A 288,358-nucleotide genomic window follows, 5' to 3' on the forward strand; every position below is an offset into this window, starting at 1 on the left:
CTTGAACAGATATGATGTTCTTTTTACCAGAGGAGAAGGGTACACAGACAATATCCAACCTATTCCATCCTGCTAACACCTCCATGCAACACCAAAATGTCATCTAGCTTTGGTAAAGACACTTACTCTGTGATTGATTTTAATATAAATCTTTACTGAATGGATTCTGCAAAGGGTAAATACAGATACGTTCATGATAAAAGACTGCAAAAAGGAAAATCAGCCTATATAACATCCACATAAGGAAGAGGCCATAATTTTGAAAACATGTTCAGGTCATACATCGGATCTTTTCCCTCTTATAGAAGAGTCAATTTATAGTTAGCAAAGGTAAAATCCACTGCAAACACAACATAATGAATTGTATTTAGGATTTGGATTCACATAGAGTATATTTCCCCTCTCACTGTCAGGTATCAAACTGCACAATCTATTTCCCCCCTCAGTTCCTCCTACCTGCTCTCCCTGGCCTTCAGCCCCCAGCTCCCAGTCCAGAAGGGACACTCAGACTGGCAGGAACTGCGCTGCTCTCTGTTCAGTTCCCTGAGCTGACTGACCCTGGACCAGGATCTGCAGTCGTACCTGGTATACACTCAACATGCAGTTCAGATGCAGCCTACATGATCTAAGCCTTCATGCAGAAAGCCATGCTGTTCCTAATAGGAGCTGGGCGAAAGGCTACTATGTTTAGTTTCCCTTGATAGACTCTATTTTCCTGCCAGAAATTTTGTCCAGATAGAGTTTGAGGATCTTGAAAATCCACCTAGAAATTCCAGCTTTGGCAGCCTGGAGAGGTAACAGTTCCTTCTGGGATACTGGACATACGGAAATCCTGTGTGTGTCTGCTCATTAACCCTGAAGGATATGTGCGATAGGACCAAAGTTTTGGGAAGACATCCATTACTATTACAGTTTGTGCTGAGAAGACAAGATAGCCAAACTGCATCCCACTTGTGTTTCTGGGGCTTTCTCCTTCACACTGAAAATAAACTGTGCAACGAACCTTGTTTTAACAGTCTTTCCTACGGCTTTGTGCTTATAGCACTCCCATGGGGATTTAGTGTGTGTCCCATCAGTTTGGGGAACTCAGGTTACCCATTGCACAGAATGAGTTCAAAGGTATTGGCTTTTGTTGATGTCTTTTTGTAATGTCACGTTGGGCCAGTATGTTTGAATTGCTCCGAACACAGCTTCCAGACCTGGCCCCACAAGGGCTTTGGCTCTGCTCAGCCCAAAGGGGCTTCAGCGGTGCCGGGTGATGAGGCAGTTTTGGCCACCCCAAGAGACAGAAAGGCCATGAAATGTTTACAGCTTCTACAAGGCAAGTTTTAATCTCAGCTTTACATCCGTACATCTCAGACCTTTTTATGTCTAGTCCTTCCAGTGGGAGACCTCCAGAGTCTGACAGAGGTAAGAGGGAAGTCTCTGAGGAATGATCGTATTAGCAAAAAAAGGTATTTTTTTCACATTTTCTGCAGGTTTCTTTCTGAATTGATGAACTGTACCATCAGCTGGGAATCTGAAGCAGGCTCTGGAACTACTTTTTTCCTACTTTCTAAATTCATTCCATATTTGATCCTGTAGAAAACCCATGAAAGCCATAGAGCTTGCTCATGCATGAGTCAAAGTGAAATCCAGCAAGTAGATGTTTATTTTAAGGGATTATATACAACGTATGGCTTATTCAGTCAATACGTATTTGGGCTTGCAAAAAATATTTATTCTGTCTTTATAAGGATCCAGACAACACTCTTATTTGCCTTTTCCAGTGTCACCTTCTAAAACAGAGCAACAAGCTTAATCTTAAATTTTGGCAAAAAATACCATGTACAAACATATCTCAGCAAGCATGAGTTATTCAATGAACATAAGACATATATTATATGTTTATATAATTTATATAATTATCTCTGGATAAGCAGGGGGAATTGAGGTGAAAGCTGATTATGAAAGATATCTGACAACAACTCAATTTTCTGGGAAGCTTACACAATAGAAGAAGCAAGCCAATAAACAATTTCTTCTCCTTTAAGATGTTTTTAAATTACTAGACAATTGGCTTGACTGACCATTAAGGAATTTTTGGTAGCTTGCCCATGAAAACAACCCAGGAACACTTAGTGCAAGTAATTGGACAATACTTTTCTGAAAATTGTTACTTGAAGGCCCGGTTGTGTTCTTACAAATGACCAACATGAAAGTACTTAAAGAATCGGATATTTATTTTCTTGATTATTTCTTTTGAGTGTCCTCCCATGGCATTCCTTTTCCTGCTGATGGGAAGCTAGTGTATTTCAGAACCTCTGTGGAAAAATTTAATCTAACCTTTGTTAATAATACATAAATGAGAACATCATTCTGCAGTTGTGCCAGGGTTCATCGGCTTTGTAGTGATGAGGTGAAACTCAGTAACTTTGTGTTTTTATGTGGATATACTCGCATGCAGCAAACTTCCTAGATATTCTATTTTTTTTTTTTTTAGGAATAAATTTACCGCAATTATGGATTTGGTTGTTTTTATGCATTTCTTGACAACACAATCAATGTTTCATCCAGTTTTCCTTTGAGTTAGAAATGATGACATCTAAATGGAAAAGGAAAAACAATGAAAAAGAGCAGATTTGAGATCTGGATTCAACCATCATTTTCTCTGGGGTAAAGATGAGGAAAGGTACAGAGTCTGAGAGACAGCTGTGTTATCACTTGTGGGAAAAAGGGCTATTCTTGCTAGACTCTCCTAGTATAACTGTTAGCAGTCTTAGTCTTAACCTCTCACAGTGTAGAAATTGAATGGTTATATGTAAACAAAGTGTGGGTTATTTTTTCATGCATCCTCTCTTCTTGGACCTTCTTTATTTCATTTCCTTTCTTTTTCTTTTTTTAATTTTCCTTATTTCTTTGCAGTCCTTGAGTTCTACTAATCCATTTAAGGAAGTTTGTGATAGTCTCTTTATGCACATTTATCCCAACTGCAAGTGTTTTTTTCCCTTCTTAAAAAGCTGCCTCTTCAAAAAGAAAAGTCTGATGCTCCTCTGTAGTCCAGCCTCTTTGAGGTGCTTCTGTAAGTTGTATGTTGATGTGGTCCTTCCCGTGAAAAAGAGTAGCGGGATACCACAATGGTGGAGACCCTGACAGAGGAGCCGGGTCATGTGTTTTTTCTCTCCCGCAGTCCCATGGTGTTTGCAAAGGTGAGAAAGAACATCAGCACTCTTGAGCTGAGCTCTGGCCATTCTTGGCAGGCATTTTGCATCTCCGGAGATAAGACCAGTTGATACAGAGAGGACGTATTTCCTTTTCTGAAATGGCAAGCTACAGCTTATTCCTTTGTAGGCACTTGCAGCAGGTCACTACTGAGGAGGTCATCTCACAGCTTCAAGTGGACACTCATGATTTCAAGTGGACATCAAGTGTTTCCATCCTGTATGATGTGGAAGCCTGCACAAACTAGGAAGCTGGCAATCAGGATCAGGTACAGGGGCCCAGCAACACACCAACTGACCTGAAAAATACTGCAGCCTTGTGGGGCAACGTTTCCTTTGTCAGAGGCAGGTTGGTGGGAACTATTATTTCTGTCTCACAGAGCTGGTTTTGACGCTATCTGTCCAGAATTGCTCAAAAAAAAGTTAATTAAAAAAAAAGCTAAGACGCTCTCTTGTGCAACACATATGGTCTTCTATAGTTTTAATCAAGTTTTAAACACTCCAAACTGACTTTAAGGTCTTAGAGCAGAGATCCTGAGCAGATTGCCTTGGTGATATGTCAACTATGCTTACGTAAGCTGGAACATATACAAAATAGTTATTCAAGAACATGTTACAGAGGTGGGAAGAATTGTTTCCGTTTTTCTTTCTGAAGCAAATTTGCATTAAATCTCCATTGTGAATCATATTCAAAACAACTGATTTTATTTCCTAAAAGAAATCAAATTTCCTATGAATATTTGTCACAATATAGGTATTTTTCCCTCGAAATTCCAAATTAAAACTACTACTAATAAAGGGCTTGCTAAAGTGAAAAAAAATAGCTAAAATTGTTTTTGTTGAAGAATAGAAGTCAAATATTAGGATGTAGATATTTGTGAACTAGGTTTCTCTCAGAAATTTGACTCTGACTGCTAGGGGCTGGGTAGTTAACTGCTTTTAATCATATTATTTTTACAATTCGTGTCAGCACTGCCTAGAGCTACAGAAAACTGCTCAGTATGGTAGAAATTCAGATTCAAATAAATGACAATAAGTGTACAATATGAACAAAACTACACAAACACATAGACAAAAGGAGATGGACAAGGGTAAATGCTGTCTTACCTGCTACCCCCTAATCTGCAAATGAAGAGGGGGAAAATGTATGTAATACGGGCATCACTAATGGATAGAAGTGCACATGATTTACAGAACCAAAGGTGAAGGGAGGAGTGAGAGGTGGGGGAAACATGGTAACAGGGAAGACAGGAAAGCCAGAACCCAGCTGCTGGGTAACCATGGGCAACTACACAGGCTCAGAGGGAATTTCAAAGGTGCCAGCACAACTGTCTTTGGGGTCTGCCAAGGAGCCAGATGCTGGTGCTGAGTGAATATTTCAGACTGTTTCCCATACTATTTTCAGAATTCTACCTGATCATCTTCCCATCTTCTTTGAAAAACCCTGTGGTGTGTTAATTACCAACTTCGTAAAAAATAAAAAAATCCACTGCAAGCTTAGTGAGTTTACAGAACTTTTGCCTCAATAAAAAACAAAAAATAGAAGTGCATTATTACAACCAGTGTGTTAAAATTCATGGTCAACATGTAACATTCATGGTCTCCCTGATTAAAAATGAAGTTCCTTCTTTCTGTAAACCCTAGAGATTTTAATTAAGCAGAAAGAAGATCTTATCTGGAGCTACTGAAGGCCACAGCTGGTGTTTCTATCAGAAGAGCTGTATGGCCTGTGACTTTTCTTTCCTTACTCCCCCATTTATAGTGAGGTAACATATATCTGCTCTATCTTCCCTTCTTTTGAAAATTCTATGAATACTTAAGAAATATGAGTGTCTTGTAATAATTCGTGGTTAAGCTGTTCTAATGAGAAAGGTAAAGTGAAGGTATAGATTTGCAATCTGTAGATGTCTCTCTGCTCATTAGATATAACTGTGTTTTTATTTCCTTCTCTTCCAGATTATAGGATATGAAAGCAGTCACCTGTCAACCCAATCCAGCAATGAAATTCAGCAGCCTATTGTCCCAATCACTGCTTTCAATCAGTCTAAACGGTCTCCAGAGACAATCATTATTATAGGACATGTTCCTAAGAGTAGATAAATGGAGCTCAACCTGCCAGCCTGCATAGGAAAAGATGGACAGTCTTGGCCAAAAATATGAAAGGGCCTGGAGCTTTATTGACATTTACATCAAAAATAGTTAGCAATGAAAGCAGCTGTTGTGGAGAGCTTTCACCACAACGTGTTTGGAATATGCTGTGAATTGAAATACAGACCTCCTGACAAGCAATTTACCTTCTGTCATTCTCCATGTGCTTGCAGCATTACTGGGTACTTGCTGTGATAGCCCACTTAAAGCTGCACATGTGTACAGTTTGGATGAAAGATTAACTGCAATTTGAGGCAGGAAGTAACGAATTGTGGAGTGTCATTCATAATGGCCGACATTGTCATCTGCAGGGTGACACCACAGCAAGAAGGTGCCTCTGTTGTGACTAGCTTATAGATTCAGATGTCATTCATTCTAACGAAGATCTGCCTACAATTCTAATAAGCAGAGTGTGAGACAGCTCAGGATTATAAACATTAATCTGCCTTGTTTGTTGACATTAACATGATGACTAAAATGCCTTTATGCAAGAAATTCTTTTGAAAGCTATTAAAAAGGGGCAATCTTAATATGTGTACTACAGCCCAGAACAAAAGATGTGCTAGGAGTTAATTTCCATGTTTACTCTTGTCATTTTCTACACTGCATTGATTTTTTTTCACCTCTAAATAACTTACACCGCACAAAAGTTTTTGATGTTCCATAAATACAGTAGCATTTATTGCGGCGAAAATACAACCCACATGCTGGTTTACCCATATGCAAAAGGTAAATCTATTAACCCCCCAGCGCTAACGGCAGGATAAGCTAAATAGAAATGATAATACAATATGTATTTCGCTGATATTTTGTGATAATAACAAACCCAAATCATACCAAACACACTTAAAAGGAGGACTTAGGACAATTTTTAATTCAAATAATTGATCTAATATGTAAACAGATTGGATTTTCTTTTCAGCAAAACAAATAAGCCATTTTCAAACTGACGTGGTACTCTTGACTATGGGGTCAATGGAGAACTGCCAAGACTGATTTTTCTACAGAAATCAAGACTCTTATAAGTCATTATCGAATGGAATTGAAATAAGTCTATGTGTAAATCTCTGTTTAAAGAGGGCTACAAGGAGGATATTAAGGATTTTGATCTCTATCCTTACATTAGTGGATGACATGTATAAAAATGGATTTTTGTAAGAGTCTTTTCAATTGAGCTTACATTTGAAATCTGTATTCACTAGCAGAATCCGCAAGGGAGTATATTGAGATACAGTATAAGTTATTTTCTTTCTAAATGCACCTCAGAGACTAAGAAGACAGATTTTAAAAGAAAGTGATGCAGATGGGGAACTCTATTGCACTTGTAGATACCTCAGTATCCTTTTTTAAATTCTTGAAGCCAAATTGAACATTCTTTATTTTTAATTCACGTAAGACATATTTCAGTAGAATATAAGTATCTTTTGCTGTCTGGATAGGGGCCAAATTATACTCAGATGTAGAAGATTCTGGTTGGGGATAGGTGAGTAGAAGATCTGAAAAGGTTAATCGAAATCTAGTGACAGCTGTTATCTTTCTTATGTGTCAGTGAAGAACAACATGACGGATTTATCTTGACACGTGTTTACCTATACATCAATGGAGGCAGGTGAGGCAGTTTAAAAACAGATGACAACCTGAGGGACCTGCTTTTCCAAGCACTGACTGGATCTTCATAGCCTTTTACATCTCTGCAAAACTGACAAACCTAGATACCCACAAGAGTCCAGCAAAGGAAGGAGAGGGAGGGAAGTCTGTGATATGTGTAGGACCACTGTAAACTGCCTCTGCTCAGAGTCGGAGTGTGGGAACCGTGTTTGTTTTGCACCAGGAGGTGCTTGTTCTTTTGGATACCACTTAAAAGGCACAAAAGCTCTCTCTCAAGAAAGATGTTATTAGTATGACAGAGAAAGTGATAGCAAGTTGTAAAATCTTATGTCCTTTCTGACATAGGAACCCTGAGTTGACATGGCATTGGACATGTCTCCAGGCAGTCCACAGCACACTGGGCAGATCCTGTCTGTGGTGAGGTTCACCAGTATTGTGATCTTTAGAGTTTTTATAGGATTTTGTGAGAAGTACTGTGATGTAAAAGGAAAACATGTTGCTTCACTTCTAGATAAAGACAAGGACATGCTGGCAACATTACTGCTGGTGCCAGCAGGATGCTGCCTCCAGGCCCTTCTGTTACAATTAGCTGGCTAAGTTTATCCTACACTGAGGGATATGTGCAGAACAATACAGTCCTGAAGATCAAGTGATATGTGCAGTACAGTATAGCACACTATGTGCTTGGACCTACTTAGCTCAGATTGTTATGTGGACCACTAACTCCTCCATGGATGATAGTCTTCTGGTTAGGACCATTACAATATTGTAATTCCATGAGACAGAAATTGAAATCTACATGCTGCAGGAAAATTAGAAATGGATTTTCTTTTTCCTTCTTACAAGAGCTCTTTTTAAGACTTAGCCATTAAGATAGGTCCTTTTGCAGGATTAGCCTAAGCATATCTAAAAGGGAGACTAAAGTTGCCAAAGTGTGTCTTTATTCCATGAGAGATCCAGCTTCTTTCAGGAGGGAAAAGCAATATCCTTCTAAACTGAAAAATGAGTTGGCAGTTTTTGTCACAACTATATTTTTCTCCCTGTAGGAAAAGTCCAGTATTGCAGCTAAAAAATTTTAGCAGCTACAAAAGTGGCAGGCACTGGACTCCAAATGCAGTAAGTTAAATGTCTCAGACTGGGGTTTAGAAAGGGCATTGCACGAAACAAGGAGCTGCCTAAAGTCAACAGGGTCATCATGCAACAGGTTAAAACTAGACAAATACGTGAATACCAGTGACAGGAATAATAGCTAACATCAACTTGTTAAAATCTTTTGTGAAAACAAGGCTTAGCCTCTTTTTTGCAAGTGGCTGAGCAGAGCGCCTTTTTTTTTTTTTTTTTTTTTAATGATAATTCCTATAAGAGGAGGAGGCAGTTCTTCCTTCCTTCCTTCCTATCTGTGGTTAGAGCAGAAGCTGGCGTGTGGGAGGCTCAGGTTCATTATGCTTGTGCAGTTTGGAGGATTCCCAGGATTACCTGGGTTCTGCAAGGGTCTGGATTTTAGTGTGGAGTCCAAATCTCATGTGGATGTATGTGATCTCCCTTAGCAGGTGAAATCATCATTTAAGACAATGTTGTGCAGGGGCTAAAAAAATTTTCTTGTGCCAGGAAACAGCAGCAGGGCAAGGAGAAAAGCCGGTTGTCTGTACCCCCATCCCCCATTCTCTCCACGGGGACCCTCTCTCTGAGGGTCTAAGCACAAGACTTCGTTCACACAGAGGCATCCCACATTGCTCGCTGTCCTCTGCTTCTGTCCATGGTGGGATTCTCCAGCACGGCACTGTCAGGCAGTCCCCATGGCTGTTTCAGTTGGACTTCTGGTTCAGTTAGCAGTAACTTCTTAACATATTTCTGAGTAGAGATATGCTCAGTCCCAAGGGGGACGTACCTCAGAGAGCAGCTGTTTCCTGCTCTCCTCATTCCCTGCACCAGCTGCACTTCTTCAGAGCACCAGACACACAGTGTCTTGCATGGGGGGCTGAAATAGTACAATACCGAATCATTCTCTAGTCCTGTTTAAATGAGACTGCTTTTCCTTTTTTAACCCTTAGTCAGGTAGATGAGGATAGCACACAATTCAAATTTCAAGTCTCTTTGGGTCCTGAGAAAATTTTCCTCTTGCAAAACCATGCTGTGGACCTTTATGTTGGCATGTGGTCATCATATGGTAAGTGTCATAGAAACAAAGAGAAAAGGGGGCCTACAGACCTTATCAAAACTAAGAGCCATGAGAGTTATTCCAGCCTTTAGAAACTCTGCTTAGGCTGCATCTGAACTGTGTGTGGTTACGTGACTCAGCATACCTCAGGGTCCTGATCCTCTGACCAGGGGAAGTGGTTGCAAGCACAATGTGTATATTGTCCAGCCACTGGACACAGGTAGCATTTTTAAGAAAAAAAAAAAAAGAAGAAAAAGAAGTTATGGGAAGTAGAGAAGAGACTGATAAACCCCTTGGCACTCACCACATGTACAGCCATAGCCCTGCTGACCCCAGAGCATGTATCACTCGGTTCTATAGCAGGCTCAGGCCAAATCCATTGGCCCCTCAAACAATAGGGTTTTGATTCAGTGGAGATGGGAACAATAGATTAAAATGCTACTGTTGTCCAGAAGGAATGTTCAGTCCCTGTGAATATTTTGGGGAACAAAATGTTGCAATGTTTGTTTGGGCTTTATTTATCACAAGTTTGTAATCAAAAAGATTTTTGAAACAGGTATGTATGTAGGTATGTTTGTTTGTTTGTTTATTTGTTTGATTACTTGTTTGTTTCCAAGGAGCAAAACGAAATATTCTGACAACTCAAAACATATTGAGATTTATTAGATAAAATGGTTCTTTGCTAGGAAGAAGTTTTGCTCTTGATATATAAATATATTTTTCTTTTCTGATGGAATGCCTCTATTGAGATGTCCAGAAGCGCTACCTTTAGAATGATGCAGACCTCACAGAGTCTGCAAGAACTGAGTCCTCGACGGCCTTCTAATTCGAGATTCTGAGAGTGAAAATGTAGCTGATATATTACAGATTTCTAGCAACGTGAGCTAATTCTTTGCAGCTAACTATGGATTTGGGGCAGATAAATGTCCCACAGGTAAGACTGACTGAAGAGATGTGAATAGATGAATAGCGTCTGAGCTTTTGATGATTTTTTGTGTATAAAATAAGAGAAAGGAACATCTCTATAAGGGGAAGAAATATGGCTGTTAAAAGCATGAAGAGAGTTTACAAGAGGATCCGAGAGGATAATTTTTTAATATGAAAATAGATTAAAAAACAGAATATGTGTTTTTTTATTGTATAGATTTATGTAGAATATCTATGTATTGAAAATACACAGTATTTCAAATGACAAGAGCTTCAGCTGTGTTTTGAATTAGCTGGCTGATTAAAAACATTGCATTTTCAAAGCAAATTCTGATGCTTTGCAATTTTCACTGAGCTTGGCAAAATTTCCAAAGATCATTTTTGTCTTTAATTAGACTTTGAGCTGGGAAGCAGCTGACTGTGACCTTAGGAGTCAGGATGGAGTATCTTATTTATTTCGGTCTTCTTAACATGCATTATGAGTGCAACTTCTGTTCTAACACAAAAAGAGAATAATACTGGATTGATGGACTGCTGAGGGACTGCTGTTCAGGGAGCAAGAGCATTTGATTGCCTGAGAAGTTTTCCTTTCGTTCTAGAAGTAGATCAGAAAAACAAACAACCAACAACAACTAACAGAAAAACCCATGAATCTGAATGGCCAATCATCAGAATTTGTTGCACAGTTTAGGGAAGTAGCTGGAGAAGTTCTCCTGGTATTCAGGCTGATCTGGAAGAAATTTTGCAATGATTTTCAGTCTGTGCTTTGACTTTTTCATGTATGAAAACAATACTGGCCACAGTAGTGGAAGTGGAGAATATGTAAAACAGATACTCCAAATTCCAAAGAGTCAAAAATCATTTATTTTCCCAAAAGTATTAGGAGAAGGAGCCAGTGAATACACTGGGGGATTTCTTTTTTTCTCTCTTTGAAGACTTGATTAATCTTCAGCTAGAGTTATATAGGCTTATTTATAGCTCAGAATCTGGACCTGCTTTTGCCTTTTCTAACACTGTCATTAAACAGTAACACTATCTGGCAACAACAAACAACGCAAAATAAGTCTAAGATTATCCAACAGCATACACAGCTGAGAACATTCAAAACCAGCTGGCAAATGTTTGGAGTTCCTCCAGATTCCCATAGAGTTGTCTTCCTCAGGTCAGGCAAAGGTAACGAATGTAGTACAAGGGGCCAAAGATCCCTGGTTTTCTTCCATGCATTGCTCTAGTCATCAGACTGTTTATTGGGTGATCTTTACCAAAAAAAAAAAAAAAAAAAAAAAAAAAAAAAAAAAAAAAAGCTGGAATTTTCTCTCTTTAATCCATGGAAGTTTGCTGAACTTGAGTAAGTGATATAAAAAAGTTTAAAAAACCACTTTCTATGAGAACAGCGTGTGGCGGAAAAGAAACATTCTTCCTATGTATCTAAACAAAACATTGCAAATAGGTTACATTATGGATGATTTCCCTTCATTCTACTTGAAGGGTCATGCAAAATCACTCCTCCAAAACCTGAAGTTTTGGCTTATTGCCATCAGAAAAATCCAGACTCAGAAGACAAATCCTTAAGCAAAGAACTTCTCTCCTTCATACAGCTGTTGCAGGAGAAGAAAAGACTTCAGACAGACATTGCCTGACATTAAAACCTGCTTGCCTTCCTAGTGGCTTGTAGAATCTGCTTGATACACATGTCCACATTTGCCATTCTTTTAAGACTATCCATTGCTTATAGTTGAAATCCAAACAAGCAAATGGAAGATGAAAAATCTGTTTACCCCAAACACAACCAATACCCAGCTACAATCCCCCTTTCTGAAGTTTGCCTGTGCTGCTGGCAGCAGTTGTCCAGCCTGTGTGACACCAGTAAAAGAAAAAATTGGGAATGTTGTATTATTATGAATTTCTACTATTTGTCTTCAAAGTGGGGGTATGTTTTGAATTCAATACAGCTATTTGTCACAGATGCAGGATGTTAGCACAATGACGGGACCAGCTCCTCAGCCCTGCTAAGGTCCTAGCACAGACCTGGGAGCTGTTGGGATAGTACATAGTACATGCTGGTCTTATGAGCTGCTCTGAGCTACTGCCATTTAGCAGACAGTATATTTCCTCAGTGAGTGGCTACATGTATATGTTATTTTCTAGTTAGCTCAGGTGTGAGGAGATGTTGCTCTTAAGAAAAAAAACAAGTCTTGCAGTTCTTGAGCTTAGCACTTTAAAGGACAGAGGCAAAAAGTTCCCTGATTGGGGAAGTTTAGTGGCTTTGGAAAGAGGTGTCTCATCTAGAATGACCCCTGTGGAGGTCATTCATGTCTGTTGCTGAACATGTTGTGGAAAGAAGTTGCTGATTCCTGGTGGTGTGATACTCCATCTACAAGGTGTAGGGAGAAAAAAGGAAACTTCTTTGTTGTGGGCTGCTATTCTTTGACCTGTAGGTATGATCAAGGAGCCTTGTCATAGCATCTCCACAGACAAAAACTCTGAGAAGAGCTATGCTTTACAAGATGGAGGAAAGTCAATGCTGTTGCTTAGTAGTTGCAGTATGGTAGCACTTGGGAGCCTAAATCAGCCTCGGGACACTTTTTGGTCTTTATCCCATCTACCTGTTAACAGAGGTGCTCTCCGCTTTTCAGCTTCCTAAAACCTCATTTGCTTTTTTTTCCCCTTTTCTTTCTCAGAGGCTCAACTCCTCTTTCTTGTGTAGTTTCTAAAAATCAGTGAAGAAAGCAGCAAAAGTATTTAATTTAATGGTCTTCCAAGATTTTATCTTGTGATGAAGATAAAAAGAAAACCTCCTGCTAGAGAAAAAATCCTTTGATGTCTTCCTTGTAATAGGAATAGATTGGCTAATCTATGGTTTTGTTTGTTTCTTTTCAAAGGAATTTTTGGAATAAATAATTTTCAATTGGAATTTTTTGCTTTATTTTTGTAATGATTTTGATAGTACTGATTGCAACATTAACCTAGTTAATAATTTATTACTCTTTACTTTGCAAACATGTCTTGAGTCAGACCTTGTAACTGGACTGCCATTCACAAATAGGTAGGGGTATTTCATAGAAGGTATAAATTGCCCAAAGTCTGACTGGGGTGGAGGGAACAGAGAGAAATGGGCAAGCAAAGAAGAGAGTTCTGATTATAAGTTTGGCTTCATTTCCAGGTTTTTATCCCAAGTTACAGATGCGTGGACTGAAAGAAACCTGAGTGTAATGGAATCAATCTGCTCCACTGTGATATAATTTGATTACAGTTATAAATTGATAAGCCTTTAGGAATGAAACTTTTGAAGTGTACTGTTGAATAAATGGCTGACAGTTTCTGATGGCTGTTAGACAGCCATGGCAACGGAGGTGCCGATCGCTGTGTTTTCACCCCAATGAGAAGAAGGTGAAATCACAAAGTGTCTTATCAAGAGAGACACCCTCCTGGCCTGGGCTGTCACGTTTGCTGTGGCTTTACAAGTTCAGCAAAGGGACCTGACCAGCACTGCAGACAGCGGTGCTCCAACGGGGACCCAGATCCTTCAAGAAGTGGTGCCTGTGGTTCGGCATGTGCCACAGAAGGTTGGAAAATCCTTGGTGTGCCCAGGCCTCGCCGCTTAACTAAGCGGATCTACTGCCAGCTGCCTTATCCTCCTCTTCCTCCTCTCCTCCCTGTCCCCCTGCCCATATGAGTATAAACTCTGCTATCTGCATCCCCTTCAATCCAGAATATCTGCATTTTGGGCCCAGGATGTCTCTCTTAAGCTGAGAGCCTGTTTCCAGTCACAAGTGACTAATGACAGCAAAGGGAGGGGGGCACATAATCTGTGCTTCAAAATCCAGAGTAAAGCTCTGAGATAAGGGAAGTCGTGGTCGTTTGAGCAAACAAACCTCAGAGTAGTAAGGAAAATCCTGGGAGAAAATGAATGAACAAATAAACAGAGTGCCTGTGTCAAGTTTTGAAATAAAAATTCAGCTGTTCCATAAAAACAGGAAGTCTTTAAAAAATGAAGAGAAAGGGGCATTTGTTCTCTGTATTCAGAAAACCAGGAGCTTGCTGAGATACAGAGAGCTGTGTCTGAGGCTGAGTGTGTTCATTTCTAAACTAATTGGCCTGGAGAGAGGGTGCTGACGCTTGTACGTTGAGTAAACCCCAGTGGACAGAAGACAGGTTTGTACTTGGGTAAATAAGTGGTCAGAATCAAACCTCATTATTGCTTAGATCATTTCAATTTTCCCTCTTGTCCCTTGCTTCTTATTTTTTTCCTTAATTTTTCTGAACTGAAATACTTTTTAGTAGCAGGAATGGTTATAAACAATATGTGAACTGTCTGAAAGGAATATGAAAAAGCAGAAGTATCTAGTAAGATGCAAAACCAAATAAATGTCTGTTTCTCATTCAAATTCAACACAATTTGCTAGCTTCTCATTAATACAGTAGAAGGAGGATGCTAGCACTAACACACTTTAAATTCTAGCCTTTTTGCAACAGAAATAACATATTTATGTGCTTGTTTATTCATGAGAATAGCATAAAAAACTCACTTAAATTATAAAGTGTATAGTACTAAGAGATCCCCAAGAATCTCTTTAACAACATTTGCAAGTGTTTCCTTGTGAAGAAAAGTTTATGAAATATGTTTAAACATTTATGGAATGCTAAAAATGAGGCATTAATTGGCAAACAACTTAATTAAAATGCTTTCTCGAGTAATTAGGAGCAAATACTTTCCTATCTGTTTTGCATGCCATTGTCTTGTTCTCTGTTTGATAAAGCCTGCCTGTCAGTCAAACTTTGCTGCAGGTAATTTTTTAGCTCTGTGGGGAAAATCTTCAAAAATTACATCTGAATTTAAAATATTTTGATTATCATTTTTATCTAACAAATTCTCCTTTTTACTTTGTCTTCTATATGTCCCAGTAACGCAGCATCCAGGGAATTTAGGGCCTGAAGATGAAATTCTGCATCAAGGCATTACTGAGTTTCCAAAAACGCTCTCTGGAGAACAAACTGAATCAATCTAGAATCAACAAAGAGTGCAGTTAATTAATGAGTACAGCATAAGGGAGCTTTTTTAAACAATGTTGACTGCTGCTGCCTCAGGACCAATAGCACCAGAAGTTATTGCCGCTTTCAAAGAAGTGATTCTTAGGGTTCCCCCAAGGCACCTTTTGCTTACATTAGCTATTTACTACAACTTTTCCTCTTATTTGCACCCTGGGGAAAGTACACTTATTTGCTAAATTACTTTTTAAGTGATGCTTCTTCATGCCAGTAGCCTGAGGTGTATCAGTGAAGATGCTACAGTGTAAAAAATAACAGAAACTAACTGAGCTGCTTTACGGAAATGTGCAAGGAAAACCTTTGAGCTAGACACCTCCCAAGCAGCGTTTCCGAGACGGCAATCTGAATTTGAAGAGCTGGGGAAGTGTGTGGAACTGAACAGCCAGCCAGCTGAAGGGCACGGGTGGATACAGTCCCACCGAGATGCAGGCTCCACGGGACAAGGACCTCTGTGGGTCACTGTAGGGGAGGAGGGCAGGCTAATTCAGAAAAAGTCAGATTTCTAGCCACTGTGCAAAGGCACTTCACTAGCAGAACTGAATCAGTCTTAGGAGAGCAATGCTTATTTGTACCAGGTGAGGTTCTGGCTTAATAGACTGTGCCCCTAGCTGTAATCAAAACGAGCTGGTATCTTCTGACTGGAGTTCTTCCTTTAAAAAATACGTAACCAAAAGAGTGTTAAAAATGTGATTATTTTTTTTTAAAGGTCACTGTGCTGTATAACGACAATGCAGCAATTACTTCTCATGTGTTGCTGTTGGAATTTCCATTTCAGATCATTTTGTTGGAGAGGGGGAAAAATATTTGCAGTAGGAGGCTGTGTTTACCAAACACCCTTCAGAAGGTAAGTTGGGTAGACCATCAGGTTCTTGCACAACAATCTTTTCTTGGCACAGCTGTATAATGGGTGTTTAAACTATTATTAAGTGAGGTCAAACAATCACTGGCATGTGGTAAAATCATATTTGTGCAACAAAACTCAGATGTTGGATAGATTGCTGAAATTTCTTTTTAAAGGCCTGGACTGGCAACTGTGCTTACCTCAGACATGCTTTCAGCTCCTTTAACTGTAATGGCATCTGTCATTCACCAAATTCAAGTGCCCCTTAAAAAGAGATGGTAAAGATACTAAGTCTGAGTGGCAGTATTACGTATCAGTAAGTGCTGGAAGCTGTACAAGCAATGGGCTGGGCAATAATCAGTTGACGCTATTGATTGGATCTTGCTGGAAGGTATTCCAGTCTTCATATGGTTTTAATAACAGTTACTGCAAATTATCACTACCATAAATATTTCAGTGTGAACAGTGTGAACTCACTCTTCTAAAATAACCTCTAAAAATTTGGAATGAATGATGTTCAGGATAATGAAATAGAGAGTAAGAATGCTGGAGAAGGCCATGCATTTCTGGAGAATTTTCTTTGCAAAGAGCTGAAGTAGATAGGAAGAAAATGGATCCTACAAAATGCATCCTCCACTCCCAAAGATGACAGTGAAATCTGCCGTGGGTAGGGCTGATGCAATCTAAAATAGTAAGTTAAATTCAGTCATTTAATTCTCTCATATTTATGTTCTATTTTGTTAAGTTACTGCAAACTCTAATGGGCTTTCACAGCACGGGCACATGACAGAGTATAGCTCTGGCAACAGCCAACTGCTAGGAGGAAAAGACCTCCTGTCACCAAGCTTGTGAGCTTTCTGCAGCCAACAGCTGAGGGTGACTTGTTTCTTCTGAGCTCCTCCTGGCATTTTATTTATTCATTTATTTATTTGTTAATTTATTTATTCATTTTGAACCAGTTTCTCTAACCTAACGCCAGTGCATGCTGTAGAAAGTTTGCCTGTGAACTGTGGTGGATGATATGGCATTAGGTGGCTTCAGGCTCTAATCCCAGTGTGCTGGTTCTCTGGCGGGTTTGGCTGTGGTGAAAGGTTTGCAGAAATTACCATTCTTTAAATTTACAAGATGTGACTTCAAACCAGATATGTTCATGTCAAACCTTTTTAAAAGCTACACATTTTATATCAAATACGATGTTAATTTATATTTGGCATTGATACATTGAACATTACCTCAGTAGAAAAGGTGGGTCTTCTCTATACAGACAGAATCTGATTCAGCTTGTTCCTTGACATATAGTGCAAATGCGGCCTAGAGATATATGTCAGATGGTGGTATGCAAAAGTTGGAGGAGATATTTTACTGTTTTTTTTATGCAATGTTCTAGTAATTAGAGCCATTGAAGTCCTGGAACAGAATAACAATTCTTTTGCAAAAAAAGTGGTTGTTAGTAACTACTTTTGTTTGGGTCATTAATGTATTAGGCAAATTACAGTATTGGCTGAGTATTTGGATGACAAAAATCCAGTTCTGAATTGACAAATGATTGCTTTTAATTTTTGCAAATTAAATATTGTACCTTAGAAAAAACAGATCCTTTCAGCTCATGGATATTCTGTCATAGAAGCAGGTCCACACATAGTAGTCCTGATGAAGGGTATCAACTAATACTAGTGAATCAAGATGAGTGTGGTGATATACAGGTGCTATCATGATCTGTACTCAGACTATACATTCAGGTTTTCATAGATGCCAGCTAATCACCAGGATAAGGCACTGCACTTGAACTTCTGAGGTGGATATGAAGGAGTCCATATTCAAGTATCAAACCACTCAAAATTCCTAGTATGCGAAGGAGACTATTGACTACATGTCTTTAGCATCGTGTTATACTGTCTGGTCTTTTTATAGCTCAAAAGTCCACTTCAGCATCCCCAGTCTCCCACAATGAACTTAATCTACTTCATGTTCCCAAATCCTTGCTTTGTCTCCCACTGAATGTAGCCCTGTCATCTCTTTTATAAGAATGGCTGTAATAGGTTGACTTGTTCTAAGTGCTATAAGCCTGCCATGCTCCTTGGCCTAAAGGGTTGGAAAAGTGCTTCTTTAATGTTTAATTTGGCCACCTGATCCAAGTTGCTTTGTGGTGGGCCTGGTTCTCTAAAATTACAAATCAGTATGCAGGGATGGTTTCCCCAACTGGAAACTGTCTACCTTGCTTGCATCATCTATTCTGGAAATGTAGTCTCTGCTCTTCCCTGAGCAAGGTAACTATATCTACCATGCAAAATTCATTTTGTGCTTCTTGAAGGGGTCAGACGTAGGAACTGTTATTAACTATGTCTGTATGTGTACATATAGATATGTATATGTGTGTGTGTATGTATATATATATATGGCTCTGAAAGTCAGCTGCTTCAAAGCTAGCTGTGAAGCTGGACCCAGCCCCAGATCCTACCTGGAAAGCTAGTACTTCATAAATATTGGAGTACCTAAGGATTTGATTCTTGACTGGACTCAAATTCTAGATTCCTCCACAACTTACTGAGGCTCTGATAATTTTTCTCCCAAGTCTGTGGCCTCAGAGCTCTTATTGGATGGTTGCATCATATGGCATTTTATTTCTGAAGTGCTGATGTGGCATGAGCTCACTCAACTGGTTCAAATTCTCTAAATAATTTTTGAACAGTTGTCTTTGTAACAGCAAGTTTTATGACAGATCAGGCACGATCTATACATGCTGCTGTAACAGCTTGTTAAATCAGGCATCATCTAGCCTCCCATAGCTGACATACAGCTACATAAAAGTACATGGACAGAATAAAATCTGTATTCTGATTAATTTTACAGGCAATTGTTGAGTCCATGCTTCATCCGGGTCAAACCTGTGTAGTGGTACAAAGGACTGTAGAACAGTTTCTAATATGCTCTTGGTGGTGGGATGTCACTGTTTCTAATGCCTGTTCAGCCAAATCAGTGGAAGATCATATGTAGTTTAAGCTGTAATGAACTGCTAATGGCCAGTGTAACTGATAATGAATATTGGCACACAGTTAGAGAGTGTCTAACTAGAACTTAGAAAATTCTTGAAAATCTTGAGCTATCAAGCACTATGACATTTCTGCAACATGTATCATTCTAGTCTGGATTCTAGAAGGGTGATTTATAAAGTTGGATCATTTGGGGATGAGCAACAGCACCTGGGACTGCTGACTTCTGTGTAAACCATTGCAGTAACCACTTGGCTAAAAATTTTGATTTTTGCATTTTTTTCTTATACAACATGAGAATATTTAAGCATCATAGTTGCAACAGTTTGAAATCCTGTTTGCAAGTCAAACTGTTTCAGAGTAGCCCTGAGGGGAAGGAAAACAAATATTCTTTTAACCTTCACTCCAATTATACCAGTCATTAAAATACAAGGAATAAAGAGTAGTGTTTATTAACATTCCCTTCTGTTGATAGTTCCTCTTTATAGTGTGATTCATACTGATAGATGTTAAGTGGAAAAATCTTTGTGGAAGGGAGGAAGAGAATACTTATGAATTGGGATCAATTAACCAAATATTTTTAAATATTCAGATACTCCCCACAATCTTTTATACTATATAAAATCAGAACAGCTATTTTAAGGACACATTTCCATTGCAATTATCTCTCCAGCTTTGCACAGTGCACTGAAGTGTGCAGTGCTGATGAGATGATACTGTATTTGATAGCTGCTCACTAAGATCCAGACCTGGCACCATACACTTTTTAGATAAGCAAATAGGAAGAATAGAAATGTCTATTTCCCTCTGAATACTTAATATCCTTTTGCCAAAAGAAATCTTGATTCAGTAACCATAAGTTAAATAGGTTAATTTTGAGATTATTAGTACAATTGTCTCATACATCAAACAATGAAGCTCTTCATGGGACAGTGGGGAAACTGAAATGGGGGTGGGTTCTGCTCTGGGTCAATGTTGTTTCTTTGCAAGTCTTTGCTTTTTTCCTACCCTACAGGTTTCAGAGTGGGCTTCAGAGCAGATGTAATTATGCTGAGTTTGTGACTTAAGTGACTATTATAGTGGGTTCAAAATGTCCACACTGTGCTTTGAAAAGTCTGATCTCAGACTATCTGGCAATCCATAAGAGCCACAAGAAGAGCAAGGATGCTCTGCATTTTAGCAAAAATCTGCAACTGAGTGGAGACTGTAAATTCTCTGTAAATTATATGTCTGGTTGTGATGTTTCTGTCTGATTATGATCTTGGACTCCTATGCATGATAGACAGACTCAGGGCAGGCTGGTATACTGTTTCCCTTTCTCTAGGCTCTTCATGATGGTGATTAGAACAGGCTATTCATCTCAATTTCTACAATATTTTATCACGTAAGAAGTTGGATCTGGAACCCTTTACTGGATTCAGTTATCATTCTTTCCTCCTCAAAGGGTATGCTTTGTTATAAATAAGAGTTGCAAAATTCAAAGGACTTTGTATTTATTCTTAAGGTGGTTTCTGTTTGGTTGCACTTTTGCTTTTACAATTCATGGAAATGAAATTTGATTGTTATAAAGATTTGGAAAACTAATATTTTTAAACAATAGGTATGTCTGAAAAAATGGAAACCTGGTTTGGCTTTGCTCGTAAAGACCCTAATGATTCTCTTTCAAATCTTGGCTTCATGCCACAGGGCCTCCAGCTGACTTGCAGAATGATCCTCTTATAAGCAAAAAGAAATAGTCAGTCAACATAGGACTAAGGAGCTCTGGCTCTCAGAGGTGCTGTACTGTACATCTCCACTGTACAACACCTGTCTACCTTTGTATGGAAGTACACCATGCACATTGTTCTTGATGAACATGACGGTGATAGCATAAGCTATTGATGTCACCCTCCTAAGTTGGGGAATTATAGCAAGTATACCAGGTTACTGAAGCTTGTGTGAAATTCAGGTCACACCTGACACAAGTAAGACAAAGGAGATGACTTCTGGGAAGCAGCATATCCCAGCAGTAAAAGAGAGAGACAGAGAACAAGCTCCTTAAGCTGTTGAGCTCTGGAGGCTCCATGGTGTACAAGTGTCAACTGATATCTTGAACTCTGTCATGTTTTGTGGCTGTGAGCATGAAGACCATTCAGAGTGAAAAGAGCACGACAAGAACATCAAGTGTAGAGCTGGTTGTGTGAAAACAGATTGTTCAGGGAGCAGGTGGGGAGGAAAGGGGGCCAAGCACCTTAACCCCGCTTCAAGCATATCTGCTGCTCCAGCAGCAGAAGGCAGCGGTAACCTGGGTGAATCCCCAGGCAGCGCAGAGCTACAGTGCTGACACAGCTCCCTTATCACTGGGGTACAGGCTGAAACTGCTGAAGCATCTCTGTTACGTTCAAATAGTCATCTTCATTCAACAAACAGATCAAAATTATTTCCTCTATTGTGAGCAACATATTAAAATAGGGAAAGAATGGGCTACTGCAACAACAGACACGTAGAGATTGAAATCCTGCTGAGCTGCAGGCTATGGAAGAATATTGAGACTGCAGTGAGAAGCTGGTTTCCATATCTGGCCTTCCAGAGTTACTCAATAAATGTATCTGATTTAAGAGAATATTGTAGATTCCTTTGTTTTCCATTTGTATCTGTTTTTCCTTAAAAAAATCTGATTCTATATTTCTGTTTTAAAAACAAAATAGCAAATCAGCTAATATTAGTATTATTGGTATCTGTTCTGTTTGTCTAGTATGCTTGCTTTTGAAAACTCTTATCTTGTCTATCAAGAGGTAATTCTTGGTCTGCAGTGAGTAATGCCAACCTGAGAATCTGCTGATTTGCAGCAGCTTATTTCATGTCTTGCTGAACCCTACATCTTTTGCCTCTAAAATCTGCCCTGTGTTTTTTTGCTGCAAAAGAGAAAAAAAAAAAGTGAAGAATTTGGTTCAGACATGCTTTATTTTACTGAATTGATCAATTATTAAAATATATAGAGAGATACACATATTTTTCTATCATAATTCATAATGTTCCAAGTTTCAAAAACTCAAAGCCTGAACTGGATGAAAGAAGGGAGAAGCCTTACAGAAGAATCAGAAACTAAGGAAAAAATGTCATGAAGACAAAATGCTTGAGTTGTTCAAAAGACAGAACTTGCCTTTAGAAAATAAGTTTCCACAGCTTTCTGAATCAAAAGTAAAGAAGCTTTGTTTTAAATAGGTAAGTCTTAGATTCTCTTAGCTTTGTCATTGATGCTGGTACACTCACTTCTAGCTGTGACAGAATCAATAGCGTTGTTTTGCACACAGCAGTACAGTCTGTAGAGTGACTTTTCAAAAGAGGGACCTAATTCCTTAAAGGCTCTGAAAGAGGCTTCCTTACTGATACAAGTCGGAGGCTACCCTAAAAAAAAATAATAATAATTAAATTACATTTTTAAAACTGGAATGGATATTTAGAAGCCCTGCACAAACTGTGACTAATTTTGTTTAAGGTTCACATGCAAATTAGGCTTGCAGTGGGGTACTACTCTGTCTGCAACCAAATACGTAAGGATCACAAATCTGTGGCTCAGACTCTGTTCTCTGATGTTGTAAATGCATTTAAATCAAGGGTAATGCTCCCCACTTGCACAGATTCGAGCAAAGATGATTAGGAAGTTTGACCATTGCTAGATTTTATGGGAGCAATATGCAGTAAGTCATGTAAACTCAGTTTTGATTTCTGAAACAATGCAGACATTTTCTGCTTGATTCTGCTTGGAGTCTTATTCAGAAGAAAACTTCAGGTTTTAAACATCAAGAGTAAAACTCAAACAATGCAGTGTTACATGTATTTTGACAACTAAATATGACCTAATTTAAAATGTGAATATTGAGGCACAAGCACCAGTTGCATTCACTAATTGCCTGCAGTCAATGTTATTGCATGTGGAAAATTGACTAGTATGCCCAGTGTAAATTATTGATGTACTCATATTGACTTATTCTGACTTTGATGGATAGAAAATGTGACACTATCGTAATATGCATATTGTATTAATAACATAACTAATCAAAGATAATTTTTAACAAACTCTGACATAAGGTCTTAAATTATTGATGGAGAACAGTTTAGAGATGGTTAGTGCATTAGTTGAATGTGTTCATTTTGCTGACCATTTGGTCTGGTCCCATCTGCCACAAGTTAGTTTCCTCATCTCTCTAGTACCCATTCAGGTGCATTTGGAGCAGCTGGGATATTAGTTCTCTATGGAGAAATAAGATATCACCATGACTCGCCAATGCTCCCTGCAGTTCCATGCTCCCCAGTAGCCTCTTCAACAATAGGACAAGGCCTTCTCAGTTCCAGGTCTAATAATTTAATCTCATAAAACAATGTAACTTAGTCCCTTGGAGACCCTTGCCTTATTAATAAAAAATGCAGGCATACAATTTACGTTGTTGCATAGACATTCTTCACACCGCTTTTTTTATTCTATCAAAAGCTTTTGGAAAAACCTTAATAAAGAGAGACCTGTTAAAGGAAATAATGTGGCCATTTGAGTTATTTGTTTTAGGATTAGTGCACAAAAATGGGGGAAAGGTGGGGATAGGGTGGAAAAGATGGGGAGGTTATTGCTTTAAAGGAGACCTTTTTCTTTTATTCTTTAGTTAAACAATGCCAGAAAAGATTATGGATTGTAAAATGAGAAAAGCATACTTTTGAACCACCTTTGCAGTTAAACACTATAGCAAATAGGCTATATTTGCTGAAAAACTTCTTGATGATAATAGTGTTATTTAACACTCTGTTGGACAGAGAAGGAAGAAAACACATAACGTGGATCTAAACACTAGGATGAGTGACTTCCATAACTCTTATTTTGATTTTGTGGTTCAAATTGGCCATCTGCATTAAACAATGTTTGCTATGTCCATTTCCAGACATGCTTTAAGCTAGATACTGCTTGTTATTGTTAACCCTGAAATAGCACATTACAAGAGTTTTGCTGTGCCTCTTGAGAGGAATGTCAGCATGAAATGAGTGCCCGGAAGCTTAAAGAAAATGTTGGCTGAATGCAGGCATCTTCTGAGAGGGAATACTCCTTGTTACCAAGTTTCACTTGGGGTTGTCAGAAATGCTGCTTGCCAGCAGACAGCCTAGTAGAGCTCCCAGAACTCTCCCTCCGCCCCGCATTTTTGCTGCTGTACTCTGACTTTGGAGAAGCCTACATTTTCTGAGACCAGTTTTTAGCCTAGGAAAGTCCTCTTTATGCAGTCAGTTCTGCCATACTCCCACATGGTCTTCTAGACTGCTAGACTAGTTTATCCTTGGCCCACTAAAGCAGCACCTTGCTTATACTGGGTCTGCCTTCGTTAGTGTATAGTGTGCTATATGGGTTTCAATAATTACCAGCAGCAATTAAGGCACAAGCTAGAGGATGAAATGAGTCACTGAATGAGAAAAAAGAGAAATCAAAGAACTCTTTGACTGCTTTTGCCAGAAGATGTACTTATTCTTGCATTTCCATAGTCAGAGAGCATATGTTTTCACTTGTTCTTCCATTAGGTAGGACGCAATTATTGTCCTCACCAAAACAGAATGAGGCAGGTCTGAACAAGCAGAGGAATTTCAGGAGATACACATACAGCAAGTCACTGCAGTAATGACGCAGAGCCAGGAGCTCATGGTGAAATTTATTTGCATTTTCCATGCAGCACCAAAAAAACAAGGGAAATTGTTTCTGTACTTGGCTACCTTGCCTAATCTCTCCAAAACCAAACCAGAAATGACTTCTCCAGAGCTTGGTTTATCTATTCTAGTCACAAGTGAGAGTTTTTTAAGGGCAACTGAGAAATAGTACACACAGCCTATTGCAATGTGATGCATCTCACATGACTTTTATATAACAAAGGAAGTGTAATTAAGTTTGTAGCTTTCCAGCTCCCGGAGCACATGCTGAGGATGTTTGCAGTTCTCCAGCTCGGTAGTTTGCCAGAGCAAAAGCTTGGGAACTTTTTAGAGCACAAGCTGGACTGCTTCCCTTCTTACTGATAAAACCACCACATTTGGCTTTGTTGTCCTCCATGATGAACTCTCAGGACTTATAGAAGAATATCTGCAGAACAGTTTTATTTTAAGTATATTTGATGTATGAAAATAGACTTGTTCTTTTTAAATGTTACAAGGAGACTGTGTCCATGGGGCGGCAGAATTGCAAAATTTTGGCTCAATATACCGTTCAAATCTCACCAGTTGAACACTGCTGTGATATCAGTATGTGATTTTAGGAAACACCGTACAAAGTACAGAAGGAACAAAAAAGTGTTTTCCTAGTGCTGCTGGCAAAATAGGTACTTATTTGGTATTCTGACCGCTACAGAGCATATGACCTCAAACTGTTTCTTCCAGAAGAATTAAAAATTGTCATGAGGCATTCTGCTTTCTTCCCAGATTTCATGGAAACAAACAGCTAAAATTCTGCACTCCCTTACCTTACTCTTCAGCCTGGTATTTAATCGCAAACTCACTAGAGGACATTTTTTTGCCCTTTAATTAAAGAATTGCTTATGCATTATTAATCTAGGTAGAGTAGAACATTCTGCTAAAATTTGAAATTAAAATTGAAAGTTGTGTAGGAGATTTGACAAAATTGACTTGAACCACGACTGAGTTCTGATATTCTTGGTGTAAGTCAAAGAGTTTACCTATCTTATCCATACAAAGTTACAAAACCTCCATATGATTTCACACACACAGAATATGAACAGCCTAATTCATGACAAGAAGGTGTAAAAGAGGCTTTACTTTTTCTGAAATATATATTTTTAGGATTAAAGTATTTGTTTTTGCGTTAGAGAAATCTGCGTCTCTTGACTGTCTATCTGCATGCTTGAATTAGCTTAGAGCAAATGTCTCATTGTAATGCAGATTAGTTTGTGGCTGGAGTTAGATTTATGCTCCTGCTATTTGTTCATGATGCCTACCTCAAGCTATCAAAGCACAAGACAAGTCTGTTCCTGTTGTTGGTTCCTGAGTATAGTGTTCATAGGGTAGTTTTCTAATCAGAGCTAAAACATTATTGCAAGCCAGTACTTGCAAAGTAAAACTGAGACTAGCTTTAAATACCTTTGTCTTTCTGATTGATCAATTAAATATCAATATCTGAAAAATACTGTCTGCTCTCTGTGTCTGAAAGATACTAAGATTTCTCCCCACAGAAAAAAACATTTTTGTTTCTTCAGGATTAGTGAATTCAGTGGCACATTCTGCATGCATTTAGGCTGTCTCTCACTATGCGATTACAGATTTTCTGTTGCTGTTTTTTTCTATATATTATGGATATGGAAATGTAGGAGCCAGTGATATAGGTTTAGGTATTGTGCCATCCAACATTGCAGGGATTGCAGTGTCATGGTCCACACAGCGATGTAATGTAGAGTTAAGGATATTCCTAGGTGGGATTTATTTACCCACCGAGACCTGTAGAGTGTCTAAAGTGATTAAAGTACCAGAACCTATTTAGGGGCATTGGCCCAGGTACTCTGCTCTTCTGGGAAGAGAGATGCTGGCTCTCTGCATTTCACTGGAGGTCTTAACTCTCCTTCCTGCTCATGTAGCAGCAGTGACAAAACAGTTCTACCCATCAGCCCCACGTTGCTTAAGGAGGCTGCATTTGAAAAGTCTGCCATCATTTTATATGCAGATTACTGAGTCCCTCCCACAGATTTTCTTGAAGCATTCGGGTTTCAAGGTCATTATATTTGAGTCTGTGTTTAAGCCTGAAGCATACAAACACAAGCCTAGGCTTTAGCATGGACTTTCAGGAAAAACCTGCTCCCATCTTCCCCCTTACAGAAAAGCCACACGTTCCCCTGCAGCATGAAATGACTTTGCATGGTTGTCCCAAGTACCGGCCTGTAACACCCAATGCTATAGAGCAATTGCACCTTGCTGACGCCAGGCACAATAGTTGGGCCAGGGTCATTCCCAGAGTCAACACTACATCCAGTAGGGACTGCAAAGGTGCTGCAGGAAGGTAGGAAACAGGCTGTGCTTTTGCCCACTTTCTGGCTTGCGTTCTTCTGAGCATTGTGGGCTCACCCATCGGCTCCAGTGGGGATACCTCACCTTACAGTAAGTATACGACCGCTTGGTGCCAGCGGGACATGCAAATACAGGCTAGATTTTTTTCACAGCAGGGAAAAAAAATCCTATTTCTCACTTTTAACTCAATACATATGGTGCTTTCTCATATTAAGTAGTACACAATTATTTCATCTACTACTTCAAAAGTATTTGGAAACATGAAAGTGGTATCCGTTTTATTTGGTCAATAGATATGCAAAATTAAGGAGAAACCTAGATAATTTTGTGTATTTTGCTCATTTCACTCTTGCAGTGAAATACTGCTTAGCACTGGGGCATTTGTCTGAAGAACAGTTTCTTTTGCAATTGCATGCCTTGAAGTATATGGGAACAAGATTCTATCTACAGTTACTGCATTCTCAAATTATTAATTTCTTTTAATGAAATTCAGTTCCTCCCAAGATTGCCCCAGAACTATATAATGGTTTGAAGTGCTAATGCTTGCACTGGGATCTTTACATTAGCAAATAAATCTGGGAAAATAAATGTATCCATTTGTCTGCCTTGCAGGGATATTCCTGAGGAGGCAGCTGCATGCTGCTTTGTTTCACCGTTTTGTTTCAGACTTTCTTTTCAGCCATGCTGCAGGACGCGAAGGCTCCATTTCAGTGCTAAAAATGTCTCTTTTTAGCCAAAAAAACAAATGTGTTGACTCTACCATGGAAGTTGTAAGGATATGCAGTGCAGCTTCATTTACGGTAGGATGGGCTGTAAAAGCAAGCTGCTGACAGAGTCAGTCATTTTCATAATTTTGCTTCTGAGTTCCGCCAGTGAAAGCACCCCGTAAGACCAATGTGGTTTTTTATTGTGCTGTCCTTACTGAAAGTGCTAAAACTCAAAGTTTGTTTCCCAGAAACAATAAACCCAAGTGACCAATGTGCACCACAAGAACATGAAATCTTCAGAGGCAGCTGAAATACATTTCTCTCCTAAATCCTACACTGAAATATAGCTCAGGAATGCAACATTCAAAATAAAACATTGGGAAGTCTTAAGCAGATGATATTCATTTGGCAGATTCATTCTTATAAGGCCGAGGTTCAGATTTTAGTGGGGAAAAAATGGATTCTATCTAGCCAAATCTTAGTAAGATGGACTAAAATCATGGGTTTTTGTGGTGAACGGACACTTTAAGTATCTTAGATCAAGCAGGAATGCGAATTTGTTCTTAAACTGTGTTCATCTCTTTGACATCCAGCAAATCTGAAGTTTAGTCCCCCAAATCCTTCCTGTAGGAAAAGATCTGCTGGTTCAAGTAACCAATCACTTGAGACAAATGAAGAAATCAAACAGCTGTAAGCAGTCAGGATTGTTATATCTGATTTTCTTTAGATATCAGCTAAGGTGACTGAAATAATTTCATTTACAAAAAGGAACTTAGTAATAAGTGCTATTTTCAAGTAACTGCTTGACCAGCTGCCGGTGTGGGCAGACCTAGGGAACCAGGTTCAAAAGCTGCAAACACACGTGTATCACATCTTCTTCATCACCCTTCTCTTGACTCTGCCAGGTAATATACCTCTCTTCTGTACTGGTCTTCAGTAATTGGAAAAATATAGAAATTGGAGACTTCCTCCATTCTTACTTCCATTGCTTCACATGGGAATGCTGCCACATAAAAAATGCTTACATTTTCATTAAAGGATATCTAGACTAGAAAATATCTCACCTAATTTTAATTTCAACTTTAAGCTGTTTTGGAGAGAGAGTGCATTCCTTCTTGAAATCCCTGTCTCAGCTCCCCTGATGACAGTAAAAAGAAAGAGGTACCTCTGGACAACTATGTTAGATTTAAGCTTCTCCCTTTTTATGGCTTAGACTAAATGAGATGAATCCCTGCGTCAATGAAGCACAGATAGTAACTGGAGCTAAATAAATGCTATGTCTAAAATCTTGGGTGTGAAGTTAAACATGTGTTTGAAATATATTGGCTCTTTCCTGATTTTTCTACTCACCAAACTAACCTGTATCTGCTACCCTGCAAATACCTTGGGATTTGCATAATTTTGCCACTTTGTGTCTAGCTGCCATTGCTGCTAATAGGAGATATGTGTATTGAGAGCAAAATATACCCCAGTTTCAAGTATCTCAATTATTTTTACTTTGCATGGAATATGATTAGTAGTAATGAGAATTCAGGATTCAGTGAAGGTGAGTGAAGTAGCTTAATGGTAAGGATTTAGTGCACTTTTACAACCTGATTATCTTAAAATGTTTCAACTTACAGCTTTTTCAAGCAGATATAATGGACCTTATTCAATAAGTTTGCTTAATCAGGTGTTACTTGTGGAGAAATATTACCGTTCTCCTAAAAATAAAAGATTATGTCTCCATGTGTTTTGCTACCAAGCCTTTTCCTTTTCTTTCTCATAAAAGGAATTTCTGATATAGCCCTGAGATTCTTTCCATTCATTTATTTATTTCACTGAAAGAGAAGTAGCTTGCTCCCCAGTTTTTAAATATTCATGTATTTCATATGATTGTAGTAACTTAGAATGAAAATAAAATAAATGTTATTTGTCAAAAATAACAAAATTAACAAATCATGGCATTATAGGAACCAGACAATCCATGGTGTTCTGAGGAAACATGGTCCTGATGAACAAAAATGGGGCTGAGATACTGGAGAGGGGTCCTCCAAATCTAGCTTTGACACTAGCTCATTGCATTATTTTAAACAGCTTGTCATGCTTCTGCATCAAAGTCCTCATCTATAAGAGGGAGGCAGCAATACATATCTCATTACTAAATATGAGGTTAACCAGTGTTTCATCTACTACTTAAAAGAGCTGTATAAAAAATGTAGACAGTATCAGTGCTACTGTTCCTTGCCAATTCCTTTCCAAATACAAAGGTTACATCCCATCTTCATATAATGTGCAGACTGACTGTTGCAAATGAAGTTTGTGAAAATGGTCATATTACCAAAGTCGGAGGGTATGAGGACGCAGGAATATGTCTTCCAGAGAAGTTGTGTTATGCTGCATAGAGCTGGACAATTCTCTGTCTGTGCTAACTCTAGCTGCCTAAAGGCTAATTATCCCTTCTGAGCCAATTAAACCTGAACATGGCACTTCACCTTGTAGTTAAAGAAGATAGAGTATATTGTCCTCTGGAAGCACTTATTTCTACTGATCATAGAGGGGCTTTGAAGACCACATTAGTCTAAAATTAAGAAATAAGCTACAGTAGGGTTAAGTAAAAGGAAGACAGCCTCCAGGTTGCATGAAAATATTGCAAATGTAAAAAGAGAATAAGAACTGTAAATATGCAAAATAGTTTTAAATATATTTGTGATTCACTTTCATCACCATAAAGTACAAGGCCATTAATGTTATGGAATATCTGTGGATAATTTCAAATGTCTGCTTCTTGACAGAAAATACAGATTGAGTGATCTCTGGCTGAAGCTATATCATGTGAGAAACAGAGTTACTGAACAGACTGGTATTCTATGCAGGAGGAATACTAGGCCAAACAAATGACTAATACGTTAGAGATGAAAAAATACGTCATCTTTCTCTGTCAGCAACTGTCACCATGGTTTTTCAGTACTGCTTAACTAGTATCAAACAGAAAGCCTATGAAAAGTAGAAAACTGAAGTAGATTAAAACTTTTAGAATTATGAAAGAACAAAATGAGTTGAAAACCTCAGGACAAAATTATAATTAATTTTCCCCTTGTTTTTCAAGCTGCAAAAGAGCTACTAAAAAAACAATAAACAACAACACAAAACTGAAAAAAATGAAAACATCATAAATAGTCTCCTTCCCTTGTACTGACTATAAAAAGGATTGAATCCCTGTGCTCTATATTCTGATATTCGAATTGATTTAAATTTTGTCTGGGTTAGTAAGAAAGAACAGATCACATCCTGACATTACTTGTCAAGTAGTACTTTGTACTTATTGATATAGAAAGTTTTCTCTATCATTTCAGTCTGTTCATTCTCAGTCTGTATTAGAAAGAAAAACTAGTCTGTGAGCTGCGATTGAAATGATAAAATCACTGAAATCCAAAACAGATTCAAGAGGTCTGGAAAAAGCTAAAAGGCAAGTATTGTGATGAGTGCTTTAATTGTGGTGAAAAACTACCAAATGACAACATGATTAAGATCAAAGACCATTCTATGAATCTTACTGCCTAAGGGCTTAGGGTCCTATTGCTTAGGGCTATTTTGGATAAAGATGCAGAAGTTCTTTGTTCATATCTAGAGAAACCAGTGGAGCTATTCTGGTGATGTCACTAAGAGAAAAACATCACTCCCATCTTTTTATTTCCTTTAATTTATGGTCCAGGTTTTCCTTTGTCTTGTGTACAGATACTGATAACTCATTTTTATTGTTGGAAGTGGTTGTCATGAAAAAGCTGATTTGTGGAACAGGCATTCCAAGTGATGCTGTTATTACTCCGTTTTCCATTTGGTAGTCTGTCGTAGCCTATGGATCCCCATGCACATTCAGAGAAATTCATTTTCCTATCGTCACTGTGCCATACGCACATATGAGCATATAAATATAGATATGTACATGTTTTTGAAAACTAGAGCTTTTAGTGATTGGCTAGGCTAGCACTGTCCTTAGCAAGCTTGTTTTAGTCTATTACTTCAAATTAATTTTTTAAGGCTAGAGCATTAGAGAATATGTCTGCTGGGGCTACAGTTGGAAAGATTGGTCTGAGGGCTAGACTATGAAATAAAAACTGCACATAAGGGAAGGAAACTGCCTAAAGGAAACATACTGCTGTTTGAATAGCGGGCAAGAGGTGGGAGGCAACCAGATGTAATAACCCTTGCTTAAAAAAACAAAATAAATCAAAGCGGGAAAAAGGTCCAGATCATCTTTAATTTCTGCAACCTAATTTGAGGCTTTGCCAGCTGTAGTCTTTCCAATCCATCTTCCTTAGAAGAAGGAAGGATGGGTAAAAAAATCCAAAAATTGCAAATGTTTTAGGGCTAGATTGCACCTTGCCCACTGACAGATACATGCCCAGAGTGGGAACAGAGGGTGCTGTAGCTGCCTCTTTAGCCCTGCTCTGTGTGTTACCTCTCCTGTGCCACGTGGCAGGGAAATGGTGTTTCGTGTGCAGCTCTATGCACCTGTCAGACTTTGCTAGTCCAAATCTGATTCTCAGTAAATTATTTTCTGGTAGAAAAAAAGGCATTATTTACAGGATAAAAAGAGATAATGCAGATGTGACAATCAGGAGATTGTCATTAAAAAGCCTGAGATTTTATATGTTGGTTTCTTTTCCCTTCCCTTCTGATTTATGAAACTTTTCAGGTTTCTGAATCACTTTCTGAGTTAATTTCTCTGAAACAAAATATTATTACTTAAAGAAAACTGAGATTCTTCTGTGGCTCCAAGATCTGGAGCTTAAAGAAAACAGCGCGTAATACCATGAAGCTCATATTATAACCGAGAAGCAGCAAAGCTGAATATAAAAATCTGTTCAGAACTTGTAGTTCTGACTATACTTAAACCCTTAGTTTCTTATATGTGCTCCCTTACATGTTTTGGCAGGCATTTACAGAAGAAAGTGGTGCAGAACACAGCTATCACTGTTTCATGGAAAACAGCTCTTCTGTCTGAACAAGAGAGGCAGTCGGGAAGTGGTTTCCAGAGGAAAGATCTACTCCCTTGCTTCTTTATTCCAGTGAGCTGTTTTACCCACCTGCCCTAAACAGAGGAGTCTGGTGTTTGCATGATGAAGTCTGCCGGGTACAAAATCATCAGTCTGGTGCAGGTGGAGTACATAATGTAGGACATTCCCAAACAAGTTCCTTCCAGTAGAGGTATTTGTCTAGGTGAAAGGCAAAGACATCACCACTTCAGCCTCATTCGGCATTTGGTGCCCATGCAAATGCTTCGTACTTGCTCCATGGATGCTACCTGTAGCTTTGACAGCCTCACCTTGGTCCTGAGGCACCTGTGAAGCCCAAGCCTGAATCCTAATGTCATTTCGGGGACAAACAGGAACAGCCCCCTGATATCATTTGTATGTACTTACCCCCAAAATTGGGTCTGACACACCACTGTGAACTGTGCTTTTCGGACTTATGGGCAGCTGTGCATGTGCCTTAAGCTTCAGGTCGTTTTTTTTTTTTTTTTTTCCCCACTCCGGTGAGTGTGTTGCCCGTACACACCCAGGATTTCATCGTATCTGAGATCTCACCCTTTCAAATTTATAGCTGCATCCTAACACTATATATTTGCTTTCTATTAATAGTAAATTTACCATTCATTTAGCTAATACACAACATGAATTTAATTCTTACCAAGTCAAAGCCACCAGCAAAGACTGAACAATATTTAATACACCCCTCCCAAATAACTCTGTCCCAGAGTAAGGAGAGACAGTTTGAACAGCAGGAGAATATACCTTATACTGTCAGAAAATACATGCAAAATAAGAGACCATCAAAATGACTAGAATTAATAAAATTGTTTTGTTATTTTAACTGACAAAGAAATCCTCCCAGAAAAGCAGAACCTGTTAAGCTGTATCAGCCTTGCACCATGTAATCCTTTGTGGGGAAAATCAAAGGAACTCCATATCAGCTCAGAGTAGTTATGTGCATACGTGCGTGCATGTAGAGTTACTTAAACATATGCTTCTCTCTCTCTGCCGAAGGTAAAACCGAAATCAATTGAATAGTTTGCTGTCAATTGAGTAATCTTCACATTTAACTCCTTCTCTACGTACTGATTGTGCTTAGAATAGATAGAGATATTTTTCCTAATGTGGTTTAAGAAATAAGAGTTCAAAATTGCCACTATATGCATTTTTAATTATGTTTAACAACATAATTGCTGATAAGCCTCCTCCTTTCCCCCCACAAAAGACAAAACATTTGAGGATACAAAATGTCATTGAACCACTGAGAAAAAATATATCAAACTGCTCTGTTACTAGCCTGGTAGGGCTATAGCAAAACACATACTAGTGAGTTGGAATCATATCATTCTGAGCATCTGCACTACTCCTCCTTGGAGAGTGCATACTAATCATCTCTCTTCATGGTCAGTAACCACATAAGGACAACACCAGACGATGCCAGTGGTTTTGGTCCTGTAGCATTTATATGCTTTCCTGCAAAGATAGTCATGCCAGATAATATTTGTCAACCTTGTCTTTGGTCTTCTCTCTTGATTGAGGCAGATGTTTATTTTCCATCTGCACTATATGTCAGTGCAACTGCAGCCTTCATCTGGCAAAGGGTGCCTGTAATATTATGAGGCCATCGCATAAGCTGCTGGAAAGATTACTCTTGTGAATAAAATCAGTTTATGGCTAAAAACATTTATTCTTCATTTTGATAAGCCCTTAACAAATGAAAATTTGCTTTCTTACACTTTTGCCAAGCATAGGACCATGTTTATTTCTAGCTATATGGGTCACGAAGGATTCCCAGCTGTTAGACAGAGTCAGTTGTGCATTGCTGCACTCAACAACATCTGTTTCACAAAAACAGTATCCAGCTTTTAGCGCTCAAATGGAGGTTATACCATATGCCAGCAGACCACTTAGTTTTTACCTTGGGAACCAACTTTACACTAGTCAAGGTAACAGAGGAAGTACTGAGTATTTAAATGCTACCAGGCTTCAGTCACATCTTCATGTGCTCTTGTCATTTCCAACTATATATAGTAAAATTAGTTCCAAGCATATACCACAAGCTGTTCCTCTGTTTAATTATTAAGTGGAAGAAAGTTTGTTTGCAAAACAGTTAAAATGTTTTTTGTGATAGACTCTGATGTTGAAAGTGGTGCCATAAGATGCTTTTGCAAATATAGAACCTTGTTAAAATGTCAAATAATATCAGCTATCAACAAAGGCAGATCAGGTTGAATACCCTTTAACTACTGAGCAGTATGTTAAAAAGCCAACTACCGTGGAACTCTTCAGAGTCTCACAAAACATTCAAAATGTCTGGTGGTGTTATATTACCACGATGTTTTCGATTATGATTTATGTTGTTCTACCAACTGTCATCTTTCCTCTCATTTGGTTTTAATCATTTAATGGCTCTCTAGAAATAAAGTTTTAAAAATATGTATCTTTGACAGGAACATATAAATTAGATTGAAGGAAATGTCTGTAATAAGTGAATCATTCTGTAAGAAGAATACCAACGAGTTTTATGCCTTTATGGGTAGGAGGAGAACAGTTGTCACTGGTAACATTGCATGGTATCATATTGCACTTGGTAATACAGCAAAGTGGGTTTGTTTACTGATGACTCATTTCTTTCATAAATGTTTTGTTGCAAAATATTTTATTTAACGCCTGATAAGATGCTTTCAACAGCACGTGGATTAAATTAGATGCGTACCTCAGAATAGCTCTATGATTCATATTATACCTGGTCTACCAAATCATATCACTGAAAGTATGGATTACGCCAGTGGAGTGAATGAGTGAGTGAATATGTTGACAGATAAATTTTACTTATATGCAATTTAATTGGTTGCAGTGAAATTATTCTTCATTCAAGTGATATAAAAAACAGGTCATGATATCCTATATCAGTTTGCCTTAAATCTCATCCTTAGTTTGTAAAACCGAAGAGCACAGTCAAGTAACAGAGTCATGTTACTGTATTGACTCTATCCCATGAACTTTCACAGGAAGTAGCAATAAATTTGCTTAGTCCTTTGTAACTTTTCTGTGCATCAGACTTAGACTGTGTTTTTAACTTACTTTTTGAGTTTTACTATAGTCATGCCTCTGGGTCCTCTTGCTCACTTCTGCTGGCATATGTACTGGCTTCTGGTGAAACATCATCATACCTCCTGCCTGGCTGCACCTGAATTTGTTTTTGATGAAAACAACGGGGAGAGTTCACATCCTGAAATGCAGTCAAGGTACGACCAGAAGAACATCCACCTCCGAATAACAAATACTTCCAGTTCCAGAGTCCAGACATCACCAGAGCCTTAAAAAGGCTTGCTTTTAGAAAATTTATTAATAAATCTAACTGAAGACAAAACAGAGTTCTAAGTGTGTTGCATCATAAGTTATGTTGAGACTTCAGGATCTTTTTTTTCTTCAGGAAAACAAAGGACAAGGATTGTAGGGTAGGTCAAATCGCCAGAGACAGGAAGTTTCCAAACAGGATAATGTGACCTTATGGCTTAGATCCTTTTGTAGAAAACACATGTTTAACCTTCAGATAATTAAGGTTGAAAGAGAAATAAGGTTGTCTGGTTTCTTAATTCAGAGTACTTGATGAAATCAGTGATAGAAAGTCATCCCAGCTAGCTAGGTCTAAACTGGTTAGCAAAATTTAAGTCAAGAATGTTACATCAATTTATGCTATCTCATAATTTGTCCTGTAATTATAGCATCTTTGCTTTGATTTTGCTCACCGTAGTTGGGTACACAACTAAGCTACTCTTGCAACTGCCTTCACACAAATCATGGGTGGAGATTTGAATGAAGGGAGGAAATTTTGAAAAATTATCTCCCATTTTTCCCAAATTATCCACTAATCATATTAAGCAGTGGATGGTATTTTAGTATTGACATTTAGTAAATCTCTTAACCATCTCATATATAAAAGGCTTTGCTCAGGTTACTTTAAAATTTTCGTCTGTTTTCAAACCTTCAAGAAACTGTCCAGCTAAGAATGATCTATCCGAAGGGCAGTATGGGATACTTTCATGCATTGTAAAGAAACAATAAATCCTTGAAATTATCAATTCTGGCTACTTAAGACAAAAAAAAAAACACTTTATTTTTTGAATAATTTTGTCTGTCTTCATCAACATTAAATTGTTTTGGACATCAATGCCTTGATGTATGGGTGTGTTGTGCACAATGTTTGGCTAACTCTGTATTACAAATAATAACAATTTAGTATGTTCTTTCCCTAATTCATCAAGGATAAAATTACCAAAGCTTTTAGCTTTCCATTTTTTGTTACTAGCAGTTGTTGGAATATTCACAATCTCCCCAAACCAAAACAGGGGCTTCATTTAAAAATATAAAGAACTTCTGTAAACATAAAAGGTACAGCATCACTTTACAGCTTTTATCTTGGAATGCACTTTATTTCCCAAAAGGAGGTAGTAGTTTAGTGATTCCATTTTCAGTCTGCAGAAAAAGCAGTTAGTTGCTGGATAATCATTCTTTCTATTCATTGCTTGGCATCCAATTGTGTTCTGAAGTGTTAGCTATTGCTTCACTCAAGAAGCATGAGGATCAAGGGGAATGGGAATACTACTGAGATGTCTAGAAATATTTGAATGTTCAAAGTCAAAAAACATAAAAAAATCTTCCCTCCTCAATCCTCCTCAAACCCTCTTGCACTATTTGTGGTCAAGTACACTAAACTCAGAATGGCAATTCTGGAAATAAAATATTCAGAGCTGTTTCTGCTCTCATTGATTTGACAAGGAAGTTGGTAAATACATTAGACTCATCCTGAACTTTAAAATTCTGCTTTCTTCTTACTGAATCATTGGCAGTAATGAAGGGCCCCTTGTTATCCCTCTTCAGCTCCTTCATTTGTACCATGTGTCTGTGCAGTCTTGCCATAGTTAAGCGGAACTGCACAGAACCTTTGAACGCCACTCTTTGGCCTACAGGGTCTATACTGCTGCTGCTACAGAGCCTCTGCGTTTCACAGCTCTCAGTTAACAAGACCCACTGTCAGCAGCAGACAAAATGTCCATACTGAATCTGTGAATCACACTGAACTTGTAGGCCCACACTCTGGAATTTTTCAGAGTCAAGCATACCTGTGCATGGTATGCCTCAACATGTTAGCAAAAGGCTAACAGAAGAGTGTCCTGCCAAAGAGAGAGGAGTCAGAGGAATCCTTATTCGCCTTTTGGTGATTTCACTGTGATACTCTCTGTTTTTGGTACATTTCATCCACCAAATCAATGATGATTGGTACCGTCCAGTTCTGACTCCCCTTTAACTCTCAGCTCATCTAGTCCTTTTATTATGATTTCTTGCTTCTGCTTCCTGCCTCTTCCCCCCTTCCCCAATTTAAAATTCTTCACTGACTTTATTTAAGCTCTCCCTAAACTTGCAAGTTTGGTGAGCTTTTCTGAATAAAATAAATAAACAAGTTGGTTTTCCAGGTGGGTTTTCCCAAGCTCTCACAGCTCTCATTAAAGTTTTTACAGTTACATCTGTGCAAACATTGAAAACAAATAGAGTGTAATGGCAGTGAGCTGAAGGAAGTTAAGTGCACCTCTCCACCTGCCAAGGCCCAGATGTGGGATATAACAAAGCACAAAGACCCCAAATATTGGGACACAAGGAAATTATTGCTACACAAAGCTTCAGAACTGTGTTAGTTTAATTTCTTGAAGCATTATGTTTTCTGCAATCACCGTTTCACCCTTCCTACTGCAGTTTTACAGCACTAGGCATAAGGTAAGAGTTATAATCTCCCTACAACCATGAATGAGCAAAATGTTTGCAATGAAGAATGCCCATCATTAAGAGAGACCATAAAGAGGGATGTTTTGTGTCTGTTTCCAGAGATAGGTAAGCCACGCAACTTAGAGTAGGGCTTACTGCCTTACAGAATTTATACATGCTTTAAAAGAACAAAAGAAAAATCTATTTTATGATATTTCTGAGATTGCCTAGCCTTCTTCTGATCCCATATATGAGGCCACTAATGCTAACATTAAATCTTCCTTTCTTTATCAGTCCTGTTATTTATTCTTACCAAGTGATGTTATTTGGCACACGAACGCAGTAAACAATGAATTATTACTTAAATAGAGAAATCCTCTGTTAGAGCAAGATGCTTGTATATATCAGACAGACATAAACAGAGAGAGGCTAGTGATGGTGAAAACCTGGAAAGCTACTGAGATGTAGTTCACCACACAACTGAATCAGGCCAAACTTCTATTGAATACAGTGTCCTACTTTAGGTAATAAACAATGCAGTGTTAGAGCATGCATAGCACAAAACTTCTTCAAATAGACCCTCTCATATTTTGTGCTGTCTTACAGACTTTATGAGCCAGATACATGCCAGATACATCTTTCTATTTAAATACTCCTTGAAGACCTTCATTAACTTAGCTAGTGCTTTTGGAACTCATTTATACTTTCTACAATATCCTTTGGATATGAGTTCTACAATTTAATTACTACGTGAAAAAATAACTCCTTTTGTTTTGCTTTGAACCTGCTGCCTCATAGTGTAACTGGATTTCCACAGTATGTGTATCAGAGAAACAATTTCTAATTGTTCCCAGCTCACCTTCTCCATTCATTTGTGATTTTACAGCTTCAGTCTTCATTTTTCCAGATGAAAGGATTATAGTCTATTTAATCTCTTTTCATAAAGGAAGTCTTTATCTATTCCTCTGATCACCCTTTCCAAACTCTTCTCCTTCTCTATCCTTCCTGAGATGAGGGGATTGCCCACAGAATACTGCATGATTCATGGGGCACAACAGGGATTCACAATGGCATAATAGTCTTTTCTGTTTTGTTTTTGATTCCTTTCCCAATAATTTCTAACAATCTATTTGTTTTTTTTATTGCCTTTTATTGAGTTTTGAGCTGACATTTTCATACCCAATATGAGTCAAGATCTCTTTGCTGAGTGATAATAGCTAATTTAGAGCTCATAACTGTGTACGTATAGTTTATGATTGTTTTTCCCCATGTGAATTATTTGGCACTTCTGGACACCGAATTTGCTATATTACTCTTAGTCATTCAGTACTGTGGGAATCTTTCGTAACTCGCCTGACAGGTTTAGAAAAGTTCCTGCGTAGGAATTTGTCTGTCCTCCCCTTAAGCAACTATCAACACAGGGAATTCATCCAGCTTTTCTGCTACTGTTTTACGATCCTTGACCGCTCTTTTTACACTTTAGGTATTTCTTAGCACTTGAAAATTGTTTGCTGGGCTTTCTTGTTTGCTATGGAAAACATTCTTGTTTTTATGCTTTTATTATTTCCCTCAATTTGGGGGGAGGGGCAGGGAAAGGCTTCCCTTATTAGTGTTAGTGGTATTAACTTGTTGGTCTAGAAATAGGGAAATCCTGTATTTTCAAATCCCGTCTCAGAAGTTTGATGCCTCTGTTCGAAAAAACCAGAATTTTGCAGAGCTGAGAAAAGACTCATATGTCTAAAAGCTGGTAGCTTTCCCAACTTCATTAGCTGCTCAGACAACAGATATTACCTCTACCTGCAGACCATGACTTGTTCATGTCCTTAAACTATTATAAGTAGTGATTAGCAGTGATTCTATCACTTATTATGATGACAACTTTGGTAGTTTATTGAGCCTTCTATTACAGAAAAGCTCACAACCAATGATAATTTATTTGTCTACATCTACAGGAAGTATGAGATTGAGTCTTCCTATCAGTTCTGATATTGCAGACAATAATAATTGTCATCAGATAAAAGGAACTGTAATAACATAAAGACTGTATTTAGTTGGTGAAAACTTTCTGTTCAGATTTTGTTGACTAGTGTTTTTCTGAATCCAGGTTCCCTCGATAGAAAACTAGAAATAAAAATGGCTCTTGTTCTAACTTGCCAACACAAGTATAAGCGGTGGGATTGATCTCTACTAATTTTGGATGTCTGCAGTGACTGATGGCTACACCTCATGCAGCCTTCCTAGGCTTCTTTGGTGGTCAACAGCGAGAAGAATGTATGCAAGCTGCTTCAGATATCTGCTTTATGATGGGATGAATCACATCTCGAGAGTGTGCTTCTCTCTGCTGATGGCACATGGGCTGAGACAAATAACTCAGATGCAGAGTCTGCTTTGTTAATAACTTCATTTGGTCAGATAACTTCTACCCAGAGTGCTCTTTGACTTTGCCTGAGTTGTAAAATTTCATTAACAAAAAATAATTGAAAGAGAGCATACAGTACTGAAAAATCTACTCTGTTACCTCTAGCTCACTGATTTAAATGCAGACTAGGAATGTTCACAGTCTGACAGCTGTTCAGTGACCTATGTGATATGCTTTGAGTCTTCAGATTTTAGTTTTGTGAAGTCCTAAAAATAACCTTCTTTTTGCTGTCCACCTGCTCTGTTGCCACTGCCTGCACTGCACTGTCGGAGTGTTTGTTCAGGCATGTTACATATGTGCTCTTTTGTGCCTCCCTGAAAACAAGCTCTTTAGGTAATTATTATGTCAAGCACAAGATGAAGGGGAAAATACAAATGTACCTGATCTTGATAGAAAAGTTTATTTTCTAGAGCTAGTACCAACTAGCAAAGTAGTAAAGGGGATATCAGGAGGCTGGGACTTCAGAAATACGGATTTCTACTGAGCTGATATCATTTTTCAAAGACAGTTAAGATTTTTGTTCTAATTTTCAAAATAATTCATGGTTTAACCCCCAGTTCCATCAAATTTGCAAACTATGAATCCTGCTGACAACTAAGCTCTTCAAAGACTGTGCTGACCACAAATCTAAGAACAAAGCTGGGGATATAACATTCTCTGCTCAGGGCATCTGGCTAAGGAATAATGGGCCAGAGAAGAACAGCTTTAGGAAATGTTGCAAAAGACATGAGAAAGCTTTCAGCCCGTGAAATGACAATGACAGGTTTGAACACCCTTTCCTTTCTCCATCTCAAATTCTTATCTGAGAAAGCCATATCCAAACAATGTTTTGACCTTAAAAGTACTAGAGATTCCTTCAATCCCTCTGTATACTTTGTTATTGATAGCACCTTCACATACTACTAGGGCTCCTGGTGTTAGTATAAAACCTTTAAATGTATAGGAGAAAAATTGTCATACTTCTCAGGACTCTAGCTGTTGAAGTGATGCAATTGCACCAGCACCTATAGGTTGGAGCAGCTCGCACTTCAGAGGTAAGGAAAAATGTGGGTAAGAGCCAGACAAGTTGGTCAGGTATTTTTCTTTCCTTGTGCCAATAAACATGCCAATTCCTGATGCTTCAGGTTATTTGGGGAAGACAGTATCTCATTGTCCGTTGAGGAGGTTTGCATCACCCTCTCTTTAATTTCCAGGGGACACTACTATATGCCTGGCAGGACTAGAAGCCAGTAAAAGAATTAAAAATGCAGCTTTCCTTAAAACATTCATGCAAAATCTGTATCTACCTAGTTGAATGCCTTAATTACTTAGAACTTTCTGAGAATTATATAACTATATATTTTGCATATACAACACTATTTTAAGGAGATTACCTGAAAATGTTTGCTATCTAGAGCCCACCATACAGAAGCGTTAATAAATTAATAGCATCTGTTGGTATAACCCCTGTAGAGAGATACTCAACCTAGTGATGCCGGATCAGCTAGGAATATGTTTGCAGTGTCATTTAGAAATGCTTTGATTACAAATATATTTCTAAGATAATCCTATGTACACATTCATACCACTCTTACTCAGAAATCTTGGGGACCATACAAGGGTTTGAGAGCTGGTTTTTGTACTCAGTGGGACTTCACAGTCACTGTCAGAACCAGATGTCTTGAGAGTGCAGCTGGTTCTTAATGAGAAAAATGCTTCTAAGGAGCCCCTTATTGTTGCTGACCCATTCACCAAAGGTTTCCAAGCCCTCAGTTAGAGCAGAGGCACAAAACAGCTGATCTGAAGTTTGGAACAGCTGAGGGGGTAAAAACCACAGAGCAAAGCAATGAAGGAGGAGGTGAATGATGAAAAAGACTCTAGAAATCTACGTTAAAAAAAATGTTCCCAATCATAACCTTAAAACAATAACTATGCTGTCCATCACGTATTCTGGCCAGTAGCTCATGCTCTGTCCCATTGCATCATATACTTGCATCCCACTGGTAATGACTTGTTCTTTGAATTGCAATTAACCTATTTAAGACCAATTAAGAAACAGATCTTGAATAGGCCTGAAGTATTACAGCTCAGTACTCACAGAAGATGACAATGATGTTTTAATTAAATATGGGAGCAAAAGGTCTCAAACTGAAGCTTACAGCTAACTAAGCAGCAGTCATTTGGTTACTGAACAGGCAAGGAGCTTTATGATCTCCTTCCACATGGTTCAGCCTCCACAGCTCTCAAGTTTGCTTAAGGCTAAATAGCTTTCCTAATCTATTGTTGCACAGAAGAAGTCCCTCCCACCCCCATTTTCTAGATAGCAGTTTGGTATGTTTTAGCAAACTGATTATCCCTTGTTTTTTCAGGGTAAGACTATTGCTGATGAAGTGATTTCATTTAGGCAAATTAACTCTGTTAGTTACATGAAAGACTGAGCACTGTTATCTTATGCTGGTATGCAGAGAGTCTCATAAGTACAAAATACACATCAAGGGCCAATTTCATACGAAAAACTCCTGATAGTATAAGAGCTGGTTAATATTTCTGAATTATTAAGTCTGACAGCATAATCATGCTTTTTTGTTGTTTAGGCTGTTGATACCAGATGTTTAACACACAGTAAAATGTGATAGTGTAATAGGAAGCATTTTAAGGAAGTGCAATTTTGGAAAATGAAGAAACTACTTGGGGTAATTTAAAGCACAAAAACAGATGCTGGAACTTGGAGCTGGTTTAGTTTCAAATAAAGTGGAAGCCTTCCCTTAGAAATCTGTGGATACTCACCATCATCTGTTCTTCTTTCCTGAATGTAGACCTGGCTGGCATTACTGTTGCCAGTGTTAACCAGGAAGATGGGTCAGAGTATCAAGTCTCACTATAATACTCTTTCAGCACTGTGCCTTGACAGTAGTCACTGCAAATCTGAAGTAAGGCTCTCTCCCACTTTTCTAGAGCTAACTGTTCTGCCTCTGCTGTTTATTTAGCACATGATAACCACAGGACTGAATTAAAAACATGACTGCAACTCTCTCTCTGGTGTTGTGTAGGATTTTAGGTAAGTCTTATAGCTATTTCATATGTGTCAGATTTACACTGGGATGTATTACCTAAGTTCATTTGTAAAAGTTGGTTGAATTTAGACTATATGATCATTTTGTTAACTATTATAAATTGTTGTTATTAAAAAATCCAGTATAATAGGAAAAATAGTATCTGTAATTACATGTTTATTTTAAATATATTTCATGTGCTATATATATATATTCAGTGACTTGCACATGGGGGACAAGTTTCGTACAGAAGCAACAGACAATAATGAATGCTGATCAATATTTTGGAATTGCTAAATCTAATGACATAATCATGCTTCCCTTCTCCTCGCTGCTTCCTCTAGCACCATATATTTAAAGCACAATAAAAAGAAACTTTAATGTTCTTTTTAATCAATGAGTGAAAGCACAGAAGTATATACAAGAGGGTTGTGTTGCTATTAAGATGTTGTGATACAATTTACGAGGGAAAGCAACTGTTCTTTTAAACAATTTTCATTTGGTATGTCCAGAATTTCCCTTTGAGAAATGAGAGTTTGAGGGAATTTTCTATGACAAACATAAATGAGTTTCAAAATAAATGATTGTTATCATACAGAAGTCTACACAGTAGGAGACAGGAAGCATTGTAACAGCAAGAGCCATTTCAGTTTCATCATACATTTCTCTGAATGTTGCAAGAAGTCCAACTCTTAGGCAGAAGAGCTCTCAGACAGAATTCAAACCAGACACCAGAGAGAAGTTTATCTACAGGAGAAAATCAGGTCTCTGCTGAGCTCTGACTATTTACACGTGGATTTTTTTTTTTTTTTTGAAAGTTGCCACTTTTCATTGCCTCAATTCAGTCAGATCTACTTTGACACCAATCTGAACACAACGGGTATTTCAGCTGTCTTGAGTGTGTCTGATTTTAAGAGAACAGCTGCTCTGAGCTTTCTAAAGATATATTTTTTTTTAAGGTATCACAACCACCCAAAAGAAGGCACCCAGAACAAAGGCCTTAGCTCAAATGGGCTTGGGTCATTGAATTATATCACAATGAATTATATTTTCAGAGAATCTTGCAAACATTTTCCAGTACATCTTTCATAAGAGAAGAAATTATTTCCCACTCAAGAAGAAACTGAGGCAGAAGTAGAAGAATGTACCGGGAAGCATTACAGACAGAAGCAAGTCTCAAATTAGAAGTCAGTCCCTAGATATTCAGTTAGTCTTGAAGCTTAACTATTTACCTCACATCAGCTGAGCAAGAATAACCTATCTGTGGATAGAATCATAGATTTGGTAAGGTTGGAAGGGACCTCTGGAGATCATCTAGTCCAACCCCCAAACAAGTGGCCCATATGGGGATCGAACCCATGACCTTAGCATTATTAGCACCAGGCTCTAACCAACTGGCAGGCTAAGTCCGTGGCAATTTAAAGCTAGGTGGACCTATCTCACTCCATGTTGGAAGAGGTGTTGTGGCTTAGTTTATGCATAGTAATGTGCTTGTCTCTAGTCTCCAAGCTCCATGCTTAGCCCTCTAGAACACAACACCTGTATAGAAACAACTTGAGATTCAACTTAAAATTAATGAATGCCTTATTGAATTATTGCAGGGGATAACATTTTCTAAACGGGGAGAAAACATCCCTTGACTTGGTTTTTGTTCACTCTTTTCCCAAGCCTCAAATAGACAAGACCAATGAAAGCTTCTAACAGGGCTTGTGACCAGAAAAAGTGCTGCTATGTGGTCCAGATTGATAGGGAAATCAACAGAGAGATACTGATCACTACTTGCTCTGCTTTGTTTTCCAGGGCAGAATAAAGATTCAGGTTTCCAGGACCACTTCCTTAGTTTAATCTAGTCCCTTTATCTCATTCCAAATTAAATTAAGCTTTCCTAATCTTTTATTGCACAATCTGCTAATATTTTTTGTAAACAGATGTTTAGGAGACAGCTGTTTTGTTTAACAACCAACTGAGAAAACCAAGATCCTGCATGTAGTATAAACATATGAAATGTTAGATTTAGAATTGCTTATTTCAGAAATACCAGCCCAGAAACACTGGCTGGGGCATGGCTACCTACATCTGTCCTCCTTAGCAATTTACATTCTCTTCTGGAGAACAAACTCCCCTGTTGCTCCTATGTGCTCGAAAGGTATGAGCCATCCCAGCTGCAGCTTGTAACTCATTAGTTTGATTTATACAAATAAGATTTTAAAACAATAAAACCAAATATTGAGAGCTTTGGTGCAAAACTGCATGAGCTGGCAGTGCTGAACTTCCTTTTGTTTTATGCTGTCTCTGTCTTCAAGTTCCTTCTAAGCTGTAATAGGCTGCCTGCAAACATGGATTAGAGCAGAGACTGCAAATAATAGTATTCTTATTTGAACTAAAAACACCCACATCACAAAATTGTACTGACTCACCACAGGATTTTAAATTTTTTTCGTGTGGCTGATCATTTAGGACTGTCTTGGCAGGAGCTTTGAGAATATTAGCTAGTACATTTGGGAAATTTGTATTTTGGCCCTCAGAGGGAGAGGGGAGGGAATTTTAAAGGAAAAATCTATTTTAGTACAGTTTTGTGGATTTTGATGTCTGCTCCCACTTTAGTAATAGTCAATTGGTAGAATGTCTGAAATATCATTCCACTATGCCTCCATATGGCCAAGATTAAAAATGAATACAACTACAGCACATCTGTCAAAAGCAACTTACTATTTAATGAGAAATCAGAACTCCAGGAAAAAAAAAAACTTTGCTTCCTTTTTCTCAGTACAGACTTATTTCTCCTGGCAGACTGGTCAACTGGGTATTGTTCTCATGAAGTCATATGACTCCCAAAGTGCCAAAGAATTACTTTAGATGCTCAAAAAAGGAGAAAGAAATGTTTTCTGAAATTAGTATGAATACACATGAGTATATTTATCTTCATAATATAATTAAAGCTTAGTGTCATAAAGATTCCCACTTCAAAGTTCAAGATCGCTGGAAATAATTCATACAGGGTATTAAGAAAAATCCTTGAAAAGCATGAATTTTTTAAAGTGTATTTCTCTCTTTACCCTGTATTTTACAAAAAGCTCCATGCAAAACAATGGGTTATAACAGAAATGCCCTTAGGAGGAAGGAACACTAAAAATATTTACCCTGAAACTGAAATCATACTGATTCCTTCACTTTAGGAAGCACATCAGTAGAGAAGTGTTCTCCATAGCTTCCCTAACCCCAGCTGTACTTTTCAAGGATATAGATGACACTGATGATAAGCCAGGCTGGCTCTACAGAGCACTTTGTTCATTCCCCAAAAGATCTGCTGCTCGAGGACTTTGTGTCAAGATAACTTACCTTGCTTTACTTGCTATGCCCTGGGAGATAGAAAGAACTCCTGCTCCCAAGAGATTTCATAAGAGATGTGTTTTTTAAAAGTCTGTTTAAAGTCAGGTATTTTTGTCTGTTTCCCTGAGAGAGGACAGTTCGTGACAGTATTTATTTATTTCCAGAAGGTTTAGGTCAATACGCCTGAAGAACTGATCATATGGACAGAGTGAGATCCTGATTCCAGTTATGCTTGAGTAAAGGAAATTAAACTACTTCAGATTTCAATTAGGGTAATGAAGCTCAGAATATAGCCCACAGTTTGTTGTGTGATAGCTAGTCTTCTAGTATTTGCTCAGAGAGATACATTTTGGGGAACCTGTGGGTCCTTTGGCGTCTTTGTCATACTTTTTGTTCTACCCTTTCATTGCTTTATTGTCACTGTGTCATTTACACAGACACTGTTCCAAACTACTGTAAAGAAAAACCTTCAGAGATCATGAGGTTAATTAAAACTTCACAGCTCCCATTAATTTTAATGGCTTTTACAAATTAGGGTGCATATTCTTAGGATACCTTTCCCAAAGGCATCCCATTGGACACCTAAAGATGAAAAACGTTAATAAGACTGTAGGCAGCATTTGTTTAGAAATGAACAGCTAAAATTCTAACTAGTCATAACAAATTCTGTTTTCTTTAAAAGAACCTAAATTTAATGACGAATCTCCCTCCTCCAGAAAAAGAACATGGTTATGTTAAACAGGAAACTGAGGTGAGAGGATAAATGATTTGTGTCCAACTTACTGTCAGGAGGAGGAAGCCACATTATCTGAGTGACAGTTAAGTCACTTTGAACAAAAGTTTCAATTTAAAAATGATTTTGAATATATTGTTCCTGAACAAATTATTAGTTTAGATGAGACAACAAAACAGGCGAATTAAAAAAGACATTCATTTCTAGTTAATGCAGGAGAAAGGAAGGCAGAAAAACAGCAGAAATGGAGAAAGAAAAAAAACTGAGTGAGAATGAAGCAGGAAGAAGTTCAGCTCCTCCAGATACAGGCTTTTTTTGTAGGTGTTTACGCGTGCTCCAGCTTCCCTTTACGCTCAATGGAGAGTTACAGAGTGGAACCCAGAGACCTAACTGCTCTAGTGCCAGTAGGTGTGCACTCGAGGGTAATGCTTCCACAGACTTGAATGGGAGTTCAAGTATCTACTCCACATGTAGACACCTGAAAGTTCACGTTTGTATGTTAAAGCACATCTAAGTGTCTTAATCTTGAACACAATATGCTATGTTGAAATAGCAGTTAAAAATACGACAGAAGCCAAATTGAGAGAACAGTCATAGTAGTTCAAGCCAGAAAAACACAAAGATACCCAGAGAAAAATGGTAGCTGGAAAAGAACAGCTGTAAACTCAAAACTGATTGAAACAATGTAAGAAACTTGCCTTCCTTTCTTCCTCTCTATCCCCCAGGTGAAAATGCAGTGAACAAATTAGGAGAAAAATCAGATGAGGTAGCACAAGCCAAAGAAACTGAATGTGATATCAAATGTTTATCCATACAGCCAATATGATTTCAATATACAGATAGAGAGATATTCTAATTCATATATATACAGAGAAGAATGGTTACATTTGTGTATTTGTGCTGCTAGATAATTAGAAAAAAAATCTAATGTTATCTAATATTATACAGAATATAATACAGAACAAAATACAGAACAAAATACAGAACAAAAATGTAAATACGATCTGACTTTCACACCTTAGTGCTACTCCTACTTGTTATTTTTCATTTACAGCAGTGCCTATGAAAATAAGGGAATGGTACCCTTTCAAAGGTTGATGATAAACAGAGAGGATAGTCCTTGAGGTTCTTTATTAGTGAAGAATGTATCACATTTCCAGATAGCACTTTTGCTGAACATGCTAGGCCATCTGCTCATGAGGCTTTTGGTTTCGTTTCAGACACAACTGGCTTCAGCCCATCTCTAGCAGTCAATGAAAAGAAAGTTTCTAAAAAATGAATTACTGTCCCAAAACACAAATCACTTTTTGAAAATGTTGTGATAAAGTTTCAGAGCAATGCAAAGGGGGCTACCATATGTGCAAACCCCTGTGGAGTGGTGGGGAGGGAGATGTTCCCATTGTAGCAGCTCTCTGAAGCCATGTTTCTTTCCATTTTAATATTCCAGTATTAATTTTTCTTTTTTGTTAGTATTGAAAATGTTATGGTTTTGTTTGGTTTAAATATCCAGGTTTAACAATTGCTTTTTTTTTCAAAGCAAAATGTTAATGCCAGTAATCCTAAGAATGCAGCAAAATGGGCAAATATTTCACAGAATTGCAGAAATATTGGTGAGAAGGAATTTCTGAAAGCTTCCTAGCCCAACCTCTCACTTGTAACAGAATTATCAACTCTAGATAATGTCAGCTGTGGCTTTTCCAGCCAACAGTTGAAAATCTCCAAGAGCAGATATACCATGACCTTTGTGGGTACCCTCTTCCAGTGCTGCACTAGTTTGTTCATGAAGAATTGTTTCCTAATTACCAATCTGAGCCTCCCAGGCTACACTTTGTGTGCACTATCTGCTTGCAATAAAACAGTATTATGCAGAGGGACAGTACAGGCTTTAAGAACCATTGAAATATCCCATAAACTTGATCAGCAGAAGTTGGATAGAACCTTGCGACGTAGGTCCTGTCTGCACATTGGCACTACAGTCTGTCTTCTGAATGCAGCATTTTGTTAATAATCCTGTGCCTACAATCAGAGGGGATTATCAGAGGCAATCCACTATCTGCTTTTGATTTAGCATTAGTTGCTACTTTTCAAAAAGGCATACATGAATAAGACAGTAAAGATGTTTGGGATCAATATCCTGCTTGCCACAGGAAAGCCAGCAAAGAAGTGCTGTGTCTGTTATTATCTGTAACATCTTCCAAAAGGTAGATCTTCTGCATGCTTTAAGGGGATAGCGGTTCTACCTGAAAAAGCCTGTGCAAAGTCTTTGGCAGGCTAAGCACTCGCTAGTTTACTAAGCTTACACCAACAATCTGACAGAGCTGACTTAAACTTCATGTATAGTGATTTGTATATAATTAAATATGGCATCTGTGTTCATCAGTGGCCTCTCAACATTAAAAATAAAGTTAGTGTTTTGTTGACATTTTAAGATCAGGATTTTTTTTGAATTTTGAATTTTCTCTCAGTAAAATAATCTATTGACTGCCAAGCTAAAAATTAAGAGCCTTTCAGTAAGGGAAAAGTATAGTGTGGGCCAGATTTTTAAAAGACAATTGACTCTGTTTTGACATTTTTGCTAGTCTGGAATCTATTGTCATGTTTTGTTGAACTTGTATTATCATTTATTCAAAAGATGTGCTATTTGGAGCTGTTTATGGACGTATTATCAAATAAATCAGCAAAATGCTCAGTCTAAGCTGAAGAATTGGGAATCTCGATTCTTTGGATCAAGCTGAATGATCCAAAAGTTGAAGCACCTTCTAGTGCCTAGCATGGTCTCTTCTGTGTAGCACTATTTTCTAAGCAGTGTCATGAAACTTGCACTGTTATTGCCTGTGCTGTAACTGTTTTGTGAATACATAGAAGACTTCAGCCTTGAGGGCTACCAATCTGGCACCTTTCAAAAGCACTAAATTCCCATTAAAAATTAAAAGAAAGCAATAGGGCAGTCAGCAAAATGTGTGCCCTTCCAGTTGTGATATCAGTAAACATGTTAAGTAGGTGAATGGCATCTCAGTCAAAAAAAAAAAGATAAGCAAAAGTTGTTGATCTTGACTAGGGATGAAGTCTGGAATGGTTGCTGGCTGAAGGGACAAAAAAGTTAGCAGGAGAGCATATATAAATGAATCTTTTTTTTTTTAACTGATGATCATCATATTATCATATACTATAGGCAACATGTTGAGATTCTTTCTTCACAGCTGCTCAGCAAAGTTACCTACTATTATTGAACTTAAGGCCAAAGACTCTATAAAACTATCCAAATAAAAATCAACACAAAATATTTTTAAAATCCTATCAGTTGTACCTTTGAGTTTGAGAAAAATGGTGAATTTCTTATTCAGAATATGATGAAAATCTTGGGAGGTTAATTTCATTCTATAAAAGGACACATTCCTTAAAGTCTACTTCACCATTTTTAAAGATTATCATCACGCAATCTTTTCATGTTAGCTCTCAGCAAGACTTATTAACAGTGAGAGTTTATATAGTAAGTTCTTAAGTTTTACTTAAAAGTGTATGACATAGATATATTATTAGCCTAAGATTTGAATCCCCTAAAAAATACGAGTCATCTGGCCTTACAGAGTGCATGAATTTTGCCTTAGGAACCTAAACTTAGATCAGACATGCACCTTCATTTGAGGAACCTTCATCGAACAGCTAGTGGATAGCACTGATATCCAGAGACACAGTGGACAGGCATCTAACCCAAGGCCTTTGATCCAGCTATCACATGTAAATGTTCTATGTTAAACATCATAATTCTTAGATCAGGGACCTGGACCATCATTCCTTGTAGCTGAGTGCCATAACGACTAAGGAACAGGTGCATATACCTTCCTCTATGCCCTTATAATTCTTGCCTTCTTTGTGGTTAAACTTCCACGTGAAGAATGATCTTGCAGCCTGATCATTAGAGAACTCGCTTGGAAAGTGGGATAGTTTTTCAGAAAAAGAGGACTCAAAATGTAGTTTCCCTCTTTCTGAGTGAGTGCTCAACCTTGGGAGCAGAAGTATAGGCAATTGCCACTTCATTCTTGAATAAAAGTACCCATGATCACTGAATTTTGTGCTGGACTTGATGTAGTCTAGTCATGGTAAGTGTGCTTAGAGCACGTCAGATGAGTCAGGCACAGTCAGAAGACTTAACGTGCTGTTTAGGCTCCTAGCCCTGAGGCTGGAGCAGCTGTGTGCCAAAATGTTGGGGCCATTTTGGGTACACTTTGGATTCATATGCTCAAAACCAAACCACAATCACAAATTCTTTCAGGATGAAGGCTGAGGGCTGAGGTTTTAGCAGGATCAGATATTTATAACAATAATAATCAGATATTACATACGTGGAACACATACAAATGGGTATGTTTGGTGTGTACATATGTGTGTAGGTGGATAGTAACTGAAGTAATAATATAGTTAATAAGTATGTCTGTAGTTACAATACTAACTAATACAGTTAGTAATCAAGTGTTTGGGAAGAAACATAAATTCTAATTTTTCCTAGCAGAAGAATTCTCCTAGGAATTAGACGGAGACTTACACTTTATACAAATTATTTTCTAACCAACTTCTGCAAAGACCTTGTACATTACACTCTTGCCAACTACTGTCTAGGAAAAAATAGTAGGCCAGTAGTATTAGCCCACATGATACATGTTTTTCAGAGTTCTGGATAATGTCCTCAGTTGATGTAATCTGGCATGGCTATGTTGAAGACAAGAGAGAGACACTCATTCATATCAGTTTATGAATGATTGTTGCCTTACTCCATTTCCTGTCATTTAGAATAGGAATATTAATCAGGAAAGGAAAAAAATCACTTTTGCAGACACTTTGAATATAATTCCTTATTATCACATTGCATTTGCAACAACTAACTTCAATACTGTGATTATTAAACAGTGCATGAACTGAATGTATCAGTTATTCACATTTTCTGGGTATACCTTCAGAGTCTTGCTCCAGAGTATGCGAGAAAACAAGCAGCTCATTTGGAACTCAGTATATGGCACTGCCAATAAATCACAAAGCAAGATGTTCTTTGTTTTTCCATCAGTTGAAATTCTTTTAAAATAAAAATGATTTGAATAATGTAAATTTTATTCAGTAGTTTAATACCATATTGTTCCCTGAGCTTTTGCTTATAAATACACTCTGTGGAAGATGGATCTCAATGTAGTGGATAAAATCTAAAATATTTCCTTAATACTTGACTTTCTGTAAAGTTTTAGGACAAAATTTTAAGATTCAGAAAAGAAAAAAAAAAAAATCCTGTACATATTTTACTGCTTTCAAAGTTGGTGAGATAGAAGCTTGTAAGGTATCCATCTTATTTTAAGAGGTGATAGAATAATATGCTATCTTCCAGCAGATGAATAATTACATTATTACACTTTTCTGCTTCATGAAGATTCCTCCTGACTTTGGTAGGAGTTCTTAATGTGAAAGGCTTATAGGATCAAATCCTTAATGTTGCTTTCAGAACTGAAATAATATCTAAGTACAAAATTTCCAGCAGATGCTCCTCACTATGTCATTGAACTTAAGTAGATTGAGTTCAATGAGACTATTCAGGCTTTTAAAGCTAGGCAAGTGCTTAAGCAATATTCTGGATGAAGACCAATTTTTTTCTGAAGTGTATCTAATGAAAAATGTAACTCAGAATTTTATAGAATTAAATGATTGATAGTAAGAAACAAAACAACCCAGTATAAACAGATTCTTTAAACAAATTAATTTGTATTCTTCTTTAAAACCCAAGCATTTGGGTCATTAAAGTCAGAAGTCTAAATATAAATAGAAGTAAATTTTAATTGACAGAAAATCAAAAGTAAAAAATGCACAAATTATACCAAGAAAGTGATTTGATATTTCTTTTACTTTTTAAAAGTTGATTGTAATTTACCTAGAAAAAAAATACACACATTTTTATGCGATAACTCTGATTGTATTATATAAATTTAATTAGGAGTAACAGAAATGAATACAGAACTCAACAGAAAACGATCATGCTATGGTCATGTTTTCAATCAGCCTATGCCATGTACTATAAAATTATATATGAGACAGAGAATTCTGTAAGGCATCATGAAAACTAAAAGGAAAAACCTTTTTAAGTGAAGGGGACCTTTTCAAAAATAAGGTAAGGAAATATGATCATGGATTTTCTGAATACCTACAAGCTTGAAATTTACAGGGGCCTTTTAAATGCCTAGACCACCATTAGTGCTTGTGAATATTATATGAGAACATAATGGATGTTGGGAGGAAATATCCTTGAAGCAGACGCAACTTGTTACCTTCATAGTTTCTCTTATAGATGTAGCAGCAGTTATGCTTCTATCTGGAATAAGGGGAATGAAACCACAGCCTAAAACACCAGTCGCCAGAATCTGAAACTGAACAGAAGGGTACAGTTAGATGGAAATATTTGTGTCTTTCTGGAAGGAGAAGTTGCCAGTGACCTGCTTAAGAGAAACAGTCAGAACCATCAAGCAGAGAGTGAAGCAGGAAGAGAGGATCCTGACAGCAGAAGACAGTAATGGCTAGAAGAAGGCTTGGAAATGTGAGCAAAGGAAACACCTCTTTTTCTCTGAGCTGGAAAGTAAGACTTTGTTCTCTGTAGATATACATACTAGTTTGCATCAGCGAAATGTCTGATTCCATCCACCACCAATTACCCCTTCTGAAAGGAAAAAAAATCACAAGATGATGAATGTTTGTTATTATTTCCTCTTTAAAATACTTAAGAAGTGTTCCTTCAATTATGCCAGCTCCATAATCAGTTCAAACTACACTAATTACTTTCAGTTATAGTACCATGAGCACATACACAAATGCACAACTGTACAGGTGTTTCTGAACAGCTCCAGATAGCCAAGAGCATATAAATGCCTCCACCTATTACTGTGTTCCCTTCGTCAGCTACTTATTGTCACGACCCACAAACTGTATTACATGCTAGTGTGCTTCCTTCTTTTTTATTTTATTTATTTTTATTTTTATTTTTTATCTCTCAGAGACTCCCCTGCTATTTTGAAAGCCCAGTGCTTGAATTCTTGGCGTGGAAGGCCTGAACTATGGGCCTAAAAGAGCTCTGTGGTTGCTACATCCTCTTAGTTGCATTAGTTCTATTGAGATGAGATCCAGGCAAGCATCACTACCCCTCTCATATATTGCCCTCTTTTGGAGGGAAACCTGAGCGTCTGAGCAGAGGGGAGCTCCAGTGCCTTCCAATGTCACAATAAAGTGTACGTGGCTTCAGTTTCAACTCAGCTTGTGACAAACCTAGAAGGTAACAGTGGGCACTTGCTGGCTCCACACTTTCTTCTCATCTTTCTTTTTAAAGGTTCTGTGCTTTCTCCACTCCTTATTTTAGGAAGAAGCTAAGTTAATTTAACTTCTGAAATCTAATTTTAAATTTGCCCAAGCTTAGTCTTTTATCTCCCCACAGATAAGACTTTATAGAATAAAAGTATCTACTTAGGATAGAGTTGAATATATTGTTTCTAACACTTTCCTCCCCACTGTCCCCTTGCTTTTTACCAAAAGATCTATAGGACACAATAAGGCCCAAATTTAGCAAGCTATAACAGCTTTACAGGTGAGCTTTGGGCTCTGACAGATTTGCAGCACAAGATTAAGCATCTGCTGGAAATCACAATGGGCCATCAGTCTGTCCCAGCCTTGCCCTGATGCCACTGGGCAAGGATAAACATGTATCCATGAATCAGCTGAGAGTGGCTACAGTTGTTGCTTCCTTAAATAACAAAAGATTAATTCAAATTTTGGTTTACATTAATAGAGGGAATTCAAATCTAATGTATCAGAAGCTGATTCATAGGCAAATCAAATGTCTCTACCTCAAAAGTGGGGACAACAATCAGAGTGGTTTACAGATAGGTGGAACAGAATAGCTTCAGATTTTAATCTACCGGTGCAATGCTGCCAAAACGCTATCTTTTTATATTAAAATAGTTACATATAAGCTTAAAATCAAGAGATTTCTAGGGAGAAGAAATAGTAAAGGTAATATACTCAGAAGCTAATGGAAAAGAAAGAAGAAGCATAAAAAGTATTTGTCTTTTTAAAGAGTCAATCATATAAAGTGCTGAGCAATCTTGAGTACCTTTGACTTAATATATTGCACATTAACTCTGAATGACTGGCTGCTAAGGCAGTTTTTGCACCATTATAATTTACTGTGCTATGATGTTTGCTTTTTATTTTTCACTGTTAAGCTTAATTCAAAGAAATAAGAACAATAAAACATAAAAACAAATCCTTTAAATAATATCTTAATCATGAAATTATAGAGATCAGCAAGATCACTAACAAGAAATAGGAGCAGATGAATAAATAATGCAGCAAGTTAATAAATTCTGAAGCATACAAATTTACCACATTTAAGGGCATGTTTTATAGCACTAATGTATTGATAGATTGTGAGAAGTGGTCCAGAAGTGGCTAATAAGAACTGATTGTGCTAGAGTATAGTGAGCGTCCCTGGAACCACTGTCAGGGACAGGCCAAGATCTCAGGATTTAGAAATCCTGTGACTGGTTGAGTCACACTATCAGAGTTGCATTTGCAGGTCGATATCAGCCTTTTTTTCCAGGAAGCCTCATTTGTTAATTGTATTTGTTTCTTGTGTGAATTTGAATACACTTACACTTTTAGAACTTGTACCTAGCACCATGTTTTAACATGGGTTTTTACTTGATAGTCACCTTGTGTTTTATTGCTAATTAACTTTTATATTTGCAGTAACGTTTACTGTTGCCCTTCTAAAAATTCTCTATTGCATTTAAATCTGATCACCACTGCTCCACCTTTTCAGCTCTTGCTGAGATAGCTCTCATGTTACTGAGTATATTACTGTTCTTATTTGATTTTATGAGAGCTATTCTCCTATTTAAATGTTTTTTCTTTTGTTTTTCTTCTATGTATCTGCCATTTGTATTTGTCCTGTCTTGAAAACGTTAACATTTCTGAAAGAACTGATTAATTATTTTAGGAATACACTCCAGTAAATCATGTAATCATTTTCTTTTATTTGTGATTATATACTATATACTGTCTTAAGATCTTTGTCTCAAACTTGCATTTCACTCTGTATTGTTGATTCATATTTATGCATCCTTATAATGGACAAAACCTTGAGGACTGTGAGACCTGATTTTCTCCCTTCTCTTTCCTCGTCTTTCTTTGTCTTCTCTTCCCTCTTTTCTTCCTTACCTGGCTTCTAATTTATGGTATAGCTATGCTCAGTATTCCAGAGAAATGAAACTGTCCAGATGTTGTTTATATATGTACACTTGCCAGTTAATGAGTATATACACGATATTTGTTTTTATACTAGTACAAACAGATTTTTTAGTTGCCCCAAATATTTGCTGCTAGCAAAGGCTGCACTATTTCCAAAGCATATAAAACTGAATTACAGCAAACAAAGTTTGGTGGTTACAAAGTCAGTTGTAGGAAAGTTAAGCCATTCTAGAACTCTTAAGTCTCTGATGAGGAGACATGATACTGTAGTTGCATGTGTCCTTCTAGAACTCTGCAAAATCCTGTACACATTATGGTACCGTTTGGTTGATAAGGCATTCTTCAAGATTTTGTGATATTACTCAGGGCATGTAGCTGAGTATCTCACTGTTTTGCAAATACAAACTTTGCTTAAGGTACATCAACATTGATATTTTCATGGATACTCATCCGTAGGGAAGTTACATACTAGGTTCTTTCAAGCCTAGAGTGCTTTACATGTTTAAAAGATAAGTCCTGAAAATATCACTCTTTAATACATATATGCATTTTATATATATATTTATACACACACACACACATGTATATATGTATGTATGTATCTGTTTGTTTGTTTGGCTTAACAGTTTGACAAAACAGACCCAAGCTCTCAAATCAAATCTGTAGAAAATGAAGGGTTACCAAATAATTAGGTGTGAACAGTATGATGGCGTAGGACTTACCAGCACAATATGGGAAGTCTAAGGCAGAGAAAGGGAATGGAATATAATTCTCAAGGACAGTCTTCAGTTACCTTATTAAAGAAATCATCATCTCTTCTTGTAGTCCCTTCTTTGCCTAAGTTTCAAATTATTGCAGAAAAAAAAAGAGAAGCAGGAACTCTATAGCCTCCTTCTCTACATAATCTAGATTTACCTGCAAAGCTCATTTCTAATTTATCTCCCTATGGGTATGCATTTACATTACAATTTCCCCACTAAAAAGCCAGAGTGAAAAACTAAAAAGTCCTCCATGTGGCACATTAACATTCCTGTGAGCATCAGCACAGTTGAAATCATGCACTCTGTAGCACAGGTCCCTGTCAATTCACAGAGCTGGAGATCTCATTTTCCCATAGTCCAGGTCTTAGGCTGCCACCTCACTTCTTTTCTCACAATGTATGGCTTCAGGATAACTTGAGTCAGTGGCTGATTTGGTGACATGCTATTCCTTTTCCTCTTTTGGTGAGTGAATTTTTGGCCAGATTAGGAAGCAACTGTTCCACAGTGACCACGATTGCTAGATCTAACAAGTGGGAAGTGACAGGATTGCATGATTTGTGGCAGAGGTGGTTTTAAGAACAAATGGGGGTGTCTTTTGAGGTTCTTTGCAGTTACAACTTCTTAGATAAAATGAAATTGTAGCCAGGAAGATGCAGTCTCTTCTGTTTCTCCCTTCTTAATTCTTTTGCCTAACCCTTCTATGCTTTCCCAGCATCAATTTTTTACCCCCAGGCCTTTTCTCCTTTCCTATGAGACCCAGTCTCCAAGTTGTACAGACCATCTCAGCCTTTTTGACCTCAGTCCTCTTTGCTTATCCTCTCCCAAACTGCCATTCCCACTCATTTCTTGTTCTGCTTCTCTTCTGGGATTTGACCTTTTGATTTGTATCACCATTCCACATCTTAATGGCTACACTGAGGCAGTATCACTTCCCTCACATTCCTTCTCAAAATCTTCCCTATCCCTACTCTCCTCTTCATCTCTCTTTTTTTGTTCTCAGATTCCATCTACCCCCAATTTCCACTCATCTGTTCCTAAACCTTTTGTCCATTTAGCTCCCTGGTTTACAGTCATGATCTCTTTGCCCATGCAGTTCCCTTTCTCAACTGGCCTTTTCCTCTTCCCCTCCACCCCAACTCCTGCAGACCTCTTTTTCTTTTTTTCTTTTTTTTTCCTCTCTTCTTTCCTGACATGACAGGAGGTATATTTTGGTGCATGTAACAGGCTTGTGTTTGGCATATTAGTCTATAGTTTTAGGTGGAACTATGACATACCTGGGATTAGGCTAGGGCCTCTCTCAGTGCAGGGTCTCACTCTCAGATCAGGCCAATCAACTGTGACTGACAGATTGGCACTTTACGAAGGAGACAACTTGAGCCAAAATCAAATGTATTAGTCTTAAATTTAGTGTATGAGATTTGACAGGTCTGTAGCCTCTTCTCTCTTCACTTAGACCACTGCACTTCATTTTGCCTGTATTCCAGCAGAAAGGATCAGGGAGTAGCAAAAAAAAAAAAGGCTTTTACTTCAGTTGCCCTGAATTCAGTCTGATCTCTATTAGCTCAGAGCCTCACTTTCAGAGAAAACAGCTACTGAGCTGAGAATTGGAAACAGACCCAGTTCCAGTGGCATCTTCAGGGAATTAATGCTCGAAAGGTCCAGTAGGTCATTAAATACACAAAACCTCTCTTCTTGTGAGGCTTATAACCTAACTAAACTCGGGCAGATTAACTTTGACACAGAGGTTAATTTGTTAATCCAGTTTCAAAGTCTGATGTTACTTCAGTTTCTCAGATAACAAATAACCTACTTACTTACTAAAATAGGTATTTTTCCTTAGTCTTGTTCACAAAAATACCTAGACTGTTTTGGTTGAAATACTCCATGCACATTTAAACTTAAGACAAGAATGGGCAGGCTGTATTTTAATTGCAATGGTTACTGTAGAATAAAGCTATAAGCAGTTGAAAAGTCTTGTAACAAGTAGCACTGGGCTAAGTGCTACTTAGCCTTGTTTCTGCCATTCCATATAACACATCTTACTGGTGCCTCAGTGATGTAGAACATCTTCTTGTCTAAGCCTGGTAGTTTAAATTCTTGTGCACAGGAAAGCTACCCAGTAGAATAGGCATTTGTCCATGTGCTGCATATAGCAAAATCACACTGTGATGTGTAACATACAGTACAGATTGCAGTATATACTGTTCTAAGTTTATTTTGAGTCTTCTGCATTTTCATAAGACAAAAAAATATGATCTATATCATCTTACAACATTGGCAGTGTGAAACATACACACAGTATGCATTTTGAACTGTAGCATATGTACAGAATATTCACAATTTAAACAGGAGAAATGTAACTGAACATCTATCTATCTATCTAGGCTTACTATCACGGTATTAAGAACCCACTTGAAATCTTAGGGGCCTTTCAACTTAAAAGCTTATTTTATGAATTTCCCATTCCTCTCCTTCTCCCAGTATATGTCTTCACCTCTGTCTAAACTGTAGCTATTCCTAGAATCCTAGAGTCCAGGAACTGGACTTGAAGGCATTTTGCTGTTTGCCAGGAAGCCAATACTACTGTTATGGAATCCATGACATCCAGTAATCCAGTAATGATTACATCCAGTAATTACACTCCACGAGTAAAGATAACAATGGAACACAGTTGTATCCAGCTGGATAATAACATTATTCTTTTCCAAATATAACAGCATTTGCATTCTTTCTACTCATTTATGACCACGTTGCAGTAAGAGCTGCAAAAGATCTTATGACAGCTTGAACCTAAAAATCCCTTCAGATCTTAAGAGCAATTTTTCAGTATGAGACCGTATCTCTGGAAGACTAGGCTGAATATCTTTTAAATAAAATACATCCCTTCCTCTTTGCTACTACTGTTATTTTAGAGGGGAAAAATTCCTGTTGTTCTGTTTGATGGCCAAAATGGGCATGGACTCAATTAAGAGGTCAGGTATTTTTCAATCTTCCTGTCAGTTCAACCTAACCTCTCTATCCAGCTAGCTGAGATGCCATTGTGTACAGACACATTATAATTTTAGTTGTGTATTCGATGTGCATCTACCATCTAGCTGGAAATGCACTGAGATAGTTCATATTGAATATAAGTACCAAACTTTAATACATTTAGGTTTCTAACAATTTGAGTTTCCTTAACTAGTTGAGGAGAAATTTATCCACCCTTTAATACTTTTTAAAGGGTTACTACAGAAGAGTACATAGCACTCCTTGGGTGTTTAGGACATTTCACGTTTTATCTCCAGTATTTTAAAATAACACAACCTTGCTTGTGGTATTTTTTTTTTATTTGTAATTGATCTAAGACAGTAACTTTCTGCAAATATAAACAATGATAATTAAAAAATATTGTAACCCTCTTCATGCCCTTTGCCACAACTACAGTGATCCCCTCCATGCTTTGACATTTCAAATCTGGATGAGGAATTATTCTAGCTGCCATAGCGTTTTAATTGTATATAAATAGTTAGTCCTGACAATAAGTAAAACACCAGATTTTCACAGCAGAGGCTAAAAGTAAAATGAATAATATTTAACACTGCATAACCTGACTGTGTAATGTCTTACAATGAAAGCCTTTCAGTTCTAAATGACTACTTTCACAAGAATTAACTGGATTAGTTAAGAACCCCCTTGGGATTCCCAGGTTGAGGGTTTCAAATAGTTTCCAGCAAGAAGCCCAAGAGAGCTACTAGTAAAATGTCAGTTTGTCTTAAGGTTTCCCTTAGAGCATTTTATTACACAATAAGGGTGTCTGTTCTTTGATCTCAATAGGGACAATTCATACTTTTAAGCAGTAATGTCCAGAGTCTGAGACACTGATTTTCTCTGATTAATACAGTGGCATTTCTGAGTATTTCACTGAAATGAATAGGAGTGTTTGAGGAATAAGACACTGCTTTGCCAGCTTCAAACCCTCGATATGAGTCAGACCTCAAAAAAATGATGAGATCTGCTAAAATCAGGATGGCTTTTTAAGCTAGCCTTTTTAATGTGCTAAGAAACGGTTGAGTCTCTTCAATTCAGAGAAGACTTAGAACCAGCTAATTCAGAAAACTGAGCTTCCTATGTTACCCTTAGTATCTGAAGGTTTATTTATTCCTTACAACTTGGAAACAATGACACACGTAAGAACTTGTAATACTTGTATACAACTAAGAATGACTAAGGTACATTAATGTCACTCAAGGTACATGAACAGTCACCATTCAAACGAACCGGGTTTCCAGAAACAGAAGAATCCTTTTTTTTTTTTTAAAAAAAAGTGTGAATTAGCAATGAATGAAAATGATCCTGATTGTATCCTGAAGCAAACACCAACAAAACTGCAAGGCACAGCTACTACCCTGATATCTCGTTCGTCTTGTGCCCTGTTCAGCACAACCGAACAGCAGTCTTCTGCCATTCTTCACCCCATCCCACCCTCTAAAGCAAGGTCTCTCGGTACTGTCACCTTTCCGTGCTACCTCCCATTTCCCCCCTCCTCTCCCTCAATATACGGTGCCGGAGACGTTGGCAGGGTGAGATCAGGTTATGAGCGCAACCTTTGGGATTGGCCCTGGCTGCTTCTGCTGAGGTAGGACTTCACAACTTCCCCTCACTCAGCAAGGAACACAAAGCGAGTCTTTGTACCACAGACTCATCGGCCAAAAGGCCACCAGAGCCATCACCTGCAGAAAACCTCCAGTACTCTAAATTCAATGGTAACCGCTGCTGCTAGCACGCGTGGAGACCCTGACAGAAACACCCTGCGTTTGGGCACCCGAAGCTCGATCTCTGTGGCAACTGAAACCTTGCGTTTTTGGAGGAGGAAAGGGGCCGGCTGAGGACCACCACCTCCGGCCGCAGCCCCAGCGGCTGCCCTGGGCCCCAACGGCTGCCTGAGGCCGCCAACGGCCGCGGAGCCGCGCAGCCCCCCGCCCCGCCGGGGCTGCCTCACAGCCGGGCCGCCTCCCGCCGCCGCCCCGAGCACGACAAATCGCTGCCCCCGGTCTCGTTTTGGGGGGACTTCCACCGGATCCGCGCCCTTCTCCTCATGGCGAAAGCCGGGGCTTCCCCGCCGCCCCCGGGAGCCCGCGGCAGGCGGGCGGTGGGGACGGGGCGCGACCCTCCCCTGCGCGGGGCGCTGCCCCGGGGAGGAGCCGGCCGGGTTCCACCGCGCCCGCTCGCCAAGTTCAACGCGGAGCAGCCAAACCCGGCCCCCTGGGCCCGGGTGGGCGGGGAGCACCGGCCGGCCGGGGGCTGCTCCGGCACGGAGCTGGAGGACGGGCAAAACTTTCCTCCGCGGCTGCGGCGAGGCACCCAGCGGCTGCCGAGGCGAGGCGAGGCGGGCGCTGGCGGCATGGGCCCCGACGGGCTGCAGCTCGGCTCCTACGGCGGGGCCGCCGCCGCCGCCGCCCTGCTGCTCTGGGCCGTCTGCGTGCTCTGCAGGAGGAGAAGGTACCGTGGCGGGCCGAGAGGGGGCGGCGGGCCGCGTCCCCCCACCCCCAACCCGGCCGGCCGCGGCGGGGGAGCGGGGCGGCGAGGCGGGCGCCGCCTGCGGAGCGGCCGCGCGTTGGGCCGCGCTTCTCTCCGCCCGCCTCCCGCTGCGCGCTGCCGCGAAGCCCTATCAGCGCCCAGCGCCGCCCGCGGGGCCGGGGCGGCGGGGCCCCGCGGGGGGCGGGCGGGCCTGGCGGCGGGGCGGGGCGCCGGCGGCCGTGGGCGCGCCGGGCCTGGCGGCGAAGAGCCCGAGGGAGCTGGTGCCTCGCGTGGCGGGTGCCTAGCGGTCCAGACTGCGAAGGGCGCGGGGGGATGTGCAGCACGTAGCCCGGCGGCCGGCGCATTCCCGGGTTGTTGAGCAAGCGACCGCGTGCTTGCTGGGCACACGAGTTCCCCTCGCGCGCCCGCTGCAGCGAGAGGGAGGGAGCGCGGGGCTGGGGAGCGTGCGCGGGGGGCCCAGCTGCGCGCCTCTCCCCTCGCGGAGCGAGCGGCTGCCCCTGCCGCGGCGCCACATCAGCTGCCCCGCTTCCCTTCCTTCCCTTTCTTTCCCCCTTTTTTTCTCTTTTTTTGGGGGGGGGGGGGGGGCGGGGGTAGGTGATAATGACTACGAGCAAACAAACCAGAACTTGAGAACTTGAGCCGTGGAGATTCCTGTGACTTTTTTTCCTAGTTTCGACGGTGTTGCTTGTGGTTTTTCCAACTGGAGGCCTGACGACTCTGGGGAAGCTGTGCACGCGTGTTGCGGGACGCTGAGCAGGCTGAAAGTACAGCTCTGGGGGGTAACGCAGCAGTGCCAGGAAACACTCTTTCTGTTGCTCTTTCTGTACAATACCTTTTTCCCTTTATGTGCCAACCTTTTCCTAGGTATTTTTCACTCACCTTGCTCATACCCGAGTCTCTTAAGTAGCTGATGAATAAAAGGTTGGTGGAGAAAGGGAGGGATCAGTATTGTCAACATTGTTTGCTTAGTTTTTCTCTCTTTTTTTAAATCATCTAATGAAATGCATAACAATTAGTAAGCTTAGTATTTACAAACAGTAAACAGTTAATGTTTTTAATCATTAATAGTTAATTTTGGAAGGCACAGGAATAGATAAGTGCAGAAAAAGAAATTGTAGTACCATTCACTTAAAAAGGGTCAAAAAGCCAGTTTGGCAGCTGTTAGACCAATAATTTTGGGACTGTGTATAGTAATGTTAATGAAAGAAATAACAGAAAAAACAACCCGATGACATCTCTTGCTCTGATCTGTGAGGGCGTTTGGTCACAGTGTAATGGCGATGGATTCTTTGCAAGATGTCTGTTTTGGAACCATTGGTAGCAGGGTTTAGGGCAGAGAGTCCAATCTGTCCCTTAGGTGTGCGGAAAAGACATCCGTTTACTGAACGTTTGAGTGGGGTCATCTCGTAAGACAAACTGCTTAACTTGCTTGGGACGGTTTCATGCTTCAGCTAAGCTGTCCAAATAACTAGCTAGTGCTGGACTGCTCACTCTTCTCACAGTTTGCAACTGCTTGGTCCAGTCTCCTCCCTGTTGCTTACCTGATCCCTTGCAAGCTTGTTCTCCAGCAGAAAACTGTTTCCTTTTTTTGGATAGGATAAGTTTTCTGCCAGTTTAGCTCCCTGAATCAGCTTAGCACAGCAGGCAAAAGGGAACCGTGAGGACATAGTCCAGAGGCAAGAGGGATTGCGTGTCATTTTAGCGTTAGGGATCTGTTAGATTGGCTCAGGCATATGATAAAATTCTGCCTATTGTTAGTAGAAATTCTGGTAAGTTGTAATAGCTGTATTTTTGATAATGCAAACAGGCAAAACTCTTAACTATAAAACTTTCAGCCAGATATGAGTGGCAGGCAAAGCAGACTCTAGAATCCATTTTGAGTTATTTTCATAACTTCTATGGCTATAGAGTTTTTGAAGTCAGCTCTTCAGAGCAAAATTTTTAGGGGCATTTGTACCACAACAGAAAGATATACAGGAGGTCTTGGCAAGAAAGCTTGCTATCTTGCCCTAGAAAACAAACTGCTGTTTGTTTGCTTTGGTTTGGTTAATAACCTACTTGTTAGATAAATGCCACAGGATTTAAACAGGTATTGAAAACACTAATACACATGGACCTAGAAATAAAAAGTTGTAAAACTGATCAACTTCTCTGTAACACGGTCAGCAGCATAAATTGTCAGTGTAGAAGCGCTATCCTGCTCTAGTAAAACGTGCAAAATTAAATTTTTTTTAGCGTAAAAGTAGAAGAGAAATTGTACGTGGTCCTGAGAAGTGCCTGGTAGGAAGGATATTGTTAAGCAGCTATTTCTGATCTGCACTAAGAAAGGCTATGCTAAAGGTACCATGGATTAAGAAATGACATGGCTATGGTTATGCTCCTCGTTTTGATGAAAGGTTGTGGTCTTTCCTTATTGTGTATCCTCCACTTGTCTTCTTGTTTCTCCTTCTGTTCGGATATAACAAAGCCAGCTCTAGGCTGGGCTACCTTCCTCCTTCTTAGGTGTCCACAAAAACATTGGGGAACCTGTTGACATCAGGAAAGGAGACTGTTGGTAAATAACAGCATGAATAAATCCCAAAGTCATAGAGTACTCCTAAACTCGGGTGGTATGTGTGGTTCAGAAACCTGAGCCATTCTGTCTGTTTTTGTAGAGCTTGTCTACAATATAAGAAGTACTGCCACTTACCTGTGCTGGTAATTTGTTTAAAAAATAAAAGCGTTGCTCTAGTGTTAGTATGCTTGTACCAGTGGGCAGACTCTGTATAATGCTATTGTTTATTGTATGTTAGACACCAAGGTAAACTTTACCAATGTAATAACATGCAATGCTTTTAACCACATCTATACTTGGTCTCTAACAAAGATAGCTAAAATAGTCAAATGTGTATATATGTATATATAAACTGAAGACATTAAGTAAGTAAAAGAACACAGCTAAGAGTTAACTTACTCCTGAGAGTTTTAAAAGTTTGTTTTGCCAGACCATGTTTCTGTCTTACGCAACTGAGGAGAAGCAGAAACACTTACATGTCTCTCAATATTTCTTTCAAGAACCTAATGGGAGTTTGTATATCCTGCTGATGAAAATTCCCCAAATCAGTCTCTAGTGTTTCTTGAGCAGAATATTACAGGATTTCACCTTTTTTCCATCTTAGCTACTTCTTCATTTGCTCTCAGGCTCAATGCTCATTACTATTTAAAAGATTCTGGTCAGAAAAGGTGTTGTATTGACTTATTGTTACTTATTGATACTTTTTTCTGTAATGCAGTTGGTGTAAATTAGCTTTTACCAGATTTTAGGGTGAGTTTAGTACAGATTTTCTTATTGAAATATTTAAATACACAGTTTGGAGACAGCAAAGAAAGGAAGAGGAATTTCCTTTTGTATAAATGTTTATCGTTCAAGTGCTAGTAGCAGTAATAGCACAAAGGAAACTAATTGGAGCCTTTGCCAGGTTTCATATCACAGATGGTGAAGAAATAGAACAAGAACAAAAGTTTCCTTAATCGCAGAAAATTTTATATTGAATTAAACTTCAGTGTCAGATGAGGCTCAGTGCTTTCTGTATGCTACAAAAAGAGCTCTCTGTTGCTGATTAATGAAGAAAAGCTTATCTAGGCTGTTTGCTGGGGAAGATACTTTGTTCAAGGCTTCCTTTCTCTGTCCCCATGTAGAAGTATTTCTGCTGTGGCAGAACTTGATGACTTTCCAACATACGGGTTATACAGATTATTCTCTCTTGTTTTCTTAAAATGACTAAGTCAGCTCCAGCTTTACAGTTTCTTTCTTGTTTTCAAACTGTTTTTCCACTAACTGTGTACAGTCTCACAGAGTGGGAGGTGGCACAGCAGGTGAAGGCAGCCTCTGCTTGTCTTAGTGCAGTAATGCCACTGAAGGCAGGACAGTGCTCAGGAGAGGCCAGCAGCAGTTGGTTTCCAGTGACATTTCTAGGTGTGGCAGGATTTCACTTTTTATTGTTCAAATTGATGTTTATTTTGGGTTGCCAGCATTTATTGCTTGTCCGTAACTGTAAATTATCACAAATTATAACCAATAGTTTGGGAACAGCGCCAGGAAGCTCTGTGACTCCTTCCTTACTGGCCAGAGGCTGCAAATTGTCAGGAAGGGGGAGAAGCTCAGACTGACCACAAATAAAATGTCAGGTCTGATGAAGGGAATAGTGAGGAGAAATGGAAGAAAAAATGGTTGCATCCGTTTTTTTATCCATGGAAATTGAATCCTGCAGGCCTGGGGCATGCATTACAAAGTGTGTTCAGATAAAGAAGATACAGAGCCAACCCTGAAAGCAACCACAAGAGGATTATGCCTACTTGAAAAGCTAACGCATGTCCTAAGTGAGCTGCAAAGGTGATGGTTTGTGTTAAAATTACTCTATCTAAAGTATTTTAGGTTAGTAAGGTCGATATTCTAATAATTAGGATGGACTTCACAGCATTATTTGCAATATATGCAATGAATGATGCAATATATTCCTCATGTAACCTGTTTTACATTACAGCAATACAAGAATTGCCATGTTGGCTAGTGCAAGGCACATCTCTCCTAATGTATTATTTTTGAACAGATTCTAATGCATCATAAAAAAAAAAAAGGTCTGAAAAACCCTAAGCAGTATAATTGTAGAATAAAGTTAACATATGAAGAATTACTTCTCAGCAAGAATTTTGCCATGGCCTGTATCATGGATTTAATGTTCTGTTGGAGCAAAGCCTCTTTTATTTGTCTTTTATTCTGTCTTCCAAAATACCTCCAATCTATAAGTTCACATTCATCTAAAATACTTTTCTCAAAGATTGCTCTCTTGAACCCAGACAGATATTGTTGAAAAGAATAGAGATTTCATCTTTGCCTTCAAGAACATCTTATCCTTCTCTGTGACAAGCTGTGAGCTTGCTAACAGCTCTCTTACCAAGCGAATTGTAGTTCACAAGATGTCATCAGCCTGTCTTTTTTACCACTTTCTGCTAATTTAGGCAATATGTTAAGGTAGTTTTCCGTTGGAAGGAACATCAGGAAGGACAGATAGAAGGATATCAGAAAAATCTAGCCTTTTCTTTCCCTTATCTGGGTTTTCTGCACAGGCCTTTTTCTCTGTCTTCTTTGCTGGATTTGTAACGAGTGCATACATTCTCACAACTCCTTTTGTTTAATTTCATTGTCCACTCTTAGCTGTCCCCACTTTTAAACATTTAGAACTGAAGAATGCAACTGTTTAAAGCAGAAAAGTAACAGTTCAGTTTCTTAAAGAATCTTAAAAAACCTTTGTCCAACCACTACGCTTATGTTTTTTTTCTGTCTACTATACATGGCTGGGGCCAATTGTGGTGGAAGTTTACTTCTCTGCATTCTTTTTTGGCTAGAGTGTAGCAGTGGTCAAATAAAACAAAGTAAGCAAAACCTAATCTTTCCAAGATGTGCAGGATGCAGTTCACTGGCTTTTGAGTACTTAAGCATAAATAGAACTGTGAAGCCGTCTGTTGTGGGTATTACATAGTAGTGTGTTTCAAGACAGACTTTTCGTCTTTTTTCCTTTTTGTCTTTCTTTTTTTCCTTTTCGTCTTTCTTACCTTTTTTTCCCTCGTTCAGTTTTTCAGCCCTCTGATATGTATTCTGTGTATCATGTACAGCTCGAGTTCCTACAAAGCCTTTGAAGATGACAGTGGAGATGACACCTCTTTTAGCATGTAACAAACTTCCAATAATCTATGATTTATAGTGTTCTTTGCCTAAGGTACACTGCCACCTAGCAACAGTTTCCCTTTTCTCCCAGTTTTATTGACCTACTTTATAGGGAGGGGGTCTGGTTTAGTTTGGACCTGGTCTGGTCTTGACCAGCTTCCAGAACCCATGAATATATGCCATCCTGGTTTATGTGTGTGCATGTGAGAACTGAAGATATTTTTAGTGCTGATATGGACTGTTAGTTTCAGGTTTCACTAAAATACGGTAATTTTCATCTTTACAGTGGTTTTTCCTTCCAACATGTTCATGAAAAACGCCTGCAATTATTTTGTTTTCTTCTGTTCATTATTCTTTGGAGGAAATAAAATTAAAGAGTTAAAATTAAAGGGAACTGGTTTTAGCTCTGTTCATTATTCCAGTGCAACATGAACTATGGAGCAGCCATCTAGAGCACCATACACAAATGAACATATTGTACAGAAAGTAGTGAACAGTTAACCCTTACCTTCATCCTCCAGGCTGACAGTCCTAAAAGTAAGAATGAGAAAAACCCAAGAAAATATAAAGTGCAGGATGATATGCTTCACAAATTGGATTTATGCTCACTACCGTATTTAAAGGAAGAGAGGACTGTAGACAACAAATCTTACCTGAAAGAATTTGAATAAAAAGGATGACATGAAATAAGACCCAAAGGGGCAAATCTTAATCCTGGTGTTCTCCTAGAGGAGACATTAATTACTTCTCCTTCGAATGTGATGGTGAAAATTGCCATCTAATCCGTTTAAATCATTGGTAATATAACTGGAAAGCTACATTATTAGAGGGTATTACCTTCTGAGCCCCATTTATAAAAGGCTTGTGGGAAGGACTTCAGCCCAGACCCACAAAACTGTTTAGGTCTTTAACTCCCACAAGGAGAAGTGATTTCAGTGGGAAGAAGGGATTTGAATGCTTCTGTAGCGCAAATTCTTGCCCTCTGACTCTGCCTCTGTTCCCCAGCTGTAAAATGAAGGTCAACATGTTTTTCTCCTGATTTAAGTACAGTGTAGCTGAGTGCTTCACAGGGCACTCTGATATATACTGTTCTCAGTGCTCTATCTACTCACTTATTTAACTTAGTGTGTAGTAATGCCAAGCAGTGATCAAATGCAGAAGCTGAAAGAAACTGCCTAAGTGCAGTGTTAATACACTGTATGAAGTTAAGGAATATCTCACACTTAAGTTGGCAGTCTTTTTCTCTTTTATCCAAGTTTTGTAGAGCTATTTGGTAGTGGAGCTGGGGTTGGAACTCATTTTCTTGACTTCTAGTTTCGTAATAAAACTTGTTGTGTTTCCTTTCCAACAAACTTACCATATATATGACATTATAACTGTTTTGAAAACTAAGTTTTTCAACCATGAAGCAGATTTTGAATTCTGATTTAAAACTTTGGTAGTGTTCCTTTTTCTTTTCTTTCCCCAGCATTTAACTGATCCTTCTACAAGATGCATGTAGGATTTTAGGCTAATATCCATTTGCACGCCGTCTGGGAGAATTTTGGCTGACTGAGAGTCCCATAAAACAAAAGTTTCCTTTTTACAAACCACATGGAGCTTGGCTGTAGATATTCAGTTCCTTTCTCCACAAACTGTTTTTAATGGTGCCAGATTCTTCTGTTTCTTCTCCTTGTTTGGCACATGTCAGGAAAAAAAATCTTGGCTCTCATATAGAACATATCTTGTTTCCTCTTAACTGCTCGTACTTTCTATTCGTAATTTAAATCAGCAAAAAAAAAATGCTATGGTTGTGCTTCTAGTGATTTAATGTTGTAGTTTCCTAAGCAATATTCTGATGCTCTAAAAAAGCCTCTTTCATACTGTGAGCCTGACAGTAGGAGGTTCTAGCTAAATTTAATGGATGTGTCTCTCTTGATTTCAGAGAAAACTGCATGATGTCCTGACAAGAGTAGCCTGCTGCAGCCCTATGGAGGCAGATGAAGGAAAAACAGATGAGCAAAATGGGATGTTGGAAAGAACATCCTCTCAATTACACTGTTGTCCCTTCCTGACACTACGGTGAAAACCCAGACTGCAACATTGCAGGGTCATTTCCATAGTGAGAAGTTGAACAAGCATCTCCTTCCTGGTCTGTGACATCCCAGGGATCTGTCAGAGACTGTATTAATGTTTTTCACAAGCTACTCAAACTTCTTGCTGACAGCCTCATTCTGCATACGTGCAGTCCTCCTTGGAGATGTTTGTATGAGTCAGTCTGCTACTGATTGCTAAGGCAGAGTGGAGTTCCTATCTCTTAAGTGTGGGTTCCTATCTCATTTTCTGTGACCAGAAAATTATCAAACCTCTTACTTCTGTGCTCTTTCCTCATTCCAATTCTTTGTTTCTCAGAGGAGCTGCCCCCAGATATTTCCTGGGTGATCACTTCAAATTTTTTGTCACTTGCCTCACCTTAGGCTTTAATAACAAATACTACAAAGTGGCCAAAATCCTATTAAAAAGATTGAACAAAATTTGAAAATTTTGAATGATGCATATACAAAATGACTAGAAAATTTTCATTATTTTTTAAGTAGTGAAGCATTTAGAAAAAATAATGGTTTCATTTCAATGCTGTGCAAGAATGCAGAAGTTTTGCAATTGTTAGCTCTGACAGTAATTAGTTTAAAAAATATGAAAAAAAAAGGAACCCACGTGTCCCTTAATATGAAACTACTGCTGTTTGAAGCAATGTAGACAGGAATTATAGTAAATAAAATGGATTTCCTGAGAAGCTGGTATTTCAGTCTTTTTGTACTCTCTTTCCTTTTGTATATATACCTGCAGAAGAGTGGATTTGCCCCTTTGTCAGGATATAATACAATATGTATAATACAATGTGTGTTAAGATAACAGAGATGTTCTGTTTAACTTGCTAACAGGGCCCCAAGGAAGATCAAAGTCTCTTCAGATACTCATATCTATTTATTCTGGTTAACAAAAGAAAAATGCTTACCTAAGGAAGATAAAATGTGGTATCTCTTCAGGGATAACTTGTGTGACTTCCATTACTGATCCTTTCAACTGATGCTGCAGTAGGACAGCATTTGGTCATCACTTCCCTATTTGGGAAATACTGCTTCATGTTTTTCCTCTTCAATGCTGGCATAGTTTTTTAGGTTACAGTAGCACCTCTTCAGAACTTCTGATGTGTGATAAATCATAGCCATACAAATTCTCTCCATATGTTTTTTTCAGTGTGAGAAGCTTTGGGATTCTTCTTTGAAACTAGCTCAGTAAACAGTGGAGTCAACGATAAGGTGTATTTTTTTTCCGTTAGTGGTTCAGGAATTGATCTTTGATAGTTACTGATCTCAGGGCTGCTTTTATAAATGCTGACTCTTGGTTCAGACTTGTGCTTCATTAACACAGAAGAAGCATCTCTGGAAGGTTTGCTTTTGTTTTTGAAGGTAGCAGTACTTGTTAAATGTTTGCAGTCGACTATGTGTTTCTTCCTTATTCCTTTTGAAAATTTCAGCTATTGCATTGGATGGGAATTTTTTAAAGATTTTTAAAGATTTTCAGATGTCTGGCTTAGTTTTCAGAATGACAAGTGTTTTGCTTAGATATCAAAAGCTCCAAGCCCTACAGCTGAGGGTGAGGCATATTGCCAGACCCTGCACTGCAATTCTTGTATGAGAATCCTTTTTGAAAAAGAGCAGCTGTGTAGTTGTATGAGAAGTGAAAATGTCTCACAGTTCAGGAATCATCCAAGAACCAATTGTAAAATAACAGTGAACCAGCAGAATTGATCTTGGAGCAAAATAAGGAGGAAAAATGAAACTGCTGGGAGGATGGGCTTGTATCTGCTGCTGTTTTTGACCCCAAATGCATGCCTGAAAAATGCCAGTTAAATGGCACTGAGGCTTAGATGCCTGTATCTACTGGAGTTTAGCCTGCAGCACATACTGCAGTGCAAAAAGGATGTTTGGGCTTTTCAGTAACAGTTCCCATTGGAGTGTATGAGACTGATACAGATGCATTCCTAGGCTCTGAAGTACAACAGGCAAGGTTCAGAACCTGGACTTACTCTGAAGACTACATGAGAGAACTCTGAAGTTCATGTTCTAGCAGCTCACACATCATACATTCTAAAGCCAGGTTAAATTATTTGTCATTGCTAAGGAGCAACTCGGAATTGTTCACAGCAGGACTGGAGAATTTCCCCATGTCAAAACTCAGTGGTCTGAGAAACAGCTGCTTGTGCAGTATCTGTTTGTGGTTGAACAGACAGCTGAATTTCTGGCATTGCTACTTTAAGATAGAAAACTGATAATTAAACTTCAAGAAAAGAAATTCTTGCATATGTGAATGAGTCAGATTTTTTTTCCATAAGCTGTTCAGTTTCTTGTATCCTATGTAGTGCAAACACTTCTAGATCCTATTTGACATTATCACATTACTAGGGAAAGAAGGATTTTTTTTCATAACCTGTGGACTTCACTGGATAGAACCAGGGGAGAGATAATAAATTTAGGGTCTTAAAGGCTTCCTGTTACGTAGACTTTAAAATAAAACCATGCATATCTCTCCTGTAAGGTCTGCAGTACTAAGAAGCGAGTAGGGACAATGCTGAGAATCTGCTGGGCACACAAAGAAGTTCAGGCTTCCTGGGTTGGTGATCTCATTTGGAGAAGTAGGACATAGTTTCATGTTCTGCCTTAGAAACACACTTCAAGTAAAGCTCAGTTACTGTGACCAGAGTTTTGTCTTCTGCCATTGCTGTTTTCTGCATCAACAAAATTAAACTGAGCTTGAACTTTGATAGGACATCTTGGAAAGATACACTGTTCTGTTTATTTTTCTCCTGCTGAAAGACTTTGAATGACAAATAGTCCACTGCTTATTCCTGTAGATTGCTCTACAGGTTAATCTTATTATTCTGTTTTTGCTTTTCGAATGGTAGGTGAAATCAGTCTCATAAGTATGTCTTTTAAACACTGGAAAGTTTTAATTAAACATGATGAAAGACAACATAGCATGGCATTCAGAACTAACAGGGCCATCTCCTGTTTAGTGTGTTGAATACTGCTGTTGCAAATTAATATTTCTCATTTTATTCTGATTTCTGTTAAAATTACTGTCAAGCTTATCTGACATAGATATTTAACTGTGCCTTGAGATTAGATCATTGTAGGTTGAAACAGCTTGCTGTCTGACCTTTCTCCGCTCCCCAAGAATATTTGTATGGGCCAGCATATCTGTATTGCCTGCTGCTGCTCTATAGCCTGCACTGAATGCTTTCTTGTTTCGGGAAGAGAACAGCCCGCTTTCTCAACCAAGGTTATAAATACAGAGACAATTTAAAAGGTACCAGATGAACCAATGCCTCATCTTTTTGCTTACACATTTAAAAATCTTGTGTTGTTTGTATGCTATTTCAGTGTTTCTTGTTCTTAGTAATACCTCCAAGACTACAGTTTAGGAGCCAAGAATATGTATGATACCATGTCTTCAAAATGAGTTTTAACAGTTCCAGAGGCTCAAAAGTGCTTTATATAATACAAAGATAAGGGATAAACCAACTTAAACTGGAGCTAAAAGGTTCATTTAATCAAAAGTCCAGGAAGAATTTCTTGTAATTGTTAGCAGCATGAATACATTGGGCTAATTTGAAAAGTCAAGTGGTTTCCATTATCAGACCATGTGAAAAACCAGTATGCATATAGTTCCAACTTTGTAGGTGTTAGAAATGGTCTCTGGAGATAATTCTCTCGGTAGTTGTCGAATTAAAGACTTGTGGGAAGATGGAAATCCTCATGAACACTATCATCTTGGTAACTTCAAAAAGGAAGGGAGGCTCCCTGCCTTTCCCAGATCTGGCTGTCTCCCATCAGCTTTTCTCAGTGGCCAGGAGCAAAGGCTCCGGATGTCAAAATCATTACTCTATCTCATCATTTATACCTTTCATCCTATTTAGTCACAGATTGTCCAATCAGATATAGCTATTGACTCAGCCCTTCTATATTTTGTGTAAATATCAGATAATCCTTAAAGTAGCAAGATACTGGAGGGCCTTTCCTGCTCCTGGCACTTAGTTTATTTCTCAAGAAGGTATAAGCCAGAGAAATCAGTTAATTATCTGCCAAAGTATGAATTTTACAGCAAGTTAGTACAGCATGTGGTCATCTGGTTCATTTTCCTGGGTAGGGTTGGTCAAAGTAGCCTCAATAAACATGGCTTTGCATGCAAATTTCTCAACTACTTGAAGTATGGAAAGCAGAGTGGGTTCTCTAATATAAATAAGGTCCTTGAGCACTACTGTAATTCAGCTGATAATGATTATAACCTGACCGAGAGTTTGGCTAGCAGGTAATGCTAGATTTATGTCAATAAAGGATAAAGTCTGTATATATCACTGTTTACTCTTTCAGCCGGCTTTATATTTTGTATCTTCCCTTTTACTACTAGGTAATACAGTATACTTTTTTTTTTTTTTTTTTTTTACAATTTCTCCCTTTTGTCTTCTTTTTAATGTTCACAAAATTCACTATGGTGTTTAGGAACTGTCCTCATCAATTCCCTTTGCTCTGCTCAGGAGGTAAGCTAGGCTAATGAAACCCTCCTGTGTTTCATTTGAATGAGTTTTGCTAATTGCTTTTATCACACTGAAACTTGTAAGGGGATTTTCCATAGACAAAATGACAATAAAAAAATTAAGCTCTTTTGTTGATAAGTCACCTGGCAATTCTGCCTGGGTCCTCAGCATAGCTGTCAGAAGATGTGACTCCTTGCCGTCCACTGCCTCTAATTGCTCTGTATTCCCTTCTGATCTTCTCATGTAGGATTTATTTCTCAGTTGATGGGAAGAAACCTGCAGGCAGGTCATGATGGAGTGTGTCTCTAGTCAGCAACAGACATGATGAAAGAGAAAATTAGGACAATCTATACGCAACAGAAAGGGAAATCTGTCTGCTTCCTTCCCTCTCCTGTGGCTGCAGGCTGAAGGGACAGGAAACTGAAGAAGCAGGAACTTCAATGCTTAATCCTTCCCACAGGCTCATGCTTGCTCCCTAATTCTCCATTTATACCAGTTTTCTTCCCAGAGTCCTCTTCAATATACTGATTATCAGCCTAAGTTTTCACCTTTCACCAGGGTCACATCATTCTCTTCATCAAGAAAATATTATCTCATTTTATGAACTTTGTGAGAAAATACGAATGAATGAATTTCAAGCCACAAGAGTGAGATGGCAACTATTAGTCGAGTGTTCCTAGGAGTGGGCTACCAGAATGAGTCTCAGACTGTGCTCTGGCTTCTGAAGAAAATGTACATTGCACTCTAATAGAATTTTTTTGAATCATTGAATTCATAATTACAGGTGTTATGAGTTTCTTTAGGGTTGTGCTTAATCAAGCTATATTGTGATTTTATTTTTTTGTCTAGCTTGAAACTGTGACCTTGAGACACTCTGTAGTCCCCTTTATTTTTTGCTTTGTCAAGAGTAGCTTGAAAGTGTCTTGCCTTTTCTAGAACATTTGTTTTCTGTAGGACTCTCCTTTTTCCATCCAGGGATGGGGTTAGAACAGTTGCTATTCCATTCATTTATGTAATTCTGTCATTTTATCAGACCAACTTAATCTTGATTGGATGATCTGACTGATTCCTCATAATTTTAGGAAGAGTAAAAGATGAGTGCATTTAAGTCTTCCTTGATTTTTCTGGCAGTTTATCATTCAGTCTTGTGTTTTGTTGGTTTATCTCAATTTCCTTTTTGTTGGTTTATCTCAATTTCCTTTTCTTTTCTACTGTGCTTATTTTCATCCATATAAAATGTATACTATGGTTGGCATTTTCTAACTTTTAGGCCTCTAATTCCCTTAATTTCATTTTAGGGCACGTTAAAGCAGTTAACAAATGCTAACAGTCCCTTATCGGACTTAATAATATTGCAGACATGACTTTTGGGCTGTACTCTACTCTTGACAGTTGAAGTTTTGTGTTAATTTTATCATGTCTAAGATTTTACCTTTGGTATTTCTTCACATTGTACAGCTTTTACAGTGACTGCAGTTTTATTATAGAGGCAACTGAAATAGTATTTTCTGCATGGTATGCTTGTAAACTTACCATTTTTTGTAATTCATAAAACCTCAGTAACAATTGAAATACTTTTGCCTAAGAAAAACTGGTGAAAATCACAGCAAATCTCAATGCTTCAAGCTTTTGAAAAAGAAACAGAGCTCTGCTGTGCGGTTCTATTTCTACCATAAATATTTGCGTTTGTATTTTGTAAGGTGAAAATAAAGTAGTTAAGGATCTTGTTGTAACAAAGGAATGCAAGGATTGTGATTCTTCCATTTTAAACACAGAGTAAGTTTTGCCGGCCTAACTGTATAACACAGGTTATGATTCATCCCTCTTCTCCCATTTCTCACTAATGTTACTGTGCTTGCAGAAGCCCTAAGGCAGTTACAGCAATACGGGGCCGGGGGGGGGGGGGGTGGATTGCAGTGATATCTGGTTGTGTTTGAGGAACCTCTTTAGTGTGTCTGCTCTAGATGTGTCTGCACACATGGCGTTTCCTGACAAGTAGGGCAGACCAGGCCACACGGGAAAACATGAGTGTAGATCTTGCTTGCAAACACTGATGTGCAGCTTCACCACACACACATTCTTTGCTTCTGCTCAACCTCATCTTCACCATCTCTAAAATATAACAGATAATATTTGCAAATTACTTAGTTGGGTTTCTTAAGAGTTCTCTTCTGCTGTGATCCAGCAAACTGCTGAAGTAGTGGCTTCATTTTAAGCATTTCAGCAGCCATTGATTTTGGTGGGATTCATGCTTTAAGCTGAGCATAAATTCATTTTTTGTGGTAGACTGGCACTTTGTTCTTAAGGCAAATGTGAATTGCTGATTTGACTATATGATACAGAATATGGAATAGTGTAGCCTCGCCTTAGTGTTACCACTTCCTGAGGGGGAAAAAAAATCTGGTGCTCACTTCGTGCTCTGAACAGAATTTCAAAGTTCAATTTTGATATAATTAAAATGTCTTTATTCATCAGTCTTGAAGGGTTTAGAATTCAGTATTTGGAAAGGAGTTTTAATGGCCTGAAAGTTGGGAGATGATGAGATGATAAGTAGATGAGACCACTTCTTGGTTGGTAATTGAGGTTACTTAAAAATAAAGCTTCCACTTCCCTATGAATATACTTCATAATTCACAGTTGAACTCTGGATATGATTTTAAGTTTTCTTTCATATGAAGTATTATATATGTATCTGAATTGCAGGGATGGCATAAAAGTATGCTGGCCACATCCCCCTGATTATGAGGCAGACTTACCTGCATTACTAACACTGTGAAAATGATGACTTGTCTCACAAACATCTTCCCAGCTCTGCGATGCTCTGTAATGTTTTGCTAGCTACAATTGGCACACTCCCTGTCTTCTGTCAATACAATAGTGAAACCTGTCAGTTTTTATTTTCCCTAAAACGGCAAGCTTGTGCTGAATGGTATCTGCTGAAGAGCCCAATCTAGTATTATCCGGTGAGATCTTTTTTTAAGCAGTCTGAGTCTTCTTTTCCTCTCAGAGGTTGATTAAGGTAATTTTACTTGTACAAAAGTACTCTGTTTTAGTGTTTGAGAAAGCTAAACCCTTCAGACACTTTTTTTTTTCAAAATCAATAATATACAGAACACAGTGAAAGACTTGTATCATTTGACTGTGGACTGCGTAGTATGTGAATTTTCTGTAATTGTGATGACAAAAGAAATGATGTAGTCACTAAAAGTGACATAATGGCTTTAGAGCTACAGGATTTTGTGACATATATATATGCTTGTTTTGGAAACTGATATAGTACTTTTGCTATCTTTAACAAAATCTGTTCAAAGTTTCTGAGATTGTCATGTGAGAAGCTCCTTTGGTAGCCTTCAACGGCTCAGAATTGGTTGCAATTTATTATAAATTTTTAAGAATTTCTTCTTGTCACTTTTGTACAAAGTTCCGCTGTGAAAAAAGAAGTGGTGTTGGTAGTAAAAATGATATTCTTTTTCTCTTGTGAAACATGCCTGGATTATGTTCCACAGAAACTGAATGTGAGGGGAGTAGGAAGGGGCAATAATGTATTGTCATCCCAGCACGCACTCAGGCATGTGACAGGACCAAGTACCCAGGAAATGATCCTTGGCCTACCCACAAACATAGCCCTACCAAGCTTAATTAATTCCTTGCAAAAGAAAGAATTGCCTCACTAATTACTGTACTTACATAGTTAAGATCATGAAGAATGCAAGTCTTCCTTCCTTGTTTTTTGGGTTTTTTTTTGTTTGTTTTTTTCCTCTACCATCTAGAGTATCACTTCTCCTAATTCTGAGGTTCAAACCAGAACTGGCAGATTGTACCTCACTCTTAAAAGCATTTCTTGCTTAGCTAGGCAGTTTTCTGTATTAGTGAGGACTGTAATCAACTTGGAAGATGTATGCCTGGTGTATGTTTGAAAAGTGGTAGGTATGTTTGAAAGGGGTAAGTAGTTAAATTTGGGTGTAGTGAATGGTAAAAACTTTCAAAAACAAATAGGGTTCATAAGAAGAAAAATGTAGATTGAAACCCCTTAAGCATCCTTTGATTAGTAGCAGATCCAAATGTTCTTACAATCTTAGCATACTAATTAATCACAACTGATACATTAGCAATGCTTGTAATTAAGTATTTTTTTGCCTTTAACTCTCCTGAATATACTATTTAAGGCACTTATTTTGATGTAAGCTTTTTATTCATTGAGATGTACTGTATGATGTCAAAATTTAAATTTAGCTAACTTGGTAAATGTTTCATAATACATATCTTTTAAATAATATCAATACACGTCAACCTAGAACCTCATGGCAATTGATGAATTTAAAAAGAAGAGACTTTCTTCTTCCCTTAAAACTCATCTCTAGTAGCGATTTCTAAAGGAGGAGAGAAAATTGTATGAGGTTAGAGTCTTTTTGATCTCTGAAGTGCTGTTGAACATGCTCCTGATTTATATTTGTGGGGATATAGTTGCCTTTTTTCTTAGTGTCCATTGCCATTTTTATCATCACTTTGAGATCTTTAGCTGAAACTGGAAACAAAAACCTACTCCTTTAAAGTCCATCTGATTCTTATTAATGTGTTGAAAGTATTTGTGTGCTTTTTTTCAAGTTCAAGTAAGAACTTCTATGCTTGCTTTTTTTTTTTTTTTCTTTTTTCCTCAAAAAGAAAAGTGTTAGGGGATCCAAACTCTTTCAGATTTGACTTTCTCTGTATTTGTGATATGAGTACTGTAATGCTATAACTATGGCATGTTGAGTATTTTTTGTATGTATGCTGTACTGATGATCTCTAAAGCATGTAATCCATGGTGGAGGAGGCTACTGCTTTGTACCAGTAGGTGATCTTCACAGTATGCTTGCAGCGATGTAGCCACATCGTGGCTCAAATCACTGTTACTTGGTCAAGCGTTCACTGAAGTTAAAACGTTGAATGTTCACAGCTAAAGTTTATGGAAAACATTAGCCTCTTGTACCAGAGAAGCATATAATGATATCAGAAACATTAACCTTTTTTTAACAGAATGATTAGTCAAGACTTCAGAGAGCATTTACTGTAGATGTTGGGATTCCTGTTCTGTGTCAAATACCTAATTTCCCTACTTTGTGTGTAAGAGCACCTGGCATACACCTCCCCTTAAAAAGCAAAGTTAGTTCTTTACCCTTGTGCTAGTGCTAGGCGCACTGTAGGGATACAGCCTAATTTTTATGTTGCTTGCACCAGTTTTGGATTGACTTCATTCAAGTCATTTGTATACAGCAGGTATTAAAATGATGCCCAGTGTATCTGTTTTCTGTAGACCAGGAACCATCTCTCTTGTTCAGCAGTGAGCATATGAGGAAGCTCTGTCCATTTTTTTTCTGAATAATTTGAAAGTTGTCTGAGTAGAGGACTCAGGTACATTTAGGTAGGGATAACTGGAGCTTTCTCACATATGGAATGTAAAGGCCCTCTTATAAGCAAGAGTAACAGAAGCTTGTTGAAATAGTATTAAGAATGCAGTCACTTTATCTTGTTTGAAATGGCAACTGCAATAATTAGTACATTTTAAAAGGAAGAAAGAATATTGAACAGAAGCATTTAAACAACTTTTTTTGTAATTCCTGTAAATGTCCCCTGTCATGCAAAAATTACTGCAAGATGTTGATAAATGCAGTGTTCCATAAAATCAAAATTAAACTGCTTTTCCTTTTTTCATCCTGGAACTTCCACCAGATCTGTTATGTTGAGAACATGATGTGGTGTAAAAGGCATCTGTAACCTCAGGCTTTCAAGAAAAGGCACATGTTTTATACATTATTCTCTCCTCTTCGATGGATACCTTCTAGGAAGTGTCTTTGTTAGTTGTTCTTTTTTCCAGTACAGAAATACTGCTTCAACATGTTCTGTGCTGAAATGTCAGCGCTGCGCTGTTGTGTAGGTGGTAGTATGTATTATACACAGTTTTCAAAACCTGAATAATCAGTGATGTGCATAACTTTGCCAGGGAAAACAAATGGCTGTGTCATTTTGATTTCGATATAACAAGAAACTGTAACCTATAAAAATTAATTAGCATTCTTCCAGAAGGGGGTTGTTTAACTAACATCTTTGTTTCCATGTTTTCAGTTTTGTCAGAAGTTGGAGGGGAATGTTTATTCTGTTGCTAGTATATACCCATAGATTTGCAGAGTATTTCATGGAATTTTAGCTACCATGCATCTGTCCTTCTCTCTAGATTTTTCTACTCACTTGAACAAGTGTTTAGATCCACTCAAAGTAACTTTGAAAAATATCCCATTTACTTGAATCATTGTATCCTAAAACCTCACATGGGCAATGCACAAAGTTGCTTTAATATTCAATAGAAGAATAAGTTGCTACACAGGAAGAATTTTTATTACAGATTCTATGTAATGTTTTACATAATGTTTATAAATAAATTCCCTTGAGCCTGATGTTGTCCCTATTATATGTCAATATGAAGTTTAGCCAATGACTTTAACAGGATTTCTCCTGGTAAAGTCACTGTCATCATCATCAGATCCTGAAAGTCTTGAGTTGCCGGTCACTGTTGGGAGTTGAGGGAACCCCACATCTCCTGGAATTTGGTTCTCTGATGGGCTATGTTCTTTCCATTTACATTTCACATACAAATGTATTGATTGCACATGTAAAATTTCTTGTATTTTTTTTTGAGCTGAAACAAAAAAAAAATACTTTGAGCACCCATCATATTGAATTAAATAAAACTCAGTTTATAGGTTTAGCTCAGTTGGTTAGAGCGTGGTGCTAATAATGCCCAGGTCGCGGGTTCAATCCCTGTATGGGCCACTCGTTTGAGGGTTGGACTAGATGATCTCCAGAGGCCCCTTCCAACCTTACCAATTCTGTGATCTATGATCTATTTTTCTGAAAGGCTCTGCAATTCATTAGCCTTCCTCCACCACTTTAGAAACTAAATGATATAAAGGTTAACTAAAGTTTATAAATGTTATAAAGGTTAAAGGTTGACATAGATGTTTGCATGCCAGCATTATTTAACTTTGCTAACCAAAGTTATAAAAGTTAGAGAACAAGTAGAGAACTTCTCACACACTAACTGTTCTGACAAACACTGGCTAGATTGATGTCTTTCTGAAGCTGAACAATCTAAAATGAATAAAATTGTTCCTTCAGAGTACAATTGTACTGGTAGCTTTACAAATATTCTAGAAACGGAGATGGGGTTGATCCTAGATACTAATCCATCAGAAAGTATTTTAGCAGTCAGTAGACAGGACTAATTTTTATTTTAAAATGGCCCTTGTAGAAAATCCTTAGATTTTCAAGCTTGCTAAGTCTGCTGAGATACGCTTGCTGTATCTTGAATCCTTCCTTAAATGTTGAGGTTAAGCAAGATTTTTTTGTGAGTTAACTTGGCCTCTTTTCCTCTGCTCTGTAAATACATGAGATTTTGATTGGAAATTAGCTTTGATACTGTGTGAATAAGCTACATGCTTAAGTGATTGAGTACTCTTTTAATGTAAATCCTGGTTGGTGGCTAGAACCTATTGAAAGGTTTCAGCTTTCTATCTACCTACTAGACTCCTTCTGCTCCTCACCTAACTGCCCAGGAGGAGGTACCTGAATAGAGTGAAAAAGCAATAAGGAACAAATATTGAAAAATTAATGACATTTTAATGACATTTGTTAGTCATAGTTGCTAGTGAGGGAGAACTTAACGAATGGTAGACTCAGTTGCAGGGTTGATGGCAGAGGACTTCTGTCTCCTGATCTCTGTTGTTGAGGAGACAGTTCTATGCTTCCTCTTTATGGTTAAGCCCATTTTGAGCATCATCTGTTTGGTCTCATAATCTTGATTAGGAATCCAGGAGACTATGAGAGCATCTACTCTGACCTGTTTGAAGTAGTATTTAGCATTTTGTTCAGCAGTGCCATGCTGACCTCCTAAATGCATCTTTGGCAAACATGCATCTTCCAGACCAGCATCCTGTCTTTGCTGGTAGCCTATTCTTTTAGTTCCTCATCCTCATGTATAAAATACTGTGTTTTGAACCTGGGTTTATCGTTTCCTAGGCATTGGTGGTTGCTATGTGTTTCTCCTCAAAGATGAGAGCCTGCTAAAGCTCACTTTTTTTCACTTAAGACTTAGCTGAATTTTTACAAGCTTGTTCATTTTAAACTGAGTAGTAGTTGATTCTGCTTACAAGGCTCTTTTTGCTATTGTTGGACGGGAAAATGGTTCCTTTCCTAATTGATCCCAGATGCTGGCTCTGTGGCAGCCCAGGACACTGGCTGCTGCAGTTGTTGCAGCAGCGGACCTTACACTGGGTCTACACTAAAATGAGCCTAGGCCCACTCTCTGGCCCTGGAAGCACTCGTGGTTGCTGCTCCATATCATGCTTTGCCTTTGCATGGCTAAACTCTCTTCCCTATAAAACAAGGAGGCCTCATCCCTGCTGTCTGTTGGAAAGCTTCTCTGGGCTGCGCCAGGAGGTGTCTAGAAAGTGCTAGTTGGTGCAGGCCAGTGTGCCACCTGGCACACTAATGCTTGCATAGTAGGGAAGAGTGTGTGCAAGTGCTCTGCCCTGGCTGTGTGTATACAAACATAGCCTTAAAGAGACTATTTCAAACACAGAAAAGTGATTGGTTGAATTTACCCAAGGAATATCAACCAAAAACTTTTTTTTTTTTTTTTTTTTTTTTTCTTTTTCAGGCTAGGCAGTTTTGGCAGTTCCTGGCAGTCATTTTGAAGGAATCTTTTGAAGGGACCTCTTTCTTCTTTAGGAATAGCATCTTCGTAAGAGATTTCTAGGCCAGGCCCCTGTTATGTCTGACAGCTGGAATTCAAGCGCCTGGTCTGATCACTAATGTTCTTGCCCATATTTCCAAGTTCTTCTTTTCATAACTCCCACTGTTCCTAATATGCTTATTCTCTCATTACCTGTAGTCCTACTGGTCCTAACCATGTTACCATGTTTTGGTTTTTTTCCTTTTGAGGCCATATTGCCCTTAGTCATTTGTAAATACGTAACCTGTAAAAGCAAATTGATGATGAGTTCATGCATTGACAGACATTGTTACAGAGGGCTATTAAATACCAAAGAGAATACTCATTAAAAGTGAAGGATGGAAAGTACAGTTTAGAAGTAAGACTATGTATTTCCTGTAATATCTGTAGTATATCCCTTTCTATCCTTAGTTACCTTTAATTTTTAATGATCCAAGATGTATGGTTTTCCAATTTTTTGCACTTTGGCTAGTAGAAATCTAGGTGATCTTGAAGAGTTTTTAATCTGTTTCACACTTTTTCCTTCTAATTTTTCTCTCCCAAACTATATTCACTAGACTTTCCTTAGCATTTGGAGAGTCTTTAAAACTGTTGTGTTTGGAGCTGTCCACATTGAAAACCATCTGGGGTCACTGGTGTTTGCAGTAAAAGCTTCCAACCTAAATTTTTATTTTATCAGTGTATATCAGTAAAGCTCAGCATAGTTACTCCATATTGAGTAGGGCACCACTAATAAAAGTGTGGAAACTGTAGTGTTTTATGTCTGGAACCCAAATAAAAGGCTCTCAGGGCAAAATTTGTTTTGCCTACCAGATAGATGCTTAAGGATGAGTATATCCCTAAAATGTGACAGGGACTTTAATAATGAGGTAGTTTCCCTCTTACCACCCCTCCTTCTGCAAACGACAGAACTTTGAGCTCTGTGCATCTTGCACATCTTGAGCACAGAGCTGTAACTATGAAACTAGAATGAAACTGGGCAGTGCTGTGGCTTTCTTGGGCCACAGGGTCTGCAAGCCATGAGCAGTAGTCCATAATGTGAGCCTGCATGGCTCCATGCTTGCAATGCAGCGTGCAGGGCAGAGAGAGCTGAGGAAGAAGCATGGTCAGGATCCTGCTTGTCAAGTAGGGCAGGAAGCAGGCACAGACGTATCTTTCAGGAGTTCTCAGTTACTTCAGCATCTACCCTGTGCCGGTTAGTCTGCTACAAGTGCTGCAGTTCCTGTACTTGTACTGTTCTGCAGCCTCATTAATCTTAAAGGATTGGAATTAGCACATCTGTGGTTTATACAAATGACCTAATACTTTACTATTTGCATTGTTCTGTTTATTTTAAAGTGTATGTCATTTAATTGTTTGTTTCAAGCTCTTTTGAACTTTCAGCTCTATTAAGTAGATGACAATGTAAGAATATTCAAAATACATCACTAAATAACTTTCTTCCTCTGCTATCATACTGTACTATACTAATGCCAGATATATTATAATAGCAATACTGTAAGCAAAGGCAGACTTTGTAATTTTGTTTAAGATCTTAAATGATGTGGCAATTTGCTGAGGAGGAGAATGACAATTTCCAAGATCTGGAACTGGGAAATATTTGTTCTACCAAGAATGATGAGACTCTGGTGGAAGGATGGGAGAATGCCAGTGTGAGACCAAACAGGCAGTAAAAGAGTGCAGCTTATCTTCTGAGATGGGCTAATACACATTATTTGCAGGCATGGAAAAGATTAATAAAGTTTTGAAGAGCAAAACTTTACTGCTGAAGAGCAGTATTTGAAAAATACTGCGTGCAGGCATCTTGCGGAGGTGGTGGTAGACTTTTGTGTGTAGGCTGGTAGAAGAAGGGAGGATATGGAGCTGGGAGGAAAATGGACACTTGAGTCATTGGGGTCAGACATCCTACCTCCTCCAGCGGGGAAGACTAGGCAGTTTGGGGTTGCCCAGAAGTACTTGGGGAAAATCCTAATATAGACAAACGTTTTTGCGGTTAAGTCACAGTCAGTGGACAGGAAGATGTCGTCGAAGGTTTCAGAAGTTCAGTTCAGTATCCTATTCTTAAACTGGTGATTTGTGAAGGAAAAAGGGAACAAGTGCAGTAGCAGATGATTATGAGGTCACTGAGGTTTCATTGCTTTTATACTAGTATAGAATATATTTAAACTTTCTCTAGTCACATATTCACATTCTGGCTTATCATTGTGTCAGGGAGTTCACTGAGATTTTGTGGTATTTGAGGTTGAAGCCAGCGGTCTCAAGTAGATTTCACAGGAAAAGAAAAGAGGATTTTCAGTAAAATAGTTAAGATTATTCTGGGCTAAATGTTCTTCTATACCCATTAGCCAGGTGGTTGGCTCCATAGCTTACATTTTCTAAAAATGTTTTTTTAATGACAAATAGACTTTATATTTATACATATAAATACTCTGTACAGTATTTCACACAATTCATAATGTCATTTTACTTAATAATAATGGAAATAGGAGAGATCATATATGTGTACATTAATACCATGTGACAGTAAGCATCCCTTTAAAAAGTTTTCTTGGAAGAAAACGGCAAACTCATCCCCTTCAGTACGGTCAGAACTGGAGCTATTGATCTAGCTACACATTACAAGTGACCATAAAATGTGCCCATCTGAATTTACTGCCATGAATTAATTCTAACAGAAAGAGTTAGTATATCGTTATTACAATAATTACAAGTCTTAGAAAAAGAAGTACTACCAAGTGAGAAAAGAAGTGTTGCATTCAGTTCAAGCTCTTCTTGAGGGGCTATACTCCTTTTTTCTTGAAACTGTTTTATGCTTTACTTCTGTAGATTTTACTTCTTCTAGTGTGAGGACAAAGTAGATACCTTTCATAATGATCCCCTACAGTAATAAGAATTACAGAAATGTGCAATAGTATCTTTATACTTCTATAGAAGTTTAACATTTATTTTTATCTATCTATCTATATATATAATATTTAAAACTAGTCCTTTCTCTCTTGTCAATGTGCTGTGCCATATGGTGCCGAACAACATGCCAGATGATAAAAATATTCCTAGAACATATGATATCATCAGTCAATTCAAGAGGGGTGAAACTTCTTGACCAAAGCATTTGTGGCTTTGCTACATTTTCCTAGGTGTAAAGTGCGTATTTTGAAATGACAAAGTATGTCCAAGTGGTCTTCTTTTTATACAAGTTTTAAAATACATGTTTTTAGAACATTTTGCTTGTTAAAAAGGTTAAAATCAAAGAAATTTTGTGTTTACAAAGGAATTCATGGCAAAGGAATGGTTCTTTTCATAGCAAAAAATGATTCATCTTCTTCCTTTCAATCTATATTACTGATAGCTGTTCCAATGTTGGGAATGTGCCAGAAGGAATGGCATTTCTTTATCTCTCTTCTCCACTTGCAGAAAAGATAATGCTTGGTCAGAGGATGTTTGCATTTAGTGTAGATAACTGTCTCAAAAAAAAAAAAAATAAAAAAAAAAAAGATACTATCATTCTGGTTTTCCCCAAAGTTTCAGTTACTTTGTGGTTTTAGTGCTTTTTTTTTTCTTCATTATTTTAAGCTTGCATCATGGTTTTGTCTATTTGCACCCAAACCAAAAAAACCTGAAGCATGTTATATTGGCAGAGAATCTTTTGGACTAGTGGTCAACTGGCCCCGATATGTGTGGTTTATTTTATTTATTTTTATTTTTTTTTTGAAGTATCACAAGGCTGTTACAATGCAAATAGAGAAGAAAGAGAAGAAAGACATAAAAGCCATAGGGATAATGCTGCAGGAAGAGTGGCCTTTATAATGGTGTTAGTAATGTATATGGTTTGTACATTGTATGTACATTGTTTGTACATGTACATAATATACATAATATAAATAATAGACTTGAATATACCTTAATGGCTTATCTCTTTTAAGTACCTTCCATTAGCTCATTTGTTTTTTTTTTCTTTTTTTCATATGAGGAATATTAAGTAGAAAAGCCCCAGCTTTGAGTTAGGACCTAAAAATTTTGGTTGTTGATTTATCAGCTTCATCTTAGTTTCACTAAACTCTTTCTTTCTACTTGGCTTCCTTATGTTTGTGTGTTTTACTTGCAAAATCAGTTAGTGTCAGTTCTGGCACTCCTGTGTTGTTGAAGGCTTCCCTTAAAACTTCAATTTGTATTGCAGCATTCTCATTCTGTGTTTACTGTTTATACATTTTGAGTTCTTAAAGTCCTTCTCACTTTCCCTCCCCTCAAATATCGCTTCACTGTATCTTGATACATTATTTTTTGTATTAAAAATTTGCCTGACAAGAATTCTTAAATTTCCTAGCTTAGAGACCTTAGTTATAAAAGACACTGTTTAAAAGACAGTGTTTGGTCTGACTGTCATAATCGAATTGATAGAATGAATGAATGAAATGGGCATGAATAAAAAGTAACATTTAGATGTATCTGTCCAAAAAAGATTTTTAACCATTACTAAGATTCAGGCCTCTTGTGGGGTTACAGTCCCACTAGATGTTCCCAAATAGAGAGAATGTGAATTTATAATCTAAAATATGAAAAAATGTGTACGTGAACAAAAGGAAGGGTTTGTTTTTATACAATATGAGGAAGAAAAAAGGGCACAAAGTAAAATTTATGAAACAGTGAACAAAATGTAAATGAAGTCATAATTAGTGTCTTTATATCAGCATGAGTGCTGTGGATATAATAGAAAAAATGCAGTCCTACCTTCCAGTGTATACTTTCTACTTTTTACTTGCTATGGGTATTTTCTTTCATATTTAATAGCCCTCTATAACAGTCTCTTTAAATCCATGAACCCATCAGCAATTTGTTTTTACAGGTTAATATACTTACAAATGATTTTGTAATAGAATATTCTCATTGGAGGGCAGATTTATTAGCATTCCTCCTCTGTCTGATTTTTTCTCTGAAACTCAACTACATATATAATATACCTCTTTTACAGTAAGCCATTAGTTTGGAGAGGACTGCTTTGCCTTGTGATTAAACTCTTAGCCACTTGAGCATCTCCAGGGGTGCATCACAACATGGACATTTTAAAAACTAAAGTTTTGTATGTTTGTTTTTTTGTATGTTTAATGTAGAACTAAAGGAGTCAAGACGAAGAACCCATTGCATTACATAACATTTTAGGATTTTAGGTTCTGCTTTCTGTAGAGTGATATTTACCGTGTTTACTCTTACAACTGTCAGTCGCTGGTGGCCTGACTTGCTTGCACTCATCATATCTGAAATGGAGCACTTTTTTCCATGCATATACTTCATAATACAGTAAATTGCTAATTCACAATTTTTAAATGCTGATGGCACCCATCCAGTGCTCTAGGCAGCTATACTGTAAATTGAGATTTGTAACACAAAAGGAATTAAGGGCATTTTACTCACAGAAAATACATTCTGTTTGCACCCAGCATGTCTGTCAGTGTGTTAGGTTTTGTTAGCAGTGGCTGATTGAGGCTAAAAGGAGGACAGATCTGGTCTGACCAAATAAACTGTAATTCATTGGTAATTTGTCTTTTCTCTTATGGAAATGCTGGAGACTCTTGTGATTCCAATCACTGTCAGCACCACGTGCTGTTTGGCAGCGAATCGTCACCACTGAACCTTGGTTTCATGTGCTGTGACTCAGAGGGCTTTTTTCAAGCCCAAGATCAGATCAGCAGGTCCTGTCAAGTGCTAAGGTTCAGATATGGGTGTCAGCTTGTGGCTCACTTGAGTCTTCTGAGGAGCTTTACTGAGATCCTTTAAGCCATAGTGATGGAAATGCTCCTAAGTGGGCAGCAGGAGCAAAGTTCCAAATAGAATCTGCTCCTTGCAGGAGCACAGCAGGGACTTTCTGTATTTAAAAGCAGAAGGACAAAAACCGATTTCTTGCTAGGGTTCTGATTCCTAAAAGTATTCTTCAGCAGTAACTTTAGGCTGAAGTAGGCTAATATGTCAAAGCAAAAGACATGGATGTGACTAACCACTAAAATGATGTCAGCAGATAAAGCCTACATGTGATTTGTCTACTTCAAAAAAGAATATTGCAGTATTTAGTAATACTACGCAAGTACGTTGCACCTTCTGTGTGAGAATCTTGTCATGTCAGTAATTTGGGGCTAGAGAGCGTTATTGTCCCTAACTTACACATGAAGGAACTGAGGCACTGATACAGATTTTAAAGATGCTATTTTATAAAGCTAATGGGTTGTGACTAGGCGCTTGCCTGTTCAGTCAGAGTTAGATGACATGGGAACTGTGTCCAATCTTGTGTCAAGGGCATATCCCATGCACTGGATCATGTAATGGGGCTTGCATACCTCAGCTGAACGCTTATTAATTCGCTGTCTTAATATTGTAACCTGCAGACCATCTCAATTAATTTGCAATCAAGAAGAAACAACACAGTGGGAACAGAAACACTGTCTAAACAAACAGGAGGTAACGAGGCCATGTGATGTTCTGCACAGCTATGCAGCAGTAACCTGCACGCAAGGCCTCGCAGCAGGGGAGCTACATAGACCACTCTTGTGTAGTCACAGCTAGATTGTTTCTGGAGCTTGCTCATTTGGAGTATAATGGACCTAAAGAAAGCAAATCAGGCAGAGTTTGTTATGTTGTTATTCTTTTTTAGTATTTATGAAGCAGTTCATAAGTCTTATCAACCTTAGCTAACCACACTCTAAATATTTTCATTGGCTATCTATGCTAATTTAAGTGGTGAAGCGAGAGTAGATACAGTAAGCCTTAGAAGTCCTAGGTGATACTGAAAAGGATTTGTAGGTTCTTGTAACCTTGAATATTCATTCTTATGAAAGATCACATTTCAGAAGGTAAAGAAACAGTTATGAGCAGAAAAATATGCATACTTGTATGGATTAGTGTAGTTGGTTCGGTACACAAGCAAATGCACATTTTTGGCACCTAATTACCCTTTCTGAAGTGTAGTTATGCAATGTATCCACCCACTTGCTATAAACCTGAATGAAGATATAGGCTGCATATATGTTGTTTACATTGCAAATCTCTGCCTCTTTTAGAAAATCCAACTTTCACCCGCTTCATATGAGCAGCTCTCCCGATTCTAAGAATTCATTTTAACAGAAAGCAGATGGTTTCAGAAAGCTGAAATGAAGAAGGGAAAGGAAGAAATTTCAGATTAGAACTAATGCGTATAACATTAAGTTAAAATTACTGTGATTTTCTTTTTTAAAGAAAGGGGATTATAGCAATTAGTCTTCTGTACTGGCATGCAGGAAAAAGGAAATGCAACAGATGTTTCTAAAGAAGTGATAACTTTATTTTTTTAATTTAGGAAATGTTCAACAATAAATTGCAGAACACAGATTAGCATTCCTTCTTTAAGCATTTCTCTCTGGTTAGGAGGTGTTGTTTGTTGGCAATGCCTAACTCTTTATCTGGGGCCCGCTTCTTTCTGCTTGCTAAAAACCACATTTCCTCTCTGTACAAGACACTAGGACACTAGGAACTTTACTCCCAGCATTACAGTGAAAGAAGACATTTCTCTTGGACAAGGGAACGTAAACTCTTTTCAAGTACCAGCCAGAGAGGGATGTCTTTCTAACCTGCACTGTTCAGCCTCCAAAAATATACCCTGTTCAAGGCTCTTTGGATTAGGGGAACTTAAAAAGACTCTTGCTGTCCTACTGGAAAGAAAACCCAGCAGCCTGTTCTAAGTTAGCAGGAAGACTAACGTCCTATAGCTGTAGCAATATTTCTTTATTAAAATGAGAAGACAAGACTTAAATTTGCCATAAAACTTTCATTACTGTATAGTATTTCTAGGAGGACTGTGCTTTCTATGTTTTTTTTTTTCCTGCCTCAGGGGGAACACTTTTTTATGCACATAGTAAGGCTCAATAGTCTGGCAGAGGCAACATTTAGAACTGCTTTTCTTGATACTGTGCATCTGTCTTTGTTGTGATGGTATCTGTAGCAAAGTTTATAGAAAAGATATGTCTCTGGACTCTGTTTTTTTTTGATGTTACTCTATTTAGGTTTTCCAAAAGGTTATGATTAATGGTAGTGTGAGAAAAAACACTAGCCCCCTTTGCCCTGACCATTCTTAAGGAAAAAATGATGAAAATTTTCCAGGGAAAAATTTTCTATAACTGTTAAGAGGATTAATTGCTGCCTACTGTCTCCACATAGATAAGTAGTTCTTTCAGTTATGTGTGAGAAGGGTCATATGAGCTTTACTAATCGTCAGTATTTGTTCAAAATAATTTTTTTTGTTATTTGAAACTTAGATACAGTCAAGAATTACTTGTCTTATCGCAAGTACTGGAGAAAATCTGAATATTAATGTAATACATATCGTTCCTGTTTAATAATTCCACTAGGTCAATACTTTCATTATAGTTGTAATCGAAAGTTCACTTTAAATACCAGATACTGAATATGGTTAGTAGATTTTCTCCTTTCCACCTTCATTTCTGTGAAGATTGATTTCCAGGAACTAAGTGATAGTGGTGTTTCTGCCTGTGCTGTCTGGAGTTGTACAATGGTGCCTCAGCTTCCCAGGAGAAGAATTTTGCAAAGTAAATTACATACATAAATTACAGCAATGGGAGAGTATTAGAGTCCTCAGATAGGTGAAGAATTGATAATAAAATCTTTTGCTCGTCAATGTTGGCTCTTGAGTAGGTAGTTCTGTTTTAAAAATACTCCATTACAAAAAAATTTTTTTTTATTCATTTATGGAAAGTTCCTGTTTGCTAACCATTTTTGGTTCTCGGTATCAGACAAGTCATTGGGCGGCTGTCGAGCAGCAGTAGCAGAAGCTTCATTATGGTATGTCTGCATAAATGTTGCTATTTAGTAGTCTTATTAGGAGGAAAATATGTATCTCTACATATTCTGTATCTTTCTATATACCAGATATAGACATATATATAGCTATATATTCAGCAAAGGGCAAGCTATCCACATGGCTTATTAAAACATTTGGCATTAACAACTTCTGTTGCTTTTATTCTTCCCAGGTTATTTACAGTACTGTGATAACACAGTTTATTTTAGTTTTGGATATACATAGGAAAACAAAGTCATTTCCTTAATGGAATTTTTTATTCAAATTCTCTACAAATCTACCCTAGTGCTATTCATATGCCTATTTAGAATTTTGTACCTAAATCTGTTTTACAATTAAAGCTTGGTTCCGAAGCCTGATGAAGTTACGAATTGGAATAGATCCACTTGCTGGGGATATAAGTTACAGCATTAGCACAGAAAGCAAACCACAATATTAGTCCTGCAGTAGTGCAGGACTCTACCTAGTGACTAAGTTTTCAGTAGTAAGAACAGTGGATTGATTATATGATGTGGCTTCTGCTTTGAGTAGTACTGAGGATTGATCTGAGTCAGTTCCTGTTGAAATCACTGCTAAAATCAGTTCAGCCTTGTTTGTGCAATAGGTAGTTAACCTTCTGTCTAGATACTTTCTAGTTCTTGAGTACCGACATAGAAAGTTAATCAGGAATAACCATTCTGTTTGGAATTGGTCGCCTAACTTACTCAGACTGACTGTGCACCGGCAAGCCTTTAAACCTCTTCAGAAAAGCATCAGTTAGCACTGATTTGTGCTGCAGGCAGTATGCATCCTGCCAGGCCTGAAGGAAATGCTGGAAAAATCATTCTCTGGATTGCCCAGATTCCAAAGGTAAAATCCTTGCTGTACTGAACTCTTCGTTTAGTGCTTTGGAGCATCTCATGTCCTTGGATTTGCTAGGAAAGGAACGGTTCCTTTGTTCCTACTGTATGTCAACCTGGGTTACATTCTTTTTTGTGGTATATTAACATTATATATGGTAATTATATATATATGTGGTATATTAACATTATATATATAACATTAGTATAAATGTTAATCCATTGTTTGCAGTGTACCTTAGTTGAGGTTTGTCTGACAACATGTCAGATAAACCTCATCCCTTCGCTAGCGAAGCTGGCACTTAAGGCAAGAGTCATTTCATTTCAAATAATTCTCACATTGATTAGACAAAATGCACCTTAAACGTGGATGGCTAATCCAGAGGCTGACCCAGAGACTGTCGTCCCCAAACTGGGCAGAATGAATGAGGCACCAGGTAGGTACCTTGAGTGTCTTGGCCAGAAAAGGCCACAGTGCCTAGCCAGAACTGTATTTCTGATGTTACTCTTCAGAACTCACCGTTCTGATATCATATGTGCACAATGAAAAGTGAAAAGTAGTCTGAGAATTTGGTATACAGTGAATTTTGTAAACAGTTTCTGTTTTTCTAGGCTCTCTTGAGGATAGAACTCATTCTGCATGAATGTCTAAAGTACAATTGCTTCCTGATTTGTAACAGCTGCCACAAAGAAAGGAGTCCTTCGCATTAACAATTCTGGAAAGACAGTCAGATTTTAAACTCTGGGATACTCCACTCTCTCTCCCTGACTTTCTCAGCAGACCAGGGAATAAAATAATAATAATAATAAAAAAAAACTTGGATGCATACAGCATGTTGTGCAAACCAATGAGGTTTGATCAGGGGGATGCAACAACTACATGAAGACTAGAAATCTAATGTGGAGACTTGAAGTTATGAAACAGCACAGATGAGGAAAGAGATTAAATATAAAATCTGATGTTTTCTTGCTGGTGCAAACAAGTATAAAGAGTTTCTTAGATGGTCAGTAGAGGGCAGGCATATTTTATTTCTGAAGAACCTTTGCCCACTGCTGTGTGCAGAGTATTTGTTCTACCTTCAGATTTGAGACTGTAAGTCTACTTTGTCACATTACAGTGATATAAATCAGCAGTTATAATTTAAAAAGACATTGTCAACCCCTTTGAGGAGCTAAATGTCCATTTTAAAGCAACTGGAGGATATGAGTTATGACTACAGGCATTTAATTTCTGTGTTTAGATTGTAAAAACCACGGCATAAAAAAACTGAAATACTGCCGCTACTGAGTACTAGAGAAGAATCATTTCTCTGCTGAGTTCTGTAAAATGCAGTAGTTCTTCCTGATGTGAACTACTATATCAGTAATGGGATGGAAACACACTCCTGAAAGTCATGATTGTTTAAATCTTAAACTCAGTAACAGAGATTCTTCTTGAAGATTTGAGCATCCAAACAACTTTAAACCTAAAGGAGCAATGCCTCTTTTAATTTCTACCTGCCTTCCTCTGTAATTGAAACAGTGTTTGTATTTCAACTGGACAGAATACCTAACAGGTTCTGAATACAGGATAAAATCAGTGTCATGTCTGATTAACTCAGCAGAAGAAATTAAAGTGAATTTAAAGGAGCATTTATTTTGAGTGCCCCCATTCTCCCCCAAATATATTTTAGCACTGAAACAAAATGTAGACAGAGGCTTTTTAGGAAATGCATCAATATAAACACATGTTTAGTATTGCTATTTCACTTTCACTATACTTTTAGGGTCTTGTAATGAGATTTATTCTTAAAGAATATGAACAATAAAAACGTATGTATTGATGCTATAGAAGATTAGAAATTTTTATCTAGATTAACCTATGTATATATTTGTGTGTGTGTGTGTGTGTGTGTGTGTGTGTGTATATATGAAAATTTACTTATGTGTATGGTCAGACTCACCACAGAGAAGCTACGCATGTAAGTAACAGCAACATGAGGCAAAGGTTGCCTCATCTACCACTTCTTTCTGTAGCTTGACAGTTTTCTTTTTTCTTGCATGGTTTGATGTTCACATAAACACATTTAATTAGGATCAAAACTGTTTTGAAGATTTTTCCCAAAATATGCAGTTCTTGTTCACCTTATCCTTTCTGTATGTGTCAAGAGAAACTTTGCAATGCGTTCAAAAATTCTGTCAGCTATTAGAGGAAATGAATGCCCTGAAAAACATTGATCATTAATGCCAGCTTAATAAACTTTGTGCTTCTTAGTTGGGTGGCACATTATCTTTGTGAGAACCATGGCTTTGACATGGATGACTAAGGTACAAAGGTCCTTGAATTGCACTTGCAACCAAAAATAAAACAAGTTTGTACAATACTTGCATTTTTTTTATAGCAACGCGGCCTTACAGGCAAAGAGCTGAATTTTATGCTGCCTATACCTTCTAGGAGATCTCCAGGATAATTTTCAAGTTGGTGTTCTATAGCATGACGGAAGTGCATATTTTTGTGCAGTCCATACATATGATTAGATAATGGATCTTTATAACAAATAAAAGCTGATTGAAGAGATGCAAATGTCAGAAGCTTCAAATGATTTCAATCAAAATTGGACTTGCTATCATGTGGGGGTACATGTTACTAAATTAACTGCAATGTTGTCTGCTTGTATCTTTGTTCTAATTATTTTAGCCAGATGGAAGAACTGTCCATATGCAGCCTATATCTTACACAAAATTTACCGGATGTACTTTATTCTAATCTTGCACTTAACCCCTGAATGATTTAGTGTTATGTTTCCTATGATATGCTATTAACCAGAACTTAATATTAATGCTTTTAGATGACTTGGACTAGATACAAGAACTAGAACTTCATGGTATATTGTTCTGTTGTGATGATGATTTAAGCTACTGCAGCAAAATATTTGTAGCCATATGGATCTTAGGAAGAAATAGGTGTTTCTGTGGATAATGTGATAACCTTCATCAAGCCAACAAATAATTTACAAGTTTTAATGCATAAGCTTTCAAAAAGGACTTTTTCATTTCTAATCTCTGCCTTTGACTTGAGGTAGTGAAACTGCTGTTTTAAGATTACTTACACTGACAACATTAACTTGAAACCTAGTCATTTCATTAAAAAAAGAGCTAGTGGTTTCAGGGAATAATCCTATTTCTATGTTATCTTGCCAGTTTCTGTAATTCTGCAGTTATATTTTCGTCTTTAATGGGTTATATCTCCTATGTTGGATTGTAAGGCTTTCACAAAAGCAGGGGAAACTCCATTGTTGCAGAGAAACAATGAAACAGACTTTTAAAAAAATGATGTTTTTTACACAAATTATTTTGTGCATTTTTTACATAAATTGTTTACACAAAGTAAATAGAAGCATGCTGCTTCTCTAATCTCTATCATCATAATTAGTGTTGCTTACAACTGCAGAACTATTTATGAATCTGTTAGCGCTGAGTGTACATAACAGAAGTGGGTAATAAGTTCTCTGAGAACTTACATCTTGAGCAAAACAAGACAGAGAGCTGTAGAGGTAATGGACAAACTGGAATGGTCTGCTTGATGGTAGGTCAAGGATTTTCATCTGGAGTAATTATTTCATTTTCAGTTCATTATCAGTAGTTTTGTAAAAAATATATTACTGAATGTCTTCAGTACCACTTAAGAAAAAAAAATCAGAACTACTGCTATTTTAGCTTACCCATTTATTTTTGACTTAGGAGTTTGGTGCATATAGGCTACAGTGTAGCATACATTAGCTGTCTACCACAGCTTCCTGAGAAGCAGTGTGTAGACCACTGGGGACCTAGCAATTACAAAACCACTCATCTGAATAAAGCTGGATAATGGATATTTCCATGGCCTTACTTGCATTTCACTTTGATGCTCTGTGAACTACCTGATGCAAAGGGTGGGTGAACGATGGTGTAGTATGTGTTTTGGGAGAGAAGAATGAGAGCAGTGCGGGGGTTTGAATGGAGGTAACATAGGTTTGACTGCAGAATGATGTTCAACACCTAGCTGAATGCCTGTATGTTTAGGAGAATTGGAAGGGAACTAAGAAATGGGAACTATGTGGTAGGACAGGAAAAAAATTGCATAATTGGATGAGAGAGGAGTCAGTGGTGGGGGAGGATGAATCTGCTGGAGATGGAGAGGGATAAAAAGGCAGAAGAGCCTGTAAGAAGAAGCCTGAAAAGAAGAAGTACAAGGGAGGAAGAAAAGAATCTTGTTAGTCTTGCGTAAAAAGTTCTGTCTGAGGAAAAGCTCATTCAAGCACTGGCAAAGTAAAAAGAACCAAGAAGGCTGACCAGAGAAAAATTAAACTGGAGCTCAAAACAGAGAGAAAGGGCTTCTTTCTTCTCTTCTCTTCTCTTCTCTTCTCTTCTCTTCTCTTCTCTTCTCTTCTCTTCTCTTCTCTTCTCTTTCTTTTTTATTTTTTTCTTTTTCTTTTTTTGGCAACAGAATGCTCCCAGATTGTTGCTTTTTCTTTTTATTTTTTTCTTTCTGGCTAAGAATCTCCTGCTTTCCCAACTTCTCATTCTGAGTACTGAGGTGAGATTTACGGCTTTCTCATCTTATTTATTATTGGTATTACAGTACCACCCAAAGTCTCAAACAAGATCAGGGCCTCATTGGGATAGAGGCTAGGAAAACAGCAAAGATTATATAGACTCAGATGAGTATCAGATAGCCAATATTGTGTCCAGATGCCTGGTCCAAGGAGCCTGCTACAGGCAATGTGAAGTCTGCCATTAATTTGAATGAGTGGTTAACACTTTAAATGTGCTAGAAATCTATGTATGTGTCTGCATACTGCAGTAATGCGCCTTTTAGAGACAGTCAACTCTAAACAGCTGAGTAGCAGAAGTCTGAGGCAATGTGTCCCAGGAAGTAAGACCGAAGTCCTGGCTTCACTGGAGAAAGTGACATTAGATTTTTCTGGGACAGGAATTAGTGCAAGTGCTTCTAAATGATTCTTCCAGTATAGCTATGTGGTGAAGTGACAGTGGTTAACTGCAAGATGGTCCTAACGTAAGGTAGCTGGGTTTTGCTTGTTTACTTTTGTTTTCTAAAAGCATAAACTATGTTTTTTGCAAATAAAAGAACCCTGGAAGGGCCAAAGGAAATCAGGCGTAGGACCTGTCTTTAATTCCTTGGGTCCTTCCTTTACAGTTGCCAAATCCAGTTTGGCCCTGGTTTTATCCCTCAGAGAGATGCTAAAAGAATTCATAAGCACCTAGACAATAATAAGGTGATAAAAAACAGCCAGCATGAATTTGTCAAGAACAAATTGTGTCAAACCAATCTCATTTCCTCCTTTGACAGGGTAACTGGCCTGCTGGATAAGAGAGAAGTAGGAGATGTGATATATTTTGACTTAAGTGAGGCTTTTGACACTGTCCAACATGACATTCTTATAAGCAAGCTTGAGAAATATGGCCTAGATGAAATCACCATAAGTGGCGGCACAGCAGTTGAAAAAAATATTCTCAAAGAGAAGTTATTGGTGGTTCTCTTTCCAACTGGAAGGGCAGCTCACGAAGCATCACTCATTGGTCTCTCCTGGGGAAAGTGTGTTCTCTAATCTATCATTCAAAATGTTAATGAGAAAATGCACATTAATTTTTTTACAGGTATAACTGAGGGGATTGCAACACTTTGAAGGAATGACTCAGTTCAGAGGGATCTGTTAAGAGGCCATGATCAAAAGCAGACCAGGTGAAATTCAGTAAAGAAGTGCAAAATACAGTCCTTCGAAAAAATAAAATAAATACACTAAGACAAAATGAGGAAGTAATTGGAAGGCAGGAAAGTGTCTGGGGTTTTAGGAAATCACAAGTGAAATATAACTCACAAAGGACATACTATTGCAAATACAGCACCTCTTTTTTTCGGGATTCTTTAACAGGAGTGTCATGTGTAAGACATGGGAAGTAATTATTTTGCACCATATGGTGCTGGTGAGGCCTCAGCTGGAGTATTGAATCCAGTTTGGGGGACTGCATATAAAGAAAGATGTAGATAAATTGGAGAGTTTCCAAAAGAAATCATGGGGAAATCAAGAATTTTAAAAACATGACTTAAAGGAAAGGTTGAACAAATAAAGTTTGCCTAGAATAGCTATTTGTCCTACTCCTTTTATGCAGGAGGATGGTCTAGACAGTCTCCTGAGGTGTCTCGTAGCTCTATATTTTTGTAGTTGAAACAGTAATTGGCTATTTTGTAATAGTATCTGTAATATTGGCTATCTGATACACATCTAAGTCATGATTAGTTGATGTCATAGCAGAGGCATTTCTATAGCTGTCATACATAGAATGACTTAAAAGGATCTCTCATTACAGGTATGGCAGTAAGGAATTTTCTTTTTTTAAGAAATAACATTTATGGTATTTGGTCATTTTTTTTAAAGCTTATTTTTCAGCTCCCAAAATGTATCTGCTGAATTGCATCATTCAGATATTAAAGCATGGCAAAAATGGTTGCTGGCTCTTGGTTTCTGTTTTTCTGCTTTTCTTCAGAACTATGTGACACATGTATGTATATATACCTATCAAAAAAAATTTCAAGCACTTGCATGATTCAATCCCATGTACTGCACTGAAAAGTGGAATTAAAGTAAGCATGTCCAGATCGTCTGTGTAGTGGCTCAGCTCAATGGACTAATGCTGTGCCATTTATGAGTTTGCTGTGGAAGGTTCCTATGTTCATGGACAGATACAATACCTGAATGAAACTTTGTAAGCTGCTACGCAAGACATTATAAATTAAGCTCTTTCTCCTCTCCCCGCAGAAGCCAAACCTTGCTATCCTGCAACAAGCAGAGCAAGACTTCCCAATGTGGGTTGAAGGAGTGTAAGGATCCCCAAAGTCATAAGGCATTTGGGAAGCAATTGTAAATACCCTTGCATCCTCTGGATGGTAACAGTGGGCCAAGACAGTGCAGTGCATGATGCCTGGGTGAAGCTTCGTGGCCAGTGGAGCAAGTAGTCCCCTTCAGACTTCAGAGCCGCTCTTCAACCCGTTCTCCTCCCCAGGGAGACCAGCCCGTCTCCACACAGCCCCTGGTGTACAAGGGGAGCAGGACTCAGAGTCCCTTTGTAGCAACGCTGGACTTTGTTGTATGGCGCACGGCAGTTTTTCTGCCTTTGAGGCTGCTGGTACCTGTGATTTGAGTGGAAATGATTTGATTGTCCATAGGTACTAGAGGATCTGTATCACTACTCATCTTGTGGCTTTCCCTAAGACAGTGCCTGGAAAACGTTTCATGTTCGCCTGAAAGAAACGAGCAAAAAATCTCTCTTTCTCTAGTATACACATACTAAGTAGCAGGCATTGGTTTAATTCACCGCAAAACCCAGGAAGTTCAAAGCTGAACTTGGCTTTCAATTACTAATTCATTGCTTTTGTTTGGGGGTATTGCAGTCCATGTGATATGTGAGGTTACCCACTGACTGTCATTTGTCACATTAATGTGGATGTTCCACAAAAATGAATTAAGAATGAAGCTTCCTCTAACATTTGAACTATCAGTACCTGCACTTCATATTGTTATAGGAAATTGGAAAGTTGGGTTTTTTTTGTTTGTGAGGGGAGCTGTATGTGGGTGTGAATTAATAGAATTTTTAAATGTAGTTTTAATTTTTATCAGCAAGCACTGCTCTATTATCAGATAGATGATAAAATGTCTTGAATAGTTGACTCTGGGGCTTTCACTAAACTGCCCATGAATGCTGAAACCATCTGTTTTTCTGGACGTTTGTCAGGGTGAGTGTGGCAGAGGCAGCTGTTTGAAAAGGGACGCTTTGGATGATGAACCAGCCCATTGTTTCTGAGCGATTCACTTGCATTCAGAGGCTCTACCCAAGCGTACTATAGAGCAATCAAAATCAAACTATTGTGTGTACCAATCATATTGATCTGAAAAGAAGGTGGTGGGATGACCGCATTGTAGATGCAAATAGTTGTTTAGAGCAGCTGTATGCTGGCCAATATGTACCACAGTAGGAAACCCACATGGAAGCTAGAGGGCTCCCTGCACCCTACTGGGGAAAAAGAAAAGATTATGCCAGATTGAACTCTGGTTTACAGCAAAAATGAAGGCTCTGGACTGTTGGTATTGCTAGTAATTTGCTTTTTACAGCAATTGTTGACATTAACCCTGTAGTGCCTTAGTTAGTAATTGAAGTCAATTGTTTCATTTTTTCTGCATGCACATTGCAAAGAGAGTTTTTCAAGATAATTATCTAAAGCTACTGCAATGAAATATAGGAACAATTTGCTTGGATGTCAACTATCAATTTTCTCTTCTATAAAAATTAATCGCACTTTTGTTGTTGCTTTTTATGCAAAATCATTCATGCACCGTTTAAAGTTTTCATAATTTATTTATGATGATGAAAATACAGCAGCTGAATTGAAACATATTGTGGTGTTCGTTTCTGTGTTAAATATAGCTGTCTTATCTCTGCAGAAAGCAGAGGAAAAGATGATCTTTAGTGCATGTAATGAAGATTATAGCTTTTAGTTTAGAGTAACTGAGAAAGCTACACTTCATCCATTAACATTTTAAGCTTTTTAGTTGTCCTTGTCACTTCATTGCATGCATGCTAATATCTCCTCATATAAAATTTAATCTGTCGAACTAAATGAAGGAATTAGTATCTGAAAGACATCTTTCATTAAGCAATTAACGAATCTTTCTAACAAATCTACAAAAGCATATGTGTTTATATTTAATAAGTATTTGTATGATCAGCCAATTACAATACATAGATACATCTTTTTTGTTTATTTTTAATATTACAAAATCCAAATTTACAGTCAGGTCATAATTATGCTTTAGTAAACATTGTAATTGTCAACAGCTGTAGTTAGGGGGTTACTGTCTTTCAAAATCATCATAGAGTCATGTAAAGCTTAATATATATTTCTTTGTATAAGAATCTGTTTTCCATCTCTTGAAGATTCACAGATGGGAATTATGAGGTAGTAAAGAATCTGCACAGGGAATAAACTCAAGGATATGTATTTTTAAAATTGACAATGATGTGTTTGTGCATGTAGGAGGAAAGCAAACAAGAATAGGATGGCAGCATGTATTAAAAGATGATCACCTGCACCAGCTGCAACATGTTTCATTTCAGAGCCTTGCAGTAGCTTTGGAAATGTATTCCCTTTCCAGTTTGTGTTCATGTTTTTTTGAAGGGATATCCCACCATAACTTAAACTATTACTGAACCAGTGTCAACTTGTTATGGCCTCCCTGTAAAAAATGAAAAAATGTAAGTAAAATCATGACATTACTCTTTTGCTCTTACACCATTATTAACCTGTTTGAGAGCGTTTTTCTTAACACTATATATGAACACTTCCTTCTTTGACTTCCTTCTTGTCTGAATTACTTTATTTTCAAAATGTTTCACCTGAGGCATAAATATATAGTCACTCCATAATAATGAACTGTTAATTGACTAATGACTCTTTTCTGTGAAGAAAATACACTACTTTATTTCCTTGAATAAGATGTGTTCACGTAATAGTTACTCCTCTGATTTGGCTTTTATTTATAGAATTTTTTAAAATTAAGTCTGCACTTGGATCATGCAGAAGTTTGTGGAAAAGCAGCAGATAGATAAGCAACAAATCTTTGTAGTAGTTTCAAGTAATGGCTGCTTTCTTGAATGAGGAGCAAATTCTGCATAAAAAGGTATGGTTCATTTTCAAGCATATACCGAATCTATAACACTCCTTAGCATTTCCATCTATTAAGTAATAAAATACATTGATCTTAAGACACTAATAGACATAGTACATCTGTAGGTAAAAACATCTGGGAATCTGGCAGAAAATTGCACAGAGAAAAGTTGAACGTTGTTAGGAGGAATAAATCCCTGATTGCTTGCAAAACACTGTAGGTTTAATTCTCTCCCTGTGTCAGAGGGGTGGGGAATGAGCCACCAATGAGAGATGTTAGTCAAGTCAGTTAATGAAATACAGGTGAGGCACTTGGGTATTAGGTGATGAAGACAGTATAAAACTGTGGAGGAGCAGTGTTGTCAGTAGGAAGACTTGTTTTTCTTTCTAGACATACCAAGCAACATTAAGACAGACAGTGTAGCATGTTTGATTTAACTCAGTTTCTTACCTTTTCTATTAGCAGTTTGCTCCCTGATTGTTTTAGAGCTACTTCTCTAACTGTTAAAACAACTCAGCAGCTTGACAGCTATCATGTATGTCTGGCAGTATTAACAAAGTGTAATCCTTGCCATAAAGTTAGGAAGAAAAATGTATCAGACACCTACTCATTGTTTGCCAGAGGACCAAACCTCTGAGCAGGAGAGAGACAGAGGGAGAAGTTGTACCACCAAAAAAGTTCAGGGATGATGAGAAGCCAAGGCACGTGCTATCTTCACCTGCTGGAAAAGGTGGAGTGAGGGAATCATGGAACTCTTTTTTCACTATTTGATAATTCTTTGTAGCACCTGTGAAAATCTACTTAAAGTTCCACCATCAGCTTCAGGCTCCATATGGTTCTTATATTGTGACGGAGGCTAGAGTCATCAGTTCATTTTGTGTATTGTACATAATATTACTAAGGCACATTCCCATCCTGGAAGAGTACCAGCCTCCCTCAAGCATTAGCAACTTCCTTCTTCTTTTAATCTTTTATTTGCTCTTAGGCAGCTTTCTGGACATAGGCTTTTATTATGCTCCTTTTTTATGTCTTCTGTGATTGATTCCTGTGCCTACTTCCAATGCTATTCAGTTTTGCTAAATATTGGCTGCATGAAATTACTATTTAGTAAATTCTAGAGATTTTACTGAGTGCAGCTCATGAATCAACTTTACTTCAACAGGAATTACACAAACAGGAGTTACAGCACATCCATGTTTGTTTATAGTGCTTATGATGAAGGGCAGTATAAATACATGGATAGACAGAAATCAGTGCCTTAGAAAAATATATCACTACTATATCACATTTTTACCTTTTCCAATGATCAATTTTCATCAGAAAAATTCCTTGAAAATGGAATTGGCTATAGATGTATGGCTGTGTTTTTATGCTGCGGTTATCTGGAGGTAATCATTTGCATATGGTCTCACAACTGAATTAAACTCTTGTTTGGTCAGCCTGGTGTCCCCAGGATTGCCATTCATTTCCTGATCTGGGCATGGGTTGTGAAAGAGGCAGATTTAAACCATAATATGGAATTACAAGCACTCTGTGTGTGTGTTTTAACAATATTTAGCTATGTTTTTATTAGAGGAGAAAAAAAGTGGGAGTTTCTTTTTGGCGTGAAGGATAATTCATATAGCTATTGCATTTTTAAATCCTAATGGAGACAGGAAAATTCTAATCTAATATAAATAATGTTTTCTTGGGTGGCCAAACAGAAATAAAGTTTGCTGTACTTTGCTCCTATTAGGATTTTAAAATTCTCAGTATAAAAGTACATACATGTAAATACACCTTTTTTCCCCCCCTTCCCAATGAAAAAGGTATTTTTTGATCTAAAACTTTTTGTAATAATCCGCTAGAAAGTTTTTCTCCAAGCCATCTCCTTTTCCTGCTTAAAATTAGGTTCCTAAAGTAACATTTTGACATGATACTGATTAATATCCATTTACAAGGTGAATAATATGTTAGGGAAAAATTTAGTACGGTTAGAGAATTTGGCACTAAGTTGGAAGGACAAAATGTTGTCAGAATTGGGTACTAAAAGCCATATGCTTATTTTTTGAAGGTGGGTCACGTTTTTAACTGTCAGATTGTTAAGACTCCTCACAGCACCCATGGGTTTCTGTCAGAGACAGGTTTTCACTACTGTGGGAAATCAGGTCTGCCTGCTACCCCCAATTTGGCACATAAATTCAGAACTTCAGTGACAGGGCATCTAATTCATGAAGCCTGATTTCTGACGTGGAAGGACTTCTCTTACAGAGATTTGGTTTCCATTTTTACTGTGGCAAACTGTCATTTCTTGCAAGCTTCAGAACATTGGGAAGATTGTTTGCTGGGGTTTTTGTGTTTTTTTTTTTTTTTTTTTTTTTTTAAGATTCCCCTTGTGAAATTAAGTACTGGAATAGGAATCTGTCACAAGCAAGTTTCATGACTTTTTGTCCCAAGCGTTGTTCTTACATTTGTTTAGGAAAAATTGAGAAGGAAAGGAAAAGCTAGACAAAAATTAGGCATCTCATCTCTAGCCTGAATGAGTTTGTAGGTAATTTACAACACTTTTGCATCAACGTTTTCATTCCAGCTTGAATAACGCCACTGTTTTTACCCTCCACTTCTCTCCAGTATGTTTTTAGCAAGCCTTGATTTTACTATCATAAATAAGCCAGTTCACTTAAGTCTGCTGTCCTTGGTACTGTTCTCATTCCTCTTCCATTTGATTTCATCTTCTTTCTCCTCCTCTGTGTTTTCAGTTGTGGAGTCCTAGGACCTAGCAGAAATTCTTGTTTCTGTCCTAAAGTGCATGACCTTTAAGCTGATGCTAAAAAAATCTTCCATTTCCACCGCTGTGGTCCCAGATTTCTTTTTCTTGATTTCCAGTCCTTCTCTTTACTACTGGTGCCTCCCAACTTCTTATTCTCATTAGCATCCTTATAATCAATATTTTGCTAATGAAAGTATTAAACCCAACTAGTACCGAAACCAGTCCATGAAGAACTTCAGAAGTAACATCATTCCCATATAAATCAGTCTTTTCTTTCTGTGTAATCCACTGGCTTCTTTAGCCAGTTCCATTATTAATATGGTTTTCACTTTGACTGTGGCTATTGAATGCTATGCTGAATTCCAGGTAGATTGGGCTTACTGTTTTTTGTTTTGTTTTTAATCTAAAATACTGGTATTCTATTCAAAGGAAGATTTCAGAATGATGTAATGTGATATACCATGGTAAACCTGTGCTGCATTTCCTGATTTTCTAATATCTAGTTGCCTTCTTTAAGATTTTTTTTTTCAAAACTTCAGCAGCTCTAGAGGTCTGTGGCAACTTAGGATCACTTTTCTTTGGTATTATTGCTAGAAAGAAATGGGCATAATTATACAGAGCCACTTGTGATGTGTTTAAAAACTGCATTTATTTCAACAAAAATTAGCACAGGGAGCTTTTAAAAGCAAACTACTCTTCTTGAGTTTTAATCTTTTTCAGTGTTCGCAAACAAAGTTCAGTCACACTTTGTGGATGAGAAACAATTGCAATTTATGCAATTTTTATTATGCAGCAATTTGGCATGTAGAGTTTCATTTCTGAATGGTTTCTAATCAGAATCCAGTTAGTCCCAACAGGTCCAGCTTCTTTTCAAGTGTAAGCCAATAGATTTTGACCCATTCACGCTGAGAAAAATTGTCCCACTTTCTTGAGGATTAATTTTTTAAAAAGGAGACTGCTTATGGTTATTTGAGCTCCCATAGCAATATTTCCCCCTGGAAACTCCTCAAATTCTGCTTTAGGTGTTTACCAAGTCACATATTTCAGTCTTCTTAGAAAATACCTTCCCCGTACTATTATTTGCTTTAAGTTTATTCTGATACTGCGTTTTCCTCAAGTGAGGGTGGCTCTTAAGTAGCTTTCTCATGTTTTATTAGAAGGAGTAACTGTCCTGTCAGTTCCTGCGTGTTTTATATTTGGGATCCCGTTATAGTTCTCAAGATCTAGAAATTTTTAATGTTTAAATTATCTAACAAATAAGGTAAAGGCTTTCTTCTTAAATGACGCGTTAACTCTGTCATTCCAGCAATGAGTGAGTCAAAGTTTAAAGAGAGTCATAAGGTAAAATGAACAGAGTTTATGCATGAAATGAGTATGAAATGTTGTGAACTTCAGTTTGGTTCCAGAATCCTAAACAGTGTAGATCAAAACCACACTGCTACCATCCCTGTGTTTTTTAACTGACATATATTTACCTCTACTTCTTTCTCTATTTCGAAGCCAATTCCTCTCTTGCAAGAAAGATCACACAAGAAATATATTATAAAATATTGATGAGAAATGCCATGTAATAACATAGCATGGTGATGGTTCAAGTACAAGGATAATCAATGGGCAGCATTTCTATTAAAATAAATATTTGGCATAATTTACAAAAAAAAACTAGAGTATTGTTAAGCCTCATTTAAAGAGGCTTAAAAGTAAAATTTACTTTTTTTCTTGATCTTATGAGAGATTTAGGGTTAATCGAGTTGATATAAGTCTCCTGTACCCTCTCCTAGAAAAAACATTAAAAGAATTTACCTTCAGACTCTCCATGAACTACCAAATTGATGTATATTCTTTGATCAGACTGAACAATTTACCTTGAGGAGAGTCACCATCATGTGGCATATATTAAGGGAGGGTTAGAAACAGTTATCACTGTTGAAGTAACTTTTGCTAAAAGGGGCGTTGATGTTGTTTAGATATTGTCAGATCACCAGTCAAAGTTTATGCTTTATTACACAGTAAATTCACTGCTCTCACATGAGAAATGGGGAATACTGTTCTGCTTCAGATAATCTATGTGTTATGTCCAATTTTCAGCATCCTTCCTTTCTAGGATTTGGCTTCATTGACAATTTGATAATGGACTGCAGCCAGTGCTTCCTCCAAAAGTCCTGCTTGTCAGAAGGGTAGCTTCTATTATGTCCCTGTTCCTTTTCTAGTTCTTATTTATTTAATTTTATCCTGTAACAAACTGATAAAGAGCACCATTCATTCTCCTAAATAGAGGTGTTGCCCTGTCTGTGGATCCCTTCAGTCCCATGTCAGACCTGGCAGCTCTGTGTGAACACACAGAGACCTTTGAGCCTCTCATGTACCAGACCCCTGTCTTGAGATGGATGAATTGAGCCCCACTTACCTACTTTAGGGTGAAGTCAATCATTCTCTGAGCTCCACTGACTGTACTGGTAGCTTCTGGGGCAGGGGGAGAGGCAGAGCATTTTTAGATACCTCCATTCAGAAACCTAAATATAATCTGAAGCCAAATCCTGTGCATGCAGTTAGAAGCAAGGTATTGTCGTCTTTGGTACGTGGGATGTAGGCTGGAAACTGGTAGCATGCCACTGTGTACAAAACGAAAGCTATCCTGGTACCTACCCTTCATTTAGCAGAATTTCACATTATATTTAAAGGTAAGTAAGATATATATATATTCACCATCCTAACTTCGTACACCTGACCTGTTTAAATGAAGACTGAAGTTATGCCACTGCAATCAAAGGAAGAGACAGGTACTACTAGGGAGAAATGCAAATCTTAAGCACCTGAACCGGCCCTAGGAATGCCACTTTCCAGTAGCTGTATGGGATATGCAGGGTGATTAGGATCCTTACCGTTTGCTTTAATTTAAGGGAAATTAACCTAAATTGTTGCCATAGCTTCTGTGAGCCTCCAGAATGTAAAACAAGTATAATCAGTGCAGACTCTGTGAGGAGTGTGGACTGATATCCCCAGTGGTGTAGGAGAGCAGTCAGGGAATGGATTTAGTGTCTGGCTGACTCAGGTGTCGAGTCGTGTGTTGGCTTTAGAATAGGAATTGTTTTCTTGCTCATCTTCTTTAATATGGCCTGCTGCTTTTGTGTCAAGGATGGTATTAGGAAAGGCTTATTCCAAATGCCAGCATGACCTCCAGTCTCTGTATGTTCTCCGTGGCGAAATCATAAAAGAGCAGTAACAATTGAGACTGTCCCACTGGAAAGGAGAAATCACTGATTATTCCCCAGGAACATTGAGATGCCCCTGAAAAGAACTAACGTTCTTTAGTAATAATGCCTGATGATTCCTTTTATCCTCCAGTAGATGGTTTCTGTTCTGAGATAAAGCTGTATATTTTGTTATCTTCTCTTTGGAAAGCACAAAGAGGTTTGCTGGGAAATAAAACACAAACGCCAAAAAGAGAGAAGTCCCATTCTACCTTGAGAGAATCCATGCTGTGCCGAGGTTCCCAGTGCAGAAACCTCTGCCCCAGAGTTTTACCCAGCCCACAGGGGCTGTGTGTAGGTACTCACTTGGATCTGAAAGTGTTACAGCTGCACAAGAATTAATAAATATTTCAGGGATGTTGCTCTGCTTATCCAGGGTCAGCTTGAGACTATAGGTGCTCTCTTCCACTTTATTTCTACCCCTTTTAGAGTTGTTCACTTAATTACAATGGTGCCATGTCTTTTTACAAGTTCAGGAATAAAAGCTGAAAGGAGGGATGTGGATTGCCGAAATACAGAAGTACCTGTTTTGTCTTACATCGTCTGTGAGTGGATCATTACAGGGCTCGAGGCTTTGCTGATGATGACAGTGGCTCTGCAACCTCATTTCTGGCAGAATGAGAGATGGTGTATCTTAGCATATCTGGTTAATATAATTGATAGCCAACATAAAATAGGTATCCAGAGCAGGCTAACTTCTACCCTTGCTCTGAGGTGGAAACCTGAGGTGTACAGGTTTCTGGACAGGATAACATGGGATCAATACCTGCAGGCTCTTTATGACTTGAGGTTCTTCCAGGCCTGTGTTCTTTCATTTTTCAAGTTACTGTAACCTTAATTGACATTGAAGTTGTCTTCTTATAGTATTTTTTTTAAAATATGTTCTTGGAAATGTTGGACGGCTTGTGAGTTTAAAGCAAATTAACAATGCTTCTTTTTTTCTCTATAAAAGCTGTTTTACAATATGTCTCTTGTAAACTTGCAGCTTTCTAAGTTTCTGTATCAGAATGTGAATTGATTATGGGATTTGACAGATCATATCCTATTAGCTCTTTGGCCTGTAGGAAACAGCCCTTGACCTATTTTTTTAAACATTTATTTTATGAATGTTTTCAAAACTGTCTGAAGATCAAAAAAGCAGGGTCATTCATTTAAATTTCTTTAAAAAAAACCAGAGATTCAGGGCTAATGAATATATGGTTTATTAATCAAATGTATGTAGCTGAAAGAAGCCAACTACAATTCACTTACAATTGTGATTTTACCCTATTTTAACGTTATTTTAATGAGCTACAGATTTGAATGTGGGCTTTGTTCATCTGTTGCTTCCACTCAATTGCAGTTTCACCCTAAGAAGACACAAGACAGATTGATCAGGCTTCCAGTCATTGTGAGACTTAAATGAAGTGAACAGGGCCTTATGTTTCAAAACCAAATGAGAGGATTAAAGCAAAAAAAAAAAAATGTCCTATGTTATCTGTCTGCTGTTCTTAAATTTGATTAAGCTACTTGCCACTAAGCACTTTTGGTTTTACTGTAAATACAGCCTAGAAATAAATTTTCATGGCCGCAGGCACCAATCAGCAAGTGATACCATGAATAATTAGCACTTAGAAACACTTGTTCATGTTAGACTGTTTTGCTGATTGCCATTTCCAAAAACACATTCAGATAATATGAGAGTACATTTCCTTAAGGTCTGATTGGGATAGATCATGCTGCCAGCAACTACAATAGTGATATAAGCAAACTTTTTTGTGTGCGTGTGTGTGTGGAGTGCTAGCTTATATTTGAAGAGGGAAAAATAATCTCAAATTAAATTATTAAATTTATAATAAATAGGTTTTTTTTCACTACAGCATTCCATTTTGGGCTATAAAGGGCACCTTTGAACTTGAGTATGACCATATCCAAAATTTTCTTCTTAAAATGTTAGCAGATTTCAGCCACATCCATCTCTAAAATAATGAAGTTGCCTGTGAAGACAGTGTAACTGAGAATTGTTTGCTTTATTTTATTCTTATTATACTTTATTCTTAAAGGCTCTCCAGTTGTCTTGAGATTGTCTGATGGGAAGTAGCAATCTCTGTGAGTTATATAGCACATAAACTCTAGGAACATAACGATGTAAAAACATAGCAGTTTTGTAGACTTTTGCTTTGGTTTATATGTTTAACTCTGGGCATAAGTGTGTTTGAACTGTGAAGTACATCAAGACGTGTGAAAATATTCATCGCACTAATAACAATAATGGTATATTTTTCACATACGCTTAATTTACCATTTTATGATTGATTTTAATGCCAATTAAATATTACCATATTTGACATACATCTTTTATGTTCTTTCTGAATTGCCTTCTGAATTTTGTACGAAAAATATTAAGTAGCAAAGCAAACTAACATGCCTGTGGGATCATGCCTGATCCCACATTTCTTGCAAACCCAAACTCCCACCGTACTCTGTGATGGCTTTTTGTGCGGGAAAATCCTATACTTTATATGCGGATTCTGTTGGTCTGAGCAATATAGGATTGTTATCTCAAATAACTTTTTGAAATTCTAAGTGGGAAATACAAGGAGTTAAGTTTTGTTAATACAGAGACACTTGTCATGGTCTAAAAGAATGGTGTTAGAGTGGAAAACTGCTGTAGAAAGAAAAAGGTTTTCAAAAATTGACTTCTATGTAATACTGTGAGTACCTATAAAACACTGGTCAGTACAAGCACTAACTGATTAGTACATGTATCTCCGTGAAGCAAGCTAGATTTACAGCTGGCAAAACTGAGGCAGAAGGTGAAAAAGTGACTTTCAGGTATGCTGAAGCCACCTTGACTTCAACTGGAGTTTGCCTTTTAGCAGCTCTTCAGCAACAGCTACCTCTGCACAGGCAAATGAAGCTGCCACCACTATGCTCACTTGAATCTAGCTGGAATGAGAGCAGTGAGCAGTAGCGAAGATGTAGCAGCATGGATGTCAGCATAGAAACTCGCTGGGCAACCTCAGTATATCTTCACTAATATTGCTGTCTGTACTACAAAGATGAAGGCTGATTGAGGTTTGCCTAGTGAGATTGTAAACAGTACCTTCATTCTGTATGTAGACGTATTCCAAGAGCATATGCAATATATAAATGGTAAAATTATGATTAGATTTGGAAGTCCCAGACTCCCAGACATGCGCGGCTTTTTCTTGAGCGTTCAGACTCTCCTTGTCTTGTCTAAGTGTTAGACTAATGTCTATCAGCCTCAAGAATTAAATGTGTGAGAATGAACACATTGATAAGAAAAACTAATTTATAATCAACACTGAGTCTTTATGCAAAAATGTAGAATAATGCAGGTCTTAAATCTGTCTGATTCCCACACATTGTTTGTTTTTAAATGATGTGCTGCATGCAGTACATTTCTTGTGTTCTAGGGAGATGATCATTAAAAGACCTTTGTGCTTTCTCATCCTTTGTGTGGCCATATGTAAACTTTAAGAACTGAGTTCTGCCTTTGTGCCTCTGTGTCAAACAAATCAAAGGAGATTAGATTCTTCCATCCAAAACCAGAGAATTTTGAAGAAAAAAATCTGAGATTGTATTTTGGGGTGGTATTATATTTGTTGAACTGAATTGGAAGCACAACCGTATATTCATGTTATATATGGTAAATTTTGTGTAAATTGTGTACTGTTATTTGAGAAGAAAGCTTTAAGAAATATTTACTTTTTTAGTAGAGTTGGATTGCTTTATGATTCATAAAACAATATACAAAAACAAAAGCACCTAGTGTAATGAGATTTTGTGAAGCATTTGTGGGTTCATTTTCTACAGCGCAGGGTGTTTGCTGTCAGAGTCAGTGGATGTTTCTGTATAGCTTCACAGCGTTAAACAAATTTCTCTTGACATTCAGTATATGTAAGTAACTGAGAATATAGTTCGTTTCATTTAGTGTTCAGTCATCTAAAATCAAAGCATTTGGAATATTATTACTTAGCTTTCATATAAATGAGTAATCTTCCATGTATTAAGCTTGCTCTGTTTAAACTGAAGTTTCCATATAGCACAGGCTACCATCTGTATTTTTTCATATTATTACTGCCCTCATAATAAGTTCAAGGTGAGGTTTTCAGGCAGTAAGCTGCAAGTCAGTTTTCATATAAACACTTCAGAAAAGCAATCTTGACATCAGCAGTTTATGTAGTCTTCCATCTATAATGTAAATGACTACACCTGCTTTGTTTTTATTTCTTCATTATTTTATGGCCACTCATTTAAAAATGTTTAAAGCATTAAAACTGTCCCTGCAAATATGTGTGAAAAGGGCACAATTGTTCTTGCAGGAAAGGCCAAGAAAACACACAAAAGAGGCCACAGTGAGACGATAAACATAAAGGTCCAGGAGGTATTATTATGAGGTTCACAGATACTGTGTTCCAATCAAGCTCAATAAGGTCTGAATTCCTATTATGTTTCTCAAGCCTCCAAAAAGACATGGGAAGGAACCAAAAGTTTAAGTCAAATAAAAAGCACTTAAGCCAAGAACACATGAATGTATAGCTGGGTAATGGAGCTTTCATCTCTGAAATAAAAACAGTTCAATTCAATTGGAACTGAAGTTTCTTCCCCCTTTGAAAAAGTTTATTTTAATGAGTTTGCTTTTTATGCGTGGGCTGTTCTTTAATCGATGCTGCTCCATTGAAGTTTTGCCCAATGAAGACACAAGACAGATTGTCCAAGCTTGCGGCTATTGTTGGGAGCTGATGAAGTGTATGGGCCCTTATGGTTGATAACAGAAGTAGATGGTCAGAGCCAATAAATAAAACTTTAACTCTGATTGTTGGTTGCTTTATGCTGAAAAGCTTTCTATTACCATGAATCTTCGGTTTTGAAGGACTTGTGAACCCAAAGGCAGCTCATAGCTCTGTCACACAGACTAAGTCAGTCAGACAAGCAACAATCTGTCCTATCTGATAAACCCAGTTTTGTCTTTTAAATTCTAGACTTCTCTTCAGGAATCAACATTGTTAATATCTTGACAGACCATTAACTTCATAATACACGTATCTGCTGCCCTGTTGATTTATCATAAAAATTTGATGTTTGTGAAAGTTACATTCTGCTGTCCTTGATCATGTTTTAACAATGAAAATATTAGAAAGAACAATTTAACAACTGTAAGCCTGTTCTAATGTTTGTGGGAATTAGTAAAGTATTTTGTAACAGCATTGTGAAATACAGGTGCAGAAGTACCATAAAAAAATCATACTCAGTATAGCAAGAAATCAAAATACTAACCTAGAGTTTGGGTTTTTTTCAGTGACAGATGAGATTTATTTTGTAGATAAAACAGTGCTAAAGCCATGCTGATTTGTTTTTCACTTGGTCTGAAGAGATCTCAGTGAAGAGCAAATATAAATTCAATTAAAATATTCTGTATATTTACTGAAGAAATGTCATTCATTTCAATTTTAAGGAGAAAATTTGTTCAATATTTGTGTTATAGCCAGTTTTCTCTGAGCAGCTTAAAGTGTGGCAGCTAGTGGCTGCCTCATTTGGAAGATGTCACACAGCTACAGTGGGAGACATTTGGCCCTAGGGGTGCATCATGTATCCTGGAGTTTCCTGAATCTCAGGGGGAGAGGGGAAGAGAATAAGGGGTGCAGAGCCCCAGCCCGTGCTGGAGAACACAGGGAGCGCAGGTGGGGGCATCCCCTTGGGATGGGTGGAAGGGGGGAGCGGATAAGTATTGGGAAATGAAGGTCTCTCTCGGACTGTTTTCTACCTGCATGAAGGTCGCTTCATCTCGTCTCCAGAGCTTCTTAGACTGTTCTTCGTCACCTTAGTATCAGAGACATGGCTAATGTTTGTCACATATGGTTCGTTCCCTGTCATTCTCTTCCCCAGGGCAAGTTTTTATGTGCTGTGCAGTACTCTGTTTTGGTAAGTGTGTTGCTTCAGGTCTTTAGTCCTCCATACTGTTGGCATGCGTTTCAGGAAAAACAGGAGAAAAAGGTGCAGCTTGCATATGGTGTAGAAGGTCGTTGTTAGACTGGCTGCAAAAAGCTCTCATGTAATGATGAGCTTTTAATTTGCAATGAGAATCCAAGCACCACAAGGTCATGTGCAGTAGTACCTGGAGAAGGTGGGCAAATGTTCTTTGATGCATGTTTATTATACTGAAAAAAATCTTTATATAGTCTTAGTATTTGAGGTGGTACAGTTGCTTTATTAACTGATACTGCACTCAACAGTGCTGATCGTTCTTCAGTGATGAATTTGATGGAGGAGAAATGCTTATTTTTCTCTTTTAAAGAACTATGTTTTGTCAGTCCTTCAGAGCATGTTGGGCTTTTGAGTAGAGGTGGCAGAGAACAAGGAAATGCACAGCTGAATAAATTTTTCTGATCTCTTTATATATTACTTATTGCACTATCATTTAATGTACCTACATAAGGAATAGCCATAAAGTACACTGTTTGGGCATCAAACAGGTGCATTTAGTGAATACCAAAAGATCTTTGACTGTAACTGTGTAGCCTTGAAACTGTGCAATGTATGTTTAAGGATCGACTTTGAACGATATAGCAGTATTGGTGCTACTCCTGCAATGTGACGTGCCAACCCTAGTCTTCATAGCTATGAAGATCCTCGTATCTTTCATGTGCTGAATATGCTGATATTACCATGCTCTGGCAAACCATGCTTTAATTCAAGGATATGGTAATGGAATAAAATGTAGTGTGAAGTACTCTGCTTGGATGTGGGTAGCTAAAGGATGAATTTGGAGTAGGAGGCTTTGAAATACAGTGAGAAACACTTGGAGAAATGTCTGATACTAAAATCTCTGTAAAGACTGGATGCAGATGAAGCTATATCTGTAGCAAATTCAAGGCCAAGCTAACTTAGTGTTGATCAAAAGCTAATTTAGTGTTGTTTAGTACCTGACATAAGTTGCTCAGGTGCTTGTGAGAGCAAGTGCCTTAGTTGCAGCCTCGGTCCCAAACACAAAGAACTTAACCATCTTTTGTACTGTGGGGGATCTCTTTTGGCTCTCACGGTGGATAAGCCAGTAACTGAAAGGATTTAAAGGCTGAAATTCCACCTTATTCTAACTGATGGCAGTTCCACCCTTTATATAATTATCTGTCCATTGCTATTGAAAAAATACTCTATGGTAGCATGTTATGTTATTAAAGTAGTGATAACGTGTTTCCATGAACCAGATCTTGTTTCTAGTTCTTGCCTCTTTTTTTGCAGCATGCTTAAAGATTTGCACAGTGATAGCAATATATAACTGCTGGATATAATTATATTATATTATGGTGAGTGACTCTGTGTAAACAAACCTCCTTGCTTGGGAATGCATAATGTGTGCTCTTGCGGGTAATATTCACTCCCTCGTCGATGTCCCCTGGCAGGGCTTCTGCCTGCACAGACAACCTAAACAGCAGCAGGCTGTACACTCCAAAGTGCCCAGCAAACAGAGGGAGAGATACAACCAACAGACTAGAGACTTAGAGAGCAGCAAACTGATACAGAGAATCACTTCATCATGCTCTGCTGGTCTTAAAGAGAGTTCTTAAAGAAGATTCAAGCAGCACTCTGCAAATAGGGAGAATAGTGTTCTTCCTTGAGGCATCTAATTACGAGCTTGTTCTTGGATATTCTCTTGCACAGAATAGAATTCTCTTGCATTCTCCTCATGAGATACAATGATTCATCTCCCAGTAATTACATGTAGTAGAAATTTATTCTTTTTACAGTTAAATCTATTTTGCATCAAGCTTCTTTCACTTGTTAATATACTTCAGGTTATATGGTCCCCTTAATTCCTCCACTGATGGAATTAGAAAATTTATCAGTTGTTCCAACAAGGATATCCTGAAAGATGGTTGGGACTTGATTTGGGCACTTGCTGTGTTTCAGGACTTTATTAATATTGGGCGTGCAAGTCCTGGGCAGTTAACATTTTCTGGCATCCTAACTGCTTATTACCTTTTCAAAAAACATTTTCTCATCTGTTATGTAACAACAATACACCTTTAGTGATAGTATCAGTAAAGGGAACTGTAGCTGGCAAAAACTCTGGTTTGTTTTTATGCCTCCTGGTTAAATAAAACAAAAAGTTGTTGGAAGAGCAGCGTTCATCATTTAAGATCATGGAATAAAATATGCAGTTAAAACGTTTACTGTATTTTGGATAAATTTTTATTTATAGGTCCTTTTCCGTGCTTCACATGCATCTATGGCATCTGAGGACCACAGAATTTATTGAGATTAAGCATTCGGGCTGTAGGAAGGGGCAGGAACCTATGTAACCCCCTGGTGAGGCTGCAGTACAGGTTTCTCATCCGTGCTTGAAGCACAAGCTCCATCCAGGAGCTGCACAGTCTTTGGCTTTCTGGTTCAAGTTAGAGCGTTTAATTCAAGCTCTGGAAAGACCAATTGTGTTAAACAAGACTGTGGCTGTATCAGACCTGTTGAGCACTGACACACTGATTTTTAAATCTTTGGAACACAGAGCAGCATCCAGGAGGAATACCACTTGAAAAAGCAACCTTCTTTTGCCAGAAGATAAGGAACATTGCAACTCGATTTGTATGATAAAAGGTACTGGCCAGAGGCTGTATTGTTTGCTGTCCTTTATTGCAATCTCCCTATTGCCAGATATGGGTCAAAAAGGTAAGATGTACTCTTTTGTACCAAAGCAGTGGAGTAATGAGGACATCTGTTTTCATATGGTACTTGACACACACACTACCAGAAATTTGATGTCATGCTGTCCAAACTTGTACATCATTGCAGAATTGCATTAGATTTTCTGATTGATTCTGACAAGTCACTGACAGTTTTTGAGGTGAAACACATACATGACAAAGGGCAAGCAGAGGCTGCATATGTCAGCTGGAACAGTCCCTTGCTGACTTGAAGGGGTGAAAATCTTTCAGTCTGTCTCTATATGCCCCTTGCTGTTGTTTAACCTCCTCGCCATTACCCTAGTAAGCACAGCTTTATCAGCATTATTTTGATGTGCTAGTGGGTCCTTTTGAGTATTCTCTTAAAAGAAGTGTAGTGCCACAAAATTAGTTCTTGTCATGGATAATGAGTGCCCATAAGGTAAAAAAAAATGTAATTGAGTAAATTTATTCATCATGAATCATGCAGGGTTGATTCGTTTACCATAACACACCATAAACACAGTATTTTGTAGTTCATATTTACATATGCATCCACTCCATTTACCCTCATGATGTCAACCAAGTCCCTATTCCCTTTTAGAAAGTGTCAATGTATATATACACAGTGTACACATATTTAAACACATAGTATTTGAAAATATCAGTGCATGATAAAAAATAGATTGTATTTTTATTTTTTTAATATTTTTTTAACTAAAATAAGGACAAGTTGCACTTTGGTGATGTTTTACACAGGTTTACCAACTCTGAAACAGTTCAGGATTCCCTCCAGTGCTACTGTCAGTAAGGTCAAATGCACCGTTTGTTCTCAATATATGTTTGTAGGTATGCTAGCAAAAGAGCAAAGGCTGTGCTGTAGCACAGCGAGTTGGAGTTGCAGTTTATTTTACCATTTTACATGCTAACTGTATGCTGGGTTCTTCTGCTTATTATTTCAAGCTGTTAAATTTATTAGGAACGATTTGGTTTTTGCTATTTATGAGATTTCTCTATACTTTACAATTTTTGAATTTCATTTCACCTTGGTAATATTCCACTGTGATATTATGATGATGAGAGCACTGTTTTGTTACTATAAACACAAAATGAATTGAACTTAGGCAGCAAAAATGCAAGACCAAATATTTTGTAGGAACTGTTTTTGCAAAAGTTAAGTAACAGTGTTACAATGTTGCTGCATTTTTCTGAGGAGCTGAAAACAATACTTTTAGAAGCTCATCCTAGGTAGTGCTGGGTTCTGAATGTTTCTGAATATCTGGCCATAATTTCCAGAACGAGCAATCTCTGGGGAGTCTAGGACAATTGTCATTGCAGGACACTTAAGAACATTTTTAACAAAGTGATGATGAATCTTTTAATGAGATTTTTAAGTGGCAAATCTAGAAAAGAAGCTTGGACTGGTTCAGATTATGTCCTTTTGTTAGAAAGAGAGCAAAATTCCAGCTACATTCTGCTACAGCCCTTCCTTGTCATATGAATGGTAGTTTTATTAGTGGTGATTTGTTTTGGTTTATTTGGTCTATAGAAACAGCTGATCAGCAAATACAGATTGGTTGTATTGCTAGTATTCTTCTCTGCTGAAACACTCAATAAAAGTAATAAAGGGACTCTAAAACATAGGAGGAAGAATACAATACTGCACATAGTTTATCTGGTTAAACTTGCGTATGCTCTGACCTCAAAAAAGAATTGGATCTTGTTTGTCCTGTTTTTGCAGGCAGATCAATTTTTTGCCTGAGTTACACTTTTCCATAAGAAAAGACAGAAATACAATGATCTGAATTTTTTGGTGAAGTACTGAAATCTGCATTTACAATTTTAATTGAAAAATTAGCTTCAAACAATTTGTTTTTCTTAATGAAAGAAAGCTGTCCTTTTATAAGGCATTTGAATTAAGAACAGGTCTTTTTACAAAACAATGATGAACCATATAGAGCAAAAAATGTAATAAATAAGAGAAAATTCTGTAAAGTCTTAAAGTAGCATTCAAATTTTAAACCACAGACAATATCACTATTGTTTAGATTTGGATATTTTGTGAGTTTGGTAGTTTAACTGTGAAAAGGTTGTGATCTCTAAATTAAGGTAGGTGGGAGACACTTGTAGATGAATCATAGCTAGCATTAACAAATCTTCCTGGAAAGAGGAATGTGTGAAAGAAGTGATGCATGAAAGAAAGCAACAAACTTTCCCACCTTTTTATCATGTAGAATAAATTCAGAGAGATTAATTCATCTTCTCAGCATCACATCAGCGGGCACTATGAAATGGAACAAGCTAGATTTTTTCAAAGTTTTTGATCTCTGGTCACCTATTTCCTCCTCTGTTCCCAAGGTGATGCGAAGCTCTCCTTTTGGCAAGACACTTGCTTTTTTTTTTTTTTGTTTTGCAGACATCTGAAAAACAATTTATTGGTTCTCAGAGGTTCCTGGATTACATTTTGGAAACTATTGAAATCAGGAGGGCAGTAGCATCTCATCTAGCAAGCTGTCTGAGCTGCTGAAATTATGCATAGCTCATGGCCATCATTATAGTGGTTTGGTTGATGTTTCTCTTGCTGTAGAGTCTTATATGGCAGTACAGTCAGACCTACCAGAAGTTGCTCTTTGCTATATATTGGAGGTATATAAAAACTTGTTCTCTGTTTGTTATGTATAAATAATTTCATCCAACCAGCCTGAAACACATATATATGTATATGTTGGCAGATTAGGGCTCACAGTTGTTCAAACTGGCTATGGCATATTTTGTGTCAATCCTGTGTTCTCAGTGCTACTACTCTGATTTCAATCACAATTTTGTTTTCACAGGAGTCATGAGAAAACTTGGGGAAATTCTAAGCCCATTTTTTGAGTTAAACTTTCTTCGAGTGCATTCTAGAGTTAGTGGATGCTGTAAGAATTATTTTAGCTAATGCCGGTCTTTAATGGTTTAGTCCACAACATACTCTAACAGGTTACATTCTTCAAAGGTCCAAACTGTCGCTCAAAATATCTTCCAGTACTAATAATGTATATTTTATAATCTATGAATATAAATATTAGAATGCCAGATTTTATTTGCAAATCCACCTTAATATTTTAGCCTCCTCATCTGTGAGGACATGTTGAAGGTATGAGTTGCTAGGGGCACTAGCTAGCTGCAATGCCATCTTTTAAATGGGGACCTTGACCACATTCCTCTTAGTACTGACTCTTGACAATATCATCAGCAGGCCCGGTGCAATGGGTCCATCCAGACATTTCCTTTGGGGGCAACTGATAAAAATGACTCAAAAGTACTGATTTGGAACAAAAGATATTTACTTCCAAAACTACCAAGCGTGCTTGACCAGAAGAGTATAACAGAAAAAATTTATATCATAAGTATATATTCATTTACTTAAATGTAATCTTTCTGGTGATAGTTCAGGCTAATCAAGCTTAATTCTCATATTTGAATTAGATGGAGGAGTCTGTTTGGCTCACAATATGCTATGACTGTTTTTCAGGCTTTCCAAGTTGTTGGCTATTTCACTAATATTCCCTGGCATGCCTGGAAGAAACCCTCTCCCTTCTCAGGCCTTTGAAGATTTCAGGTTTCCATCCATCACAGGTTTAATCTTGGGAAGGATGTGTGATTCAAGCTTGGAGAGAATCAACTGTGATTATTTTTCACTCTTCAGAAGTTGTGTACCAGGAGCTCTCATTGTTTTTTTTTTACCTTTTCTTTACAGTTTTACCTTTACACTTCAATTCAGAGCATGGAATTGCACAGATAGGCAGGCAGCAGAACAAACCTCAGCAGGCAAACAGTCACACTCATAATATTTATAACAATAACACTGACAGTTTCTCAGTTCATCACGGTACTGACTCACCATTAAAAGGAATTGAAAATGTAATGCTGTCAGCCTTAAAATCATGGAATGACCAGCACGGGGATATTAACTGACCTGAGCTGTCACAAAGTGCAATTTTGACTTCTTTAGGTAGTTAGGGCTAAGTTATTACTTAATCCTAACTTAGTAATAGTTCCTTAAACCTCAGACCATATCTGAGTTTTATGCTCAAAGAGCATTTTACAGCCACAGTACCTGTCCCTGAAATTAAGCATCATAATGGCATTGCTGATTGTCTTTAAGTTAATACATCACTATGTGGTATCTATACGATTGCTTCTCATGACAGCCGGTAGTATAGACAGTAAAACTTTCCTGTGGCAGACTGCTTCTGCAGGCTTTGTGTGAACCTGTAAAATAAATGCTCTTAAATGGTCTCGTTGTGTTTCCCACCAAATGCAGTTGATACTATTTCTGATTGTGCACGTGTGTGCAAGGGAGATGGAGAACCAAGCTGAGTAGTGCTCAAACCATTCCAGGCTTCCTCAGCCACTCCAAACTTTCCTGTCCCCCAGGTTATCTCAGTAGAAAGGCAATGCAGAGTACATCCAAAAGGGGTGTTCATTGCATTTTAATCCTTCGGCTCTTACATTAGGCACGCCTCTATTCACAGACCCAACGATAATTATTTTCCTTTTCAGGAAAAGTGCACTTTGAAGATTTTTAGTGTAAAGATGTAGGTGCATTTGTAACTAGATAAATGCTTGTTTGCGCCAGCAGCAAAATCTGAATTTCACCCAGTGATTTTAGATCTTATTCTTTGGCCATTTATCAGCTTTGTTTCTGTGCATCTCCTTACTATGTAACTAAAAGTCTATAGTGTATATTTTATTGCATTTTATAATAGTAATTACTAATTCATGTGATAGTGCTTGAATTGGTATAGTGTATGTTTATGACACTGATGCGTATTTATCGCCTGAACTCCACATTTATGTATTCTGTTCAGACAGTTGATGTTGCCTTGATGGATACCCTGTTAAGATATAGCTTAATTGTAGTGCCTGACTATTACTGAGTTTAGTATATTGATGAAAGGAAAGCAGCACATTACTCCATTCCTCCCCACCCAGCCAGCTATGTTCTTTTTAAAAAGTAATGATTTCTACTATGATCTGGATTGTATTGCAAGCTATTGCAGAAACAAATACTAATACATTGTAACATTTAAAAACCATTATGTTACATTCATCATGCTGTTTTAGTGTGGCAGCGCCATTCCAGCATTAAGTTAATTGTAAGAAAACTGCTTCTGGGCACGGCAGCTTGTTTTCTGTACTGAGATCCAGATTGCAAAAACTTCCTGATTTATACCCCATTGGATCCAAATGTTTTTATGCTAATAAAGGATTCATAGCTTCACCTTTTATTTGGAATGTTTGTTAATGTGTAATTTATAAAGTCAGTTCCATTAATATACTGGGGAAAATAGAACAATATTTCCCCTGGAAGAGCAATTCTTTGGCAGTCTGACAGGCCTAGAGGAGGAAAAGAGATGATGTTCTATAAGGAAGCTAAAGACAGAAAAGGGGGGATGAGATTATGATAGGCAGGCACATCTAGTGATCTAAGAAATATTTCTGAATATTCTTTCTTATGAACTTTCTTATTTCTGAAAGTTCAGGGTATATTCCAACACTCTGGTGTTTTCTCTTTAGGGTGAATGTTTTCTTTAAAGGAAAGACTTAGTTTCTCCATGGGAATCCTGATTTATGAGCAGCAGAACCCATCATTCTAGTTTTATGTTGGGAGAGCAAAGCTGTTGTAAACCTACGTGACCTACTTTGATGAGAGGACGAAGGCAACATTAGAAGGAGTTACTCTATGTTCGTCTTCCCAAAACCAACGTAAGCGTTAAAATCCTCTTAAGCCTTAATTTCATCTAAGCAGTGGCTCAGTTCAGAGAGTGACAGGTAAAGTGATTGGCATCAGGCAGGCAGTTTTTTCGCAGCTCTTGACACAGATCCAGTTCTGTGAATCATGCCCTTACTTACTTACACTTACACTTGCTCTGCTATGGTTTTTCTTTTTACAGCAGAATTGCAAGCATAAGCACAGAGATACGAGCAGTGGTTTTACAAATAGAAGTATATGTGAATTTTTAAGTAGAAATATAACCATTTCTAATCAACTGAGGTAGAAAAGTTGCATAGCTGATATGCAAGAAGACAAGGCTTGACATGTATAGAAATTTGTAGAGAAGCTTAATAAATTTCCTTGGCACTACAAGTTGTTCAAAATAGCGTTGCTATCATCAAGATGCATTTCTTGGAACCTCTCTTCAAGAGGCTATAACTTTGAATTCAAAAGCAGGTTAGTTTCCAAAATTCAGTGTAAAAAGATATGACTCAGCTGAAACTGGTTACATGTTTTTTTGTTTTAACAGCAGCAAAGACTTACTTGGGTGTAAAAAGGAAAAAAGTATATCCTTATTCAATATTGGGCAGACATTTTCTGAGATTTTGATACATATATATTTGGTTGTAAGTAAGATAATGCAAGTACTCAGTGCAAGTGAAGTTCTGTGGAGCCGTTGTTATAGCTGCTGCAGATCATAAGGTCACAGAATCCCAGAATGCCTGAGGTAGGAGACTCCACAACCTCTCTGGGCAACCTGTGCCAGTGCTCCGTCACTCTCACAGTAAAGAATTTTTTCCTCAGCTGGAACTCCCTGTGTTTCAATTTTTGCCCATTGCCTCTTGTCCTGTCACATGGGACAACTGAAAAGAGTTTGTCCCCGTCCCCTTGACACCCTCCCTTCAGGTACTTGTACACATTGATCAGATCCCCCCTCAGCCTTCTCTTCCCCAGGCTGGAGAGGCCCAGCTCTCGCAGCCGTTCCTCACAGGGCAGGTGCTCCAGCCCTCTGATCATCTTTGTAGTCCTAAGCTGGACTCTCTCCAGGAGCTCCATGTCTCTCTTGTACTGGGGAGCCCAGAACTGGACACAGATTTTTCAAATCATGGTAGATTTACTGGAGGCTTTCTAGATAGCTTCTCTTTTTCCAGGTCTCAGTATCCTTGCTTTTTTAAAACGCTAATTTCTCCATGTTTTTCAGTCTATTTCTCCACAGTTTGCATTTGAGAATAGCCACGTAGGCTCCGATAACAATAAATCCTCGACTGCTGGGGCTTGGTACAAAACTGAACAAGTCAATGAAAGGATCTGACTCCACAGACCTTGTATCATGCACTTTAAGAAAGTACTGAAAAGGTAGCAAATAAAAGCAAGTTTTTTCTTCAAAGAGACTTGATATGTTCCTACTGAGATAAATTATTTTACCAAATAATGGCTCTCTTATTTTCATTATGGCAAGACTTTCTAATTTCACTTCTCATGGAATGATGCTCAGACTTTCCTTAAAAAAGTATGTTCTGACATAAACCAAAATTAGGGAATTTCAGAAGGAAAGTGATGATTGGAAGGAATGGAAAGCAGAACTAAAATGGACACTGTTGTGGAGTATAAATATATCTGTTGTTTCTGATGCTAATAGTAATCGTTTATCATTATCTGTTTTATTCTATCCTAACCTAAGTCAGAACACATCCCACATGGTCTCTGCCTACGTTTTGATGTAAATTGACTATATGGCTCTGATATAGTTTATAGCTATTAGAGAATGGGCATCATGTGGGTGGTTCTGAAACTGGATCCAGGTGTGTCAGTCTCAGTTAAGTATCTTCCGTTGCCTTGGATGAGAAACTATCCCCTGTCTGATCCCTGGGACAGAATACATGCATGTGGCATTGTGTAAAAAATAAGAAACATCTTGCAAAAATTTGAGAGCTGTCATTTTATGTATTATGTATCTGAAACTGTTAATGTTTGGCTAAAAGAGTTTGGAAAAGAACTTTTAGAACTAAAAGATCTCAGAAACTTACTCAAAGTAATCAAGGAATGGTGAGTAGTGGAGCAGCCAGTGAAGTGGTTCATTCATAACTGAAAGGCTGAGTTCTCATTGTGGATGGACTTGTACATTTTTTCCATGGAATTGATGAAGTCAATCATGCATATGTTCAGTTTGTCTGGCGATAGATTTTTGACACCAAAGCAATGTAGTTTGTTTCATCTTTTATAATTTTTATGACTTGGAAAACTTCTTTGGATAGGAAATAAGCAATTCAAGTATTAGTTGATGTTCAATCTTAGCTTGAAAAGCTTTCTGAGAAGAGTGCAAGAAATTTTGCTATTTTATATCCACTTCTATAAGAATTTGCCCAGATACCATATCCAAATGGTATCAAAACATGGGCAAACTGTTGCTGTTTCCTGGCTTCAACTCACACATTTTACAGGTCAGGCCTATGTGTAAATGAGTATTCCAAATAGTTTGTTGAATATTTCAAAATGTTTGTCAAATAACACTAACTTCTGGTGAGTATTGTTCAGTTTCTGACTGATGGTTGCTATCCTTAATGAGGAAGTCCTGCATTTGAGTTGGTATGTTTGCATGAAGTTTACATGCTGTAGGATAAGTACTTAATGCTTAAACATATTGGTCCATCCAGTGTATTTGTTGCAGTGAAGAAGTGACTTTCAAAAAACTTGCAGCAGTTAATCATCTGAGTAATATAGACAAATATAGCTCCTAACTGTCTAAATATCAGTGATAGACTGGATTTATTTAAAGGTTTAAATACACACATGCTTACTTTTAATTGGAAGGCTCATCTTCTCATTTCTGCCCCTTTGGTAGGAAACAGACCTTTACATTTCCTACGATTGTGACTCTTCTTGTCACCCTTTTCTCCATTGCCAAAGCCACTGATACCAGTTCACGCAGATTCCCATCAATCTGTGTTTAATGCAGATTTCTTTAGCATCTACTCATGTCTTCCCATCCAGACTGTGCCGAAGTCTTACAAAATATACAAAATACAACATCACTAACCTACTGCTTTTCCTGTATAACTTTCCTGTATATTTAGCATGTTTATCCAATTACCTTCTATGTTATGCCTCAATTATTGCAACTCAGAATGTATCATCACCAAGGATGATTACATCGAAAGCAACATGCTTACTTTCACTCTTGAGGTCTCTCATGGTCTCTCCTCTCACTTTCTCGCCTAAACTTTCTGGTGGTATCCAAATATTTACACATTTTTCCTCCTCTGCTCAAGATGCCAGCTTATCTTTGAGGATATTGAGGATATTGTTGGTGATAAATGACTTTGAGAGCTTGCCTTTCCTTGTGATGACACCAGAAATGGTTTATCTGAATAGGTGCCAAGATGACTGCTATTTAATGTTAACTGAATACTTTTCCTGTCTTTTTCCCTTCTGCCTAAAAACAGTTCTCAGCTATTGTCTGAAGTAAGGTTTTAAAGGGAAAAAAGCCTTCTCCATTTGTGTTGGCTTTTTATAGGGTCTCATACAACAAAATTCTGTTCCATGATTTAGGCTATAGACATTATGGTACCAAAAATAGTAACAGTTAGTTTGTTCTACTGGTCACCTACAGGCGCATTGTTTGTCTTACCTTTTTTACGTATAAGAACATTGTTTATGTCATACTTTTATAGTCTTACTTGTAAGTCAGAACTTTTAAATTTCTGTAACTTTCAACTACAAAACAATTCATTTGGGGATTACAAAGTAAGTACTTTACTAGCTAAGATCTTCCATAACAATTCAAGACACCTGAACACAAAAATAAGGGACGCCAGTATTAGCTGTGTTTCTGTTGTTTTTCCAAGTCAGTTTACTGTCTTGAAAAAAAAAGAAGGGAAAATATTTTTTTCAATTGTTTGTGTTTATAGTACTTTGTTTATAAACTGTTACACTGTTTCCTTGAAGGAAATGGTGAGAATGAATCCAAAGCCTGTTGAAGCCAATGAAGTGTTAGTCAGACTTGCCATTTGTTTGTTTGTTCCTGTGATACAGAAAAAGGATGGATCTTTTTTTATTATTATTTTTAACACAAAAAGAACAAATCTGTTTGCGAAACCACAAAATTGGTAAAATGGCTAGGGGGCAGGTCTGACCCCTGAAGGTGCTTTTAAGTCGTGTTCTTGACTGATCGAATTTAAAGTTGACTTCTCTTTAAAGAGCCTCATATGGATAGCAATGAGAAATCACAAATTCACTAGCTGTCAGTTGTTTGTTTGCTTTAATTTAACTTTTAATTGGTACTCCAAACTTTGTTTGACAGGATAGACATTGCCAGAATAGTTGCCTAGAGAATTAGTTGTTAGTTTCTTACACATAGATTTTAGTTTTGACTCTTATTTTCTGCAAAAAAAAAAAAAAAAAAAAAAAAATAGAGGCCTCTTTGCCAGAGGCAAATTGTAATCTGGCAGACACACAAGGCCCTAAAGACTTCAGAGGAGCTGAGTAGAATGGCCCATATATCTCATTTTAAAGCTTTATGCAGTGGTTTTGAATCCAATGAGGATCTGTATGTTGGAAAGATCTGTCTCATGACACAGCAACAGAGGAAGAAGGATTAGACAGACACTCTATTCCTTATGTTGATGCCTTATTTCTTTTTTTATCGGAAAGACCTCAGCAATGGGATGCTGGACATGTCAAACACTTTCCTTGCCTAAATTAGGGCGATGATCTTTCACCGTGTCATCTTAATTTTCTGCTGAAAACAATGAATTTTGAGATATATGGTAATGAAAAATGAAGCTGCATATTATCTGCGAAGCTTTTAAATTTCCTAAATCTGACCGATATTTTACATTTTTAGAAGCTATTAGCGGCCTGATTTAGGGGGAGAATTAGTAAGAGGAGGAGCTTTGAGTTAGCTTTTCTGATGCCTGATTGCCTCTGCTTCTTCGCATGTTCTGTGTCAGGCATGCAGTTTGAATAAATGTACATGTAAATAGATTGCCTTATACCCATTTACACAATCACATGGTGTGCGGTTCAGAGAAGTGTGTACGAAATTCAGATGTAGAATGCTTCTAGATAAATAGGAGATAGCCTCTGTTGCTGAAAGTTAGCAGAGCTCCTTTGACCTCAGGCAGTGTAAATCAACAGAGCATCTCTGGAGGCCCAGCCCATCCTGCCTTAACTCACAAATATTACTCTTTTCATTTCTGCTAACATTTTATTTTTCTGGGTGTTTATTGCTTTTAAGGTAAATGTATGTCTCTACCTTTCAGTGCTTCCTCCAAGATGCAAGTACTGCATTCTCAGGCCCATACAAGGGTAGAAAAATCCAAATTCAACTGAATACCTGTACTAGTGCTGAATAGGAAGGCTGGCTATAGGTTAGCCTTGTAAGGTAGCCTAGTGTGCCGGAAACCTCTTTCCTTTTGTCCTTGCTGAAGGAGGTTAGTCCCAAGCAGTGTCCCAGTGTCCTAACTGCCACCCAGGTCCAGCTATCTGGCAACAAATGTCTGAACTGAAGTTGTCCTTCTCCAGCACTGGAGTTGGTTTGCTGAGAGCAGTGGCTACACCGAACTAAACTAAAGAGCCAGAGGACTATCTCAAGTGTCTATATTTGGTCTTTGTGCAATAGCATATCTTTTGCCATTTCCAATACCAAGAACTTCTGTGCTTTTTTGAAGGCATTCCTTTTCCTCTACTTCTCTAAGTGGTGTCCAAAGCTATGGTATTTAAACTCATTTATATATATATATGTATATATATATATGATATATATAGATGTATGTATGTATATATGTGTATATATATGGATACAGATATATGCTTTTTTAAGAAAAGAAAAAACATAGGTTGGTTTGCATCTATAAAGTAAAATTATTCTAATTGTTCTCTGTAAAGGAACCGGCTGCACTTTATTTTTTTCCCTTAGTGTGAATGCTTACAGGTTACACGTTAGGTTTGTTTTTTGAGGAAGCAGGCTACTGAAAGAGCCCTGTTCAGAGAACACGAGACTCATCCTTCAGGATTCATTGTTCCTGAGGGGTAGAGCTGTCATGAGTGGTTGACATTTAAAGGAGAGGAGACTGTCTTCTATGAATGCTGTGCAAACCAAGGTTTTAAAAACAGGCTAAATGCAAAATGTATAAAGACTTGAAGGGCAATGTGCTCCTGGTAACCTGTGTGACTGCAGATGGGAATTGCTGCTCGGTGCTAGATACAGATACTGCAGTTTAAATCTGTTGATTTCCATGCAGATTCATTTTGCTTACAGAGAAGAAGAGAAAGCACAGAAATCCTTATTGTTGAGTACATTGAGATCGATCGAAGAGAGAAGTTTTACAAAGACAGATCTAAACTAATTTGGTGTCACAGAAGGGATTAGGAAGAATTTCAGTGGTGCAGTAAATTGGTACATATTCTTTCACCTTCAGCCACTGGGTTCAAACTCATGGTAAGCTGCAGGCAGTTAAACCTAAGTAATTTAAACTATATCCTTGCTAGGGTATAGTCATGCTTTCTTGTATATAACTCTTTTCAATTAGAAAGAGTTTCCATTATATTCCATTTCAGAATGGGTGTTATTGCTTGAAATGTTTACAGGAATGAGATATTTTCAACATTAATTGGAATTTTTATAAGAAGGACTTTGTTCTAATTTAATTAAAATATTCCAAAACATAACTATTGAAATTAATGCAACTGTTATAGTATGGGCAGTATTACAAGAATATGGAAGTTCTTCATTCTCTTTGCTTATTTTTGTAAAGAGAGTTTGTGTGTGTGTTCACATGTGTGCACATATTCTTTATTTATATAAAAATAATAAAGACGGGAATTGTCTGTTTTTGAAAAGCTGAAAGCCTTAATCTCTCCTTTTTACATAAAAGCTAGACTTGAGTGCAGCTAATGTCCTTTGGATGTTTAGTATAAAACACCCTATGAAGGTACAACCAGCTATGTTGATAACTCCCCCTCTACACATACTGTGAGTACAGATTTGAACTTAGCACTTTTAAGCTGTGATGCAAAATGAGAGGTCATGTGAAGCCTTTTTCAAAAATCAGACCATAAAACATACATTAAAATGATACCACCAAGTCATAAATTCATAGAAGTGAAACAGCTCCATGTTTATATTTCTCTAACACTCCATAACTGAGACATTTTGTGTATATGCTTGGTTGTGGCATATGATCTTCTTCTATCAGAAAGTTACAAAGATCTGAATAATGTTACATAAAAATTGGGAGAAAAGCTCTGGTATTTTTCATTGTTGCGATTACGATCTGGTACATGGTATAGGTGACAGAACACCTATATCCTAGACAAGATGAGATACAACTTTCAGTAGGTATCTCTAACTGCATGAAATAAATATTATTTTATATATTTATTTTATTTTAGAAATGTATTATCATCTCTCATTGCTGAGGCAGTATTTTATTAATCGTTCTCTCCTGGAAGAAAAATAACATCTCACTGGAGAGTCAGGTATCCTTAAGTACTGGAAGTGGCATAAGACAATGTTTATAGAAAAGAAAAGGATGTTTTAGAGAATTAGAGAAGCATAGATGTTTGTTAATAAAAGCCCAAATTTTCCACTCTTACTCATCTTACTCAGTAATTCAGTAGAGGAGACTATTCATATGCCAGTGTGAGGTACCTGGTGCAAAAGTACCAATTTTAAATTTCTTAAATAATTCATCTATGGAGATGGATAATGCATATTAGCGCATTTTAGTTATAATGGGTTATATTTTATTTGCAGAGAAACAGCCAGGGCTAACAGCAGTTTTCTGGGCTATTGTGTAATGGGTTATGTCTCTGATTAAAAACTATTTACATGTTGGTTTTTTTATTATTATTTTTATTTACTTCATAGACATACTTCACAAAATATCATAGGCTGGCATCTCTATTGTAGCTTGGAGCTGCTCTTTAAAATGTCCTTGACTTTAAATAAGTATATAGCCAGAATAGGCATATTCTTGGCTTCAATGTAATTTGCCTTAGTCCACTCTCTGACAAGGCTGTTTAGGGAGGAGGATGCCAGTGGTTTTCAACAGGAAAATTTATACTGGGGGAAATTCTGTGTTTGACAGTAACACAAAAGGACATTAGATGCAGGTATGAAGGCATCTACTATGAGAGGTTCCGAATTTTAATTGGACTTTAGGTGCTTCTGCAATGCAAACCGCTGGAGAATTTACTAATAGTTAAATAAAAATAGTAGAATCATTCTGGGATCATTAGGCTTGGGGGAAGTTAGTAATGTACTGCATTACTTTAACAAAGAGTCACATTTTTTGCCTGAGCTGTGTATTGGAAGGAGTCTGAATTTGGGTAGAGGAATACTAAAGGATATCAGACTCTGTATTCCACAGACTCCTCTATTCCATTTTCTTGTTTTATTCTGCCCCCCCCCCCCAAAAAAAAAAAAAGCTAATGATATTTATTTTGACCAGAAACAAACACTGTTGAATATTCTGTCCTAAATATAAAGAACCACAATAGCTGAGGCGTTGGCATCGCTCTTCAGGAAAGGTTCCAGGACAGAGTCCATTTACACCTTTAGCTATCTGAACTTTCAAGTTGTCTTCTCTAAAATACAACATCGGCTCATATAGGGGTGACAGCGCTTCTGCACAAAGGCATGGGGACGTCCTCTAACATCTTATGGAGTATGAGCCAGGCTTAGCCAGGCTGATGGATCTGAGGGAACTGTGAACCTCCAAAGACCTTCAGTGGCTCTCTTCAATTCAAGACAGGTAGGCCTGAAGGTTAAATCAAAAGTGATAAGCGATAACGAGCATTTTATTGCCACATGATTGCCATCTGATTTCTTATCTTTCAGGTAATGAATTGGGCTGTAATAGAGTGGGCAAGAATGGTTTAAGAACTTCTTGGAAACATGCCTCACAGCATTAGTGGCTAAAACCAACCTGGAATTAGTGGAGTTTCTTTCGTACTTGTCAGTATAGTGTTTTAGAGACCATTAATTGTGAATTTAATTAATCCTTATGATTCCTTTGGGAGACAAAAGAATGTTATTAGCCTTGTTTTACAAATGGGAAAACTAAGACAGAAGTGAGTTGCCTGAAACTATTTAGTGAACCACTGATGGAGCAGAGATTATAGCGTAACACCTGCCAATTTGTAGCCCTGTACCTCTTTTCCAGGACATACTGTTTTACTGCCAAACATACTGTGTGTCCAAGCCCATTCACACCCATGCCAGTTGTAAGTGCTTGAAACTTTCTTAAATTTAGGCTCCTGGCACCACAAATTCTGCATCCAAAGAGTGAGATAGATGGTTCCTGTCAAAATTTTGATTTAAAGGCTTTGCCCTGCATGGTGTAAGAAATCCATAGTAGCATCAGGCACAGGATTGAGTTTTTTGGTAGGCATTCATTTACCTTGACCACAAAAATGCTTTTCTCCAGTTCATAACTGTATTGTTTCTATATCTCTTGCTTGAAAATCTCTAACCCTGAGCAATTTAGAGGCAGGAGTCCTGCAGAAATCAGCCTCATTTACTGCATGAGCCTTAATCTGCTCCATGAACACTATCCTTATGATACACTGAAGCCATGGAAGTAAAAAGAACACATACAGGCATGTAGCTGATGATTGGGTCATAACATATACACTGAAACGTAATGACATGATTATGCTGGATAAAGCAAAGTACCTTTAACTGGAGATTTAAAATGTAATTCCTCAAATTTGTTTGTTTCTTTTGTATTTTTTGAAAGCCAGAGAGAATGTTGTTGCCTGCCATTGTAGCAACAACTTCCTACATACATGATGATCGCTCATTGAACTCGGGGCCTCTAGGACTGCAGCACATGCTGTTTCAGCTTGTTAGAGGATTAACAACTTTAGCTGAAAGCGTAATAAGCCTTTTACGCTTTAGGCACCCGCTATTACAGGAGTATGCGCATCACGTTTGAGCAGTGCCCCATCTAGCATGATTTTTAAAAAGAAACAAAAAAGGAATGGAAGACAGTTGGGGGACGCAGTCCCTGGCAGCCTCGGACTGGACCGTCAGATCCGTACAAAGAGGTGTATTGAGCCCCGGTAGCTGTTGCTTTCTTAATTGTTTTGGCGTTGACAGGCCTGAAGCACACGCTACAAAGAGGAGGAATCTACGGAGGCAGTTCTTAATGGGGAATCTGCCTCTCGCTGTGTTTAAGCATGCTGTATTTCCTTTTTATTGCACCTGCAAATGTTACTCTGGAGCGAGGCACTAAATTTTGTATACCGTCTGGATGTCAGCAAGCATTTCAAAGAGGTTTTTTGTATTCTAGTTAGAATTTCGGGTTGGGTTAGCAACCTGATGCAAGTGCTGCGGGTTTGTTTGGCTCAGTCTGGCGTGCTGAGCTGGACTAAAAACCATTTTCATTTTCACTTCATTTCTAAGGGAAAGGGCTCCCATTATTTTTCCCTTGCCCGCTCTGAGAGCCTGTTTCATTTTGTTGAAAACAAATAGAAAAAGCCTTTTGTTTCTGAACTCTTGTTCCTCTCAAACTGTTTGTGGTTGTAAATCAGGAAGTAATGGTTTGATACATTTTGGTCAACACTTTCAATTGTGTGAAGTGGGCATGCAAACCTGCCTTGTGCATTTCTGTGCTGTTTTTAGCCTCCCAGGAAATTAATAATATTTAAGTAGAAGTAACATTTTGTTCTTTACAGTTGAATCTGACCTTAAATTTATAATCCAGTCCCAAGTATGCTGTTTATAGTCTGAATTCATTATGTATTTTAATATGTCCTTCTCTGGACAAAACCCAGTGACTTCAGTAGAGAGTTTCACCCTTCCGAACTTCAGCCATCAAAACATTGTAAAAATATAACTTTCAGCATTTAAAATAGTGTCCCATGTCGGCAGACACTGGGTTCCTGACAATTGTTTGAAATATTATTGTCTAAGAAATTATGTCAGCAATCAGATAGCAGAAATGTCATGCAGGGTAGTATGACCAGCCATCACAGCTCCCCTGTGCTGGGCTCTGTCACCCAGTGGTTGAAGGCTACGAGGAAGGCGAGCGGAGGCTGCAGTGCTGCGTGGCATGTGATCTGAATGTCAGTGAAGTGAAAAGGAATGCCACATGCCAGAAAATACTGCAACTACCTCTTGCATTTTGTATAAGCAATTTTCCAGTCTGTTGTCTTCTGTCAAATGCAATGTTCTGAAACATTTAAATAAAATAAATATTGCTGTTGAGTTATATTTAGAGCCATGTGAAATTTCTGTAGTGAAGCTCCCAGCCAGGCAAAACATGCCGGCTTTCAGGTTTCTGTATCATTCGGAGCTTAATCTAGGTTTGTCGAAATGGTTGTCCATGAAATCTGCTGGCAAAATGGGGCTGTGCTGCAACCGAAGCAGGTGACTCTGCATGGTGCTAAGCATAGAGCTCCAGAGATTTGGTGTGCTACCAAACACGAGTGCATCCAGATGAACCTTGGAAGCAAGCTTAGTTTCTTTCCAATAGAAGGTCAAAAAGCAAATAGTAAGACAGGCTGCTGGTGGGAATTGAAGTGAAGGTTTGCATAAACCTCCCACTCCATTCATTGTAAGCTTTCAGATTAGCCCATCTTACCAGACATGGCTTGCTTATTTAATGAAGGCCACTGCTGATGTAATGAGTGCTGATGTGAGTCGGGGCTGGCCAAGGTGAGAGCAGGCAGGTGGATTTCTCTCTGGGGGTTGGTCAGAGGCTGCTCAGATGCGGCCCATACCAGGAGCCTCGGGCAGAGAGGACCTGCCACCACTTGGCCTGGCCTGGTCTCTCCTGGTCTCCTTTCACCTAGCAGGGCTCCCAGCAGCCTAGGGGCTCCAGGGGCACATAACCCTTACGAAAAGTGTTCCCAGCTGCCCCCTTTCGCCTCTTGGGACGCGACCAGTTGGAGCATATGCACTTTTCATGTTCGGTCAGCTGAAGCCCCATTTGAGGTTCCTTGAGCACCAATGAATTAGCTATGCATATCGGTTCTGATTTCTGGATGGGTGCCAGCAGTGCAACAGTTTGTCATGTAGGCTGCTGATAGCATGTAGGCTCCAGTGAACATTTTACTTCACTTTTCCCTGATACTAAAATACAGTCAAATGTATTTTGATAAAGCAGCAATCAGTATTTGCTCTTCCTTTTCATGGTTTGAGGGGGAGGGGGAGAAGAGGTTTAGAATGCCTTTAAATCACTACGTTTTATAAAGGTTTCTAAAACAATTTCAAAATGTATAAAGAGAATTTTAAAAATATGTATTAATGAAAAAGCATGCAGGTTTGTTCCTTGCAGTAGTGGTCTAATAATGAAGGTTATGTAATAAAATCGCATTTTAAACGGCTTTCAAAATAAGAATGTATATTGTCTAAAAGCTTTTTCTTAAAAAAAGAAGAAAAAACTCTGTAGGACCCTTCCTTTATTCATTTAAAAGTTAACCTTGTTTGATAATGTATTAGGAAGGGGCGCAGAAACCTTTATTCTTCCAGAGGGCTGAATTCTTTTGTGAGATATGATAGACAAAGCTGGCATCCCTTTTACAAGATATGTAAAGCCTGTCTCCAGACATTGTGACATTGCTACAGACAGAGTTTGTCATCCATAAATTTACAGCTTATTTCAGTCTATTCATAAATTGACTAAATTTTTTTTGAAAGAAAAAAATATATATAGGTGTATAAAATACCCAGTTACAGGTTGTGTTCTATTTAGCCCTTGATTGAAACGTATTGCTCCTCAGTATCTTTTAGCTATGAAAATTATAATATGGAACAGAGATTAGAATGAAATTATCATGGCTAGAAGGCATTTACTCAGTGGTGGCAGCCACATAAACCTGAGCCCTGAGAATGATGATAATACATTAGGTTCTGCATGCCCGATATTATTGCTGTACATTATGTATGTTTCATTTATACTATTTCGCACACACCAGCAACGCTGACAGATAGGTAATTACTCTCTGCGCCAATGAACACTTATCAGCACCGCCGCTGTTTATTGCTGGAATGAAGTGCGCTTGTCAGTCAAGGTCACTTGTTTGTGTGTCCTTTTTAATAGTTCTTTCACAGTTGTTGAACTTCGCGTGCGGTTCTTACGGCAGGCTTTCTGGAGGTTACTTTACTGCATAATGCGTTGCTTGTGCTATCAAAGTCATTTGTATTTATCACTTTAATTGATAAACAACCAAGTTGCAGGAAGCAGAACTAGCGATATGAAAAAGCATATTTTGCTAGTCAGCTGATCCTCGGAGACGTCTGGTCATGAATGACCTCAAGAAGCAGCGTTCAGCAGAGACCCTTTGCCTGTGATATGGCACCAGCATAAGCTAGTGAAATTACTTGTTATAAACTTAATTTTAATGGTGAAGACTATCAGTGCAATTTGCACAGTGCTGTGGGGCTGTGGCTTGTGCTTTTTGGCAGAATATTTGCGCTTTCTGAACAGGGCTCTTATTGTTTACCCTTAAGATGTGTGTGTGATAGACAAATCTACTTGGTTTGGCTTGAAATCAGTGTTCCCCTTTCTGCAGAAAAACTAATGGAAACTGAATGTTATAGTATAAAATATATTTTGTAGGCTAAATTTAACCTGTTTCTGTTCTTCGAAGTAATGATGTCAAAGGTGTTATGGCAAGCCTGTGATTTCATTGGTTACAAAAGAAAGAAAATCTCAAGCTTTTTCTTTCTTCCTTCCTTTCTTTTTGCTACTGAAGCTTTATTAGAAAAACCAGAATAACCTTTAGGATATAATAATTTATCCAGTCAAGATAACTTTAGCTATTTCCTTAAGCCTGTAATCAGCCTGAGTTTGTGTGTTCTGAGATTTATACTGCAGTTACTTATTACCAAAGAAACATTTAAAAAGGATTTATGTAGTCCATGCAGTGTGTGTGTCTGGAATTTTTGTACGTATTTCTAACTTCTGTACTCTGGTATCTCCTTGGTCCTTTTAGCAGAGGGCACTATTTTGAAGTGGAGACTGAACATTCAATTAAATGCAAATTTTATTCAGACATTAAAGCAGAATCACATTCATTCATTAAACCCAAATGATGCTTTTATTTAGAAAAATATATTAGCACATGGTAGCACCACATGCTGCTTATAAATAGCTATGGTGATCTGGTTGTGCAAAAGTATATAATTTCATTATTAAAGGATTTAAACTCCTTACAAGGTGCATGGTGTCCATGAATGTTTCACTTAATTTGATTACATCCATAGAAAAAGAATTTCACTTACATGGGAGGCAGCAGGTCTCCTATCTCACGGCACAGTCCTAATGCATTGTGATCCCAATCTCACACTTGAAGGTGCTGACTTTGCTGGATGTGTTTAATATTTCTGATGCATAAATGCAGATTTGAGGCAATTCAGTTCATTTCTAAATCTACCTTTTCAGGCTTCCACATTTTCAAACCACTTCCTTTTCTTAGTTCTTAGTTACCAGAGTGTTACAAAGGAAGGGTTTTGATCTCATGTAGATAGCATAGCATTAATTACCCTGACACTAATTAAACTGCATCAAACAAATACCACCGTGTTCCTCAGGGGGACAACAGAAGGCAGTTTAAAATAATTACTGGAGCTTCATGCATGTGTGAAGTTTTCATTACTCTTAGGACACAAGCAAAAGAGATTTGATATCATTAAAATCCCCCCCTTTAGTGTTTGCAAAAAATGACTAAAATTTCCTTGGAGCATATTGATGTCTAAATAGTAGTGATTTCAGTTCTTGCAAATAGTAACTTTTATTTAAGAATTGTAAGCCTGTGAAGCAGGAACAGGTGTTCCAGTCCGCATTCTGGTATGATTATGTATTAGCTTATGTTTGTCAGACCATTTCATTAACCACCTACTGCTATCACATATACATATACTTTGTTCTTTCCGAACCATGAAATGAAATGCATATATCTTCACTAATGCTTGCTATCAATGTAAATGAGAAAAGGAGGCTTATTACCAATCACTGCTGCTGTGAAGCACACACCTCTGTACAGTTACAGGTAATAAACATCTTTTGTAAGTAGGAAGCAAGATATATTGAGTTCTGCTTACAATAAGAAACAGAGATGCCTTCCACCATACTCCAGTATTAATCGATTGCAATTCCCAGCCATGTTTATACATTCAACATCCTAGAGCATATTTCTAATCTCTGGACTAAGAGGTGTTATTCCTTTTCATGCTCATTTATACCTTACAGATGTTTTGAAGCTAACAAAACTTTCCTGGCCAACAGTTGTTGGGCAGCTTCTTGGAGGAAAATCAGAGCATATTTGCACCATTGAGCAAGTGCCAATTTCTGGATCAGTGGTCACTATTTTGTCAGAGTTCTGCAGCCTGCGGCAGCAGCAGCGGCTTTATAGGCGCTTTTAAAAAGTGGGTGGAACAGAGTAAGGAACCAAACAGCGGCAAAAAAGATGACATGAGATACAGTAAATGGGGAAAGCCTAGAGTTGCCAAACTTTATGTAAATGCTGTATTTTGCTAGTGTATACTTGACTATGCATGAAGTGTTTTCCCTTTCCAAGTTTGTGTGTAGTGCGTGTGTGTGTGTGTGTGTGCGTGTGCGTGTGCGTGTGCCTGTCTGTGTTTCACATTTCCCAGTGCTTTAAAAGCCACATAAATCATTTTACCTGGTCATTTAGCCTGTTTATTTCTGGAAATCTATACAGTGTTAATAAACTTCTTTGAATTTAGTACTGATGGCAATTGCCAGCAGTGAAAGGTATTTGAAACAGAAAGCATTTCTAGATCTATACTACTCATAGAGTTCTGAGTATGTGATACTTTCTTGAAATTTGATTATGTATAATTTGAATATGTATAGCCATGTATCATAACTCACTTATTTTCTGTCTCCTTTGAAGGAACTATTTAGAAGATTTATCTGTAATGGAAGGTCCAGTGATGTTGATGGTGATCCTTTTTTTAAATTAAAGTAATGCCTTGATATTACTAAATCTGTTGCCTGGAATATAACATTGAATTAGTACTGTGCAATTGACAGACTAAGTAGAGATGATCAAAACTGATTGTAGAGGAAATACAAAATTAATCCAGTTGTAGGATTCTGCAAACCCAACAAACATGCACGGAAGAGTACTTTTATTTCTTTGTAGCCAGATGGTTTGTCCTATTTTAAGCTGATAGAATCTTCATACATTTCTTTTGGATGTCATTGGTTTTAACTGCCAGACAGTATCTACTGTTAGAACTTTCCTTATTCCTGGATTATTTAAAGAGTATTTTTGGCACACATGAATGATCATACTGTACACCAAGTTAATTTTTCCTTACACTTAGCTCATACGTGAAAAAAGTGTTTATATAATGAAAAAACCCTCTAAAATGAACAGTTCTTTTTTTCCTTCTTTTGACATGATGTTGACAGAAGTCGCTTTGATGTAGTTTAGAGTCATGAATTTTCTATCTGTTCTGTTTTTCCTGGGGCTCCATCTATTCAGACATCCTGATCTGTCATTTTGCAACACTTTGTGAAGTGCTTGACAGATAGCGGTTTTGACAAGTGCTGGACATCAGCAGCAATTCAGAATAAGCAGTGTATATTTCTCCAGGTAAAGTGACAAAACGTCTAAAAGCGTAAGAAGAACTGTACAGTCTTCAATCACATTTAATGTTACAAAGCAAGACTTTTTCTGCTTCTGTATTTGTTCTAGTAATGTGTGGTAGTTCATACTTCAGTATGTGCTGGAATTTTGGATTAGGAACTTTTTTTTTCCCCAGTATACCACTAATTTCATTGCTATGATAAAATCCTGAGAGGGCTTGCAGGGGCAGTTGCAATCAAGAAAAGTGCAGCGTAACTAATGTTTCATGTAATAATAGTTTCCAGTGTCTTCCGATGTTCAACATAACCAATATGTATGTGATAAATTATCTTTGTTTTTTATAATGTCATTTAATTGTACCAATTGAGTCTATAAAGAATATAATTCAGGAAGGTCACCACTATTGATTAGTTATTCTGTTTCCTATACCATTTCTCAATTCCTTTCCTAATGATGGTTTATGTTATATCACCTATACATACTCATAGATTCCACATTTACATTATGTGGTACATTGAAAATGTAAAACATTTCGTATAATTATTTTGCATCTGTATTCACTCAAGAAACAGCTGTTGAAAGTTGAGGGGGATGCAAAATGGCACAGCCTGAAGATGTTCTTGTTCATTCAGCTAACTCCATTTTGATGTGATACCTACTGGCAGGGTTGTGTGGTGAATTCAACTTCTTTGACAGGCATCAGCCCTACTGACCAGTAGTTTCAGTTTTTGTAGTTAGGGGAAAGATGAGAAAAAATATTTCCATAATTTAGATTTTTTTTTCAGCTGCTGGATCGAAAGCCCCTGCCAACAACTATCTAAATCAACACCATGCCAACATGTTCTGTAGTCCGAAGGTCACTCAAACATCTGGCCCCACAGTCTTGTTCTTTAAGGTTTGTCACTGGGCAGCATCTGTTTATAGATTCTTTCTCAACCTCTCTTTGATCACTTTGACAGCAAAAAGAAGCTTCTATCACCCTTGATGTGTTAAGATAAAAATATCAGGAACATCGGACTGTTGTAAAATTTGGTGTGATTTCATATAATATTATATCTGCACTTTTAGTTTCTCAAGTTTAAAATATTTTTCTTGGCAGAGTTACAGGGAATTATGTAGTACCCTCTGCTGCCGAGATTAAAAAAAAATATATTGTCAGAGCTGATATGTTCAGTGGGAATGTGAAAATGACTACACTAAGCAGGTCTTGCCCAGCTGAGCTTGGTCAGCATTTAGAAAAAAAGTTTGGAAAGTGAGCAGAGCCTGCATATTTAGTCCTTGTCTATTTTGAGTAACGTTATCTAACTCTTCCTGGTATGTCTGTTCTATGTTATTTTGTGTGCAAAATGTTACTTGTATTTCATAAATGCTTAGTTCTGCTCTTACATCTCGAGATGTGTCTTCTCTAAATAACCATGGCAAAAAATGGAAGTAGTATTATTACTTGCCTATGTCCTTCCTTTAGCAGCTTTCATAGGCTTAATTTTGGATCTGCTGCTTCAAAACAATGAGAATTTTCTTGCGTTATTACAGAAGGGAACAGATAGGCCGTTGCTGTCTTTACCATGGTTTGTAACATTGAAATACCATTTGCTAATCTTTGACAGTGTTAGAAAGATCATATTTATGGAAATTCTCAAAGACTAGTTTGTCTCATGATTGAAAAGGTCTCAGGTGGCATGCTGTCTAAAACAGCATTACGGTCTCATCCTCAGCAAAAGCTCTTAGTCTGAAGATGTATAACTCAGAGACAGACGCTGTCTGTAATATGAATGTGAAAAATCATGTATATATGTGGCATTAATTTTTGTTTATGCTCTTCCAGGGTTTTAGCAAATGCTTCAGGCAACCCTAGAGTCCTTTGTTGTTCTACAGAATTGGTGCAGCATGTCATTCAGGCTTCTTGATCTTCAACACTGAGAGGTCTCTGCGTGAGAACTTAATTAAATATACACATGAAGGCCTTAGTCCTGCATACCTGCCATTGACAGTCCTCTCAACTGTCACCTGTAATGGGAGTTTTATAGGGACATGCCAGTCTGTTAGATAGGCTGATGCCGTAGCTCATTTCACTTAGGCTATTGACAGCCAATAGATTACTAAAACTTTTGACTATCATCAACTGGGTATGAGAAAACAACTAGTTGTGAAAATCAGGAACAGACATATATTAGTTGGAGCTCTGCAGCCATATCAAATGATATGGGAATGCATATGTCAGCAGGCTCAAATGAGGGGGCTACATCTTCGTTAGTCCCTTAGACGCCATCATCCTTGACATTTGGTGCATAAAATAGTCTCTGTACCCAGCCTCTGGCAGTGTAACAAAGAAAACAGACATTTGGGCAAGGAAGGTTGGACCCATTGGCAGAATGGAGTTGTAGCTGAAAACTGACTTGTCTTCAAGAACACAGTTAAGCCACGAAGAGCCTTAGCAGTAGAGAAGAAAGGTTTGTGCCCAATAAATAATGGGCATAGAATAAAGATGGGCACAGAATAAAGATGGATTCAACCTCCCTCCCTGCTCCCTACCAAAAAAAACTCAAACTCTAAGATGGTCAGAAAGGAAAAGGAAGAGCATAACCTTTACTAAACCTATCACTAGCCTTCAGGGACAAAATAACATCTACTAGTCTGGATGCTTGATGAGATTTCTAGTTGCATGAAAAAAAGGAAAGGTAAATTTTCAGAGGTAATTTTCAGGAAGAAGTGGCAACATTTTACTATAATCTAATATGCAAAGAAGTCCAAGTCTAAGACTGTAAATCTGAAATGTACAGAGGGTAGGCGCTTCCATAGTAACTGTGAAGGAGATGTAGGCTTTGAATTTAAATTCCAGCTAGCACATTTAATAGTGTATGAATAGTTTATGGTAGATAACTCCAGGATAATTCTTCCCAAAATCTTTCTTTCTTTAAATCAGTGGTTCTGAAAATGAAAGAACTGCATAATAGAATATCATCCCTGATATCCTGTATCTTTGTTCTCCCATTTCCTGCCTGAGGTCATCATGTTTTGTCTGTGTTTTCTTTTTCTGCATGTTCTCTCAAGTCTGCTTGGAAGTATGAACCTTACTCTTTTCCTATGTATTGCTGCTTTGACTGTACATCCCTCCATCCCCTGTCTTCTCTTCTTTCCTCCTTTCCCTCTCCTTTCCTTCATGGTATCATTTTATCTATTCTTTGTCTGCTCAGAGAAGATCTCATTGTTGATGAGTTGACTTAATGGCTCCATTCATTTACAGATAGTACTTAACTAGGGAAATGGCCTAGCTAAAGGGCATTACATAAGAAAGCAAAAACTGTTAGGCAGGAGCTTTGCCCATGATATTCTTACAGAACAGCTGGAGTTGATACCACCTGCAAGAAGTAGAAGGATCCATTCTATTTGAGGCACTAACATCAGAAAGACAGGGTGCTTTCTGAGAAAAAGGAAGTGGGTTTACACGTAAGAAAACCTCCTATACCCTCTGCGGTGATTGTACAAAAGAGACTGTTTTGGAGACTGACATAGGTTTGAGTAGCGGGAATGTTGTACATTTAAGCCAAGTTGCACTGCTTTCAGTACTGTTACATACTATATAACATATATATATACACTATAACTATAGCTAGAGTATATATAGTATATAGTTACAGTTTTATATATATATATATAAAACTCTCTATATATGCTATTAGCTAGAATTAGTAGTCTTTATATAACTCACAAGTTGATTAATTTTAAATTTTAGATAAACAAGTAAACTACTCAGGAAATAAAAAGACCTGGAAGAAAGGAAAGAATGATGCAATTCTTATTCCATGTATAAGGTTCAAACACAGTCACAGCACAGTTCAACTGATGGAGTAAAAAGCTAGATTTGAATAATTTTATATGAAAAACAGCACTGTGAACAATATAGTGAACAAGCGTGAAGCTGTTCAGTTTTCAGCGCTACAGCTGTGAGATGAGACTTCTATTTCAGTAATTACAAAAATTCATTTGTTGGCTGTGCGTTTCTGTCTAGGATTTTTCTTTCAAGTAATTTTTATCATGTATTAATAGCAAACTTAACTAACAAACTAGTTAATATTTTAATAATATTAACTCGCAAATATTTGGCTTAGAAATACTAAGTCTATGGATTTTCCTGTTTCTGTTTCTAAATTCCTTCCTCCCCTCCCCAAGTCAGAAACTTGCTTTATTGACGTTCTATGTTTGCTGTTTTATGTTTAAAAGCAAGATTTCAAGACTGGTCCATTATGTGGATTGGAGAACAATGTCCACCTCTGTATCTTTGTGTGTACTCTCTTGGTCATTTTTATCAAATTTTGTTAAGCTGGGCAGTGGTTGTTTCCTTCTGCGTATTGCCCAGCACAAGTTTCCCATCAGAAGAACTGTACCAGATCAGACTCAAGCCTCACCTACCTCAGTTTCTTGTCTACTGCAGTGGTGAATCGTAAGTATATACCAAGGAGTACAATGTCAGGAAAAGCATACGGAAACACTTTCATTTTGCCTCTGCCAGTCTCAATGAATCTGTGACTTAGGGACTAACTCACAACCATCATTTTTGTAATTTTGGACTCTCCTCCATAAAGTTCTGTAATTGTTTCTGTAGTTGTTTGCAATTTAAATTTGAAGCCCTCTAGTTCTGTACCAAAAAGATAGCCCTTTAAAAGCTATGTGATCTGGACTAAGTTGATTAAGACTCTACCTGAACATTGTGGCCGCACTGTCTATGGAGGTGAGCACAAGAAATGAGCATGTCTCTGCTTGCTGGCTGCGTTGAGCTCAGTCATATGAGTGGGAATGAGAACCTACCAACATAGGGTTGACAACAGTCTGGCAGTTTTCTGTATTAGTGGCATTACCATCTCAAATTTTGAGTCATTTGAGTCTTTATTCTTCCAATAAAGAACATGGACCTTTTATATGCCAGGCACTGAGTTAAAATGAGATACTGGCATTGCGGAGTATAGTCTGGGAGAAGCCCCCAGAGAAGACACTCCTGACTGACTGGCTACAGGGCTGAGTTGAACTGATGGTTATTGTTTGCTTTCTGTGAGGAAACTTTCCATAGATGATTTTGAAGGCTGAAGAGCCTTTCTCTAACTGAAAGCAAATGTTTAAAAAGTAAGAAAATTGATAATACAATTAATTATACAGATATTGCAATAACATAACCTGCTTGGTAAAAAGTTGGTGCGGTGCCTAGGGACAGTATTATCCACATGTTAAATTGAAATTAACAGTAACATTTGTTTTATCATTTCAGTCTAGGAAATGATACATAATACAGATGGAGCTCTACAAAGTTGAATAGGTTAAGATTTCAGAGCAGTTCTTAAACATATGGATTTATAGTCATATGTAGATATTAATGGAAGTTATGTATCTATATATCCTAAAACAATGCGTCCACTATAAGTGTTAAGACTTGCCTTCAATTGGTTTTGGAGGCTTTACAATGAAAATTTTCAATTAATTGAAAATTAATTGAATTAATTTTCAAGTTTTCCAAGTAAATTTGTAACTAGACCATAGGTTAACAATGCTATATCCACCCCATTTCCAGCTGTGTTTTTAAATATGCTACTAACTCCACAACTCCCACAACAGGGATTTTCATTAACAATAAATATTATATTTCAAATTTAGCCTTATTATTTCCAAAATAAGTTTTAATGGAGGAAACAATTAACATAAACACTTATTTTAAAATGCAAATTTACAAAAAAATAAGTAAAATGTATTGTTGATAATAAATATGGAAATTAGTATGCAGAGTTACTACAAGCTCTCCTATACATTTCTTAAAGAACTGTAAACTCTTAAGCAGTTGGACGTATGGTTATGTTTTTACCTACTGTATTTTGCTAATATTACAGATGGCAGTAGAAACTCAAGATTAAATTACTTGTCTGCTATTCAATTAGACTTCTACAGATTGCTTACACTGTAAAAAGAAAAAGAGCATTTAAAATCATATCACTTGTAATGGTAAAATGATAATACACAAGTAGGTAAAACGGAATGCTTGTTAAAGAATAATGCAGGAATTGAATTAGTTCTGAATAGGTTTGTGTAATAATGTGTATGTTTGTATATATAATATGAATGTACACTTTGTAGTGTATTCATTATAAAAGATAGCAATATGAGCTTTATTGTCAGCAAAAATAAAGAAACTTTTAACATTTTTTTGCATGCTAAAGTTTAAAGTAATAAGAAAAAGTCTGCATAAAGTACTGAGGGGTAGAAGTAAGTTCTTGGGTATGTTCCATTGGTTGTTGGTATATGTACATATACATATACCTATTCATATTTTTCATATCTTAAGTGGTCTTTACAGCAAACTAAAGTGTCTACTATATATATATTTTTTTTTCTTGTGGGAAACCACTTTACCATTCAGAGGAAAAGTATGATGTGGGATACAGAGCAGGAGGAAAGCCCATAAATTGAAGGCAATATAAAGCAGTGGAAGATTTGTGAAATAGATACTCCATAAGAACTTTGCTTTGTGTTTCAACCTGATACCTGATTTTCATGACCCTCCTCTAGCGTCACTGAGCTGGAAGGACCTCTCTGGTCCAGTTCTGCAGGAGGCAGCCGGTCCTCCTTCTGGGCTCTACTTTCCATGAAGAGCAAATCTGAGCTTGCAGGTCTGATGGGGACTCCTGTGGGTTTCACAGGTATTTCTCAATACAGCCTGTGATTCTTCTTGTTGTGGCTGAAAGGGGCCCAAGCAAAAAAAGTATTTTTTACTTCTCTTTGGAAACCAACTCAGGTCAATTGATCAGGTGAATGATGTTAAGTTTGCTCTTATTTTCTTTTTACGACTTGTACTTGACCTGGTCTTGGGCTTGAGGTGTGATGACTTGAGCTAGCAGATACGTTGCAAGACTCATCATGTTGCTACGGAGGAGTGAATGTTTCTCACCTTACCCAGTGGCATGAGTTGTGACTCTACCAGAAGTTCATCAGATGTAGCAAACAGTTTAGAGGCAGCTACATTCATTTCTTTTCCTTACAAAAGCACTGGAGCCCAAGTTACAGAGCAAACAGCTCTTCCAGTTACCCAAATACCAAATCACTTTAAAATAAAAGCATATTATATAACAAAAGAAGGTAAAAGTCCACGTTTGAAAACTTATGTCTATAATTTTTAAATGTCTACATGTTTAATTCTACCGTATGATTTGAATTAAGCTTGAATTGCTTAGGTTTTGCAGTTTTGAACCATATATTCCACAGTGCTTAAATTTGTTTCTGACTTGTTAAGACCTCAATATTCTAATGTACATATTCTGAATTATATAATACTTCTGAGCACCCTTTCTAATTTTCTTAATGCTGTGAGTCATTTGGCGTCTGGGCATTAGTTAACTTGTTACATAGATGATTTCCTACATAATTGTAGGCAGTTTTGCTGCCTTGTTTTTCTCTTTTTCTTTGGCAAACAGTATTGTTTTACTAGTGCTAATAGAGTAGCCTGTTGCTATTGCAAGTTTAGCCAGCTGTGAAGCTGCACTTTCTTTCTGACATTACTATGCACGTGGTTATGAAATGCAACTTATTAGTTGTTTCAAAAAAGCATAGCCACCAGGCCCTGTCATGGGAGGCACTCCACTTTCTCCTACCACTTTAATTTGCCATTCATTTTAATGACAGTTCAGGCTGTTTCCTTATGCTTATGCATAATTCCTCTTGGCCATTGCTACCTGTTCCTTCTGGGTATTTCAGCCAAAATATTCCAGTGTTGGCTGAATTCAGGTTTCTGCTCAGGAGCTCTCATGGTAACTTCTGATCTCTTATTCCCCTTCAGTGCTATAGTTGGACATTGTAAGGTGTACAGGGGAAGAAGTTGAATATACAATACTTCTGGTTGATCATGGAGCAGCTTTCCAAAATAATACCCATCATTTAACATTAAAACATTTGACCTATAAGCTGCCTTGGTCTCTGCAGTTGACATATTAGGTCCATTTTGATAGGGTGTTTTTTACCGTTTGGATCTGACTGGTATTGCAATGGACTTGTTGTGAAGTTTATAGCTATCATGACAATTTTTATTTTCTAAATGAAACAATGCCCCCTGGTGCTCCAGGATTCGAGAGGTCTGGTTTTACAATCAAAATAAAAACAAAACCAAATAAAATCTTTTCAGACAGATATTTCTTGTCCCCAGATCTGCCAGCTACCACTCAAATGCTGTCACTGTCATTCACAGGAGTAAGGGAAAAACATTGTCAGCATTGAGCAACAAAGATAAGTTGAAAGGAGAGTAATATGGAGTAAAAGCATACTTGAAACAAGGCACACGTGGGTTAGGCAGAGTAAAAGCAAATTACAGAAGAGAAAATAAAATGAAAGGGTCAAGGCAGGAAACAGTCTAATCAAAGGACTAGTCAGAGAAAAGTAAAATTAAAACTGCTTAATGAAATGTAAAATAATGATAGAGAAGAGGCAATAATATTAAAAATGAAAGTACTTTTTTGTAAAAGAGATTGAATTTCATGAAGATATTACAGAAGAAAAGGACAAAGAGGATAAGTGTGAAATATATACAGTGAAGAGCTTTGAACTAAAATGGCAAATCTAGAAAGGTAGAGAAAATAGAAGGTATATAATAAGTGCATGAATACTACAGAAATGTTTAGAACAAGCAAGTTTGATACTTTCTGTACACTAGCAAAACAGATTTTTAGTGCAGAAATTTAAGCTTAAGTCCCTTTGGAGTAAAGGTGTTTCTCAATTAAACAAGGGAGCTTCACAGTCAACCTCTGTTCAGTTTAACCTGTCATTAACATTTGATTAAAAAATAAAATAAAACACTAAACTGTGAAAGTGCTCCTGATGGGCACAAATAGGAACCAGGAGAGTGTTGTTTATCTTGTCTGCAAACTGAAAATTCCCTTGCAGTTTGACTTCTCTGAGCCTTCCCAACTGACAGGAGGTTCAGATTTTTAAGACAGGTCAATAGAGCGGAGACTGACATGAATCACTATTTCTGTTAGAGCGCAGGACTGTGAGCAGTACCAGAGCTAGCTGTAAAAGCAAAATAGACAGAAAAATGAAGGCAGGAGAAAGGCAAGGGAAACCTTTCCAGTGCTGCAGCCACCAGACTTGTAAACAAGCCGTGGTCTCCGTTTTTCAATTGCAGGCGCAGATGAAATAGTACAGCTCAGAAGCAGGGATGCCTGAAGATGGCTGTAAGATAGCTTTATGTTTCCACAGTCCTGGAGCAGCAATGAGTCAGTCAAGTCCCTCACTGTAACTTAGAATAGCCTGAAGGCTGCTCTAAATCATTCTGGCTGCCGGTGACCCTCTAACAGCAGCGAGGAATTGCTGGGGCATAGCAAAGCCTTGGCTGTACTTCTTTTCCTTTGGCCATGTCCTCTAGCCCAGCCTGAGGAGGTGGCGAGGGGAGGGCTTGGGAAGACTCAGGAAAAACAGGAGAAGGGAAAGCGTAGAAACAACTGTAATGCCAGTGCTGGTGGAAGAAACCCCCTTTTGCTGTGGCTGGCAGGAGTCCAGTGGCTGATTGTGGCCGTTGATGTACTACAGGGAACTGATGGCTCCTCTACAGGCAGGAGAGATCCTGTGGCTGTGCAATGGCCATGTGCAATGGTAGAGTTTGTCACAAGTGTTTTAAAATCTGCTTTTCAAAGGCATTTTGGAGAGTTCTGCAAATGATGTACACTCCCCTTTCTCCGGGAATCTGGCTGCGGTAGTGCCTGTTGTGCAGATCCTTAGACACTCATGTGAGTGTTCATATGTTGTGACCACTACAGTCAGTTTTGCTAGTGTACCAATGTTAATCAGATACTACTACTTACCCAGTATTATTTAGTTTACTGATATTTACTTTTTGCTTAGTCTGATGCTGTCTGTTCTCAGTCCCTTCTGAGATGACCGCAAACTGATGGAAGCTCCAGGAAATATCTTGTGTGATGTGTTCCCAACTCTTCTTTTTTCGCATTTCATTGCTTCTTTGTGCGCAAAATGCTTGTAGCTAGGATGACATTAAATATCACACTTTCCAAATGAAAGAGCATGCATTCTGCAGACCTTCTCTTTCTCCCACTAAGCAGTGAACAGGCCAACCTTATTAACAGGTGGCTATCAGAATTGGGATGCTACAAGCTGATTAATAACAATACATAATTGAATATGCTGTTAGAGGAGATCCTTGGGGAGAGGAAAATCATTATCACTTTTAATAATTCCTTAAAGCATTTCCAAAGATTTCACTTTCAGTCAGCTAGGTATTCTATGATGTGGCACAGAAGTAGAGTGATTTTGAAGTAACGCTGAGCAATACTATTTGGTTTTGTAAGTAGTAACCATCATATATCTTATGCATCTTTGTAGCTGACCTGACAGCCGATGCAAAGGTATATAATTTATATTTCCAGATCTCTTCTAATAAAAATGTGAGGAGGTACATTCCCCATTCGTTAAAGCTCAGTGAAGGTAGAGAGAGAATATTTTTCCAGTCTGAGATCCCAGACATTCAAACAGTCACTGCATCTAATCATCTGAGGGAAAAGGATATGATCCTTTGACCAGCAAATGGTGAAACGAAAGTAATTTGTACCCACAGGTATAGTGTGCATGTTAGGGAACACAGATGCTATAATCTGTGATTAAAGGTGAATGCTGTTAATACTGTAGCTTATGATGTCTTGTCTTTTCTGATAATTTAGAACAAATATTTTAAAGAGGAAAAAAAGAAAGATATATTTGTAACACTAATTGACACAGTCAGCAGCTGAGGACCAAATCTTCAGGGTGTAAATTCATTTATCTCAGTTGATGCCAGTTAGAGTTGTGTCAGTCTGCAGTTCTTTAAGATCTGTCCTGAGGACATCCAGTATCATTTGCAGAAATCTTTTAAACAGAATTGATAGAGTTCTTGGAAAAGGTTCTGTGAATTCCTGCCAGGAACTTTGGCTGCAAGATCTTCAACACAATCAATGGTACTGCGTATCTAGTACTGTTAGAAAAGCCCCACAACCACTGTCTGTTGCCTTTTGATTACAACTGAAAGGAAAACTGTTTAATGTTATCTTCAAGTTCAAAAACTGCTAGCATCCCAAAATATTGAAGATCATCTGATTCTGTTGAATTTTCCTGCTGCTATGTTCTCTGAGGCCTTTTTAGGTAACAAAGATTAGTGCTAGTGTGGGGGAGATTGTTCTAAAGCCTTACCAGGGTATACCTCTGTCCAAAAGCAAGGACATTTCTACACTAGTGAGCATTTCATGCAATCCACATTATTGTCTTAAAAACACCTATTGGTTTACCAGTTTCAGCAGTCATTGCAGATAGTTTTGGTTCACAAAACAAGAATATTATGGTGGCTTACGGGAAGTGGTGAAAAAGGCACGTTCTCTGTGTTCCCAATTAATGCACAGGTCAGTACTGAAGAATATTTCCAGAAGGTAGTCATCTGCACAAGAGAGCCCTTTGAGAAAGTATCTTTGATTTAACACCAGTAAGGAGCTGAAGTCATGTCCTTACATGCAAGCATTTTGGAATATTTAACAGCTCAATTTTTCCCTGAGGATTGATGACTTACTGTATGTCATTTATTTGTTTGAGATTGTTTATGATCTGATGATCTCACATATTTTAGTCAGGCATATTATATATCATTATTGCTTTATGTTTTCTATTACTGGGAATTAATTTTTCACATAGTATCTTCATTTAATTATATAATACAGGCACATGTGCATTTTGCATGAATAGGGAGAATCTGTTTTAATTTAGCCATTATATATTTTGCAGTCTTGGGTTTTCTTGTAAAAATTCCCAAGTTTTTTTTTGTTGTTGTTGTTGTTGTAGCATAACAATAGTCATATTCATTGCTCTTTACATTGTAACAAAAGCACTCAGATGTCAGTTCATAGATTGCCATAATCAGCTTTGTCTCTTAATTAGAAAAGAGAATAAAGCTGTTTAGGGGTGTCGATAAAATGACAGATGTATCATTAACAGAAGGCTACATTGGATCAGAATGGTGCAAATGCTTGGATTTGAAATGTTAAAATTTGCTACAAATAACCTTTAATTTCTAATTTTCATTTTCTTATGCTGTTTTCTAACTGAAAACAATAAAGCTGGAGTTATATAATACATCATACATATGGAACAGTTACTGGTAATGCAGAACTCTGATTCCTCACATAAAGTTAAAAAGGTATTTTTAAGGTTTTTTGTATTCTTGGGAGCACATGTTACTCAGGATTCCTACCTATCCTCAAAAAATATCTAGCATGTTGAGTACACTCTTTGGCCATGCCAACACTCCTCATCATCTCTATGATGTTCCCATGGTTTATGAACAAGACAGTGTGTAGATTTTAATACAAAAATCATGACATACCACATACCTGACTTCTCAGTGCAGTTCAAGAGATGAAACCTTTTCACCATTAAGTGAGTAGATATTTTGCACATTTCTCCACCAGTTTACAATGCTGTTGAAGTCCATCCTATGACATAGTGAGAGTTCATTGTGTTTATAAGACACAGTAGCTTTCAGTGGAGCAAATCAAAGCTTTAGAACCTGACAGACTTTCAAATATTCAGATGTTGGGACAATGGGAATTACATTTCTCCAGGATTGAACGGTAAAGATGGAAATAAGATCACAAGCTGCCTCCAGGCAGCATCTGAGCTGGCTGATCCCACTAAGGTTGGGTGTTCAGAGCATTCACAAAAACCTGCATCTCCTCTATCAGTCTTACTGGCAACCTGAGCTGGAGCTGAGTGTCAGACTGCCCACAGATCCCAACTCTACTTACAGCAAGAAACATTACAGCCTTTCTAGGGAAAAGTCTGGGCTGTTTTGTCTGTCTGCATCAGTCATATGACAGAATTTGAGGTACAGATGGGTCTGCTGCTAGGTCAAGTACCTATCCACAAGAGAGAGCACCCTTGAGTGTACCTTAAAATTTGCACACACCAGTGGTTTTCTGGTTGGGAGTACCAGCTGGGAAGTCATATAGGCAGTATAGAAGCAGGGAGAGCTATGAATGGGTGAGCAACCTGATTGCAGTCCCAAATTGCATTCATTTCTGCACAGCAGTAGCAACATTGACAGCACGGCCTGAATCTCTGTCTATTTTTTTTGACTGTATCCATTTTCTTTTCCTTAGAGACAGTAAAGCTTATTATTTCTTCAACAGTAATGTTTTAAACTTTTAAGATTTCAGGAAGCTTTGACACTTCCATGAATTTTGTGTCCCATGTATAGACAACTGCCTCATCTACTGTTTGGCATTCAGCAATTTAATTGTGTGGGGCTTCAGAAAGGGTGTAATAGTACTCAGTTGGAATAGCTGGTTGGAAAATGCTGAACATTTCTTAAATGAAATTTCCAATTTTCAAATTCAAATCTTTTTCTTGATGGGAAATGGAAATTATTTTTACCCGCTAAGTGTGCCAAAGAATTCAGAGGCAACAAGATGTCCTTACTAGAAATTGACTGAAATCACAAAGTTTGAATTAAGAAATAGATTTCAGTTGGAAGTTGTACAGTGTTGAAAGGTGTTTGACTACGATATGTTACCAGAGTAGGGACTTACATATTGGAAGGTATCTGCTTAAAAAAAATGGCATAATATATTTCAGAAAATCTAGAACAAGGAAGTCTTGGACTCTTCAAAAAGATGATGCTGTAATAACCCAAGTATTACTTAGTGCAGGAAACAACTTAGGAAAACAAAGAAACTAGTGTTCATTTGCAGTTGTAATATCTATGATTACGGTCCCAGGTTGACTGGTGTTCAATGTAATTTAAAAAATGAAAAATTATATTTATGATGTCAGGTCCATCTTTCATAGCAGAGAGATTTAAAACAAGTTAAGACCTATAATATCCCAGATTTTCCTCCTTCTTACCCTCTTCAGTTAGTAATTTTAACTTTCCCTGAACACCAAATAAAAATTCATTCTTGATTTACTTAAAATTGGAATTTGTTAGCTTACCTAAAACTGGCAAAGATGTTGTACATTCCAGGGCAAAAACATAATTAGCTCAAACAAATACAAGGCCAAGAAGAACTTCATTTAGGTTTAATCCTTATGCCGTTGTTCACAGTAGAGCTTACGTAAGTATTTGAGAAGGGCAGGCACAAACCAATTAAAGGAATATATTCTCCCAGGATCAAACCATTGTTTTCTAGCTATATACTGAAGCTCTTAAACTAATGCATATTAAATCTGTCACTGGCTCAGCAGAGTTTTAGGCTCAGGAGAGGGGAAAGCAGATGAGAACACCCCAGGGGAAGTCAGAGGGAGGTTGTCTTGGAGACACACAATCCGTTTCCACGCTTACGGGGTGTCCGCACGTTCTGGGGGCAGGTATAGGCTACTCCACGTATCACTGTAAGGAGCAAAGGACACCATCACTCTGTTAGTCCCCTCAGAAATCTAGGGAAACATGTGGACGCAAGGCAGCTACAGCTGTGTTCATTCTGATGCTTTTAAAATAAAATGGAGGAGCAGATATTTTGTGAGAAACATATTTAAGATTTTTTTTAAAAAAGATATTTTAAAAAAAGTTTTAAGATCATTTAGAATTTCCATCAGAATGAGTCTAGATGCAGACTAGTCTTAGCAATGTTTAGTAAAAGGTTACACTTCATAGCCACCCATACCAGATTTTGTCAGATTGCTATTGCATAGTCTATTGAGTGAATTATAGAAAGGTACCACTTATATGCAATAATAATGTAAACAGTATCATTACCCTGCCATAGGAATATAAATACTCCTATTACCTATTCTCCTAATCTGTGGTAACTTGTTAAGGCACCGACAGGGTTTAGGTTATCAGACTATGAATTATCATTTTTCTTGCACGTATGTGTGAAGTTTGTTATTTTCAGAAGTTTGTGTATCTCAGAAATGATTGATTTTTATCTCTGCACAAAAGTGATTTAAAAATCTATAGTCTTGAATGGGTGGGTGAGGAAAATGTTAACTTTTTAGACTTGGAAAAGGCCAATGTGTGCTATTGTAGGGAAAACCAGGGCCAGAGTAGAGTTAAGGGGAAGAAAAGACAGGAGAGAAAAGGTACAAGTGAAATGGAAGTTGGGATTTTTTTGAAGAAAAATAGAGATTTAAGGAAAAGGTATGGAAGCACTTCTATATGTAGGGAAGAAAAGGAGGCATTTGCAGCAACTACAGAGGAGCAAGAGAAGACTGCAGATTGCACCATACTTTCTGCTGAAATAAATCACCTGAATTGTGTGCTGAAAGAAGTAAAAGCTGAAGTTGGAGAGGGTGTGCGGAGAGGCAAAGGTGGTAAAGGATAACAGGAATTTCAAGCTTAACATTAGTTCAGATGGAGAAACAAGATGTTAATCTAGGATAGTGGCAGAAGGAGAAGAAGCAAGAGAGAGTGAATTTGTAGTGGAGAGTCAGTGAGGTTATGAGACTGTTTCTCAGTGCAATAGATTTGTAGCACTAGAAGGAAAAGAGAGAAAACAAGGATCTGGGAAGCAAATATATGCCATGTTTTAAATAGGAAGATGACATGACATGCTAATGCAACATTCAACTTATAAATATTAGGGCTTTTGAAAAATTCACCTGAGTACAGCATTTAATTGCTGTTTTCCTATGATATATAGATTAGTGACAGGATTAGCCATATTCTCTCAGTTTATTATTTATATTTGGAGTTATATTTACAAATAAGTGGACTAAATAAGATATCTATAATTTTTTGGGTTTTTCAGCTGTTCAGACTATATAATATTTCTGGAGTTTGTGGATACATTTTTTAACAGAAATTTATGTGTCCTGACTGTTAATTCTGTAATATGAGTCATGAAATATCTGACATCTGAAGCTCTAGAAGAAGAGGAGAAAAATTGCTTTTTATATCACGATGTGCTACTGTGTTTCCAGTTGGGGAATGCGTGGCCTTAATTGTGGAAGTCATGAAATGGTTAATTAAAGACTGCATATTTGTACTGCATCTGTTTTTAAGAATCACATGCAAAATTTTTTATTCATAAAAGGGCTACACATGTGGATTTTAAGATTGAGTAAGTGGCCCTGTTTCTTTGATTAATTGCCTCAGGATAAATTGAGAGCGGGCTGCTGGTAGTTGAAAATTATGTATGTGCTAGACAGTAGTGAGAGAACATTTTTCTAAAGCACTTCATTATTGACCTGTAGTGGTAGATAATGCACTCGGTTGAGAAGATAGGTTGTACTGAGACTTATACTGAGACCATGACTATAGCAATTGTTTATTACAATAAACTGTTTGTTACAATTTATTACAATAAAACAAAATGTTTGTGTTACTGCCAAAAAAAATGTAGCAACAGTCATTTTTCCTCTAGTTAATTCAAATTACTTTGTGTATATGTATGTATATATAAAAGTAAGTATGCATATGTATGCATAATGTGTGTTCATAAGTATTTGTCTACATATGCACACAAATACAATCTGAATGAATCATGCTTACTTTGTGAAAGTAGCTAATATTCCCTGCAAGGGGAAATGGAAAGAGGGAGTGACTTTATTGTCGCCAAACTATCTCCCAAATGAAGACCCATTTTGCAACGGAAAGTCTAGATACAGAGCAGGAAGGCTGTTCCCATCTCAGAGTTACCAGTCTAAGGCAACAGATGGTTGTAGGAAGGCAGGAGAGCACAGTGGGGAAACTGGACAAGACTGATCAACATTAGGAATTACAGTGGCGGTCAGGATTTGAGAGGAGATCTGATGGAAGATAAGGTGGAAGTAAAAATGGGTGGACGATACTGGGACCGTGAACATGCTGCAGGAGATGAGAGCAGAGCCTCCTGCATCTGAACAGAAGCTCGATTTGGGAGGAAGATTGAAACTGGCTGGGCAAAGGGACTGAATGGGGTGGCAGGTCCACCAGGAAACCCAGGGAAGGACAGGCAGCTGGGGGAAGTGCACAGAGGGAGGCAGATCGCAAGCAAGAGAAAGACAGACTGAAGATTAGTGGGCCAGAAAATCTGACATAAAAAAGCCTGAAGAATGCAGTATGAGAATGGAATGAAAAAAACACAGGCAAGGGAATAAACATGATATAATTAGGGAATTGTAGAGGATTCATCTTCTCTTTGCTCTCTGAGCAGGGTGGCTACTCTGACTTAACTCTCATGTTAACAAAAGAAGACCAATTCCTCCAAAAAGCTTTTTCACTGGTTTTCTCTCTATTGATTATAAAGAACTTGAAGATGTCCAGCTTAACCAAGATACTAACTTTTAGACAGCTCAGTTACATGAAATGAGGCCTATATATTTTCGTTACTTGCTTTGTTGTAATGGACATCCTGCATGATGTCATTATCGTATAGTTTTATAGGAAATGAGATTTGATTTTTGCATTTAAATTTTTCTGTTTCTTAAGTTATATACTAAGTGCTCAAAGAAAATACAGATGATGCAAACTGAATATGCAGTATCTTTCAGGATAACATTATCCTCTCTTTGCTAGATAACACAATTTTTTAAACTTGATGATTTCCCACTGTTGTTTCTAAATTTGCCTAAATTTATTTGTACACTCTTTATTATGTAAAGAATGATTTCTGCATGTTTGAATATATTTCTGTGTGGCACGCTGACATTCTTATCGACACTTCACTTGCCATTTCTAGGCCAGACAGTTAATATGATTTCCTACTGTGAGCTACTTACTGTGTACAGTTTTCACATGTGTTGCAATAAGGCAACATATAATACAGTGCAGAAATGAATTACAGAAGAGCTGGATATTAGATGAGAATTGTCAAATTTTCTTAGGTTAAGTCAGTAAATATATAGTGTAAATATGTTCCTGATAGTAGTAAAAGAAAATACAGGTTCTAATATTCTATATTCTAATATTCTACATATTCTAATCCCATCCTTCTCATGTGCATAGAGAAAAAAAAATACATGTTTGTGGGTAATATCAAAAGAGGAGGGGCTGCAAGCTTGCAGAGGAGGGATTAGCATTCCAAATGGCAAACCGGAAAAAATAGAGAATGACTACAATTGCTTAGTGAGGACTATTCAACAGCATCTAGACAGGACCAAGAGCTCTACTCCAGGAAAAAAAACTGAGGGCTGTAGTGGTTCCCAAGCTGAGTGTGTATCAACAGTGTCCTGCTTTTGCACGGAAAGCTGAAGTTGTGTTTGGATGTGTAGCTTACTAGGTGCATGAGGTAATTGCTCTACTGTGCTCAGTGCTGGACACTGCACTTCAAAAAAGATACGTGTTAGCTTTAAGAAATCAAGAGATCAGTTGGAAGAGTAGAGATGTAGAAAATAGTTGTGAGAAAATGCTGAGAAAAACTGTGATTGTTTAACCTGGGGTAGACTGAGGGACAACATGGTAAGAGTCTTTAGATATATGAAGTGCTCCTGCAGAGTGAAGGGAATCATTTGTTCTCATTATCCCATGTGGACAGAATGAGAAGTAGTAGCCTTAAAGTCCAACATGATGATTAAGGTGAGACATGAGGAGAGACTTTCTAAGGTTAAGAACAAATTTGTTGGGAAGAATATAGAGACTCTACTGAGAATCAAGAACAGCATAGGCAAATATCAGGAAAGATATTGGTGTTCAGCATCTGGAATGCAGGATATGGAACAATAACCTGTCAACATCCCTTCCTAGTGTATTTTTCTTTGGTTAAAGCTGAACTAAGAAAGCAAAAGCTCTGGGCTTGGCAAGTGTTGTCATATGTAAGATGTAATAAAATAACCTAGAACTTGGTCCAAAAAGTGCTGATTAGCCCTAGCTGCTTTTATTGACTTTGCCTGGAGTGGAAATGTAGGATTTTAAGGGTTGGGCTGTAAGCACTGAATTTATTTTAACTTTCAATGTTGCTCAATTTTTGTTGCCTTGACATCGTGTTTTCTTCAGCCATGATTCCACTCCTCACTGTATGAAACTTTACATGCATTGTGTCTAGGACCCTTCTGGGAATTTTCAGTCCCTGAAAATAGTTGTGCCAAAAGAGCTTTTTTCAGTGGATTTGAATTTTTAAACTGCTCAGATGACTTTACCACAATGGTATTTACCTAACTTTTTGCTTTCTGGGCAATGTCCCCATCAGTCATTACAAATAGTGCTTGAATTTGTGGATGTGTCTTTTGATACACAACTTGAAAGTAAAATAGAAGAGGTGATACACACAATGTGAACCTACAGCTGATGAGATAACTTAGCCTAGTAAACTGCAAAGGAATAAGTTTTCCAAGAGAGGGATATTTTAGAGCTACTGAATGAGTTGTTGAGGGCTGATATTTTCTTGACATTTGGGAATGACCTGAGTGGGATTAGTACAAGAAAGAAAAAAATAGGAGGCTTCTGTGATGAACTGATCACCACAAAAACTAGAGTTCTTAACAGAAGAGCAAAAAGCTCACATGCTTTTACAGAAAAAAAAATATTTTTATTAAATTCACAAAACTTTTTGACAGAAAACTTTCAATATAACGATTGCATTTTTCTATGAAAAAATCATAATAAATATTCATTTGTTGGATGGTTTGTTTTCATCAGCATTTCTACAAATTTCTCTCACATCAGCACTAGAATATGTCTTTGCTGTACTGCTCTTTTTGGGAATGCAGATAAACTCTTCTCTGTTGGCATGTTTAGGAGTTTATTGGTTTTTAAAATTTTAGCTGAAATTTTGAGCACAACATTTGCATTGCCAGTGTTGCAAAGTTCCTTCAATCCTCCACTCTCTGGTTTGCTGTCATCGGAGGGGAACCACATCAAGAATATATTCTGCTGAGTGGAGTACAAATGCAGCGAGGACTCCATACTGGGTTAGCCCTTGGCCAGAACAGGGGACAGCAAGAGATTAATTCTTACTTCAGTTCTTTTCCCTTTCTTTTATGACTGAATGTTAGCCTAATGAAAAAGAGGAAGGTATCAGTACCGCAGGGGGAAGTCACTTCACCTAGACAAAGGTCTAGGTGGAAGCAACACTTTTTCTTCGATTCTGGTACTGCTGTTTCTACATGGGAACAGCCAGCTTCTCTAGAGTCACGCAGTATATGAATGTGTCCCTCTGTCAAGACACGGCCTGGTGCGTCCATTTACTCTACGTAAGACCCCAGATAGTGATCAGATAGAAACATGTGATCCTTACTACCACAGAAGTGTTTAAGCTGAGGAGTCGAAGATAAAAGACTGTCTATTACAAAAGCTCTCATCTGCCTTGTTCTGCAGGGAATACTTTTTAATATAGCAAGTATTCAACCTGGAGATCACTGACGCAGATAATTTAGATGAGGCATTTAGGCATCCATAATTTTATAACTATCAAAAAATAATGTTGCAAATGAATATTTGAATGAAAATATGTGTCTTTTTATCATTACAGTTACAAAAAACCTAATGCTATGAACAGGTCTGGGAGGAGACTGTTACTGATAAATTTTAGGGAAAAAAAAAAAAAAGGAGAGGTAAAATAGATAGTCTTCCTGGCTTTCTCCTGTCCTAAGATTCTTGTGTTCTTTCTTTCATAATACAATAAGACACTCCAGACACCACATTTCTGGGGATTACCTTTCTTGGGGTTGAAGCCTTTGGCCTCATTCTTTTCTTCACAGTTAAAGTGTTCATAAGCCCCTGGAAAGACACTGTCTGTCATGTCTTGTTGCTTAAATATTGTGATCGAGCCTGCGAATAATCTCAAACTGCTTTGACGTGTTCATAATAGCTTTTGTTCTACTTCTGTGCCAATACATTTCCGTTGCTTAAAGACCCCTGAGCACGGTGTGTTCCAACTTTGTCAAGGTATGTAATAGTTTGAACAGAGGCACTAAGGGGAAATCAGACCAATACCTTTAAATTTTTCTGCAGGATAATGACATTTCAGAAGGTGAAAATGGCTCTCCTCTGTGGCAAACAATACTATTAGACCTTTCCTGGGCACTTTTTCTCTGCGTTTTTCACCCTCTGGTGAAAGTTGTTCAAAAGCGGTCGGTGGAGGCACTGGTACCCTGCAGAGTGACATTTCCCCACGTGTTTCGTTCAGTTGTTCCTTGTGCAGTGAAGGTTGTGTTAACACCAGATGCCAATCATACACCACCAGTGGATTTGCAAGATTATAGGACGGGGAAAAAGATGAAGGTTAAGCACGGGGCACAATAGAGATTACTTATGGTAATGAATTGTATAATTTTTCTAGACAGATCGGGATTAATGTTTATCCCAGGCAAGAGATTACTGTATGTCTGATTCTAGTTGTAAACAGACATTATTAAACAGAAGGTTTATGTTCATGCAATGCGACTATGGGTGTTAAAGCACTTATGATTTATTATGTGCAAAGAGAAAAATTAACCTGTTCATCTGCTGTAGTACTGGATGTACTGTGGGTTTTTGCATAATTTGGACGGCATCTGCTCCTTTAGAATACAAATAACTAGTGAAATGAGATTCTCCTCTTATTTGCACTGATTCAGTGCCCTACACTGCAGAGGACCTGAGGCTGTGCAGCCAGCAAAAGAATAATGTTGTACACTTTTATAAAACAATAATATTTATATTTGTGATATTTGTTAGCAAAGTATTTTTGCTTATGAATCTTTAGGGTTTTTTCTTTACAGTCAGAGAAAGTGTATATTAAATTCACAGAACTTAACAAATGATGACCTGATTTGGGTTTCCCAGATGATTTCCTCTCACTAATGGAAAGCATAATACTTAGAGAACTTTCAATTTATATATATATATTTATATATATACATATGTATGTATATATATATATATATATAATTTTTATCTCTTCTTCACATAATTTACGTCACAGTCCATTTTTCTCTTATTTTATTGCATCACTGTTCCTTAGCAGAAGTGCAACATGGGTATGACATTCACTTGTTTAATCCTGCCCTGCTTTACTCATTAAATAATAAATCACAACCGAGTCAGTTAGTTACTTATGTGTGTTTTAGGTGAGATGAAAAGTAACTGTAAACTATAAACTCCCAAACTGTTCTGCTTTCATTGAGTAGGCATTGCAACTTTATCACTTGCTAACAAGGACATATCTTTTCACTGTGAAGGCAAAGAAAAATTACAGTTATCAGAATCTGTTCATTCTATTTGCAAACTGTATTTGTAGCCAGATGATTTTTGCGTAATGCCATTTTAAATTATCCATTTAACAATGATGGATTATACAACTGTGCTAGTTTTCCTTCCACTTTGTAACTAATCTGTCTACTTACAGATTATATTGGGCATGTTGCTGATGGTCTTTTTATAAAATTTACTCACACACATGACAAGTATGACTATTAAATATTATTGACATCAGAAAAACTTCTCAGATAAGTAAAGATGCTCTTGTATATAAGCAAAATCACCCCTATATGCAAAAAAACACAGGAATGTAGAATGAAAAGGCCTGGAAATATTACAAGAAGCAAACTATGTTGAGTGAATTAGACAATTTAAGGAGTTAAACTAGATTGGAAGTGTATTGTGCATTGTGATAGATATCATAGCTTTACTAGTAAGAAGTTCTGAATGCTTGAATTAAAAAAAGTTGCAGTCTTAAATTTCAGTCAAAATAATTCATATTGCTTCTCTGTATTGCTTAGCTATATTTTACATGTGATACAGAAAATGCATGTTGTACAGTGTGAAAACCATAACTTCAGCATTTGTAGTATTTTGCCCAACCTATCAAATTTTAAAAAGGCTGTGAAGTGTGAGTTTTGAGTTGAAGTTTGTAAACAAATTAATTAACAGTACAAGTTTGTGTGGGCTTGTTTAATACTTTGTGCAAGTAGTTTTAAAAGTAAAGTGTCGTCTTAACCACTATGTGCTTTTGAGCAACCCCCTGAAACACTGGGTGCAGCTTAGAGAGCTCTGGGGAGCCCGGGGTGGGTGAACTGCTCCGCTTAAAAGTTTGTACAGTCAAGCATTGTATTTTGGGTCCTATAAACCATACACTGGCCTCTTTTCTTTGGTCTATGTTGGCAGACATCTGTAATTCATTAGGATGACCTCCATCTTCCAAAGAGGAATAAAGGCAGAAATGAAGACACATTTCTGTTACCAGTCTGTGTTGGCCATAAGTTGAGCCAGTGTTATATTTTTCTCTGAAATACGCATGGTCCTGACACAGTGTTTAACAGCGTTCAGCTTATTGCTGCTGAGCTAAACATCTCTGAAGCGAACGATGACCCTCACGTCTTCGCGATAGCAAAATGTCTCTCTGATGTGATCCCCCAGACTTGGAGCATTAAGTTAATTTTCCCCTGGATTTCTGAGCTGCGTCTTTTCTACCCGGCAGAAACCTTGTGAAGAAGACAGCTTTTGACCGAATGACAGAACATGGAGGGTGAAATTAGATGCATTAAATTAGAATATGACAAAAAGCCTATCTAAATATTTGTCATGGTGCTACTTAGGTGGTGTAGAGTCCAGCCCAGGAAGTGAAAGGAGGCTGCTGGTGGGACTTAGCAGTTTAGGGGGGGCAAGGGGGGCAATTGCTAAATCATCCGGATTCTTTACAGTCTTTGAGGGCATAATTGAGGGTATTTAGCAGGCTGTTTTACTTCCAGGGTTGGTGATCCCTCTTGTGTAATCTCAGATTAGTTCTTTTCTTGTATTCACTTAATAGAGAATTAACCATTACAAACTTTTCTGTGCCGCTTGTGTAAATAGTGCTGTTATTTGACTGCTAGAGGATGTCTGATACATCCATTTATGGGAAGTATTAGGAGGCAAACTCCACATTCTCCACGATAAAAACACCTCAAAACAAACAAGCAAGACCCCAAACCCACAAAATCCAAAGAAACAAAAAAGCCACTGCAAAAGTTTGTGCTATTGTATTTTCCAGTTTGTACTCGAACATTAACTAGTTTTCCAGAGGACAAAGTAATGATTTTCATGCAAACTAACATTTATAATTTGGCCACATCTGTTAGTTAAATAATTAATCACTGGCTTAAAATTTCCTGCTCAGGAAGTTTTCATTAGAAAATGCAACATTTTATGTACAGTGTAGTATGTTCACCTTTCTTTTTTGAGGTCTACTGCAGCAGTTGAAGGAAGAACATGACTATGATAGGGTTAATCCAGCTACATAAAAATCCATGCTGTGTATGATAGTAGTAAAGCTTGTGATCCCTTGATCTTTGATTAGATCCAAGCTAGTAAATATCTTGTGTTTAATCAGAATGAGTTGTTCTGCATGTAGTATAAGTCACCTTCACAGATGGGATGTAGCATCAGAGTTGTTCGTGAATATTTGTTTTAATCCCTTCTAGAGCAGGCATGCTTTATGTTTCTTTGTTGTAAATCAGATTCGAGCAACTAAATACTGACATGAAGGAAAGACATTTACTTGCAGTTAGGAATAGGACAGTATAACAACATTTTTTTTCTATTTAAACAAAAATATAACTTATTAGAATCTTAAAAAATATTTTATTCTATTCCATAAACATAACTAATGCACAGTAATTGCTTCTTTTAGACTGGAATACAGATATAGTTATTTAGAATTTTGTCTTAAACTATTCATACATGTTTCTAGCTCAGCAGAGTATAAAAATAGAGAGACTAAGATTTATGATGGTGAATGTTTGCCCTTTATTGTTCTGTATTTTAAAAATAATTAAGTAGAATAGTAGCTATTCTGTGTGCTGGTAAACTGAAATTCTTGAAACAGTATCTGTAAGGTTAATCGTTTGGTGTGGTATGTCAGCGTCCTATTTACCCAAATCTGTCATAATTGCCTTCTGATACATCTTCCTTTGACATGCAAAATACTGAAAATGAGAGGACTCTGCACTGTGAGTTTTTCTGCAGAATGTAGCTTTTCTGTGAGCATAACTTCATGGTGATAACTGACTGACTTGAAGTTAAATGCACCTCAATTTTTCTCTCTTATTTTTCATAATTATCACACAGAGCCTTCTGTGCTCAGAGGTGTGATTAGATTTAACCTGCCATCATATCTGAAGAACTTTCTGTACAACATATTATATATTGAAAGAATTATGTATGTAGATGATTGGTCTAAGAATAGTAGGTAAATTATATATATGTTTGAGTTGCTCTCATGCCAAAGTTAATTCCTGATTTTTTATGTTTTTAATAGGAAGACTGGAGAGCCCCCACTAATAAATGGCTGGATTCCTTTCCTTGGGAAGGCTTTGACTTTTAGAAAAGATGCTTTCAAATTCTTGTTGGATCAGCAAAAGAAACTTGGAGATATTTTCACTGTACATATTGCCGGTGAGAAATATTTTACTATTTTACTATTTCTCTTATATTTCCATCAGTGAAGTTAAATTCTAATTCAAATGTTTAGTTTAGAATCTTACTGATCTAAAAACCTTTCTTTATAGCATATTCCAATGAAAATGATGTAAATTCAAATGTATTATATGCATAATAAATATGTACAGTACAAAATTATGAGCATGTATATTTGTTTACAGCTATAGGTGTATACCCATATTGGCAAAATTTGTAGACATGTAATGTATGAACATGAATTTTGCCAGCACATAAAATTACAAATATGTGTATTGTTTTTTCTAAAGAAGGGAGAACTAACATCATCTTGACACTGCACAGAAAAATATCAGATTAAATTTAGAAAACACTAAGAAAAAAAGTGCGGAATATGTTCTCACACATTTTACAACTGGTTGACAGGAACACAAGGGAATGAATGACACATTGACTCAGTGATACAATCAGGACTGGAACACAGTGACTTCCTATTGCCAGTCTCTTACTCTAATCATGCTTACTGAAAATAGCAATATAATAAAGTATGATATAACCTTGATGCTTTCTGTGTATGTAGTTGTATTACTACACTAGCTTAAATACAAACATTTGAATGATTTTGCTTAGACACTTAGATTCAGATGAAAAATACAGAATGAAACCCAAATTCTGAATGAAACATTTATATATATATAAATATATATATATATGTTTCATATAGTATAATATACTTTCTATTATAATCAATTTAAAATCAAATACTTCCCTCTGTTCAGAAAAAGATAAACTCGTATTAGTATCGGTGGATGTAGTAAATCTTTGTCACCTCTGCAGGCTGATATCCTTGTTCAAGTGATCAGTACTACAGTGGCATTAATTAGGACTTTAGCGGGAAGGCTTTCTCATTTTTAGCTATTCCTATATTTTAAAGAAACTCACATAAAAAATGCGCAGTAATTTTTTGGCAGTAGTATTACCTTTCTTTGCATATAATTAATATTTCACCCCCCCCAAAATTGCTAAAAATCAATTAAGTAAATTGCAGGCAGTATGTTTAATTAGTACAACTTTTCTTCCTGTTACATTTTTAAAAGTTATTAAGTGTATGATTTTTCTATTCATTCCCTGTTTTCTTTTAAAACTGACATGTTCAGTTTTTTCCCTGTCTTGAAAGTGAGTTCAACCCATGTACAAGGTGAACTTCTGGTAAAATACATCTTTTTATTGTTAATGTACATTGATGCTATATATAGTAATGCCTTGTTAAGAATACAGATTAATAATAATAATTCAAAGACTATCTTAGTACATTCATAAAGCTAATCAGTCATAATTTATAATCCTCAAAATGTTTAATCAAATATTTATTTCTATTTCTCCTCTTTATTCTTTTATGTAAGACTGTCCTTAGAGATTTGTATGTTTAAGCAATCTGTGACTGTGATTTAGTTTAGCAAATTTCTATTTGCATGATAAACAAAATCCACTTTAACTTATCTCCCTATGTTTTGGTATTTTGAGGAAGCTGTTGCTGATAAAGAGTGAGGTAAATGGAGTGAGTGATTGATATCATTTCAGCCTTATATGGGGAAATCTTTGACTTTGTGAATTTGTCATATCAGAGATACTACTTTAAATTTGCTTTCGGATATGTTCACTTCAGTATAAAAATACTGACCATCAGCACTTCACTAAGGAGAAACAGTTTCCCATCCGCAACACAAAAAAAAAGGGAGAAAAAGCTTAGTATCTCATATCATGTCCCAATACTAAGACATACAGGATTTCTTGATGTCTTAATGATTTGACAAAGATGATGTTTGTATGTGCAGCAAATATAACATAGACTGTTGTGTATGTACTATCATTACTTTACCCGCTCCTCACCTCCGATGAGTAACCAGAGATCTTGTCAAAAAATTCTATCAATATATATTGTTCTAATTATTGGTTCTCGAACTAGTTCATTTGGAAAATGCGGAACGATGCTTGGAGTTTCTGGCATTGCCCCGTACCGGTAATGCGATTTCGCTGATTGTACTTTCCCGTGTGATGAGCAAATGATTGTCATGCCTAAAAGTTACAAGGGACATGGATGTCATCTTAATAAAGAAATTAAAAAGCACATCTTTCTATGAGAAACAATGTAAATTCCTGACCTGTCGTAGAAAATAGTTCTCTAATTGGTTTTGTGTGGTGGTGCAGCAGAATCGTTTTCCCCAAACGTCATACCGGCGAAGCACTACTGTACATCATTGTCAGCAGTTCAGCAGAATCTTCCTAATAAGAGGACGATTACGTAAATGCAATAGTCTTCAAAAAAAAAAGAAAGAACGAAAGAAAGAAAGAAAAATAAAGGGGGGGGGGAGAGTGTTGTTTTGAGATGATAGTACTTCCAAACCCAACCTTTCTACCTGTTAAGGACCAGCAACGTATAGGCAGTCAGCTAGGTAAGACTTAAAGAACTTGAACAATTTTTAATTCTTTCTCAGCATAAAACTTTGTCTCCTTATCGTGATATGTTACTAGGAATGATACTGCATCTGTCTATGAGACTGACTAACTCCAATTTTTAATAAAATAATCTGTCTTACACTTTTTTTGCTAAACACATTTGATGCTAAGAAGTAATGCTAATAAATCATGATAATTCATGATTCATTTTTTCTTTAAATCATGATATACCTACAATAACATATCACATTTTTCTTTCTTAGGCAGAAAAGGTAATTTGCATTAATTCCTTACAAAGCCGAAGTCTGCTGCAAGCATTACTGAAATAACATCTATCATTACATGCCATATGAAATGCTTGTCTTTCATCATTAACATTAAAAAGATCCAGAATGCATTATTAGAGTAATTTCTTTACTATCATACAAATACTGGCTTCTGTGCTAGGATTTACCAAAGTTGACAATTTTCATATTTTCCACATCAATCTTGTATTTCTAGGAGACTATATAAACTAAATGGAGATAATCAGGATATTTGCAGCATGGTTGTAATGCAAACTGAAGGACTGGAAAAGGAAGTGTAATTTCTCTGTACCCATACCAAAAAATTAAAGGGCTTTTTACAGAAACAAATGTGCATCTATTATTTTGACTTGTTTCTAAAGTATTAAATATCATAGATAGGTCAGTATACTAAACTGTTGGGTTTTGGAGTGTGACGTTTCTGTATGGGCATGTCTGCTTGCTTTTTCTTTGTAACAGGACTTTTTTTCTGTCCAGCAGTGAAAGGCTTGGTTCCCAGTGGTTTCGATATAAATAGTTTCAATATTGAAAGGTTCCTGATTTGGAGAACTTGTGATCTGCAACAATTTTGGGTTGATTTGGCATTTTATCTTTACCAGCAATCAAATAGGAACATCAAGATTTTGGTTTTGTTTCAGAGAAAACTACTTTGAAGAGGTGGTTCCTAGGATCAGCTGCAGTGGAAAAGCATGGGGAGAAGCTGTATTTTAAAGTGATGAATAATAGCTGGAAAATTTAGGAAATATTTGCATTTTGTTTTTACTGGATGGAAGATGCTGAAAAGCGGTGTACTGTGTCTGTGACTGTGATTGCTAAAGCCTGCCATTTCCACTCTTACAATACAACTTTCTAACTGCAGTTAACCTTCGTCTAGGTTTTGATCTTTTTCTAATTAAGAGATCTGAAAGTAGGTTCTCTGGGAGGCACAGAAACAGGCTGCCTTTGTTAGTGAAGAATTCAATTTTTCTGACTATATAGACATTTAATAAATGCACTAACAACGGTATTTTGGTTTATGTTTACATACATTGCTGACCTGCAGTTATGTGGTCTGGAGGCAGAATTCATTCCACAAAAGGAATTACATTCTTGTACATACATACTTTTTACTCACAGGAACCTGATGAGAATAACAAAAATCATGATCTGGAGTATTCTGTTTGTCAGAGATTTTCTTTTCCAAAGTTTGTGATTGTGCTATCATAAACTGAGTTTTGATTAAAAAATATTACTAAAATAGTTGTTATTTCTGAAAATTCATTTACTGGAAATCATTTTCTTACTTAAAAATGGTAAGAATTGATGTACGTTTGCTAAGCGTCTGATTAAAGATCACAAAGAAACTCATATTTTGCATCAGAAATAAGCAGATGGTGGACAGATGGTTTAAATTAATATTAATTAAAAATCTTAACTTAAAATGTTTACCCTGTAAACGCAAAGTTAGGGAGCCAGCTTTCATCTTTAGGGTTAATAACACTCCAAATCTATTTATTAAAAATCACTCCAATGGGCGTTCTTACCAAGCTTTGATCACAAAGATGGTAGCCTCAATAAAGAGCATGAAAGTGTGTGAAAGCTGGAGGAAAAGAAGTGCAAAAAGAGAGCAATTCTAGGACTCTAGCAGAGACGTGGAAAGATCCTGCAGAGGTTGAGACCAGAAATTCCTATCGGTCTCTGTTATTTGGGAAGGAAGAAATGGTCAGAAAAGAGGACTGAGAATTGAGGATCTCAGGTTTAGCTCTTTGCCATGCCAATTTCTCGCTATATGTATTTATTCTTAAAAAACTATGTCTATGTTTTTAATGTTACAGTAAAGCAAACTCTATAAATACCTTAAAAAAACTCAGACACTGTTGACAAAAAAGGGGGTCAAATTCTGTCTTAATTTATCCCTTGTGTATCCTTAGTGATTCATTGGGATTGTAGTGGATGTAATCAGGACAAAAATTATGCCAGCTGGTTATTGCAAAGAAAGTCCAGAATGCACCCATATTTATCACAGAGCAGTGTGAGTATATACAACTCAGAATAGGGAATAACTATGATAATTCAAATATCACTGTATGGTAACCATGGATACTTGTTGACATTTTTAGTGGTAGTGACTACTTTATCTCAGGACATCTGTCACAGAGCCAAATTTGGTCCTCAGTTAAGCATAGAGTGTTCCCATTAAAATCAAAAGAGATTTTGTCCCTTTAGTGAGACAGAATTAGACTGTCAGTGCTGTAAGCTTTGATATTTTTTCCAGGTGTACAGCTAGGATATTTCACAGAGTACGTATACCTTTTAATGGGTATCCTTTTTCTGTAATGTACCTGTCCACAAGTTAAGAATCAGGAACTCTAAATTTAGACTTAACATGGGAATCATTTATAAAGAGTTAAGATTTAATTTTGCTTTGGGAGTATTAACAATTTGATTCATGATGGTTCACCAAAATGCTCTTTATTATTAGTCAGCTTAAAGCTGAGGGAGAAACTGCAGAATTTTTCTTGCACGGGCAACTTTAAAAGGCATCAAAGTTGATGTAATTCTGTTCCTTTGTGCAAACAGCTGAAGGTGGTACTACGCTGTGTGATTAAGTACGGCAGGAGGGATAGGAAATTGTCAGTGCATTCTGACACAGTGGAGGATGTACCCCAGAGCAGGATACATTTTAGATACGATACCCAACTCCATTGTAAGCTACAGCTTCCAAATCCAATCTAGGGGTATTTATTTTACTGATACTAAGCAAATTCTTGACAAAAAGGTAGCAGAGCTTCAGTAAAAAAAAAAAAAAAAAAAAAGAGAGAGAGAGAGAGAGAGAGAGAGAGAGAAGGGCTGGGGGCTGCAGTGTGAATGACATAACAAGGTCTCCCCCAGAGAAGAGGCTTTACGTAGCTGGTGTCCCAAGCTGGTCCAAAATGCTGCCGACTATAGTGGCTCTGGGACGAGCTCAGCGTCCAGTCAAAGCCATATTTATTCTTTTTATTTATTCATTTGTTTGTTTTATTTTATTTATTTATTTATTCACCAGCATCTCTTACCCATTGGGTCTCTGTGTCATCTGCTCTAAGAAAGGCTAACCTAGGAAACATGTTCCTACTCCCATCCCTCTCTTTCGGTTCCCTCCGTTCAGGTGAAAGGAGTGTGCTCTCTTTCTGCTATTAAAAAAAGAGGCAGTTTTCAAATGCTGCTATGACTCCACATTTATTTTCATGAGTTATACGAGTTTAGTAAGTGATTTATTCCAGAGTGCCACAATTACAGGTCCCCTACTGTTGTCAAAAACAGAAGATGAGTCTACACTGGAATGGCTTCATGCTGGTTTTAGAAGAGCCGTACAAATGTACAGAGGTAAAAATCTGCATCCTGACAAAAGGAATCAATTTTGTCTCTTTTCCAAAGCTAAATAAAACTTGCTACATCTTCCTTTTTTCTTCCTTTTTGTAGTGCAGATTGCTTTACAGATCTTTGCTTTGGGAATTTTTGTGTGTGTTTAGTATGTAACGCAGACATTGGCTACATGTATTTTTTATCACTTCTGAAAGCATCACCAGATTATAAAACTGCTTGTGTCTCTTTTTTTTTTTTTTTTTTTTTTTTCCTTTTCTTCTATTTAGGTAGATATATTACATTTATCATGGACCCATTTCAATATGTCTACGTCATCCGAAATAGCAAGCAACTTGAATTCCATGAATTTGCTAATAAAATGTCTTCCAGAACTTTTGACTACCCAGCCCTGTCTAAAGCAAAATTCCCGGATCTTAAAGAAAACCTTCATAGAATCTACCAGTATCTACAAGGCAAGCCTTTGGATATAATTTCTGACCACATGATGAAAAATCTCCAGGATATACTTGAATGGAAATGCTCACAAGCAACAGATTGGGAAACAGAAAAAATGTACAAATTCTGCTGCTCTGTAATGTTTGAAGCCAGTTTTGTAACACTATATGGAAGAGTTCCTGCTGCAGATGGCCACAAAGTTATTAGTGAAATCAGAGACAAATTTATCAAGTTTGATGCCAGCTTTCCCTATTTAGCTGCAAACATACCAATTGAGTTGCTAGGAGCTACCAAGAGGGTTCGGAAGGAGCTTATACATCATTTTTTACTTCAGAACATGACAAAATGGCTGGGACAGTCAAAAGTGGTCCAAGCCAGACAAGATATATTTGAGAAATATGAGCTGCTCAGAGATTATGACAAAGCAGGTAGGAAACTTATGAATGATTGCTTGTCTAAAATAAAATAATTTACTAGAGACCTTTGAAATAAAAAGGCAAAATGGCGACCTTGAAATTTTTTTATGTTCTTTCTAATTGGCTAATGATAAAATGTTTTACTCTGAAACAACCCTCTATGATAATTGATTTTTTTTTTTTTTTTTGTGCTGAGGTGGTAAAACAAGATACTTAATGGTGATAATGAGAAAGATTATAACTGAGCTGCATTTACTCCCCTTATTTCCCCCACCCCCCCGACATTACATTTCAAACTATTCTCATTAAGCAGAAAATTAGACTTCAGAAGCCTATTGGTCCTCATTAGCATTCACTGATCCTTGGCTGGGTCTGTGTCCTAACATCTTTTAATTAGCACACTGCAAATCTAATCAGTGTAATAAACGCTATTAATCTTCCTTTTCACTTATTTTCTCCCAGCACATCATTTTGCCTTCCTGTGGGCCTCTGTGGGAAACACGATTCCAGCTACATTCTGGGCCATGTATTATCTTCTGCGGCACCCAGAAGCTCTTGCAGCGGTGCGTGACGAGATTGACCATTTGCTGCAGTCAACAGGTCAAAAGAGAGGCCCTACGTATAACATCCACCTCACCAGAGAACAATTGGACAACCTGGTCTACCTAGGTAATTTATTTTTATCTGTTACGAAGAAAAGAGGGTCTCTTCCTGCAAACTCAGTTTATCACTCATTTCTGTTTACTGAGAAGGTGGAGGACACAGCTGCCTAATTGACATAATAACACCAATTTACATCAATTATAAATTATGTAGTTTATAGCTGTAGATACTCTCATTGCATGTAAACATTAAAGCCTAGGTAATTAGCTATGCAAGGTATGCAAAAGGCTAAACCGAAGCTTTGCAATTATTTGAAAAAAAAAAAGTTCATGCCTATTAAATTGTTTGATTCTGAGCATCTGCCGAAGTGTTAATGCATTTCAAATACTTCTGTATGGTACTGCCAAGAAAGACTCTTTCCTAAAACTAAAGTAAGGTAATGTATTTTAACTGCAAATACTTTTTTTTTTCATAAACAGTTTCTTTCCTTTTCTGTCTTTAACAAAACCAAAACACTTTTAAAGCAGACTTCTGTTTAGCTAAGGCTCTGAACAAAATATAGGAAGGTGAAGCTTTACAGATTAGAAAATATGCTTTCAATATTCACAAAACTACCTGGATGCAATATAGTGAGCTCTAAATGAGAGAGCTTGGCCTTCCAATTCTAAATCAGTAGTTCAAATGGCCAGTTGCCATTAGAAGTTATTTTATGTAGGAGCTGGATGGCCTTCACAGCATCAGTTGATGGTTTCATTTCATTTCTTAGTGCACAGGCAATAGCAAAATAGACTAAAATTAGACTAGGTAAGGAGAGCAGAAAATTTTCGTAGCTATTCCTAGCACACAGATACCTAACCTTTAAGCATCTGAAAATATCCGCAGATAGTATTAGTAGGATAGACAACAGCTGAACAAAAGCATAAAGGCTGAAAATTCATTTGATTTTCAATAATAACACCAGCCTCCTGTTAGGACAGAGCTCACGTCTTGCTAGCTCATGGCCTGAGCTGATATTCCACTCTTAAAGAAAGCTGTGTCAAGACAGAGCAGTGGAGCAGTGCAGAGGCACCACTCTTTGGTGGCTGCTTTGGATATAAATAATAACTATTATTCTCCAGGACTGTCTAATGTGGCATGTGCATCAAGACCCTTGTGTTCAAATTTGAATTGATTATCGTAATACAAATCTAAAAGTGACTTTTATTTCGTTAGTTTTTGTTAAAGCATTAATATACTCATATACCATGAGTCCAGTAACCTGGTTTCATCTCGAGTTACAGCTGTTCTGATGAAGATTTACCTCTAATTGATGAAGGATGCTTTTGACTTAGAGGGCATATCTGATGACAAGGATGCTCCTTAGGAATAACCTGACAGTCTAAGTATTTCAGGTGCTTTATAGGAATGTAAGCAAAATGGCTTCACATCCAAGTTAGTAGCCACCTGTAAATAATAAAAAAGAATGTTACCAGCAAAGGAATAGGAGCATCAAGAAGACCAAGAGCAAATTTATTTTGTATCTGCTGACAGAAATTGGAGTGGCAAGAAAAAAAAAAAAAACAAACCCCAAACCACCCCAGAAATGTAGGCATGAGGAAAATGAAAGCATATTTGAATCTGGGACATCCATTTCTCAGGTTTATGTTGTTTAGCCCTTTATAAGTGATGTAGTATGACAAGGAATTTGAGGGGTGACTATTTCATGATTTGTATCCAGTGCTATTAAGGTATCAGATAAAATAGAAGTACCTCACTAAAACTATCTGGTGCAAAATGGTATGAAGTTGGCAATTTACAGCATTAACTGTGTCATCCCCCTGATGCTCCGTAGAATCTTTAAGTACCTTGGAAAAAAATTAATTTATGTGTTGAGGGGAAAGTGCCATATTCTGTCATATAGTATTCTTGTAGCTCTTTTGCTAAATTTTATAATGGTGTTAAAGTGAGTGTGATAGGAACAGAAGCTAAATTTCAATTCTTCTAGCACTTAAGTTATAAAGCACTGGATAGTGTCCCATAATTTAATAAGGTAGAAAGAAGTCTGTACCCTAAATGAATTAAATTCATTGTTCAGTGAAAATGGATGTTTTGTTAATAAATATATACAGGGACAAAGGTGCAAGTTTGCACTGCTTGCTCACCAAAAATTCCCAGTATCTACACTGGCAGCTTTGTGAGAAGGAAGAACATTTTGGGTGACCACTGCCTTTACACTGATAGCATTCTGACCAAAATCTCTGAGGATGAGCTTTTGTCTTTCTTTTCCCCCTCTACCAACCCAGAGCATACAAAATTGGAAATTTGTGTCCCTGCTCTTGAGTAAGACAGACCAGGTGGGATTCTTGTATGTTTATCACCTTGTCATCTCATTCTCCTGTTTTAAGTGTTCTGATTCTCCGTCCTCTTTTTGGCCTACTCTAACAAGAGCCTTTTTTTGGATTCCTCATGCTTTGGAGAACAAGTAAGAATTGCTAAAAAGTTGTTGTTATGATCAGACTCTTTGGGTCTAGGGAACAACATGTCCTGATTTACTTCTAAATTCAAAGTACAGGTATATGATTAAAAGAAAAAAAAAGAAAAAGAATAAAAAAACACTTTCAACCCACCACAAATACTAGTTCTTTTCACAAAATTATGGCCCTGATTTTTTTTCCTTCTGGCTTTTCTAGGGCAGCACTTTTTCTTCTATCTACATAAGACTTTTCCAGAAACCAAAACATATTTATTTGTGTGAGCGGAATAATATACATTATTAGTCACTATGATTCGCAGTGGAGCTCTAACATGGTAAAATACATGAGAATGGTTGTCGGTTTTATGACTGTAATGGAAATGCAAAGGGTAAAGCAGAAATATACTCAGTATTTGTTTAATTTGAGGTGTGATTAGTTAGTTTAATATTAGTTCATTCATTTAGACTGTGATGTATTCTTGCCCCGGGGTCATTGCTGAATTCCAGATATTTCCTGCAAAAAAAGCACAGCTTGAAAAATTGTTTCATGTACATGGAAAGGTAGCAACTCCAAAAGAGCTTAATATAGAGGATATAATTGTAACACAAATGGTAAGCATTAAAATTGTTGCTTGGTTTGAAAATAAATGGCTATATTTTCCTGGAATGGACTGGGCAGCACCATTATAGGTCTTCGTAAGATGCAAATATACTTGTTTTGGATTATCATTTATGTTGGCACACCATGATGCATGTGGCTAAATGACCCACCAAATATTTGCATAGTCAATAGCTATTTTCCTACCATACAATCTAATAATTATAGTACCCTATTACCTGCTATGTGTTAGTATAAAATTAACAATCCATTATGCACAATAAGTTTTATAAAACATTTACAGATAGAGATCATGTTTAATTAAAATTAACTTGTCTGTGAAAGCCAAATGCACTTATGATTCACAATGACCTTTTATTACCTGCAGTCCCTTGTTTTGGCTGGATGATTGACAGCTTGCTGTTTGGCTACCATGTTGTATTTCAGCTGACAAGACTTTTCATTTTAACTCAATTTGCCTGCCTATCACAAGCTGGTGGCAGGCCAGGCTCAAGTCACCCAGCTTTGCCTCAGCAGCTTGCTCTATTTCTCATTAGTACGCATTTATTCAGTGGAAATTGGAAGACAAATGCTTGAAGGCATGTGAACTAAGTATAGCAAATTAGGGTTTAAAGACTGAATATTTATAAGTATATTGAAACAGTTTTTAAAAAAATCTAGAATGAATTGGAAGCTGAGTGCTAGCTTTAGTGTAAGAGAAATGAAGAGAGAAGTGGGAGGATTCTAAGAATAACAATACTATCTCTTCCCCCCCCCCCTTTTTCCCTCTACAAAATATGTAAAATCTCTCTGACAACACCTTATCAAACAACAGCCTGGCTTCTTTATGTAGCGCTTGTACAGTGAAGTTTAGCATCTCGTGTGTGTAAGAAGGGGGGGAAAAATGAGGGTCATGTTCATTTGCTGCTTGGTTATCCCTTGGTATGCTTTAAATTGCCTTGTTTGTTCGGCACTAGCACAGAAACAGATGTTGCTCTACCGTGCTGGATAATTTACTGTACCTCATGGTGCAGAATGGAAGGCCTCCCAAGCTACCCAGCTGGTCTGTCAGCAGCAATGGCTGGTGTCTGCTGAACTATGACAACTGCAAGTAAAGGCTGCGGTTTTATTGTGCCGTTGTCATTCTTTTCAATGTATAGCTCCAGCATTTGTACGGCGCTTGTAGAAAGCTGGCTGCCTGTTTTTTTAATGTCCGCCTGCAAAGCCGTAGAAGCTCCAGTCTCCTTTGTTGATCATAATGTGACTCATTACTTTTGTCATCTAATGATTATCGGCATGATCGCTCAGAGCTAGAGCCAAGCTCGCCTTCCACACATAACTGGTACTGGAAGGTAAAACAGATTTGTCATTTACGATCTGACCGCTAAGCCACACTTTGTGCTCCATTATTGTGATTAACTTCTGCATAAGATGTGCTTGCCCAATTGTCATTTGTGATACGGCGGTGGGCACAGACTGCCATGCTTCCTGGACGGGTGTCAGCCAATAGCGTGGTACCGCATCGCTCGTGTTGCTAAACGTCGACCTGCTCTTTCGCAGCTGCAGCTTAATAATTATTTTTCTTCTCTTCTTTCCCCCCTCCTGCCCTTTCCTCATTTGATTTCTTGCGCGGATGGTGTTGCTACATATGTCAGCTACCATTTTCGAATCGTGGGCTAATGTGGAGTCGTGAGCTTCGTTCTTCGAAGGTCGGAGAGAGCCGAAGAGTTGAGGCTGGACCCTTTCTTTGTACCGTGTAAAGTTTTGTTGCCAGAGCACTGCCAGTTGAAATCTATCGTGTCAGGTGCCTTGTGGCTATCCGCAGTAGAGGCCATATTCTGGAACCAGAGTTCTTTTCTGGCTTCGTCACCAACAAGCCGATTTGACTCTGCCTGATTATAGTAACGAAGGCAGTCCAAAAGAATATGCACAGACTCACTGTACGTCACATTGAATCACGGCGCTGGCCACACAAAGCTGACCGCAGCCTCATTTCTTTAGACAAATGCACGCTTAAGGAAAAACCTCCTGCAAGAAAGCATCCAGGGCCACTTTATTTGCTATGCATGCTGCACCGGATTTAATTTTTAGTGAAAGAACGTTTGTTATTATCTTTTTCAGATGCATCTACACTGGGTAGCTACCATCTCTAATAAACTAACCTTTTGGGTGTGGGGTTACAGTGCCTTCCTGAGCGCTTAGAGAATGTTTAGCTGATCTCACAAAACATAAATACAAACACAAATGGATTATTATGTGAAAATGAAACCTATTTTGGGCCATTTTCACACTGATGATTAGAAGGAATCAAGTCACATATAACAGCACCCATACACGCTGGTGGAAAAATAGTCAGTTTTGATTACAAAGTGAGAGATGCAGCCCTAGACAGGAGCTACATGCTGATATACATGCTATCAGAATGATTTATGCAAATTATGCATATTATTCCCAAAGGAATTCCTCCTCAAACTGCCAGGATAAATTGCCGGAAATTAGCCATAAAATCTGTCGTGCTAGGAGCAAAAGGTGAAGGCCACTGGGAAAGCAAGGACATTCAGCTTCTGGAGCTTTCCAGGATGTGATGGTGGAAATAATAGAAATAACCTTGCCTTCCCTAGTACTGAAAGGATTATATTTTGTTTTCTCTTGGTCAATTAAAAGTGTCTTTCTCTGCTAAAATTACCAGGCAAATAATGAATTGTTTTCATTCACTCTGACCATTATAGACATTATCATTTGGCAACATAGCTCACTGAAAAACAAATAAATAAATTTTAAAATTCTCAGAATGACTACAGAACAAGCAAAATGATTTTCCTAATGTATAGTCCTGCCATTATAGCCAACAGCTTTCGAAAGACAAGCTAAATAGCTCCTTGGATGCTTTGACTGGTATTTGCTTGCAACCTCCAAAATATATGTAAATGTGTAAAGCATTTGTGTCTTTTGATTGTTTTGTTTTCATTGTGATGCCTGAATAAAGGCTCTCCACCCAAAATTCAGTACTGCCTACAGCCGACAAGATTTCTCAGAACTATCAGTGGGAATTACATCGTAATGCTCAGAACTGCAGCTCCCCACCCCCTGCCCCGCGGGACTGTTTATTACCTCCTCATGGTGTCTGGTTTATGTTTTGTTTTGTTTGTGTTTTTTCCTTTTTTTTTCCTTTAGCCTGCCCTACTAAACCTGTCAAGATTCTGTAGCTGTAGCCACATATAACTTCCGATCATCTCCCGTATTTCTGATGCTTCCCCCTTCCACTTTTGTTTAATCGCAGAGAGTGCCCTAAACGAGAGTTTACGGATGTGCTCGTCTTCCATGAACATTCGCGTCAGCCAGGAGGATTTTGTTCTCAAGCTTGAAGGGGATCAGGAAGTCAGTTTGAGGAGAGGAGACTGGGTAGCCCTTTACCCTCAGATTTTGCACATGGACCCCGAGGTCTATGAAGACCCTAAGGTAAACATTCAGCTGGTGCTACTCTTCCTACTTCAGGCACATTGCAGCAGCCAGGCCTTCTGTGATAGTTTTCTTTTCTTTTTCTTTTTTTTTAACTGCTGTTCCTTCTTGTGGAACAAATCTTCCTACTTTCAGATATATTTTCTAGGGCCCTACAGGTCAAAGGATTCATGGCCTGAAGAGAGAAACATGGTGATGAGACTGACTGCCACTGCTTTCAAGGGAATTGACATTTGCACGTTGACTACCATAAACTTTAGGCTAAATGTGGGTTTTGTGTGGCGGTGGATCATTTGATACCCAAGGAATGCTGAATAATAGAAGGTGTTTTAAATACCAAATAATGTGGGCCATTTAGCTAAGTGTCCGAAAGCATCATTGACTCTCTGAAGCCCGGTAATAGCAGTGTCTTATTGAGCTGTATGCTTTTTCACCTCTCTTCAAAATGGGTCTTCCTGACCCCTTCCTGATCAATTAGGATAGTGGTACGAACTTGAGACTGTAAAGCTGTTGCTCTGCAGTGAAGCTCTGAGGATAGTTGTGTCATCTCCGTGTATTTTCTTCTGAAGCTTGAGTTAACGACTATCAGAGATTCAAAATTAATCCACCCTGCCTCAGCCTTATATGGCTTCTGAAGTTCACTACCTACCTGTAAATTGGGTAGTCCTAGTCTCCAGTAGGCTGTTCCGCATGATTGTGGTTCTCACAATGGGGTGCCATATAGGAAATGAGATTGTATAAAATGGGGCAATTAAATGTCTCCTCTTCCTGAGAGGTAAGAGTTTATGTTCATCTCCATTCAGATCATCGCCGTTTCTCTAAGCAAGCAGCTGTCTCCCAAACATACTGATTTCAATACTTGTTGCTTGAACCGAAAGGCATTTCAGACCACAATTCTGCTTTGGAAACTGCAGTGGGCTTGTTTACATGTTTATAGAAAACGCATTTTAGAGTCTTTTCTTCCTGAAGCTCTTCTTTTCAGTAATCTAAGAATAAAGATGTGCATATGGAGTTGCAGAGGAAAGACTAGATTCAAATGCTTCGTCAGTGCACGATAGCATCTTGTTGCACAGGAATGCCACTGGAGTCAGTAAGAGGAGGTGTGGAGTGTGTAGGAGTCAGTAGGAGTTAAGCATAGTTGTAGGTATGAACACAATAGCCACAAAAATGGAAATCATATCAAGTAGGGCTCCACTCTCTGTACCCCACTCAAAAAGGAAGACAAGGCTGTTGAGAAAATTAATGTTGTAAAAAATAATCCATATATTGGCAAATAGTTGATTAATATTTTGTTCTGAAAAAGTAACAAGTAACAAATAAGCTTTTTCACATTTTATTCTTAACACTTTATTTTGGAGGACATTATTAATTGTCAGAAGTCCATCTGTTTAGGTCCTAGACCAAAAGCATCAGTGTGGTAACTGATCCCGTCCCTTACTCAATAATTGCCAGAATATATTAGCATATTTCCATTGCTTGAATATATCTGCTTAGTATCAGCTCTACTCAGCTTTCACAGTACAGCTTTAGTTCATATATTTTATCTTTTTGATAGTGAATGAGCAATCCACACATTGCGGAGTACATTGATTTCAGCACATGGGCCCTCTCGAAAAGTGGGGAAATCACTGTTCTGTTTGGTTCTTAAAATATGCAGTGTTCTTTCAACAGTAACTACTGAGGATCAGATAGAAATGGAGATTGAATTTTTTGAAAGGTGCAGTCTTGAGCTTGTCATGTATTTAGGGAAAACTTTCCTGGGAAAACAGGCAGCTTGACGAGATAATTTTGCAGCAATGCTTTTCTCCTGAGTACATAAATTTAAGTTCAAGCCATCTTCTGCTCTGGCACGGTATTGTAAAAGCGTAAGCAGATATTGGTAACCCTTTTTTTGCACTCAAAACCTAAATAAAAAAGTCAACTTTCTATAAAGTGGATAGGTGAACCTCTAAATCCAACTAGATTTGCAGAGCTCAGTAAATGAATTTTACAGTTCCCAAACAATGAATTATCTGTGCAGGACACCTTACATGGTAGCTTCCCAAACAAAGCTGAGTAAAAGATGTGACAAAGGTAGGTTTATACCAATCACATGAGACTGCTTGATTTTCATAATATCCTTAGCAGGCCATCCACTCAGAGCTTTGCCTCCTGTTCCTTCTTCAGCGCTTTCACCTTTTCCCCACCATCATCCACGCTCTGTTTTCCACAAAGACCTCTGTACATACCTGAGAGTTCCTTTGTTGTCAGAAATAAGTCCTTCTTTAGAAGCCAGATCCCTGACTAAATAAAAATTACCAAATCCTGCTGGGTTTGATAACAAAAGCATGAGTTTGATGTGACTGTTTTCACTGGCTCCATTCGCATGTCATACTTTTTTCTGTTTTTCAAGTTCCTTAGACAGCAGGCTTTTTTAAAATCAATTTCAACTCTCAGGTGGCTCATAAGAATCCGAGAAGGCATAAGGTTTGGTCCAGGATGTGTACCACAGTCCTTAGCAGCTCCAGACACAAGGAGTTCACCTTTTGGAAATGTTCCAGTGAAGTGAAGAGCTCTTTTTTTTTAAGCTATTACAGTTCATATTTAGCAGAGCTTTTTTAGATCAGCAGGATTTACATTTTAAAAAGTGAATCATTTTTAAGGAAGAGATGGTATTTTGAGCTTTCATTTGTTACTGTGTTACTTCAAATGGAAGTAATAACTTTCCAGAAAAAAAAAATGGCATGCTTCCTCTTGGCTGAGATGCTCAAAGAAACTGAAAATAATTACTTCTCAGTGGAAACACACATCAACTTCATGGAAAATCCGTGCTGCTGCCATTTAGAGAAACAGACTCCTGGTCTTCAACACACCAAGTTACATCCCCTCTGGTGCACCTTGTACTTATTCCCCCGTGAAATTTGTTCTCATAAGCCACCTCTCCTGCCACTGTTTTCCTCAACAGCAAGACCTTCAGTACAGGGTTTTCAGAGCCTTTAATTAATGGTAGATCACTATCAGTGTGTGGTTTGGGATTTTTTTTTTCCTATGTTTTGTTTTTTAATCAGTTGAGGTGGTTTCTGTTTGACTGACTTGTTCCCAGCCAGCTCCAAATGGCTGGTGCTATAGCAGATGTATGCAAAGCAGGACAAATGCTAATGAGTGACCATAAACAAGAAGTGTCTGTCATTTTTATTCAAAGCATGCAGGAGGATTTTATAAGTGGTTAATTTGCTGTTGACTGAGTGAGGATTGCCAGATCTCCTTCATTCAAAAACATGGATTATCCCTAAACAGGGATCCTGCTATTAGAAAATCATCACTAGGATTTTATGGAACCTAAAAATGTATTGAACCTGAGTTACAAGCACAACTTCAAGCCTTACTTGAAAAAAAAGATATTCTTTATAATGGTCATTCACTAGCAATTTGAAGGTCAGATGTGGCAAATTAAGCAACAACCATATCCAACTGAAGGGAAATTTGATTGCAAGGTATCAAGACTGATTTTTGAATAATCTGCACCACTGGGTGCAGAAGAAGGATAGATTTTGCTGTACCTCGCAAGAATAGGATAAATGCAGTGCATTAATTTATTCGTAGGCATTAGCAGAATTTGGTAGATTGTTCTTATTCATGATGTATGTACCAAACTGAGTGCATATGATGCTTTACAAGAAAATTGTCCTTCCACTAAGGTTCATTGTCCCTGCTACAAAGCGGTCAAAACCTAATTACAATCAATACAGGTCAGACATTCAGTGGATGAGATGTGGAAGTTGAAGGAGCCTAGTGTAAAAGGCTAAGCTAAGTAAGTGGATTTAAGGAGTGTTGCAGGGAAGATAATGTGAGTTAATGAAACTTGAGGGAACCAACTAAAGAGGAGAAGCTGTCAGCTCCTTGTCTTCCTCTTTATGGTATTTTTCTGGCTTTTAGAAACATTACCATCACACAAACAAAGCAACTCATGTAACTGTTTTGTTACCTATTGCTCTCTCTCTCCCTTTTGTTTTCAGGAATATAAGTTTGATCGTTACATAGAAAATGGCAAGAAGAAAACCACATTCTACAAAGCAGGAAGAAAACTGAAATATTTCCTAATGCCCTTTGGCTCTGGGATCAGCATGTGTCCAGGGAGATTCCTTGCAATGAATGAAATTAAGATGTTTCTTTTCTTGCTTTTGTCTCATTTTGATGTAGAACTGGTGGAAAACAAAGCTGTCAGACTTGACAACAGTCGTATGGGCCTTGGTATCCTCCTCCCAGACATGGATGTTGTCTTTCGTTACAAGCTAAGGTCATTAGGAAAGTGAGCAGCTGCCTATGTGCCTTCCATTAACCTCAGTGCTTGCTCTGTTTCCTCACTCTGTTTTTTATTTTAGAGAATATTTGCTCTTCCCTCTCTACTTTTGTCTCCTTCCTGTTTGTTTTTAAGGAGAAAAGCCCTTGGACTGAGGGTAGATGTCACATGCTGGGACATGCAACCTCCATTTGTCCTGCTGAGTTCATAGTGAAGTGAGATGACTAGAGCTGGGCTGACTAAATAGCCCAGTGTGCCTCCACGAAAGGTCCCCATATTCTCAGACATGAGCCGAGTAGGATTTTCAGGGAGGTTGGCCTCAAGCTGAATCCAAGTTGTGTATATGGGAAACGTTGTTCAGCAGCTGTTTCTGGGGAACCGCTTAGGCTCCCTGGAAACTTGACAATTCAAGTACACTGCAGACGTCCTTTGAGCCAAAAGGCCTCATTCCTTAACAGGGGCTACCTCTTTTTATATTAAGAGGTCCCATATACCTTACCATCTGGGTGCTTCACTGCATCTGCTCAAAGAAACATAATAGCAAGAAAGGAGAAACTTAGAAAATTCTGTATGGTGGCTTACCCTCTGGAAGGAAAGAGTTTGTAATAATCATTGTCCTAACTTTTTATTTACTCTGTTCCCTTCATGGACCTAAGTGTCTATAGTCCTTAGTTGGGAGATGCAATGGAAGCTATATGGGTAGGGGGCATGATTTTCAAGAGTGACCTTCTGGGAACATATCTCTGGTGTCAGTGATATGTGCTGAGGGTGAACACTTTGTGCAAAGCAAAGAAATTAAAATGTGTGATTTTCTTTTTTCTATGGTCCATTAAAGTTAGAGTGGAGGTTCTGTTGATTTTAATGGATTCTGTATCAAGCCTAAATTATCTATTTTGGCTTTTGAGCCATAAAACTAAACTCTTCAGGGAGAAAATATATGAGCCTGTTTGAAATGATGCTATCATCTCAAAAATTACCTTCTATTTATCTTACTGTTTTACTAGTAACATGTCTGTTTATTTTGACAATTTCTTGTGTTTGTTAGTTTCTCCAAAAAAAGCAAAAGAATGACAGAGGTCTTAAAGGACAAGTGTGGTATCTAAAACTACTTTTTAATATTGTTTTAATGTGCCTGAGTTATGCATAGGCAGAGTGGTCTAGCCTATGTTTGCATTGTCTGCATTATCTGCCTACAGATTGGAAGGTTGTCTGCATCAGTAGTTCTTGATGGAGATGACCTTCCTTAAGTCTTTAGTTCAATATTCTTGATGGTTTAAGGGGATTGGGGGAAAGACAAACATAAAATAATTTGAGTGAATTTGTCTTAATGCAAGATTTTAGTCATCTAAAAGCCAAACTACCCTCCTCATCACAATGAGCTAAGGTGATTGACACCTTTTTTCCTGGAATTTTTAACATCTTTTAGGGTTGCATGACCTGGACAATAAATTAAATGCAAGAAGATCTAAAGTCCTATAATACCTAGTAAAGTCTTATAATACCTCCACATCAACTGCATTACACTTCCTATTGAGGCTTCATACCTTCTTCAAAAATGACCTTCTTTGGGGCCAAAATCTGAGCAAGTAAAAACCCTAGGCAGTCATAGAATTTAGTTGTGTACTGACTGCACAGCGTCCTTGACTGGCTTGCTTTTTTCATAAATTAATTTACTAGTGTGTAGGCTATAAGAAGATCTTTAGATCTTTAGACCCAGTTTCTGTTCCCAGCCATCACTTCAGAGTCTGGTGAGGATTCTCTTGGCTGTCCAGTCTCAATTTGCCAAGATGATAATTGTGGTGGGAGAGTAGCCATGTCAGTGGGCTTCATCCTGTGTTCCCAAAAATCCTGTGGTTTGGATGTGCCAGCAAAAGGTGTGCCCACACAACCAGCCAATGAATAATAATGCTATACATGAACAAGACTTCTCCTTATGCTCCCAAGTATACAGTCATCACCCATAGAAGTTAGCCTTAGAAGAAAGATGAGCAGTCACTGCAAGAGAAGGTTAGTTTGGCTAGTGAACCCTTAATCTATTCTGTGCCAGGATTTGCATTTCTCTAAATAGCTAACTAGCCATGGAAGTGTTGCAGCTACCTGAATGTGAGTTCAGATTTGCCTATAGATGCTGACTGAATTGCTGGCTTATCTGGAGTTGGAGTGGCCAAAAGCACTCAATGCACTCAAATGTTCTCAGTGCTTGCTGAACAAGTCATTGAAAAAAATCACCTTTTCCAGAATTTTGTTGCTTGCACTGCTGCCTTTTTGGGGTGCTGTGCATTGATGCTGTCAGAAGCATGGTGCTCCAAAAAAGCCCCTGACACTCTATTCAGTGCAAAGGACATGGACCTCTGAAAACTTTGGCTTGACACATCTTTACCAGTGGATAATCAGTGTCACTAGCTAACTTAGAGAATGGTGAACTGAAATTTCCTGTTCCTTAGTCCTGCATTTCTTTTAAAATGGGAAATTTTACTCATTTCTAGAGCACTTGATGGCCTTTCGGTGAAAACTGCTGTTCATTACTAAGAATTATTTGTTATTATTTGTGTCTAAGACCATTCAGTTATTCATGTAAAGCACATACGCTAAATAAGCATCAGTAGAAAGGCTTTCAGAGACTGGCACAGCCACATTCCAAGTCCTCAGAGGAGAAAATTGTGTTTTTGTGAGATATATTGGATGAACATTTTCATATATAATATCAATAATGTCTACAGTGTTGGAGTATACTTACATTAAATGGGCTTTGCAGTTGATTAAATGCCTTAACTTTGCTTCAACATTTAATCAACTGCAAAACCTGATTAGTGCCTTGTGCCATAGAATAAAAATTTGTTTTTATACAGAGATTCTTGTATTCAAGTTAGTCACTGCTCTAGTTACTCTGAAGGTAAGCACAAGATCTATTCTGTACTCAACCATAGCTCACAATCCAGTTTGGACATTAGAAGCTGTTTTTATTGAGAGAAGAAAAGTTGATATCATTACACTGTTGACTGTATTACATTATTGCTTAAATGTAAGCTGTAAAATGTCTCATGCCACAGTTATGGTAAATCTTTCTTTGGCATCCGACTTTGAAACAAACCTGAAGCAACTGCAAAAATAACAGTAGGTATTTGTTTTAAACATGACTTTTTTGTAATTATATTCTATTTTTAGGATTTTGAATAAGAATATCACAGGCTGCTGCATAATTTAGTAGGACGTAATGGGACTCTGCCAAAAATACATGCAAATTCTTAGTAATTTCAGATTAATTGCTGATCAGTTTGTATAGTATCTATTTTGAAATTAAAAGAAGAGCTAAGTTATCTCCAAACTATCAAATTCAATCTGTAGGCACACATTCATTTAAGAAAAGTGTCAGAACTTTTACCGGAAGTTGAAGGAAAGCTCCATGAGAGCACTTAGAGGTCATCCATTAGGGTTGGGGGTGCACTCTTTTCACCACACAAGAAACAAATCAGATTAGTCAAACTTTAAACAAAGCAAGACCTGCAGAGGTTGTCCCATAACTGTGCCCCATGCTGCATCAAGAATCTAGAAAATGTCCTGGTAGATTTGCTACCAACCAATGCTGCCAACATCCCTAACTTAGGGCTTGCGTAGCCTATCTGCAGTAGAGTAAGCCTCACCCTCTCTTCAAAGTCATGTATGCGAGAGCAGGATAGAGGAAGTGGTAGGACTGTTTTTCCTTCTGGATTGTCTGCTTGGCAGCTGAGTGGGTGACTCATTTGGAGTTAGCAGCTGCTCTGACCAAGGATGAGTTTGTGCAGGGGGAGCAGGTAGCGAAAGGCGCATGGTGCTGGTGTCCTGCTCAGCAAGCCAAAGCAGCTCAGAGGCATGAGCAGGCCAGTCCCCAGAGGCAGAGAGGTTGAAGCCAAGCTGAGGGGGTTGGTTTAAGCCAAGCTGACGCAACATGCTGCGCAGAAGTGGAATGCCGTGTCTGTAGGTTTGTTTCATGACATAGGGAGCTTTGGATGGTGTCCTCTGCCACAGACCCCAGGAGTGACAAGCTCTTTGTATCAGTCACCAGGGTGCCCAGGTGGCAAAATCGTCTAAGCAGAGACTTCTGTGCGGTTTGCAAGCTGCCATTGGTGCTGCAGGGGTGGAGTGGGGGAGACAGGCAGGCCAATTGCTTCTTCATCGCTCCTTTGACCTTCAGAAGCAGGAGCTCCCTGCAAGCCCAGAAGTGCTGGGCTATTTCATCTGCAGGCAGAGCAGGCATAGCCTGGGCTGTTTTGTAGGTCAGTGCAGAGGAGCATGCAAGTGCCCCTTGGATTCCTCTGGTGTTCTTCTAATGAAATAGTGCACTGACTGATTTAAAAAAACTTGGCTGGTCAGTACCAATCTCTTACAGTAAGCTGTCACTGCCTATAGCTATAATGGTATTTCCTTGTGTTATTGAAAAAATGGATATAATAATAATAAAAAAGATGTACTAAGCCAATGCAGCCATTTATAGGACCTGAAAAGACATTTTAAGTGATTTCCTTGTGAACGGATGTGAATACTAAAATGTGATTTTTTTTAAATTTTAATTTACAGATGTATGTGCTCCATTTTCATGCAGGTGTTTGGTACTACTGTAAGCTGTTGTAAGCTATCTTTTATCAAACTATACTCAAAAGACTGACAGCTCAAAAGATCATATTAATCTGCATGTACCTGTTCATGAATTAGGCTTCCCCATTTGTCATATGTCCTAATGTACTAATACAGAACCATGTAAGAGGTGTTTAGCTTACAATTTTGAGCCAGTCACATGTCATTGTTATCAGCATTGATATTCTTATGAATAACTACTGGCCTATGAATTTCACTTTTAAAATTACAAATGATCATTTATTTCATTATTATTGTACTTTCTGACTTTCAAAAGATTGTGAATAGCTCTTAACTGTGCAAGTTGACATTATGTATATGGATGAACAACGAATGGGTTTTCCTTTAATAGTTAGTGTCCATCATTAAGGCTCTTAGTTCAGATAAGGTATATTGTGAATTTCTGAGCAAGAGTATTTAAACTTCATTATTTCAGTAATCTAACATCTTAAATGAATTTTGTATTTCAAAGACACAATAAAATTGAATATATCTATTTTAATATTGAATGACTGCCCATGGTGTTTTTTCCCACCTTACATTTACACTTTTCTTGCAGATTCACAACTATTGCTTTAATTTTTAAATGATTTATTCAGCATATGGCATTTTTGTGTTGCTTAATCTTGAAAGGTATTTCCGTAAGGCAAAAAAAAAAAAAAAAAAAAAAAAAAAAAAAGCATTTAATTCAACACTGGCATGTAGCAACTCCCTTGAATATGGGAAATGATCAGGTCTGTTTTTACCCCCACCAAACTTAAGCTATTTTTAACAGAGGAGAAAGACTTCTAACATTCTTATCATACTTTTCAAAATTAGTATAAAGATTTGAAATCCAGCACTGATCTTCAAAGATGAGTCTTAGGCTTTACCTTCTCCTTTTGCAAGGAGCTACAAGATGTACTACCTGGTGTAAAATGTTCTGTCCTCTTAGATTATCCACTTTAAAAAAGGAAAAATGAATGAAAATTGTTGCAATATGTAGCACTGCACTAGTAAAAGCACAACTTAGGTTTTCTAACACTATAGCTGCTGAATTCTACCAGTACCTATTTAGTAGGAAGGTTGTACTCCAAAGAGATCACTGTTTCTTCATTCTTCGTGCAGAAAGGTTTGTCAGGTATGTCTGTGAGGTTTGCTGAAGATGCATCTTAGAAAGCACAAATCTGCATTTGATATATTTTGGTAAATTTGTGTTTCACTTTGTAATTTTAACTCCAGATTATTTTAAAAAGTTGCTGGAAAATATGAATAAAAAGTGGCATTATTTGTGAAGTTTTCCTGAAGGGTACATTTTTTTGAGTAAACTTTCCTTGATGATCTGAAGGATAGCTTTGTGGGGGAATTAGTAGTAGCTCCTAACACTGAATTTTATCTAATATTTGTGTTGAAGCACTAGATGCTTTCTTGAAGTTACTTAAATTGCATTGTATTTTAACATTACTTGAGACATCAATTTATGCATGACATATGCTTAACTTATAGAGCTATTTAACTCCCAAAGCATAGAAAGTGAATTAGCTCTTTCTGTGTATAGCCTAAACCTGACCGTGCATCATAGATAGTCATGTCCTGCTAACCACAGCACATAAGAAAAAATGGATCTAATTACAAAAAACACCATTTAACACTACAGCTTGTAAAAGTATTCTGATTCTTCAGTTAATGCATATGTTTATAAATAGTAGTATGAAAATTGTTTGCTGCATGTAAAGAAGCATATAAAATATAAAATTTTGTATTTTAATTTGAAAGCAAAGAATTAAAATGTATTGGGATGTTTATCAGGTAATCCTCAGTACTATATCTGTGCAGCTTTTGCTATGCAGCAGGCTTCCCTAGGATCTCAAGTACTGAGGTTGTGTGAACGCGTCATTTGTAACAGCAGAAGTATGCTGGTCTTCAAAACTGTTTACACAAAAAATAAGCAGTTAACTAAGATAAGTCTAAGCTTCACCTATTTCTACTATGAGCATTGCGATGTTATAGCTTGCAGAATTTTGTTAAACTGACTTTGACACTCTTGGCTTTTATCTTTTTTAAACGGCAATGAGAGTACAGCAAAGTTGGGGGGAAGTATAGTTTCTGAGTACTGCAATGTAAAAGGCAGTAAGTGCACGCCCCGAGATGAAATTTGATAATACTTTTTTTGTGTCAGTTCATCTTCCAACTACATCTTTCCTCCAAATAGTTTAGTTGCTAACCTCGTGCAAGCAGCAAGTCTTTTCTCATCTCGTTTCCATTTTGTGAGCCAATGAACAGGACTGTCTTCCAAATGCGTTTTTCCAGTTGCCTTCCAAAAATGAAATCTTTCAGCAGAGCCTCGCAGCACAGGCGGCGCAGGTGACTGCCGCTCCTCGTCGCCGAAGACGGGAGCGGCGGAGGTGGATGGGCATTAGCCGAGCTCTGCGGCGCTGACGCCCCAGCGGGGCAGGTGCTCGGGGCTGCAGCCCCCGTGGGGTGGCCCCGGCTATGGGGGAATAGGGGGGGGCAGCGCTGCCGGCTGCGCCCCGGCGGGTCTCCCCGCGGCCGCGGCAAGGGGCCGCGTTGCTCCGCGCTCCCCGCGGGCTCCCGGCTCGGAGGGCTCCCAGCTCCTCGCGCTCCCTGCAAAAACGCGGAGGGGAGGAGGGGGAGCTGGGGGAAGGCTCCTGTCTCCCCTTCCCACAAGCATCCCACGCTCCGAGGGATGCCGGAGTGGCACAAGGGGACAGGACCCCCGGGAGGTTTCCTTACGGACCCGTCTCAGTCACTTAACACTTTGTTCGGCGGAGAGAAGAAGGGTTGCTCTGGAAAGGCGATTGTTTGCCCCTAATCCTCAATTATGAGGATTTTTAAATAGTATTAGAGGGGCAATCTGTTCTGCAACTTCTTGGAAGAAAGAATTGTTGATTTAGATAAGCACTGATCCCTTCAATGTTTGATGAAGACGTTAATTTATGGTTGTCTAGCAGTTTATGGCTGTCATTAGATTTTCAGGTTTGTCTCTTTTCGAAATGTATCTTTCTTTTTATTTTAATCCGAGACAATTATGTAAGAAAACAGTTATGTTTGATCTAAAATGCATCATTTTGCTATAGCATTTCGAATTATTCACAGATCATAGTTCTTAGATGTGCATATATGAATTTAAAAATACAGCAGTAAAGTGCTTGAAACAGACCATAAATTTGCTTCATATTTTATTGCACGTCTCTGAATCAGGTTGAGAGGACAAGGGCAACTAGGGGCTTGGGGAAGGATTTAACTCTTCTAGAGGCTCGAGAACCAGACCGGTTCCCTTTACAAATCCCCTCCAATGCGCTTCGGAGGGGACAGCACGACGACGCGGAGCTGATGAGTGACCACGGGGAAATGGGGCTGGCTGCAGCCTTTTGCTCATTTAGCAGATGTCCCTTCTACGGTGTGACCGACGGCCAGGAGTTACCGTCGGTGCCCGAGTCACGCCCGGAGCCGGGCCGGGGCAGCGGGCTCCCGCCTGCCTCCTGTCCCGGGCGGGGTAGCACCTCGAAGCGGCGGGCAGGGATGCGACTGCATGAGCGGCTTAACCCCTGCTGCGCCCGAGTAAGCGACGCTCAGTATTTAATAGGAAGGAGGAAGAGCCAGGGTTAAACCTCCAATGGGCTCTGGTAGCTCCAGAGCCCAGCAGCAATCCGCCGGCAGCAGCCAGGGCGCAGGGAGATGCTCCCTGCTCCGCCGAGTCTGTCCGGCCTCTGCGAACGGGGAGGGAGGGAGGGAGGCAGCGGCGCCCACGCGCGCCCGGCCCCGCGGAGCGAGGAGGCGGCCCGACCGGGCCGGGGGCCGGGCCGGAGCCGGGGCTGAGCCGAGCGCCGCTTCCCCAAAGTTGTGCTCCGCTGCGGCAAGGAGCTGCTCTGCCACTTGATTCAAATCTCAGCCGCCCTCCGGCCTATTGGCGGCGGGCGAAATCAAAGTTACAAATGATCCTGGAAAGAGTCAGCGGAGTCCTGGCTCATTTATTTTACCCTCATCCACCCCGACCGAAAAAAAAAAAAAAAAAAAAAAAAAAAGTGTTAATTGCTGTAAAGTTTCCGAGCACGTGGATAATTTACTTTGACTGCTGCGTTTTAATTAAAAGCAAACTTATTTATGTTTCTGATGTTTATATTACGCGATTTAATTACGTTTAGAGGCAGCATCGCACTTTTTTTTCCCCCTTCCACCCTAAATCACATTTTCATTAAAGGTTTTAATAAGAAAACTCACTTGACCACTATTCATTATCTAGTCCCCTCCATGCACACAAGTTCACTTACCCATTCATTTATTCACTTACTCATTCCAGCAGATCCGCTGCAACTGCTGCTAGCAGGGATGTGAACACTCATAATTATTTGTCAAAGTCTGGAAAGTGTATTATCCCTTCTTCTAGTGGTAATTAGTTACCATAGCATCTAATACGTAAATGTGCCCAGAGCACACCATTAACAGTTAAGCGGAGGATTCAATTTAACACATGATTATATCTTTCATAAGTCATTACATTAGGAAAGCCAATGTCACTCATGCTGGGACAATTTCAGGCGCAGAAGCGGGGTAAGGGGCCAGGGGCCGGGGGAAGGGAGCTGTCGTGGCGGCAGAAGCTAAGGGTGCGTTTGGAGGAGGCTGGTGGAGGTCTCGGCTTGGAGGGGTTGTAGGAAATGGGGAAGAATCTCTTGTGAAGGGGGACATGTTCATTTCTGGTTAAGTGATCTATCAAGCATTAAGAGGGGCGGGGGGGAGCCTCCCTCCTCCTCCTCCTCCCCCCCCCCCCCGGTGCACACGGAGCCGGCACGAGGAGGCGTTTGCAGGACCTGCTCGGGGAGCGACCCCGCCAGCGCCGCGCCGAGTCGCCGCGACGCTGCTGGGTGCGGCGCAGCTGCGGCGAGGCGCGGGGAGGGACCGCACCGCCGGCCCACTCGGGACGCCCCACGCACCCGCCCCTCCAGAGAGGGCCAGGAGGGAGCGAGCGAGCACGAAGCCAAAGCCAGGAAGGCAGCAGCAACCCCGAAGGAAAAGCATTTTCTTTCAATTTTCCGTCTTCTTTGCCCCCGCTCTGTTAACTGACATTGGCTCGAGCCGAGCTAGGAGAAGATACCGGTAAAGAGAGGCCTCGGCAACATCGCTCCGAAGAAGAGGGAGAAGAAGCAGAGAGGCGAACCGAAGCCCCGCAGTCCAGCTCCTTGAGCGCAGTCCTCAACACGGGAACGGCACGTGTAGCTCAGAGCCCGCTTTCGTCCCAGCCGACCCGGTGCAAACGGCCCCGCGGCGGGCAGGGAGCGGGCAGCGCCTTCCCACGGCGGCTCCGCGGGCCTCCGCCGGCCCCAGGCCCGCCGCCCCCCGCGCCGGGCCGCTCCAGCGGTGCCTCTAAGCGCCGGGGTCCGGCTCGCTTCCCCCCGGCCCGGCCCCGATGGGGCGGCTGTGCCCAAGTCCCATTTCTAGCCATAGCCGAGCGGCGCCCGCACCTTCGAGGGGAATATCTCAGGGAAGCCTTCTCTCGTAATGAGAAATATTAAGCAGTAAATCTTGCAGCAAATGTGTCCTGCGATGTTATATGCACGAACACACACTCACCCTCGCCCCTACACACACACACACACACACACACACGCACGCACTAAGCCAAGCTGGTGGCGGTGGTTAATTCCTAATCAGAATGATGGACAGCAGAGACAGAACAATACAAACTAATGGCTGTGTTGCTGATCACTTTACCCCTTGATTAAAGACACCCAATTATGGCGCAGAACAGTGTCGTAATTATGTTCCTTAATCACATCCAGGAGGTTTAATTGCCTTAACGATGTGTTTCATTAAATGAATTTAGGTATTATAGTCGACAGTTTTCATACACAGTTGTTTTCAAATTAACATAATATTAGACATCGTCATGGAAATTGTTTTAATAATCATAATTAGACGCACCCAGCCTTTGTCTAGTAAATGCTGAGAGACGCTTCTCCTTGCGCCTGGGGGCTGATCTGCCCACCCTCTCTGGGCTGCCTTCCCACAGCTCCGCGGCACTTTACAGTTATGTTTCCTGAAAAGTTACAGGTTCTGATTAATCTTTTTTGATGGCAAGTGGAGCAGAAAATATTTATCCCCTTCCCCCGCGCGCGGGGCCGCCGTGAGGAGCGGCGGGGAGGCGGGCGCGGGGAGGCAGCGGGCCCGGCCGCCGCGGGGCGGGGGGGGCCCCGGCCGGGTCCCCCGGCCCCCGGCTCGGCGCCGGCCCCTTCGGGGCGGCCCTGCCCGCGGCGGCGGTCGCCTTTGGTGGCGCGGGCGAGCGAGACGGAGCGGCCGCCGCTGCGAGGCGGGGAGCCGGGCCGGCTCCCAAACTTGAGGGGGGGAAGGAGGAGAGAAGGGGGCCAGCTCCCCTCTGGGAGCACCCAGCGGCCCGAAGGGGCCGCGGCGCCGTGCGCTCGCCCGCGGGTCGCCGGGCAGAGTGCCCCCCCTTTCCAGGCTTGGCGGCCCGGGCCTCCCCGAGCCGGGGGGCGCTGGGGTGCGCTTCAGAGCAACGCGAAGGAGAGGATGCGCCCTCCCCCTCCCCCACCCACCTCCTTAAATCCGAGCTATAGGGCTTAACAAAGCACAGCAGGATCCAAACGTTTGTTCAAAATATTTTAATAAAGATTCTTTCCGACATAGATACACATACAAACGATCGTACGTTGCTGTCATAATCTGATTGACCTATTTAATATATATCACTCTTTACACATCCGTGACCTGCCAACAGATCCATCATGGCTCCTATTTTGCCATCCAACCTGACAGTCCGAATTTGTATTATCTGCAAGTAGTGGAAAATAGCAGGACTCGTTTTTGAAAAAAAAAAATCTTGATTTACAAATGGCAGAGAGACAGCCACCCAGCCATGCAAACTCAAACTGAAGGCTCACTTTGGGTAAATAGCTACTTCTTGCTCTTCATCTCTCATTTTTCTTCCCCCAAAAAAGAAAAAAACCCACCCCACCCATCCCCCCAGAAAAAGAAAAGAGAAGAATTCCACGCGTTCTGTAAATCAGCCTAAAGTATTTTAAAGTATTTCAACTTAAATAATCATCCACAGTCAGAATAATTTACATACACATTAAAAGCGGTTTAAATTATACCTTTGAAAACACAGCGCCTGGGAAAACATTAGCTTGGCAAACGTTCTTGTAGCAGCTATTGCTCGGATGCCTTGTAAAAGTAAATAGCTATTACCTGTTATAATGCAAAGAATACCCTTTCAAAAATCAGTTGGTTCAGCAATTAAGAATACACCTTTCCTGTAATTTTTGGACTGAAGCAATTTATTAAAGCTCAATTTAAATACAGGGATGATGCAACTTAAAATCCAGATGACCTTTCATAAACCTAAGCAGCTCTGGTACATCAACATTTCTCGTTATACGTTGTTGGCAACTAAACGTTTTAAACACTTGGCACACAGTTTAAGTTAATCCATAAACAGAATTTTAGAAGCATTTAAAGTAACTGCACATAAGACTCATGACCTTAACACATGATAAATATTGTTGGCGTGGAAGAGTCATTTAAAAATAACAAATAAATATCATGTCTTGTTTATACATCATTGCAAAGTGGAAAGAAACAAGGTGCACATAAATATTTCTTTTAAAAATGCGATTCTTTCAGCCACACGGAGTAGGGAGTTTGATCGGCTATTTTTTGTCGTTTTTTTTAACTCTCTCGATTTTTTAAAATCACTCTCACCAAAACTTTGCGCATTTTCACAGGATCAAAGTTTAGAGACGATAAAAAATACAAAGTCTTTCATAGCAATGGTTCAGTCTCTTTTGTTTCTGCGAGTCGTTTAAATAATAAGTTTACATTTCAAGTTTGTTTGTTGCCTGGCTCAGAATAATAATAATACTAATAATAATAATTAAAAAAAAATCTATGCTCAAGTGCCCTCGCTGATTTGTCCCGTCCACCTCCGCGCCGCCGCCGCGGCCCCGCGGCCCTCCCCGCACCCGGCAGTGCGGCGGCGGCCGGCGGGGGGGTCTCCCCTTCCCTCCGCGCGCAGTTACCGCCGGTTTCCCCCGTCCTGCTTTTTCTCGGCCTCTCCTTTGTCCGCGCTCGCACCCGGCCGCCCCGGGACGGCAAAGCGGCGGGGCGGACCCCCCTCTCCCGGCCCGGCCCGGCCCCGCCGCCGCCGCGCTCCCCGCCGCGCCGCGCGCGCCCCCGCCGCCGCCCTTCCCGGGCCCAAGGAGGAGGAGAGGCGCGGGGCGCAGCGTGCGCGGGCAGGGGCGGAGGGCCGCGCAGCAGTCTGTCCGCCGCCCCGCGCCCCGCCGCCGCCGCCGCCGCTGCCGCTGCCGCCGCCGGCGGGGCGCCCTCGGCGGGGCGGCGCGGGGGCGCGGCGGCGCTTAAGGCTTCTCCGTGCACTGTTTGCAGAGGCTGGAGGAGACGCTGTTGAAAATGGCACATTTCTCCGGGCAAGAGGTGGCGGGGGGCAGCCCGGCGCTGAAGGGGTAGCCGGCCGCCTGCTCGTAGGCCCCGAGGGCGGGGTGCAGGGCCGCCGCCGCCGCCGCCGCCGCCGCCGCCGAGCTGGGCAGCGAGGCGGCCGAGATGGCCTGGCCCTGGTTGAGATAAGCCACGAGGCGCCGCATCTCCTCCAGGGCCTGCGCCTGCATGAGGATGTAGTTCTTGGCCAGGAGCAGCGTGGCGATCTTGGAGAGCTTCCGCACCGAGGGGCTGTGCGCGTAGGGGATGACTGCCCGCAGCTCGTCCAGCGCGTCGTTGAGGTCGTGCATCCGCCGCCGCTCCCGCGCGTTGATGTTGAGGCGCAGCGCCTTCTGCTCCTTGGACTTCTTGCTGCCGCCGTGCCCGTGGCTGTTGGAGCAGCCGCCCTCGGCCGCCTTCAGCCCCCCGCCCCCCCCGCCGCCGCCGCCGCCGCCGCCGCCCGCCGCCGGCGAGGCGGCGCGCGGGTCCCCCCCGGCGCCGCGCAGCACCAGCTCGCAGCGCCCGTCGCTGTCGTCGTCGGGGCTCTGCTCGCCGCCGCTGCTCTCGGCCACCGAGCTGCGGCTGGCGCTCTCGCCGTACTTGACGCACACGGAGCCGGGCGGCAGCGCCAGCGGGTCGCCGCCGACGCCGGGCTGCAGCAGCGCCTCGGGCTCGGCCGCCTCGTAGCAGGCGAGCGGCGAGGGCTGGCGGTCGCGGGGGTGCGAGAGGTCGAGCCCCGGGGGCGAGCGGAAGGCGGACTCCATGCGCTTGGCCGAGGCGGCGAGGCTCTTGTGGAACAAGTCCTCTTCTGCGGGCAGCCCCAGCGCCCGCTCCATCGGTCCCCCCGCTCTCCTCCTCCTCCTCCTCCTCCGCCCCCGTCAGCTCCCGGCCCGCTCCTCCAAGGCTCCGCGCCGCGGCGGGCGGCTCCTTCGCGTCCCGCTCTCAGCAATCGCCTCCTCGCTCCGCCGGGGCTCCGCCGGCGCGGCCGCCCCTGCTCCTCCGGCTCCGGCTGCGGCTCCGGCTCCACTCGGGCTGCGGCTGCGGCTCCGGCTGCGGCGGCGGCTCGTCCTCAGCAGGCGCCGCGCTGGGGCATTGTGCGCTGCGAGCCGAGCCGCTTCCACCGTTTATCTTGCTTGGATTCACCTTCAAGAGATTTCCGGACCCATCAACCAGCAGCCGCCGCAGACGGGGGAGTCTTTTACATCATTATCTCTGAGAGTAGGTTATTATGAAGAAGACTCGCCTGTTGGGACAGAGCTTTCTACCCAATCAGGTTAACGTTTTAATTAATAGGATTAAAACGGTAACAAACAATCCCAGGCGCTATCTGGCCCTGAGTCTGAATAGTTTCATTTCCCAGGTCTGAAGACAGGCAGCAGCTAGAGCTTTATAAGAGGCGCCTGCTCCATTATTCTCCCTGCCATCTGTATACACAGCTTAACGCATATGTTTGCAAGACGTTGTGTCCTGTTAGTAACCCAACAACTGCCTTTAGCTTGACATGTGTGGCGACTTTCACTCATCAATGAGCACACTAAAAGCCCTACTTAGATCGAAGGATGTTCTTTGCCTCCTTCAGCAAATTACAGCCCTGCACTGCAGAAAAGCCCGCTTGAACACTTCCCCTTCCGAGTGCTGCCAGCAGACTTCTGCTAACTTAGCCGTGGAGTCAGGAGTGACACCCTCTCCCCCCAGCCCACCCCCCACTCTGCATTTTGCATTAAGTTATAGCCCCCTCCCACCCCCACCCGTCTTCGCAAAAAAAATAATAAAATAAAAGAGAGAGAGAGAGAGAGAAAAGAAAGAAAAAAAAAGAAAAAAAGAAAAGATCGCCTGGGGAAAAATAATTAAAAAACCCGAACCAACCCGAACCTGCGTGCCCACTGCTGCCCACCGCCAAAGTTCACCTTGCTTCCGTGGGAGGCAAATGTTGCTCCAGCCCCCCTTTTCCCTTTCAGACAAATGGAGCCCAAAACTACGGCGAGGTTCCCCCCTCCTCCTCCTCCTAGCCTTTTTCAAGTAGCAGATTGCTGCTTTACAATGATTATCCCCTGTGTCCCTATAAAAATATAAAGCCCCATCAGTTACCTTGAAAATGAACCGATCTGGGGAGGGAGGGGGGGAGAAAGGGCAAAACCGATCAAACTTTTTATTATTATTGACCAATTCTTTAAAGCTTCATCCCTCTCTCCTGCAAGCTCTGCTTGAGGGGAGCATCCTACACCGCTCCCAGCCCTGGGATGCAGCTGCCCGTGTCAGGGCGCCAAGGGCCCCAGCGCCCCTTTTACTTCATTAATGTTATCCAGCTCTCTTCCTGGGGCTTCAGTGCCATCTTCTCGGATCAAGGCTCGTCCGTGCAGTCAGGGTCTCTCTCACTGAAGTGGCAACCCAAGTATTTGTCTGAATTTTGTCCCACTGATCCTCTAATAACAGAAACGAGCAGCTCTCTCGCGCTTTATTGTAAGCGCTCTGAAAGCACATAGTATTTAGTGGCAGGTTTTCATTCTTATGACATCAGTAAAAACAATATTTCCCAACACTTCCAGTAAATCATTCTTATGTGGCAGAATTACTGAAGGCTATGAAATTTTTGGTTTCTCTGGTTTCATTAAAAACCTTTTAATTGTGTCTTTCAGAGTTGGCCCCAGGTGTTGGACTCTTTTCATTACATTTTGCTCTAATGTGATGAAATTCTAATTCTCTCCTTACCATATGGTTAAATTTCCCCACTGAGAATTAGTTGAAAAAGGAGAAATAATCTATTAATCTCTGTAATAGATTCACAAATGAGGTTTGCCACAGAACCTGTTTTTGAATGGTAATATCAGAACAGTTGGGTGCCTTGTTTCGGGAAAGAAAGGACCAGGCGACAACAGAAAACGTTTGAATTTTCACCTGGAAAGAATGAAAAGAAGCCAAGCTGCAGATTTGAAAGTAATTGACTGAGATTTCATCTAGCAAGGACATGACTACAATACAGACCTTCGTCACCTCGTGTCTCTAGATTAGACATGAACACCCGAGCCGAGACCCCCGAAGAGGGGGTTTCACCCCAGCCCCCCCCCCTTCCCCCCAGCCCCGCGTTTGGCTGCTGCGCTGGTCCCTGGTCGGCGTCCAAAGTACACAGGGAAGCGGACGCCTCGCTCCCCACCCCGCCTTTTCCAAGGCATGCCACAGTTAACCTCTATCATTATTAATCCAAAGGCATTTTAGGTTTATTGTTTTCCAATTAGCAACTTCATTTTCCCTAGGATCGTAAACAACGGGCTTTATAATCACGATAGGTTACTTTCTTTTCTTTTTTTTTTTTTTTAATGTGTTCAATATCCAACTTGTAAAACTGATGTGGTCACTTAAGGATGACGGATACTGTTATTATAATTTGATGATTTAAGGGGAACATTTCATTGCTCGCAGCTTCTTTCTCCGAAGACAGAGGTCTCCGGCTAGATCTCTCCCGCTGATTTATGGCTTCAGCATCGCTTCCCCCCTCCCCCTCGTTTTATTTTAGCCTGAAACTTTTGATCACCTGCTTCGCAAGCGGTGCGGGCCGGCAGGGCTCTGCCCCGGGACCGGGAGCGGGTCGCGCCGCCGGTCCCGCTCGGCCCGGGAGGCGGCGGGGCCGGGACCGGGGCCAGGGCCGAGGCAGCCCCCCCTCCCCGGGGGCCTTCGAGACGGGGGGACCGAGGCCATCTGGGGCATCTCCGGGAGGTCCGTGCCGAATGATGGTGTCCTCGGCTGTGTGGCCCTTTCAGCGGGCATTGAAATCTCTCCCTCTTCGTCTAAGCTTTCTGTTTCTCTCCGTCCATCCTTCCGCCTGTCCGCCCGCCGATCTGCCTGTGAATCTGTCTGTACGCCTATTTTTGAATCTATCTGTACATTCATCTGTTTCGCTTTTTCTTTTAATTCTCTTCAGCCTTTCTTTTCCCTTTCTTTCTCTGTCTGCCCCCGCTCTTGAAACTTTGATGTGTTCCAGTTATCTTGCGGGATCATTCATCTGTGACCTGACACGCTTCAATATGCTAACTTTTAATACTTTTAATCAAACTTTAGCTTGAGCGGGGGGAAGAGGAAGAAACAGAAAGAAAGCTCCTCTCTCTTCTCCCGGACCCGCCTGTTGTATTCTGCCCTCTCCCCACTCCTGAAAGAAGTGACTGTTTAATAGCCTCCAGTAACTTTAGTTTGGAAGCAGGCAGAAGAATTTATAGAAGCTTTAAATGCGGGGCTTATAAAAATACCGAGGAATGGTCTTTGAGGTTTATGCACTCGTAAACTTTTGCTGATTGCTTCTGGGAAGTTGTCAGGCATTTAACACTGCATTTATCTTACAGCGCAATGAAAACACATCTGCCCAGCGTCTCGTTACCTGGTTTAATTGTACCGTAGCCCTGTGCCCCCGGCTTCACTTCCCTTCGGTCACGCTTTCGGGAGATGAGCAGCCCGCAGCCGAGCTGCAGAGGGACCGAGCCGGCCGCTCCAGCGCAGCATCCAGCTTCGGCCGTGGAAGTCACCAGAGCCGGGGACGGGCCGTCCCGGGCCGTGCGGGGACGGAGGGTGCCCCATGCCGGCCCGGCCGCCAAAGAGAGAGCCCAGCGCCCAGCAAAGGCAGCCGGGGGGGTGTCCACAACCAGCTGCAAACTTTAACGTGTGACGCCCACCTGCACGGGGCAGCCCCCGACCCTAGGAAAGGCTGTGAGTGCCTGGAGGGTCCGAGAACACGGATGACAGCAAACAGCACAGCGATTATTACGTTTTGATAGCATCTCTTGCAAGATCTCTTCCAGAGTGAGTTTGTTCTCCTGCTTCACCCCTGGGAGAGAAATTAATCCCCCCCCCCCTTCCCGCTCCCCGGGGCCGGGCTTTCCGTTTGCTGCAAAACCTCTAGGAGACAAAACGTTCTCCAAACTGCTGCCTAAAAGCGCCCAGGAGCCGAGTGCGAGCGAGGCAGATTTTAGACAGACCGAGGCACGCTAGAGTCCTCCCGGGCTGGCCTGGGCGGGGGCTCTGTGTGCCGGGAGCTCCCCGAGCGGGCTGGAGCCTGGGGATCTCTCGCAAGTTTCTGCTCGGCTGCTGCTTGTTGCAGCAGCTCCGTCGCGACCCGCCGGCCCGGTCGGGCCCGCCGAGCCCCCGGGAGCGGAGCCGGAGCCGGAGCCGCCCTCCCCGAGCAGCGGGGCCGTCCGGGCCGCCAGGACCAGCTCTTTTCCCTCGGGCTAAGCCAGGTGTCGGGAAGCGCTTTGGTTCGTCGCAGCTGGCTGCGCAGTTTCTTCCTAGACAAACTTTATTTAGGTTCAAGGCGAAGAAAAGACAGTTAAAAAAGAACGGCAACAAAACTCCCCCCCTTCCAACCCCCATTACATCAGCCTCTCGTGCAGAGCTCCCTAGAGGGGTCTCTCTCGACAGGAAAGACCTGGGCACCGGCCCGTTCCCACGTGTGTGTGTGGGGGGATGTCTCTCCCGGGCCCGCCGTGGGTCAGAAGGCTCAGGGTGGGGGGGTGGGGTGGGGGGAGGGTGCGTAGGACCCGGCCTGGCAGAGCAATGGGGGCGTCGAGGGTGCAGCTGGGCTTGCGGGAAACTTGTGGGGAAAGAGGCTGCGAAGCGCTGCTCGGGGGACACCCCCACTTCTTTTGCAGAAGAAGGATGTCGGAAAGCTGCACCGAGGGAGCTTCTGGACAGCGGGGTAGAGATGAGGCATATTGGGGGCGGAGGTGCCAGCCCGGGACCCCGAGCAGGGTAGCCCCGCTGCTGGGGAAGGGGCGTCGCGGAGGGAAATGAAAAGCAGAAGTTTAGAAAGCACCGGCCCAAATGCTGTTGGCGGTCTGCGGCGAGGCCCTTCGTCGCCTCCCGCGGCGGGGAGGCTGCGGGCTGCCGCCCCCGCCCGGCCCCAGCCCCGGCCCCGGCCCAGCCCGGCCCGGCCCGGCGGCGTCGCGCTCCCGATCCAAAATCCACAGCACCATCTCCTGGGCAGCGGGAGAAATGCAGGGCCCGTCGCGCAGGCTGCGGGTGCCGGCTGCAGGTGCAGCAAGCTGCGCGGCCGCGGATCCGCGGCAGCCTTGCAGGAGGCCCCTCCAAAAGCAGAGCAGTGCGCCCGGGCAGCGGGAGGGCAATGGCCATGCCTCTGGGCTACCTTCGAAGCCGAAGCCTGTGGGCTAAGGGGAGGTGTTTGGGAAGGGGTCAGGAGCCTCTCAAGAGCTATTACGTACCCATTACACAGGCACAAGGCGGGAGATATATGGGCTTGAAACAGACTTTGGCTGGAAGAGCGTGGTACTGTCGCAGATTCAGGGACAATACTGGGTATATGCAGAGTGATGAATGCATTATGCTGAGGTTTATAGAGAAAGATTATCACAGCTTAGCGTACTTTTGGTGACTTAGAGGTACCGGCCATAATACTTCTACTTTCTTTCTCTCAAACAGAGAACCTTCTTTAGGTTTCTAAGCTATTTCATTGCTAATGCGTATGGTTTCTGATATATTTGCACACATGCTTTGGGCAGACCAGGATTACTGGTATAGTTCTGCTTACCAAACTACTTCCCTGAATGATTGAGCTGGCTGATAAGGCTATTTATTTACTTTATTTATTTATTAACTTCAGCCTAAATCTTGCTTCACACTTTTCCATCTAATTGCTCCTCTCCTTTTTCTAGCTCACAGAATAATTTCTTATCTCTCTGCTCCTTTCAAACACACCCCAATAAGTTTTTGAGTGGATCTCAGCAGAAAAGAAGCCAGAGCTTTGGCCCTATACAGTTAATTTTTACACTCTGTCCAGTTTTCACTCTCTCACTTAATTCTATTTTCTTTCTTCTGGAAACTCCCCATTGTAAGGGGTGTGGCACTGAGCTTATTCTTCCCACCTTTGTTTAACCAAGCTGTAGATGTTTATTTTCAGTTAATCTTTCATTGCCAGCCAGTTCCTATAGGCCTTTCCTTTTCCTTCCATGCTCTTGAACTCCTTCCAGTTTACCTTTCTGATACTAAAAATACTTAAATCTGAAAGCAGTAGTCTAGGTGCTATCTCATCACTATTGTATGCTGAGAGAGGCATCTATCACTTCCCTGATACATGACACGATGCCTCTGTGTTAGGAGCCCCAAAATTACTTTGGATTTTTTTTTGGTCATACAGCTAGATCTTATTTAATTTACTGATGCCCATACATTCAAACCTATATATCGGTACACACGCATATTACATCTTCTGTATTCCCTTCAGCCGCCACTTTGCAATTATATGAAGAAAAAAAATGCTTGTGTGTGCCTTTCTTCCCTTCTTTATAAATCCATGCTGTTTATTGGTTGTGGATCCATTCTCCCTTAAGTGCTTAGGACTTTTACCTTTTAATATTTTTTCCACTATATTACTGCAGACTGAAGTTAGGCTTACCAGATGGTAGATGACAGGTTCACTCTTTCTTTTCCTCTTACTCTGCCTTTTCTAAAGACCAGTAACATGCTCCCCTTTCTTTTCAGACCCCTCAGAGCTCTTAGGAATATTTCAAAATATTTGTCTGTAGTTTGGATACATTCATTAGTTAATTCCCCTTCCCGCCCATGCTGCACATCACAGGGACATGCTCAGTTTCACATACTTAGTTTTCTCCCTCTGAACCTACCTTATGACCTCCTCTCAACAATTTTAACTACAAGGTCTTTTTCTCCTAATTGTGCTTTATTTTTCTTAAAAAATGAATTTCAATAATTTTGCTTGTTTGGAATTATCATTCTTTGTCCCCATTTTCACAAAGCAACAAAAGGATTTCTTCTTAATAATTATCTTCTTCCCCTTGTAATTAAAAGATCATGCAGAATCCACACACACCTAAGTATTTGCTCTATTAAAAAATACAGGCACTAATGCCAGCAACGCTGTTGTACTCTATAAATAAAGCAATTTTATATGTTTAATATCTTATCGTGGGCATAAAATATAAAAATGTGCTGAAATACAGTTCATTAAAATCCATATATTTAACAAGGAAAAATAATTCTGTTTTCAGATTCTTCCTATATTTCAATTATTTTTGGATGAAAGTATAAGCTCATTTCCTCTTCCATTGCTTCAGTTGCCATGATAAGTAACAAGAAAGAACAAAGGGTTTCCTTCCTGGATTACTTTACTAAATTCATACTTTAATCTTTTGGTAGATGATGTTTTTCAAGCACACTCAGATGTCTGATTGTCAGCTTTATGTCTCAGAAAGTATTCCCAGCAATTCAGGTACAGTAAACTATCTTCCTCTAGTAAGTCTCTATGTACTATATAACTTTTATAGTCATTATAAAAAGTAATTTATTGAAAAAACTTAAACCTTTTCCAACTCAACTGACTTTTGATTTAAAGGTGTGTGCTCCTGGTTATGGTAATCAGGTATGGTAGGTGCTTTTTTCAGAATTAGGTTTGCTGTTTATATCACAAAGTTTAGAAGCTATGAGAGTAACAACCTCTAAAAGATAGCATGTTCACAGAAATCAAGAAACCTCAACTCATGTTTCACTGTTACACTGCCTGGAATTGCACATAACACAAGGAAAACTTTTCCCTCTTTTAGATGATATTTTTTTCTCCTAGATACTATTTCTATTTGCCTTTACTGTAGTACAATACAATTCTGGCTACAGACTAGATCTGAGGAAATAAGAAAAAAGAAGTAACATGTATCATTAATATTTGGCATTGTATCGGCTGCCTCCCTCCCTCCTTCCTTTCTTCTTTCCTTCCTTCTTCCCTCTGTCCCTCCCTCCCTCCCTTCTTCTCTCCCTTCCTTTATGGCCATGTTTCATTCTGAGATGGAGTGGTAATGTTAATCTCTATGGTGTTAGAAGTGACACAGGATCTTTTAGTAACCGTGGAGACTGTGACCAAGAGGAAAGCCCCTTGTAACAGTGCCTAGCTCTGATTAGCACCATGACACCAGCTCATGATGTTTTTGAGCCAAACTATTGCGATGGGATTTGAACTTGTGATGAGATCCAGAGGAGAGCATGCTGCCAGCTAGGCTCCCAGTTCTGCCGTAGATTTTGTGTGGGCAGAGGCCTGCTGATGCCTGCTAGAGGACTCCATCTCATTGCAGCCACTGCAGCAAGGGAAGGAAAGATAGGAAGACATAAACAGGTACTGCTGAACTCTGGCATCTGGGGGTGACTTACAGCAGCGCTGGTGTTGCTATATATTGCATTGGTAGCTCAGCGAGTCCTTTGTTCAGATCTAGAATCAATTTGCCGACTGCTGTATCTTAGCCTGAAAGCAACATAGGATAAGGACAGAGGCCAAATACTTGTAGTGGAAAAAAATTCCTAAAATTCAGTTTTGAGAAGAATTTTAGCTTCCAAAGTATTTTGTAACATAGCCTCAGTTACCAAGAACAGTCCAGGTACCATAAAGCTTACGCACACCTGCTTTTCTGAGAATAAAAGTCAGTAACCAGAGGACTGACAAAAACATTTAATATCCTTAGTCCCTGGCTAGGTTGTCACAGAGTCTTACTGATGTTTGCCTTGCAAGAGTTGTTTGACTGTTCCAGGAGATGAATGCTGGAGGCATGGTGTTCCATGGCTGTGAAGACTGAATCCACCAAAATGACAATCACCTTCGAGAGATAGTTTTGCATGGACACCTGAACACATTTCAAAGTGATTTACTTCCTTATTGGTTAATTTCTCTCACTGGCTATCAGTTTGGACAATGGATTGATTTAACTGAGTTTAAGTGGGGTTGAAAACAAATGATGTGGATTGAGGCAACCTGGATGTGTCTGACTTCTTACAAAATGTATAAGAGGTAATGAGTACAATTGGGGATCTGCAAGCCACCAACACACCATCAGGGAAAGAGCGTAAGCAGCCTTTTCACATCCCTGGACCTCTGCATACCTACACAGAGCATCAAACCAGGCTAACACGGGAAAGAAACCATTTCAATCTTTGACGTCAGTGGTAGCTGGATCAGGTACAAAAGTGATGGCAGTATGTTATATTCCAGCAGGCAGCAGAGTAGCCTGGATGAGCACTGTTCAGCTGACACTGCATACCTCCCTGATAAGTGCTGCCCTGGCAAGGAAGGACAAACTTCACCTCTTCATCACCGCAGCACAGTAGGTGATTCCATGACTCTGCTCTAGTTACTAGCCTGCCTCTAGTTACTGCTTATGTATTGTCATTGCTGATCAGCCAGGAGCCATCTCCAAAGCTAAAAGAGCTCCTCGTTTCATTTTCTGATCACTATTGCCTGCTTCTTGTCAATAATCCCGAATTAAGAGCTCCAGGAAGACCGATATTCAATTTTCTTGAGAGGCAAATTTGCTGAGGTCAACTTTATACTAGTCTGACTGGCAGCTGGACTAGGAAGAATGCTTGCCTGAATTGCCAAAGGCAGTCTCAGACCCTGAGAACTTTTTACGCTTTAGAAACAGGACTTGGGATTATCCATGCCTCCTTCTCTTAGCTGTAGCCATAAGAAATTATCCAAGACTTTCCCAGTATAATGGCAGGTGACTGAGAGAAGAAGGCTCCAGCACTGATCCTCAAGTCTGGTAAACCCTGTCGCCATGGGATACATGTTGTGTGTCACACAATTCACATTGGATTTGCCCTTTGGGTATCTCCACATCTAGTCTCTTGGTTCAAGTTTTCTTTTCCTAAATCCGTTCTCTCTTCTTCATACTCTACCATGTGATTTTCCTCATGATCCCCTCACTTCTTAGGATAGTTTATGTGTATTGCTCACTTGAAGTAAAAAAAATAATAAATAAATAAATAAACCAAACCAACCAACCAACCAAAAACACCCCAAAAGCCAAACCCAAAGCCTTTAGTAGTGGTAATTATTTCTGCTTGTCAGATGAAGCCCATGGAAGAGTGCTGGTTTCAGCGCAGTTGCTAAACTTCTGTTCATGCGTTGGATGAATCTGGACCCAAAAGCCCATCTTGTACAAGATATGAGCACCATTTTTAGTGATCGCTTCAGGATTATGCTGGTAGCATTAGACCAGGTATAGTGAGAAGCATGGAGCCTGTAACACATTGTTACCGTATTCATGCTGTTGATTCTGATTCTCTGATAAAGGTAATTGACTGAATCAGGGCAAATTTGCTCCACATCTGCTCAAGACAGAGCAAGCTCAACCAGCTCTAATCAATCATTCCCACCAGGAAACTGGCACAAATGGCACTTACTTTGTTGGTGCCAGAGTCTCAGTTGCACTGGTGCAATCTCAATGTAACACTATGGGAAGCAGCAGAGCTCTTCCAGAATCACGTTGGTGTAACCAGGTTAGAATCTGTTCCTAAACCACTTTATTTTTTGCCCTTAAAACAGTACCTTTTTGGGGCTTTTCTACTAAGTTTGCTGATCTCAGTGTCACTCACAGTTAACAGTCCAGTACCATTTCATGTAGAAAAAAATTACTTCATTGCATTTGCAACCTGTTCATTACCAAATCAAGGAAGGCTCTTACACTCTTGTGCCTACACTTAAACTTCTCCTCTGAGGACCTTAGGCATGAAAGATGGCTGCATTTCTTTTCTGTGGGTAGGGCCAGTGGGCCAGGGATCTGAGAAACTGCTCAGTGCTCCCTGTATTTCCTGGATTTACTCATCAAGAGACTCACTCGAATTGAGGTCTGCACAGAAATGGCTACCAAACACACCCAGGACTTGCCTTATCTTTTATTTCTGAGTATTTTGAAGCCCATTTTGCTTTTTTCCATTGCCATGCTGTCTGCACTGATAGGGACACAAAGACTTCTGACCCAAATCCAGCCTTTCTCCTAGAGAGAATCTTCATTTTAAGGGTGCTCTGGCATGAGCTGGCTGGAGCCCCCAGCTTGCGCACACAGCGGCTCCCGTTGTGTTACATGGACCACGTAAAATAGCACTCTGCAAGTGCAGAGTCCTGCACCTAGAGAGAAATAACCCCAGGCACCAGTACAGGCTGGGGGCTGACCTGCTGGAGAGCAGCAATGCAGAGACGGACCTGGGAGTGCTGGTGGATGACAAGTTGACCATGAGCCAGCAATGTGCCCTTGTGGCCAAGAAGACCAATGGTATTCAAGGGTGCATTAGGAAGACTGTTGCCAGCAGGTCGAGGGAGGTGATCCTGCCCCTCTACTCAGCCCTGGGGAGGCCTCATCTCCAGTATTGCATCCAGTTCTGGGCTCCCCAGGACAAGAGAGACATGGAGCTCCTGGAGAGAGTCCAGCATAGAGCTACAAAGATGATCAGAGGGCTGGAGCACTTGCCCTATGAGGAACGGCTGTGAGAGCTGGGCCTGTTCAGCCTGGGGAAGAGAAGACTGAGGGGGGATCTTATCAAAGTGTACAAGTACCTGAGGGGAGGGCGTCAAGGGGACGGGGACAAACTCTTTTTAGCTGTCCCATGTGACAGGACAAGAGGCAATGGGCAAAAACTGAACCACAGGAAGTCCCGCCTGACCGTGAGGGGGAATTTCTTCACTGTGAGAGTGACGGAGCACTGGCACAGATTGCCCAGAGAGGTTGTGGAGTCTCCTTCTGTGGAGATCTTCAAGGTCTGCCTGGATGCAACTCTGTCTAATGTGCTCTAGGTGACTGTGTTTGAGCAGGGAGGTTGGACTAGATGATCTCCAGAGGACCCTTCCAACATTACCGATTCTATGATTCTATGACCAGTTGGAGTTTAGCCACTGAGTGGAGCAGAGCTCCATCAAACTCCTACTGAACTGCTGCAACATGGGACACTGGAGTTGCAACAAGCTCAGTGCCTTGAGTGAGACCAGTTAAGACCAATTAAGACCACCAGGGGGGCTGAAACTTTTCAGAAGACAGCTACAGAGGATTAAATTCTGTGCTTGCAGATAGTGAATGGCAGGAGAAAAAAAAGGCAGCCAGCAGTGAACTTTATGAATGACAATCCCTGCTTTTGAAACACTTCGATGTTTTATCAATTTTCAGTTAACAGAGAGAGAAGATTAATTAGGGCTCTTACTTGGGGGTTAAGTCACAGCACTGTAGAAGCAGAGCTGAGGAGCAACCTAGTTAAATGGATGATTCTAGCAGAAGGTGAAAACAGAGTTTAAAAGTGAAGAGAGGCTGAAAAAACTTAGTGGTGTTTGAGGTGTTAAGCCTGTCAGGTTGGGACCGTTGCTGGAATTCAAAACTATGTCCAGGCAGAGATTATACAAGGACTTACAGGCTGTGCTGTGTGGTAGGGCTGTGCCCTGCTATCAAGGCTGGGCTCCTCCTGATCCCAGGACTTAGCTCTTGGCACTTGGCAGTCCTCCTGCCTGCCTTTCCTCCCTTTGGAGGCTAGATTTGGCAGAGGCCTTAGAAGGGGACTTGGGTCCTTCAGTTTGAACAGGGCCAGAATAACCCTTAACAGAGCAATTGTAGATTGCCAAACCAAGGAAGGTGCTCAATCTAAAATGAAACACTGTGAGGGAGGGTGAATGCTGACACTTGGACCTGACTGAGAAGCCAAAATGTTATGAGAAAGGAGATCAGAGGTAGAAAAAACCTACAAAACTCACAGTTTAAACACATAAACACATAGTAACCTTCATGTATGGGATAAGCAGTGCAAATCAATACAATGTCTGGCAGCTGAAAATGATACATGGTTCATATGACTTTTCAAACATTCGTAAGTGGAGAAGACATGGAGTAAGAGCAAGAGAATGACAGCAGCAATTTTTACTGCATTTTAGAGGTAAAGGGAAGCTCCTTAGCAGAAGACAAATGGACTGTAAGGGTAGCAACATAGGAATAAATCATAGGGAAAGGCCAAGTGCAGATCTGGAGCCTGCCAGCTCTGTTCATGTGCTATGTGTACACATCTTCATCGTGTGGTAAATACGAAGTAGGATAAGTTATTTCCTATTTACTGTGGGATCATCAGCTCTGACCGAGGGCAGGAGCGCACCCAGGGAGTTACTGCGCTTTGTGCTTTGCCTGATGATAACTTGCTTGCGTGTTCAGATATTCAACCTGAAAGCAAAGGGGGCAATTAAGATTTTAAATTGGACACCAACAAACAAACCAGTGCACAATCAGAACCACTGCTATTAGTCTTCCTCTTCTTATCCCTCATTTGTGTGCACAGTCATGGTGTGCTTCTCTCTGTGCTGGGCTGTGAAGGCATGGGAAGGCATTCAGCCATTCCAGTGCATTCATTGCCCAAACATCTGGTCTCTGACTGCCACAGAAAAGATGGCAGGCCAGATGGGAACACCCTAGTGGCCGGATTCAGCCTGGAGGGTACCTATTACGCTGCACTGGAAGATATTTTGAAAACAATGGAGCAGAGGCTCTGAAGAGTTTTCAGATGAAAGAACTAATGCTACTAGTGTAATGTTAGATAAGCTGCAAGCTAATCTTTTCTTTTTTTTTTGTAAGAGAAAAATACTAATATAGTCAGAGATAAAAGATGTATTCACCATAGATTCAGCAGGTAGATCACACTTCTCGATAAAGGAAGATGAAAGGCCAAAGGTGAGTCTGAGCACTGGCTGTGTAGACTGTTTAGCTGCTAGCACACCCTCGTTCTCTCCAAAACAAAGATTGTGAACAATCTAGGGAAAGTTCATGCCAGAGGTTGCTCCCAAAGGGCAGTATTGACTCAATCAGGCTTGGTTCACCCTATGTTACATAGTCCTTTAAGACTATCCCGGCAGGCTTTGTGTTTCAAGATGCCACATCATGCACATCTCTCAGCATGCCCTGTTTTTGCTTGGTTTGATGGTGCAAACATTGTACAGGTTGGCTATACTACACCTGTAATATTATTTTGGATATTTTAAGTTGACAGAAGAAATACAAACTAATAATGATGCTGTAGGGCCACCAAGGGGCTGAAGAGACACAGGCCAGATGTTCTGAGGTATGGGTGAAGGCAGTCTCCTGAAGAGGGGTCTCGCCTAGCAATGTGAGTATCAGCCAGTCTATGCCATTTGGCCTTGAGCCTGAGGGCTGCTCCCCTCCTCTTTTACTTAGGATGCATATGTAGCCTAGAAACAGGGACCTTCATCACTAAGACCATCTCAGCTGACATGTGAAGGATGTGGTTTTCTTGGGACGTCAGATGATGAAGGGAAGTTTATCCCACTGAACTGTTTAAACCAAACAGTACCAAGAATCAGCAGATTTTAAGAACAAATAGGAATTCAATGTCTTTGGTTTCAGCCCTTGACTTTAGAAGTTTAATATCTTTAGCAATCAATGGTAAAGACATTTATGGTCAGAGACTGACCATACATCACTTATTGCTTTCGTTAAGTGGGGCCTGCCAGCCTCTGCCTGGGAGTTACGGAGACTTTTCTTTCAATTCCAAATCAGTGGTAAACAGATAACAAACCTGACTGAGGTCTGGTAGTTGTGGATGCTCTCTTCAGCATTTGATAGAAATGCAGTGCAGCAAAGTCTAGTGCTAAATCATGTTTATGCTATGTTGTGAGGAAAACAGAAACCCACCCAATTTCAAATGAAAGGTGGATAATGGCTGCCCGAACTCCCGCTGGAACGAAACCCTAAAAGGAAAAAATAAGGATATTAGCATCAAGTAGCCAGAATTGCAATTCCAAAAATTATTTTTAATTTAAGGAAGGGGTCAGACTTAGCAGAATTTTATTTCAAAGCACTTCAGTTGTGATTCTTAAACAGTTACAGAAAACATTTATCAAAAAGCCAACAAAGAAGTAATCTGGGAATTGGAAAATCCAAGAGAAATGCTACAGGAGGGCATAGTGTCTGCAAACAAACAGTGAAGAGTGAAGGTTCAAACACTGTTAAGGATATATATGCAAAACAGGTGACACAGCTGATACAAGGAAGATTTTTCCCTTTTGATCAAACTCTACCTGTCCTTACTTTCCTGGGATAACCTTACTGCAACTAAGTAGGTGATTTTTGTATTTCAGTTAATTTTTGGTGATCTATCTGAAACAGCAAGCACAGTTTAGAGTCACAGAGTTTCATTTAAATGGACAGTTTGCAGTAAAGTGAAGCTTTAGGTAAGTATCTTTTTGTCCCCATTTTCTTCATCTGTTTTTTTAGAAATTGATACTGATATAACAAAGTACTTATTAAAAAAGGACTACAGCGTCAACTTGTGACTGTATTTAGCATTTATATTACAGAATGATGCCAATGAAACAGGGTTAACACAATCTTGAGTTTTGCTTGAGAGAGCAACACAAAAGAAATCGTAATAAATTGAGAGATATTGAATACTTATAATAATAAAAAGGGGCAGATAAGGCAAAAGCAAAATGCGCTAGGAGCTGCCACTGGTTCATAAAAACAAGATGTGCATCTGTGAGACTCAGTTGTGTCATGAGAGGTAGCTTGGTGGTCATAGGAGGTTTTAACTCCTATGATGGACACATAATCTGCCAAGACAAAAGCAGACAAGAGACATTAAGTCAATTTTTTGCACAAGACATTTGCAAGCAATGACGAGCAGGTAGACTTGACCAATTCCCCAAATATGGCACAGTCAGGAAAAGGTTGCATCATGGTAGATCTGGAGGTCCAAAAGAGAATGATGTGACTTTAATTCAGCATTAATTCAGTTAATTGAGTTAATAGCTGGCTTATAAGTATTTGAAGTTCTTTATAGTGTTAATTCTGGGATGATACTGAAGGTGCTGATGATGTATGCCTGTGATGGGAAGATGTGGGAAGTGCCCGGAGGCGTGGTGCAGGCACATGCCCCTTGGAAGCAGTTGTGTTGCATGCCTGTAGCGCAGTACCGACCTGCACAAGCACAGGCAGCACACAGCGCAGAACTCTGCTGGGCTTCTTGGCTCTTGATGAGTCTAGACAACAGCTGCTCTTTCTTTCTTTAGGCCAAAATAAAACACTGCAGTATAAAATATGAGCGTTACGGTACCATAGAAAGAGTATGGAATTCATCTTCCTATAACTGTTGCAGGCATGTATACTTGGGTGGGCAGCATTTACATGCACGTGTGACTGCAAGGTGGGCAAGATAGGGTCGGATGTTGGTGGGGAGAGACACTCAAGGTTCATTAGGGGTTAGATAGGATAAATTTAATAAAGGACTTACACTCCAAGCTGCACATGAAGCCCTGGAAACCACTTGGAGGAGTTGCCAATGGGTCGCTGCTGGAGGCACAGGCCAAACACCCAGGCAGGACTCAACTCGTTGTTCATAAGGGTCCCTTAAATCTACTAGAGCTATCTCATTTTCTCAACTGTGCTAATCCAGAGAAAACTACTGTCTGGGAAGCAGCTAGATGCTGTTGACAAACTGGAATATGCCTGCCTGGTCCTGATGGGAATTTGGTCAATGTGTAGTTTCATGTAGAGAGCCTGCTACCATGTAGTACTCTGCCAGTCACTGACTCCTTGACAGATCTTTTGCAAGTGTTCTCACTACAACATGACACCTTAGAGGAGTGAGGGAAATTCATGAAGTACAGATTATAGTTATAAAGCCCAAAGGAACCACAGTGAGCATCTAATCTGACCTCCTGTGCAATGCATAAGACTGTGAATTACTTTGCTTAAACCAGGTGGTATCTTTAGAAAAGCATCCAACCTTATTTCATCAGTTTCCTATGCTGATGTAGCATGACCTTAGAGAAACTGTTCCAATGACAGCTATTCTCACTGTTAAAAACATGTCTTTTTCTTAGTTTGAATACGGCTAGTTTCAGCTCCCTGGCATTGCATCTTGTTATGCATTCATCATCTAGATTGAAGATCGGTTTTACTTTTGTTTTTGATCTGTTAACTTCATGTTTATTAAATTTAGTACGTTGAGCTCCTTGAGATTATCATTAAAAAATATCCTTTGTAACTCATTTATGACTCATACTGATTCGTTTCTGAAGCCTTAGTATCCCTCCTGAGTGGTGGACAGCAGAATTGGGCACAGTACTCCAGCTGCACTGTTTGAAAGGGTCAGTGGTTGACTGGGCCCTTGAATATCAAGCTTGAATATCAGTCTCTTGCCCCTACTCAATATTCACAGTATCAGAATCATAGAATGGTTGCAGTTGGACGGGACCTCTTGAGATCGTCTAGTCCAACTCTTCGCCCAAGCAGGGTCACCTGGAGCATGTTGCCCAGGACCATGTCCAGATTGCTTTTGAGTATCTCCAAGAGTGGAGACCCCGCAACCTCTCTGCACAACCTTTTCCAGGGCTCTGTTTTTCTTCATGTTCAGACGAAACTTCCTGTGTTTCAGTTCATTCCTGTGGCCTCTCGTCCTATCATTGGGCACCACTGAGAAGAGTCTGGCCCTAACCTCTTTATACCCTTCTTTCAAATTTTGATACATATGGATAAGACCCTCCCCCTCAGTCTTCTCTTCTCCAGGCTAAACCATTCCAGCTCTCTCAGCCTTTCTTCATAGGAGAAATGCTCCAGTCCCTTCATCATTTTAGTAGCCCTTCACTGGACTTGCTTGAGTAGCTTCATGTCTTGTATTGGGAAGCCCAGAACTGGACACAGTACTCCAGATGTGGTCTCACCAGCACTGATTAAAGGGGGACGATCACCTCCCTTGACTTACTGGTAGTACTCTGCCTGATGCAACCCAGGATAACATTGGCCTCCTTTGTCACAAGGGCATATTGCTGGCTTATGATCAACTTGTCCACCAGAACTCCTAGGTCCTTTTCATTTGTATATATTCTCTTTATATATCCAAAGATTTCAATAGCCTCAAAATTTCACCTGGAACTGGTGTTCAGCTCTAGAGGCATTTTTCCCATAACAAAACCAGTCTTCATTCTTTTTTCAAGCTGATAGATTTACAATTAAGTCATTTTTATTTAAGGTATGAATATGGTATTATCTATCTTCCACTCTTCTTTAGCTTTTCCAGTACTTCACAGCTATAGAAAATACACAGTGAGTTTCTTTGTCAACTCTTTTAAAATTATGGTATACAAATTTTCCTAAATGTAGCCCTCTTCTACATTTTGAAAGGAAACTTACTATAGCACATTCATTTAAATGCATCTCCTATATGTACGGTAGTTTGTATATACATTTCAAATTTGCTAAAACTTTAGTTAGTATTGCAGACTAAAGATCTGGTGTTTGATTACTCCCTGATTATAAAATCAGAAAACACAATCATACTATTTTAAACTAGGTCTGCCTATGAGGATGCAGGAGCAGGTTTTATGCAAGAAGCCTGATACTGATAACTCAAGTGATAGATTTTGATCTAAACTGCTTCCCTGACTTAGACTGTGTAATTTTGTTCTGTATTTGTTAAAAAGAGCTTCTAGCTCCTGCATTAGTTGAAGCAGTCCTTTCAAGAAGGCATTTTCTCTTGATTCAAAGCCTTTAGTTGACGAGAAACTATCACAATGGTTGGAAAATTGCATCAAAGTCTAATTACCCTCACCGGTAACATTTTATATGGGTTCTAAACACAATATATATGCAGTGTCAGTAGCCAGCTATCAGAACTTTTTATGCCTTTGTCTACTAGACAGAACAGATTTCTCCTTATTAGAAACCTTTCCCTAGCGCACAGAATGCAATATCCTCTTCTTAGAGGAATCAAATTGAGCTGTGTTATTTTCTCATTGTAAGGCAGCTTTTCCAGACCATGAATCATTATTGTAACTATTTTCTGAACTCCTTTTAATTTGCATCCTAATCAGCATGCTTTTCCAAGTACAGATCTCAGTGTTGGATGCTGCATTTCAGATATGGTCTTACTAATCCTGTATACTATGGGAATAATAACATATCCTTATTATTTCATATTTCCTTGCTTATTACTCCAAGGACTTTATCATTTTTTCTGGCACTTTTATTCCATTGGGAGCTTAGGTACCATTGACTTTCTACCAAACCCTCTCTGCTGTTTTTCTGAGTCTGTGCTTTGTTGTCTACAGTCCTTTTCAGCCTTCAAGTTAGATCTCTGCAGTGGTTCCAGCACAAGCAGTGTCCAGTAATTTTGTGTGAATGCTTTTGCTTGAATTTCACCCCTCCGCCTGTGCGTCCTTGCAAACATGATGATTTAACTCATTGAACAGACATTCGTAGCATTGTTCTTTGATGTGAGTTCAGTGTTGGTAGAAATCGTGTTCACTACATTTAAGGGCTCAATATGGGAGTGGAAGTAGTAAAATTTACAAGGTGGGTTGGTCAAAGGAAAAGGAGGGCACCAGCTCAGCACCTTTTTCGTAAGACTTTATAGGAGCCTTTCTCTGAACATGCTACGAGCTTTACCTTGGTCAGTAAGAAAGACAGGAAGCAATGAATGACTGAGAAACCCCTGCTCTCTATAGTGATTCTTCTTCATCCCTACAGCTCCTAAAGATCCACAGCTTTATTTTGAGAGCTTTTATTTTTTTATTTTAATTTGAGAGTGCTCCCTTTGGGTGCTGAGAACATCCCCATTTGTTCAGTACAATCTGGAGTGATATCAGCCAATCTGGAATGACAGTGTGGGGAAAAAAAATTCTGTATATAAGCTTCTGAAACCTAGCATATGAAGGTTGTTGTGATAAACGGATGGAGAAGTCGGGAAATACTTCTAGCCAAGGAAAAGTGGGAAGGAAACCCTTTGTATTCTATGAGGGCAAGTCCTTCCTTAGAAAGGAATTATGGGATATAATCTTAACTGGATTGCCAAGTTTTATGTCTGCCCTGCAGGAGTAATTTGATCCTACATATATATATGTTAGAATTAAATAATATTGACTAGATCTTAAACAAAAATTGGTGGAAAACAGAATTTCAGAATCGTAGAATAATTCAGATTCCAAGTCAAACGTCCTGCTCAAAGCAGGCTCAGTTATGAGGTCAGGCCAGGTTGCTGGGTGCTTTATCTCATCGATCTCCAACGATGTAGACTACACAATCCCCTGGACACCCATTCCCCTTCTTGACTATCATCTTGGGGAAAGAAATATTCAGGTGGGGCCTCCCACATATCATATTCTGTCCATTGCCCTCTCTTCCTCTTGCCATGCACCCTTGTAAAGGCCTGGCTCTATCTTTTTAATGACCTACTTGCGGGTGCTGAAAGACTGCTTTTAGAGCCCCCCTGCTTCATGCTGAATAAGCCCTTCACAGGGCAAGCGCTCCAGTCTCCAGCCACTTTGGTGGTTGTCTGCTGAGCTTGCTCCATTAAGTAATGTCTTTCTTGTACTGGGGGTTCCGAAACTGAATATGGTGTCTAGAATACTAATGAGTACTGAGCAAATGGGCATAATCAATCCCCTCGATGTATTGGCTATGCTGCTGTTGATACAGCCCAGGATGCTGCTGGCTTGCTGCCTACTAAGATCACAAGCAGAGCTGCTCTACAACAGTCTGTCCTCAGCCTGTATTGTTGCAAGGGGTTCTTCCTTCCCAGGTGTGGGACTTGGCATTTGTCCTTGTTGAATTCCATGAGGTTTTTGTTGGCTTATTCCTCAAGCCTATCTACCTACTCTCTGGACGGTGGCCTTGCCTTTAGGTGTATGGACAAAGCCCAGTTTCAGTATCACCTGCAAAGAAGATAACAGGTGGATAACTCCATTGCCTCCTCCAGGTCATTGATAAAGACATAAAAGCGAGCATGTCCCATACTGATGTCACAAACAGAGAAGATCCCGCAGCACTGAGCTTGTAACTGGCCTCCAGGTGGAGTTCAATTCAGTAACCAAACATCGAATATCTTTTTTTTTTTTACTCATCTAGTTGTCCACCATCCAGATCAAAACATCCTAAATTAGATACAAGAATATTGCAGGAGATAGTGTCTTGCTTTTGTAGAGGTAAAGTAGAGGTAAATGACATCTACTGCTCTCCTCTTGTCCACTGTTCCAGTCATTTCACCGTAGAAGGCAATCAAGTTGATCTCATGTAGCTTCTGGTAAATCTATGCTGTCTGTTCTCAATCATCACATTCTCTTTCATGTGCCCAGAAATGTGCAAAAAAGAGGCATCCTTCCCTGATTTTTTCACAGAGGTTAAAGCAAGGTTGACTTGCCTGCAGTTTCCCAGATGGTCCTTTAGCCTTTGCTGAAGATTCATGAAATGTCTGTTTTTCTCCAAAAGTTGTGGTTCTCTCTCAGTCTCTGCAACCTTTCAAAGATGATAGACAGTGGCCTTGCAAGGATATCAGACAGTTCTCTTGGCACCCTTGGATGCAGCTTGTTTGTTCCCATGGGCTTATATGGGTCAAGTTCTCTCAGTTCCCAGCTCCATCCTCATCCACTGTTGGTATTTTTCCTCCTCAAACTTTTTCACCAAAAAAAGACTCCTGGAAGATTTTGCTGGTGAAGACTGAGGCAGAAAAGAAATGTAGTATATCAGTGTTATTTGGGTCCACTGTCACTAGATCACCTACTCCATTAAGCAATAGGCTCACATTTTCCATTTGGTCTTTTGTTATTACTAATGCAGTGACAGGAGCTCTTCTTGTTGTCCTTGACATCTCTGAGCTTTGACTTTCCTAACATCATCCCTACATGCTCACTCAGTGTTCCTAAATTTCCCTGTTGTAGCCTGTCCCTGATTCCACTTCTTGCACACTGTCTTTTTGCATTGCAGCTCAGTCATATGTTCTCTGTTTAGCTAAGCTGGTATCTTAATAAGTCTACTTTTTTTCCCCTGGGTATCAAGATGGACCATTCTTGAATTTGGAAGATTCTGTCCTTAGAGATCTTCCAGCCTTCCTGAGCTCCTTTATTTTTCAGAGCTGCTTCCCGTAGGATCATACCTATAAATTCCTTGAATAAGCTAAGTCTATGCTCCTAAAGTATCTTTATTCTGCTACTCATCTTCTCCAAAGAGTTGGAATTCACATGGAGATTTACCAAATCTATGTACATCTCTTCAGATATTTGAAACAAAAGAAAGCCCTAGAGTCAATAACTAGCTAAAGAAGAAATTTGAATTTCTGGGGTACAAATGTATATTTTAATTATGTTTGTGCCAAGGTAGAATTTTGTTTTATTTACTTTAAGATTTTTTTACTTTTCAGATCATAAGGTGTTTTTGAACCCTAGAAATGAGAGACAGAAGAGATTCATTATGCCAGCTTGTTGCTTTAGAGATACAACAGATGGTTTTTGAATTATCTTTAGAGTAAGTCAAGGCTATTTGATAACCAAGCTGGTCACTCTGTCATTCCAGCTAAAATTAGGCCCATACCTTTGTTACTTTCAGATATCTACTGCAAGTGGTAATGAAAAGGATGCTCATTTCCTTGAATTTCATGGGACAATGGAGTGATCAGATTGTTTACTTTGGAGATCCCTCTCAGCCTGAGATCACTACACAGGACAAGCAAGTTCTTGCAGAAAATGTCTAGCATGACTTAGTAGGTGGCAGAGACTCCCAATAGGCAGTGTGGCTGTGGCAATCTCATCCAGGATGGAAAAGAGTTTAAGCACGGAGATGCAAGCCATGCTATTCCATTTGCTCTCAGTGTTATCAAATGGTCATGCGTTATTTTATTTAATGGCACAGATGTAGCACATTTGACACTAATAAAATTTACTACTGCATAGGAGATTTGTTCAAGGCCTGCACAGGTCTCTAAAGGAGAGCAGTAGCCTCATCCAATGTCCTTTAGATTAAATAGGAGTCCTGGTATGTTTGAGGTAGTAGTAGTAACATTTCAGTAATGATAATCCTAGTACTGGCTCTGCCTATGTCTTAATTGCATTCACAGTTCAGAGAAAGAAAGGGGGAAAGAGACTAAAGATTTTTTTTTTTGGGGGGGGGAGCTTTTGAAAGTCAAAGTGAATTGAATGAGTTTTCCTCATCATTCTGAACTAGCTTGTAAAGTAACATCAGACTAGTGGAGTGCAGTTTTCTGTACTGTTAATTCAGACCAAGTGAGTGTGAAGTAAAGTTTGCAAGTCACCAGCCAGAGGTCTTGTGTTCTGTTTATTTATTAGGGCAGTGTCAGGAAACTTGCATTACTAAGGCTTATGCTGTATATGCTGTATGAACAAACATTTCTCTCTTAAAATCTGGCAATCTCATACTTTTTTTAAAGTGCTAAAATTATTTCAGGTATAAATTATTTGTATTAAAATATTAGAACCTGAAAAAATCCAAGGAATATATATTCACTAGGCAGGGGTCATTCTTGTGCCTCAGAGAGAGATGAATTTTATGACCACACATAAACAATTACAAGCTGCGCTATGTTTCAGAGAAATACACAAAATGAGCAAAAGGTTCTGTTAAGCTAACAAAAGACTAAGACTATGAAATCAAAAGCAAAGATAAGCCGTATTCTGACCATTGTTCTTTTTTTGATAATTTGATATTCTTGAAGGTTTGTAGATTTAATTTTTGTATCTTTTATTTCCTTTTTTGGAAGTGAACAGTTGACAATCTGCTTTATATGCAGCATGCATAGCACATAAATAGCATTCAAATTAAATTCCACACCAGCTGTACATACCCCATACATGTGGTTCGTGAATGTTGCTGACTGCAAATGGTGCATATTTTGATTTTCAGTTGATATCTAAAACTGTGAATTATCTTTTGAATATGTAGTGTTTTGCTTTCCAGCCCTAGATTACATTTATATCAAGCAAAATAAATACAACTGTCTGATAATCACAACCTGGCTTTCTTCAACTTAGGTAGAGATTAGTTTCTGGCAAAGTGACCCCAGATCTTGCCTTGTCAAAGGCAACAGTCCTGTTTTAGATCTGAAAACGAAGTTTGAAATGAAAAGTAGCCACAGAAGAAAACCCGCCCCATTTCTACATTCTTCTCCCTGTTAATCTGAACTGTCTCGGACACGGGACTGCTTTTACTGCTGTTAAAGTACATGGCAAAATTCCCAGTGCACCTTTAACATAGAAAGATTCGGTATTCAATTATTAGCCTTTTCAGGCATGTTCACGCTGCATGACATTTATATAACATTGACTCCCAGAAACCTGTTCCAGCATCTACTGGGTCCAGTATAAAACCTATGAGGATTTTTTGGATGTGGCCTGTATCTGGTTCTTCCAATATCCTGGTCAGGAATATGGCAGGGAGCCATCCGAGAGAGGAAAAGTAGCCAGATGGCACCAGTACACTGTTGCTTTGGCATTTTTTTCTGGCCAGATGACTGGTGCGATCTCTAAGGAGGATTTTTGTTTGTTCATTCGTTTGTTTTGCATCTTTTCTTTGAGGTAGCCTGTAGACCTGAGTTAAGCTTATGGGTACCTTGATCAACTCACGGATTTATCAATCTTTTCTTTCCTCTTTTTATTTTTTTGTACATAGCATTGGAGGAATTTACTTTGGTATACTAAAATCTTGCCCTGATCTCATATTCATTTTTCATACAAAAGCCTTGTTGGCTCTAAGGAGAGCCATATGCTTGAAAAAGATGCAACATTGATTTTTTTTTTTTTTTTTTTTTTTTTTTTTTAACCAGCATGTCAATGAACATGGTAAATGTTAAAGACAAACCCCGAAGGGAGATTAGACCCATATAGATACATATACCCACAGCAAAGACTTTGTTTCATTTTAATTTCTAATTGAGTTTGGAAAGTGCCCCCTCTCGCTGGCTGTCTCTCGGTGGTTGGCATCTTCCTTAGAAAGACAGAGGGGCTCAGGGGAATCTCTGGATGCATCCTGCTGTGGGTGAAGGTAACTGCGAGATTTGTCTCCTCATCCTCTGAGCTGGCCAGACATAAGCCACTTCTGGTCTATATAACTGTGTTAACATTGCACTGTACTCAAGTCAATAAGGCCTGGTGACAGGCTGCGTATATTACCGGTTTGTGTCTAAACAGCTTTTAGACTAGAGCTGGCTTGTATCCAGCCATCTGAGAGCACCAACCAAGCAGCCTGCCTGTATCTGCACCTGTCCACGTGGATGTATTATAAATGTGTATGATGCAATATAATTCACTGTTTATAAATGACATGTTGTGACACTTCCTCCTTAAATCACTTTTTTTTTCCTTTTTCCTTTTTTTCCCCACCAAAGTCTTCCAATGATAATCCAACACAGAAATAACATGGCTAAGAGGAGAAGTGTATCCCTGGGAGTTACTGCTTATCCTTTGTGTTTGAACCCTATGATCTGCCTAATTGAGAGATTGATCTTGATTGGTCGCAAGCACCCACAGTTCCTTCTGATGGGAGCATATGGTATTGCACTGTGTGCCGTTTGAGCCAGAGAACAGATCTCTCACTACCCGCTTTGCACATAGCGCTGACATTACTACAAAGACAAGCGACAGTAATATAATGCCTTCTAGGAACTGTGAAACTGTCTGAATGATTCAGATGCTTTTCTGCTTACTGATAATTTACTTCTGATAGTGTCTTAAAAAGTGGTTTGCTTGCTTCTCAGCACAACACTCTTTTGGGTCATCTGTCTTGCAACATTACAGGTGATGATGATCCTTCTATTTTAATGTATATCTGCTAAAGGAATGAGTTCAATTTAAATTCTAAATGTTAAAATGTTCAATTTTAAAGTTGCTTTTGGAAAATACCTTTTCATCACACAAGTTACTCACTCTTAAAAACTCAGTTCAGACTACAATGTTTGATGCTATAGCTATTTTGATGACTTTTGGATGAGACAGCAGCAGCAGCTCAGCTTTTGAAGAGAGGAGAAGGGTAGGGAGCAGCAATTGTGGTCAGCAGATGTTTGAGACAAGATAAGTTAGGAAACTACTACCCCCCTTTAACTGATCAGTACTCCAAAATGGAGGAGAGAGCGTTCACATATGTAGCCTATTCCTAGGACTGCTTTCCTCCTCAGTAAGTCTTGCTATCATCTAGAAGCTTGTCACGCTAATGCTGGTGATCAGAGGACAATTCTGCCATAAGGACCTAAGCATTTCCAGCTTTCAGGACGTGTACAACTAAGCAGAGGTGAATTCTATTGTCATAATTAGTTAACCTAAATAATCTGTACTTACAGAGGATTCTGGCTGGGTTTTTAGGCTTGCTACTACTGTAGAATTGCCAGACCATGCCGATTATGCTGAAAATCAAGTGAGGATAAAAGATTAACAAAAGCTAGAATAAAATTATGTAACATTACAAAGTCACAGGTATGAGAAAGAAAAATAAACAACGTTTAACCTACAGAGTCAGAAGCTCTCTCTCCATGTCTTTATTCCCTGTGCAACCTATGGATGCTCTCCTAAACCCCTGTGGTGCTGTGCATACCTCTGCCCCCGGGTTGCGTTCAGAGAAGAGCCCTGTCTGGGGAAAGCAAGCCTGCTTTCAGATGCTAAATCCGTGGGGCTACCCTGGGGTCCCATTCAGATTCAAATCTCCTCTCTCTATCTCCCTCTAGGGCTTCTTAATCCTTTAGCAGGAAGGAGAGCTGAGCTTCCTCCCAGGAGGCCAACGGCTGCTTCTGCTTTGGAAATGCTAATGTCCCCCGGGCAAGGCTGGGGGTGGTTATGGCCAGCCCAGCCGCCAACCTGGAAATGGGCTAATCCCTGAACAGATTGCTAGCCCATGGCTCAGGCTGGGCAAGGCTCGAATCCCAGACTCATCTCACTCTTTAAACACTCACATAGTTTGAGAGAATACACATAAAATACGACTCTCTCTCCTTTGGCACTGACCGTATTACTTTGGGATGATAATAGACTGCCTCGAACCCTGGTTTTGGCATTTTGGCAGTTTCCATGATAAATGTGGCAACAATCAAATTACAAAGTTACAGGTGACTTCAGAAAGCAGGGGCCATTCTGTGGATCCAAGAGTGAAATATTTGGTAATAATAAAAGGAAACAGATGGCAGAATTCCTTGTAATGGGATGTTGTTCAGACCAGGAACTTAACTGGGATTGGGTGTTTATAGAAGAAACAATAACCAGACCTATGAATAGTTAATGATACCAAAAGGGAGGATACAATATTTTTTCTTTAGACTTTTTTCATTTGATGAAGTTAAGTTTAGTCTGTTTCTTATTTTTCTTATTTATTTACTTATCCGGAAACAAAGTTTGAGCTATATCTGAAATTTAGCAGGTTTGCAAGATCTCTGACCAGTATAACAGTATAAAAAGCATTGACTGCAACCAGTAAGGATAAAGCTAATTGTTGTGTTATTCCAAAATGTTTGCTTGCTTTTTTTGGAGGTCAAGACAATGAGCCAAGTGGACAACATAAAAAAAGATAATTTTATTTAATTTTTTTACTTAGGTAATGTCATATATGAAGCAAAATGACAGTAATTTATCTTTATCAAATCAGGATCTTTTTCAGTTTAGAGAGCAAGTTTTTGTATGATTTAGAATGACTAGAAAAGGGAGAAATGCTGTATTACTTGTTTTTTATCGTAAGAGGTGCATAGGGTATGGAATTGGCACTTTATGAAGGGAGAAGAATCTCTAATTTCTTGCTTCAAAAATAGGAAACTGATAAATGTGAAATAGGGGTTAACATCTTACCTTTCTGAGAGGAATTAATGGGAAACAGCTGGAAAGGTGTTTTGCAAATTGAGGACAGAGTTTGCTGGGGCTCCAGATTAGATGTTGGTGTCTCTGAAGGGGTATGGTTGCATTGTCAGTGCATATATAGCCATCACCTGGTGTGAGAGTTCATGCCAGCTTGACATGCAAAGGCAAGCAGAAGCCTTTTTTTTCCCGTATCATTCGGCAACACCTGGCTACTGCATGCTGCTATGCTACTAAAGAAAAGCAGTGAGGCCAGAGCAGGACACATTCACCTCCATGTGCTTAAACTCTTGTCCTGCTTACAACTAGGGGTGGCTATTGCCAAGTCACCAACTGTCCATGATCCCTAGCATGTGCTATGCATGATGCCTGGACAGTCTGGGATACTGCAAGTAGGTGTAGATTAAAACTAAGGCAGGGTGTGTGCTGACAGCCAGAGAGTGATTATGGTCTAGGGCTTGAGCCTTTGTCCCAACATGTTTTATTTACTAGTATAGATAGAACCTAAGAGAGGTTGACTTTGAAGCACTAGTGTCTTCTGAGCATGTTCTTTCCAAATGTTGATGTTCTACCCACAGAGCTCACCTCTCACCTCTTCTCCTCAGCCTTTTAGCTAGTCTCTGAGCTCAAATAAATTGTGCTTGGAGTATTATTACTGTGGTTAATTACAGGCTGCATGTGTGGGAATGTGGCAGTGGACAGTGAGTACCAGCAGCCAGTGCTCCATGCTTCGTTCAGTCTCCAAGGTTTTCATTGAGCTTTCTTCCTGGGAGCCTCCAGTTTTGCAGTTCAAGGTCTAAGGCTGCTCCTGTCTATATATAAATAGGCTGTATACGTGATGAACTGGCTGGCTGACCAACTGTGTCTGTTCACAGCAAGGAGAGATTCTGGCACCCAGAGTGTCCCTTCAGTGCCCTCTGTCACTTGTGCCCCTTCAATAGAAATATAGGGTAAGTTCTGGAGAACTGGCCCAGCTAATCAACAAAAAATGTCATGTGCTAAGAAATACCTTAGAACTCAGATAGTCTGAATGTTCTTTGTATTTTTTTATATTCAGAATGATTCTGTGTTGTGTGAGGTAATTATTGATGCTTTTTATTAATACTGAATATAATACTGAATTACAAAAAATATTTACCAATATTTCTTATGCATATGCTAAGTGATCTTAATGAGAAAATGTCTTTTCTTTGAATCCAATATGTACAACAGAAGCACCCAAATGCGCTGTCAGTGTAAAATTCATGCATCGAGGAGTAAATGAAAGCTCAATATTTTCTTGCATCGCTTGACAGCCTTGTGGTATGATCTTTTTCCTCTCCCAAAAGCAGAGAATTTCGCAGATATGGTTCCTCTTATGAAGAATCTTTCTGTTTGAACTTCTAATATTTTTCTCAGTTTCACTCTGGGCACATCCACATTCACTGCCTACTGCTTGTAACTGCATAATTGTTTGGGATCTTCTGGTTTAAAGTTCTGAGTTAAATAGTTGACTTATGAATTTGACCAAAAAATGGTCAGAAGGCCAGCCTGGAATAAGCAGCAGCAATTTCATGTCCTCTCTTCATTTCACTATTTTTTGATGACCTGATTCTGCCCATTCAGTGAGAGTCATTCAGCACTGACATAGATCAGAAATAGGTTAGTTGAATGGGCTGATGCTAAATTTGAACTGATGCCAGTGTCAGACTGATATTGCACATTTAAAGACTGATAAAAGAGGCTTAAACCAAGAGGTATACACTGTGTTGCATTTTAACTCATAAGGTCTACCTATATGTGACCCTACTCTGCCCTTGTTCAATGTCAACTACAAAAAATACAATCCACTTGGCTGAATTAACCAAAACACAGATATTATCCTGTGTCTTTGGCTTGTTAACTGGGGCATAGTGTTGTGTCATCTGCAGTCAAAAGGTTTGTCATTTCCTTGAAGTGCAGGGGGCCAAACACATGTTTCTTTTTGTGCCTGCAACGCACATCTCCCCTGGCATTTCAGGGGAGCTGTCCAGTGGAACTAAAAACTACAGTCAAACTAAAAATAGTAAGAAAGTTTAAAAAAAGCCATAGTGAGAGAAAGCATTTAATGTGTGATAAAGTAAGTGATTTTATAACTGATTTTATTACTTAAAGTTCAAACATTATTTTCACTAGGCTTTGTCTAGTATAAATGAAGATGAAAGAAGTTGGACAAGGAGAGACTTGAGTACTGCAGGATGCTTCAGGGATCACGTCTTTAAGGGTTATTAAGCACAATTTGTTTTTGTCAGATTCCAATTTGTCTGTATTTTAGTAAATCCTAGAAACTTGAGTTCTGACATTTTGCATATCCCTATTAATTATTCATTCCTGAGATTCTGTACTTGTTTGACCTTAAGAATTACTGCCTGTTTACCTTGAAGAAGACCTAGTAAGAGCCATCATACACTGTCCTTCACAAAAAATAAAAAATATCAGCCTTTCTCTCCGGGTAAATGAGGAAATAAAACAACCTGGGCTGGGTCAATGGTTTTAATACTGATGGGAAACTCTTAACATGCTGCAGAGGCAGCACCTGGGGAATCTGCTGAGATGGCTGGATCTGCAGTTCCAGGTCAGGCTTAGGGATACAGGGCCACACTCTGCCACTCTTATGTGGGATGAAGTGACCCTTGCACGGAATGCCAGCAGAGGACTCATGCATCACTGATGTCTGACAAAGTGTCCTAAGTCAGACTTCGGTGGTGCGTGAGGGTAATGGGGGCAATCTGCACAACAGCTGAGTTTTAACCACTACGAATAAGAGTAATACAATCTCTCTGTTTGTATATGCTTCTTTTTTACTGAGACAAACTTCCGTCAAACTCGGTGTCATAGTGAGTTTGTTGCAGAAACCTCACTGATTTCTGCAGTTTCAGGGCACAGTCAGCTGCCAGTTTTTCAGCTAGAATATACTTTTGCTGGAAAATCCCACCTTCATGAAACATTTCATAAGAAAAATTGCTTTGATGATGTTTCAGTGGTTTCTACTCAGACTGTGTGGAATCCTAGGCTTCCTCGGAACTGAATTTTTGTGACAGTCTTACTACTCAAATTACCATGGAGTTGATAAGCCCAGGGCTTCCAGGACTTCCTAATTTAGGGCAGCCCAAACCATCTAGGTCTCCTACGGCTGGTGAGGGAACAAGCACTTACAGGCCTTGGGCTCACATCTTGTCTCTGCAGTAGGATGTTGGGATATAATTTTGACATAAACCAGAATTCAGGGATTCCAGCTTTTCTGTTGCTGGACTGATAGCCAACTACAGTTCTCGTGACTGCAGCCTTCCTGTAATGGAGTGGTAAAGAAAAGAGTGGTAAAGAAAAGCCTGCAAGAAAGTTGGTTCTTAATGCTCTCTTGTTGACTATAATTTGGATGCTGATATACTCTTTGGGATGTTTCATTTTCCTAAAAATAGCCAAGAGTTCAAAGAATACTCATAAGCTGGTTGAAAGACACTATTCCTTTCTTTTGAAAGGAAAAAAATCTGACAAAATCAGACGAAAATCTGACTGAAACTTGTATTTTTGCAATTTTCCTGGCACAGGAAATATCAGCATTTCCAGCTTTTATTTCAGAGTTACAAAAATAAAATCTCAATTTTGCTATAGGGATTTTCCCCACAGTAAGTTTTGTGATGATATTTAGGATGGCAGTGCTGAACTTCATCAGGGCTTGTCTCCTTCTCCTTGAATGGCCAATGAACCAGAGATGAGCTGCAGCACTGTACTAGGAATATGAATGATCCCAACGTCCCAGAGAGGAGTGAGAAACAAAGGATAATCAGTGATCTCAGGAGATGCAAAGTCTCCTCCACCAGCTTAACATCACCTGTCTTCCTCTATAAATCTGTGCCTCTATTGTCTGTGACAATAATTGTAGTGTGAACCAATTCAAAATGTTTGAATTCAACCATGCAGGTGAAAAACATTTAAGACTAATTTTGCTTAAGATGGGAATTTGTTTTTCTGTTCTAATTTGCTGATGTTACATTTGTTGCTGATGGACTAATGTCTACATCATAGCTAGATTCCTTTCGGCCTGTTTTCAAAAGGGGTATTGACTAGAACATAAACTCAACTATCATCTTTCCTAAAAATGGTTTACGATACACTGGAAAAGCAATGAGCAGAAAGTTGTGTTGATGTTACTGCCAAACTGTCCCTGTCATTTGGATTTGTCCAGCATTTGTCAATCAATCTGCAAGGTGCACCTTGTCTGGAGAGACGCTATGAACTTCCACAAGGAAGTGGAGAGCCATATCTACTGCAGAGATTTTAAGTCAGGAAAAATATTACTGATTGAAGTAGGGCCTAGGCTAAAAGGACTGAGAGGCACTGAGTGAGTAAGACATTTGTTATCTCCTTAGCTATCAGCAGGGAATCTTGCACAACTTTAATTTAAATATGAACATTTCTAATGAAAGAAATGTAAAACCTCAGCAATTCAAGAGACAGAATTTATAGTTAAATATGTTCTGAGATTCTGAAATTTGTCGGTCAGGACAATTTTCACTATCCTGTCTTTGTTTTAAGGAAGATGGTAGCTGTAGGATGCCAGTCTTTAGAGCACAATCTAAAGGCCCCATCCCAAGCCCCGTTCTTGGGAAAAGAGGTCCCTAAAACTGGTAAAACACTTTGCTTGAGCTGGCATGCCACATTCACTAGAATGCCAGATACGGGCTTGAGGTCCATTTTACAGGAGATTTCTTGGATATTATTTAGTGTACTCAAAATGAAAATTATGGTATTTAAGGCCAGATAGACTGAAACATCAAGCCTTCATCTTGCTTTCAGCATCTGAGACACTGGCATATCATTTTTTCATCATTTGTCTTAATTTATTAGCAAACTTTACTTTCCTTTGTTCCATGACTGCTCTCCTGCAAGAGTGCACCTTCCTGCAGAGTAGCCTTCTTTGGATGTCACTCTTTCTGTCGCGGATAATCCTCTCCCTAACACAAGTCACCCATTGCTTTATTAATATGCTTTGGCTACATCCTGACTCTTTCACTCAGCCTTTGGCTCTCCTCAGCCACGTGCAGATCCACAGAAATGACACACCTAGCACATGTTATCATTGCAGCTGCCCACAAAGATTGTGCTCAAAGAATTCTGACCTACTCACCACAAAGTGATCTGGTGACAGTCCCACCTAATCTCAAGAGATCTGGAGGGTGCATTGTTCTTTGTTGTGGCAAAAAATAAATGTATCTGAGGCACCTGTTTTCTAAAGCAAGAGAAGGTAGGTGATGATATGCTAGGATCAAGACTGAAACTCCTTTCTGACTGAGTTAAGTATTCAGAAATTCTTTGGAGGTGAAGGATGTGGCAAAGAGGAAAATCTGAAACTAATTAGTCTTCATCAAAGAAGGGGGAAGTAGGCTCCTTGGGGTCCCTGAGATAGAGCAGAGTGGAAGGCGGATCCTCTGCCAGAAGATAGTGAATGTGTTATGCCCTGTCAGCTGGACCATAAAGGTCCCAAGCTAAACACAGAGAGATGTATATAACTGTCTTTTCATTGCTGGTGTACCAGCCTCTATAAACAATAAACCGTGAGAGGCTGAGCAAACGCCCAGGACTTAGTGGTAATACTCTGGCTCTCTGGCTGTCTTTGAAGAGCCATTGTGTTGAGGCTATTGAACTCAGTGAAACCTCTCAGTGGTTAAAATGATCTGCTTTTCCCGGTGAAATGAAAGGCAGTCAGTTTTCCACTGCCACAATTCACTTGTTCTTCATCACTGCTGTATCATAATTTTCATCTTTTTAGTGTTAAGTAATGATCATAACAGTAAAGTCCCCCCATCTGATGAAATTTGAACCTCTGTATTTAGCCATCAAAACCTGAAAAAAAGGCAAAAAAATTTTAAATATGCTAATCTCTCCATAAATGTATAATGGGCACTTACATATTTTCAATCTAAGATGGGAGGCAGCACTCCATGCCACTGATATGCACTCTGCACACTGTGGCACCACTGCATCTAGTAAAAGCAAAAAAGGGTGGGCCAAATACTAAAGGGTGTGACAGTCAGGACATGTGCTGCTTCTGGGTGGACTATGTCCAGTGCATGCCGCTTCACTTCACTGTAAGAAGGTTGTTCTGCCAAAACGCAGCTAGGGCTTCAGATGCTAATGCTGATTCTGATCTGATTGCGTGAAGGTGATTTGGGACACAGCGCAGTCGAGGTATCTTTGCAAAAAGCTGTAGTCTGCATACTGAGAACCAAGAGACTCTGTCCTTTTAGGTACCTCTATATGAGCAAATTAAGCAGAGACAGGGCAGACGCTTGTCCCTTGGTCCACAGTCATTTGTGCCATTTCACTGTTAGCACACTCCCGGGCATGCCAGTGGCCCTGTGGACTCGTGCCATCCCAGAAAGGCACCATTTCTAACAGGATGGTTGGCTGTGACCACCCTGTTCAAGACAGGAGAGTGATTAGCATGATGCGTGTGAGCAGCCAGGCCAGGCCCCTTGGCCACAGAAGTTTTCCAGCCTGTTTTATCAAGGATGCAGGCCTTGAAAAAGGGAGAGGTATGGAGCAGTGATGCTTAGACAAGTTCACTGCAAACCCACAAGGGAGTCCAGGCTCTGACCCTTGTGGAGGTTAGTAAGCAAGCAGAGTTTCTTGGTATGAAGGGTACCTGAGCCTGGGGCAGTGACTGTCAGAGGGTTAGATATAAAATTAACTAAATTGATTAGATTATGCAACTAAGGCAGTAGGCCAAAGTTTATTTCTAACTTGCTGTATGATTAGTGCTAACTCATCTAAACTCTCAGGGCATCAGTTTTTCCATCTGTGAAATATGGATAATGTGACACCCATCAATAAATAGCACAGTATAAGTACAACATGATAACTACCTCCAGTGCCTCATGCACGGATTTTTATTTAGATACTCAACCACCTTTGAGATCACATTGAATAGGTGATTTGAAACCTTTGTCATAAATCTGATTATCACTGGCACATTAAGAAGAATGAGGTGATCTGAGGATGCACTGAACTAGCAGCAGAAAGATGTTTAAATCTGGTATTAATGAGTTTGAACTGCAGTGATATGAAGGTATTTTTGTTAAGGCATTGAACCAAAATGTAAGGCATTCACAGTTTTATCCTTTTCATAGATTTTCTCTAGAGCATAAATACACACACACACACATACACATAATTGTAACAACTTTTCAGACATAAGTGACTGAAATACAATTTAAAATTTGTTGATGAACAATGTAGATGAGATTTGTTATTGAGGAAATAATTTGTGAGTGTAAAATGGAATACAAGGAGAGCTATAGGAGTTATCCATCATGAGCTGCACTTTTTGCTTTCTCAGAATCAGCAAATTGAAGGGGAAACATTGATTTTGTAAAAGACTGTACACTGATTTAAGAGTAGTCTTTGTAACAGCCATGGATGTCACCTTTCAGAATTTCCTAAACACACCAACTTTTCAAGTTTTCAAAGTTTCAGGAATTGGATACTTCTTTGTAATATAGGATGAAAGGAGATTTAGAGAAATGTGTCTTAGCATTTTCCAAACATGCCTTTTGTGGAAAAAAAGGCTATGGGATTGGCCTTAAAAGAAAGCTGAATCGCAACCGAGGTTTCAGTGCTGTAATATAAACCATGCATTTTAATGTGTACATTGTGCTTGCAGCGGTGTGATAATATAGACCCATAACAATTACATCAGTAGAATGAGCACATTTCTAATGGTATTTGTGTTATATGGATATATGGCTGTTGGCCTGTATGCTGATACTTTCATTGCTGCCATATACATGCAATCTACTTATGGTTAAGGTTGCCAGGCAAGTAATTACCAGAATGGAGTGCTAAGCAAGCAGTCCCGGTGTCAAAGAATCTGACCTTGTGAAGATAATGAGACAAGGAGAATTCAGAACAGATGAAAGCCAAGAGCACCTACTTTATCTACTGACAGCCAGGGAACACCTTCATGCTCAATCAGTTTCTGCTAATGAGACAAGATGGGGCAAGATGGTAAAACAGCAGTAACAGGCAAACTTTTTTTCAGCTTAATGATCTATAACTTAGTTAGATAAAATTGTCTTTTAAACCAGACAGTAATGTAAGTATGAATAAAGAAATATAAAGAATGTACTTAATACCTTTTGGTTTTGTTTATGTTATAATAGGGAAAGATTAATGGGTGGAGAAATAAACCCTTTAGGGTGGCTTGGGGAAGCTCAGTCCATTTAACTTATCAAAGGGAAGGCAAAAGGGCAGCATGATCAGTGTCAGAGAGTCCACGTCAGGACAGAAGCATGGTAATAGAGGGTGTTGCAGCCTGGTAGGCAAACTGAAAGAGCATACACTGTCTGGAAGCTGAAATGAGAGAAATTCAGGTGAGAAAGAGTGAGCTTTTAACAATGAGGGTAATTTTTTACTCGGAATTATGGGAGACTTCCTTTCTAAAATTTAAAGTTTAATTTAATTTACTTAAAATTAAGACTAGATGCTTTTTGAAAAGTATATGTGATTTTCAGTCTTTGCTTTGTGAACCCCCTGGAGGTCCAAGACTGCTCTGAAGAGGTCTGTCAAATGTAACTAAAATGAGCAAGTTTATTGTCAGTGGGCCTAAGGTCTCAATATAGTCTTCAAACCTACTAGAAAATTTAAGGGTATGCAAATTGTAAAAGGTTGAAAACTAATGGACTAGATAAATATACTCTTGGACTTGGATCAAGAATTAATGTAGGGGAATGTTAAAGTCTCTCTTACACAAAGTATCAGACTAATCACTCTGGTCTTTTCTCGTCTTGCAGTCTATAAATAGGACTAATACTGTGGAACCAGACTGAAGAGATTAGGAAATTCAGGCATATGCTGCAGATTACTTCTTCCAGTGCATATTAGGTAGGCTGCCTTATGAGGTGTTTGAAGTATAGCTAGTCGACTTTCTAAATTACTTTCTAAATCTAAATTACCTTGTTACACTCTCTTTTTTTTCCTGCCATTTTAAAACCATACAGGAATCTCAAACTGTATCTGATGGTTATGTAAAGTTGTAGCTTCATTCCTTCCGTTCTGTAATGAAAATCTCTGCATTTATTCTCCAGAGGCCATGGTTTGGTGAGAAAGTGGTACAGAGGTGGGAAATGGATTCTGGGAAGGCATGACCTGTGGTCTCAATTTTACTTGAAACTTCAGCCAAAATTATAATCAATGAAGGTCCTCGGCAGGCTGATGACAGGAAAGAAATATAAACTCCATATCTATTTAAAATCCCTTTCCTTTGTTTACAGCAAAGGATTTTAGCATCGCAAAATGAAGACCATCCAAAAAGCACAGATCACCATTTTAAAGAGGCATTTTCCCATTTCTGTCCCCTGGAAGCTAAGAGAAGGGCACTGCCTGGCTCCCTTTGGTAGTGTGAGGAGCACTTGGGGGTGGTCCCTTACCCAGTGTGCCCGAGGTGGATGCAGAGCTGCATTCCTCCCACTCAGCTCCTCTTCGCAGCTGCCTCCACTCACTTTTCAAAGCTCTTCCAGTAATCAGCAATGAGCTCCGCACTCAATTCCTCAGGTAGAGGAAAGGGAGATGTCAGCGCTTCTGAAAGTTACTGGGCAGAAATCCTGCTCTTTTTGTTCTGAGAGAGAACTGGAGCATAACTCTGGAGGTGAATAGACTATTTTTAAGGGCAGAAGGCAGAGGGCCAGGGACACAACAAGATCTTTGGCATCAGTTTCTCTGTCCAGCCTGGAATTTCACCCAGCAGTTTCTCTGCTGAGTCAGTGACCTGCAACGAAACTGGTTGGCTCTTTGAAGAAAAACATCTCATCTTGATTTAATTTCTCAGAGCAACTAGAGGGCTCTGGGGAGTTGGTTTGCTTTTAACTGAGGCAAAAAACTAATGGTGGTTCCCAAATGCAAGTCACTCCTGGAGCTAAAATGAACTATTGCTCCTGCTGTGATGCTCCCTCACCATCTTACTTCCTTTAATAAGCTATGAAGTACCTAACAATTTTGATGCATAACCCAGATGGTGAATTATGCTGATTAATTTAGAGACCTGTCAGATATCACATGTTGCCACCAAGATGTGCATTACTAGCTCCTGTTTTATTTTCTTCAGGCTTGGCCTACACCTCACTCCTTTGCAGTGGAACTCCACGACCTATCTCCAGCTTGTGGCTCTGGGTGCTGGGCATCCCTTGTTGCCCCTCATCACCTGGATCTGCGGGTCTGTGGCTAAACACAGCTCGGTGCACAATGTTGGGAGTGGGAAGGCAGTTGCAGAGCCCCAGAGCTGTGCTGCTGTTGCAGGTTTACCCTCAGAAGACCTCCACTAGAAGCCAAGTTTTTCAGCCACAGCCTCATGGACCCTCTCCCCTCCAGCCTTCTTTGCACAAAGACTCCCATATATCAGGAGAGCAAATGCTGGAAAGACCTTCAGGTAATGGGAATAGAGGCAATGGGAATAGCCACTTTCATACAGACACCCCAAGTCGCTCCCAAGGGAAGCTACCACAGGAAGCAACGGGATGGCCATTGCACACTGCCTTTCAGACCTTCAGATTCACCACGCCAGGGGTATCTCAGCAATAGAATGGTCTAGTAGCTGAAGCAGAGCGTTATACTTACATGCCTGCACTTCTTCCCACAGGGCACATCAGGTCAGAGCTATCTTGCGTCTGTGCATGGGGCACTGCCGCAACTAGGACCCTTCAGGACTGCACACAGTATTCTAGGTCTTTTGGGGCCTCTTTATTATTCCTATCTATATATCTAAGCAAGATTATTTTCTCTAACATTGAAATGAGTCGCCTTTAATTGGTTATCTCCATCATATTTTTCAAGGTCTCTGTTTTCCATAATGCAATCTGAGTTTAGTCTACATCTTATTCTCTGAGACGGGGGATCTTGCACCTGACAGTCCTAAAAGCATCATTAACTGTGCTCAGACACCCTGATCACTGAGCCTTGCCTCTGCAGATTAGTGAAGAAATAACCCCCTAACAATTATTTTAAATATTTTTACCTAGCTCACTAATAAACATTGAATTGTGATGGATTAGGAGTTTTGTTTTCTACTGAGAGCCTGTTTCCAACAGTTTCTCTTTGCTTGTGACCCATGGTAAGCAGCTGCCTTTCAAGCCTGTTAACTGGCCAGTCGTTTTTTTTTTGGCGTTTTTTAATCTTAGTGGTACTTAATCATACACTTTTAGAAATACAATTATTTCAGGAAAAAAGGTTGCTTGAGTCATATTTGTAACCTTGTTTGACTAGATCCATTTTTCATGAAACAATGTTGATTTTTACCAATATTTCCAAATATTAAATCTTTACTTATTTATCTATATTAGCAATTCCATTACTCTGTCCAGAACTGATGTCAGGCTAACAGCCCACAATTACATGAGTCATCCCATTTAGCTTGTTATAAAATAATATATATATATATATCTTAAAATATTCCATTGATTTCACTGGTATTTTAGACTAAGACAGTAAGTTCATTTTTGGCTCATAGTTTTCATTCCTGTTCAGACTTATTTGTTTTGCAGTCAAAGTAAACACAAACTTCTTAGTGATAACTATAGTGGGGTCATCAAACCCTGATCTTTCCATTCAAAACTAAGCATAAGATCTAATTTCTTTTGAGACAGTCTGACACTGTGGATAGTGAGCTGCGTTGGGAGTGCATAACTCCAGTTTTCTTCCCACCTCTCCACAGCATGTTCAGTGATCTCAGGGAAGGTCCTTGCCTTTTCTGGTCCAAACCTTGGTTCCCCTGTCTCGAACACTGGAATAACAGTTTACTTCCCATTAAGAGTGCTTATGAGCACTACTGTTGTAAAATGCTGTATAAAGGCCAGGTATTGCAACAGGACAAGAGGCGATGGGCAGAAATTGAAGCACAGGAAGTTCTGCCTGACCGTGAGGGGGAATTTCTTCACTGTGAGAGTGACAGAGCACTGGAACAGGTTGCCCAGAGAGGCTGTGGAGTCTCCTTCTCTGGAGATCTTCAAGGCCCACCTGGATGCAACCCTGTCTAACATGCTCTAGGTGACCCTGCTGAGCAGGGAGGTTGGACTAGATGATCTCCAGAGGTCCCTTCCAACCTTACTGATTCTATGATTCTATTGTGATTAACAAGCACTGTTAAAGCGGTATGGATCAACAACCACTTTTGCCTCACTGTCAGCAGTGGCTCACCTGCCCAGAAAAGCATCAGTTCATCCTGATAATTTTATTCACTAAGGACCTCCTGCAACTCTGTTTCATTTCTTCTTAATCCTCTAAGTGCATTTCTGGAGGACTCAGAGTGTTATCTATTGCAGCCACTTCCCTGAGTTTTAAGATGAAAATAATCAATCAGCTCTTCACCATCCAGATCAAGTATGGATTTCTCAGCAACTTGAGGTCCATCTCCTGCTGTCCCACCGTGGCATTGTTGTGACTTCTCTCCTCTTTCTAATACGATTTGACTGTATTTGCCCAGCCCTGGCTGGTCCCAGTCATGTATGAACTCTACTATCTCTACTATACATAAGAATTTTTGATGTGAAGTGCGAATCTTGTTTAATTTTTTTGAAGTAATTTGTCTCCCTTTCCATCAACTATTTTAATGCTTTTTAAATCATATTGAAAGGAAAAGTGAAAGGTAATTTACACACCCACTCATACACACCAGAAAAAGTAACTAAGGGAAAGCATTTTAGTTTATTTTGTGGTTTTCACTTTAGCCTTACTTTTCTGAGTTGAAAACAATAAAAAAATCCAAGCAAAGAAAGCATCTACACCTATACAAATTTTGTTACTGTTGCTATTCTTTCCTTTGGAAAATCATGAGCAAATGTAAGTAAATGGTGAAAATGGATTCTCATCTGTCAGTTTAAATAACTACAAACTATGAAAAAAAAAGTATTATTGTAATTGTATTTCCAGATATAATTTTGACTTTTCTCAGGACAGCTGAGCTGCTTTTAGAAATCTAGAGTTCTAAAATTATTGCAGAACAAGGTAAGGAGGTTCAGGGGTTTAGAGAAGGACCTGCACATGTCTTTTAATACAGATGTATTATCAAAATATATTAACTCTCATATTCTTTTTGTCTTTTTAAGCACTTAAAATACAGGCCACAGAAATAATCTAATATTTTCAAAAGTGCCCAGAGGAATACAAGCATGTAAAGGAGAAGCAATACTGATAGTTGTTAAAAGGTGCTGGAATTCAGAGCAAAAAGGACCTAAATTGAAAAAAAAAACAAAAACAAACAAACAAAAAAATCAGAACTATAATGAATGAAACGATTGTTCCTACTCTGAAGTATTGGTTTCTCAGCGCTGCTGATGACTGGGGCATTCCTCCTTGAGACTGTGTCATTCTAATTCATTTGATCTATACTGAACTGAAGAAGTATCCACATCCCTATTATATTTTGTGTGCTCCAGAGGCAAGATTGCTTAGGGGGTGAGCATTACTGCCACGCAATGCTGCTCATCAGTACACCTGAGGCAGCACACAGGTTTAGTCCTGGGAAGAAATCCTCCGAGGAGGAACCAGGGAGCACGTACCAAGGGAACTAAGAGGAGGAGAGGAATCGGCATAGGCAGCTCCTGCTGCTTTACTCTTTACACTGCTGATCCTCATTGGAATACGCATATTCCCATTACCTGGTAGTAGTGGGGGAAAGCATGGCTTAGACACCTCAGGATGAACGCAGGGATCTGGAGGGAGAAGCAGTCTGGCAGTGCGCTGAGGCAGTCAGATGCACGCACCACAGGAAACCTGTCAGTCAAGGTCTCTGTGATAAGGCACAGAAGGAATAAAATTCAGACTCCTGACAGCTGACGTGGAGATGACAGCTCTGGAACAGACACCAAGAGTAATTGTTAGGTTCAGCTTTGTGGAAAAAAATGATCTAAGGCTGAGTGTGGCACAAGCTGTCATGCAGAGCATAACATCGGGAACATCAGCTGTCCTGCCATACAGCTCACTTAAAACTTTGCCTCAAATTCTGTCAATTTTTTGAAAAACAAAAACAGATAATATAAATCCTAAGGTAGATTCCAGGGAAACAGGAGTTCATCTGCTTGAAGCTGAGTTATAGCTGAAGGAATGTCAACTACAGAAACCGGTGGAGGAAAACTCGACAGCCCAAGCTTTGTGCCCACCTAACAGAGGCAGAATAATCTTGTGTGGGCAGTGATAGTGGATTGTGAGGGAGGAGGAAAAAGCAACCCTCAGACTTGTTAGATATCAGAGATATGTAAGAATCAGAGGAAGCTTCTGTCTGTAGGTATTTTACTGTCAGAAAGGGATATGTGAATGTTCAAAAACAATAGAAATAGTCATGTGATTATAGATACGTAATTTAAACACACTTTTCAAATAACTCAAGTTCTTGGATTAGTGAGCTGTTCAGTTCAGATTCTACTTCTTCTTAACGCTGACCTCGTTGTGTGTCCCCTGGTGCCATGTTTCACTTTGATAAGTCTGATTTCAAGCAGTGAATGAAATGATTCCAGTTTACATTAACAACATCCAGATCAAGGGCTGGGCATCCAGCTCACTTTAAGATCAGCATTTCAGACTAAAGATCCTTCACATCCAAAGTCTTCATATTTTTCTAAGTCCAAATTTTCTAAATGCAAATTTCTGACACTACACAAATAAGATATCCAAATATTATGGTGCTGTAACCTTCCATACTTTTCCTAGTAGCAGTTTGGGTTTAGGATTACCATTTGACTAGCTCAGAAAAAGAAAAGCTAGAGGGAGAAGACAATATCTGGAATAATGAGTATAATGATATGATCTAACCTTAGAGAATGTTCAGGTCTGAAAATCTAGTTCAGGAAACTTTGCCAATGTGCAACTTTTCTGGATGTATTCAGCACTGGAATTCTGGATAAAAATACAAAATATGTAACTTCTTTTTAGGAATAAGTTAAACCTTATAGCTATTGATCCATTGCAGTTTTATTTTAAATAGAAGCATACATGAAGGCAACGCTACGTACAAAACAAAACAAAGAGTTTTTCAAAACAATAAATCTGAATTGTATTTAAAAATATCCATCAACAAGTTGACATGATTTTCAGAGAAGTCTCCCGTGCTCTTCTCTCACTGTTTATCTTTTCTCTACTTCCTGGAAGAGTGACTGCAGACTGTATGTATTTTATTTCTCAAAATGTGATGGGACCAAGAAGTTTAGAGGCAGAATAACTGTTTAGAATAGCTTTCAAATCCAACACATTTGTATACTTCATACAAAACAAAGAGTCCTTGGATCAGTAAGCGGGAGCTAAAACAAGAGAAAGGGATAACTTCTGTTTTTGACGAAGAGCTAAAACTGAGCAGCACTGTTCACTGTGTAGTTTTTTAGTTTATCACATCCTCCTGTGTGTTGTCTGCCTTGATAGATATGAGGATGACAGATGACATCTGCCTGCATCTGAACACAATGTTAAAACATGCAGATGCACTCAGGAAGGATCCATTGTCCTAGTGATGTGCCAGGTTTTTAAAGATTTTTTTTTATAGAAGTATCTAAAACTACAGAAATAATAGCTCTGTATAAGACAATTTATATATATATTTTTATATGATAGTTTGACATATTGGAATGACTGGATGCACTAGCAAAGACTTAACACAGTCTTTTACTACTTCCATTGGTTGGTTTCCCATACCTTTTTCATCTACACCTTGTTATCACCATTTGTTTTCCCTTACTATTCCCCCGCCCCGAACTGCCGTTGTTGCTTTCTTCTCTATCTCTTGTACCCCTGCTTTCCACACTACTGCTCTCATGCCTCACTGTTTATGTTGGCATACATATTTTTCTTTCCTCTGTTTTGACTGTATCTTCAAAGTAAAACAAAATTTTCAGTCATCACAAATCTCTGTCCACTCAGTGAAAACAACTTTAGCACTATTGCTCTTGATGATGATAAAATAGTTCCTAGGCCATAATATTAAGTGAATAAATTCATTTTATATCTTTGCAAATCTTTCATAACTAAGAAAAATCAGCATAAATACATGAAACTAAATAGATACTTGGAATAAACTTTCTCTTTAATTGTCCATTTGGAGTCATGTGATAATAACAGAACTTGCATTATTGAAATCTTATAGATGTCAGCTTCATAACGAAATGATTATTATGGACTAGGTGGACCCAGACAAGGGAGACAGCCTACAGGCAACTTCTTATTTCTATTTTCTACAATTTTCTATCCTATTTTCTACAATTATACAATCCTTGCAAATCAGGTAAAGCATTATTAAACCTAGAGAAGCACATAAGGTTGTTAGCCAACTCTTGATCCAGTACAAGATCTATGCTATTATATACCTCATGGTTTCTCTGGGTATATAATCAAGCAGGTTGGAAAGGTCCTCTGAAGGTCATCTTACCCAACCTGTTGCTCAAAGCATTTAACAAGTAGATAAAATACCCTGAAGCTGTTTTCTTTATGATCCAAGATAATATCCAAAACTGCTAGGTAGTTACTCCATTATTCAAATTAATCCTTTATATTTACTAGGCGAACATTAATTATGGCAACACTCTAGTAGATCTGGACATGCCTCAGCAGATTCAGAAAACTTCTTCATATTGTATAAGTATTCAAAGGCTCAAATGAATATCAAAGACCTGAACAAATATGCATTACCTAACAGTATTTGTCAAGATGTTAGCCCATTTCTTCACCCATGAATGGTTTGTGAGTTGATCTGTTACACAAGTGTATTTGTTATTTAGGAACATTCATCAAATAGTTCATATAAACAGTTCACTTAAATTACCTTTTGTGGTGCCATTGATTTACATCATCTAGTATTGCTAACACTCTTGATTTCATGACTGAAAACTTAAGATGGAAAATCAGCACATAGCGAAGAAAATGTAACGCCACATGCTACAGCCTAATTAACAAAGTCAGGAGTTCTAAAATGAGATTGCAATACACAACGTTTGTTCAAATATCTGAGACTTCCAAAGAGCTCTTGAGCTAATCTTTGTAGAACACATTTGCTTTTCCTGATGACAGAAATGTTTGTCAGTTATCTAGTCCAAATCCCAAATCTGCAGCTCTCACAATTGCATGTGGCTGGATATTTTAAGAAATATTCTGATTCATCTCCTAAAGTTGATTAAAACCTAGAAGTGAGGAAAAAGTTAGTCCTAATTTTCAAGTATATGTCCCAAAGAATTTTAAAGTCAATCTCAAAGCTTTGGCTTAGTAGTGAGTGAAGATTCTTATGGACGTTGACTGAGTTACTCATCTTTCTACAAAATAATCCAATGACTTTAAATTCATATATTCTCATGGAAGCAGAAGTGTAGCATCAGTAGCTCCAATCTGATCTAAAATCAGTCTAAAAGTTTCTAACTATCTAACCATTCCCTTTTGTTTTTTTTCATGAAGAAATCCATGTTTCATGCTTGTTTAAAATAAAAGACTCCTGATTGAGCTATTAGAAGTCAGTAACAATTCACGGTGAACTTGAGAAAGATCTGTAGAGGTTTTGTTTTAAAAATTCTTCAGAACATTAATTTCACATCCTGTTCTTTAAAATCTGTTCTCTTTTGTGGTGATAATTATTGAGGATGTGAGTGAATCAGAGTCTGAATCATTTAAGACCTCTACATCCATGAATAATGTTCAACAGTGACTATTTCTAAGCTACATATTTATGCAGTAATTCAAACAATGAAGTCTTGTTGGGTTTCAAGAAAATAAACATTAAAGTAAACAGCTTGTTCTGTATTGAGATGATTAGATGAGGCATTCAATGAAGACTAGACTTCTCTCAGTCCAGTTAGGAGTTTATTATCCAAAGCTGTTGTAATAATGCGGTTATTTCAATGGATACAGGCTGTTCGAGCTTCCTGGGATTTAAAGGTGAATTCAGGTCAGTCATTATTTTTCGCAGCCTTTAAATCTGTAGCCTTAGGAAGGAGGAGAAGGAGAAAAGTGTGCTGCAGTGTTAAAAAAATGGAAGTGATCACATTAACTCCTTAATTAATCCTATATGAAAGTCTTGATCCCCTCATGCCAGAATCACAAAAAGAAGAGAAAAGCAAAAACATTGAATTTCCTTTTCTAGAGATACTGCATATGCACCCCAGGCATGTGGGAAATACTCTGAAGCCTTCAAACTTATGTACTCTATGACTTTCTGTTCTATTCTTTAAATACTAAAGTTTGACACCACTAGTACCAACACTGGAGAGACAGGGGAATTACAGGGGAATTTTCACGATAAAATACTTTTGGAAGACTATGCTAGGTTTTTAACAGCTGTAAAATATACTGTGAATACCCTCTAATTGGAATATGATATGCAGAAGAAGCTTATGTTTCAGTTGCGATTCAAACAGATATACTCAACAACCTTAGTTTGAGTACTGTGGACTCATTCCTTCTTCTTGGGTATGTTTCTCTTTTTATTCCTACAGGAGATGGAAGAGCAAAAAATATACCTTTCCCCCAAGTTTCCTAAACTGATAGTAGGATATCTTCCTGTTTCCCATTTGTTCCTCTCATATCATCTTTTTATCTATAAAAAATGTTGAAAAAAAAACATCCCTGTTATCTGTTGACTATTTGGATAGCTCCTAAGCAGACTAACTTTGCTTGTTCATTGTGTAAGGTGTTAATTGTTCCCTTTTGCTGATGTTTTCTGCAGTTAATTCACTTCTATTTACAGAGTGAAAGCTATTTTTTCCTCTTCCTATGATTAGCTGTGGTAGAGACCTTATACACTTTATTCTTCTCTGCATCAGGGAAAAATCTGGTTGGATGATCTGTCTTTGTTGTGAGGAGAAGGCTACAGAACTCTCTGGAAATGTCACAGGGAGAATAAAACTAAGTTTCTGTTTGGAGCAGTGTTAGAAGCACATCTCTGTTTTGTGATCTCAGGTAAAGGTGCTCAGATGCACATATGGTCAAATCTGAATTTTATGGATGATGGAACAGGGCTTTTCTATCAAACCTTCAGGCTGCAGTTAGTCACTGTTCCTCATTAACTTTAAACCAGCTTGAACCTTGTATGTAGTTATCAGTGTCATCAGTACTGAAATCTGACTCTGGAATTTTGAAATGGCCATGGTCCTAATTATTCCCATAGAATTCTCAAAATACTTTGTTTTTTGGGGGACCTGTACAATGTTTTCATTATTAGATTGAGGTGGATAGTGATACACCTAGAAAAGATGCTAATAAAAAGACGAAGTGTCTAACATTGTCCAAGCAGTGATGAAATAGATGGATCCATACAAAGAGAGTAGAACATGGAACAGAAGTGTCCTGAAATCCTTTCTGCTATGAGCTGTTTTAAATGAATATTCCTTCTAGTATATGAAATGAGGATACTTATTTTTAAGACCCAGTGCTAAAATCGTTGGAGATTTTGATTTCGCCTCTGAGTCTTCTGTCTGAGAATTCATCTTCCAAAAGACAGAATTCAAAACAAAGTATTGAGAAGAGATGAGGTGACGCAGCCAGTCAAACACCCCCTAATCACCCACCATGGGACACACTCTAAAAGCAAATCTTGAATTTCCCTCTGTTCTGCTCAGTGCATACACAGTCTGGCAGATGATGCATTCATTCAACCCTGTTCTTTTCCTTAAACACCTTTCAACAAACACAAGCAGAAACACTCTACCATAGTAACACTAACTCCTACTTCCAGTGGAAAGCAATTGCAGTCACAGGGAGGAAAAGCATCAGTTGTGTGGGGAAAAGTGTACTCTCCTTGGAGCGTAGCTGCTGTCAAGATGGTTTGGTGTCTAGCATCAGTGTTTGTTCAGACAACGTTTCATTGCACCGGGAGCCCTGCTGCCTGGTGAGCCGCTGTAACAGCCGAGAACAGACTGACTGACACCCTTTAAGGGTAGTATAGAAACTTCGCTGCAAAACCTGATATAGTTTCTGACACTGATGGCTATGAATAGTGTGAAATGTCAGTTCAAGATGAAAAGCTACTGGTGAAACAGCATCCTCAAAACATACTCCCATGATACCCCAGCAGACTTGAGCAGCCTTGATTTTCTTGACGTGGAAACTTATAACTAAAGGTCTTGATGTAGCTTCAGTCATATTATTTCCAAACAGTTGTTGGAAAGGCCATAGCCTGATTTGCAAGGAGCATTTTCATTCCTAATGAGGAGGAAGGTTGTTTTGTACGGTTAGATACATTGGATATAATACATGTATATGCACATGTTATTGCATATATGTATGTGCAGTTTTAATACTATGTGAACACAGGACATGTTGCAAAGTGATATTATCTTTCATAATCTCACTTGCTCTCAACTCAGTAATTTATTCTCTTTGTGAGAGCATGGAAAGTCTCTTATCTGAATAATTACAGATTTTATTTCTTTGCCTCAAAATATGGAATTTTCTCTTCAAAATTATGCTCCCAAGGATTAACAATACAGAACGTTATTTTATTTCCTTGGTCTGTGACCCCACAGATTATATAATCTCACTTGTTTTGAGCCAAGCAGGCACTGTCCATGAATACCTCTGCTTTATCAAAAAAGTTATAACAGGAAATGATTAATCAGTCCTACCTGGTGACATTTTAAGTTAGAGTTTTTATATCACTTGTTTTCTTGTTTTTAAGGAAAATACTCTAAGTCTTTTTCAAGGGGAGGGAGGTGTAGAATTTTGTTACTTTCTTAGAACAGGTAGATTTTTGGAGGTCAGAAGCTGACTTCACACACAGGGGGTTATGGCAAACAGTCCTGACATTAAATTTGAAAATTCTCTATAATATTTGCAAAGATTTCCTTGTACACTTTTCTGTAACGTCTGTTCCTTACACAGAGAACATTATAGAACAGTGTAACAGTTTTAGCAGTCTGAGGTTATGCAGCACTTAGCAAAATCATCCGTTATTCGTCATAACTGTCAGAACAACTTTTAACAAGTAACTGCTCCATTTTGTGCTGTAGGTAAAGTAAAAAGCTAAAAAAACAGAGCTAATATATATATAAAAAAAGTTTAATGAGGAATTTTTTTGGCTGCTCAGCGTCTCATGTTAGGATTAATAAGGGGTGGCAGTAAGAATTACTGTCAGTCAAGAAATTGTCACACCTCTCCTTCAAGCGGTACAGAATTTTATTTTCAACAGAGAGGCTGCGAGACAAAAGTATTAGACTTGTCACTAGTCACACGTTGTGCGACTGACCTTGCTTGAGAAGGTTGGGACCTCTTGCAACGTGTTTTTGTTCTAGGATTGATTAAGTGCCTTTCAAGTACTGTAATTACAGTAGAATTGTACTAAGCCCCTTGTCAGAGTGAAGCTGGAGCCAAATTTCACCAAATCACAGAGGTTGTAAGGGGCCTCTGAAGATCTAGTCCAGATCATCTAATCTAACTCCTCTTGCTCATGCAGGGTCAGCTAGAGCAAACTGCCCAGGATGGTGTCCAGCTGGGTTCTGAATGGGTTCTCCATCTTCAAGGATGGAGACTCCATAACCTCTCTGGGCAACCTGTTCCACTCTTTGACCATCCTCACAGTAAAAAAGGTTTCTTATGATTAAGTGGAATTTCTGTATTTCAGTCTGTGCCCATTGCCTCTTTTCCTGTCACTGGGCACTACTGAGGGGAACCTGGCTCTGTCTTCTTTAATCCCTTCCATCAGGTGTTTACACATTTTGATAAAATCCCCTGAGCCTTCTCTTCTCCAGACTGAACAGTCCTGGCTCTGTCAGCCTTCCCCAGTAATTTATATGCTCCAATCTTTGTGGCCCTTTGCTGGACTTGCTCCAGAAAATCCACATCTCTCTTGTACGGGGGAGCCCAGAACTGGACACAGCACTCCAGATGTGATTCACCAGTACTAAGTGGAGGGGAAGGATCAGCTCCCTTGACCTGCTGGCAATGCTTTTGTTAATGCAGCCCAGGAGGCTGTTGGCCTTCTTTGCTATGAAGGTACATTGCTGACTCATGTTCAACACAGTGTCCTCTAGGACCCCAGATCCTTTTCTGCCAAGCTAATTTCCAGTCAGTTGGCCTCGAGCTTGTACTGCTGTATGAGGTTATTCCTCCCCTGGAGCAGGACTTGGTGCTTCCCTTTGCTAAACTTCAAGTTCCTCTCTGCACATTTTTACCACCTGTCAAAGTCTCTCTGAATGGCAGTGCAAACGTCTGAAATATCAGCCACTCCTCCCAGTTCTGTATCATCTGCAAATCTGCTGAAGATGCACACCGTCCCATCATCCAGGTCATTTATGAAGAGGTTAAACAACATTGATCTCTGTGGCACACGATTAGTGACCAGCCACCAGCTAGACTTCACACTGCTGATCACAACTCTCTTAATCCAACAGTTCAGCCAGTTTTCAACCCAACTCACTGTCCTCACTTGTCTAGTCTGTACTTCATCAGTTTGTCAATGAGGATTTTACTAGAGACAGTGTTGAAAACCTTATTAAAGTCAAAAAAAACCCCAACATCCACCACTTTCCCCATGTTCACCAAGCTGGTAATCTCATTGTAGATAGCTAGCAGGTTGGTCAAGCATGATTTTCCCTTGATAAATCAATGCTGGTTGCTCCCAGTCACCTTCCTGTCCTTTACATGTTTAGGAGGAGCTTACCAGATTATTTGCTCCATCACCTTTCCTTGGCCTGAAGTGAGGCTGACTGTCCTATAGGTCTCTGGGTCCTCTTTCCTGAAGACGGAAGTAACATTTATTTTCTTCCAATCCTCAGAAACGTTTTCTAGTCACCATGGCCTTTTCAAGATAATTGAGAAAGGCCTTGCAGTGACATCATCCTGCTCCTTCAGCACTTGTAGGTGCATCCCATGAAGTCTGATGGATTTGTGTGCCCAATTTGTTTAAATGTTCCCTAACTTGATCCACCTCCACTAAGGGTAAGTCTTCATTGCTCCAAACTTCCCCTGTGATCTCAGGGACCTGGAATTCCTGAAAGCAAATCTTACCAGTAAAAGCTTTCTTTTGTCATCAGGGCTCCTGCCCCATTCAGAGTATGTAGTATATTTATATATTTGGTAATATATTAGTTTCCGCCAAAAATACTTGGTTTCTGGGCTAGAAAAGTTCCTTTTGCTCAAGGAAATATGGACTTTTCTGAACAGATACACATAATTCTTCATTTGGATTCTTGATCAGTTCATAGAATCATAGAATAATAGAAACAGTAAGGTTGGAAGGGACCTCTGAAGATCAGCTCATCATTTCTTGATGGCTTGTGTTCAAGCCATCAGCATTCTGAAAGTAATTCAGAATATTCTAGGAGCAGATGACCAGAGTTATGTCTGACTTTAAGCTCTTTTCTGATATTTCCTATGGTCTTATTAGAGTGTCTTTCCTTGATAACTTTCTACAGCTCTGGTTAAATCCAATTTTTTGTGATGCAGAGGGAGATTCACTTAATCACCTACATTCAGTTACAGTCTCTTTTTAATCTTTTTTTTTTTCTTAGATGATTTATAATCCCTGCTCTTTAATGTGACATTATAGGATACTGAATAATAACTCTTCCTTTGTGCTGCTCTTTCCTTGGAGGAGTTTATAGAAGATCATGAATCTGTAGGATTGAACCTATACTTCTGATCCTCACTGCATCAGCCAAGGTTACTCGCTAGGGCTAGAGTGGTTAAGTTACACCATTTTTTGTAGCTAATGTAACAGTGTAGCTAATGTTCTCAGAAAATGAGCTACTCATCTCTGTCACCTCTGGTTGGTCTTGAATGTATGTATATGGATATAAACTAGAAAGTCTAAACTGTTCTGAAACTATGGCATAAGACACCTTTGGGGGACATCTTTATTTATTTTATGTCTTAAAATATTCTTTTTCCTCATGTTATGCTAGAGTAGATTTCACTGCATATCCTAAAGTAATGTACGATGACATTCTGATTTTTCTTGCAGCAAGTTAAATATTTTGATGAAGTCTATTAGCAATTCTTCATTGTATCTGTTTTTATTCTCAGATTATTTTGATTTAATCTGATTTCAACTTTTGCATGTAGATAATGGTTTGAGGAGGAATTTAACTTCACGTTTTAGTACTTTTTTTCTTCAATTTGCAAAAGTAGCCATTATAGAGTTTTATTAAAATATACTAACAGTGTGACTGGCATTTTTCAAGGCACAAAAATAAAAAAAATCCTATGTTTTAATAGTTTATGATCAAGCAGAAATGCTTTAATTAATTCTGAAATAATTAAATTAATGTTAAATCAGTGTTCTGATTCTCTACCCTCTATTCGGGTTCTCCCAACTGAAATCCTACGTTTCATTCCCGTAGTTTAAAACTCATGCTAATAATCCACTAAAGGGGTAGATCGTGTGTCCTTTTACATTTCTATTGGTGTACTGAATGGAAGGGGTCACTTTTGAATTGGGCTGTTTTGAGGCAGAGATGATTTCTGCAGCCTGATTATAACTGCAATACTAGACTTTGACCACTAAGTGTCAGACACTGAATAAGCTTTTGACATCGAGTGTGTTTAGCCTTTTCGCTTGATCCCGCAGCAATGTTAAAAGAAAAAATTATGTCAGATCTTCCTGGCCCTGGTTTAACTCGAAGGAGCTCCTCAGAATCTAATAGATCAAATTCCATCTCTGATACTGAAAAAGAAAAAAATTGAACTTTTTGAAACGGAAATTTTCAACAACATGTGTACCACAAAATAACCGTGTCTTGTTATGCAATTTACTGGTGGCATAGCATAAACTGGCTGGTAAATTAAGAAAGAGGCATTTGTATTTCATTGATAAGAAGTTATGAAGGAAGTTCAAATGGTGTTCTTGGTGCTGCTGTTATGCTGTTCTTTTTTTCCTTGAGAGCAGAAAATAATAGACAAGACCTTAGACTATTTCTTAGGATTATTCTGGGACTGTGAGATGAGGGAACCCTATCCTGTTTGGTGACTGTCTCTGTTATTCCCTGAGGATATTCATTTGTGCTGGAAAGGCTTGTTGGGATTTGAAGAGCTCTCTTATTGGAGATGTAATTTAAACAAGCTGTAAGTTCTTTGTTGGCACGTGCCTTTTTTTCTGTACTTTCAGCTTTTGCAGCTACACAGACAAAACACTGAAGTGTGGACTGTTCAAAAGTCTGTTAATATGAAAAGACACGGTTATAGCAGTCACTACTGCATTTCAGGAAAACTAAGGAACGGTGCTTAAACAACAAGGTGGGATCTCTATCTCTGTTACAGAGCTAAAATTCCATGCTGCATGAGCCAAACACATCAAAATTGTCTTCTCTTTGCTATATCATGTTGTATAACACTAAATACTCTGGAAAATCATCTATCTCAAATTGTGTTAAAGGACGAGCAACTAAAGTGGACCCTAATATCTCTGTGCTTCAGCTTCCCTTCAGTGAAGTATCCTTGTCCTCAGCTCAGGGCCATATGATGAGGCAAATTCATAACTATGGATCACTTGTTGTGAAATGATGTCATCACAGAAACTTCCAGGAGGTAATGAATAACTTTATACTTGGTAAAAGATTAGGCTGTGGCACTGCAAATAATATCTGAGCCATACTTTAAAAGAAAGCACACAGAAAAGTTCAGTAAGAGTATGCACATCAGCTATCCTGCACATTGGGAAGGCCTGAGATGCAATATTACGGCCTGTCACTATATGTGCTTGTGTAGTAGAATATTTCATTTCACAGTGCCTACACATAAAATGACTGGATGAAATTTGGACAGGTAGCTTTCTTCCTTGGAGTGCTTGGATTTTCAAGCTTTAATTTTCTTTTAACGTGATTTTTAATCTCACAACCTGGTTGTGAGATGAGAGCTTCTGCCTTCCTAACAGTTGAGTGTTAGCTGATTTACTGTCCAGTGAGTACAAATGCTTTTAACAAAACTCTTTTCTGCAGGGATCTCTCTGCCTTTCTTCTTTTCCTCATCTATCAAACACTAGATGAGGCTGTTCTAGAATTGCAGACTTTCAATTTTAACCTGGTTTATGCAGTGCTTTCATCACATTTTGGCTTATCGTCAATTTGATCACTTATAAAATTGCCTACTAAGGCAAACGGCTTCCAAGAAGTATGAATAAGATAGCATTATGAGACTCTATAACAAAAATCTAAAGTTTTAATTCAAAAAGAATTAGCCTGACCTGGTATTGGAACACTGTGACAAATAATAAAACTTAAAGTCAGTTTAGTGAGTTTATGAATTTTAGGGCCACAGGCTTGGAGGAGAGGAGAGGAGAGAGATGCTGTTGGACTGCAGGTCTATTTTTGTGGCAGGAAGGGTTTTCCAATCAGTTGGCCCCTAGCTGGAGGCTCAGTGTACTTTCATTAGGGCTCTCTTGTGGCTTCCTGCTCTATAAAGCAGCATACATTTTGACTTGATACACTTTGTAAAAAATCTACTTGTCAGTGCACAATAGAGTACAAAACAACCTGTGCAATCTGCAAAAGAGGCTGACCCTGCTGTTGCACTGCACTATCTAGCTTTTTTCTCCTAGACAGAGCGGAGAGTTGAAGCAAACCATAAGTCTTAAAACTGACAGATTGATCAACTGGGCAGTGGAAATTTGAATTACATGAACAGGGCCTTACTGGAGAAAGCCTTGCCTGCTAGCCCATCTTCTGACTGGGGTGATGCTACAGCTCATGCATCTCTGCTGGCTGCAGTGGGTGCAATAGGAAAGAGAAACAGTGATCTAAGGGTAGAGTTAAATTACAAAGATTTCTGTAGGTCAAAATCAGTGTCTGAAAATGAATTACAATGCTTGATGGCACAGGATCAGGTCTGTTTTCAGCAGTGGGTCATATAGTTAACAACATAAAAGTTTCATTTTTTTTCCTGGTTGGGCTAAGCAGAGCATGCATGCGGATGGCTTTGGGTTCTGGTTCACCTACTGTTTCCATTGAAATTTAGCTCAGGATTGTCATGTAGCCCAGAAAAGATGATTCAGACCACTGTCCAGAGGGTGGCACACTTATACCAGTGGTGGGCAAAATCTCCCTCTGCACCCCCTTACCATCCTTTAAAGATCACACAGGATGTGAAGTTCTGCTGCTCTCTGCAGTGTTGCCTGTGTGAGAGGAGATAGTCAGCCCTTTGGAGGGAGGAGAATGTAAATAGCTGAAGGAGTGAGTACAATAAGTTCTAATCAATTTAATCAAGAGACTGCTGGTCTCTGTGGACTACTTCTAAGAGGTCTCAAAGGAGAACTTAAAAAGGTAGGTTTATTGCCTGGAGGCTTGACAGAAGTCTGCATCTCCTCTTGAAAAGCATGAGTCACAAAAGATGAGAATTACTACATCTAAACCACAGATGAAGGGTTTGGTGGAGGAATCATTGGAAAAAAGATTACAAACTATTATGCAAGAGGACAAGCTCAGAGAGCTCCCTACTGGCCTTAAAATAGCTACGAAGATGTTTTTCAGTGTTACAGTAACTGTGAAAAGCATAACAGTGATGTTGAACTACTCATACTTTTTGCCTTGTAGCATGCGAAAAGCCTTGTAAATCTCTGATACTTTGGCACTATGGATTGCAGAAATACTCCTTGTAACAGCAAGAATTACACCGAATAATGTTTGGTCTGCAGTGAATCCGCTAGGCATGGTTAGCCCTGTTTTATAGGTCAGTAGCCGAGTAAAGGAGCTAAAGTGGTCTCCTCTGAGACGATACAGAAGGTCAGCTGGCAGCTATAGGAAAGAAGGCAGGAAATTTGTCTCATAATCCTCTTTGCCCCTGTCACGAGGTCTCACAGCTGTGCAATGCCTGCATGCACAAAGGCAGGGACAAAATGATGATTTACATATGGTGTGTCTAACCTACCCAGGTGGCTGCCCAGCGCAGGCGTGTGCAGTGACTTCACTGAACCGTGTGACACGGCAGGGTAGGTAAGCAATGGTGCAAATGACAGAGGCCAATGCAGTGGGAGGGATCAAGTCTGAAGGGGCACGAGGGTGAGTCCAGCAGGCCTTCCTCCCAGGGCCTCTCTGGTAAAAAGACTGGAGGTCCAATCTGACAAATGCACAGGAAAATACTCTAGAATATTATATACTATAGCCTATGGACTCTGCACATGGGGCACAGGACACAGCTACATCCTTAGAGGGTCCCAGAACAGAAGATGGGTGCAAAGAATTGAGAAGTGTCCAGCCTAAGTCTGCTCCCAACTCATCTTCCCTTGTCCTCCCTCCAGCTCTCCCTCCCTGTCTCCGTGCGTTGTTGTGGCCACCCTGGATCTTCTGAATACCTCTGAGTTGCTTCTGACTTTTGAGTTGCTTTTCTCTCACAAAGTGATGTTCAGCAGATCAGAGCTACATTTCCCTTCAAGCCCATCTCCTTCAGCAAAAAAATTTTGCATCTCGCTACAGTGTGCTAACCTAGAACTACTTTGGAAATTGTTTCCTCATCTTGTGAAGGTTTTTGACATTTTTCAAAGTTTAAAACAGGATGAGAAGTTGTACTTCTTAAAGTTTTGCCAACTCCCATTCAATCTCCTCAACCAGTCAAAAAACCTACCCAGAAAGACAAACAAAAGCAACAATGTCAGGTCAATTAAAATGTGTTTTGATGTTGATTTTTTAAAACTATTTAACACTTCCTGGTGTAAATAAAATTAAGTTCCCAAATGAAAAGATGTCTTCAACACAGGAATAAGATGATTTGGTGCTAAGTGTAAAAATAGAATCTTAGAACGCTTTCAAGACTAGAAGTCTTTCTGACATCAGAAGACTTATAAAACTAATTGAGTTTCATTTTTTGCTATTCAATATTTTATAATCAAAAATAATTTTTTTAGTAGTCTCTCAGCCACCACATTTAACAGCCAGTACCAGTTTTTCCTACTAGTAAGTCTTACTGCAGAAGATGAGATATCACATGGCAAGAAAATGAGGACTGATGTATATTCTGGGTCAAAAGGGTTTTTATTAATAAATAATATAATTGCTATTTACCAAGATTATCAAAATATGATTCCTATTTACAGCATATCGTTCCAGTTTCCATTATATAGCCCAAATCTCAGCAAAGATAACATGTAGAGATACCGCAAAGAGGGATGATCAACCAGACAGGATAGGACAAAAATGGCTTATTTTGCAATCCTTTAATTTGAATGGAAAAATATCTATTTTGGATTGAAATCTAATCAAGCATTTTAGACAGTTCTGTTTGGAAAGGACAGATGATTTTCACTTTGAATTGCTTCACTTCAAAATCTCTGCCAAATCATCCCGCTGGCAAGACGTTGCCACCTGGCAGTTTTGAATGGTTGCTGGGGGTGGTTGCAAGCAAAAATTTGCCAGACTGAGGGGGCTAGTTTTAAAGAACTTGGCCTATGCTATTTCTTCACACCGTAATGCCCTTAAGTCACTACAAGCCAGACAGATTCCTGCACATGTATCAGGAGAGATGTGTAGCTTTGAAGTTAGCAAGGATGCTCTTGTATTAGCAATTTTGGTCATCAGAAAGTAACACGGAAAATGGAGGAGATATTTACAGGGTTCCTTGCTTTTTGCCTGCAAGATTGCACTTCAGAAATATTTGTTTACTGAGAGGCAGAGGTTGTGCATAGCTACCTTTAATTTGTGTGTAGCAATTACACTTTTCCTGCTTATACTGGATTCCTCTTGCATCTGATGATAATGGAGTGCTCCAAGTCCCCAGAAGAAGCTGCTTAGCAGATGAGCTGTATGTATCGTTTACTAACAGTTTTTTTGGTTTTGTCCACCAAAGTCCATGACCATTTGTGACACACAAAATACATTCTTGTTTTGTGCACAGAAGACCTACAAAGAAGTTTCCCATCAGAAAAAACATTGTTCGTATTTAGATTAATTTGTATGCTTAGAAGATGTCTGTTCTTTAGAGAAGCCTTGACTAGTTTTAAATTAAGCTGAAGCAGATGAACAGTTTGTACCAACTCTCCCATATAGATGTAGTTTTACTGTAAGTGTAAAGCAGAAAGTCCAATGAGCTGAGTGGCTATGGAGACTGAATGAGCTTTTCGTGATAACTTCAAAGTAGGATCAGAACATATTGCCAAGGGGCAATGCTAAAAATGGCAGTGCAGTTACACTCTGGACTGTACCTTTCACAAACATGAGTATGTAAACATGAGCTATATTATTTTTTGATTAGTGGTACAATCTTAAATATAAATGTGAAATCTTTTGGTTTTATATACTGGCAGCTATTAACATGACAGTATAAACACTGGAAGAATTAGAAGATTGGAAATAAAGACTGGAATTACATAAGACTGTAGATCTAGCTTGATCTATTGCTATAGGTACATATTTACCCTCTATAGATAGAGATATTTATTGCATATACTTAAATAAAACTAACTTTATAAACATTTCAGAAAAGACTTCTTGTCTTTGTTATGCATTTTAATCTCATATGACCCTTAATCCTTCTCTGTTCTTCATTGTTTAGGAGAATGGAACAATAGCAGGGATAAATATGAATAACAAATTATTCTAGAAATAGCCCAGTAATACCAGTGGGATTATTTTGACATAAATTACTGCTCAACTTAATTTAATGATGTCTTGACCTGGTCAACTAAAACTAAAGAGACAATTTGGGAAGTGAAGTAATATTTAGTATAAGGGAGAGTAACAGATACTGATCATTAGTAAGAATATGTGTACTCTCTGCATTGTTTCAACCAGATAAACAGCCTTGGGTGCTGTCCAATCAGTTGATTACGGAGCTAACTTCACAGTGACTTTGGGTGGCCTACAAATACAATCAAATTTTACTAGCACTCTACCTGTTATACAATATACTCTGCATTAAGTATGCATTTTACTATGTGCTTTTCATTCAGAAATATCTCAATTTATGTATAATATATATATAAATATATACATGTATAACCCTTACTGAAAAAAAGTGCACTTCCAAGTCAGAAGTAGGAAGGATGCAAAACTGCCATATAAGAGTAAGAGACTTCACAGTGGAAGCAATAAACAGTATTAAAGAAAAACTTGCCATTGCTTTAATGCAGGATATGGAGCCTTCCCTTTGTCTCTTGGATAAAGAATTTAATGCACAGCCTTTAAATATGTGTTAGAGCCAAAGTGGGATGTCAAGACCACCCCTGAGGCATATAAGCCTGAAATTAATTCTGGAAAAAATACTTGCCAACCTGCTACCAAGCAAATCCTGGAGCTGCCTCTCTGTATCTGATGAGGGCCATCGCTGGTCTCTCAGTCATGCCTAACTTTTTAAGGTGTTTAGTAAATAGATTTTGTTCCCTGAAAGAAAATTACACTCTGAGAGGATCAGATTTCTTTCAAAATGGAACTGACAGTTGCTTACTTTTAAAGTGGTGGTCATGACACTCGCCTTTTTTATAATAGACTCATGGTGGGAGAACATACACAGAAAGTAGGAGAGCCAGATTCATGTCTGTTCTTGGTAGGATACATGCTTACTACCCCTACAAAAATACCATAACCAATGACTTCTTACTCCTGCTTACTTATATGCTGTCTTTCTGGCTCACTGATTTTTTATTTCCCTTTTCTTTGCACGGTGGAACAGATTCAACTGGAGCAATGAAAAGATATGGAAGCAGCTTTTCTTGCAGATCTGATTTATTCAGGTGCCTACAGAATGTATTCACATGAGCTGTATAGGCTAAGAGAAACTCTGGAATGATATTGCAAAGACTGAGAAGAGTACTGTCATGATCTGAAGATGGCTGTATTGTTTATGAATACTTGTTTCTTAAGAAACAAGGAGTTGCTTTTTCAGGCTGTGTTGCTTGGAGACAGAACCAGGTTACACTCTTGGTCATATTTTTTCAGCCTCTTGTATATTGCCATTATTTACCTTTCATTTTGTTTTGAGGGCTTTGTTTATATGTTCCTCAAAGACTTCTGAATACGTGACTTTTTTTGCCTAGCATCAGCCTTTTCATAAGTTACTGGCATGTGGTTGTCCATGTCTTTGTAATTTTTGTAAGGTGTATTTGCCTGTACCATCTTTCTAAACACTGCACAGCAACATGTAGAGTGGAGAGAGAAGAGGGATGAGATGGTTGATATGCTGTAGGGCCACAATGGCACACAAAGGCATTCTTAGTTGTATATCCATTGCGAACATTCCCAGTGAAGGGGCCTACGTACCACTGATTAGGAAGTCCCTTCATTGCAGGACATTCTTTCCTTTGCAAATACGTAGACTTGATAAAGCTCCCACACACTAAATAATGAGCTGACACAAAATGCCAGCTAACAGATTCGTTTATGAATGGAGAAGGAAACAGAATCTGCATGCTTAACCTTTGTAAAGGAAGTGCACTTTAAATGGCTTGACTGACACTTCTTTAAACTCACCTAGAAGATCTGGGGGCTTTATTGCATTCCCTGTGTGGATCCTTTGCACTTCTGGGCAGAACCTCAGCATGTATGATGCTGAGGCCTGCTATTTGTGTATTACTGAAAGTTCTTTCAAAACTGCTGTGACAAGTAGAACAGCACCATTATAAAGCAAGAATTTTGGGAAATGTGCTTTTGGAACTTTTTAGGAAGGAGGAGGAGAGACCATCTGTTTTACTTGTCACAATTCTTGTTTGTTTAAGATGTGAATTGCCAGAAATGTGGAAAGATTGGGTACAACGACAAGTGATAGAGTAATTTTCACACTGGACTTATGGGAAGCATGTGTTGTCCATCTGTGTGATTCTCATTTTATGCAAATTTAGGAAATATAGTCTTATGTCTAATTGTTCAAAGGAACTTCTAAACATTCAAATGGAGGGAAGATATGCCATATCATCAATAGACCTTCCTTTGGCTCTGTAACATGCCAGTGCAGAATGCTGCTGGCTCGAAACTGCAAATCATAATAAACATTTATATTTAGAATCTAATAAAATAATGTTTCAGGGCCCCAAAATCACTTCAAATTTATGCATATGTTTTCTTGGACATTGAACAGGATACCAAAATTTTCCTGACCCTCCTGAGCAGGTGTTACCGACCTGCACACTGCTTCCTGCTGGTTCATGATAATAGAGGAATATTAAGAGATGCTGATGTGATTCTTTGTTCTAAAAAAACATACAGCTATGGGTATTTGAGACATATAGAAGGAGCTTATCTGAGCTTCTATGAGGAAGCTTTGGCTTAAGATTTGTGTTGAGGGGAAAGTGTTTATTTGCCTCCTTAAAAAAAATCATACTCCACAGACTGTGATGGAAGTTTTACCTGGAGCATATTGCCTTTCTTCAGACTGGTGAAAACGACACCTTCTTTTATATAAGTATTTTGAGTTGTGTAAGTGAGTAGCTCCCAAAAGACACAAATTATTTTTCTTTTTTTCCAGTTCACGATTTGTCTATGAGCCACAAATGGGTTCTGCATTTTTTGACTCAATGTGGCATATGAAAATTTGACTGACAATAATTCTTAATTTCACTGTCACTGAAGTGCAAGTATTCCCAATTTAAAATACACTTTTGGAGAATGATCTTGAGGTTAGGAATGCTTCAATGTTTCAACCATTATGAAAAGAAAGACAGAAGGGATTCAAATGCAGTGAAAATGAGATTCAATTTGGAATTCTTATTGGAAGCTCCCATGAAATGTTTTCACTTATTGCTGATTCCTTAAATGGTACAATGCCAGCAGTGTCAAAGATATAGGTTTGTGCCATGTCAGTTACTGAACCGTCCCTAGTCAGCTCCTGTGGTTCTGCATTCAAGCTTGCTTTCTTTTTTTTTCTTTCTTTTTTTTTTTACCTCATTTCTTCTATCCCTTGTTGCTCTTTGAATGATTTCAAGGGAATTCCTATTGGTGATTTCAAAAATATTCTATTTTACAGCATGATGTGTTGTCAAGGCAGAAACTGGAAAAAAAGGAGAAAAAAGACGGTTAATAAACAATAAAATAATAATAATTGATAAAAAGTCAAGAGAAAATATAATTACAATACCAATCTTGTCTCCTAACAATCTGGGCAGCTTTTGAGGGGAGGTAAGTGGGGTTGTGAGCAGAATGGAAATTTTGTCTGCATAGGAGGCCAGAGGTGCTCAATTTTGTAATGGTTCAGACTGAAAGACCATCTCTGTATAAACTTCTGAAGTATTTGTTATAACAGGACCTTGGGTTTTGTCTGGGGAAAGAGCACTGCTATAGTAAAACTAAAGCTTTTAGCTGTGTGAAGCTAAAACAAGCTAGGAGAAATGGGTTACTGAAGGGAAGGAAAGGAGCAACACATCCAAAGAAAATTAGAAATTAAGCAACCTCCTAGCTTGATGCAGGTGTTACACAAAGAAGAGGGAAGCAGAAGGCTCAAATCCATGAAGAAAAGTTGAGTCTTGTGTATACAACCGAAGGAGATCAGCAAGGCAGAGGTAAAAATCCACGTTACTGAGAGAATATGCCCTTTGCAATTTTCTCTTGAGTAAGAGAGAACAAGCAGTAGACCAGAGCAGTCCATCTGGCTAGGGAGAGACTGGAAAGAAGGTGGAAGGAAAGGAGCACTGGAACAGGTTGCCCAGAGAGGTTGTGGAGTCTCCTTCTCTGGAGATCTTCAAGGCCTGCCTGGATGCAACCCTGTCTAACATAGAATCATAGAATCATAGAATAGGTAAGGTTGGAAGGGACCTCTGGAGATCATCTAGTCCAACCTCCCTGCTCAGCAGGGTCACCTGCAGCATGTTAGACAGAGTTGTATCCAGGCAGACCTTGAAGATCTCCAGAGAAGGAGACTCCACAACCTCTCTGGGCAACCTGTTCCAGTGCTCTGTCACTCTCACAGTGAAGAAATTCCCCCTCACGGTCAGGCGGAACTTCCTCTGCTTCAATTTCTGCCCATTGTCTCTTCTCCTGTCACATGGGACAACTGAAAAGAGTTTGTCCCCGTCTCCTTGACACCCTCCCTTCAGGTACTTATACACATTGCTCTAGGTGACCCTGCTGAGTGGGGAGGTTGGACTAGATGATCTCCAGAGGTCCCTTCCAACCTTACAGATTCTATGATTCTATGACTTCTTCTGGGTGGTGGGACTACCTAATGTGTAGGTTAGCCGGCTTTAAGGAAGTAGAGCCTAGAGAAATGTTTCAAGACTCTTTTGGTGGAAATATCAAGGTGTTCTTTGTGTGCGGTGGTCATAAAAGATGAAAGGGAGCTGTTGGGGCAGCATAGCAAGAAGGATGCTCCTGTGCAAACTAAAATGGGTGGATTCAAATGAGAGGCACTATAGTCTCACGATGTGAAAGAATGCTTTCTGTGTGTATGTTAGAAGCTAAGGTCTGTGGCAGCCTTCTACTGCAGTGCATCTTTCATCTAGAGGGAAGATTGATCTAGACTTAGGGACTCAGCTTAGGAAATGGGAGTCATGTTTTCTGTTTCTTCTGTTGCATCTCCAAAGTGTTACATTGATAAGTATATTAAAGATTGTGAGATGCTTGGATATATGTAATTGAAGCTATAAATAATAAGTAATAAGTGAATATAGTGCAATTGACTGATTAAAAAATTTAAATGCAACCATAGAGTATATTTTACATATAGCAAGTATATACCAGTGCCAGCAGTAGCAGCTCTATAACTCAGATTTTTTTCCTCTTATCAATATATACAAAATATTAAAAAATACAGATACTTAAATATGATTCTGTAAATTCTCAGTTTCCAGCAGTTTTCACTGAGAATACCTTTACCTCACTTAATACCTTTAAGATAAATAAGATAGCCACTTTGCAACAAGGAATGGCTTATTCATGTCTTTGGACACTCAAGCCTTTGCATTTGAAGGAGGAGTGAACCAGCAGTACTAGTTCTGTTTCCTACTTCTTTGAAATACATAAGAATGTTTAAACTGCAGATGAAGCACTGAAAAAAATGCATTTTTGTTTGATGCTTTCATAATAAATTACCTTATTTATGCAAAACAAACATGGAATTTGTGATATTTGAATAAGCAACTTGTAGCTGTTGTAGCCACCCCCCCTTTTTTTTCCTGCATGTTTTAATCAAATGATCTTGAGCAAAATGTTGCTATGTTACTGCTTCTTCTTTGGGTTTGTCTGCATTGCACAACACTTGTCTTCAGTAGGACTAATTATTTCTAAAGCTGCAGCACCATGCTAATGTAACACTGCAATATGCTGTATAGATGTGTCCTAAGTGAGTTAGCTGAGGTATCTCTGCAGTGTAAACTGATCTAAGAGAATATTAGGAAGAGTTACGTCTCCTCTATTTCATACCGCAAATATTGTGGAAAATGCAACAACTTCAGAAATTCTTGCATGTTGCCGGAGGTGGTTTCAGTTTTCGCACCAGAAGTAATTTAATTTCAGCATTTAAAACCCCAAAAGCTCCAACATATTGCTAGCGTGCAAAAATTCCATGTGTGCTAAAAACAACAGCATATGGCTGGGGTGGTGTGTGACCAAAATGAACATAGTTATCACATTGTGAACTTTCTTTTTACAGACTTGATTAAATAAGTGAGGAGGGGGCATCTAGGACAAGAACCTGGAATCCTCCTCAATTCTGCCTTTTCGAATATTGTGTGGTTAACTGAAAGCTTCATCTTGCATAAACTGCAGCTTAAAATAGGAGCCTGACATTTCATCTGAACATGAAAAACATACACAAAAAAAAAGGTAAAAAGAAGTCAAGATGTCTCTGGGGTGAACTATTCGAGGAGAATGTTACAGCACAAGTTGAAGGTGAACTTCAACTCTCTCTGTTTCCTAGTAGAGAATAGATGGATTGAGATCATTGACTTTTTATATATAATCCATTGCCTGGGCTTGAACTGACAGAACCAGTTTTAAGTGGTCTCTTTTGTTGGGATGTTATGTTTCAGGATGTTTAAAACCAGCATAGTTTGGTGCTGAGTTAATTGTGAGAACAGACAAATTAGTCAAATGTGACAGTCAGTGATGGTGACGATCAGTTTTGAGTGTCTACCTTAAGAGTCTTCTTTTTTTCCTGAAGGGCCCACAGGTGCTAAAGACCTTGAAAGGTACTCATACAATAATATCTAATATCTAAAAGCTGAGTAACCCAAAGTCAGAAATACTTCTGGAAACTTAGGCCAAGACTTACCTTTCTGAATCCCTACTGTTGAGACTGAAGCCCTCTGAAATAATAGTAATAATAACAACAACAACAGTAACGACAACAGCAACAAGCTTAGTGGACTAATATTAATATGTAATTTTGTGTGACTATTTAGCCAAATCTACTCACCAGAATATACTGCTCTCAGGTCCTTGTTAGAGTAGGGAGTCTGCTAAGTTTGGTTTACTCTTACTTGCTTTTTATATGCTCTTCTGGCTGTAAGTATATCTGGAGAAGCAGAATTCTTATTTTCTGACACATCACTTGCTATTCTATCTGCTGCTTAGCTGTGAGTATGACAGGAGGCTAACTTTGCCAGGTAGGGTGAAGGTAGCCTTGCAAGCTGCTTTACTGTCAGGCTCTTGGCTATCTGTATGACCAACTTTGTTTTCCTGTGGGCATCCAGGGAAGATGTCTTGTACTCAAATTTTTGATTTCTGCTGCAGAGGACAAACACTATCACAGAGCTAGTGAGATAAAGCATGCAAAATGTGCCTTTGTTTTCTGCATGAGGGTCTCTCAGGTTACTAAAAGTAAAAAAATGATAGTTTAACTTCAAATAGCTGATGATTTCCCTGAGCTACTCTGGTTGCTAATAACCAACATTTTCACATCTTGTATTGTTCCCCTAGTCTTCTCAAGCGAATGCTCATCCTTGGGCAGTATTAATGACTGTACAACATTACAAGAATTTGGTTCACTTCTCTTTATGTACAAAGCAGGTTTTACAAACAACAAAATAACATTGCAAATTAAAGAATGTTCTTCCAGTTTCAGAGCTAAGTACTGGAAATGACCATGGATGTGTTTGCTGCTTTGGAAAAACTTTGAATATAAAGCAGGGTTTTACTTAGAAAAGCCATTACTTGTGCTAATTATGGTGGCCGAGATAAAGTATATATTTCAGAATAAAACTCAGGTTGCTTTGTTGAACAATTGGGTTTGTCAACATGTGACAAAGCCTTCATATCTCCAGGGGAGGATCCAGTTGATGCAACCAAGTGTCAATCAGGATGGAGAGTTTCAGGAAGTGAACTCATGCATACTCCAGGGTTGTCCAGATCAGATGAAGAAAGTGCCAAAAGAGGTCACCCTTCATCACCAGCTGAGAGATGAGCTCTGTGTGAAAGACAGGACAGTTTGAAGGGCTCTGAATGGTGATCTCAGGAGATGTGTTCCTCAAGAGAAAGAGACATGCTTCATGTCCTTGTACAGCCATTTGAGCAACTTGACGTGAAAATACTAAATAAAACATACAGAAACCCCAAGAGGGCATTTCATGAAGGATCTCGAATGGGAATTATCCAGCCTTTTAGCAGGTGTAGGACCCTGCCTGAAAGTGGCATCGTAGATGTCTCCTGAGCTTTCCCAGTAAGCCAGTAATGGATCTGCAGATCTGCCACATAGTCTGTCATAGGTTGTCAGCCACGGCTGGGAGGAGGGAAGGCAGCTGCTTTTGTTCCCGTGTCAAGCATGCAGAGAAGGGGCTCCTAAGTAGATAATTCAAGAGGAAACAGCTGCTGAGTTCTCAGTTTTCCATGACTCTCTAATTTTGCCTTCTCTCAATGCATTTGCCTGCTACTGGATGAATACTGGCTGCTGACAGCCAGGCAAACAGAAGATGTTATAAAATTACTGTGAAGTGTGGCTATTTTGGTGTTTATGGAAGAACAAGCTGAAAGGGTTTCCTGAGTGCATGGGGAAATGGACAGACAATTTTAAACTCCCGTAGAGTTTAAAATTAACTAAATAACTAACTTTATTGCCCTATTCCTGATTTTTAAATAAAACTCAGTATTATGATCTCTTGTGCTTTTGGAGGCTTTTTTTTCTTTAAAAAGCCCCAGCTCCTGATATCACACGAATATAAGAGAATCTAGTATTTCATTTAAAAATAAATAATCAGCTGAACTGTGGTTTGAAAATGTAAATCCTATTGACAAAATCCCAGACAATTGATAAACTAGAGTCCGTGATTAATGTCTCATTACTTTTAAGCTTATCTCAGGAGCCTGGCTTACAGGTTTGAGGCATTTTTGATTGACTGTATTTTGATTTCTGTATCACTCATCATGCTATGAAAGTGTTCAAGAACTCCAGTAAGAAAAACTTGTCTTTGGAAGTTTGTCTGTATGAGAAACTAACAGGCATAGCCAGAGCTGTATAAATATGTCATTACACCCTTGCAGATAAGCTCTTTTTATTACTATTGCCTACTCTCATACTTCCATCTGAAGTATCTTGTACTTCAGCCCTGGGTTATATTAATTTGTATAATTGTTCTGAGCCTGATTGTCTCTGATTCTATAGTAGTTCTAGGGCTAGAAGCTAATCACATTATCTAGCTGCTGAGTAAGATACTGGACTGTTTTGCCTTTGTCCCTTGCCACTTAGTTTCTAAGGGATGTTTGTGTGTATGTTTTCAGGGAGATAAAGGTTATTTTGGGGGTTTCCTTTAATTCTTGTAGACTTGCCTACATATCTTGTTTGCTGTGTGATTTTGGCTGCCACTGCAATTTTTTTCTCTCCCAGTGGTAAATGATTTCCGTTGATTTGAATAGAAATTATAGATGTAGATGTCCATGAGTTGTTGATACTTTCACACAGATTAGAACATGTAATTTAACTCTATTACTTTCCCCTTTTTCCTTCTCCATCCTGTTCCTGCAGCATTAAGCAGGCAGGGGTTTCAGTTGGCTTTGAGAAGCTGTGATGTGCAAGGTGACTAGATAAACCTGGTCAGGAACTTGCACGAGCTGGGTGGACTTACAGAGCAAACTTAAACCACTTTAGTTCCCAAGAAATTCTTTTGCTTAAAACAGGGTGCCTGGGTGGGCCAGCTGTGCTTGGGCACTGTGCCCCGTTCAGCAGCAGCAGGGGAGTCTGGGGGGCAGAGGGGCGAGGAGGCAGCCCCACTCTCCCTGTGCAACCTTAGAAAGAGTGGGGTGGGACCGGCCCTGGGCTGAGGGCTCATCAAATTATATAGTAGAATTAATTGCATCAAGTGACATTATGAAGCTTTGCAGAAGGCTTGGTGGTGGGGGGGTGCGCCTGTCTGTGCAGGGAAGCCGTGCTGTGCCGTACCGTGCCGTGCCGGTGTGACAGCGACGGTCACTAGATGGCACCATGCGACCGGGCTGGGAGAGGGGCCCGCGGCGCAGGGGAAGGAGGCACCGAGGCCGGGGACGCGCAGCCTCGGCCCCGGCGCGCCGCCGCTGCCCCTGCCTCGCACCTCCCCCAAAACCGAGCCGGCTACATTTAGTCATTCAGCTGTCTGTCTGTCTGTCTCTCTCTCTCTCTCTCTCTTTTTTTTTTTTTTTTTTTTTTTTTTTTTTTTTTTGATTTTTTTTCTTTTTTTTTCTCCTTCTCTTTTTCTTTTTTCCTTTTCCTTTTCCTTTTCCTTTTCCTTTTCCTTTTTTTCTTTTTTCCTTTTCTCTTTCTCTTTCTCTTGTTCTTTCTCTTTCTCTTCTTTCTCTTTTCTTTCTCTTTTTCTTCACTGAGCAGCTCATTTCACGGGGCAGTCTGAAAGCTGAAAGTGTCTGAGAGCTAAACTTTCAGCCTTAGAATCAGCACTTAATACATTCACAGAAAGATTTCTCACTTGTCATTTAGGGAACCTCACACACTAAATCTACTTCTGTTCGTCTCTATACTAGGACTTTCAACCCTATCTAGTAACTAATCTGTGCACATGGACGTTCACATCCATTGCTTCATGATGGGACATCACTTGTTATATCAGCTTTTTATGTCTAGATTATCTGAAAAAGAGCATGCAAACCCATGAGCCTCTGTGCCTGTTTGATTCTAGGACAGTGTATCAAAAGCTTCCAGAAGCATAAAATCAATCTTCATTCTCCTACACATCCAACAGAAAGGTCACAGCATCTAGTTCAGGCTGCGTTACGCAATTTATTTAAGTATGATTCAGAGAATATAGAGTTAAAAGCCAAAGTGTATGTTGTTAATTGTCAAAATATTCCCTTGCTTGCTACCAGCCTTCTGACAGGCCATGTGACAGGTGCCTCTGTCTAGCACTTTAGTCTGGATTAGGAGTTTTGATCTGAATTTACCATGCTTTGGTTCATACCACAGAGTGGACTCAGAGTGCATGAACGGGCTTTCTTTTGGATGAGAGTAGCACAATCTCACAGAGGGAACACAGAAGACGTGCTCATGCACCAAATGCACATAGTGTGCTACAACTGCTGAGGTGCCAGACCACAGGAGAAGATTAGAGCTAGACTGATATAACTCTCCCCTAAAACATTCAGAGTGGATGCTGGAGTCTTGGCTCCAGCTGTCTCACTCCTATCAGGCTGTGATATCCATTAATTTAAATATTACCAAACCAGATCATGTTAAATTCACTGTGGAGTTAACCAGGAAAGACCTGTAGGGAGAACCAAAAGCCTCTAATGTAAACATCTGCATTTTCCTCAAGTGGGTGATATGAATAAACTCACTGATGCTCAATGACTTGATAGTTTCCCTAAGCACATATGCTCTGTGTGCATCTTGTTGACAGTCCCACTTGTGTTTTACACTCTTATTTAGAAAAGAGCTTCATGAAATAATATTTTTTCCTTTTTTTCCCCGCATCTTGACCAAAGAATGCAAAATGTACTTTGAAATGCCAATGCTAGTTACTGATTTGATTTCTGTTAAATTGAGTGGGATTTATCCATTCTTAGGGCATGGTTTCAGGTTCTCTGCAAATTCAGGCAGATGTTTCTGCATGTGTTATGCTGAGTTATGCAGTTCTAAAGGCTATTTTATGCAGCCTGAGGCTCTTCACCATTTCTTCATTAAATCCAAAGCAAAAACTGCAGGGAGCCAGTGAAAGATCAGTTCAAATATTCCTTATTTTGGAAAACAAACAAACAAAAAATCCACAAAAACAGTGTCAGAATACAGAGAGAGATCTTCATTACTGTACTGCTTTCGTTCTGGAAGTTGACACCTCTTACTAACTCTGATATTCTTTCATTAAAGCAAATCCTCAAATATGATATTTCTAGAAATGAGGTTTTGAGTTAAAGAGAGTTAATAATCCTTTATTTATTTGAGGGAATATGTTTTCTATATTCATAAGAAATTATATTCAGTGGTGCATAGATTTGGCTGGCAAATGCTACAAAGTGTCCAACCACTTATTAAGTTGGACTCTTGGCACCTCCCTTGTGGGAAAAAGATTTCATGGGTTCTTTTCATGACGGTGCTGCCATGTATATGCAGCAGGCAGATGGAACGAAGCTCCCAGATAATCATAATTCTGGCATATTCTAACTTCTCTGAGTGCCTTACTTTTTATTCTTTCAGTTGAGGGGCTTTCAGTGAAAAGCCTCTGTTTTTAAAGTAAAAATTGTTATGACTAGTTTCTTTAAAATGCAGTAAATTCAGCAGGACTACTCATGAGTTGAAAATTAGGCAAGTTCATAAAAGGTTGATGAATTTAACCCTATGTTTTATGTTCGGAATGATTACAGAATATTAGCATTGAAATATTAATGCAAGAGTTTTCCTAGCTAGGTATTTTGAAGAACCACAGAAAACTCAGAAAGAAGCTTTGTGTTATAAAACATAAAAAACATATTAAAAAAAGGAAAAAATACTGTAAATTTTCTTCTAAGCACTTTGTTGTTCAGTGAATATAAATTGCAAATGAAAGATTAGCCTCCAAACCTAACTTATAATAGGCAAGAATATGCTACAAAGAGATTGTTCAAAAAAGGTTTCTTGTATTTTACTCTTGAAGGCTGACTGAAGTGAGTATGTTGAAGACACTATCTGCCAGGGCTGCATAACCTGCTGGTATCTTTCTGTGAGATTATTTCTCCTGGTTTTATGGACCTATTTGGTGTGGAAATATTGAATAATTCCAGGAATACCAGGTGTGCATATGTGTGATGTGCCTTGACATAAACAGTAAATTAATAATAATATAATAATATAATAATCTTTCTAAAAGAATTTTGGGAACAATTTATAGCTCATGCCAGATGTCAGTTGACAATATAATTTAATAAATTTGTGTAACTGAAATGTAAGAACTTTTGCTAGGTTTCCTTGCTGACTATGGATATGAATGACAAAATTCATATTTTTTTTAGCTATGTGCATAATCTGAAAAATCCTCTGCCTATTGCAGAAAATAAGCAGTTGTGTTTTAATCATCTGAAATATACAGATCAAATTCCATTTTATTTATTTAAACCTGGAAAAGACATAATTCCTCTGAGGAAAGAGCTGTGAATGTAAGACCAAGAACACTGGTTTTGTCCCGTCACTATCTGCAAATGTCAGCTCTCAGTAAAAGTCTTTAAAGCAGCAAAGACAGGACTGTCAGCTTAGAAACTGTGCTAGAAGATGTAACAAGCTTATGGCTCTGGAGTTAACTGTTTCTTTCTGTATGTTTGTGCCTAGTGTAACAGCACTGAACCTTACATATTTTAGACTGAGAAGTAACTCTGGGAACAGGGGCTAGGAAAACCTGGGATCTACCCTGCCAAACATTAACTGCCAGAGAAACAACCAGCCTGAGTAAGATCTGTTTCCAGAGAGAATAAAGACAAACACCCCTGGGAGGAGGTGTTTCATCCCTAAAAGATGTGTCCAAAATAGATGGATGAATTACTCCCTGTGGGGAACTAAGTCTAAGTAAGATGAATCTCTCTGTCCTTTCATGCAAATAATGGTAAACTACAGAATTGTGGAGGGTGGTCTAGACATGGAGCATTTTCAATTTGTTCTAATTTTATAAGAAGTACCATAGTTAATTGTTTTTGTTTCACTCTTTACAGCAGAGTATCTCCCTCAGCTCTAGACGCCTTATATAACAGCTCAGAAGTTAACTTTATACAATGTGATAGCTGCTGCCTGTGCGAGTCTTTCAGGCTCTCTCCTCTACTGCCAACTCCAAACTCCATCAACCCCCCGCTTCTTCTCTCTGAGAAAAGATGAACCCTGCAAGTTGTCTTTAAAGTTGATAAATGTGGGGCCTGATAGGCTAAAAAAAGTAGGGTAACAACTTTGGAGTGTAAGGAAAGGAGTTACAAGCTCAGCTCCCGCCTGATCACCACTGGTTTCCTCCAGGTCCTGAGACTCTGTAATCCAGCTCCCATGGAAACTGAAGTGCTCTGGATTTAGTCCTGCTTTTTTTTTAAGTTGCTTTTTCTTTCCTTTTAGTTTTAAACATAGCAGCTTACATGGTAAGAGTATATTACAGTATCACATACATATGCTGTTATATCCCCAAATATGTTATTGAATCAGAAGTCAATGGGTAGAAGCTAGGGGAAATGTGGGGAGGAGGATTGGAAGTGAACTGGTTTAGCCAAAAAGGGGTGAAAAAACAACAGGTGGTACCAAAGGCCACATTATCTGTTCTATTCACTTTTCCGCACTCAAATTCCACTCAGCTACCAGAGTTGTTCTTCATATGCACAACAGAGAGGGCATATATAGCCCATGATGTCTCCAGGAAAACTAACAAGGATTATGAATTTAGTGGATTGCAACTGCTAGTTAGCATCCTTACCAGCAAAACCTCCTTGAGCTTCTCACAACTTTCATATGTATCTGTTTTTTTCATTTAGGTTTAGTAGTTGAGGTGCCATTGACTGTTGCCCATGTATATATGCCATATATTACCCATACATGTTTAGAAAGATGGGACTCTAGTCTTGAGGGCCTTCCACAACTGAGATAACAAAGAACAATTACAGTGTATAATCGTGCTATTTGATGAGTCATTTTCCTCTTTTTCAAAGGAAATGTGATATTGCTATCTTATTTACACATGCGATGGTAAATCTCAGGACTCTCAGGAGTCCTGCTAGAAAGCAATGTTTCTCAGCAGTAGCCAGCAGGGAGCTGGACAGCACAATCTATACATGCTCTAGAAGACAGTCACACACAAAACATGGGTATGAATTCCCATGCATGAAAGCAAGGGGTCATAATGGGGAAAGTACGTGTAATGTTATAAGTACTGCTTAATTTTTGCTGGATTCCGATCTTTGCACCATTGTATAAGGAAGCCTAACTGTCTTCTCCCCAAAAAGACTAGGTGGACCACACTTAGCTTATTCAAGAGTATGCAGACAGGCCCCAGCTATGCTATTATATGAGTGTAGCTATACATATAGAGTATGCTATTATAAGCACTGTAAATCTGTAGCATCTATAAAGCTATACGCTCTCATCATGCTTGTTATACAAATTTTAATATTTTCAAATGAGATTATCCAGACTGTGGTCATTGTGATGGAAAGCTAAAAGTATGGCTGAAATGCCTCCAACTGAGTGAAGTTTGCCAGTATTACAGTAAAGATGAATAACATCTCTGAGGCAAGAACTGTCCTTGATTCTGACTGGAAATCTGAAATCCAACTCAGAAGCTCCTCTCATTAGGATGGGATAGGTCTATTGTTTTTTCTTTTCTGTCTGAGACAAAGAAACAGGGAGCAGATCATGATCTACAGGTAGGACTTCAATTAGTGCATTTTGCTCCAGGCAGCAATTTTGTTTACTTTTTCCTACAGGTTTGACTGAAGTCGGTAGTGATAAGTACACAAATGCAAACTTTCTTCCTTATATCAAAGACAATTTTAAAACAATCTTTATTTCTTATAACAGTATCTTAATTATACTTAAATTATAATGTTGCAGGATCTGTGTTAGACATGACATGATTGATAGTTTTGATAATGGGTTTGAAAATATGCCCAGTGTAACTCATGTCTTCTGCAGTAATCTGAATAAAACCCTATCAGTAATTTGCTTATTTATTGTAAAAGCACATTTAATAGAGCTTTAATATACAGCAATCCTATAGCAACATTCAGTTTCATGTGTATAGGAGGAATATCTGATCAACATCATCTTTAAAATCTCAAGTTTGGGATTTCCGTTGATGTGTTTAGTAGAAGTGCTGCTTCTGTGCCCTGCTTTAGTGGCATTGCCACAGACTAAATGCAATTTCTCAAGAGACAAGAACATGCCAAATACTGCACTCATAGCAGGAGAGGCTACACAAGTAGCTGCAGCATTCGACTAGACATGGAGGCAACAACATATTTCTTTTTTCATTGTTGATGGGGTAGAGGCTGTACTACTTTTGAGGAAACATTAGTAGGAAGTCATGGCAAGGATCTGGTGGAATTTCTGCTGAGACAAAATTTGATGCCCAGGTGTTTCTTCCTGATGTGGCTGGTCTGACCACTGAACTGATCTGATTTTGAATGGGAGTTTAGAAAGGAGGAGTATGGGGAGGAAAGGGATGTCTTTTGCTCTCTTGTGTGCATAGATGAGTGTATTGTGGCTCCTCTCCCCTTTCGGAAAAAAAATAGAAATTTGATTTTTTCTTTGATATGAATCAAGTTTTTTTTTTTTTTTTTTAATTTTTGAAATTTTAGCACTTTTTTCTTTGCAAAACTTATTATCTGGCCAGCCCAACTATGTTAAGCTAATATATTTATACCAAGAATTCTGAAGTCAGTTAGGGATGTCCCTAAGATCACCACTTCCATTATAAGGCTAAAAATCTAAAGAAAGTATAAACCCTTTTGTGTGGTAAGCAGAGATCATTAGACTAACACACCCAGAGCATTCAGACCTTTTTCTTTCTGTCCATTTGTGAATTAAGCCCTGTTATTCCGAATGCATTTGTTAAATTCTGCCACTTAAGAATATCTTGGAGTTTATGGATTGTTCCTGGACTAGAGTAAAGTGTGAACGGTTATCAAGCTTAAATAATTAATGAAGTATTTTAATTAATAATTAATAAAGTCCTAATAATTAATAAAGTCCTATATGTCTTTTCTCAAAGCTAGTGTTGGCCTCTTCCCCATCCCCTGGCACTGTTCTCTGTTGCTTATCCTTCCCTGTGCTTTTCCTTCAGCTGTGCACTGCTGATGTGCATGGTCACAGGATTTGTCCTGTTGTTGATTTTTTTTGTGAGAAGGAAGGGAAGGGGGCAGACAGAGTCCTCAAAGCATCTCTGTTTGCATTCAGATAGCCTTGTGTGGCTGCATCTGTGGGAAGGGTGGACTCTCCTTCCCTGAGAGTCTCTGCAGGCAAACACAGGCTCCTATCTGCCACACGTACTCATGTACATATACAGGTTCTTACGTATATGCCAGTTGTGATCAGATCCAACAGCTATTCAGAATTCAATCACTGTGTGCAAAACTGCTGTGGCAAACTGGAAGCTGAGTTGTACGTTGTTATGGATGTAACGGTCTGCCTAGAAGAGTAGGTCAAGATTTCCAAAATAATTACTAATGCAGGGTGCTCAGAGGAGACTTTCACAGTGAACCTGATTTTCTGAAGTGGTGTGCTTCAGAAAATGAGACCCTTCAAAGCCATCTCAAGCCTCAAATATCAAAAATCTGAAGCCATCTTTCCATATCTGCTATTTGGCTTAGTAGTTTAAGACGAGAAACACGTGAGAGAACAGGAGAGCAGCACTACATTGTGAGCACATATCAAATGTAACTGTTTACTAAGGAGTATAAGTACTTTAAACTATTAGACTAATTTAAGAAGTCACTTACCTTTAAGAATGTACTTAGTATATGCTTAAATGCTTTCCTGAACAGAGGTGGTTTTTATAATTGATTCAATAATAAAGGAACCATATTAGGACTAATGGTAAAAACCAAAGAGGTCTTCAGACTTCAGTAAGTTAAATGTATTGGAAACACTTTTAGTTTTGTCGAAGCAGCAATCAAAGAAGATGTATAATAAAGTATTCTGGAAGATTTTTTTTTCCTTTTCTTCTTTGTTAATTCCAGTATTTTAAAGCTTCCGCAGTCCCCTCTGGGTTTAATAGTTGTATTAATAACTGTTTTATATGTGCATGTGTGTGTTTATAGATACACACATACACACACACACACACTTTCAAACGCATTAATAACAAAAAAGGGGAAAAAAAATACAGGCTACCTGATTTCTCCTTGTGCTATTTCATGAAAAGATCTAAAGTGGATTGCATGGTAATAAGCATTAAGTACAAATTTAATTTACATAGACTGCTGCTAAATTGGGAGAGTTCTTTGCATTGAATATCTAGATTTTCTCATTATGTGCATCCCATCCCCTGAGCCCTTCTTAGAAGTTCGTTAGCAGCTCTGATCCCTACAGAGCTCTTAAGCTCCGTTTCTGTCCATGCAGAATTTAGAAAACGTGTGGCTTTGGATAATTACCCATACATTAGACTGTCCTGATTAAGCAGTCCCTACTGCCCCTATATTGCTATAAACAGAGGGGCATCATACACGTAGCAGAGTACTGGATAGAAACACAGGAATTAGATCCTGAAAATCACATTTCGTAATGTCATTCGCCAGTGCTTGACGTGCATAAATACTTGGTCTGATTTGTTCTTAATCAGTTCCAATCATAGAGCTTCTGCAACAGCCAGCACTACAGTGGTGTGCACTACTGCTTTCTTAGTTTAGGAACTGAGAAACTTTAGGTGGGAATTAAATATCCTGTTCTAGTGCTTCCCAAGCCCTGGCATATGGGACACAACCCACTAAATGGCTGTGTGACACAACGCTCATCCACTGCTGACAGGGTAGGCAGGTCTCAAGCATTTCAGATTGGTAGTCCTGAAAGCCTACAGTGCCAGTCTTGACATGGACTTGCCAGCAAATTGCTATCCTGGGAGTTCTCACTGGTGAGAACGAGCTGTTAGATGAGAGGTTATAATATTGTCGATTTTAGATGCCAGCTATCCAGCATCTCCTTTGTCTGAGACCACTGACAGCTCTGCAGGCCTCGTGCGCGGCAGTCGTTCTGCACAAGCCCTCCCATGAGCTGCCTGGAGTAAGGGTAGGTAAGCCTACTCCATCATATTCGGGGGGTGGGGGGGAGTGGATAAGTAAACATCTTAAAATGATTTTTTTCTTATTTCTGTAGCTGGGCATCCTGGAGATTCTATGTTGAAATAACAAACTAAGATCCTGCTGACAGAGCTGTGATCTCTTTAGAGATACAGTTTTTTTCCATAAATGTTGACGTTTTCAGATACCTTTCAAAAACTTCATATTCACAAGCCAGAATATACAAAGTTTTTACATTAAGGATATCAAATCACTTTTCTTTAGTCCTCTTGCTCATTATATTTTTGCTGTGTGTTTTTCAGAGATTTGTTTTTCTGAAGCTACTTGTTTGGGAGGGCTCAGGTAATTTTTAGCCCTGTGAGAATAGCTGTTTTATTAGACTTTCTCTCACTGTTTGGCATACTGAAAAAGCATGAAGATCAATTCTGCTAACCCAGCTTTCAAGATGCCTGCTTTTCTTCAGAATCTTCAGAAAATATGATTTGTTCATATCACTCCTGCTAATCCTTTCCTCCTGTCGGAATCACTTTCTGAAGGTGCTGGCTCTCTCTAGGGACAGGAGGATACAGCAACTCTGTGTGTAATTCAGGCATTTTAGCTCAAGCTCATCTCAAATATGGGCAAAAGGTTCATTTTGCATGACTTTACTCCTTAGCTGAGCAGCGCTTAGTGTTAATCCTGTCATTCTCTGCCAGAAGAGTAGCAGGTGAGAGTGGGATGGTTTCTAAAATGAATTAAAGTTTAGACATTGCGTTCCCTGGGATGCAGCTCTGAAACACATTAGAGGAACATGGGCTGTGTGGGGAAGTGTGGTCTTGCTTTTCAGAAATGAGTATATAGAGGGATCATATGCAATACTGTTGTCCATTAAATTGATTTTTTTTGCATTAATTATATGTATATGTAACACAATAGTTTAATGTATCTGTATAATTCTGGCAGATCGAAAATCAGTTTTTCTACTGGTCATTCTATAAGTATTTGTCAGAAGAATTTCAAAGGATAAGGATCTTTCTCAATTGCTTATAAAGCTATTCTGATTTATCTCTGACATTTACAATTGTTTCATAGAACTCTATTACTGGAATTGTGTGTGCCTTTTCCTGCCTGGTTTCAACTCTTGCTCTCCTTCTTTACTGGCCTTCTAAATTGCAGATCTTCCAGTTTAGCTTACTGTTGTTGTACATAAGCAGAAGGAAGGATTTTTCTTCACACTCTTTAGAATACCTTGTGGTACCCTTCTTCATGGCAGGCTTCAGGGTGAAAGTGCAGCCCCAGCACTCAAGGTTTATCCTCTCTCTCTCCTTTGCCCTTCATCTTAATTCATATGGCTGAAAGAGGAAATATGTTGCAGTCCCTTGTTCAGCGCGTGTGAAAAGACACAACTTCCTCTAATGTGTTCAGTAGATGTTTCATTTTTTACCATGAAACACCGCTTTGAAGGCATACCTTATCCACCTGAGCCCTGTTTGTGGTTCTTGCTGATTGGAGGGAATTTTTGCTCTCTGATCTGATGAGTTAGCGAGTTTGAGCATCTGCTCTGATGTTTAAATATATTCAAACAGAACGCTTCTGTCAAACCTACAGATCTTGTGATTTTTGTCTTTGCCCAGAAACATTAATTTTTGTTGAAACAAACCTGCTTGCATAAATATCTTAAGCTGAACACAAACAGATAAGCATACGATGGAAGCAAGCACGTTATAAATTAAACAAACTTTTTAACATTATTTTCACAGTTCTGTTGCTTTTTGAACAACTTGGCTCCTTTCTTTATGTGCTTCTCTGCATTGCAGTATAAACTTTTGAAGCTGCAGATTTGTTTCTCTTCATTTGGCTTCGTATTATATCTCAATGCTCATTTCTCGTCAGGGCCTTTAGGTTCTTCCTACTAAACAATCAGCTTCCATGTTCTCCTAATATTCCCAGCACTGCTCCAGTTTCCTTGCAGATTAGTTTGGGTAGTCTTTCTTCCTTGCTCCTTCACAGCCCCGTAGGAGATGCAGAATATCCTTCACGTGGCAGGCTCGTGTGTTACATCTGGACAGACAGCAGTGCTTGTAGATTAAGATGGTGAAAGTGGTGAGGTGTTTGCAGTTCTAACCACTTCTTTTCCTGTATTTATGATTTTCTCAAAGCTTTGAATCTTTAGATTATTCTTTTTCAAGGCTTGCTTTGGCTCAAAAAATGGGGAAAATAAGAAAAGCATTTTTCATATGAAGGTTAAGTTATATGTTGTTGAAGCTTGATTATAAGGTAATAAGCCTGTGAGAACTGCTAATTGTTTGAAAATGGATTCATATTAGTATAGTTAAAATCTGGGGTGTATTCATTTATGCATATATATATTTGTAAGTCTCTATATGCCTGTGTGAAAATCATTATGCAGATAAAGAAAAAGTTCATATCTACATTTAATCACAAACTTACAGGAGCTGTCGTTTTTTGACTGTGCAGTTGGTAGGATATGTGGCTTGTTAAGTGTTCTCTCAGTACACACAACCTACAAACTAATTATTTTTGCATTTTTTAAATCTCTTTGCTTAAAATCAGAAAAATCAATTAAAAAAAGCTTTTGGATCCCTTGATTCGGAGAATATAAAATTGGAATTTAATTCCAGTAATGTTAACTAAGCTATATTATACACTTATTTTCTGTTCTTATAAGCCTACACATTCACACATTGAAGTCTGTCTTATTATGCAAGTAATACATAATGACTTAAGGAACATTTCAAAGAACAGAGGTTTTTTTTGTTTGTGGCAGTGATTAGGATTTTTAACAAATATTTATTGTAGAAAAAAAGATGATTCATTGAAATATTGACAATAGTGAAACAATATTATGATAAATAATCAACTCAAAAATAATCTGAAGAAAACATGTCAAATCACCTTGTAAATATCTTTCTTTTATTTGAAAATATTTCTCTCTCCTTCTCGCTTTCTTGCTCCCTTTCTTGCTTTTTTGTTTTCTTTCTGTCTTCTCCATTCCCCCTTTTACTTTCTTTTTCTTCTTCTTTTTTCTCTCTCTTTTTCTCTTTTCTTTCTCTCTTTCTCTCCCTCTTTCTTATTTTTCCTCTCCTTCTCTTTCTTTCCTCTTTCTTTCCTTCTTTCAAAACACACTTTTATGTCAAAATTCTCATAGCCTTAGAGATAGTAAATATATATGGAAGTCTCAATAAAGCACTGACACTCTCTGAACAATATATTTTGCTTGATTCAGGCTGAAACCTGTTCTTATTTTTGTCATTTTTATCTTTTTGAGATTTCATCATGTAAATCTAAGGGATCTTCCTAGTAAATTAGCTCAGTCACCCACTCTTTAAATTGTTTTTTATCCATTAATCTTATGAAAAAACTGTTTATGATTTTTCCTTCCCTCATACTTAGATTAGGTTAAATTTATTCATGGTAAGTAACTGTGCTAACCTTGTCCTGCAGCCTAGCTAGTTCTTTACTTAATCTGATATCATTTTCTAGTAAGTATTTACAAAGAGTCACCACATCGCCCCTTTGACTTTGTTTTGCTGAACTAACAAATGAGGTTCTTCAGGCTGGAGGTTCTCCATTCCCTTCACTGTCCTAGCAGCCCTTTTGTTGGCTATGAGTGATCTGATCAGATTGTATGTAATATTCCCAATGAAGTCTTGCTTGCATCTGGCATAAAATAGGATCTGTAATAGGATCTCACTGTTTTTTTTTCCAGGTGTATATCACACATTTGATTTACAGATATTTTGCAATCAGAAGATACCCCAAATCTTCTTCCTTCCATTCCTTCAAGCCACTGCACTCCTAACTTATAACATAAAGTATTCCCATTAATTCCAGAGTGTAATTTTCCATATTCTCTCAAAATATTTCAGTCTGTTTCTCTGTTGTCATCCTTAAAGTAATTCTGTTATTTCTTGTATAATATTCCAGAAGTTTTAATTTTTTGATAAGTAGGGAAAAGCATTTCTGGACCACTGCTGATACTGAGCATTTCATCTCATAACCCTAATGAAACATTACTACTCTATTTAAGGTATATATAGTGTTAGCAAGGATAACAAATCCCTCTGGCAGTATTGAATTGATTGCATTATGTAGCTAATGTGAGCGGTGGTCCTGGTCATACCTATTGCTTGAGTGAGTAGTTTGACACACATGAAATTTCAGCTCAGATGGATTCAGCAATGTCCAGGTGTCTTCCATAGCCTGTGAGTCATGGGGGCTCCGAGCCCACGTGGGTACTTACACTGTTATATAACTGCAGAACTTGTGTACAGGCAAGGATTGAAGTATGGGCTTCAGTGGCATCTTAAAGCAAGACTTGTTAGGGGGAAAGATGGAATTTATTTTTAAATATATATCATGCATTACATATTTCAAAACATCATTGTGCATGTTTGAACCTTGCTCTTGGTTTTGAATGAACAATGTTTTGCTAATGAATCCATGCTTTTGAACATGTAAGTGCAGAAGACCTATCTGAACAGGCGCATATGTCGTTTTGATTTTATCTGGCCGCCTTAAAATCAACACTACCTTCTTTTTATGTCATTGGTGGCAAAGTCAGGATTTCTAAGGATTTCTTAAATACCTGTCACTTGAGAACTATACCTGTTTTCATTAGTTCAGCTGAGGTTGAGAATATGACATTTAACTTGTTTGAAATCGAGCAAAAGAAATGCAAATAGATGAAAAAGCCCTCTCATTTATTTTTTCCCCCAAGGAAATTACTTATTCTGATCATACATGGTCTTCAGAATCTTGTACACAACAGAGATGAAGAACTATAAATCTTTAAAATAGGTCAAAATCTCACTAATTATTGCTTTAATTAGTGAAGGACAAGTCATCCTTTTTTATTATTTAGTTCAATTTAATAGAAGTAAGAGACATTGCAGTTTTGTTAATTTGGAGGAAACTGTGCCCTTGATTTTTAAGGGAGTTCACTCAGTATATCAGATTACCTAAAAAGTATGTATGGCAGAAAATATAAAGGAGGTACTTCTAATTTTTCTATCATATCTACTCCTTTTCGTTTGCCATTAGTAGACTAAATACGTATGTCCTAAAGAAGGAATGAATAGTGAAAAAATCTTAATTAGGTTTGAAAAGCAATAGTTTGAAGGTATAAGCTTCTTAGTGACCTGTGTGCTCACTGGGAAATGTTTTCTCAGTTGATTACCTCATACTCTGAATGCACAACTGTAAATCAAAGTATAGATCTTTGAATGACACAAAATATTTTAAAAACCTCTAATATACCTAGTTAGTGATATGTGAATGTTTTATGGGGGAAATTTTAGGTTCAGAAAATACTGAAAAAATGTTTCATTCAAGTGTCTTATAAAAAGACATATAACAATGGTGTGCCATAACCCTCCAAAGTAGGAAAGACCTGTGTATGTTAAGCTTTTCCCCATTCCAGGCACTGTAAAAGTATCCTCAGAGAATTCTGTAATTCTTTGCTGTAATTGCCAGGACAAGAATGCTGTTGACTTGCTCACTAACATTTTTATCTGCTTCATTCATTGAGATCCATTTAAAGGTACACTTCAGTTAATAGAATATTTCATCTTGTATTGCCTTGTATAAAATGCAAAATGCTATTGGTAAGTGAGTTAATAATCTTATATTAGATTTTAAATACCTTTATACAAATATTATGTCTGTATTTAAGATAGTATTATTTAACAAGCATCTTGTACTGTCACAGTCTGATAAACAGAATTATTTTAACACAGTGAATTGCAAAACAGCCCTTGCAGCAGCAGTGCACGAGGTTAATTTGTTGGCTTCCTGGTGCTAACAGTAAATCACATTGTCTTTGAGCTTCATTGTCAAAAATTTTATAGAAACAGTATATTTCAAGTTTGGCATTTTACCCCTATTTTCTGATTGTGGTACTTCTCTAGAGTAGTCAGAATTTTTTAGGGCTGCTTCAGACACACACACACAAAAATTAATTTTAAAAAGTACTGTACTCTATTACTCTATTCCCTCCATGCTATTTAGCAATACCCGATTAAGAGAAAATTAATTCATATTAGAGTGCAAATTACTATCTGCCATTATCTCATGGCGTAGTGTGAAAATTTATCAATATCAAAGGAGCTAAATAATATAACAGAGATGAAAGGAAGTTTGTGCAGAAGTGTGAAATGAATCTCATGTCATACCTTGCTGGTTGGTTCATACCCTTCCTCACGCTATGGCAGCCACAGCCATGCGCTGGGCCTTGGCAGCGTGGGACGCGGTGCTTCTCCTCTGCTTCTCTCGGTGGATGCAGCTGGGAGGATCTCGCCCTGGGGAAGTCGCTGCGGAGAACAGGCAGCGGGAGAGCGCCCGTTCGGCCAGAGAGTTCGCTTTACCTATCGCCACACTTACCTGTGCTCTGCACCTTTCTTCGTTACCGCCTTGAATACAGGAGCACATGTAAAATGAAACAAAATGTTGTCATTTAATCGTCCTGATTTGTAAGCTGCATCAAAGGTCCATTTTAGCGTTTTGAAGAAGGCTGGCTTGTCTCCCTAACCAGGCAATATCTCGACTTTACCTCTTGCTATATGCAGGATCATTTTTCCTTAGAAGAAACCAGTGAGCAGAAAGAAATCTGCTCATTCCAGGGAGAAGACTGTGGCAATATCTCTTCCTGATGCTCCGGTCTAGCTCAACAGCCATAATAGGCGAGCAGTTCTCTATTTCCCTTAGCATTTTCATGTCACAAGTGATATTCTGTAAGACAGAATTTACGCAAGAGGGGCAGCCTTGACGGCTTCCCAATGGGCAGGTTTTACCTTTTTACACGATATATTAAAAATACTTGCGTACGTCTAATGTTGCCAGATTAAAGCTTATTTTTTTACTCTTCTAAATCGTTAACACCGACGAGCTCGGAGCGCGGCCGCCGAGGCGCGGGGCGGCGCTGCGCTGCCCGCGGCGGCCGCCAGGGGGCGCCGCGAGCGCGGCGGCGGAGGCGCAGCGGAGCGGAGCGCAGCGTCCTGCGGCGCCGGGGGCCGCGCGGCGTCGCCCCGGGCAGCGCCGCGGAGCTGCAGGGACGGGGGGGGCTCTGCTCTGCTCGCAGCCTCCGGGGAGGGCTCACTTGAAAAAGGAAAAAAAAAAAGCCCCCCCCCCCCCCCAAAAAAAAAAAAAATCCTAGCACTTCTAACTGCAGAGGGGCTCGCAGGCAGCGCTCTCCCTCTTCTCCCCGCAGGAAGCTTTGATTGAGTTAATAGGAGAAACCAGGCTGCTCCGAGGAAAAAAAATGGTAAGAGTAGAGCTTTCATTCCGTTTTCAGAGCAGGAAGGAAAGTGATGAATATTAAATGCAGGTTACCTTCGAACACCACCACCAGAACCTCTGTACTCCCATGGCAGCAATATGACATCAGGCGGGAAATGCACAGCTCTGGATGGCAGTGTCCAGCACCTGGGTCTTCTCTAGATCAGACCACTCTCATATCCGTTTCTCCTGTACTATACCATCATCACCGCCGTTATTATTACAAACTGGAAGGCAATAAGGTTCCATTTCTTTAAGAAAGCTTTGCGAAATATTTTTAAAGGATACATGGAGAGGTTGGCATTGGCAGTTTCGCTTGCTTGTCTGTGTCTCTTTTGGTATGGAATAATATAACATTCGTAATGTATGTATAGTATCTGTTTCCAAGCGGAGAGTGAGCTGCAGTGGACATAATACCGGGGAAGTCAGCTCACATTTGTAATCCTATGACTAGTTTATCTGAGTGTTTCAGATCACTTAGTAAGCAATGAAATTAAAAAATCTCCCTGCTTTATACCTGTGTTAGAGTCAAACGTGACTGCAGCTCATTCTGGCTCAGACACATACAAGCAGGCAAGAATAGATTTTTCTCTGTTCCCCACTCGGATTCCTTAGGTCCTATGAAGCTGTGAATCTTACAAAGGAAATACAAGCAAGAAGTGATGATGAATAAAAGTTTCAACAATTTGAGACAGTCCAGGCAACCTGGAAACTGGTCAGGAAAGACTCAGCGCCAACTCATGGGGCTGGAGAAAAGGGACAGCGCAGCCTGCACACCTCATCTGTCCGCTGAACTGTGCAGGGATGATTACAATGGAGAGACAGAGGCGAGAGGCCAAGGAAGGGACAGAGACTGCCCTCTTCATCCTCTTGCAGAGAAGGCGATGACTCCCATCTACAGCCCGATCTCTGGCAAAAAAATGCACTGAACTCAGAAGTCTCTGGTGAGCGCAAGAAGAAAGAGGGCCCTTTCAAACATTAGGCGGATATTATTGTTATTATTATTGTCCTTGTTATCAATATTGTTATTTCGTTAGTTTGTCTTATTAAGCCTTGGAGAAGATCCCGCCCTTGCCTGGTTGCCGTCGCCGTTGATAGCGGGCAGTGAAGGATCAGGGTCGAGCACCGTGTGCCGCCTGGAGATGGCCGGAGCTGGGGCGGGAGGGGGACCGAGCCCCCGAGAGACCCGTTTCAAAGCTGGGCTATTTTAGGTGCGGGCTAGAGGCGGGGCGGCGCTGCCCGCGGGATCCACCGGGGCAGATGCGCGGGGAACCTGCCCAGGGATCCCCTCGAGGGAGCGGCTCTGCAACGCTCTGCCTGCTGCTTATCCCCTTACATCTCAAATCAGTTTGGGTGCTTCTCCTCCGTTTTTTTTTATTTTATTTTATTTTATTTCTCTTTTCTTTCTTTCTTTTCCCCCCACTGAGGCCGCTCCTGCCATGCCTGGATACCGCTTCCGCCGGGCCGGGCACCCCCTTGCACCCCGGGATGCAGTGCCTGCCCGGCCCCGAGCGGTCAGAGCCGGCCCCGGCGGGCGCTGGGCGCCACCGCCAGCACCAGGGACAGCGCCGGCCCCGGCCCGGCCCCGGCCCGGCCCGGCCCCGCCGCCCGCTTTGTTCCGCCGCACAACAAAGGTTTCCGCCGCCGCTCGCACGGCCGCCGCGGCCGCTCCCGGCCCCGCCGCGCTCCCCGCACCGCCGCGGCCCCGCCGCTCACCGCCTCCGCACAAGCCGCGTCCCGGTGCCTCCCCGCCGCGCATGCACGCTGCCCCCTTGCACACCGCTCTGCTGCCCTTGTCGGTGTCCCCTCCTCTCCTCCACCCCACACCCCCCTACACCCCCTGTGCCTAATCTGCCCCCTTGCATATCGCTCCGCTGCCTGGCCCCGTGCACAAAGCCTGCACATTGCTCTGCTGTCTCCCCGTCACATACGCTGCCCGCTCGCATTGCTCTGCTTCCCGCCGCCTCCCCGTGCACACGCACTTCACGTTGCTCTACTCTCCCTCCTCCGTGCACAGGAGCTGCCCGCGGGCACATTGCTGCGCTGCGGGCCCCCCTCCGCCGCGCACTAGCCCCGCAGACCGCTCCGCTGCCCCGGGCACCCCCGCTGCCCCCGCCGCCGCATTCCTCGGCTGCCGGACCGCACCGCGTCAAGGAGCCTCGCCAGAGGAGGAGCCATTGCCGGGCCGGCATCGCTAGCTATCGGCTCGGCGATACGCAATGAACAATCCTCGCGATAATAATATTAGAAAATGTATTTATTTCCCAGTAATCGACTTTACATGGTCTATCCCAGAAAAGCGAGAGGTCGGCCAACCACTGCCTTAAAAAACACCACGGCTACCGCACCGCTCTAATACTCCGACATGTCCACATTACCTGCTGATGACAACTGCCCCACCAGGCGCTTATCCCGTGGCAGTGGTCTTTCCTCTCCGAGGGGCTGAGCCGTTGAGACTGCGACTCCTGCTTAGTCTAGGTTTCCTTCGGTGAGTGGCTGTCGAGATCTTTATTGCTTTATCTCTCCATTTTGATTTTTAACTTATTGCTGTTTTCATTGTTACTATGTTATGTTCTAGCAAGATCTGCAATGCTGCCTTGAGGATCCGCTCTTGGCATTCACCGCGTGCCTTAATTGTATGACATTAAATCAAGGTCCGCTGTGAACACGGAGAGTCAGAGCCCTGGAGCGCTCTCCCTCCCTCTCTCTCTGGAAACAAAATAGCAACTGATCCCCGAAAGAAGGTAATTCCCCTCCCCCTATTCCCTTCCTGGCCTGGGCTTAATGTAATTCATGCTCGAGTTTTCTTACTAGCCCATCTGTTGTTTGCAATGCACAGGAAGCTGTTAAATATGTATTTAACGGAATAATAAAGAACAGAAATCAAGCGAGTGCCTATTACATACCTCCCAGGCGACTGCTTTAATTTCGCCAGCGTTTTAGCGTGATTGTAAGCGCAGGAATTGGCTGTCCCCCACTCGATATCTCTGTTTTTGTATCCCTAGCTGGAATGAACAGTGCCTCTCTCCCCGCCTCGTCCGCCCAGTCCTGCGGCTCCGCTCGAGCGCGGACTGTGGAAGCCTGCAGCCCCCACAGCATCCTCCGCTCCTCTTGGCCGGGGAATGTTTCGGGCGGGGGGAGGTGAAAAATAAAAGAGCAGGACCTGTCATCTTCCTTTGTAAAGCGGAGAAAAAAAACTAACTCACTCGCACCTGCCCCTTTCCCGCGAGGGTCTTGGGCAGCCCATCTGGCCTGCCTACACTGAACTGCGCGAGTGAGCAAGGGAGAAGTAAAGTGATTAGAATTAAAAAAATAATAAATTTTAAAACGGCCTCAGCTTTTTTTTATTGTTGTTACGCCTATTGCCATTGTCACCGCCCGGGGGGGGGCCGTTCCGCCTCGGCTGCAAGGGCGCGCCCGGCCGGAGCAGGGCGGCCGGGCACGGCGCAGCGCCCGGCGGCTCGACCCCGGCCGCAGCGCGAACCGGCGGGCTGACCTCGTCTGCTGCGGCGGGGCCGGCCGGGCCCGGCAGGCAGGCAGGCGGCAGGGAGGGAGGGAGGGAGCGCGGGAGGCAGAGGCGGCGCGGGCCGGCTCCGCGCTCCGCGCTCCGGGCGCCGGCTGCGGCTCGGCTCCGGCGGCGGCGGCGGCGAGCTGGGCTTCCCGGAGAGAGACTTTTCCGTGGCTTCCCGGAGCGAGGCGAGGAGGCGGCTCTCGCCTCCCTCGGCACCGCGGCTCCTGCCTGCGATCGCCTGGAAAACAGACAAAGCGAGAGAATTAGAAAGGCAGGCGGGGAGGGAACAGCGCCGGAGCCCGCACGCCGCGCAGTTGCCAATGACAAAAGGGAGAGAGGGGGGAGCCAGAGCAGGGGAAGGGAGGGGAGGGAGGGGAGGGGTAGGGGAAGAGGAAGGGGGAAAGGGGAAAGGGGACGACACGGACCAAGGCGGAACTGGGGCCGGCGAGACCCGAGCCTCCACGGCTGCCCTTTCCGCGGACGAGGAAGGACGGGCTTTCCACGGAGCGCCGGGCGAGCGAGGCGAGCGGATCGCTGCAGCACGATGGGGAACTGGTCGGCCCGGGGGAGGAGGGGACCGCACAGGGCAGCCTTCCTCCCCACCGCTGCAAAAGCGCGCCAGGAAAGCAAAAACAGGGAAAAGGCTTAAAAAATAGAGAGAGAAAGAAAAAAAAAAAAAAATGGAAGAAAAAGAAAACGGAGGGGGGGGGCGAAATTCTGTCGTTTCTTCATCTTTCTCCTCTTGAGGAGCGTATGAGAGTAGAGAGAGAAATCCACGGGGAGAAATCCAAGCATCCAAATGAAAATAAGAATAAGAAACCCACTCCAAATACTAAAAAAATAGTAATGAAAAAATAAAATGGTCAAACCTGCCGAGGGCTGGCGACTCCTCTGCCCTGCCGGAGCTGCAGAGCGAACGGGAGGAGGAGAGCCCAGCTAGCTGCTTTCGGGGGGTAGGAAGCGGTCCGGTCTCTCCCCCTCGCTTGCTGCTCCAGAATTAGGGATTAATGCCTCTCCAGCCAAACAAATAAGGCATCTGCCTTCAGTACAAGAGGATTACACGGGGCTGCTGACGTCACCAGCCAGGCAGATGTTGGCTCCCAAAGTCCTGATCATCTCCCATGTCCTTGAAACCCGGCACAATCCCAGCCCCGCGCAGCCCCAGCCGGGTCCCCGCAAGGGCGCGGGGGACCTGCTCGGAGGGGACCCCGCCGAGCCGCTCTCTCTCAAAACGTCCTCTCCCAACTTGGGGAGAGAAAGGTGTGAAAAGCCGAGCCCGGCAGAAAGTTCAACCCTCCCCCTTCCCTCTGGGTCCTCTCCTCCCTCCCCCCCCCCTCCCCCCGCTTCCTCCCACCTCCCCAGCCTCAATGTCACATGAATCTGTACAGTCATAGCGAGGAAGAGGAGTCTGGTCCCAGGCTCACCCAGAGGCCAGCCTTCCCTCACGGCAAGTGACCCCCCTCACTGCGGCACCGCCGCGTCGCTCGCCCCGTCCGCGTCCCCGCACCGCCCCCGTCGGGCTCACCCCGCTGCCCCCGGCGACGGTAACCGGGACCCCCAACACCCGCCCCCGGCGCCCGGGGGCAGCCGGCCGGGCTCCGCGCCGCCGTGCGCCCCTGCGCAGCGGGGCGCGCAGGGGCTCAAGCGGCTCGGCAGGTCGCGGGGAGAAGAGCCGCTGGTGCGGGGCCGCCCGCAGCCCGACGGCAGCGCAGGCCCCGGCGGCCGCGCCGGGCTCGCCTCAGGCCTCGTCCTAAACCCGCGGCTTGCGGGGCCGGCGGTAGGCGCAGAAGGAGGTTTTCTGCAGCTAAAGGGCTTCGAGGGGGTGTTTGTACAATTCTGAGATGGACGCGGAGCTGCTTGTCATCCCCGGAGCTCGGCTCTGAGTTTGCTGAGAGTGGGTTGGAAAGACGGTAAAGTACATCTGAAAGGCAGTCCAATTAGCAGCGCGATCAAAATAAAAAAGAAATTTGCCTTAGAGCCATGTCTGTTGCCTTTGCTGTGGCATAAAGTCCATGACTCATCATCACTAGTCCCTTTGCATTAAACAATGGTTTCAATCATTTCGGTACCGCAGAAAGGCAAACTAAATGACGTGACATAACGGAGTGGGATGAGGAAGAAGGGATCGCCAGTACCTAGGCTCCCTTTGGGTTGATGTTGTTGTTGTTGCTGTTCAAAGGAGCCGTTTTAAAGTTCTGTTCCATATTATCCTTGTCTGTCAAAGTGGCATTTAATTTTTCCAATTGCGGAACTTTGTCACTGATAAAATCAATTTAATTTACACCACTGTCATTCAGCTGATTCGAGCAGTAGATTTATTTTTGGCTCGTAGAAGAAGGGGAAAAAAAGCAATCGTATGCAGAATGGAGAGATCTTTTTTACTTCTTTTACGGGCAGTAAGAAGAGAAAATACTAGCATGACTTTTTAATAGAGGTTTCTCTCATGTAGGAAAATTCTAAATATCATTTCTCAAGTCTTTTGTTTGGAAACTTGAGCAGTCACGCAAAACGGAAAGCAAGAAAGGCAGGCCAGCTAAGTTCCCCATTATTCTGCGTACTCAATCAGTCCGATTTACTTATTTTTTTTTTCCAGGGTGATTATCTTTTCTCACCTTAGCTTAATATCCGTTCTCTGTCCATGGTTCTGATCTGCAGGAGGGCGGGCGAGCGGTGCTGTTTC

General features: G+C 39.4%; 2 protein-coding genes and 1 long non-coding RNA gene across 3 annotated transcripts; 2 read left to right on the forward strand and 1 right to left on the reverse strand.

The window, feature by feature from the left end:
- Window positions 1–63,297: 63,297 nt before the first annotated feature.
- LOC134137406 (cytochrome P450 7B1) lies at window positions 63,298–189,636 on the forward strand. Its single transcript, XM_062570328.1, has 6 exons — window positions 63,298–63,445; window positions 166,038–166,174; window positions 172,548–173,144; window positions 173,595–173,801; window positions 180,066–180,244; window positions 184,240–189,636. Exons 1-6 carry the CDS (start codon window positions 63,348–63,350, stop codon window positions 184,534–184,536), a joined length of 1,515 nt encoding a protein of 504 aa, XP_062426312.1. The 5' UTR covers window positions 63,298–63,347; the 3' UTR covers window positions 184,537–189,636.
- LOC134137407 (uncharacterized) lies at window positions 67,773–71,961 on the forward strand. Its single transcript, XR_009957686.1, has 2 exons — window positions 67,773–67,856; window positions 71,113–71,961. It is a non-coding gene; the product is annotated as an uncharacterized LOC134137407 (long non-coding RNA).
- A 7,864-nt stretch (window positions 189,637–197,500) lies between the features above and the next one.
- On the reverse strand, window positions 197,501–198,412 carry BHLHE22 (basic helix-loop-helix family member e22). The gene has a single exon (XM_062568205.1). The coding sequence runs from the start codon at window positions 198,410–198,412 to the stop codon at window positions 197,501–197,503; it is 912 nt and encodes a 303-aa protein (XP_062424189.1).
- Window positions 198,413–288,358: the final 89,946 nt, after the last annotated feature.

This window comes from Rhea pennata, chromosome 2 (genome assembly GCF_028389875.1).
Source record: "Rhea pennata isolate bPtePen1 chromosome 2, bPtePen1.pri, whole genome shotgun sequence".
In the NCBI taxonomy this organism is placed as follows: domain Eukaryota; kingdom Metazoa; phylum Chordata; class Aves; order Rheiformes; family Rheidae; genus Rhea; species Rhea pennata.

Bases quoted from the DNA above. Each gene is read 5' to 3' on its own strand.
- LOC134137406 (XM_062570328.1), top strand. From the start codon at position 63,348: ATGGGCCCCGACGGGCTGCAGCTCGGCTCCTACGGCGGGGCCGCCGCC. The intron at 173,145-173,594 runs GTAGGAAACTTA...ATTTTCTCCCAG, and splicing joins CAGAGATTATGACAAAGCAG to CACATCATTTTGCCTTCCTG. The intron at 180,245-184,239 runs GTAAACATTCAG...TTTTGTTTTCAG, and splicing joins AGGTCTATGAAGACCCTAAG to GAATATAAGTTTGATCGTTA.
- BHLHE22 (XM_062568205.1), bottom strand. From the start codon at position 198,412: ATGGAGCGGGCGCTGGGGCTGCCCGCAGAAGAGGACTTGTTCCACAAG.